General features: G+C 31.9%; 4 protein-coding genes across 13 annotated transcripts; 2 read left to right on the top strand and 2 right to left on the bottom strand.

The window, feature by feature from the left end:
- Positions 1 to 57,365: 57,365 nt before the first annotated feature.
- Positions 57,366 to 99,165, top strand: LOC127734578 (uncharacterized). 2 transcript variants are annotated; one of them, XM_052244524.1, is made up of 10 exons: positions 57,366 to 57,479; positions 67,406 to 67,617; positions 69,311 to 69,511; positions 69,983 to 70,252; positions 70,848 to 70,982; positions 71,388 to 71,480; positions 74,517 to 74,789; positions 89,184 to 89,327; positions 92,946 to 93,269; positions 94,560 to 99,165. In XM_052244524.1, the coding sequence occupies exons 2-10, from the start codon at positions 67,411 to 67,413 to the stop codon at positions 96,702 to 96,704; spliced, it is 3,792 nt and encodes a 1,263-aa protein (XP_052100484.1). In that variant the 5' UTR covers positions 57,366 to 57,479; positions 67,406 to 67,410; the 3' UTR covers positions 96,705 to 99,165. The 2 variants fall into 2 exon arrangements, with proteins under 2 accessions (XP_052100484.1, XP_052100482.1); XM_052244522.1 differs by lacking the exons at positions 57,366 to 57,479; positions 67,406 to 67,617; positions 69,311 to 69,511; ... (2 more) ...; positions 71,388 to 71,480; positions 74,517 to 74,789 and adding exons at positions 83,088 to 83,705; positions 86,601 to 87,032; positions 87,967 to 88,398.
- A 5,854-nt stretch (positions 99,166 to 105,019) lies between these two features.
- On the bottom strand, positions 105,020 to 109,295 carry LOC127734580 (uncharacterized). The gene is made up of 5 exons (XM_052244529.1): positions 109,194 to 109,295; positions 108,621 to 108,857; positions 107,302 to 107,398; positions 106,797 to 106,981; positions 105,020 to 105,544 (listed from the first exon to the last, which is right to left on the bottom strand). Exons 2-5 carry the CDS (start codon positions 108,849 to 108,851, stop codon positions 105,395 to 105,397), a joined length of 663 nt encoding a protein of 220 aa, XP_052100489.1. The 5' UTR covers positions 108,852 to 108,857; positions 109,194 to 109,295; the 3' UTR covers positions 105,020 to 105,394.
- A 9,141-nt stretch (positions 109,296 to 118,436) lies between these two features.
- Positions 118,437 to 173,516, bottom strand: LOC127734579 (aryl hydrocarbon receptor nuclear translocator homolog). 4 transcript variants are annotated; one of them, XM_052244527.1, is made up of 16 exons: positions 173,399 to 173,516; positions 154,073 to 154,124; positions 151,305 to 151,376; positions 149,903 to 150,063; positions 146,482 to 146,561; positions 141,464 to 141,556; positions 138,782 to 138,899; positions 137,324 to 137,353; positions 132,877 to 133,071; positions 128,811 to 128,994; positions 128,308 to 128,414; positions 127,730 to 127,880; positions 124,130 to 124,332; positions 123,394 to 123,584; positions 122,555 to 122,621; positions 118,437 to 121,899 (listed from the first exon to the last, which is right to left on the bottom strand). In XM_052244527.1, the coding sequence occupies exons 1-16, from the start codon at positions 173,436 to 173,438 to the stop codon at positions 121,604 to 121,606; spliced, it is 2,040 nt and encodes a 679-aa protein (XP_052100487.1). In that variant the 5' UTR covers positions 173,439 to 173,516; the 3' UTR covers positions 118,437 to 121,603. The 4 variants fall into 4 exon arrangements, with proteins under 4 accessions (XP_052100487.1, XP_052100488.1, XP_052100485.1 ...); XM_052244528.1 differs by having other exon boundaries at positions 149,903 to 150,060; XM_052244525.1 differs by lacking the exon at positions 173,399 to 173,516 and adding an exon at positions 160,317 to 160,637.
- A 5,696-nt stretch (positions 173,517 to 179,212) lies between these two features.
- On the top strand, positions 179,213 to 238,313 carry LOC127734576 (homer protein homolog 2-like). 6 transcript variants are annotated; one of them, XM_052244518.1, is made up of 11 exons: positions 179,229 to 179,355; positions 190,973 to 191,028; positions 218,097 to 218,253; positions 222,069 to 222,200; positions 224,647 to 224,862; positions 225,872 to 225,928; positions 230,120 to 230,250; positions 231,992 to 232,148; positions 232,725 to 232,844; positions 233,245 to 233,325; positions 233,963 to 238,313. In XM_052244518.1, exons 2-11 carry the CDS (start codon positions 190,976 to 190,978, stop codon positions 234,158 to 234,160), a joined length of 1,302 nt encoding a protein of 433 aa, XP_052100478.1. In that variant the 5' UTR covers positions 179,229 to 179,355; positions 190,973 to 190,975; the 3' UTR covers positions 234,161 to 238,313. The 6 variants fall into 6 exon arrangements, with proteins under 6 accessions (XP_052100480.1, XP_052100478.1, XP_052100477.1 ...); XM_052244516.1 differs by lacking the exon at positions 179,229 to 179,355 and adding an exon at positions 188,853 to 189,004; XM_052244520.1 differs by lacking the exon at positions 190,973 to 191,028 and having other exon boundaries at positions 179,213 to 179,355.
- The last annotated feature ends 50,045 nt before the right edge of the window (positions 238,314 to 288,358 follow it).

Raw genomic sequence — 288,358 nt, 5'->3', positions numbered from 1 at the left:
CACTCTCCAGCAGTGCCTGCATACGGAGTACATATCTCCCAATTGATACGATATTCCCCGGCTTGTATTTCCTATTATGATTTCCTTGATAGAGGGTTGCTGCTCACAAGGAAGCTATTAAACCAAGACTTCCAAATTGTGAAGTTGAAATCATTCCTTCGTAAATTTTACGGACGCCATCACGAGTTGGTTGACCGAATTAGACTATTTACCGGATTTGTAATTACATGAGCAACACGACGGGTGCCACATATGGAGCAGGATCTGTTTACCCTTCCGGAGCACCTGAGATCACCCTCAGTTTTTGGTAGGGTTCGTGTTGCTTAGTCTTTAGTTTTCTATGTTGTGTCTTGTGTACTATTATTTGTCTGTTTGTCTTTTTATTTTTTGGCCATGGCGTTGTCGGTTTGTTTTCGATCTGTGAGTTTGATCTGGTATCTTTTGCTCCTCTTTTTCCCTTTTTTGTGTTTACAAGAAGAAATGATAGGTGTTGATTCACTTGTAGCAGGTGTATTCAAACAGTCGAAAATATTAACGCAACATGGCTTTAATTTATGAAAAGTATCTTAATTTTTAAAGTAGTAATTACCTTCTGGCTGAACGTACGTTAAATCAGGGGTATCCCGGAGGATATTCCGTGGAACACACAAATCAAATGCTACAATGCTCCGTGCAGCAAAAGAGGTCCTTGGTAACCCGGGCGACGTCCTGGCCGGTTTGTTATTTGTATTATTTGTTTTCATCATGTATAAAGCTATCAAATTAATGATGCCCTCGGGGAATAATCCACCATCAGTAACGTTTCTTCTAGGAAGAAACTTGACATCGACTTCGTTGTAGTAAAAAGTAAAATCACAAAAATACTGAACTCCGAGTTAAATTCAAAAAGGAAAGTCCATAATCAAATGGCAAAATCAAAAGCTCAAATACATCAAACGAATGGATAACAACTGTAATATTTCTGTGTATTACTTTTACCACGTATGATATAGATATTCTTATAGGGACGTTTATGTGTATTTTCAAGTAGTTAGATATAATCACATTTCTCGACAATACTGGCTATCTTGAACATTTGTTTGTTTTTTGTGTATTGTCTTTGTTCTTAAGTCTATTTTTCGCAGGAGTCGGGTGTTCGTTGTTTATGTAATATTATGGTAAACCTTGTTTTTCCTTTTCAAGAAAAACTTTTCAAAACAGCATTATATATCACTTACGGTTGTTAAAGATCAATTGTCAACAAAAGATACCATCCCAACATATTTGACGTCAGATGTGCCCCTGGTATTATGCAACAATCTCCCACCCAACAGATAAAAAATAGGTATATACAATAAAGCGCTTCGGACGACGCATAAAATTGATAAAACGTTATTTTTTATGATATTCAAGTGCTGTTTATCATTTTTGTTTTCTTGAACGGTAGTTCTCAACAATTCAACAATTAAATGTCGGTACCTTACGATGATAGGTTCCTGTAGTAGCGATGTTAATTAAAACATACTTTCCTAATTATGTGCCGTCATTGATTTCCTTGTTAAATTTAAAAGTCATCAGATTGATAGCTAGGCTGTGCAGGTTTTAATTAAGTTTTACTATTACCACGATATACAAAAGGGGACATTTGTGTGCTTTTAAAAGTGGTTAAACATCACCACATTTTACCTCTTTACTGGCTATCTTGAATATTTTTTGTTTGTTATTTATTGTCTTTGTTTTTAAGTTCATTTTTTTTTGCAGGAATCGGGTGTTGGTTGTTTATGTGATTTTATGTTTTCTTTTTAAGGTGTAACGTTTCGAAAGAGCCATTTATATCACTTGAATTATGAAAAATCTATTGTCAACAAAAGATACCATTCCCCCTCATTTGACGCAAGATGTGTCCCTGGTATTATGTAAAAATCTCTCATCTAACAGATACAAATAACATTTATGTACAGTTATACGCCTGACCTTTACATGTTATAGATATACATGAAGTAAAACAAAGATTATATTTTTAAATTACATTGAAAATCCGCATTATTTAAATGTTTCCGATTTTTAAAGAGAACTGTTTTATTTTTTCTATCAATATGGATTAAATCAAATATATACAAGATATTGATTTAGTACAAAATGATTTATAGCATTTAAAAATAAGGAGATGGATATGATTGCCAACGAGACAACTATCCACCAAAGTTCAAAAAAGTGGATGTAAGCAATTATAGTACCTTTCTTATAAGATTTATTGATAACTATTGAGAAACTAAGGTTCCAACTGTGTCAGGCAAAGTTCACCGTAAGTGTATTTGGCCATTTTTAGGTCCAATTTGGTCATAATGCTCCTCAAGTATTCAAATATTTATATATCATTGGTTTTCAAATTTCTGTGTTTGGTCATTCTTGATGAAAGAACATACAGTAAAGCGCCTCGGCGACGCTTATATTTAATAAACCGTTATTTTTTATGACATTCAAGCGCTGTTTATTATTTTTATATATTCTTGGACGTTAGTTCTCCACAAATAACTGTTGCTACCTTGCCATGCTTCCTTTCTGTAGTAGCAATGTCATTTTAACCATGCTTTCCAAATTATGTGCCGTCGTTAATACCTTGTTCAATTTAAGGGTCGTCAAATTGATAGCTGTTCCGTGTAGGTTTTCACTGTGTATTACTTTTACCACGTATGATATAGATATTCTTATAGGGACGTTTATGTGTATTTTCAAGTAGTTAAATATAATCACATTTCTCGTCAATACTGGCTATCTTGAACATTTGTTTGTTTGTTATGTATTGTGTTTGTTCTTAAGTCTTTTTTTCACAGGAGTCGGGTGTTGGTTGTTTATGTAATATTATGTTAAACCTTGTTTTTCCTTTTTCAAGAAAAACTTTTCAAAACAGCACTATATATCACTTGCAGTTGTTAAAAAAAAATAATTGTCAACAAAAGATACCATTCCAACATATTTGAAGCAATTGATAGCTGCTCCGTGTAGGTTTTCATTGTGTAAAAAGTGAAATCACAAAAATACTGAACTCCGAAGAAAATTCAAAAAGGAAAGTCCGTAATCCAATGGAAAAAATCAAAAGCTCACACACATCAAACGAATGGATAACAACTGTCATATTCCTGACTTGGAACAGGCATTTTCTTATGTAGAAAATGGTGGATTGAACCTGGTTTTACAGCTAGCTAAACCTCTCACTTGTATGACAGTCGTATCAAATTCCATTACATTGACAACGATGCGTTAACAAAACAAACAGATACAATAGGTAAAAATGTCAAAAATAGGGGTACAGCAATCAATATTGTGTTATCATTTCAACCACTATAAAAACAAACAAATGTAACAAAGAAGCACAAAAAGGCATACGATTTTATTTATCTATGTAAAATCCACCCATAAAGGATGGAAGGTTTTAAGTACTGGCGCAGAATCGCGCGTTTGACGTCACACGGGTAGATATAAAATAATTATGTCTTTCAAAGTATGACGGGATACATAATACAGAGTCACGTCAAATGGATATCACAAAAACAGACATAACAGTAAAAGTAATATTTATAGAATAAAATAATTTTGTCGTTCAAAGTATGACGGGATACCTAAGTACAGAGTCACGTCGAATGGATATCACAAAAAACTTAACAGTAAAAGTAATATTGATAAAGACAAATAAAAGAATATACAACACGTTATTAAGATGATACACAACGTCAGTACGCAGAATCTATTCTTCAAGACCATCGTGTATTATTTGTGAAGTTGATACGGAATATTTATCAACAAGGTCTTGGTACCTTCCGATGAACTTTTTAGTAAAAGGAAAAGACGTTCTTTGACATAACCTGGTTTCTTTGATCTTCTTGTTTTTGACAAGTGTCTGAAGGAACTCCGATTCATATGAAAATTCGAAGAGGTTGGCAAGGAGATGTGCACAGTTCGTTCCCATAGGAATGCCGACAATTTGTTGAAAAAGTCTACGTCCAAATTCAACAAATATGTTGTTAATAAGAAACTCCAGCATACTGATCACGTGTTCCTCTGTGTAGCATGTTTTACCCTTTTGTTCACTATTAACAAAATATGCCTTATTGTATCCCAAAGTAATAAATTTATAGCGTATGCTACCATTTTTATGTTGAAAAGCATTGTGGATTATTTCTTTTAGACGGGTTTTCAAATTCACATGGGGAATGGTGGTATAAAAGGTTGAAAAATCATAAGTTTTGATAGAACTTATTTCAGAAAAAGACCGAGATTTAAAATTATCCAGAAGTTCTTTAGAGTTTTTAAGAATCCACATATGGTTAATACCACTACGTGAGTAAACAGTTTCACAGTATATCTGAAGACCCTCTTTCACTGCGGACAGAATTTTAGTCAATCTAATGGACAATTCTTTAGTGGGACAAGCAGATGAGCCGGCAATGTACCGTTGTTTGTACGGAATTTTTAGGTATCCAATACAAACAATGTAATTCCTCCGATTTGTTGTTCAATGCAATGTTCATTGAATCCATGAAGGACTTATGATTCTCCAAAATCTTATCCTTGTCAAATGATATGTTTTTGTATGTGGGATTACCTGAGTGCTCATTCCTAATTCTTTTACAAGACACTCGTAGTAATACGATTTCCATATAAAGACAATATTATTTGAAGCTTTGTCCGCAGGAACAACAACATACTTATCATGAAGATATGATAGACATTTCACAGCCTCTTTGTCTCTGAAAACGGACTTTGGTCGATCATTCACTCAGTTTTTCAACTTATGAATGCGATGTTTTATCAGAGACCTGATTGTTTTGACCCATTCTGACAAAGTGTCCAGTTCAACTTCTTCTCGTTTAGCCCATGCTCTGGCGTAGTCCTCAATAGAATTTATAATTATTTTGAAGTTATGGTTCAAATTGATGTGTTGGGGTTCTCTTAACTTAGGACCATGAGAAATCACCTTTCGTGGATTTCCATGTTGAATATGTTTAGATCCCCAGTAATAACATGGCCAGAGGGGCTGTAATTGTAAGCAGTGGGAACAGTCACATGTCAGATGTTTTTTTTAGGTATTGTTCTAAATCAAGGTCCTGTTATACTTGTTTATAGTTAAATATTTTGGGTGCAATGGTTTTGGTGTAACTGTAGGATACAATAGGAACAGACTGATTTTGAAAATAAATAGGAATTTTAGATGTAACCTCCTTGTGATGTAGAACGTTGCTGATGTTGATTGCATCAATTCCTCTATTGTTAAACGGGAAGGAATTTCCTCTTTTCCTCATGTAAAGGTTCCGATCTTACTGGTTTAAAAAGACGAAAAAGAGCTACATCACAAATTATACTGACAAGTCTGTATATTTGAGAAAAATGTATTTATTCTTCCTTTGTCAAGTGCATAATCTCTCAAACATTTTAGAAAATTAACAGGCAGTGAAAAAAGAATAGTTGTAATGTAATATAACCCAAGCAGATGATGAAGATGGGAAAGAAGGTCATCAAAGCTCCCAGAGGGCGATCTAGATTTGGAAGACTTTTTTACATTGGGCCGATGGTAATGTTTTTGTCCATGACTACGTTGGTTTCGTAAGGTAGTATTAAATAAACTCATTACATTGACATCACTGCAGGCTGGACTTGACAAATTTCCTACTCCTTTGACATTATCATTGCAACCATATGGCATTGCAGTACCTAGTTCCCTTATCCAGAAATTTTCTCGATCTTTTCGGAAAGGAGTACTAAGTACAGGGCTATTTGTGTGGTGATAAATTTTCTCGATAATGCGTACTTTCATAGATAAAGAAGGATCATGGTCCGGTTAATTAAAGTGGTTATAAATAACCATGAATTGCGGGTCTTTATTATCAGACCGGTGTTGATTCATCCTTTACGCAAAGTTTGTCAAGTTTCACCAACATAAAGTAGTCCACACAAAGTACATTCAATTCCGTACACGACAATGTCCGTGGAAAAGTCCAGAGGCTCGAAAGATTTAGTATAATACGTTTTTCGTGGTAAATTACTGGTAAAATCAGGTTGTGATTAGCATATTACACGTCTTACACGTGCTCCTTTTTCTAGAAATTGACAATGAGGGTCGGTTGAAAACAAAACTTTACGACAAAAGAGATGATTTCAGCTCCCCCATTGTGAACTTTCCATTTCTATGTAGCAACATTCTCCAGCAGTGCCTGCATACGGAGTACATATCTCCCAATTGATACGATATTCCCCGGCTTGCATTTCCTATCATGATTTCCTTGATAGAGGGTTGCCGCTCACAAGGAAGCTATTAAACCAAGAGTTCCAAATGGTGAAGTTGAAATCATCCCTTCGTAAATTTTACGGACGCCATCACGAGTTGGTTGACCGAATTAGACTATTTACCGGATTTGTAATTACATGAGCAACACGACGGGTGCCATATATGGAGCAGGATCTGCTTACCCTTCCGGAGCACCTGAGATCACCCCCAGTTTTTGGTGGGGTTCGTGTTGCTTAGTCTTTAGTTTTATATGTTGTGTTTTGTGTACTATTATTTGTCTGTTTGTCTTTTTATTTTTTGGCCATGGCGTTGTAGGTTTGTTTGCGATCTGTGAGTTTGATCTGGTATCTTTCGCCCCTATTTTTTCCTTTTTTGTGTTTACAAGAAGAAATGATAGGTGTTGATTCACTTGTAGCAGGTGTATTCAAACAGTCGAAAATATTAACGCAACATGGCTTTAATTTATGAAAAGTATCTGAATTTTTAAAGTAGTAACTACATTCTGGCTGAATCAGGGGTATCCCGGAGGATATTCCGTGCAGCAAAAGAGGACCTTGGTAACCCGGGCGACGTCCCGACCGGTTTGTTCTTTGTATTATTTGTTTTTATCATGTATAAAGCTACCAAGTTAATGATGCCCTCGGGGAATAATCCACCAGCAGTAAAGTTTCTTCTAGGAAGAAACTTGACATCGACTTCGTTGTAGTAAATAGTAAAATCACAAAAATACTGAACTCCGAGTTAAATTCAAAAAGGAAAGTCCATAATCAAATGGCAAAATCAAAAGCTCAAATACATCAAACGAATGGATAACAACTGTCATATTTCTCTGTATTACTTTTACCACGTATGATATAGATATTCTTATAGGGACGTTTATGTGTATTTTGAAGTAGTTAAATATAATCACATTTCTCGTCAATACTGGCTATCTTGAACATTTGTTTGTTTGTTATGTATTGTCTTTGTTCTTAAGTCTATTTTTCGCAGGAGTCGGGTGTTCGTTGTTTATGTAATATTATGGTAAACCTTGTTTTTCCTTTTCAAGAATATTTTTTTCTAAAGAGCATATATATCACTTACGGTTGTTAAAGATCAATTGTCAACAAAAGATACCATTCCAACATATTTGACGTCAGATGTGCCCCTGGTATTATGCAACAATCTCCCACCCAACAGTTAAAAAATAGGTATATACAATAAAGCGCTTCGGACGACGCATAAAATTGATAAAACGTTATTTTTTATGATATTCAAGTGCTGTTTATCATTTTTGTTTTCTTGAACGGTAGTTCTCAACAATTCAACAATTAAATGTCGGTACCTTACGATGATAGGTTCCTGTAGTAGCGATGTTAATTTAAACATACTTTCCTAATGATGTGCCGTCATTGATTTCCTTGTTAAATTTAAAAGTCATCAGATTGATAGCTAGGCTATGCAGGTTTTAATTAAGTTTTACTATTACCACGATATACAAAAGGGGACATTTGTGTGCTTTTAAAAGTGGTTAAACATCACCACATTTTACCTCTTTACTGGCTATCTTGAATATTTTTTGTTTGTTATTTATTGTCTTTGTTTTTAAGTTCATTTTTTTTTTTGCAGGAGTCGGGTGTTGGTTGTTTATGTGATTTTATGTTTTCCTTTAAAGGTGTAACGTTTCGAAAGAGCCATTTATATCACTTGAATTATGAAAAATCTATTGTCAATAAAAGATACCATTCCCTCTCATTTGACGCAAGATGTGTCCCTGGTATTATGTAAAAATCTCTCACCTAACAGATACAAATAACATTTATGTACAGTTATACGCCTGACCTTAAAATTTTTTTTATTCTTGAACGGTAGTCCTCTATAAATAACTGTCGCTGCCTTGCCATGCTTGCTTTATGTAGTAGCAATATCATTTTAACCATGCTTTCCAAATTATGTGCCATCGTTAATACCTTGTTCAATTTAAGGGTCGTCATATTGATAGCTGTTCCGTGTAGGTTTTCATTGTGTATTACTTTTACCACGTATGATTTTGAAGTAGATAAATATAAAATCGCATTTCTCGTCAATACTGGCTATCTTGATCATTTGTTTGTGATTTATGTATGGTCTTTGTTCTTATGGATGTTTGCTCTTCTTGTTTTTGAATTTTTGCCAGATATTCGGAATCCTCTGATTTTATCCATGTAGTGATATTAAAACCTTTGCCCACTAACCCCTAATTTTCTTTCCATAATTTGATTACATATAGTTAAAAATGTTATCTTTAAAAATCGTATAAAAATCTTGTTTTTCATCGTTTTTGAAAGAAAAAAGGTGCCAATGTTAAATGTATGAAAAATCGAGAGAGATTTATTTCCCGCCAAATTTTCAACGGTTTATATCTCGAAAACAAGCACACGGACCCTTCATTTTTTCTGCTTTTTTAGTTTCTTTAATTATAAACTATCAATTTATAACAGTCTTTTAAAAATCTTGTTTTTTTGAAACAGAGTACCGAACATCTTTAAGGTGGCTCGGGCCTATTCGAAGTTTCTGTCAGAAGTGCCGTATTTTTTGTTATTTTAATCTTTACAGAGAGTGAATCAAATTGTTCGAAAAAAAATAGGGGGTCTCGGACCATTTAAGCTCAAAATATTACTTTTAAAGAGGTATGTAAAAGGGACCGTTTTTTTATGAAATGATAGGGAAAATAGAGGTGTTGACATATTTTTATCGGAATATCAAAAAAACGTTCTGTGACACTTGGTCCAAAACTGTAATATAAAAAGGTGAAATTTAGCTTTAAAGAATGAGCAAATAAAAAACATAGGTCACCGATAAGGAAAATTATTTTGCCTTAAAACCCAAAATTTGGCGGGAAAATGGCTGAAATGTCATTTTGAGCCTTTCACAGATACACATAATAACTTTTTAGTGACAAAAGTACAATGATTTAACATTTTTAATCAATCAAAATAAATAAAAAATAGTGAATTTACGACTCGAACTTTTCGTGTGCATGGTAATTCATGCGTGAAATTATGCGCAGTCGAATAGTCCCGATCCACCTTAAGTCCATTTTTTCGCAGGAGTGGGTTTGTTGGTTGTTTATGTAATATTATGTTAAACCCTGTTTTCTTTTTCAAGACTAACTTTTCAAAAGAGCATTATATATCATTTGTGGTTGTTAAAGATTAATTGTCAACAAAAGTTAATATTCCAACATATTTGACGCAAGATTTGCCCGTGATATGCTACAATCTCCAACCTAACAGATAAAAATAACATATATGTTCAGTTGTACGCTTGACATTTACATGTATTAGATATACATGAGGTTAAAGATTGTTTTTCAAATTTCATTCAAAATCCTCATTGTATACATGTTTCCGATTTGTAGGTAGACATGCTTCGGTTTAATCTATCAATGTAAATTAAATCAAACATACATAAGACTTTGATTTAGTACAAATGATTTATAGCATACCTTTCCGAAAGGATTTATTTGATAAAGTTAGAAATTATTGAGAAACTAAGGTTCCAAATGCGTCAGGCAAAGTTCACCTAAAGGGTATTTGGCCATTGTTGGGGTCCCATTTGGTCATATAGCTCCTCAATTATTCAAATATTTATCAATCATTGGCTTTCAAATTTGTGTGTTTGGTCATTGTTAATGAAGGTGAATACAGTTAATCGCCTCGGTTGTCGCATAAAATTGATAAAACGTTATGTTGTTATCATATTTAACTGTTTTTTTTATATTTTTGTTTTATCGAACGGTACTATTTGACACATAGCTGTTGCTACCTTATCATGCTAACTTCCTGTAGTAGCGATGTCATTTTTACCATGCTTTCCGAATTATGTGCCGTCATTATTTCTTGTTAAATTTAAGGTTCATCATATTGATAGCTGTGCTGTGCAGGTTTTTCATTGTGTATTACTTTTACCACGCATGATATAGATAGGCCAGTAAGGACGTTTGTGTTAAGTAGTTAGATATCATCACATGTCACGCCCATTATGGCTATCTGGGACATGTGTTTTTGGTTGTTTATTGTATTTATCATTTAGTTGGGTTTTTCTCGGAGTCGGATGTTGGTTGTTTATGTAATATTTTGTCAACCGCTGTTTTCCTTTTTAAGTATAACTTTTCCAAAGAGCTATTTATATCACTTGTGATTATTAAAGACTTATTGTCAAGAAGGGATACCATTTCCACATATTTGACGCAAGATGTGTCCCTGGTTTTATGTATAAATCTCTCACATAGCAGATACAAATAACATATATGTACAGTAAAACGTTTGACCTTTAAATGTGACAGATGTTCATGAAGTAAAGCATAGATTATATTTTTTCAAATTTTATTGAAAATCCGCATTATTTAAATGTTTCCGATTTTTAGATAGACAGGCTTCATTTTATTCTATCAATGTGGATTAAATCAAATATTTTTAAGACATTTTTGGAAACAAAAATAGAACGAATGACAGTATTGCACAAATGATAGAGCAAATGACATTATTGCACAAAATATAATATAAAAGTCACTACTGCACATATGATAGAGCATGTGACATTATTGCACACATTATATATCAAATAACACTAAGGTACACATAATAGAGCAAATGACACATTGTACATATGATAGAGCGAAATACAAATTTTGAATGTTTTTTCTAGGGCTTCATAAACAAACGATACTGTTTTAATATCGCGGTTCGATCTAAATATGTGCATTTCCATTATGTGAAAAATTCGGTCATTGATTTTATTTCTGCATTCAATAATTTAGATATCATTTTCAATGTAACTTAGCTTGACAGTTAAATTGACAGATTTTTTGATAGTTTCTGTGAATTGCCTTTATACTATCATCTATCTGCTATGCTTATGTTCAATTGCGAATAACAAATGCAAATTCATGACGCCTGTATTAAACAACTTAAAATACAACTCAGACATATTTAGAAAATATGTTTTGGGGTGAGGTTGTCGCTCATATTTAAATATGTATGAAAAGCTACTTTGCAGTTTTGTTTCAGTTTTGTATTTAATCCAAGAAATCTTATGCATTAAAGGAAAGATGTAATATAAAATTGTACAATAAAAATCTGATATCTTAAAAATCAGTGTCCTGTAAGCATCTGAAAAATATTATTCAATAGATTTGTATTACTTTTTATCAAATTCAAGTGGCCAACAGAACACCCTAGATCTGTTTTCAATTCCAAATTTCTTGAAGAGAGACAAAAAAAAACTAGAAAATAAATACAATTAGTGATTTCTGACAAGTACGTTATGCGTTGGGGTCAAGCTATTTTTTTTAAACGCAACCGTCCTCCTTTTTCATATCAGTCATGGATGGACAATAGGTTTAGAGGACGTTTAACAAAAATCTGCTCAGAAAAAGTTCCAAAAAAATTAAGGTTATCTTTTATAAAAGCTGGAAAATGTTCATTGCACCAATTCCTATATATAACCAAAATTCGGGTAACAGCTTCTCAAGTATATTGTGAAAGACACATTCTTAGAAATTCAAGTTACATGACAGCAAACGGGTGGAACTAAACACTTGGAACACCATACTATATATTGGAGTGAACACTTGTGAAAGCCTAAACATTTGAATTAAAGTCCAGTTCCCGATACTGTTGTAACAGATGTGGGTATACTTACTGGTATTCAATTGAATTTGATGGCTGTTTTAAATTGTTCCCGGACATATAACACCTGGAAACTATCTTGTAAAAAAATGTCAGTTATAGATTGTGTAGGCAACCAAGGATGATCAATGAAAAAAGTCTCTGTCATTTATATTTTTTTTGTAAATCATTAATCCTTTGTACACTATGTAAAATGTATCTTCATTTTTAAATTTATCGCTAGTTCTCGATGATTATCAACGACTGCATTGTATTGGAATTTTGGGGCCGTCTTTTTACTTTACTTCTACCCTGAAGATTAAGATTGAGATAAGTCGAACTTTTTCACTAACTGACTGATGCTTGATTTTTTTTTAATGACAACATGTTTATTACGTTTGGTGGATTAGTTAGCGAACAGGCAGTTAGTATTCCAATGGGAACCAAGTGTGTTCCATTCAACTTGACTCTCTATTTATATGCGGCAGAATTCATATAGTGGCTCTAAAAAATGAATGAAAGGAAGCATTATTTGTTCAATTCATTTTCACTTTTATAGATTATTTATTCAAACTTTGTTGACTATGTTGATCGAATCTATAACATAGAAGGAACTTTAGTAAATCACAAATTGTCAGTACGGGTCGGTTTAGATCTAAGTATTCGACAAAAGTCATGATTTTATGTAGCAATATTCCAGCAGAATCTGCATATGGAGTACATATCTCACATGCCAGTTGGTACGATCTTCCTATTAGGATCTCCTAGATAGAGAGTTGCTGTACTTGGAAGTAATCGAACCAAATATTTTTTGTAGAATATGTTGAACGTTATCTCTTTAAACGTTTTACGGACAGCATCATGATTCTATTTACATTTACGGAAGAAATATGCAATAAATGACCTCGGTTGAGGTCCGCTCCACTCGTCATTGCAACCATTCCCTCCCATTTGACCGTTTTATGGCACTACTTCATGCAACTAAGCACCTTTTTTACTTGCCATTTTCACAACAATGAATGCCATTGATGTGGCAAGAACTGCTGATTCTTCCAAATTGTCGGCATTCCTGTAGGAACGAACTGTGCGCCTCTCCATGCCGACCTTTTCATATTTTCATATGAGTAGGAGTTGCTTCAGATACTTGTCAAAAACAAGAAGATCAAAGAGGCCATGTCATTTAATTTAACATTCAGATATATTGATGATGTTCTTTCCATTAATAATCCAAATTTTTCTGATTGGCTTCTTTTAATATATTCTCTAGAAATAGAAATTAAAGAAACTATAGACACTGCTTCCTCTGCCTCATTTTTAGACTTATACCTCGAATTTGACATAAGCGGTCATCTCTGAATCAGCATCTTTGACAAACTATAGCAACATATCAACTTCACCTGCAAATGGGATATACATTTCCCAACTCATTCGGTATTATAAAGCTTGCAGCTTCTACTCAGACTTTATAAAAACGTCATCAGTGTCTGAGCAGAAAGTTGATGACCCAGGGTTATGTCAAAGAACGTATCGTCCTTTTTCGAAAGAAAGTTCATCGGAAGATACCAAGACCTTGTTTATAAATATTCCGTATCAACTTCACAAATAATAATGATGGTCTGGAAGTATAGATTCTATGTACTGACGTTGTTTATCATCTTAATTACATGTTATAGTGTTCTTTTATTTGTCTTTGTACATTATTAAATTTTACTGTTTAGTCCATTTATGGAAATAGCCTTTTGGCATGGCTCGGTACTTATACATCCCGTCATTGTGATATTGTGCTATTGTCATTTTTGTAGTCTTGTCTTTCATTTTTGCTTATGTGCTTTGTCTATTTGCTATTTTTTTCTTTGTTGATACATTTGTTTGTTTTATAGTGATTTAGATTATGATATAATGTTGACCCCTATTTTTGACATTTTTACCTATTATGTCTGTTTGTTTTGTTCAATATTATGGAATTTTATGCAACTGTCATAGAAGTAAGAGGTTTAACTAGTTATAAAACCAGGTTTAATCCACCATTTTCTACATAAGGAAATGCCTGTACCAAGTCAGGAATAAGACAGTTGTTTTCCATTCGTTTGATGTGTTTGGGTTTTTGATTTTGCCATTTGATAAACTTTCCGTTTTGAATTTTCCTTGGAGTTCGGTGTTTTTGTTATTTTACTTTTCACCTTATCCAAGTTTCTTAAGTTGGCTAAGTACGGCCCAATCTTTTATTTTCTATGTAGTTGTTTGTAGATTGTTAATATTTGTATTACATTTTGGATATTCAAATATTTTGGTCTGGAGCATCTGTGAAGAGACATTAATTGTCGAAATGTACATCTGGTGTATAAAAATTGGTACCGTTTTTGTTATTGTTTCTTTGTTAGCCATTGTTTTCATTATTTGATAATGGTTTATGTTGCCTGTGTTCGACTAATGATTTTATATATCTTCTTTATTTTAGTGTGATATGTAATTTTTTCGTTGGTATTTAAATGTTTTATACTACATATATTCATTACCCATCCATAGGTCATACAATGATAGATTATTGCTATATAAAGGAATGATATCTAAAATGATAAAAAATATTTTAAATTAATGAGGTAAACGTAATCCCTTCGTGATATAAGTATCTAATGATTATTCTTCTTACTCTTAAAAAATATCTATAAATACATCTTGCCGTTGTCGTCGGGTCTGATGAATGTAGTTCATCATTGGACCTTTCATCAACTGTGAAGATCAATAAGAGTAATCAAACTATGTCCCTTTGATATTTTCTCTATTATTTCAAAGTATTAACATCCATTTCAAACCATACTATCAATACATAGTTCAAATATGGCGGTAATTCTTATTATAATAAATGGATTAACATGCTGAGCGTATTTTTTATCCATTTATTTCCTTTTTTCGTGACCAGTATTGTTACTGTTGTTTTTTAAAACAATGATTTAAGCCTTTGAATCGACATATAAAATACCATAGTAAATGAAAAGACAATTTCTATTTCATATCTTTGATTACCTCTTTCATAGGAAAAGTGTCCTATTGCACCTTTCAACAGATGAAAGTACGTGATAGAGAATGCATTGCATTATCCTTAAAAAATGACGCTAAACGATTAATCATGTTTTAATAATATTTGTTCAAAGGTACAAATCATTCATAGATGTATACAATATAAACACGTGATAATAAAACAGGTCAAATGTTATAATAAAGACATTCAACATGAAATTTTATCAAGTACATCTAAAACTGTTCCCAAAATAAACGTAATTACTTGATAAAATCCGTTTTTCGTGGCATAATCTAAAGCCTGCATTCTATACACATCAGTAGAATTTATTATTGCTCCTTCTATGATTAAAAACTGTACAAAGTGCAGTATAGTTTCTTCGTCTATCATGTTATTATTAAGTCTACAGACAACTATAAGCGGAGTCCTTCCATCACTGTCTTTACAGTTTATGTTCACTTTTCCTTCTATTAAAATTCTGGCAAGTCTCAATTTACCTTCAGAAATTGCTTGGAATACTTGTTGTGCATCTTCATCAAGGACGTATTTGGAACTCAACGCTTTCCTTCTCCATCTGTTCACTTTGGCTTTGAAATTTTCCATTTTCGATATGATGAAACTTGTGATCCTTTATGTTTGATTTTGTTCATGAAATTTGCAGGTATTTATACTGTATTCATTACGTAGATTGTGATCACACAATCGAAAATAAATGTCAATTAGGTGAATGATATTTAAAATGATGAATACAGAATTATTTTTGCGTCAGTGATCAGGTGAATTCTTGACCTTGCTGAAATAGCGTCTTCAAGTAGTACTTTAGTATTTGTCTGTGAACATTATGTTGTGGTAGTAGACAATAATGTTACACCCAAATTTGTGTGTTTAATCTTCTCGAAGAGAAAATGTTTGTTCTTTGTATTAGTTTAAATGGATAGAAAACGTTTGAACAAAATAATTTTTATGTCGAGAAACACCTCATCAGTATTTGAGTGATTGATGACTGGTTCCAAATCCAAAAGCAGATATTCTATACTTATTGAAGGATAATAAGGTCGTTTTACAGGAAAATAGTATATTTTGTACAAGACCGACTTATTAATCGACCAAGTGTCGTGATGACGCTTGAATGCGTTGCACTTAGTAGAGAAGCATTGTCGAATATTTGATTTAACCCGACCGGATATCGAATCAACGACCTGGGCTCAAGGTTAATATACTTCTATTAAAACCCAGAACGACATTACATTAAACCAATCCAAAAAATTATGTTGGAAGGTAACCAGTGTGTCACTTATTGATATAAATAAAAAGAGATGACCGCCATCCGTTAAACTTAATAAGAAAGAAACAAAAAGGACCGATCAACAACCGCCAACAAAACGCTAATCTTGAAGCTTACGTATGTGGACACGAACCTCTCTAACAGCCTGGGGTGAACTGTGAAAATGCTATTCCATTAGTGCCACCCGTCGTGTTATTAAGGAAGGTCCAGTCAAATTTCATCTCATCTGCCTGATGACAGTAGGACATGATTGCGATTGCAACTAATTAACACATATATTCCTCAACTGTCAGCAAGATCATTATTGTGTCGGTAAAAAGTCTGAAAACTCGTTCACTATACATGTGTCTCTAATGACATTTTATATTACAAACACCCGTCGTGTTATTAAGGAAGGTCCAGACAAATTTCATCTCATCTGCCTGATGACAGTAGGAAATGATTGCGATTGCAACTAATTGACACATATATTCCTCAACTGTCAGCCAGATCATTATTGTGTCGGTAAAAAGTCTAAAAACTCTTTCACTTTACATGTGTTTCTTATGACATTTTATATTACAAACAACTTAATCTATGTATGACAGTTACTGATAATTTGGTTAGTCCGGGAATTTGTTACAAAAAATTACATAAATCTACCAAATATTTTCATAGATCCAAAGATTTTATTAGGAAGTTTAGATATACATGTCGAAACTCAATTACAAACATGATTTGAGATCCTAATTTTTCACTAATGTACTTACAGATCCCATAAAATTAGATAATATCAATGTGCTTTTTGATTATGTGAATAGACTTATTCTTAGTATATCTATTTAAAACAGTACAAACATTGACCACTGTTTTGATCAGTCTAAGCTTAACGAAATGTGTAAATCTATACAGTTATGAACACGTATGGTGTTACATCCCGTCGATTCTTATATTTTCGCATTGCACAAGCTATGTCACGCCTTTCTCGAACGGTTTATGATGTCTTTACACTAAATCCGTTAGATGTGTACTGAATAATATTTTAGCCTTGGAAAACATGATTTATTTATTTATTGAAAGTTGCTGTGAACTAGCTTTCCGTAATTGCTTTGTGTCTTTTGTTTTATGTGCTTCGCGACGATATGATTATTCAAGTCCTTTCTGATTTATTTTTACAGTTTGTTCTTATGTTTGCTATTACACCACTGTACGTGCTGAGTGCTCACAAACTTGTGTAATCCCGCCACATTCTTTTTGTGAATGTTCCAAGTCGGGAACCTGTAATTCAATGATTATCGTTGGTTGCTATCTTGCCTTATTTGTTTTTTGTTTATTGTTATAGCATATATCAGGCCGTTGGTTTTCTCTTTTGACTTGTTTCATATGTTGTTATTCAATGGGTCTTTTACAGCATACTATAAGGTAGGGATTTTTTCCATTGCTTACTTCCACGCCTTTTGGTCTCTGGTCGATAGTTATCTTATTGTCAATTATACCACATCTCTTTTTTTTTAGGTATGACTTACTCTTAACTTTTAATAAGCAATCGTTCATTAGCTTGATATTTAGCAAAGATAACAGGGAAAATGGGAATAGATCAGCTTTAATAACATAAACGGTACCAATTTTACTGCACCAGATGCGAATTTCGGTTCAGTAATAAGTATTCCACTACCTGAACAAAAACTAAAGATACATTGTTGCACGTGAAACTTGGTTTGTTTATATAAGGTTGTTTTAAATAAAAACTCATGACAGCTACCTGGTTTATGATTTAGTATCAAGCGCTTTTTCGTCTACAAATCACTAATTAGATGCGACGGGTGTCTTATTCAAATCAAATAGAGAAATTGCAATAAATAATATATATTTAGCTTACAGACATCTGAAGAGAAACAGATGTTTAATAGAAAGAAATATTATCATTTTATATATTTGTATTACTCATTTCATATACATCGATCTAAAATGGTCTATATGTTCATTTAGCTTATTGCTAATCAGTTAAAAAAACATTGTTCGAAACCAAATGTAAAAGATACCCAAAACAACATTATGTATTCATGTATCTGGATGTGTCTTTTGGCTTTTAGTGTTGTTTGGTTGATGCCTCATTGACGTTCAGTCCACATTTCTTTTCATTCATATTAAGTTACAAAAAAATAAAGAATTTTGTTCCTCAATGCATTTTTGCGAAATAACTAGAATAGGATTTTAATTCATTATGCAAACAATGAAATGTAAAAATTAAAATCAATCGATTAAACAATAGGGAAAATCGATTTGATGATATTAGTGATGATTCCATAACATGAATTCTAAATTAAAATGATTTGCCAATAGAAACTGAAAAATAGGGAGAAATATTCCCCAAATGTATGAGTGTTGATCCCTTGACATTTTAATTGTTGTGGGTTTAAATAGAAGTTCTTTACCCTCAGACAAAATCTAGGTCTCAAAGATATTTTTATACTTAAGGAAAGGAATCAAGTTGTTCAAAAATGAGGAAAAAAGACGAAACCTTATTTCATATGAATAGAAGTCTGGCAAATTGAAGTATCCCTGATAAAGTTAAGAATGCGTTTCCAAATCGTGAAATTCTGCATTGGACCATCACGTAAGAATATAAACCACTTTTATTAATTATTAATCACCCTGTTCGTTAATTAGATTTTAGTTTGGGTCAACTAAATTTATACGATATATTTGGTTTACAGTTTGATTTAGAAGAAACACCGACATAGCTAGATAATACTATTAATTATCTTATTACTACCACATTTTATATTAATTAGTATTGTAATTTTCATTGTTATTGATAAATGTTATATGATTATTATAAACCAAATCTTGAATACTATCCTAATTCTATCCTATTTTGGGGAAATTTCAGAAATTCAAATGTGACGTCACCTTTTTTTAGCGTTGATCTCTTTGGCTAACTCGGCTGTGAATTTTTATGTGCTGGTTTATGTTGTTTTATGTATCCGTTTTTATTCTGTAGTTAGTCACCACTTCGGTGTTATCATGTATATCTATTATATAGTCATTTTTATAAATTTACTGTTTACAAAAGTATGAATTATTCTAAATACTAAGGATTTTCTTATCCCAGACATATAACCTTAGCCGTATTTGGCACAACATTTTGGAACTTTTGGTCCTCAATGATCTTCAACTTTGTACTTGTTTTGGCTTACGTACTTTTTTTATCTGAGCGTCACTGGTTAGTCTTGTGTGGACGAAACGCGCGTCTTGCGTATTAAATTTTAAACCTAGTACCTTTTGTTAGCTATTATTTGTATGTTTCTCTGTCCTATATGTTCTCCCATTTATTTGTATTGTAGTCCTGTCATGTAATGTTGTCATTTTAATGTTATATTTAACATTGCCATAAAAGCGGGAGGTTTGGCTAGCCATAAAACCAGGTTCAACCCACCATTTTTTTCTTAAAATGTCCTGTACCAAGTCAGGAAAATGGCCATTGTTATATTATAGTTCGTTTCTGTGTGTGTTACATTTTAATGTTGTGTTTCTGTTGTGTCGTAGTTCTCCTCTTATATTTGATGTGTTTCCCTCAGTTTTAGTTTGTAACCCGGATTTGTTTTTTTTTCTCAATCGATTTATGAATTTCGAACAGCCGTATACTACTGTTGCCTTTATTTATGCGGTACCATTTATTGTCTTGCGATTTCAAGTATTCAAATGTTACAAATAACTTTAATTTTTGCTGTTAAACTTCTTAAACTTTACATATTTGATGAGTTTTGATGACTGCTTCTTTGAACATCGATCAAAATTTCAATATTTGTTCAAATTGTGTCGTTGAATTCATTTGAAAGCTGTTGCAAGTGGTGAAACTAAAGAAGTTTTAAATGCATGTGTTTTCAAAAAATAAGCGTCACTAAAACACTGTACATATGATAAGACAATTAATTATCATATCACCCTGTATGCATCTAACATTTATGAAACTCGAAAGAATAACTACTAAAATGAAAAATTATTATTGATTCAAGTATCATTGTCTTTTAAATCTTTTGATAAGAAAGTTTATGAAGAAGGTAAATCCAGAAAAGCGCTTTGGACGCATCGAAGTAAATTTTAATTTTAATAATTTGTTTTTAGATCATTGTAGTTAAGAAATATACCTGCCATCTAATAAGGCGTATTTCTGTAAAAAAGAAATTCACATAACAGATACAAATAGCAAATAACAATAGTAAAATGCCCGATCTTTACATTAATAGATAATCATTAAGTGTTGGAAAACAAAAATTATATTTTTAAATTAAAATTTTATTGAAAACTCCTAATACTTTTATATGTTTCCAATTTTTAAGGAAGCGTGGTTCATTTTATTCTATCATAATGGATTTAATATTGCACACATTATAAATTAAATAACATTATTGCACAAATGATTAAACGATGACAGTATTGCACAAATGATTAAGCAAATGACATTATTGCATGCATAAATACTATATTTAGTATGAAAAATTAAAAGATAAAATAAAACAAATAGGTTCATCACACAAAGATTCGTATGGTTTACTTAAAGAAATAATTTCGGAAAGTTTGACACTAAATATTTTTCAATAAGGTCTTGGTATCTTCCGATGAACTTTTTGAGAAAAAGGACGAGACGTTCTTTGACAAAAATATGGCTCATTATTTGTTTGATCATACGCCTATGACGTTTTACGAAGTCTGAGCATCAGCTGCGAGCTCTTGAATATCGTTCGAATTAAGAATAAACTCATCATAAATACCAGGATTAAAATTGTGTACACTAGACGCGCGTTTCGTCTACAACAGACTCATCAGTGACGCCCGAAACAAAAAAGTTAAAAACGCAAAATAAGGTACGATGTTGAACAGCATTACGGACCCAATATTCCCAAAGATTTTACCAAATACAGCTAAGGTAACCTATTCCTGGGGTAGAAAATCCTTCGTATTTCGAACTATTCGAAGTTTTTAAAACAGTTAATTTATAAATATGACCATATCAATGGTTTTTCATGTCAATACAGAAGAGCTCACTACTGGTGACACCTTAAGGGAGAAAACTTCCACCAGCAGTGGCATTGATCCAGTAATAACAATTATAGGAAACATAACAAGTTTGCTAACAATGACAGACTATCAAGCTTTGAATGGGAAACTGTCTATGACCCTACTCGCCGTAAACTATACTATTTCAAGGTTGTTTTTATAGTCAGCAAAAACTAATTCCTACCTCCTAAGGATTCATTTGACATTTACAATGAATATTCTCACAGTTATTACATATATTGCTTTAAATTTCAAAATTGTGTTTACAGTTTGCAAAAAGAACCACCATCTGTCATGTCTAGATAATATGTTAACACTCCAGATACTGTCAGCCAGATCATTATTGTGTCGGTAAAAAGTCTGAAAACTCGTTCACTATACATGTGTCTCTAATGACATTTTATATTACAAACACCCATCGTGTTATTAAGGAAGGTCCAGACAAATTTCATCTCATCTGCCTGATGACAGTAGGAAATGATTGCGATTGCAACTAATTGTCACATATATTCCTCAACTGTCAGCCAGATCATTATTGTGTCGGTAAAAAGTCTAAAAACTCGTTCACTATACATGTGTCTCTAATGACATTTTATATTACAAACAACTTAATCTATGTATGACAGTTACTGATAATTTGGTTAGTCCGGGAATTTGTTACAAAAAATTACATAAATCTACCAAATATTTTCATAGATCCAAAGATTTTATTAGGAAGTTTAGATATACATGTCGAAACTCTATTACAAACATGATTTGAGATCCTAATTTTTCACTAATGTACTTACAGATCCCATAAAATTAGATAATATCAATGTGCTTTTTGATTATGTGAATAGACTTATTCTTAGTATATCTATTTAAAACAGTACAAACATTGACCACTGTTTTGATCAGTCTAAGCTTAACGAAATGTGTAAATCTATACAGTTATGAACACGTATGGTGTTACATCCCGTCGATTCTTATATTTTCGCATTGCACAAGCTATGTCACGCCTTTCTCGAACGGTTTATGATGTCTTTACACTAAATCCGTTAGATGTGTACTGAATAATATTTTAGCCTTGGAAAACATGATTTATTTATTTATTGAAAGTTGCTGTGAACTAGCTTTCCGTAATTGCTTTGTGTCTTTTGTTTTATGTGCTTCGCGACGATATGATTATTCAAGTCCTTTCTGATTTATTTTTACAGTTTGTTCTTATGTTTGCTATTACACCACTGTACGTGCTGAGTGCTCACAAACTTGTGTAATCCCGCCACATTCTTTTTGTGAATGTTCCAAGTCGGGAACCTGTAATTCAATGATTATCGTTGGTTGCTATCTTGCCTTATTTGTTTTTTGTTTATTGTTATAGCATATATCAGGCCGTTGGTTTTCTCTTTTGACTTGTTTCATATGTTGTTATTCAATGGGTCTTTTACAGCATACTATAAGGTAGGGATTTTTTCCATTGCTTACTTCCACGCCTTTTGGTCTCTGGTCGATAGTTATCTTATTGTCAATTATACCACATCTCTTTTTTTTTAGGTATGACTTACTCTTAACTTTTAATAAGCAATCGTTCATTAGCTTGATATTTAGCAAAGATAACAGGGAAAATGGGAATAGATCAGCTTTAATAACATAAACGGTACCAATTTTACTGCACCAGATGCGAATTTCGGTTCAGTAATAAGTATTCCACTACCTGAACAAAAACTAAAGATACATTGTTGCACGTGAAACTTGGTTTGTTTATATAAGGTTGTTTAAACAAAAACTCATGACAGCTACCTGGTTTATGATTTAGTATCAAGCGCTTTTTCGTCTACAAATCACTAATTAGATGCGACGGGTGTCTTATTCAAATCAAATAGAGAAATTGCAATAAATAATATATATTTAGCTTACAGACATCTGAAGAGAAACAGATGTTTAATAGAAAGAAATATTATCATTTTATATATTTGTATTACTCATTTCATATACATCGATCTAAAATGGTCTATATGTTCCTTTAGCTTATTGCTAATCAGTTAAAAAAACATTGTTCGAAACCAAATGTAAAAGATACCCAAAACAACATTATGTATTCATGTATCTGGATGTGTCTTTTGGCTTTTAGTGTTGTTTGGTTGATGCCTCATTGACGTTCAATCCACATTTCTTTTCATTCATATTAAGTTACAAAAAAATAAAGAATTTTGTTCCTCAATGCATTTTTGCGAAATAACTAGAATAGGATTTTAATTCATTATGCAAACAATGAAATGTAAAAATTAAAATCAATCGATTAAACAATAGGGAAAATCGATTTGATGATATTAGTGATGATTCCATAACATGAATTCTAAATTAAAATGATTTGCCAATAGAAACTGAAAAATAGGGAGAAATATTCCCCAAATGTATGAGTGTTGATCCCTTGACATTTTAATTGTTGTGGGTTTAAATAGAAGTTCTTTACCCTCAGACAAAATCTAGGTCTCAAAGATATTTTTATACTTAAGGAAAGGAATCAAGTTGTTCAAAAATGAGGAAAAAAGACGAAACCTTATTTCATATGAATAGAAGTCTGGCAAATTGAAGTATCCCTGATAAAGTTAAGAATGCGTTTCCAAATCGTGAAATTCTGCATTGGACCATCACGTAAGAATATAAACCACTTTTATTAATTATTAATCACCCTGTTCGTTAATTAGATTTTAGTTTGGGTCAACTAAATTTATACGATATATTTGGTTTACAGTTTGATTTAGAAGAAACACCGACATAGCTAGATAATACTATTAATTATCTTATTACTACCACATTTTATATTAATTAGTATTGTAATTTTCATTGTTATTGATAAATGTTATATGATTATTATAAACCAAATCTTGAATACTATCCTAATTCTATCCTATTTTGGGGAAATTTCAGAAATTCAAATGTGACGTCACCTTTTTTTAGCGTTGATCTCTTTGGCTAACTCGGCTGTGAATTTTTATGTGCTGGTTTATGTTGTTTTATGTATCCGTTTTTATTCTGTAGTTAGTCACCACTTCGGTGTTATCATGTATATCTATTATATAGTCATTTTTATAAATTTACTGTTTACAAAAGTATGAATTATTCTAAATACTAAGGATTTTCTTATCCCAGACATATAACCTTAGCCGTATTTGGCACAACATTTTGGAACTTTTGGTCCTCAATGATCTTCAACTTTGTACTTGTTTTGGCTTACGTACTTTTTTTATCTGAGCGTCACTGGTTAGTCTTGTGTGGACGAAACGCGCGTCTTGCGTATTAAATTTTAAACCTAGTACCTTTTGTTAGCTATTATTTGTATGTTTCTCTGTCCTATATGTTCTCCCATTTATTTGTATTGTAGTCCTGTCATGTAATGTTGTCATTTTAATGTTATATTTAACATTGCCATAAAAGCGGGAGGTTTGGCTAGCCATAAAACCAGGTTCAACCCACCATTTTTTTCTTAAAATGTCCTGTACCAAGTCAGGAAAATGGCCATTGTTATATTATAGTTCGTTTCTGTGTGTGTTACATTTTAATGTTGTGTTTCTGTTGTGTCGTAGTTCTCCTCTTATATTTGATGTGTTTCCCTCAGTTTTAGTTTGTAACCCGGATTTGTTTTTTTTTCTCAATCGATTTATGAATTTCGAACAGCCGTATACTACTGTTGCCTTTATTTATGCGGTACCATTTATTGTCTTGCGATTTCAAGTATTCAAATGTTACAAATAACTTTAATTTTTGCTGTTAAACTTCTTAAACTTTACATATTTGATGAGTTTTGATGACTGCTTCTTTGAACATCGATCAAAATTTCAATATTTGTTCAAATTGTGTCGTTGAATTCATTTGAAAGCTGTTGCAAGTGGTGAAACTAAAGAAGTTTTAAATGCATGTGTTTTCAAAAAATAAGCGTCACTAAAACACTGTACATATGATAAGACAATTAATTATCATATCACCCTGTATGCATCTAACATTTATGAAACTCGAAAGAATAACTACTAAAATGAAAAATTATTATTGATTCAAGTATCATTGTCTTTTAAATCTTTTGATAAGAAAGTTTATGAAGAAGGTAAATCCAGAAAAGCGCTTTGGACGCATCGAAGTAAATTTTAATTTTAATAATTTGTTTTTAGATCATTGTAGTTAAGAAATATACCTGCCATCTAATAAGGCGTATTTCTGTAAAAAAGAAATTCACATAACAGATACAAATAGCAAATAACAATAGTAAAATGCCCGATCTTTACATTAATAGATAATCATTAAGTGTTGGAAAACAAAAATTATATTTTTAAATTAAAATTTTATTGAAAACTCCTAATACTTTTATATGTTTCCAATTTTTAAGGAAGCGTGGTTCATTTTATTCTATCATAATGGATTTAATATTGCACACATTATAAATTAAATAACATTATTGCACAAATGATTAAACGATGACAGTATTGCACAAATGATTAAGCAAATGACATTATTGCATGCATAAATACTATATTTAGTATGAAAAATTAAAAGATAAAATAAAACAAATAGGTTCATCACACAAAGATTCGTATGGTTTACTTAAAGAAATAATTTCGGAAAGTTTGACACTAAATATTTTTCAATAAGGTCTTGGTATCTTCCGATGAACTTTTTGAGAAAAAGGACGAGACGTTCTTTGACAAAAATATGGCTCATTATTTGTTTGATCATACGCCTATGACGTTTTACGAAGTCTGAGCATCAGCTGCGAGCTCTTGAATATCGTTCGAATTAAGAATAAACTCATCATAAATACCAGGATTAAAATTGTGTACACTAGACGCGCGTTTCGTCTACAACAGACTCATCAGTGACGCCCGAAACAAAAAAGTTAAAAACGCAAAATAAGGTACGATGTTGAACAGCATTACGGACCCAATATTCCCAAAGATTTTACCAAATACAGCTAAGGTAACCTATTCCTGGGGTAGAAAATCCTTCGTATTTCGAACTATTCGAAGTTTTTAAAACAGTTAATTTATAAATATGACCATATCAATGGTTTTTCATGTCAATACAGAAGAGCTCACTACTGGTGACACCTTAAGGGAGAAAACTTCCACCAGCAGTGGCATTGATCCAGTAATAACAATTATAGGAAACATAACAAGTTTGCTAACAATGACAGACTATCAAGCTTTGAATGGGAAACTGTCTATGACCCTACTCGCCGTAAACTATACTATTTCAAGGTTGTTTTTATAGTCAGCAAAAACTAATTCCTACCTCCTAAGGATTCATTTGACATTTACAATGAATATTCTCACAGTTATTACATATATTGCTTTAAATTTCAAAATTGTGTTTACAGTTTGCAAAAAGAACCACCATCTGTCATGTCTAGATAATATGTTAACACTCCAGATACTGTCAGCCAGATCATTATTGTGTCGGTAAAAAGTCTGAAAACTCGTTCACTATACATGTGTCTCTAATGACATTTTATATTACAAACACCCATCGTGTTATTAAGGAAGGTCCAGACAAATTTCATCTCATCTGCCTGATGACAGTAGGAAATGATTGCGATTGCAACTAATTGTCACATATATTCCTCAACTGTCAGCCAGATCATTATTGTGTCGGTAAAAAGTCTAAAAACTCGTTCACTATACATGTGTCTCTAATGACATTTTATATTACAAACAACTTAATCTATGTATGACAGTTACTGATAATTTGGTTAGTCCGGGAATTTGTTACAAAAAATTACATAAATCTACCAAATATTTTCATAGATCCAAAGATTTTATTAGGAAGTTTAGATATACATGTCGAAACTCTATTACAAACATGATTTGAGATCCTAATTTTTCACTAATGTACTTACAGATCCCATAAAATTAGATAATATCAATGTGCTTTTTGATTATGTGAATAGACTTATTCTTAGTATATCTATTTAAAACAGTACAAACATTGACCACTGTTTTGATCAGTCTAAGCTTAACGAAATGTGTAAATCTATACAGTTATGAACACGTATGGTGTTACATCCCGTCGATTCTTATATTTTCGCATTGCACAAGCTATGTCACGCCTTTCTCGAACGGTTTATGATGTCTTTACACTAAATCCGTTAGATGTGTACTGAATAATATTTTAGCCTTGGAAAACATGATTTATTTATTTATTGAAAGTTGCTGTGAACTAGCTTTCCGTAATTGCTTTGTGTCTTTTGTTTTATGTGCTTCGCGACGATATGATTATTCAAGTCCTTTCTGATTTATTTTTACAGTTTGTTCTTATGTTTGCTATTACACCACTGTACGTGCTGAGTGCTCACAAACTTGTGTAATCCCGCCACATTCTTTTTGTGAATGTTCCAAGTCGGGAACCTGTAATTCAATGATTATCGTTGGTTGCTATCTTGCCTTATTTGTTTTTTGTTTATTGTTATAGCATATATCAGGCCGTTGGTTTTCTCTTTTGACTTGTTTCATATGTTGTTATTCAATGGGTCTTTTACAGCATACTATAAGGTAGGGATTTTTTCCATTGCTTACTTCCACGCCTTTTGGTCTCTGGTCGATAGTTATCTTATTGTCAATTATACCACATCTCTTTTTTTTTAGGTATGACTTACTCTTAACTTTTAATAAGCAATCGTTCATTAGCTTGATATTTAGCAAAGATAACAGGGAAAATGGGAATAGATCAGCTTTAATAACATAAACGGTACCAATTTTACTGCACCAGATGCGAATTTCGGTTCAGTAATAAGTATTCCACTACCTGAACAAAAACTAAAGATACATTGTTGCACGTGAAACTTGGTTTGTTTATATAAGGTTGTTTAAACAAAAACTCATGACAGCTACCTGGTTTATGATTTAGTATCAAGCGCTTTTTCGTCTACAAATCACTAATTAGATGCGACGGGTGTCTTATTCAAATCAAATAGAGAAATTGCAATAAATAATATATATTTAGCTTACAGACATCTGAAGAGAAACAGATGTTTAATAGAAAGAAATATTATCATTTTATATATTTGTATTACTCATTTCATATACATCGATCTAAAATGGTCTATATGTTCCTTTAGCTTATTGCTAATCAGTTAAAAAAACATTGTTCGAAACCAAATGTAAAAGATACCCAAAACAACATTATGTATTCATGTATCTGGATGTGTCTTTTGGCTTTTAGTGTTGTTTGGTTGATGCCTCATTGACGTTCAATCCACATTTCTTTTCATTCATATTAAGTTACAAAAAAATAAAGAATTTTGTTCCTCAATGCATTTTTGCGAAATAACTAGAATAGGATTTTAATTCATTATGCAAACAATGAAATGTAAAAATTAAAATCAATCGATTAAACAATAGGGAAAATCGATTTGATGATATTAGTGATGATTCCATAACATGAATTCTAAATTAAAATGATTTGCCAATAGAAACTGAAAAATAGGGAGAAATATTCCCCAAATGTATGAGTGTTGATCCCTTGACATTTTAATTGTTGTGGGTTTAAATAGAAGTTCTTTACCCTCAGACAAAATCTAGGTCTCAAAGATATTTTTATACTTAAGGAAAGGAATCAAGTTGTTCAAAAATGAGGAAAAAAGACGAAACCTTATTTCATATGAATAGAAGTCTGGCAAATTGAAGTATCCCTGATAAAGTTAAGAATGCGTTTCCAAATCGTGAAATTCTGCATTGGACCATCACGTAAGAATATAAACCACTTTTATTAATTATTAATCACCCTGTTCGTTAATTAGATTTTAGTTTGGGTCAACTAAATTTATACGATATATTTGGTTTACAGTTTGATTTAGAAGAAACACCGACATAGCTAGATAATACTATTAATTATCTTATTACTACCACATTTTATATTAATTAGTATTGTAATTTTCATTGTTATTGATAAATGTTATATGATTATTATAAACCAAATCTTGAATACTATCCTAATTCTATCCTATTTTGGGGAAATTTCAGAAATTCAAATGTGACGTCACCTTTTTTTAGCGTTGATCTCTTTGGCTAACTCGGCTGTGAATTTTTATGTGCTGGTTTATGTTGTTTTATGTATCCGTTTTTATTCTGTAGTTAGTCACCACTTCGGTGTTATCATGTATATCTATTATATAGTCATTTTTATAAATTTACTGTTTACAAAAGTATGAATTATTCTAAATACTAAGGATTTTCTTATCCCAGACATATAACCTTAGCCGTATTTGGCACAACATTTTGGAACTTTTGGTCCTCAATGATCTTCAACTTTGTACTTGTTTTGGCTTACGTACTTTTTTTATCTGAGCGTCACTGGTTAGTCTTGTGTGGACGAAACGCGCGTCTTGCGTATTAAATTTTAAACCTAGTACCTTTTGTTAGCTATTATTTGTATGTTTCTCTGTCCTATATGTTCTCCCATTTATTTGTATTGTAGTCCTGTCATGTAATGTTGTCATTTTAATGTTATATTTAACATTGCCATAAAAGCGGGAGGTTTGGCTAGCCATAAAACCAGGTTCAACCCACCATTTTTTTCTTAAAATGTCCTGTACCAAGTCAGGAAAATGGCCATTGTTATATTATAGTTCGTTTCTGTGTGTGTTACATTTTAATGTTGTGTTTCTGTTGTGTCGTAGTTCTCCTCTTATATTTGATGTGTTTCCCTCAGTTTTAGTTTGTAACCCGGATTTGTTTTTTTTTCTCAATCGATTTATGAATTTCGAACAGCCGTATACTACTGTTGCCTTTATTTATGCGGTACCATTTATTGTCTTGCGATTTCAAGTATTCAAATGTTACAAATAACTTTAATTTTTGCTGTTAAACTTCTTAAACTTTACATATTTGATGAGTTTTGATGACTGCTTCTTTGAACATCGATCAAAATTTCAATATTTGTTCAAATTGTGTCGTTGAATTCATTTGAAAGCTGTTGCAAGTGGTGAAACTAAAGAAGTTTTAAATGCATGTGTTTTCAAAAAATAAGCGTCACTAAAACACTGTACATATGATAAGACAATTAATTATCATATCACCCTGTATGCATCTAACATTTATGAAACTCGAAAGAATAACTACTAAAATGAAAAATTATTATTGATTCAAGTATCATTGTCTTTTAAATCTTTTGATAAGAAAGTTTATGAAGAAGGTAAATCCAGAAAAGCGCTTTGGACGCATCGAAGTAAATTTTAATTTTAATAATTTGTTTTTAGATCATTGTAGTTAAGAAATATACCTGCCATCTAATAAGGCGTATTTCTGTAAAAAAGAAATTCACATAACAGATACAAATAGCAAATAACAATAGTAAAATGCCCGATCTTTACATTAATAGATAATCATTAAGTGTTGGAAAACAAAAATTATATTTTTAAATTAAAATTTTATTGAAAACTCCTAATACTTTTATATGTTTCCAATTTTTAAGGAAGCGTGGTTCATTTTATTCTATCATAATGGATTTAATATTGCACACATTATAAATTAAATAACATTATTGCACAAATGATTAAACGATGACAGTATTGCACAAATGATTAAGCAAATGACATTATTGCATGCATAAATACTATATTTAGTATGAAAAATTAAAAGATAAAATAAAACAAATAGGTTCATCACACAAAGATTCGTATGGTTTACTTAAAGAAATAATTTCGGAAAGTTTGACACTAAATATTTTTCAATAAGGTCTTGGTATCTTCCGATGAACTTTTTGAGAAAAAGGACGAGACGTTCTTTGACAAAAATATGGCTCATATGTTTGATCATACGCCTATGACGTTTTACGAAGTCTGAGCATCAGCTGCGAGCTCTTGAATATCGTTCGAATTAAGAATAAACTCATCATAAATACCAGGATTAAAATTGTGTACACTAGACGCGCGTTTCGTCTACAACAGACTCATCAGTGACGCCCGAAACAAAAAAGTTAAAAACGCAAAATAAGGTACGATGTTGAACAGCATTACGGACCCAATATTCCCAAAGATTTTACCAAATACAGCTAAGGTAACCTATTCCTGGGGTAGAAAATCCTTCGTATTTCGAACTATTCGAAGTTTTTAAAACAGTTAATTTATAAATATGACCATATCAATGGTTTTTCATGTCAATACAGAAGAGCTCACTACTGGTGACACCTTAAGGGAGAAAACTTCCACCAGCAGTGGCATTGATCCAGTAATAACAATTATAGGAAACATAACAAGTTTGCTAACAATGACAGACTATCAAGCTTTGAATGGGAAACTGTCTATGACCCTACTCGCCGTAAACTATACTATTTCAAGGTTGTTTTTATAGTCAGCAAAAACTAATTCCTACCTCCTAAGGATTCATTTGACATTTACAATGAATATTCTCACAGTTATTACATATATTGCTTTAAATTTCAAAATTGTGTTTACAGTTTGCAAAAAGAACCACCATCTGTCATGTCTAGATAATATGTTAACACTCCAGATACTGTCAGCCAGATCATTATTGTGTCGGTAAAAAGTCTGAAAACTCGTTCACTATACATGTGTCTCTAATGACATTTTATATTACAAACACCCATCGTGTTATTAAGGAAGGTCCAGACAAATTTCATCTCATCTGCCTGATGACAGTAGGAAATGATTGCGATTGCAACTAATTGTCACATATATTCCTCAACTGTCAGCCAGATCATTATTGTGTCGGTAAAAAGTCTAAAAACTCGTTCACTATACATGTGTCTCTAATGACATTTTATATTACAAACAACTTAATCTATGTATGACAGTTACTGATAATTTGGTTAGTCCGGGAATTTGTTACAAAAAATTACATAAATCTACCAAATATTTTCATAGATCCAAAGATTTTATTAGGAAGTTTAGATATACATGTCGAAACTCTATTACAAACATGATTTGAGATCCTAATTTTTCACTAATGTACTTACAGATCCCATAAAATTAGATAATATCAATGTGCTTTTTGATTATGTGAATAGACTTATTCTTAGTATATCTATTTAAAACAGTACAAACATTGACCACTGTTTTGATCAGTATAAGCTTAACGAAATGTGTAAATCTATACAGTTATGAACACGTATGGTGTTACATCCCGTCGATTCTTATATTTTCGCATTGCACAAGCTATGTCACGCCTTTCTCAAACGGTTTATGATGTCTTTACACTAAATCCGTTAGATGTGTACTGAATAATATTTTAGCCTTGGAAAACATGATTTATTTATTTATTGAAAGTTGCTGTGAACTAGCTTTCCGTGATTGATTTGTGTCTTTTGTTTTATGTGCTTCGCGACGATATGATTATGTGTTTACAGTTTGCAAATAGAACCACCATCTCTCATGTCTAGATAATATGTTAACACTCCAGATATTGGTTATCCTAAAAGGTATTTAATCTTGTAGGGATAAGCTTTAGCAAACTAAAAACAATTTTGAATTTTAAAGCAATATAATAATGTAATAACTGTGACAATATACATTGCATGTGTCAAATGGAAAGCTGTAGTATATTTTAACAAGACAGAAAATATTCTGTTGGCACTAAAAAGTGTAACAAAATATCATATAGTTATGAATATTAAGATAAATGTACCAAAAAAGCATATAAAGAAAAAGGTGAAGATAAATGGTTACAAAGGATTTAAACTGGCATGACTTAATATTCATAATTTTTGTCCAAATTTGGTGAAATAAAAACTTCATAGTAATCATGTTTAGTGTGTATAAAACAGAAAGAAAAGACAGCAATAGTGGCGATGGGGAAGTTCTTATGTCTACATTCGAAATGATATTTGTCATGATAGAAGAAATTAAAGAGAAATTGGTGCAACAGAATCAATCAAACAGCATCAAACAATAATCAGTATGCAATATAATACATTAAGGAATTTACGCAAAATACAAAAAAAAAGAATGGGCTTTTTTTTCATTTTTCAATGCTTAAATTCGCTTTAAAAATCTTTTAGAGATACAACTAAGGACATATTCCTTCTAAAAATGATGACTGTGCTGGTTGAGAAGGGGCGAAAAAAGGATAACAGTTGCACTTTGTGCCGCAGTACTGGTAGGACTGGTGAGAAAACCATCCTTAGTTATAGCCAAAGCTAACAATCCTAGATTTTTAAAACAAATTAGAAAAAGAGACATTACCCGTCAAATATCGTGCAAAATGAAAGTCATGAATGACATATTTCACATAGATGAATGGTTGAAATCATTAAATCATAAAATGAGACGTCAAAAGAGGACAGTTCTTCTTTTTATTGGCAATGCTCCTTCACATCCTAAAATTGACTTTGATAGTGGAAAAGTTTTACTTTTGCCTCCAAACATAACATCAAAAGCTCAGCCCATTGATCAAGGAATAATATAGGCCATTAAGTTAATCTCGCAAACCACAGCTCAAATTCTTCGAAAATATCTTATTCGTTAAAATATTTATTTATCAAATGTAATGCACATAAAGACATACAAATATGCATTCTGTGATATATAGAACCATTATATTGTAAAATATAAAAATACGGAGATATGGTATGATTGCCAATGAGACGACTGTCCACCAAAATTCAAATGAAGTAGATGTAAGCAATTATAGGCAACCGTATGGCCTTCAATAATGAAAAGATCCTATTGCGAAAGTCAGCTATAAAAGGCTATCATTTTAAAAATAGAGCTATACACAGTTACAAACAATATAGGATACTAAATCTGATCTGCATCAACGTGTGTTGTTTAAGGTACACTTAAAACATAAAGAAATAACTTTTCGCAATCACTTTTGAACACATGTAAAAAGTCCCCTCTCTTGTGTGACTGCTTAATACAGGTTTGACTGTATTTGGTATTTTCGAAACATTTTTAAACGATGAAAATGAAAACAACATGTTTCATATTAATGGATATGAAACAGAAAGTAAAAACAGACATAGTGGCAATGGGGTGGTAGTATTGTATACATTAAAAAGATACTTGTCACAAGAGAAGAAATTAAATAGGAATTCAAAATATGTACTTGACCATCCTTGTGGTCATGGATTGATATATTGTGCAATGCTAAAATATAAGTATTGATCGTGAATTTTGATTGGTGTATAGCAATAATGATTGTTTGTGTTTTAATTTAATGATAACAAAATCAATATTGATACCGATAAAAACAATATTCAAAGATCTAATTACTGTGTTTAATTAATAACCTTTAAGAATAAGTTAATCTAAAGGATTGATAATTTTTCCAGGACCGTATCTACTCGATAAAAAAACACCACCGTATAAACTGGGATGTGCTATCCCGTTTGTAATAAGTTTTCTACAGGTACAGCCAAACTTCCAAACCATATATTTGTATCTATGGAAGAATTCAGTGAAGGTTTTAAGTAATTTGTGGTAACGAAATCCTTGACTTAATAATTTACCAGTAATTCATAGATTATTTTGATTGAAATCCAAAACGTTACTACAGACATGGGCATAGCAAACGAGTTAAGATATATAAACACCGTAAGATTGGTCAAAGGAACATCACTGTCCAAAAAAAGAGAAAAATTAACCACAGGGAACGAAAATTGTCCATTTTGTTATAATTTTTTGTATACAGTTTATCGTGTTTAACTGAAATAACTTAATCTAGAAAAGGACAGTTTTGCTGTTTGATTTATTCAAAGTAAGTTCCTTTGGGTAAATTTTGGCAGTATATTTAGAGAATTCTTGATTATTTAACGAAAAAATGTCGTCATTTAAGTATGCTTATAAAGGGGGTAATTGGTGCCCGTTGGAATACCTACAACCTGTTGATAATCTGTATTGCCGAAACATACATATATGAAGATCTAGCATATTTACCTTTTTTCATTACAGAAGAAGGCTTTATATGAGATGCAGCAAATAAATTTTTATTCTGATTTTTCAAATGAACATTTAATTTAATAGGAAAATTTTTGTTTGATAAGATCCTTTGAAATGTAGTGTAGAGAGTCCAAAAAGTCAAAAATGTCAACCAAATTTAAAGGACCATCGAAAGCATGTAAAACATCAGTAAAATAAGAATTTTTTACACTCCAAAAATAGTTAATTCCACTATTTCCATATGTTGTATTACAAAAGATAATGATAAGTTTTTTGGTAGTAGTTAAGGAACTAGTTAAAAGCACGGAAAGATTAGTTGTAGAGGCTTCACTAGAGGCCTTACTCGAGGCTGAGATGAAACGATATTCTACAGGTTTTTATGTAGTTTAGGTAAACAATACATAGTATTGACCTTCAAATCTTAAGAGGATGCATTAAGCTGAGATGTGGTAAGGATATGATTGTTTACTATCTGGCTCCCTATGAAGGACTATTTGGAAGCTAACATAATGATACCATCATTATTTCTATTTAATTAGTAGTACTTTGAAATGGATTAATATTGAAAACAAAAGATAAATATGAGAAGGCTATTCTGGTGTTCAAATCATTTTCAATATGTTAAAGTACTGAATTATCACTTACGGTTCCAAAAGCAATAAAAAAAAACTTATTTGTCATAGCCATATGTATGAATGTATTTATTTGATATGTATATATGATACACTTTATACCTTACGTATATCTAACTTATTTTGAGGACCCTAGGAACTAATGGGATTATCATAAATAGTTTTTTCTATCTGTTTATTTTATTAATACCGACGCCTGTACACTATACTGACTTTAAAAAAAGCATCGTAAATGTATTCAAGACCAACTTTAGGTTTATGAGAGAGAAAAGAGTGGCTTGAAATAGTATATGTATTATATCTTTTTAGATACATTATCTTTTCGTTTCCCCCTCTCATTACTTTCTTAAAAATTGCCCTCTAATTTGTTTTCTTTGTCTGTTTTGTCATAGTGAAAAAGAAGTACAACATGGCAGGTACTACAACAAATATAACGAGCGCCAGGAAACACATGAAATGAACAACCGAACTAACAATTATATATAAAAGACAGGTAAATTATAAATGACAGAATATCAAGCTTCAAATGTCAAAAAATACTCTCCAATAAAGAAAGTTAAAAAGCCAAATAAAAAAAACCGTTTTACAGTTTGCAAAAACTAATTCCTACTTCCTATGTTTTCTATTTAACATTTACAATGTATATCCTAACAATTATTTCAATACAATGTATATCCTAACAATTATTTCATACATTGCTTAAAATTTCAACAAATATTTTACAGTTTGCAAAACTAACCACCATCTCAAAGGTTTAGACACTATTTCAATATTTCAGATAATGGTTTTATAGGAGGTAGGGCTGATGACGTTTTACATAGTCTGAGTAGCAGCTGCAAGCTCTTGAATATCGTACGAGTTGAGAAATGTACACTCTGCGGTTGAAGTTGATATATTGCAGCTAAGGTGAGGAATATTTATAATTAAAGAATTGAAATCGTCTCGTTTATCATGGACTCTGGTACTGCGGTGACCGAAGGAGTCGAATTCGGTGTATAATTCTTAAAATGAGGCGAATTAAGATGTGTCTCTGGTTTCTTCAATCTCTAGTTCGGGGGAATATATTAATGGGACCCAATCAGAAAAGTTGGGATTGTTCATGGGGAGAACATTATCTATATATCTGTAAAAAGAAACTAAAAGAAATTAAAAGATCTAGATCTTCTTGTTTTACAAGTTTCTGAAGGAACTCCACTTCTTATGAAAATACTAGTAAGAAAATGTCTCCAAGGAGAGACGCACAGTTGGTTCCCATAGGAATTCCTACAACCTGCTTGAACATTCTGTTTTTTGCATGCATGCATGCAAGTATGTATGTATGTATGTATGTATGTATGTATGTATGTATGTATGTATGTATGTATGTATGTATGTATGTTTGTAAGTATGTATGTATGTACGTGTGTGTAGTCATGTCATAGATTTTAACGAACGTAATCAATGCATCACTGGTAAATTATAAAGTCAGGGATTTCGTTACCATAAATTACTTAAAACTTTTACTAAATTCTTTCATAGATACAAAGATTTGATTAGTAAATTTGGCTGTACCTGTAGAAAACTTATAAAAAACGGTATTTCACATCCTAAATTTTACGGTAATATTGTACTAAAAGCGCGGAAATCACTATGTGATCCGTGTAAACTCATCGAACCTTTAAACAAACTTAAAAGTAAAGGTTATCTTACCAATGTCGTAAGTAGATCTTTGAATATAGTTTACATTGGCACTAATATCGATTTTGTAATCAGCAAATTAAAACTGTAAATTTGTATTCTTTTAAAACGGGATGTATAAAGACACACCCACGTTCATTTTTATCTATTAAGAGGTTAACTCCTAACTATCCTACTGCCTGTCGATACAATTATTTTTGGCATTGCACAAGTCATGTCTTCGTTGACTGTCCATGACGTTAAAATACTAAATCCCTGGGATGTGTTTTAGTTGATTTTAGTCTCTGATGCATGATTTTTTATTATTAATTGTTTTTGGCTTTTAACTAGCTGTCAGTAACTGCGAGTACTCTCAAATCGTACTTTCTTGTTAATTTGACCTGTTGATACTATTTGTAATGCTTTTTTGCTATTTAATTTTTACTTATTCAGGGTTATATCTGGTCTATATACAAGCTTTGATATGTGTTTGGTATTACTATAAATTTTCACTTCTTCGAACTATGAACATCAAAATTATTTATTTTTTTAAATATTTCCTTTCTCCTTTAAACTATTACCTAACAACAGAAGTATTTTCATTTACCTGTGTATAAAAATACTAAATGGCGAATTTTTGTTTAAGATTATTGTTGTTTTTCTGAAATTGTTTAACATTTCACAGTGGTATAATATTGTTACTTTAATTATTCATCCCTTATTTTATTGATTGTGTATTTACATTGTATCATAGATCAAATTTATTCGTTCAGTGTATGTTCGCTTGTGTTAATGTCTTTTGATTGAGTTAAGCCAATTCAATTGATATTGTATAGTGTGTCTTTTATGTTGTGATGTTGCAATATTGTTTCAGACAAGGGTGAAAGTTTGGTACCATTAAAACGTTTAAACCCGCTGCAATCGTTTGCACCTGTCCTAAGTCAGGAATCTGATGTTCAGTAGTTGTCGTTTGTTGATGTGGTTCATAAGTGTTTCTCGTTTCTCGTTTTTTTATATAGATTAGACAGTTGGTTTTCCCGTTTGAATGGTTTTACACTTGTAATTTTTGGGGCTCTTTATAGCTTGCTGTGCGTTGTGAGCCAAGGCTCCGTGTTGACCTATAATGGTTTACTTTTATAAATTGTGACTTGGATGGAGAGTTGTATCATTGGCACTCATACCACATCTTCTTATATCTAGGTAGGTAGGTAGATAGGTAGGAAGGTAGGTAGGTATTTGTTTATTTACTTGACGTTTTGCTTATTGTAAGTGAGAAACACAACTCAAATAAAGCATGACAATGAATGAATAATACCGGATGACGACCGTGATAAAGCAAATAAAGTTAACATTTTACTTTTGTAACGGAAAATATATCCTTTTATTCTCAAATGCATTGTAATATATAAAAATCATTGCGTTGAGAAATTGGATCACGGTTTATCGGTTTATCGAGACACATGTTTGGTATCGGGTCGGGAAGGATCTGGTTTCGGATCATGATGGACATTTTATATAGAACACGCATGCAAAGACAAAACTCAATCAAATACAGAAAAAAAGAGAGATGTCTATTAAAACGGTTCAACATAATATAATCACTATCTGAGAGCAATCAAAGTTTAAACATGATTCATCGTTTTTACAAAACTACAAATTGCTGATTGCTCGTTGAATTTTCTTGAAATAACAATTTGAACAAACAAAGATTTCTTTCGTAATATGAATGACAAAATTACTATTCTATGAACAATGTTGTTCTTTATAAACTCATAATAGATACCAGGCTTAACATTTTGTACGCCAGACGTGTGCTTCGTCTACAAAAGACTCATCAGTGACGCTCGAATAAAAAAGGTTAAAAGGTCAAATAATGTATTCAGGACCAACAATTTCCAAAGAGTTTGCAAAATACAGCTAAGGTTATCTACTGCTTGGGAATGCATGGTAGAAAATCCTGAGTATTTCGAATAATTCAAAGTTTTGTAAACAGTTGATTTATAATTATGACCATATCAATGATAGTTCATGTCAACACAGATGTGATGACTTAATAGTATTACACCCTACTCAAAAACAGGGGGTTATATTGCATTCACCTTTTCAAACCATTATCCGTCCTACTGTTCGTTCAACAATTATTTTTGTTACACTTTTCTCTACTGAACAGAACGACTTTATATTTGGTCAGCAGCTTGACAGTTGTAACGTGTGAGCAGATCTGTCAGACACCTTTTTCTTCTTTACCAATACTTAAAATACTTCGGTATGATGAATGAAAAACTGAAGATTTTTCTTCACACATTTCTCCAGTATAAATAACCAGCATGATTTCATATTTTGTCAACAGCTTTTTAATGATGTAAGAAAAGGTTAGAAGGCGCTAATCTAAAAACATTAATTGTTGTTTATTTTAGTTGTTTACATTTAAAAAAAAATCAGGAAACACCAGTCCTGTGGATCGATTCATTTTTAATTAACCAATTATAAGTAACAAAGAGCAAGCTTCTAACTGAAATAAATATCTTTACGAAAAATGTTCTTTCTATATAAGTTCTTATTGACAGATCATTTCCTAAAATGATAACTTCCATCATATCAAGGACCGACTGGAGGCTGTAAATAGAAGAGAATGGCTCAGAAAGGAAAATATAACCCGGAACATTCTACAGAAAACTGAATTAAGTAACAAATATATTTCATACTAATCTTTAAGCTTTTAATATATACTGAACACACAAAAAAGAAATATTGGATTAATGTAATCCACTAAGTAACTAAAATAAATCATATCTGTCAACTCCATTGCAGATTTTCAGCACAAGCTCATATAATGCATCTCGTATACATGTCATAAGTGTTTTAAACAAAGAAATTATGGTTCTGAATATATATCTGCTTAATGTACACTGACGTCTGAATGCCTGTTTGGAGGTATTTAGATTCTAAAATTGATTGTTTTAGAGTCAGGTCGTCATCCCTCATGGTGGAAATTTCCCAATCAATTGGAAAAGTTGGCAGGTCTAATAAATATCAATGTAGCTGCAATCTGTTAAGGTCCTATAGATCTTGCAAAATGTTGAAAAGCTTTTTATTTCATCAAGAAAAGAGCGCTACGAAGGTCAAAACTCCTCCCGTTTTTGTAGCAACACGAGTAGATGGATTTATCTGTATATAACACAGCAATAAAACATGTAGGAGAAAATGTTGCTTGTGCTAAAAAAAAAAGACCCAAAAAATATGTTTATGCCTAAAAGGAGATGGTAATTATGTTTATGATAACCGTTGCCGAGTACTCGTGGCAGGAATTCTACCGAGATACAAAATATTTACTAGTTCTTATGTTAATGGAGCTTTGTAATTGAAAAGGAGTAAAATGTGTTCCAAATTATGATTTTGTTACCCACAGAGATGTAAGTATAGCTCTCAATTCTTATATGCGTGATGGAATTCATCTGAAAACATCAAACACACAATTGAAGTATTCAGAGGAAGGATAACAGGGCAGGTATTACAACAAATATAACGAACGACAGGAATTCAGCTAAGGTGATCTATTCCTTGGGTAGAAAATCCTTAGTATTTCGACAATTCAAAGTTTTGTAAACAGTTAATTTATAAACATGATCATATCAATGATATTTCATGTCAACATAGAAGTGCTCACTACTGGGCTAGTGATACATTCGAGAAGAAAACCTCCACCAGAAGTGACATTGACCCAGTGCTAACAATGTTAGGACAAAAAACAGGATTTCTAGCAATGACAGAATATCGAGCTATGAATGGGAAACTATCTATGACCCTAATCGCCATAGAAAATATTATGTCAAGGTTGTTTTTTTCAGACTGCAAAAGCTCATTCCTACCGCTTGAAGTTTTTACAGTTTTCAAAAATAACCACCATCTGATATGTCTATATTATATTTCAACATTCAAGATAGTGGTTATTATAGGACATATATAGCCTTGTAGGAAAAGGTTTAGGCAAAGTGTAAAAACAATTATGAAATTTTAAACAATATATGTAAAAACTGTTATAATATACATTTTGAATGTCAAATAGAACTGGAGAGAAAACCACCCCTTAGTTATAGCCAAATCTAAAATTCCAAGATGTTATCAAAAATAAAACAGAGATATTACTTGATGGCCTCATGTGCAAGTATGCATGAAGAGGACTAAGTAAGCAAGTATTACCCGTCATCCATCGTTCTAATAATAATCATAGATGACAACAACAAAAAATAGGTATGGTTGTAAACTTCAAAATCGAAAAATGGGACGTCAAAAGAGGAAAATTCTTCTGTTAATTGACAACGCTGTTTAACATCATAAAACTAACTTTGATAATGTGAAAGTTAAAAAATTTTTTCCACATATTACATCAAAAGCAGAGCCTATACATCATGGAATTATACAGGCAATTTAGCACTTACGGAACGACAGCTGCAATTCATTATTTAGCAAATGGACAAACATGAGTCTAAAACTGGATCACAAATCTAAAGGACATTTCATTGTTGAATGCTGTAATCTGGATATGCAAATCATGGGAAGAGGTTAATATCCAGAAATACTAATCTAGTTGTACGCCGGATTCGTCCATGTCAACGCCCAATATTATAGTAAAGATGACAATAATTGTGATGCTCAAAACAATGATAAAGACAATAAGGATGACATTGATGACGATGTTTACTAATACACATGTATATGACAACTTTGCTCATGATATATATGCAGACGATTCTACATTGTATGAAAACTCTGATAAAGTGAACACTTTTAACAAGAACTTCAACATGGTATAGATTGTAAATAGAATTAATGAATGGAAATTTGCATGAAATTAAATCCACATAATAGAAATTAAAGAGTATTGGATCACGACAAAAGCTGTATTACAGATAATGTAGATTTCAAAATATATTTTTCTGATGAAGAGATAGAAAATGTAACAAGTGGAAAAGTATAACTATTTATTGTAATGCATATATTCTACCAATATTTTATTATTGTTGTACCATTTGGGGGAAAGTGGATTTTTTTGTTTTTTTATAGCTAAATTCGATTAAATTGAAGAGGTCAGGCTATGGCTATCTTAGAAGCTACAATAATGACACCATCATCATTTCTATTTAAATACTTGTACTTTTAAATGGGTTAATATTGAAAACAAAAGATTAACATCAAAAAGCTATTTTGGTATTCAAATCTTTAAATGAATTGGCACCTTGAGAAGAAAATGTTCAATAGATTAAAGTACCAAATTATCACTTCCGGTTCCATGAACAATAAAATAAACATTAAATGTCAACCTTTCAAAGCCACATGTCAATGTCATGAAGAAGACATTTATGTACTTGGGTCCCAAATATGGAACAATTTGCTTCCAAAGGTAAAAGATTCCAAATCGATAAAACAATTTAAAGATAAATGTTAAAATCACTATTTTTACGAGTAGTCTCTAAATACTTCGTTTGTAGTAGTATATGTTGTAAATTATGTTATGTAAATGTATTTTGTGGTCATGAATATAATATACTTTCATCTTTATACCTAGTGTATATCTAACTTATTTTGAGGACCCCCAGAAAGATAATTTTTTGCCTAATAGAATTATCCTCTTCAAATATAGATTATTTATTGATGTATTTTGTTTTTTATAGACAACTATACTCTATTCTGACATATGCTTTAAAGAGGAACGTGTCGACCTATTCTGAACTAAAACTGATGTGATTTCGACTTAAGCTAGTCAGAAAATCATTTTCAAAATATCTTAAATGCATTCAACTGTTTTGTTGTGTGAAAGAAAGGGGAGGCTTTGAAATGGTTGATCCCCTTGTTTTAATTTTCTTTTACAAATACATTATCATTCTTTTCCCCTTCTCGTTGCTATCTTAAAAAATGCTGTCATTTTTTTTTTTTTTTTTTTTTATTTTTGCAAGATAATACCCACACATCTCAATCACAATTCATATACTAGTAACTCTTGCGTATGTTACTAAATAGTAGAAAAACAATTAACAAAGGCTTTGCAACGTCCAAAAATACAACAAAACGAAAACTGACCGGGAATAAAGGCAACAATGTTGTCACTTGTTAAAACAAATAGGAATCTTAGATGATTTATTTAATTACTTAGTATTACAGAAGACTCAATTAAGGATGATGTTATGTCAGGTTTGGGAATTTTTTGTCAGATGTTCGGAACCCTTGGGTTTTTTTCCTACGATACAGGGTAAAATATTTTGCCCCATATTACCCACTTTTCTTTTCATATAAGACTTCAAAAATCATAAAAGGTCATTTACCAAAACTTAAACAGATTCAAGATTTCTTTTCTTACGATTTGAGATACAAATAATGCCAATGCTAAACATAAGGTAAAATAACGTCCGAGTCAGCCTTTTCCCTCCATGTTTAAAAAATTAAAGATCTCGAAAAGGAGTTCCATAATTATCAATATGTTTAGCTTATTTTCTTCCTTAACTAATGCTCTTCTGATTTATAGTATCAATTTTAAATTCCAGATTTTTAAAATTTTACCTGAATACATCCTTAAACTCAAGAAAAGACAGCAATAGTGACGATTGGGAAGGTATTATGTTTACATTTAAAATGATATTTGTCACGAGAGAAGAAATGAAATAGAAATTGGTGGTATAGAATCTGCATGGATTCATATAAAAAATCTGTATCAATAGGTGAATGTTAATTAATCAAACAGCATCTAAACAATAATATGTATACATTATAATACATAAAGGGATAACCGCAAAATACAAAAAGGGGGGTGGGGTTAATTTTTGAATAGAAATGCATATTCTTTTTTATCACAAATACCGTGCTTAAAATGTGCTACCAAATATCTTTTAGAGATACAACCCGGGACACATTCCATGTCATAAATGATGACAGTGCTGAAGGAAAAAACAAAATAGAAATAACAGTTGCACTTTGTGCCAGAAGGACTGGAGATAAAACTACCCCTTATAGTAATAGCCTCTTAGCGCTACTTTTCCCAAATGTGATCTACAGAATTAGACCCAATGCTGGGTAACATGAGAAACACGACGGGTGCCACATGTGGAGCAGGATCTGCTTACCCTTCCAAAGCACCTGAGATCATCCCTGGTTTTGGTTGGGTTCGTGTTGCTCAGTCTTTGGTTTTCTATGTTGTGTTTTGTATACTGTTGTTTTTCTTTTTGCCTTTTTATTTTTTTTGCCATAGCTTTGTCAGTTTATTTTCGATTTATGATCATGAGTTTGAATGTCTATTTGGTATTTTTTGCCTCACTTTTATAGCCAAATCTCACAATCCTAGATGTTTCCAAAAAATCAGAAAGGACACCTATAGTGCAAAATGAAAATCCTGCATGACACATTTTTACATATTTGAATGGTTGAAGAGACGACAAAAGAGGAAAATTCTTCTAGTTATTGTCAATGCTCATTCACATCCTAAAATTGACTTTGATAATGTGAAAGTTAAATTTTGCCTCGAACCTTCACATAAAAAACACAACCTATGGATCAAGGAATTACACAGGCCACTAAGTTTCTATTCATGATATAACAAATGGACAAAGAGGAATGACTCAAAAACGGGGTCACAAATTCTAAAGTACATTATATTGTTGGATTCTGTATTATGGATAAGCAAATCATGGGAAGATGAAGATGTTGATGTAACAACTATTCAGAAATGCTAATCTTGTTTTACGGCTGGTTCTTCTATATCAAAACAAGACGAACATGAAGAAGACAATAATGGTGAAGATCATTATGATTAGGACAACAATTATGACAATGATGACGGCGATGGTGAGGATGATAACATTCCACTATGAATGTTGCAAATGCCCAGGGAACTCTTTGTATGCGAATTTAAAGAGTTGATAGATTTTGATGAAAATTTTAATTCATGCTCAGCCGAAATGACAAACTGGGACTTAAATGCTGTAGAAATTGCGAAGAACTATAATGATCACGTTGAAGACGACTATACTACACCTATCTAAAGTACTAAAATGGACGTGAAAGACCAATTTACAATAGAATTTCTCATGAAGGCAACAAAGTAGTCACAAATAAGTGACTTCTTTCACAATTGAAAAAATAAAACATGATGCTTGGAATATACAGTATATATTTTTGTAGTTCAAATAAAATGTATGATTTGTTAAGATATTTATTTATCCAATATAATGCACTTGTAAACGTTTCTGATAACCTCGCAGTCTGCTTTCAGATCTATGCATTATATGTGACACTACACTTACCAAAGTTATAACAGAGTGTTTGTAGACAAATATTAATACTGGAGATGTCACTGCAGTTATATTTTCTGGATTTAAAAAAAAAGCATTTGATTTGGTCACCATTCTTATCTTGATAAGAAAAAATACAATTTGATAACGTCTCTAAAGATATTCTTCAATGGTTCAATTCTTTTTCATCGGAGAGACCACAAAAAGTTAAGATCGCAAACACATGTTCTGATGTGAGATTTATAAAAACTGTTGTATCACCAATCCACTATTCTAGGCCCTCTATAATTCATATTATATGTTTATAATTTATCTCTTTAGCTCTGCCAAAGATGTTTATGTGGACGATTCTACAATGTATGAAAACTCTGATTATGTTCATACTTTAAATAAGAACCTTCAACACGATATAGATTGTAAAGAAAATAATGCATGGAAGAGTGCATGAAATTGCATCCACGGAAATGTACATCAGAGATTATTTGATTACGACAAAACCTTTATTATGATAATATGTATTTGAATACATAAATATATTTCTGATGAATTCTGTGGAAAAAGTATTGGTGGCTACTGTAGACAATAATTCAAATTGGTCAAAGCAAATCAAATAATATGTCATGTGGTATATCAAGTAGAATAAACGTGTTTCTAAATTTAGATTCGCAAATAAAATTATTTATTTTAAAGCATATATTCTACCAATAAACTTTAGTATTGTTATACCATTTGGGAAAGTTGAGTTCAATTTGTATAGATAAATTAGGTAAAATTGGAGAGGTCAGCAAGGGTTATTAAGAAGCTAACATAATGACATCATTTCTATTTAAATACTAGTACTTTAGCATGGATTAATATTTAAAACAAAAGATTAATATCAGAAGGCTAATCTGGAATTCAAATCTTAAAATCAATTGGCACCTCTATATTTAGAAGTCAATCTTCAATATGTCAAAGTACCAAATTATCACTGACGGTTCCAAAAAACAATTAAAAAAACAACCAAAATTTCCACCTGCCAAAGCCAAATCATGCCAATTTCATGAAAAAAACATTTATGTACTCGGTACCCAAATAAGAAACAATTTACCTTCAGATGTAAACGATTCCAAATCGTTAAAACAGTTTAAAGTTTTAAGTTTTCAAGGTTTATTCACGGTTCTCCGACTTTTGAAAAACCCAACTCACTTTTATCCAACAAGTATCAAACAATACATACGGGCTTGGTGTTTATCAGAAATTATAGCTGTTGTTTTATGAAGGTATCGTGAGACCTGTATACAATATATAATATAATATTCATATCAAACTTTTTAATAACAAATCTAAAATATTAAATCAATTCAGAAAAATTCATAAATTTGTACGTAGTCTTGTGAATTGTACAAGGTTCGGCTGACCTTGACCTCATTTACATGGATCATTGATGGTGTTGAATTTTTGGGATATTTTTTAAAAAACCTTCATATTACAGACTTTCAACATACTTTCAATCATGATAAGTATATAAAACAGCCAAGCCATTTCAGCGTGTGCACTCTTGTTTATTGATTAAACTTTTTGTTAAAACATTTTGTTCAATTTAAAAATTTTATTTTTTTGTGTAATGCTATCAAAATATGCCAGCAATTTAAAGAATTTTCCTGTGCATAATTTCAAAAATTTATAGTGTGTTTGTCCATCAGTGCTTATACTGTTGATAATTTTATCCGATTGTATAATAGTTCCGTTGTTAATCCATGTTTTGTTTATTAGTGCTCTTTGATGAAATAAATATGATTTTTCAATGTTGGCCTTTTTCAAAAGAGAGGCGAAAGATACCAAAGGAACATTCAAACTCATAAGTCGAAAATAAACTGACAACCCCATGGCTTAAAAAAGAAAAAGACAAACAGACAAACAATAGTACACAAAACACAACATAGAAAACTAAAAACTTAGCAACACGAACCCCACCAAAAACTGGGGTGATTAACTATCATTCCGTCAGATAATACAACAGTTAATTTGAGCTGGATTAACTCTATTTACAGGTACATTTTATTAATCCCCATTGCCAAAAAATCACGTTTCTCCAAAAAGAATTATTAACCTGTATACAAAAATATCAAATGTTGGAGAAACGTGAACACACCCTTTTGTTGAAGTATATGTTGCAAATTATAATATGTAAAGATCATCTTTCAATTTTAAGTATTTAAGATAATGTATGAAAAGTATAACAAACACAAAACGAACTCCAAGGTAAATTCAAAAAGGGGAACTCCATAAAACTGACAAAATCAAACGTTATCAACCAACAGAGCGAGTGGAAAACAATCGTCATATTCCCGACTTGACACATGCAATTTCCGAAGAAAATGGTGGGTTAAACCTGGTTTTATAGCTAGCTTAACCTCCCACTTGTATGACAGTTGTTTATAGTTCCGTTATATTGACAAAATTGGGTGAGCAACCCAAACAGACAGTATAGGTTAGTGTGACAATAATTGGGATCCAGCAGCCAAAACTGTGTAACCATACATCACATACATACAATACAACTATAGTTGTAGTTGATAGTAAATTTGACAATGACGTCAACAAAAAGTGTTTGTAGTTGATGACAGTATATTGACAAAGGCGCCGATAAAAAAAAGTTTTTGAAGTTGGTAGTACATACCATATATTGTATACACTTTCTCGACAAGGTACAAATTCAGTAAGATATAAATACAAGGGTAGACAAAATGGAAACAACACTGTATATGTTGCACTTCTGTAAATACAGACAATGCAATTTCCCATAGGAACTCCTTTTAGAGCTAAAACTGTGCCACTTTTACTATGAAGTTTCGTAAAAGTATCATATCCGGGAATGGAAAGTTCATATGCACTACTATTTTTTGCAAAGGTCAAAACATAGGATTGTGCGGCATATTTTCAACATTTATATGCCTTGGACTTCTAAGAGTTTAAACTTTACTAACATTCTGTCTTACCCCTCCCTTTACTTTGAGTCTTCCTGGGAATTCAATTTGTCCGCTATCTAACAGTATTTATACTGGTAAAATTCCCAAGTGATTTGTGAATCAGCTGTATTTACAAAGTGCAACCCTTTCAGGACTAACCTGCACCAGGAACGCACAAAGTCAAAAACACGATAGCGAGATGCATAAATACCCTGCAACGTCAAAAGTCATAGTAACAAAAGATATATAATAGCACGAAGACAAATAAAGGAAAAACTGTAAAGTAAAAAAAAAAGATACACAACTTCATTACCCAGAACTTATAACTCAAGAACATCTGGTATTATTCTTGAAGTAGACACTGAATATTTATGTATTAGAACTTAGTACTTTCCGATGAACTTTTTGAGAAAAAGGATGAGACGTTCTTTGATTAAACCCTAGCTCATTGATATTTGCTCAGACATCGATGACGTTTTACAAAGCCTGAGTAGCAGCTGCAAGCTCTTGGATATCGTATACTCTATACGCGGCTGAAGTTGGTATATTAATGCTAAGGTGAAGTAATTATATTTTCAAAATAGAAATCTTCTAGTTTGTCATAGATTCTGGTACTTAGATGACCGCTGTTTTCAAATTCGAGGTTAGTGTCTAGAAATGAGGCGGAGGAAACTCTATCTGTGGTTCCTGTAATCTCTAGTTCAGAAGGATATATAAATGGGACCCAATCAGAAAAGATTGGATTGTTAATGGAAAGAACATCATCAATATACCTGTAAGTGAAATAAAATGATCTAGCTTCTTTTGTTTTCTTTTTTTTTCAAGTGTCTGAAGGAACACCGACTCATATGAAAATAAAAAAAGTTCGGCCAGGAGAGGTGCTCCCATAGAAATGTCGACAACATGATGGAAAATTCTACCTCAAAATTCAACAAATATATTATCAATGAGAAACTCCAGAGTACTGATCACTAGTTCTTCCAGTGGCGGATCCAGAGGGTCGTAGAGGGCGTTCGCCCCCCCTCCCTTTTTACTTGCATTTTTTTTTAATTAAGACTGTAAACTGATTAATCAGACTAGATTTCGTTAACTTTCCCATCCCGTATATTTAATTTTCATGCGACACTTCGTTACTTATAAAGCCATGATATTATTCGCTCGTATTTACGTGTAATATATTATTGATTATGTCAAAGTCACGCGTGATTCGCTACCGTGGAGTTGACCAGTACGTCGAAAAAACGTCACTCATTCATTTTGAAATTCAAATTACAGTAACACATTGCTAAGGCCGAGGATGACAAGCATGACGCCTTCAAGGCGACTAAGGATGGAACAAGGACGTATTGACTCCTATTTCACAATTCCACCCAACAGAAGGTAATATTCTATTACACTCAATGATAAAAGTTCCACAGCTATAATATTTACATATTAACATAGTGCATTTTACACTTATTTTATGTTTTTTACCCAAAAAAAAGGTCAAAAAATTGTTCGCTTCGCTCCGCTCGGCAAATATTTCTATTCTACGACCCCCTTCCAAAAATCCTGGATCCGCCCCCGTCTTCGGTGTAACATTTTTTATTTGCGAGCCCACTTTTAACAAAATATGACGAATTATATCCGAAAACAATAAATTTGTAGCGTATGGTACCATTTATGGAGACGGATTTTAAAAAGTGTTGTCAAATTGAACATTTTTACCTAACCGGATACTCGGATAATAATGCGATCGATTAATCCGGTTAACCGGTATGAGGGTAATGTTTTAAGAAAAAATATCCTAAGGATGACCTTGGTAAATAAATATGGTCACTTTTGGTCTTCTTCCGACCAGCAGTAAAACACTTGCAAAAGTGGGGCGTCTTTTTGGCTGTGTCGGATGTATGAATTCGCAGCCACGTCTGGTCAGAATGAGAACATTAAATCAGATGCCTGGTTTAGAAAAAATGTCGCGATCTTTGAACGTTAACCTAACCCTTGCAGCAACTCGTCCTGGGGTCCGAAGGTGGCCTGTTGCAAGGCTTAATTTCTGTCCCTATCAAATTTACCTCATTTTCCAGTAGCATTCCAAATGTCTGACAATCCATGCCAGTCGACCCCTATTATTGAATTAATTGTTAAATTGTTCTCATCCTGAGCATGCATAAAATATTTTTCACTGGACGTTACGCAAAGTACAATCAATCGATCAACCAATCAAAGAAACGTCTGCAGTACTTTATCACGGTATATGGTTGATATGATGTATTAAAATTTATCGTCACATCATTTCCTAAAACATTTTGTATAGTTCATGTCTGCATGGTACTGAAACGACCAGTATTCACTAAGTTGGCATTTCACAATGTTTTAATCAGCATTTCATATGATATATGATCAAGCCTTGGATGTGGATGATTTGCATTTTTTACATTTACGTTCACTTAATATTAAGTTAAAATGAAATCAACAACTAAATCGTAAAATTTGATCAGCTTACAATTGTTCAATGCATGTTTTTACATACCTTTACAAAACAAGAATAAGTTGTCTTAAGATTGTGTCCCAAGCTGATACTAAACGTTCGTGCTTATTAATTTAGGTAAAATTGGAATGTATTCATTGTTGATTAAGTCACAAATGTTCTGGATTATTGATCTCATTAAGTACCACGATGATCATGTTAAAATATTAGTATAATTGCTTTGTTATAATTTCAATACATATTATTATAGCTGATTATGCGGTATGGGTTTTGCCCGTTGTAGAAGGCCGTAATAGTTGTTACTTCTGTGTCATTTGATCTCTGGTGGAGAGTTGTCTCATTGGCAATCATACCACATCTTCTTATTTTTATACGTAAAAAAGTTCCGGTAAATGATTTTTCGTATTCGATATTCGGTCCTTCCGACGATTAACCGATTAACCGTGGACAACACTAATTTTTAAAATCATGTGATATGGTGGTATAAAGGGTGGCAAAAATCGAAGATTTTGATAGAATTCATTTCAGAGAATGACCGAGATTTGAAATTTTCCGGAAGTTCTTTTGAGTTCTTAAAAATCCACATATGCATGGTAAATGCCACTTCGCGAGCAGGGGCGGATCCAGGATTTTGGAAAGGGGGGCGTAGTAATAAAGGTTAAATTTTTGGACCTATTGTTGGCTCAAAAACATAAAAAAAGTGTAAAATGCATTTTATAGTTCAAGTGTAGGGTTTGGACATTTTTGGTGCCGTATTCTCTCCATTAATTGTCTATTATAAAATGATTGGATGGATCCAAAGCTATGTACTAATTATTATATTTGATGTGGGATTTGTCAGTAAAAAATGGACATGGAAAATTCTCGTTTGTTGTATGGTAAGTTAGCATAACCTCACAGATTTCTTGTTGTAAACAAGATATACGGCTATTCAATGAAATTTACAATACGACCGACACGAAGAAAGACAAACAAGCAATTTTTATCCAAATGTTTGGTTGAAATGTTTCAACCAACAAGGGAAGTGAGGGGCTCCAAATCAACCAAAGGCTACGAATGAGTCGGAAATGACAATGAAGTTGTGAATGACGGTCGACACATGGAGACATATAGGCCACACCCAGCAGGCAGGTTGCAGTCGGGCCTTGAAAAAAGTATTCAGTATATCAGTTCGGCGAAACAGACATTCCGGTCAGATATGGGATTCACAAGCAACCCCCCCCCCCCCAAAAAAAAAAATTACGCCCGTTTTTTTATTCATCATGTTCATTTAATGCTAAATAATTTTGTTGAAAATATTTTTTTCTAATAGCAAAAAAGTGGACAAGATTATTGTTTTCAATCCAGATACGGCCAGAAATTTTGTTTAAGGCAAAAATCAGGGTTAGAATTTTTTCTCTAAAATATAGTCTGCCCCCTCAAATCATATGGTCCGTACCTTAGACTTTAAATCTATATCTAGAGCTTACTGATTGGGGATCACTATTCAGCAATGTTATTAATAGGCTGGGGCGTGTGGGGTTAAACATGTTTTCGTAGGTAAATAATATTGCTGTGGAACTTTTTTTTTCATGAGAGTGTACGCCCTCTACGCCCCCCTCTGGATCCGCCACTGGCGAGTAAACGGTGTCACAGTATTTCTGTAATCTCTCTTTCACTGCGGACAAATTTTGATTAATCTAACGGACAATTCCTTGATATAACAGAACATGCAGATGAGACGCCAATGTACCGTTGTTTTTACGGAGCTTTGTGCAGTTTAGGTATCCAATACAAACAAGGTAATTCCTCAGTTTTGTTACTCATTGAAATATTCAATGAGACCATGAAGGACTTGTGGTTTGCCAAGATCTCATTCTTCTCAAAGGCTACGCTTTGTACGTGGGATTACCCGAGTGTTCATTTATTCCTTAATTCTTTGATAAGACACTCGAAGTAATAGGATTTAAAGACAAAAACAATATTATTTGAAGCTTTATCCGTAGGTACAACAACATATTTTTCGTGAGGAGACTTCAGACATTTTACAGTCTCTTTGTCTCTGAATACGGATTTTGGGTCGAACATTCACACAGTTTTTCAACTTTTGGATTCTACGTCAGTGTATCAACGTTGTAATTGCTTTAACCAATTCTGACAGAGTGTTTAGTTCAACCTTTTCTCGTTTTGTCCATGCTCTGGTGTAATCACGGCCTCAACGGACTTCATTATTATATCAAAGTTATGGTTTCAATTGATGTGTTGTGGCTCTCTATATTTGGGACCATGAGATATCACCTTCCGGATATGTTCATGTTGAATTATACTGACAGCACCGATAATTACATTGCCAGAGGGTTTGTAAATATATGGAGAGTGGGAACAGTCACAAGTCAGAGGTTTTTCTTCTAAATCAAGATCTTGTATTGTTTAAAGTTATATAATCTAGGTGCAATGGTTTCGGTGTAACTATAGGAGACAATAGGAACAAACTGATTTTGAAAATAAAGCTGGTGTTGATAACATCGATTCCTTTATTTGAAAAGTAAAATGGAAGGAATTACCTATTTCACCGTGTAATAGTTCTGGTCTTACTGGTTTAAGTAGACGGAAAATAGCTACATCACAAATTATACTTACTAGTCTGTATATTGGAGAAGACATCTATTCATCCTTTGTCAAGTTCATAATCTTTTAAACAGCTCAAAGAGAGATAACTCTAGCAATGTTTACTAAAATCTGGAGCAAGATGTACTTAGTATTTGTTTTTATCAGGGTTTTTATGGTCTTAAAACACTTATAATATGGTTGACAGACATTCAAACCTGATAAACGCTTCAAAAAACTAACTGAAGATTAATTCAAGGTACTAGTATATGACAAGCAATATAAAATAAGGAGAAGTGGTATGATTTCCAGTGAGACAACTTTTGATGCAGCTAGATCCGTTTTTTTATATTTTGATTTACTCCTAAAAATCCTAAAAATCAATACTTTTAAAAGATCAATTTTATTTTAGTATGGATAGTATTATAATGGATTGTTTCAGTTCTGATAAATTCACACAAAACAAGGTAAGACAATCATATTAATGTTAAGCATGTGGTATAAAAATTGACAATTGACTATTCTTTGCAAACAAAGAAAACAAATATCCAAATTCTGTACTCAAGCGCCTACAAAAATGTTCTACTGTCAGAAAACATATGAAGTCCGTGTACATAATACTTGTCTGGGGGTTTGATTCAGTATATTAGTGCTTTATTTTATTGATCCTTTAATTACAAGTCTTTTATTAACTGCTTAGTAATATACTATTCGATTTATTCCCATGTAGAAAATAATGTAGATAATATTAAAAAAAAATCACTCAATTTCACTTACGTATATTGCCAATCATGCATGTCTACATCTAAATTATAAGTGTAAATATTCCCTCGTGATTTCAGGGGCTTTTCTGACTTTTCTGACTCACAGTTCAATAATTTTTAGTTAAATTTTGAACGAAAAAATATCTGTAGTGTAGTATATAGTTCTATTATAGTTGAGTAATTTTTTTTTATAACATACACCTTCTTTGAATATCGAGAAATAATCCCCCTTAATTGGTGAATCATAGATCTTGTATATGACTCTAAGAAACTCTACCTCCACTACTTTTATATACCGGTCTATCAAATAAACTGGACTTATGACAAATATAACTTTAACATCTTTATGAATTTACTTACATGCGATTTCTAAGGTATCATTAAAAATAGAAGGATAGATACGAATCCGAAAGGCTGTGTACTGACCTGGCAACATCAAAGTACTTTTGTGACCTGCTATTGAAACCAAAATTTAGGATTAGCAATGCTATACCACTGCTTAACACTTATGATATCACAAAATTATTTAGGACTTTCAATGTATTGGCAATATTTACTAAATGATAATAATTGATATTGTTTTCCTATTTACATGTTGTAATCAACCAAGCAGGATTCTTTCATATATACATATATAACATTAAAATGTTTTTATCCTGAAAAAAATGTCTTAACTATTTTAACCACCCAGACGTAGTCAGCTTAAAGGTCAAAGAGGGATAACTCTTGTACATTTTAAAGACATCTGTAACAATGCATAAAAAGCTGAAATTTTTTTTTAATTTAAATTCAGATTATTTTCCATTTCCAATCACTTTTAAAAAAAAGTTGACTCACATGAAAGATCTGCAAGACTGAAAATCTGTCAGAATGGACTTTGAATAGCACTTTCGAAAAGAGTTATATGCATGTACCGTGGCCTATCATAGGTACGTGTGACTACGGTACCATTTGGGTGCCCTACGTAGGACTACTACCCGATATGGCAACCATCTCCCCTCATCCCACCTGTAGTAAAATATTTTTGGGTAATGTTTAGCTAAATCGTTTTTACTTAGATATGCCAGCGTACTGTAATAATATATCAGTCGACCAGCATATATATATCTCAAATGATGTCTAGCTGTTAGTACCTTCGACGTACCTTCCAAGTAAAAATATTTGTAATAAAAAAAGGTAAATTAAAAATATATAAAAAAAAATGGTTCATGGTGGTCACTTGGGGTACTCCCACATAGGGCAACCAAAGGGTGTATCCACACGTACCTAATTGTGCTTCAGTTGCCCCCAAAAAGATATATCTAGGATTGTGAGTTTGATTGCTAAAATATTTGGTGTTCATTATATTAGATTAGATTCTTTATTAAGATAACTAATAGTTCATTATTATCCTTCATACCATTGTTCCAATAAAAACATCACTTACAAAGATAAAGATATTTTATTTTCCAAATAATGTCCCCGGGGGGGGGGGGTTACATTTAACATTATAATATTTACAACTTATAGTATTTTACATGACATTCATATAATAAATACACTTAAATTATTGATAGAGATTAATAAATAAGGTATGTTATGTCACAGTCACGGTTACTTTGTACTAGTAATTAATAAAAAAATTCTGCAATCGATTTCTTTTTTTTTTAAATGGGCACCTTTACCTCAGAAAGATTTTAAAGTAGACTAGAAATCCTTGGATCTATGGCCCTATCACATCTGTGAAAAGAACTTATAACTGTTTGTTTTCAGTTTTTCAAAAATCCCTTTTCGTATTTACGCGACTCCCAAATGGTCAAATCCGACCTGCGACGTTGGGGTTTAGAGGGCGACCTTGCCACCCGACTTCTAATTCAAAAACTACGAAGGACCTGTCACCTTTTAAAATGTTCAAACCCGACTACTTGTATCTTAAATTTGTTTAAAAGTGACCTAGTGACCTGAGGCAATTTTAAACGCGACCTTGTGACCTACAGGGGGTACCCGACTAGAGCCCCATTTACCTGAGACCATTTACATTTTTTGTATAATTAACTGTATGAATATGTGCACAATTGCAGTCCAAAATTTTTGTCTGTTTGAAAAAAGAGCTGCTGAAAACGTATTCTAAATGTTACTTACTTGAAGATGTCGATTTAGGATTTAATTTAAGACAAACTCAATCTTATCAAAATCAAATTTGGATGAATTGTATATATTCTTACAGGGGCGGATCTAAAAACTCACCATAGAACTTGTGTTAAAAAAAATATTCTTCTCCTGTATAGTCACTGTCTGTTTACTTATTTGTATCGACTTTAAATCATAGTGACTTTGGCCGGGATGCCCCGGGATTATACAGTATATATATATGTGTCTCTTTTTTCCATCGTAAAATAGAGTAGAGGGGCATCATATGTAAAATAAGTTAAAATATTAAGGAATATTTCCTAAAAAAAATAACACACAAAACATATATATATTTATAAAAGGGGTTCATTCCCCAAAAAGAAAACTTTACACATGGTCCCAGGTCATCTATTCATAGTTTACTACTATCAAACGCCGAAATCTTTCGCATTGTATATAACCTGAATACTACAAAACATCATAATAATGTACGTTCCAGTTGTTCAAACAAAATAAAAATAGTCAGTATACCCTAAATTGCTATTTTTTATCAAAAGGAACGTATGCCATCCTCCTCTTTCCGTAATGTCTTAATCTGTAATACTTAACAAATATACAAGAATATATTACTGTACATCATGTGAAAATCAATATAGATTTTATGAAGTAAACAATGAGCGAAAATAATACATTCGACCGTCAAAATGTGTATCTAATGAAGAAAATATATACTTATAAATATATTCGACCGTCCCCATTTTCGTTCCGTCCGCATCCGATTTCTTTTAACTGAATATTATAATTTTTGCAGCCGAAAGCCTCGAACTCACGAAATTGCATCCCAAATTACCAAATATGTCATGAGCGAAATTTAGATAAATAATCGTTATAAACGGATTAAATAGATTAATTGCAACATTTCTTTATCTAAGGTAAGTTTTTATACTGTTTGTTGACACACAAACAATGCTAAATGTGTTGTATTTATAGAACGATAAATTCGTGATGCGGATTCACTATCGATTTTCTGTTTCCTGCCCGCACACAAAGAAATTATGTATTCAAGGAAATAAACATGTATTTACATTCTAATTTGCCAAATATAAGGTGCATTTTTACTTGTTTTTGAGGGCTCAAATAGAAGTAATTATATTAACATTGTTATTTTCGAAAATTTTCGATTATTGAACCATACATCTGTGTAATCAATCCCGACCGAATTAGAAGAATCGAATTACATTAGGTATTTAGTAAAGCCCGGATACGTTCCCGGAGCACACACTTTTCGTACAATTCTATGTAATATTTTATTCATTAAAATATTTTAAAAATACAAGCAACATTTTTTTATTAACATGTCAAGTGAACACTAATTTTGTTTTACATCTAATGAGCTGTCATGCATGACTAAGATTAAAATATGTCTTTTAAAAATTACACAACATCATGACATTGTCACATGGATTTTTTTAGTCATAATTGTCATGCTTGAAGTGACATTGTATTTGTTAATGTCTATATTGGGATAGATGTTCATGTGTGTTTCAATCATACAATCAATTTGACTTGTAAAGGGGGGTATCAAAATTAATGCATTATATGATCAGTGACAGATTTAAATTCTCCTTAGCTTCTTTGGATTCAGTATGCCTTATTAGCTTAAAAGTATTACTGAATATTTTTAAATACCAGTGGCTTTGTATAATTACTTATACATTTAGCATGTTTAGCCTTTAGGCCCAAAAAGGGAAATTTAATAATTACACTGAAAAGTGAAATAATATATTCTCAGTGATTGAGTTGCAATATTGCTGTAGATTGCATTGATTGCTATTTTTTTTTGTTTTTATATGAGTTGAAATAATGCACACAATCTATATGCATTCTTCCACATTTTTTTGCCATGTAAAAAAAGTTCAATATGTTCAAAAGTTTATATACACATACCATTATTGAGTTGACTAATGGATGCATGTTATGCCTTAACTATGACCTTCAAATGGGGTTTTAGTGGTTTGTAATAGATGCTTCAGATCAGTCAGTCACTTTTAAATTTAAAATCATGTATGCTTTAAATTATTCAAATTGGACTTGATGATATACATGTACTGCATTTAAGTAAGATGAGTTATAGAGGAAATACATGTCATATATGATAAACTTGTATAATGTAATAGTTTATGTCAAATCGTCCATTGCACATATATGTCATGTATGTATATGTCTATTGCTACCTTTAAATGTTGCAGTCCCGCTCGTTGAGTGCCATGATTTAATTTGTTGGACAGCTTTCATATAAAGTAATTATTGTGAAAACTGAATAAAACAAGATAAAGATCAACAGACACTGTCCCAGTTACAATCATTTTTTTTTTGCTCCAAAAAAAATTTATTAAAAAAAATGTCAACGTAATCAGTCAATTGTAGAAACATACATGGACCAGCTGGGGGCCTTAAGCCAACACCCTGCCGTAATTTGTGCCTACAGATCATTTGATACCTAGCTACGCCCCTGGCACATTTAGAAGTGCTACATGTACATGAACATTCTATTGCTTGAAAAGGAAAAATACTTCGTTATTGGAACAAAATATTAAGGTTCGCAAAAGGGGGTGCATGAAATGAATGTGTACTTGACCTTGTACGTGACACTAGTTTTTGGGGTTTTGTTTTTTTTCTGAATGATGCTGATCATGAGTGTGAATGCATCAAATTTGTATTCCATTTTAAGGTGAAGGAAAATATGACATGTACTAAGACAAATAAAATGTATTTCCAGTATATCTGTTCAAGATCCTATTTAGAATTATCTATAAAAACCAACATTAATCATTTGATACATTGATTATTACATTTAGTCCAAATTAAAAATATTTGTTGTTCAGCTACCATTACTTTAAAAATTAGAGCCATAGGTAGGGATATTATAGAAAAACTATTTTATAATTAAGTTTTTATTTAGACATAAATATCAAATCTTTACAACCTATACAAAACAAACAATCTTTTATTATTCACTTATTAAGCCAGTACTTCAATTATGTATGATCCATCTGCAGTACCAGTGGTCCAAACCCTACTCAATTATTTTTTGATAATCATACATTTTTTGTACATTAGTATAGATAATACTGTTAATACTGTTGATTGATATACCTGTGGTTGTTATACAGCTTTAAGAATATAATTGTTGACCTGCAATTTGATTGCAAATATTGTGATTTCTCTCTACGGTGATATTAGCCCTAATGATGTACAGGAAATTAAGATTCAACAAGATCATGAGGATATGATTGCTAGAAAATTACCAATGTATCATATATTGTTATTCGTTGCCTTGACAGTTGCTGAAGATTGTCAAACTAAAGTAAAACATTAATACCAAATGTCAGGTCAAAGTTACAGCTCTTCAGCATGTTCAGAAGTACTCTTTACTGCTTCTTATAATAAACATGATAAATAGGGATTTTTCTAAATCTATTGTTTCTTAATCTAATTACCCTTTTTCTTAAATTTCATCAACAGATCTAGAGTTATTAATGTCTCTGTAAAAATAAATATTATTATTTTAATAATAATGTTATGGCTATACATTTCTTACACTTTGCATGGTTGAACTTTATAAAATATAAATCATTTTTATACGCCAGTTTATAGGACATATTATGGTATACTGTTGTCCGTCCTTCGTCAACATGTCGGACAATTACTCAAAAACGCCTAATCCAATTTGCAAGAAAAGTTGGTGAATTGTTTATATCTATTGATGTGAGCTCCCTTTCGATTTTTAAGAATTTACGTTTCCAAGTTATGTTTTTTTTTTCATTAAAAAAGTGGCATTTTCCAGTTTTCGGACAATAGCTCAAAAGTGCTTCGAGCAGTTTTCATGAAACTTTGGTGACTGGTTTATATAGATCTATTCAAACAACCACCCTTTAATTTTTTATAATTTTCTGATATGACATTGAGGAGTTATTGAACTTTATTCTTTGAAAAAGCGACGGGCCTATCATGCGCTCATGGCGCAGCTGTTTATTTATAATTATTTGAATCCCAATACATGTATTACAATTCTGTCCTCTCTTCCTGGAATTTGACATCACCAAATGAGACTTATCACCATTTTTTTACATACACATGATACATGTGATACATGAGCAACATGACAGGTGCAACATGTGGAGCAGGATCTACTTACCCTTCCTGAGCACCTGAGACCACCCATCAATTTTGGTAGAGGATGTGTTGCTCAGTCTTTGGTTTTTTATACGACCGCAAAAATTGAAAATTTTTTGGTCGTATATTGGTATGACGTTGGCGTCGTCGTCGTCGTCGTCTGGCGTCGTCCGGCGTCGTCCGAAGACACATTGGTTTTCGCACTCTAACTTTAGTTTAAGTGAATGGATCTCTATGAAATTTTACCACAAGGTTCCATTCCACAAAAGGAAGGTTGGGATTGATTTTGGGGGTTATGGTACCAACAGTAAAGGAATTAGGGGCCAAAAAGGGGCCAAAAATAAGCATTTTTGTAACTTCCAGACAATAACTTGTGTGTAAGTGTATGGATCTCTCTGACATTGTACCACAAGGTTCCATATCACAAAGGGAAGGCTGTAATTGATTTTGGGGGTAATTGCCTCAAAATTTTAGGAATTAGGGGCCAAAAAAGGGGCAAAAAACAGGCATTTTTCTAGTTTCATGACAATAACTTGTGTGTAAGTGTTTGGATATTTCTGAAATTGTACTACAAGGTTCCATATCACAAAGGGAAAGTTGGGATTGAGTTTGTGGGTAATTGCCCGAAACGTTTAGGAATAGGGGGCCAAAAAGGGGCCAAAAATAAGCATTTTTGTAACTTCCAGACAATAACTTGTGTGTAAGTGTATGGATCTCTCTGAAATTGTTCTGCAAGGTACCATACCACAAAGGGAAGGCTGGGATTGAGTTTGGGGGTGATGAATCATAAGGGGGTTCAAAAAATTTGGGGGGGGGGGGATTTTTTTTTTTTCTTTTAAAATTTTCCATTTTAAGTTGGTTATTTCTGATTAATATTTAAAAGCAAATAATAATGATATGGTAGGAGATACACACCAAACAGGATGTGTAAATTATTATATAATAAGTATTGTGCAATAGCAAGAAATTTTCAATTGCACAGTATTGCACAATTGCAAGAAATCTTCAATTGCACAGTATTGCGCAATAGCAAGAAATCTTCAATTGCACAGTATTGCGCAATAGCAAGATATATCCAATAGCACAATATTGCCCAATAGCAAGAAATTGTCAATTGTACAGTATTGCACAATAGCAAGAAATATTCAATTGCACAGTATTGTGCAAAAGAAGATACTTCGTATAAATTGCTTATTTCTTGATCAATTTCAATGGGGTTTTATTCTTGAATTCTTGGGGTTCTTTAATATGCTGAATCTAACCAAGTATTAAGTTTTTGGATTTTGGGCCCCGTTTTTAAATTGGTCAACAATGAGGTCCAAAGGGTCCAAAATTTAACTTTGTTTGATTTCATCAAAAATTGAATTATTGAGGTTCTTTGATATGCCGAATCTAACCGTGTATTTAGATTCTTAATTTTTGGTTCCGTTTTCAAATTGGTCTACATTAAGGTCAAAAGGGTCCAAAATTAAACTAAGTTTGATTTTAACAAAAATTGAATTTTTAGGGTTCTTTGATATGCTGAATCTAAACATGTATTTAGATTTTTGATTATGGGCCCAGTTTTCAAGTTGGTCCAAATCGGGGTCCAAAATTAAACTATGTGTTTGATTTCAACAAAAATTGAATATATGGGGTTCTTTGATATGCTGAATCTAACCATGTATTTAGATTTTTGATTTTTGGGCCCCATTATCAACTTTGTCCACATTGAGGTCAAAAGGGTCCAAAATTAAACTTTGTTTGATTTCATCAAAAATTGAATTCTTGGGGTTCTTTGATATGCTGAATCTAACCATGTATTTAGATTTTTTATTTGTGGACCCGCTATCAAATTGGTTCATATTGAGGTCAAAAGGGTCCAAAATTAAACTTTGTTTGATTTCATCAAAAATTGAATTATTGGGGTTCTTTGATATGCCAAATCTAACCGTGTATTTAGATTTTTAATTTTGGGTCCCGTTTTTAAATTGGTCTACATTAAGGTCCAAAGGGTCCAAAATTAAACTTAGTTTGATTTTAACAAAAATTGAATTCTTGGGGTTCTTTGATATGCTGAATCTAAACATGTGTTTAGATTTTTGATTATGGGCCCAGTTTTCAAGTTGGTCCAAGTTGGGGTCCAAAATTAAACTTTGTTTGATTTCAACAAAAATTGAATATATGGGGTTCTTTGATATGCTGAATCTAAACATGTATTTAGATTTTAGATTTTTGGCCCAGTTTTCAAGTTGGTCCAAATTGGGGTCCAAAATTAAACTTTGTTTGATTTCAACAAAAATTGAATATATGGGGTTCTTTGATATGCTGAATCTTACCATGTATTTAGATTTTTTATTTGTGGGCCCGCTATCAAATTGGTTTATATTGAGGTCAAAAGGGTCCAAAATTAAACTTTGTTTGATTTCATCAAAAATTTAATTATTGGGGTTCTTTGATATGCCAAATCTAACCGTGTATTTAGATTTTTAATTTTGGGTCCCGTTTTTTAAATTGGTCTACATTAAGGTCCAAAGGGTCCAAAATTAAACTAAGTTTGATTTTAACAAAAATTGAATTTTTGGGGTTCTTTGATATGCTGAATCTAAACATGTGTTTAGATTTTTGATTATGGGACCAGTTTTCAAGTTGGTCCAAGTTGGGGTCCAAAATTAAACTTTGTTTGATTTCAACATAAATTGAATATATGGGGTTCTTTGATATGCTGAATCTAAACATGTATTTAGATTTTAGATTTTTGGCCCAGTTTTCAAGTTGGTCCAAATTGGGGTCCAAAATTAAACTTTGTTTGATTTCAACAAAAATTGAATATATGGGGTTCTTTGATATGCTGAATCTTACCATGTATTTAGATTTTTTATTTTGTGGGCCCGCTATCAAATTGGTTCATTTTAAGGTCAAAAGGGTCCAAAATTAAACTTTGTTTGATTTCATCAAAAATTGAATTATTGGGGTTCTTTGATATGCCAAATCTAACCGTGTTTTTAGATTTTTAATTTTGGGTCCCGTTTTTTAAATTGGTCTACATTAAGGTCCAAAGGGTCCAAAATTAAACTTAGTTTGATTTTAACAAAAATTGAATTCTTGGGGTACTTTGATATGCTGAATCTAAACATGTGTTTAGATTTTTGATTATGGGACCAGTTTTCAAGTTTGTCCAAGTTGGGGTCCAAAATTAAACTTTGTTTGATTTCAACAAAAATTGAATATATGGGGTTCTTTGATATGCTGAATCTAACCATGTATTTTGATTTTGGGCATTGGACCATAATAGGTAAATTAAAAAAATTGAAGTTCTTAGACCACATTCTTTCTGTGTCAGAAACCTATGCTGTGTCAAATATTTAATCACAATCCAAATTCAGAGCTGTATCAAGCTTGAATGTTGTGTCCATACTTGCCCCAACTGTTCAGGGTTCGACCTCTGCGGTCGTATCAAGCTGCGCCCAGCGAAGCATTTTATTATGTTGTGTTTTGTAGACAGTTGTTTCAAGTTTTGTCTTTTTGTCCTGTTTTGTTTCTTGTCATGCATGGTGTTAGCCACGTTAGAGGTTAGTCTTCAATTTATGAGTTTGAATATCCCATTTGGTATCTTAAATTCTGCCTCTCTTGTAGTTGTTTACTACGTATAAATTAATGAAACATTCAAACAATCTTACTGAAATTCATAATAATTATATAATCAGTTATTGGTGACATTGAGATAATATTGTGACACATGATTAGTATTAATTTATAAAATTACAATACGTAAAAATATCTATTACAGCATAATGAAAGTAAGAAGATAGAATTCTTTCAAAAGATTGAGGGTGCTTCGGTGACTTAGTGGTCTAAGTTGCCCAACTACTGTATCACTAGCCTGTCAACACTGAGGTTGTGAGTTACAATGTAGAATCCCAAACTTGGTGCATTTGACTTCAATCTTAATTGACTAGAATTGTCAGTTTCCTACCGAGGGTCAGTGGTTTTCTCTGGGGGCTGAGACAGACTTCCTTCACCAATAAAAAATGACCCCCATGAAATAGCCAATAATGCTGAAAGTGGTGTTAAACACGAATCAATCAATCAATCTAAAGATTGAAATAGTGAACTGACAGTAGAACTGAGCCTTAATCATTATTAATTGGTGTATGTATGTACACATGTTGATCTATTTAAGTTGCATTTAATTAAGTTACAACAGAGGTTTTGTAACAGTAATTTGTTGATTGGGTGATAATTGATTATCATGCAATGTCTTCAAGTTAATTATGGTAGTACTAGTCCTACAAAATAACAGTCTGATTAAAATCATACCTCTCACTTGCTATCGTTTATTTATATGTCGCATGTGGGGCAAGATATCAGAAAAGGGAGCCATGCCAGATAGGTTTTTAATTAGATTGACAAAATAAATGTACATGTATAAGGAATACTTGATCTCTATTTTAATCTGCATTCTTTATTTTCAAATTGAAATTTGTACAATTCTGTAAAGGTTAATTTTATTTTTCAGTTGCATAGATATTATCAATATACTCACAACATTTTTATGCACATTTGTTTTTCATGTTTTTTTGTTGTTGTTAATTTGAGAGAGAAAATAAACATTCATAGCATATACATTTGTATCTTTAGTTTCCAATTCAGTATAATTTTTTTTTTCTTTGAAATTACAACGTAAACATCAAGATTTGTACATATACATGATATAGTCACATGCATTCATGGTGATATCCATTTTTTTATGCACCCGTTTACGGGACGTATTATGGTATACTGTTGTCCGTCCGTCGTCAACATGTCGGACATTAACTCAAAAACACTTTAAATAATATGCATGAAACTTTGGTGAATTGTTTATATCTATTGACGTGAGCTCCCTTTCATTTTTTTATAAATTTCAGATTTACCGTTTCTAAGTTTTGGGGTTTTATTCATTAAAAAAGGGGGAATTTTCCAGTTTTCTGACAATAACTCAAGAATGCTTTCACCAACTTGCAAGAAATGTTGGTGAAATGTTTATATCTATTGACATGAGCTCCCTTTTGATTTTTATAAATTTTTGATTTTACGTTTATGAGTTACAGGGTTTTATTCATAAAAAAGGGGGATTTTCCAGTTTTCGGAAAATAACTAAAAATACTTTCAGCAGCTCTCATAAAACTTTGGTGAATTGTTCATATCTGTTGATGTAAGCTCCATTCAGAATTTTATAAATTTTACATTTTACATTTCTGAGTTATGGGGTTTTATTCATTAAAAAAGGGGGGATTTTCCAGTTTTTAGACAATAACTCAAAAATGCTTTAAGCAGTTCGCATGAAACTTTGGTGAATTATTTATAGCTATTGATGTAATCTCCCTTTTGATTTTCATAAATTTCTAATATGACATTGAGAAGAAATTGAACTTTATTTGTTTATAGTCTGACAACAGATTTACTAAGTTTTGTGCAACAGCACAGTGTATTGCACAACAGCAAGAAATCTTTAATTGAATATAAATTCAATTCATATAAACAATTTCAAGTTCTTTGACTACATTTATTCAGAAACCTATAATATGTCAAATATTTAATTACAATCCAAATTCAGACTTGTATCAAGCTTGAATATTGTGTCCATTTTTGCCCCAACTGTTCAGGGTTGGACCTCTGCGGGCGTATCCAGCTGCGCTCAGCGAAGCAGTTTATTGGAATAATTTTCAGGGTTCAGCTAAAGTTTGATTATATTTAACCCTTCACAACATTTACACTTTCATGAAGCTACATATGGATTTTAAATGATATCATTTTAAAATCAACAACAAAATAGACATTCTTGGAAAAGTATAAAATCTAACAATATTGGTATTGCAAAAATTGAAAGCACAGAAGTGCAGGGTGAAAAAGTATAATGTAACCATGGCATTTGAATCTCTAATACAATGAATATTTGTTGCTGTTCAGTTTTCAAGGTGGAAAAAGATCTTTGGCGTTAAGTTGTACGTTGTTTTTGTTTTACCAAGATGTTGAAATTATAATTACTCGTTAAAACAGCTTGATTTAGATAACTTTACTGAGACATATATACTGTAGTATTAAAATTAGATGGTTTTGGCAGCTGACAATTTTGTTCAAGGATCCATCAACTACATGTATTAAATATCACTTTTAGAGCTAGAGGATTACAATTTCCCAGCAGAGGACTTAGGGTTTAAAGTTCCCATTTTGACCCAACAGCAAAATGGAATCTTGTGTTTTACTGCTGAGTAGAAGAATTTTGTGTGATCATATCAAGTATATTGCCCTATGAGAATACATGCTTTAATTTGCAATGGATTATTGTTTTATTATGCCCCATTTATAGGCATTAAGTTTTTCGGTCTGTGCGTCCGTTCGTCCGTCCCGTCAGGTTAAAGTTTTTGGTTAAAGTTTTTGGTCAAGGTAGTTTTTGATGAAGTTGAAGTCCAATCAACTTGAAACTTAGTACACATGTTTCCTATGATATGATCTTTCTAATTGTAATGCCAAATTAGAGTTTTTACCCCAATTTCACGGTCCACTGAACATAGAAAATGATAGTGCGAGTGGGGCATCCGTGTACTATGTACACATTCTTGTTTTAAAATGATTTGAACAATACCATATTATTAAAACAGACATGGTTGACTGCAAATTTTATTTGCAAACATTTTATTTACTTGTATCTACATTTCAGGAATCATGCCAAGTAAACGTAAGCATGGTAAGACCTCTAGAACTCACATTTTCCAAAGATCAACTAGGTCTACAAGATCTAGGACAAGAAGTTGTTCACAACCTAAGGTCAAAGCATCAACAGAAATAGACATCCCTGAACAACTTAAACTACCTGTGGAAAATGGTAGTGATATTGAATATAACAGAGAAGAAGAGAATAATGAAAATCATGTATGTTTGTATCATAGGAAATTCATGGTACATGTAATAGAGAGTATACATATTTTTCAACCTCTATAAAATTCCAGTGGGGTACTATATATATCACTATTGGCTTATTTTTCCCTTTCTCTTCTAGTACAAAATGAAAATGTGAACACAAATAAAGAAGTTTTTGCTTATTTATTTTCTTTAGATTACATTAGAAAATCCAGTGGTTTACTTTTCAACAGACAATATAGGATTAGGATTAATTTTTATGTGTTATTCTGGTTATTTTTACTTGTCTGTTCCATCCTGGACAAGAGAAAGCATGTTAAAGGTTACTACCAAAGTATGTTACAGGGTAACTGTTCGCTGTGTTGAAGACCCATTGGTGGCCTTCGGTTGCTTTATTACTCCTTGGTTGGGTTGTTGTCTCTTTGACACATTCCCCATTTCCATTCTCTATTTAACTATACCTAAATATGTCCATTTGGGATAATAGAGGGTCTGGACGGGGGTCCTTATTTTCAGTATTCTTTAAATTTTTAAAGCATTTTTCTTTACCTTTAAAAATAATGCTGATTCTGTAAATGATGGTTAAATTCCCCCAAAATTTATTAGTCCCCTACCGACGAAGTCAAGGGGACTTTAGGTTTGCACTCCGTCTGTCTGTCTGTCCATCCGTCATTCCGGCAAATCAGTTTTCCCCACTTTTTTTCTTCATACTTGAAGATATTGATTGATATTTTGTGTATTGTTTTATCATGACAAGTTACAGATCAAGTTCGAATTTTGTTCCAGTCTGATGATTTTGTGCAGAGTTATGGTCCTTTGACTTAGAAAATTCACTTAAATAATCAGTTTTCCACACTTTTTTTCGTCATGCATGAAGATATTGATTTGAAAATTGGTATATAGTTTTATCATGACAAGTTACAGATCAAGTTCGAATATTGTTCTGGTCTGATGATTTTGTACAGAGTTATGGTCCTTTGACTTAGAAAATTCACTCAAATAATCAGTTTTCTGCAATTTTTTAGTCATGCTTGAAGATATTGATTTGAAAATTGGTATATGGTTTTATCGTGACAAGTTACAGATATTCGAATTTTGTTCCGGTCTGATGATTTTGTGCAGAGTTATGGTCCTTTGGCTTAAAAAATTCACTTAAATGATCAGTTTTCAACACTTTTTTTCGTCATGCTTGAAGATATTGACTTGATATTTGTTATATAGCTTACACCATGACAAGTTATAGATCAAGTTAGAATTTTGTTCCAATACAATGAATTTTTAACTGGTAGGAGACTTTGTATTGCCATGCAATACTCACAGAATGCTTGTTATACTGTTAAATTTTTCTGCAATTAGATGATTTCTTTATTCTGTACATCATTCATTTGTGTAACCAGTATTACATATCCTAATTCTTTTATTTTCTACAATCATTCTTTATACTTTTGTACCCTATTACATGTATTCTTTATTGTTTTGTTTTTTTTTGTCGATTTTTCTCTATTTGTTATATTTTTTAGCCATTGTTCTCTATTCTGTAAACCTCATCTAGACCCTCATAATATGGTACCAGCAGCTTGAATGAATATTATATAATTGTTTTAAAGATGAAGTCAATGTCATATAAAGTCTTAAATTTGTCTTAATGATAAAATAGTACAGTTAATTAGTACACACTTGAATCAATTAATGAATCTAATTATAGACAGATGTAGAACCAGAAGAACAAACAGATAATGATAGTTCTGAAGTAAGCACCTTTGAAAAACAGGATGAAAGAAACGAAAAAACGACACCAAAAATTTCCTTGGCGACCAAAAACAGCAAAACAGTTGAGTCTGGATCATTGAGTGAAGATGTGATAGAAGTTAGCCCATCAGTTCCTGTCTTATGTAGAAGTAGAAATGTATGTTGATCTTTCATCTGTGTTAACTTTTTGCTTACCCAACCTACATTTATAATTATAGACATATGTAGGCTATTTCAACAGCATTAGACTTCCAATTTAATTTTATGTTAAATGATAATGTTTTAATTTCATCCTCCATATATTAAGCTAATATTTAAGAAAGTAACATGAGAAAAATATGTTAAATCACAGTCACATGAATGTCACTCAAAAGATTATTGAAAATAGGTGAATAGAATATCAATCATATATTATTGCAGGTGACAGTGGTTGAATAAATGAACAAAATCATAACTTCTTTGCCATTATTGTCATCAGTCTAAACTACTAAACAAATTATTTGTAAGCTGAGAAACATAAGTATATAGTCTCCCATTTTTTGTCAAATTTTAATTTCTTTGAAATTGCAGTTTATATATAGGTATCTTGTCTGAAATTGCATAGTAAATGTTTGTTATTACTTTGTAGAGGGCAAGAAGTCCAAGACGTGCACATCGTTACAAAAGTTATAGCCACGAAATGCTGGTTGCAGCATACAAATGTGTCAAAGATTTGAAGATGCCAGTAAAAGCAGCAGCTCGTATGTTTGGTGTTCCTTCGTCCACATTGCACAATAGAGTTCAGGGTCAAGTACAAATTGATGATTCTATCCTTACTTCAGAAGATATTACAAAAATTATCAAAAGAATAAGAAATGGTGAAGGATTGGATGAAGCATTTGCAGATTTGACTTATGAGGTAAAAATCCTTGTCTTAGGGTTGTTTGCTAAGGAAAGAATTAAAACAAGAAGGCCTAAATTTGGCACTAATAATCTGACTTTGTAATATTATATCTAAAAATACATATTTAGATCAACTAGAATTTTTTTGCTGTCTAGTGACAATTGTTTTTGGCAAGTTTGACAACTTCTACAAAATTATTTTTAGATTTTAAGTTCTATTTTAACATACCACAGCTATTTGCAAGTTTTACCTTGCTGTTTGGTGTGAGCCAAAGCTCCATGTTGAAGGCTGTACTTTGACCTACAATTGTTTACTTTTTACACATTGCGACTTGGATGGATAGTTGTCTCATTGGCACTCATACCACATCTTCTTATTTATATTTACAAAAATCTGTGACATGACCAATTAACTGTAAATATAACTTTTGTACAATCAAATCAATACAGAAAAGGGCTAATTTCTAAACTAACAGTATTGAAGATAACTAAAACACAAGCAAGCAAAAAAATAATAAATAAATATATAATGGTAAGATATACATGTAGCTAAAATTTTGAGGAAGTTAGCTTTTAATTATAGATTGTTAACACATGAAAATAACTTACAGAAATCTAACGGGAGTTTAGGAAGAGAATATGTCATCCCTAGTATTGAAGAGGACATCAATGATGATAATATTACAGAAAGTATAATGGAGAAAATGATTGCTGCTGGTGAAGGCTCAGAGAATACAGCAATTAAAGTTAGTATTGAGCTCACATAGCCCACACGTAAGCTATTTTAAACACTTTTTGTATGTCTTGTAATTTTCATAGACAGCCTTAAAAGCCAGAACCATTCTAGGTGCTTATTTGTCAATTTTCAAATTTTTTCTCATCGGAAACCACAAGGCCAAATCTAGAAGACTGGATAACTGCATCCAAATATATGCAGTTTGAACAGGTTTGATAGGGACTAAATTACAAGAGTGCAATTTTGGCAATCTGTGACTGGTATTGGTTCTTCAGAGCATCAGGTATTCATAAAGATTATTTTGTGGACATTATTTTTACAGGGTAAACTTCTGTTTAAGAATTTGCATGTATCAGCCATCTTTAAAAAGTTTTGTATATATTTTCAAAAGTAGATTTGACTTGGTATTTTGTAGGAGGAAATTATAGATCCAGAATATGAGTACCAGATGAATGGATCAATGCAAGAATCTGATGACAATACATCACTCCATAATATGAGTGATGAGGTACAGTGATAACTTATATCATTATATTATTACATGTAAAACACTCAACTAATTTCTCCCTCCACGGTCTTTCAAAATTTAATCATAAGAAGAAAAGCCCCTACTATTAATAAAATTATATGTATATATTTTGTATTGCTGTTGGGTACAAATCATTAAAAAGTCCAACGTTTCTTTGGTATTGAAAACGATATGGATCTTATCTAATAAATATACACGAGACAACATTCATATAAAACATAAGATAGAAACTTATATTTATATATAATCACAATAGAAATCAAGCTTTCAATTTGCAGGGCTGTAACTAGGCTCTCTTTAAAGTGAGGCAAAATACAAAAATTTTCAGCAAGAGGTCTGGAAAAAAATGACACAAAATCGTGCATTCTGAGCGTTTCCCAGACCCTTTCTTAATCTAAAACGCAAGTTTTTTTTTATTATTTTTTCTTATCAATATCAATATTCTGGTCTCATAGCAAAATATATAGATTCAGTGCAAGACTTTTTAGTTTTTAGAGACAACATCAAACGACCGATATGTAGGATAAAGCAAAAATGGTAATTCACATAGTCAAGTGTGTGGCTGCTGTTTTCTTTGTTTTTTTGTTATTAAGTTTTGGCTTGCAGAAAAATGTATTAGGGAGCTACCATTTGATTTTTATGGGGGGGGCTAGGATGAAATTTGAAAAAAATAGGCAGGACAGGAATTTTGAGTTAAAAAAAAGGCAGGATGAGACACTTGCAAAAAAAAAAAGTCAGGATGACAATTTAAGTAAAAAAAAGTCAGGATAAACTTTAAAAAAAAGGAAGGACCGAATAGAGTGAAAAATAAAAAGGCAAGATTGAGATAACAAGTAAAAAAAAATGCAGGACAAAATTTTTCATCCTAGCCCCCCCCCCCCATAAAAATCAAATGGTAGCTCCCTTATACCTGTCAATTATGTTTTTTTTTTCAAATTAAGTTAAGAGGGGGCTGATTATCGTTGATATACCTTTGCGAATTCAGTTTTTATAACACATTTCAATTACAACTTGATGTAGTTCCTAACTAGGATAAAAGGGTACACTCAGGGTAGACAGGAAAACTGTACTTAAGACCTCATTGCTACATTTTTGTGCAGTTTTAATATGTATACCGGCTGATTAATGTCAGATCTGTCTGTTTGTTCTTGTATTGTGTTTAGACTATTCTTTGGTGTAATATTTTTGTGACTTTAAAATTTTTAGGATGAAATTTGAAAAAAAGGCAGGACAGGAGTTTTGAGTAAAAAAAAAGGCAGGATGAGCAACTTTGGAAAAAAAAAAGGCAGGATGACAATTTATGTAAAAAAAGTCAGGATAAACTAAAAAAAAAAAAGGCAGTACCGAATAGAGTGTAAAAATAAAAAGGCAGGACAGAGATTACAACTATAAAAAATGCAGGACAAAATTTTTCATCCTAGCCCCCCCACCCCCCATGAAAATCAAATGGTAGCTCCCTAACTCAAGTTTAAAACAAAATTACTATTTAACAAATGAAATTCAACACTAGGAGAATAGAAGGGCAATTAATGAACAAAAGACAACCCTAGGAACAGATATAAGACACATAACAACAAACAATAGACAACCAACACTGAAAACTAAAAATAAATGAGAAACATGGATCCCGACAAAAAACGGGCGACATCAGAGGGTCAACAGAACTTGCTTCTTGCAAGACACTCGCCGTGAAAACAATTTAATATGAAGAAAAGCTTTTGTTTCAACTTATTATTTTTTTGAAATTTCTAACATGAAACATTTTCCTCATTTGCCTCAATGTAGTTATGGCCCTGGAGTCGATTTCATAAAAAAAACTTATGACTAAGATTGGTTGTAAGTATACTGAATTGTTCATGACTTGAGATTAATCTTAGTCGTAAGTTTTTTTTGTGAAACTGACTCCTGATTTGTAACTTTGCAGAACTATGACACCAGGACACTACATGTCTTTTGTTTTTGTCTCGCCTGCGACAAAAGTCGTGGAAATAGAGACATTGTGATGCTGCGATAGCTGTGGCGGTGGTGACATCAACAGATGTTAATTTTTCTGCTTAAGTTAGTTTGATTGAAACTACTTGTGATAGATCAGTTTGACGACTATTTCGAGGCCCTGCCTCCTATGTCATGGTCCAGCAACTCTGAATTAACTAGCAATTTTCAATGTTAAGTTTTCTGCATTAGTTTGTTTGATAGGAACTACTTGTGATAGATCATTGATATTTAATACGAAGTTGCATTACCATCGGTACATATCAGTTCGACGATTATTCCGAGGCCCTGTCCCCTAGGTCATGGTCCAATGACTTTGAATTAATAAGCAATTTTCAATGTTAGGTTTTCTGCTTGAGTTAGTTTGATAGGTTCTACCTGTGATAGATCAATGATATTTTGTATGAAGTTGCATTACTATCTGTACATATCAGTTTGACATTATTTCAAGGCCCCCCTAGGTCATGGTCCAGCGATTTTGAATTAATTAGCAATTTTCAATGTTAAGTTTTCTGCTTAAGTTAGTTTGATAGGAACTACTTGTGATAGATCATTGATATTTAATATGAAGTTGCATTACCATCGGTGCATATCAGTTTGACAAATATTTTGAAGTGCTGTCCCCTAGGTCATTGTCCAGTGACTTTGAATTAATTTGCAATTTTCAATGTTAAGTTTTCTGCTTAAGTTAGTTTGATAGGTTTTACTTGTGATAGATCAATTATGTCAATGATATTTTGTATGAAGTTGAATTGCTATCAGTTCATATCAGTTTGACGACTATTTTGAGGCCGTGCCCACTAGGTAATGGTCCAGCTACTGAATTAATAAACCATGTTGCTGTCCATCAGATTGTCTTTTTCTGAATTTTATTCCGACAGGCGAGACATATCTCAGTGACAACAGTTTATTTTAATGATGGGTTGCTGTCTCATTGCCATTTACCCCACATCTCCTTTTATTTATGCTGAATATCTGTTATGATTGAATTTCCTTTAAACAGTTTATATTCCATCTCTATAGATATATAGAAATCAGCAACACAGGAGAAGATCTTACAAGAGAAATTACAAGACCTACAGCTATGAGCAGCTAGTGGCAGCCTATCTATATGTTAAAGAGAAAAAGGTAGCTGTGAAGTTTGCTGCGAGAGCTTTTGGAGTTCCACCTTCAACATTGAATGACCGTGTACAGGGCAAGGTTTATATTGATACATCTATTGTAATGAACAGACCAGGAGCTCGAAAGATTCTACCAAAACCGAATCTGCACTTGGAAACTAAATTTGTTAATAAGGTAAGAATCAATTTTCTTTATATCCCTGCTCCAAAAGAGGATGGGGTTTAACTGGATTATCTCTGTCTGTCAATCTCTACGTCTTTCTGTGTGTTGTACATTTCTGTTTTTCACAGCAACTATAATCATGGCTTCTTGATGTATGGTACCAAGTTTCATCTGGTTATGCGGTATCGAGTTCGTTTGCTCCCATAACATATTCGCACCCCACACATTCGCCTCCTGAGTTCGTTCGCTCTCAATTTTTTTCTAATATGGTTTGAATTATTAGATGGTTTTAATATGTATTTATCAAAAATTTATATATTTATGGAATAAAGTTGCATGAATTTTTTAAATGAAGTATTCTTTTCGTGATAAGATGTTTAGTTACTGAATGTTAATTATTCATGAGTAATGTTAAGTGGTATGAAAATCATGATTGCTGTTATAACTAGCTTTGGTGTAGTTACTTAATATTTAGTGCTCGTTTTGATTTGGAATAGTGCATGATTTGAATGATTGTGTGAGCTATTGGTGTTTATGATTGCTTCAAGCTTCAATCTCATTGTGACGAGTTTGATAACTGTTCAATATCTTCCACCTTTTTTTACAAGTCTTAGATGAATGAACTTGGCCTTTGAACATCATGACAATATTAATTTTTCATTTCGTCACAATAATTCTCAAAACCCTTAAAAGAAAAGTTTTTAGGAAGCAACCATTTAACTTCAAGGGGGGGTTATGGTTTTTTGTCTGAATCAGAAAATTTGTCTGGCACAAAGCGTGAACATTTTATTTTAGTTTTTTTGATGCTATCAATCAAATTATTTTTTCAAAATTTAACACTATAAGGTATGTGGAAAATGTGGATTCAGACTATTTTTTTTTGTCATCTGCTTGACCACAATATTTTTTTCATCAAATTGGGATCAGAATATTTTTTTAAGAAAAAACCATAACCCCCCCCCCCCCCCCCCCTTCAAGTTAAATGGCCGTTCCCTTACGTTTTTAGAATGTTACTTTATTTTAAAGCACTAAAATCTTATTATCTTTATTTTTAACCATTCCCTAACAAAAAACCAAAAAACCTTTTAAAAAAAAGGATGTGAACGTGTAGGGTGAGAACGGACTGAGGGTGCGAAGATGATTTTGGCCAAACGGACCCGGATTCTGGTTATGTCATACTGTGATAGGTTTTCAGTTTCTTTGATTTTCTACTTTCTTTTATATCATGAAATGCCATGCACATATATGAAACTTTTAACACATATTTCTCTGTAACTACAAGTGGTACCCTGAGGCTCTAGATTTATGGCATCAGGCCTTCATCTGGTTATTTGTAGATAACTAGATATCATGTTAAACCTTCTCAGTTCCTTAGATGTTCTACTTAATCTTTGTTGAAAACTAATATCTGTGATATTTCATTAACTATGTACGATATTTTTATCACATTTTTCTCTACAACTAATAGTCATACCTTCTTGATATCTGAAGGGGTATAATTGGTGAGCAATATCTCACAGTACATTTTGTTGTGATGAAATTGTACATTACCAGGAATGTCAGAGATTTCCTATGTTTTGCATTCTTGTTAGAGTTAAATTCTTTAAATATATAAATCAGCTATTATATCGTACTGTAAATTCTTAAATTATTATGTGCATTTAAGAATGCGACTTTGTTTAACAGTGTAAAAAACCAAAGTTAATTATCAGTGTGATTTCCCAAAATTCAAAAAATTTTAGAAATGAATACACAAGTTTTGATTAATGGGATGTAATTCATTTCACAAAGAATTCTGAGTTTACAATAATATCTTTATAAGCTGACATGTTATAAGTATTTGTATGACAGTGGATCAGGAATCTCTTTGTAAACCTTTTATAGCTTTTTGATTTATTATCCTATTACCTATACAAAAAGAGTGCAGTTATGTCATTGCATACTATGACTATTTAACTTCCAATAAAGCTTTGAAAAAAGGTATTGTATATAATGCAGATAAGTTGATGTTTCAATAGAAGTAGGTAAATAAAAGATTGAAAAAAAGGTTTTATATAAGCTTTATGATAAAAATATAGTTTGATACTGCATGGTAATTTTGTTGGTCTCATATTAGTCTATGCACTAAATGTTATTTCAATGAAATACATGGAATTACTAGAACAACTTTACCATACTTGACTGTATTAGTTTTCATGTCTTGTGTCTTGATAATTGTTTGTACTTGTATAATAAAATTATATGAAAATATGTGGTTTCGTTTTCTTTGTATTGTATTGCAGTGAAGAAGATTATTGTCTGAAATTGAAAATCATGTTTTTCATTAAAGAAAAGAATTACAAATAGTTTTGAAAATATATTAAAGGGAATAATGCAATATTTTGTGAAGATTCAGCAAGCAAGGATCCAGGATTTGCTGTTATTTTGGGCACACCCCTATCAATTTAAGGGGGAATTGACCATTTTTATGCAAAAAAAATATTTTTTTCACATTTTTAGAAGAGGTCACCACCTGTAATGTAAGTGAAGTGTGATCATGAAGCTTGTTTGTTGGACATAGAAACCCTCTGTGTAGATACATAAAACTTTATGATATATATATTTCTTTCAGCTAATCAGAATCTTTCATGAACAAAGATCAGTAATATTTTAATGAAAATAAGCCAGGCTGAGCTTTTGCCATCACTTTGTGACCATCCCTCTGATAGCTTTTGCATTTTGATCTTCGCTTCTGAAACCACTGAATCAAATAAAACCAAATTTGGCATCAATATTCCTAGGAAAGTCCTTTACAATTTTTTACCTTTTATGCTCCCTATGAAGCGCTTGGGGCATAAAGTTTTACCCTTGACCGTCGTACGTACGTCCGTCCCAAAATTGGTTTCCGTTCTCTAACCTGAGTTTGCCTCAACCAAATGTTATCAAACTTAGACACAATGCTTATTACCACAAAACACAGATCAAGTTTGAATTTTGGTGGCGTCACTTTAACTGTTCTAGAGTTATGCCCCTTTATAAATGGAAAAATTGCAAAATTTTTCATTTCCGTTCTCTAACTTAAGTTTGCCTCAACCAAATGTTATGAAACTTATACATAATGCTTATTACCATAATACACAGATCAAATTTGAATTTTGGTGGCGTCACTTTTACTGTTTTAGAGTTATACCCTTTACAAATGGAAAAATTGCTAAATTTTATTTTTTTTTCTAAAAATATCAATGATGTCATTGTTCAAGTAATTTTTATACGACCCCAAAAAATTTTTGCGGTCATATATTGGTATGACGTTGGCGTTGTCGTCGTCCGAAGACACATTTGTTTTCGCACAATAACTTTTGTTTAAGTGAATGGATCTCTATGAAATTTTACCATAAGGTTCAATACCACAAAAGGAAGGTTGGGATTGATTTTGGGGGTTATGGCACCAACAGTTAAGGAATAATGGGCCAAAAGGGGCCAAAAATAAGCATTTTTGTAACTTCCAGACAATAACTTGTGTTTAAGTGTATGGATCTCTCTGAAATTATACCACAAGTTTCCATACCACAAAGGGATGGTTAGGATTGGCTTTGGGGGGTTATGGCTCAAACCGTTTAGGAATTAGGGGCAAAAAAGGGGAAAAAACAAGGGTTTCCTGGTTAATGGACAATTTAAAAGCAGTGTAAGGGAGGTAATCATCTATTTAAGACTTTTATGATGTATTTAAATTGGTAATTATGGTTGCAAACTCCATAAAAGATTTGAATTGAGATTATGACCATATCTTGAGGGAAAGAATTTTTTTTTGGAAAAGGGGGGGGGGGGGGGGAGCGGGGTAAAAAAGAAATTGTGGGGGGCAATTTTTATTTTCATTTCAGATTTCAGAAATTAAAAAGGAAATTTCTTCAAATATTTTTTTTTTTTGGCAAAAAAAAGGGGGGGTAAATTTTTTTATTTTTTTTTTGTTGGGGGGAGTGGGGTCAATTCACAACAGCATAGTGTATTGCACAAAAGCAAAAAATTGAATATAAATTCAAATCATATAACCAGTTCTAAGTTCTTTGACTACAGTTATTTTGTGTCAGAAACCTATTATGTGTCTAATATTTATTTACAATCCAAATTCAGAACTGTATCAAGCACGAATATTGTGTCCATTTTCGCCCCAACTGTTCAGGGTTGGATCTCTGCGGTCGTATCCAGCTGCGTTCAGCAAAGCATTTTATTTAAATTGGAGTTATCTTCCTTTGTCAATGATTATAGTTGAATCAACAACAATCAATGCTTTATTCAATGCAATGTTTAATTTTGCCTTCCACTGATAAAACACAGATCAAGTTGAATTTGGGTAGTGTCACTTTAACCATTATTGAGTTATGCCCATTTATAAATCGAAAACTTGCAAAATTTTTAGTGTCCGTTCTGTAACTTAAGTTGGCCCCAACCAAACATGAAACCTATACACAATACTTATTACCACAAAACTAAGATCAAGTACATATTCGGGTAGCGTCACTTTTATTGTTCTTGAGTTATGTCCCTTTATAATGTTGTATGCAAGCGGGGGCATCATCTGTGTCCATGGGGACACATTCTCCATTTTTAGTCCCCTACCGACGAAGTCGAAGGGGACTTTAGGTTTGCACTCCGTCCGTCTGTCTGTCTGTCCTTCTGTCAGTCCAGCAAATCAGCTTTCCACACTTTTTTTCTTCTTTCTTGAAGATATTGATATGATATTTGGTATATAGTTTTATCATGACAAGTTATAGATCAAGTTCAAATTTTGTTCCGGTCTGATGATTTAATCCAGAGTTATGGACCATAACTCTGGACCATATCTAATGTTAAAGTACTATGTTAAACAATATTTCTGTACAATGGGAGATAACTAATTTTTTAAAAGACATTCTTTGTTCAATTATTTGAAGAATTTTTTGGAAGGTTTGTTAGTTATTTAGTATAAACTAATTTTCTGAATGCTATATATATAAAAAAAATTATGAAGAGAAATCCTTTAGTTAGATAATAATCTATTTTTATTATGTATATATTTCAATACATTACATTGTGTAGATAAAAGGTATTGACATTTTATAGATAAGTTACAAATCTATGTTAGTTTGTGACAAATGAAAGAAAAAATATTTGGAACTATTAATTATATTTGATTATAATTTGAAAATAGATATACACTGTATTACATCATATCTAATTTTAGAGAACTATTAATCATATCTAATGTTTTTTTCATCATGCTTATACGATATTGATTGATAATTGGTATATAGTTTTATCATGACAAGTTACAGATCAAGTTCAAATTTTTGTTTCGGTCTAATAATTTTGTGCAGCGTTATGGTCCTTGGACTTGAAAAATTCACTCATATAATCAGTTTTCCACACTGTTTTTAGTCATGCTTGAAGATATTGACATGATATTTATTTTTTGTTTACACCATGGCAAGTTATATAACAAGTTAGCATTTTGTTCCAGTATAATGAATTTTTACCCAGTAGGGGACTATGTATTGCCATGCAATACTCTCAGAATGCTTGTTTATTTTATTTTAATTTTGGTACTGATCAAATATTCAACACTGCTGCCAGGCCCAATAGTGTGTTCTGATTGGCTAATATTTCAAAAATTTTCTTGTCAGAAACCACAATCCAAATAAACTTCTACTCTACAGGAAAATTAAAGTCCTGTTCCAAATTTGTAACTTTGGTACAGATCTGCCACAGTGGGACATAGTTAACATGGGATATGGTACATAGTTAACATAGGACCTTATGGGAAGTACATGTATACAAAAAACTTTTCAGTTCACTGTATGACAGATTGAATTGATATTTGCCTGAATTATCAGATTAATTATAGCACTTAACAAAGTTTGTGTTTCTGGTGCCGATCCAAAATCCAAGATATTTGCCATAGGATGACATAGTTTAACATGTCCTAAAGATATACAATCAAAGAGCTTCTTTTCAGGAACTGTGACAGACTGAAATGGTATTATGCCTGAATGATCAGATCATGGTCCTTAACGAAATTTGTGTTTTTTGTGTTGATAAAGAATTCAAAATGGCTGCCACTACGTAACATACTGTTTAACGTCGGACCCTAACTTTTTCATTTTAATGTTCTCCTCTTAAACCACTAGGCCTATTGAAACCAAACTTGGCATGGTTGATCATTGGATGGTCGTCTTTCAAAATTATATCTGATAGACCCGCCCTCCATCAGAAAGGGCCACAATTACCAAGAAAATAATTTTATTTTTATGGCTAAAACCACTTCATTTTTCAGCAAAAGTGTGCTCAAATTTAAACTGTAGAAAATGGGAAAGAGAAGTTTTAACATAAATGCCAGGTTTTTCTGTAAAAATATATACTTGGGTGGAATAGTGAGTGGTCTTCTTTCAGAATCGTGTTTGATGATCCCGCCTACCATCCAAAATTAGAACTGATGCATGCATACGATCGTGACATATTAGACCTCAATTGGTAAGCATGTTGGGGCTTGTTGTCATTTGGTAATTTAAGCATTCCAGAAATGACCTTTTTCTCAAAAATGGCCACTGGTACTAATAATTAAAAATTCAGCAAAAAATCACTTAAAAATTTTACTGTCTGAATCTACATGCAGGGCCAATAAAGACCAAACTCCTGTGGAAGAGTTTTGTGGTGGTGCTGTCTGTCAACCAAGATGGCTACCACTAAAAAAAAACTTACTAAAACTCTAAGGGGTGTTACAAGACTTGAAATGACAAGTACTATTGAGTTGTGTTGTCATTTATCAAATTTCATTATTTTTTTTTTCAGTTTATAAGAGTTGTCTCACATGTATACATTCAGTTTTATTCTTGTCTACTGTGAACAAGGTGAGCGATTAAAGGCTCCTTTGAGCCTCTGGCTATTAAATTCCTGCAGATGGATTCACACTTCCCCAATCTCTATATTTGTGATAAAATTTTATCAGTTAAAATTTATCTGTTTATGATATCTAAATCACCACTTTTAAAAAATACTTATTTTGAAATGAAAAATACTCTTTAAATTGAAATCAGTGAGACATCAGTCCAAATACATGCATATTGAACCAACTGAAAAATGTACAATCCATAAGAAAAATCTAACACTCACAGTACACTTCCATCAAGGACTATTCACAAAAGTAATGGTTTCAAATTTCAATGGCATGAATAGATTACTATGAGAATTTTTTTTAATTTCAAGGTCTAAAAAAAGCGAAGGTTACTGTTTATGTTGGATTTTAGAGTAAGAGATACTAGAAGTGGATAAATTTCATTTGTTTATATATTAACCATGGTCTTGTCTGACTTTCTTCTACTTATGCTTTTTATTTCACCATCCCCCCTTTTTGGTATCTTCCCCTTTTTGTTTTATGAACAAGCTTGAACTATTTTCGTAGTGCCTGTGTGCAATATGTCATTCATATTCAATGTTTAAGCAAGGATTTACAGTTTGATATGATAGGAAGATTATTTTAAAAACTTTGGTTAAAGCAAATAATATATATGTCTGCATAGTATTTAAGTTGTACTGTTTTGGGGAAATGCTTTAACTTTTTTCAATAATAAACACCAAGATTTGAGGTAAATTACATGTAATTGGCCGATATTTCAGATTTTAATGAAATTTTTTAAGCATTTAGAACTTGTTGAACTGCTTCTAATTATCCAACAATGTTATAAATGTACCTTTCATATTTCCAGAGATACAGTCAATTAAAAATTGGTGAAATAAGTCTTTATAAATATTATATTAGAGAATGAATGTAAAAAGCAGCGAAAAATTTGCAATTTTTTCAATTTAAATTGCATTTTCTGAAAAATCTGGTTGCAGAATTTTTGTTTAAGAATTATTATTTATTGCATAAACAGTTCTGTTTTAATGATATAAAAATATCAGGGGGTTACTGTATTAGTTTGTTCAGAGACATATATTCACATGTGTATATGTCTCTGGTTTGTTCCATAAAAATCAATTTGTCTCGATATTAAACATGTGAAAAAAGTATCAAAGGAACAAAAAATCACAATGTATAGTGGCAGCAATACACTGCAAAATCATATTGTTTCATTAATCACTCATGAATAATTAAATTTTACTAACTCTCACACAAGAAATGCACCATATATTAAAATGAAATTATTGTAACAGATTAATGAAAATTCGACATAGGAAGACTTCAGAATCTACATTGTTTAAATAATCTTATCTGATATTGATTTATTATAATACAAAAGTATATTGACTGTGAAACGATATATTATGACTACTAATAAAGACGTCTTTATCTGTGTAGAATCTACGGATATGCTGAAATAGTTCGTTCCGATACGATTCCGCTGCTTACAACGAATTCGGGATATCCGGTAATTATAGATAAAAATGCTTTCCAGAAAAAGAAAAGAAAATCTTAGATTGCGGGTAAAAATGGAATCAAATCCATCTGAAAATGACGAAGATAGTTGCAACACTGATGATCAACATTCAATTTCTTCCAAAAAAGATGCAGAAGACCATACGATAGAAACCGACAAGACTTCGACACACAAAACAAAACTTACACTCGAAGAAAAAACCCGTTTGCTAGATGACTTAGCTTCCAACAAAAAGTCGATAAAAGACATTCTACGTAAATATAAAATGTCACGAAGTTCACTTAATTCAATTTTAAACAATCGAAATGGTGTGAAGGGAAGTTCGAGTAAAACAATAAATAAAAATGTGAGCCCACTCTTCAAAATTTTGGAAAAGAGAATTTTAGATTGGGTCAGAAATGCCAATGAAAAGAAGAAATCATTCAATGCAAAAGTTCTTCAAAAGAAAGCTAGAGAGAATGCAGAAGATCTTGGTATTGCTGACTTTAAAAGATCATCGACTTGGGTGGAGAGGTTAAAAGCAAGAAATAAAGAAGTGGTTAGTATACATGTATGTTGTACATTGACATGGTCATTGTACATTATTAGGTTTTGTCATGTACATTGTACATTATTAGGTTTTGTCATGTACATTGTACAAACTGTCTCACTAATTAGCGACAAGAAGAGAAATTTTGTGACAAGTAAGTTTATTTACTTTCAAAACAATAATTTTTTTAAATTAAAAAGTCATTTAATTACAGGTTAATATGAATACTTTATTAAATTCAATTAAAGGGCCCGTTCCGGAGCATATACATATATACATCTATTATTGATTATACAGTAATTTTTGAAGATGTATTACAGTGAAAATAAATAAAAGAATAAATAACTATCCTTCATACAACATGTACAAGATAGTGTTTAAAAAATATATATATATATATATATTATCATGATTATAGAATATTAACCCTTTGTAATACCATGAATACATAAAACATAAACAACATCATTACTTCGTTTATATTTAGACACTGGAATGCAAATTCTATGCCGTCTTGTGAAATTTTAGTAAAAAAAAAATATTTTAAAGTAATTATGAATCTGAACATTTGGTTACAATTCCAGAATCATAATGGTGTCACAACAGTGAAGTAATCTTGATAAATAGATTATGTAAATAAAAGCACATGGCAATTACTCTAAAGGAGTAGGTCCGGTAAGGGCCGATTTTGGCCTCAAATTTCAGGTTCATCTGATGAAACATTTTGGACACTTTTTAAACACTTAAGTGTCTACTTCAGTCGATTCAATTAGTTAATGTGAAAGATTCGAACTGATTTAGTCATTAAAAACGTCAAATTCAAGCTTAAATATGGAAAATCTATCAAATATGCCATAATATGTCACTTTTCAGATGGTTTTTGTCAAAAATGAAAGTGGCCGCATCCGTGTTCACTCTCAACCTTTATATATGTTATGTATAATCATCAAATAAAACTTACATTTAAATATTAAGAATGAACACAAATGCGGCCACTTCCATTTAAGACGGAAACCGTCTAAAATTTAACTCAAATGCTAAAATTTCGAAGATTTCAGTAATTTAGCATGACTTAATGATGCTAGTACCCGATATATGTGGATTGTATTGTCAAAAACAGCTCATATTTATGTAACAGAAGTATTCTTCTTTCCAATAAATAACTTAAAGTTTACATTTTAACAATTTTGTAAAACTGCTATATTTTGGGGCCAAAAAGGGGTCTTACTGGACCTACTCCTTTAAGAGCATACAGGATGAGCTAATGCTTCAATCATCTGATTATACTATGTGTCCATAAAGAATGGCTTAAAAATTTAAGAACAAAGAAATTAACTCACCCCTTTTCATTCATTCATTCACTTATATATGTATATGCTGTAAACTGTTAATATATTATCTTCAACATGTCCTCAATAATATAAAAAAAACCTCTTCTCTTAGAGGAATGTTCATTTTCTTCTTGTCGCTAATTAGTGAGACCCTGAACAAAATTGTATATGCAATTTTGAACATATTGGTACATGAAACCTGGTCTGTTAACCAATCAACAATGTTTGAACAATCGGTTCTTACTGCAAGTACTGTAAGGTAATAACATGAGCATTGTGACCTAGGAAAAGTATAGGAAAATTCAGGAATTTGAAAGTCCTCTATGATGTCATGGTATGAATATGAATATGTTCAATATGAAGTGTTGAAATAAGGTAACTTTTCTCCATATACATGCATATATATGAATGCTATATTGAGGCAGATGCTACATGTACCTGTAGAGCTCCCATAGGATATTAGTTTTTAACTAGTGGTTATTATAGGCTGTATGGGATATGATTTGTAAAATTGGTTATAAACAAATTAAATTTATAAGTCATAATTTTTTTTCTAATTTGATTGATTGATTGCTGAGTGTTACAGATCTGATTGAAAATTATAATCAATGAATCAGATTAATCAGACAGCATACTCTGATTTAATTTTCAATTATGATCAGTGTTTTGTTCCAGAAAAAAGTTTGGGTGTGTTGGATGTTGGAAATTCCATTCTTATTTTGGGGTGCTACCACCAGAATTTTAACACTCTTTTCCTTCTGCATGTTACACATACAACCGTTCATGTAAGTTATTCTTCTGCCAAATTTTATTTTCAAAGGTATGAACAGCTCCAGAATACAATATTTTCTTGTGTATTAATGTTTTAATTGGATCTTATATAAAGGACTTTGAAAAAAATTAACTTCTCCAGTGTAAATATTATTCGCGTAAATGGATATCACCCTACTAGTGTGAATATGGTGTTTATTTCCCAATATGATTGAATATCCATTAATATATTAACGATATTAAATATTACAATTCACTTATACACTACAATCAGATGCATTTTTTTAAAATTTGGATTGTTTCAACAAATACTGAGAAATAAACAATGTACATATGTTTCCTAAAATGTGGAAAACTTCTGCCTATATATATATACATATAAATGTATACTTTGCAATAATGAATTATTAGAGAAAAGGAAGAAATCTTTTTTCTTTCTTCTTAAAATGACTCAATGTTTATCTATCATATTGCCCAGTACATGTATTACCAGTTTCTGGTTGTATAGCAAGTGCCCAGCCCCAAAAAACTGACCTGGCCAGTTATGCCTACCCATGTAATATATGTACTATGTATGCATGAATACATTGAAGTTTGTACTTTGTGAGGCTGGTACATATATATATATATATATATATATAGTTGAAACAATGATGGTGTACATTTATATCTGTTAAGACATGTACCAATTTTTGTGCCAGTGTTTGTTCAGATTAATATTTAATATCGTAACTTGTTCTCCAAAGTCTTGTCAGGTTATTTTAGCATTTTTCAATTATTTTTATTATTATTGAACTTGAAGGTGTATGACAAGTTCAAAGAGGGCAGAAAAGTTTTCACATTGACATTAGAAAGGAAGGCTGAACTGATTGCTGATGTAGACAAAGGTGATAGATCCAAGCGTGATTTAGCCGAGGAATATGGCATAGCCCCCAGTACACTGAGTGGTATCATGGTTAATAGAATCAGAATCTTGGAAGCTTTCCACAGTCAGGCATTTAGACCAGAAAGAAAGAAGTTCAGAAAGTCTTCATTTGAAGACTTAGAAAAAGAGCTACTACTTTGTGTACTTAAGTGGCAGTCTGCAAATGAACCTTTCAATGGACCTAAGTTGATGGAAAAGGCAAAGGAGATAGCTAAGGACCTAGAAATCACTGAGTTTGTTGGTTCTAATGGTTGGATTGATAGATTTAAAAACAGAAATAATATTAAATTCATACCTGGATGTGAAGTGGTAAGTTCATGAAGTTAAAATGTTATGAAATGTTCAGTTATTATCAGTAATTATGCTAAATTCTGAAATGTTTGAATTCGATGGAATACTTCAATAGGTTTGTACTGTAAAGTTTATGTATTTCATTGATTACGTATATGCATGTACTAGCACATATGTTTTGTACATTTTTTTCAAAGCAATATAACAGTTACTGATGACGATCAAAGATATACTGCTTAAATCAAAGCTAGGGATCGATCGTCTTGGTCTTTACAGTTGAAGAGCCTTGTTCCAATGATTTTGATATTAATTGATTGGTCATTTTTAAGTTGTCAAATATTTTTATGATATTAGACGCATATATGACTTCATACATGTATTCCATTTAAGTAGACAGGAACAGTTAAAGATTAAGTTTTTGAAATCAAATTGTTATTTATATTTGCATGGTTTTCATGCAAGTAATAGAGCAAAAGGTAGTAAAATTGTGTTAACTTCAACATGTGCATTGTACAAAAAAACATGTATCTACTTATAATAGAATTAAAATTTACATCTACTGCAGTAGGAAGGGGGTAAATATGATCATCAAAAGCTTTAGCAAATAATCATTAATCAGTTTGACTCAGAATGTCACAATACATGTACTGTAAATTCAGAAATTATTGCGAGGTTTTTATAATTGCAAATAATGCGACTGGATGACTATCGCAATAATATGAACTCACAATCTGATATCTGATACATATATATCTGTATGTAGATTTTCCGGAAATCGCAATAATTAAACTGCATTATTGTCCTTTCTTAAAAAATAGCAATAATAAATGAATGCAATAATTTCTTAATTTACCATATATAAACTACAACTCTGTTTTTTTTTTGTTTTATGAAGTGCGGTATTACAGCTTTTGGTTATGTCTCTTTAATTTTTTACCTGTTGCATTTTCAGAATAAAGGATATAAAGAGGACAGGAAAATAACAACTTTAACACTTGAAAGGAAAGTTGAGCTTTTAGAAGAAGTGGAAAAGGGTGAAAGGTCAAAAAGACAAATTGCTGAAGAATTTGGAATTGCACCTAGTACTTTGAGTGGCATCATTGTCAATCGTGTTAGGATCATGGAAGCACATAATAGTAAATGTTTTGGTCCAGGACGCAAGAAATTCCGTAGATCAACATTCCAAGATGTGGAAGAAGACCTACTGAAATGGGTTGAAGAAACTAAAAAACAAAACTCAGCAATAAAAAGCACACAATTGCTGGATAAAGCAAAGGAAATTGCAAAAGAGAAAGGAATAGAAAATTTTGCAGGATCGCATTCATGGGTTGACAGATTCAAATCTAGAAATCTGAAAACCTTTAATTCTTCAGTTGATGATGATGTAAGACCTGATTAGCCATGTACATGTATCAATTATTTCTGATGCACTAGTTTTGACCCACATCCCTAGAGAAAGATTTACTTATGAAAATAAAGTAAACTTATATCATGTAGTCCAGTAAATTGTTTGTTTCACTTACCTATTCTTATATTTCACAGTCATAAAGTAAAACTGGTTGTAGCTGAAATATGCATCTTTATAATTTCTATCAAATGTCATTCTAGTAACATTTAAAAACTTTGAATGACTCTTAGTTCCATCCAATTTTGTTTGACTGACCCACTGTTTTATAAAGGCTCAGAATAAAAAGATCCACTGTCATTCAGATTAATGTATATGTCATTGAAATTTTTTGTTGTATAAATGTATCATGTCTTGTGTTTTTGATATCAGAATATGACCAAAATATTCACAGGAATAAGTTATCATTTGATTTGATATGCCCTGATATTTTGATTATATGGAAGATAAATAAACATTGCTTTGAGATTGAGCCCTGCTATCATAATTTAAAGAGATCAACAAAGAAAATTTCTCAACAGGTTAAGAAAATAATTTTTTTTTTCAACAAATAACTGATTGTATATTTTCAAGTTTTCTTTCAAGTTTTGGAATTACTTTTGGAATTTATACTGCTCAGTTTGAGTTCAGTTAAAGTACTTGAATCAAGCTGTTTCATGGGAATTGACCCATGCAAAATTGTTAACACCTGTCTGGTTGTGGTGTAAGATAACATGGGTATATGAACTGATATATATATATATATATATATATTATATTAACAGAATACTGAACAAGATTCCAATCAGTCAGAGAATCAGTCTGACCAAGATTCAGAGCCAGCTACACCAGATGCAGGTGATTCCTCTGATGTATCTCAGATGACAAAAGAGGCATATGATGCCATTGAACAAAGACCAGAATTCCAGGTAGTTATGATGAATAGTAGATTATTTTATAAATGACTGGTAGGCAAAAAGGTAAAAGCTGGCTGAACAAAGTTGTACATCTCTGAAGGTCAACAGTTGTTACCAACATTCATCTGTTCCAAAATAAACAGTTTAATGTAAAACAGAACAGGCATACTAATTTTAAACATTTTAGCTATGATATAATTTTAAACAAAAGAAAAGTTAAAACAATTGTCGAACATAATAACTTTTTTTATTCAAGCGTCATTGATGAGTTTTTATGCCCCCACCATAGCGGAGGGGGCATTAAGTTTTACCTCTGTACGTCCGTCCGTCCTAAAGTTGGTTTCCGTTCTCTAACTTTAGTTTGCCTCAACCAAATGTTATGAAACTTATACACAATGCTTATTACCACTAAATACAGATCAAGTTTGAATTTTGGTGGCATCACTTTTACCGTTCTAGAGTTATGCCCCTTTACAAATGGAAAAATTGCTAAATTTTTCGTTTCTGTTCTCTAACTTAAGTTTGCCTCAACCAAATGTTATGAATCTTATACACAATGCTTATTACCACAAAACTCAGATCAAGTTCAAATTTGGGTAGCGTCACTTTTACCGTTCTTCAGTTATGTCCCTTTATAACTATATGATATGCAAGCATGGAATCATCTGTGTCCACATGTGGACACTATCCACATTTATCATGTTTATTTTCTAGATGAAATGCAAGTCTGACTTACAAAATTACAAGCTTGGTATCTTTGAACAGTTTTTTTCTAATAGGAGAGATCTTAATAACAAAACCTGGACTATTTACAATTAATAATTGAACAAGCAGGGAAAGATAATCTTAATTGAAAACAATTAAATGAAAGGAGATAGTAAAATGAAATGTATGATGGGGAAGGAATCCAACTTTTTGCCACACTTGTATGTGTCCTTCATGTACTTATTGAGTTTGATATACTGATACTACTGTGAATTCATTATTATTCGTGCGAAACCAATTTTCGTGATATAATTTTTCCTCAATCCATGAAAACAAAACGAATCCACGGTATCGATTGTATCAGAAATTTATAAATGTACTTTATACAGTAGTAATTCTGTTTTACAAAACTTTATCTTCAAGTAGACCAAAGCTTAACATACCATTTATAGAAAAAAATATCATTAGAATTATGATGAATTCATGTAACAAATTAAATACATTATTCTAATTGAAGTTCACCAAAGATCTGCTGGATGAATTTGATGTTGTCATGTCACTTTATGATATACAGTAAAACCTTAATAAAATGAGTCCTCCAAAGCCCTTTATTTCATAAAAAATAATCCATTTGATAATTAGTCTGAAATGAGGATAATTATAATTTATTTAATATTTTTATGCCCCCGTCGTAGCGGAGGGGACATTAAGTTTTACCCTTGTCCGTCTGTACGTACGTACGTCCTAAAGTTGGTTTCCAGATCTCTTAACTTTAGTTTGCCTCAACCAAATGTTATGAAACTTATACACAATGCTTATTACCACAAAACACAGATCAAGCTTGAATTTTGGTGGTGTCACTTCAACCGTTCTAGAGTTATGCCCCTTTATAAATGGAAAAATTGCTGATTTTTTTTGTTTCCGTTCTCTTACTTTAATTTGCCTCAACCAAATGTTATGAAACTTATACACAATGCTTATTACTACAAAACACAGATCAAGTATGAATTTTGGTGGCGTCACTTTAACTGTTCTAGAGTTATGCCCCTTTACAAATGGAAAAATGTTTCCCTTCTCTCACTTTAGTTTGCCTCAACCAAATGTTATGAAACTTATACACAATGCTTATTACCCCAAAACACAGATCATGTATGAAATTTGGTGATGTCACTTTTACAGTTCTAGAGTTATGCCCCTTTACAAATGGAATAAAATGCTCCGCTGGGGCGCAGCTTAATACGACCGTAGAGGTCGAACCCTGAACAGTTGGGGCAAGTATGGACACAACATTCAAGCTTGATACAGCACTGAATTTGGATTGTAATTAAATATTTGACACAGCATAGGTTTCTGACACAGAATGAATATGGTCTAAGAACTTAAAATTTTTTAATTTACCTATTCAAACCATATCATTATTATTTGCTTTTATATATGAATCAGAAATAACCAATTTAAAATGGAAAATTTTAAAGAAAAATTAGGGAAAAAAAATCCCCCCCTCCCCAAATTTTTTGAACCCCCTTATGATTCATCACCCCCAAACTCAACCCCAGCCTTCCCTTTGTGGTATGGTACCTTGCAGTTCAATTTCAGAGAGATCCATACACTTGAACACAAGTTATTGCCTGGAAACTAGAAAAATGCTTGTTTTTTTGCCCCTTTTTGGCCCCAAATTCCTAAACGTTTAGGGCAATTATCCCCAAATTCAAACCCAGCTTTCCCTTTGTGATATGGAACCTTGCAATACAATTTCATAAAGATCCATACACCTACACACAAGTTATTGTCCTGAAACTAGAAAAATGCTTGTTTTTTTGCCCCTTTATGGCCCCTAATTCCTAAACGTTTAGGGCAATTATCCCCAAACTCAATTCCAGCTTTCCCTTTGTGATATGGAACCTTGTAGTACAATTTCATAAAGATCCATACACTTACACACAAGTTATTGTCATGAAACTAGAAAAATGCTTGTTTTTGGCCCCTAATTCCTAAAATTTGGAGGCAATTACCCCCAAAATCAATCCTAGCATTCCCTTTGTGATATGGAACCTTGTGGTACAATGTCAGAGAGATCCATACACTTACACACATGTTAATGTCATGAAATTAGAAAAATGCTTGTTTTTTGCCCCTTTTTGGCCCCTAATTCCTAAAATTTGGAGGCAATTACCCCCAAAATCAATCCCAGCATTCCCTTTGTGATATGGAACCTTGTGGTACAATGTCAGAGAGATCCATACACTAACACACAAGTTATGTCTGGAAGTTACAAAAATGCTTATTTTTGGCCCCTTATTCCTTAACTGTTGGTACCATAACCCCCAAAATCAATCCCCACCTTCCTTTTGTGGTATTGAACCTTATGGTAAAATTTCATAGAGATATCCATTCACTTAAACTAATGTTAGAGTGCGAAAACCAATGTGTCTTTTTTTGCGGTCTTATAAAAATTGCTAAATTTTTCGTTTCTGTTCTCTAACTTGGGTTAGCCTCAACCAAATGTTATGAAACTTATACACAATGCTTATTACCACAAAACACAGATCAAGTATGAAATTTGGTGGTGTCACTTTTACTGTTCTAGAGTTATGGCCCTTTACAAATGGAAAAATTGCTGAATTTTTCCTTTCAGTTCTCTTACTTAAGTTTGCCTCAACTAAATGTTATGAAACTTGTACACAATACTTATTACCACAAAACTTAGATCAAGTACAAATTTGGGTAGTGTCACTTTTACCGTTCTTCAGTTATATGCCTTTATAACTTTATATGATATGCAAGGGGGGGCATCATCTGTGTCCCATGGACACATTCCCCATTTATTTCGCAATGCATTATTAACATTAAGCTATAAATATTAATTTGACAACTGTCTTTTTGAAAGTACTTGTTAAAAGGAGAGATAATTTCTATCAATTTCAGAATATTTTCAAAAAGCACAAATGTAGAGACCAGTACAGGAAGTATACTCAGGAACAGCTGATGGAAGCTTGTAAATACTCAATGGAAACCAAAGCTTCATACAGGGAAGTGTCGGAGAAGTTTGGTATCCCACAATCAACATTGAGAGACAAGTTACATGCTGTAGAGAAACTAAACACTGATGTAGGTCAACCTCCAATCAAAAAAGCAAGGACTGAAAGTACTGAGACAAAAACGTCAACTGAGTCCTCCACTATGGTTCTTTCTCCAGAGATACCAGACAACAATTCAGATTCAGATAAACTTAATGCAGCATCTAATGATGTAAGTAAAATCAAATGATAAACATATGAATAAAACATGGGGTAAAATAAAAAATGAGTCAGCAGGCCAACAATGCAAATTAACCACGAATGAAAATTAAGGTTTTGGTGGGGGGGGGGGGGTTTCAAGATAAAAAAAATGGACATATAGATATTCTTAATTGTAGTAATGTCTTTTGGGAAGTTTTTCTGTTTCATTGACTACATCTCAAACATCATTCTGAAATTAGTCTTTTATATGACTTCCTATATGTTATTTGCAGAAAAGCATGAACGAAGGTATTAAGATTTTAGAAAATGGACAGTTCTGATGCATTAGCATTACACAGTAGACCATACATGTTTGAAAAGACATTATAGGATTATTGACGTGAAAATTGGGCAGATTAACTCTCAAACTGATTAAAGTCATTTAGACTTACATGTAAAGTTTGGTAGTCAGCTGCCCAGTTTACCATTATAATACTCCATCAAAATATTTTTTTATTATTTTTCTTTTAATTTCACTTTTCTTGAAGTCCCAGGATATTATTTATGTGTATCATAATATATGAATATATCACAGTGAAATTGACACATGCTTGCATAGGTAAGGAAGTTGTTAAGGCAACATGGTCTATCAAAGTGTAAACTTCACAAAGAAAATTGACCATTCACATTCAAGTATTTGTAGATATTTGTTCTGTTTTGTGTGTTTTGTCAAAGGACAACCGATAGCCTGTTTTTCAATGTAACTAATAGGGACTTACATTCACTGTCTTATGACTTTTGGTCCAGACCAAGCTTCCTGTAGTTTGCATTTACAATGACTTTTTACTGATTCCATTTGCCTGTAAACTGTTGACATGATATGTTGGCTAAACAGCTGATTAACCAGGTCTTTGAAAAGAGGTTACAAAGTTAAAACATCACCATAGCATAAACATGCCTAAAACAATGTCAACCAGGCTGCAATATTCCAGGTCCCATGACAAGTAAACCATTTTTGAAAATAACAAGAAGAATACAAGAATGCTTAACAAATACCCTCTTATCCCTTAGTTAACTGTGCAAGACCCTACTGATGGAGTAGATTTATGTTCCATTTTGATTGATTGTTTAGGTACCTTTTTTCAACCCACATTTTGAGCAAATATTTTAGATGGCTTAAAACTGTTACATATGACTAACAAGCAGAAGAAATAATTCTGTATCCTTGTTATAATACAAAGTCTATTTAATGGAGATAGCAAACATTTTTCATGCTGAAGTGGTTCAGATTAATAACAAAAAAAATCTTCTTCTCTTTTAGAGATCAAACTATAGGCAATATTCAAAAGATTCCCTGACCACTGCTGCTCACTATGTTATGAAATTTAATACTCCGATAATGAAGGCTGCACGAATGTTTGGAGTCCCAGCCTCAACTCTTAAGGACCATGTTCGTAATAAATTACCTCAGGATACTGAACAACTAACACAGCCATCAACACCATCACTTATAAATGATAGAGATGAAAGGAAACTCATTGAATATATAAAGATGATGGAGAAATGTGGTTTCATATTGACCACAAAAGAAATCATTGAATTTGGATCTGAATTGGCCAGTGCATCACAAGAAATTGAAGGCTCTATCACTCTTAGTGATTCATGGTATCTTGATTTTGTCAAGAGATGGCCTCCTTTAGGTATGGTCAATAGAGAGGGACGAAGCCCTATCCCTCAGGATATTAAAAAATATTTTATGGAGTTGAATAAAATTTTCAATAAACACAAATTTTTTGAACGACCAGAGCTTGTATATGTTATGGATGAAGTTGATATAACTCTGGAATACAATCCTTTGAAATTAGTTCCACGGAAGAGATTTAGTAGATCGAATCAGTGCAAAACTACTCAACAAAAATTAACATCTGTGGTTGGTTGTTCTAATGGTCTGGGTACAACTTTACCTCCATACTATGTTTTACAATCTGATGAAATAGTAACAGATGTCATTTCTCAATCACCACCAGGTACTCAAGCAATGTTTGCTAATACAGTTCGAAAAGATTGTAGTACATTACGAGATTATTTTCAGAATCATTTCATGCGATTTGCTCAGTCAGGAAGAAATACTCAAAATAGATTTGTACTTGTGTTCTATGACAGTAGGAGGACAAATCTCAATGTTTCTGATATAGATTGGGCCAAGCGTTGGCACATTTTGTTATTTCCACTCCCACATCCTATTAAGAAGGAAGAAGAATCGGCAAGGGAAATTCTTAATGGCATTTTTCAAAACTATGGTGATGATGTTGAAGAAGAGAGGAGTAAATTTGTCAAACAAAAAGGCTACATGGCTGTTTCAATGCCAGATATTTGTGGTATTTTAGGGAAGGCTTACAGGAAATCATTGACTTATGCACATATTTCCTCTTGTTTCGAAAGCTATGGAATTTATCCTCTCAACCCAAGGAATTATGTCAGCAGATTGGATGCATCATTTCAGCTGAAGCTACATGATCTGCAGGCAATGCCCAACTATGAAACTAATCTCTGGTTATTGAGTGACTTCAGTTGTACTCAAGCCGTAAATAATGCAATAGAGTCCTCGTTTAATTCAAGTGAAGGTAACAACTTGTATTGCCGTGGAGAAAACAATGCTCGCTATGTTAAACACAATAATAGTGGTACAGAATCTAGTAACTGTAATGCCAATAATCAAACAAGCTCAGGATATAGTCAAGATAGTGCAGCATTTAATACATCTTATCAGGGTCTTATCAACCATCTTATGGTACAAGCTGTTCGAGATAATTCACAGATAGAACCTCAAATACTGAATGGTGTTGCAATCAAAACAGAGCCTCAGATGGACTTTGGCTATGGACAAGTTACTGTTACTCCACAAATTCAGGAGAGCTATAGTCAGCAACAGTACATATTAGAAAGTTCTATCTCCTCTGCATCAAATGAATCTCAAAATACTCAAAACTGCCAAGTAGTCCCACAAATGTACCTTTATCAGAATGGAAGTGAATCTTGTAACTCTTTAAATAATGGCACTACAGAAAATCAAGATACAAACACAGCTTCAGCATCAAATGATGATTTAACAAATAATTCGCAGGTTGTAATGCAAGCAAAAAGTAAGTGTGAATCATCCTCAAGTTCAAGAAGAAAAGGCAAAAGTTACAGAGTAATTGTCAATGAACCTGAACCTGAAAACGAGACAACTGATAAACAACTTTCAGATGATATAGCTGAAAACCCACCTCCCGAATCAAACAAAATATTCAGTAAATCAAAATTAGATACATGTAGAAAGACTAGTAGATTAGGATCATTACTGGATGAAAAAGTTCGCAAACTTCATGAACAAGCAAAAGCATCAAGTGAAGTTGTTGAAGACCTTGATGAACCATTAATGAAAATAGGAGAGTTCCAAATAGTCATGAATAAGGGAGAATGATATATAATGGATGGATATATAATAACTAGTAGTTATCAACAATCTTTTGATATTGTTGTGTAGTATTTGATGGTTTTGGTAATCTCTTTTGGTACAATGTTTTTTTTTGTTAATGATATGTCCCATTTGCATGACCAACAGCTCATTGTATTATATTATTAGAAGTTTTGACATTCTTAAAAAGGTTCTAATTAACTATTGATGGTGGTTATAAACAATCTTTTGCTAGGTAGATAGGCTAATTCTGTGTTTTAAACAAATACGTAAATTTCCTCGGCTAAGTTTTCATTTAATTGTATATTAATCAAAGCTGGTCTTTGCTGGTTCAGACATGCATGTTATTTTGCTTTTTGTTTAATGCCTTGTGCATTATATATTTTCATCTCCCAATTTTTATACCGGTACCCTATATCGGGTCTTCTCTTAAAATGAAATAATTGAATTAATGTGCATTATATGAAGCAGTGTTCTAGGATTTAAGGGCAGTGGGGCACAGTTTTAATATGAAGGGCATGCTAGTACAGTTTCTTGCCTGACAAAGGGATCATGTTTAAAGTTTAAAAAAATTAAACATATTTGTGCTAAAATTAATGTCATGAACATGATGTGATGAATGTATTTAAGCTTTTCCCAATAGTTAAACTTTTTTTTTTTATTTTACTTCTGAAAGCAAAAATGAATAGGACAGAAGGGTGAACAGAGCTGTGTCCCTCTATTTTGGGTTAGCTAGGAAAGGGTGTAGACATTTTGGATGATGACTAATTTTGAGTTTCTCACATTGTCCTGTTTGAATCAAAAAATGTCTTCGGTAAGAATGTTAAATTATAAGTTCTTTCAAAAGGTGTCATATTCTTATAAAAAGTAGTTGATTCTTTGTTGCAAAGCACATAGAAAACAAGATCTAGTGAAGCTGTTTATACCCATATTGAACAATATTTATTTTAAATTGACATACTAGTTAGAAGCACTTATGGAGATTACTGATAGTGTTTCTTTCTCAGACCTTAGGCCTATGTAACATTATGGTCTTGTTTTAAAAGAAAATATACTACTTCTAGTCATTGGACCGAAATATAGAATTGAATGTTTTGCATATATTGGAGAATTCTGTTTTTTGCTCTTGATCAGGCTGATTTTGTGCACTGACTTTGTTTATAATGGTTTCAGTAAAAAGGACTAGATTTAGATAATATTTTGTATGAAGGCTGAAAAAATAAATCTCTTAGATGATTCATCAGACTTCAAGGAAATCTTATTTTGAGAATTGGTTACATTTTTCTGCATATACTGCACGATATATTACACGATAATTGAGTAAAAATGACTGGGCATGGATCAACATCAGCATGAGGCAACAATCAAAGACCTGTGTTGGTTGAGATATTGCACATTGACCTATATGTAAATAACAAGTAATAATCTGTTAAACACAAATTTCAATCATAGCAAAAACATTTCACTCTTTTTCTTTCTTCTTTATTTAAAAAAATTAATTTAGATATTGCTCCTTAAGAGCCTCTTGGTGTAAATATTTTAAACTAGGTGGATTGACAAAATGTGTCAACCACGCTTTTCAAGCAGAAGAGACCAGTGAAGCAAAATCACATTTTGAGCAATGATATCTTAAAAACAACTTGTGGCTCCAAAATAGTTTAGGGTTAACGTTAACAAAATGTTGTAATTTATGAAACAGAAGTTATTCAAAAAGCTAAAACTAAAAGCATGACAAATTTGTTGGGTGATCAATGCCACTTTTGTAGCACTCACTCTTTTTAAATGTTCAATTTAATTCTTGTAAATTGTAAATATTGCATTAAATAGGTTTCACCTCAATAGTATATGTACCATGTAGAAAGATCATGTGTTAGTGTAAAAATAGAATATTGAGTATGTCAAGCCAATGGGGCTTGTGCAATACATTTTAATGTTCATTTAAAGTCACATATTTTTAGTGCAATTTTTTTTGGATGTTGTATTTTGAGGAATTTTACTAGGAATTTGTTGTATTTGTTATAGATGAATTAGAGATTTACAGTAATATTTTACTCTTTTGAATAAATTTTTTAGAATTTTAATCAAAATTTCGAAAAATGTTGATGACAAAATTAGTATATAATATTATGAAGTGTCTAAGATGACCCTATTATGATCCACTATGTACAGCATTCCCTATAGAAGAGGTATGTTCAAATGTACCCACTACCAAAATAATATTTGATACACAACTGTTTTGATAGTGTGTATGATACATTTTCAGTTCCTTTTAGACCTCTATCATGTGACATTTATTTGTAAAAACAAAAAAAATAACTTTGTATATTGACAAATTCTTTGTATTTAGAAAAAAAAGATATGGTCAGACCTCTGATTAAAACAGTATTATTTACAGACTTTTATATAATATTGATGATGTTGTGTCAATGTTTTATAAATTTTTTGCAATAAACTTACATATACACAATTGTGTTTTTATTATGCCTCTGCCACAGCGGAATGGGCATCAAGTGTTACCCTTGTCTGAGTTTGTCTCAACTAAATGTTATGAAACTTATACACAATGCTTTTTACCACAAAACTCTGATCAAGTTCGAATTTGGTGGCGTCACTCTTAGTGTTCTTGAGGTATGTCCCTTTATAACCCTTTGTTCTACCTTCTAACATTGGTGTTTGTATTCATTACCTAAGATCTTAACTACTTTGCAACAAGTGAATTAATGTATCCATCACTTGTTATCCTCAACAAAATGATGGAACATTTTCAACAATAACATTAATTGCTTCATAAAACTTGTTAAATTTCATTTTTCTTCATTCCTATTTTCATATCCACTGAATGTCCTTGATTTTACAACAGCTGTATCATATAACACATTCATTTGTTCAAACAGGTCACTGGTTCAAGGGATTGTGTTAATAAATATCATTTTTAAACGCCAGTTTTTCGGGACGTATTATGGTATACCGTTGTCTGTCGGATAATAACTCAAAAATGCTTTGAGCAGTTTTCATGAATCTTTGGTGACTGGTTTATATCTATTAAAATAAGCTCCCTTTTGTTTTTTATAAATTTATTGAGGAGTAATTGAACTTTTTTTGTTGAAAAAGCGACAGGTTTGCTGTTTCTGTCAGTGTCTACAATTAGTCAAAGTATGTGATAAGGTCAGTTTAAGAGAAAACACAAATGGTAAGTCAATGATATTTGGTTTGCAGTGGTTTTAGCATTAGCAATTATTTTGAAACTTTTGCATAGTTTAAATGTTCAAGTTTGTGATTAGATCAGTTTAGGAGGAACCTCTAATGGTAAGCCCATGATATTTGGTATGCAGTTGTATAAGGATTAGCACATTTCATTTTCATGGAGATTATATGGCCCTCCAACTAGGATTATGGGGATTATTAGGGCTCTGCCTAGTGGCGGGTCGCCCTATAGTGATCAGTCTATCCTTCTGTAACAAATTGTGTCCGCTCTATATCTAGAGAACCGTTATAATTTCATTCTTTATACTTGACATGTATATTAACCAACACCAGAGGGTGTGTCATTATGTATGTACAACTTCCTAGGTCAAAGGTCAAGGTCAAAAACTTTGGTTTCAGTTGACAACCCCATGTCCTATGGTAAAGATACAAATTTTTTACCACACGTTATTTACAGCTGGGCCCACAGAGATGGCTTCCATCTCAATGATGTTTAGTTTGTTTTTTTTCTCAATGATGTCTAGTTTGTTTTTGTACTATTTTAATATAAACCTGTTGGATGACTGTTTTGGTGGTATTATACCTACTGGCGAGACATTTCTCTGTCTCAACACTTTATAATTTCTATAAGCTCAGATCTCGCTCGATTAGATGCTAAATATATGTCCCAAAATATTACATCCTCGTTACAGAAAAAAAACAACTCTCAATAGGTCATGGGTGGGACTAGTACAATAATATATTAACAAGGTCATGGCAAATCGGGTTTTTTTTCACGAAAATAATATTGGCAAATTATTAGAGTCTTAAACTTATTTAGAGCTAATTTCCTTATGCTTGTAGAGTGAGACTTTGGTTGGCTTACTTGCTTTGTTTGTATAAACGTTTGCTCAAGCATTGTAAATAAGATTGACATCTGCAACCAATATAAATAGGCGGAGTTAAACATGTTTACATTATACTTAAATTTGATTGAATGTTATCCTGGAGGTTAGAAAATTAGATCCTTTGTGACTTCACATATGCATAAAAAAAAGTTATAACAACAGCATTGTTCAAATTTGTTAAAGAAACCTTGTGGAAATACTAAAGAAAGGCTAGCAGGACAAGCAAAATACATCAAATCCTGACATTGTAGAAAATTTCATCTTGTGTTAAGAGAAGTTAGAGGCAACTATAGTTTACCGATGTTCAAACTCGTAAATGCATTTACGAAGGTAAAGATAAGATATAAAAAACAAGAATGTGTCCATAGTACACGGATACCCCACTCGCACTATCATTTTCTATGTTCAGTGGACCGTGAAATTGGGGTCGAAAAACTAATTTGGCATTAAAATTAGAAAGATCATATCATAGGTAACATGAGTACTAAGTTTCAAGTTGATTGGACTTGGCTTCTTTAAAAAACTACCTTGACCAAAAACTTTAACCTGAAGCGGGACAGACGGACGCACAGACCGAAAAACATAATGCCCTCTACTATCGTTGGTGGGGCATAAAAACACAAAAAAACGAGGGAATTAAATGATCTGCAAGAAGAGTGAGACCGAGTGCATCGAAAGGATAAGTGACTCCTTATGCATGTCAAAAAGTCTAAATAAGGAATAGGACATTATCGGTAAATGTATAGAGATCAGACGACTTTTCTTGTATTTAAATACGAAAACATGTTTCTGTGATTTGAGACATGGATACATTGTATCGGTCAACCTATTCGTAATGTGAAACAAGTAAAAGCGGAACGATTACCTTAATCTAAAACATTGTGTAATTCTATAAAAGATATTGTTTGAAGAAAATGTCCATATAGGACACTATGCCCTGCTCGCACTTTCAGATATCCTTCTTCAGTAACTTGACCTTGAAATCTGGGTCAAAACAAAAATTTGACTGACATATATATATATTTGATGAACATGACTGTGTACTAAGTTTCAAGTTGATGTGACCACAGCTACATTGCAAAACTACCTTGAACCAAAAATTTAACCTGATCAATTTTAATGATAATTTAGAGATTAACAATCCACTAAATCTAGGATTTCAGATAAAAGGGGTGTTTTAAGTTCACATCATAATGAAAATGTGAAATTAGTATCAAGTTGATGTGACCACAAATTCATGGTTAACTTCCTTAAATTACAACTTTAACCCGATATGTAACCAATGGACAGACTAGCAGAGTCATGGACCAGGATACTTAATGCCCACTACTATTGTAGACAGAGCAACAACTTTCAGGATGACCAACACTAAAAGCTTTTATGTGTATTTCAAATGACATTGTCTCTCATGCACGCTCCTATAAATAGTTTCGATTGTTTTTCTTACTTTTCTGATATAAATATCAAAACTTTTGGACGTCTATGATTATAATTTCGATCCATGACAAAATGTGTGTTATAATTTTCCACACGCCAGATCATTGTTTGTCTCGTCGTTGAAGGCGACACAAAGCGATTCCCACATGCATGCATTCCGTCGTGGGCGTCAACATTTTATAGTTTCAGTCAAGTTTTCTTAGACATCAATAACTTTGTCAAATAATCATTGAATATTACGAAATTTTGACAGAAGTTTTTCCGTTATCTAAAATATTTGTTTTTCATTTTTTCTGGTTTGTTAGCTGATGAAGGGACTTTCAAAACTTTCATTCAGTTTTAGAAAGCTTTTTCAAACATTTCTTAATAATTAAGGGATATCATCACGGGTAAATATTGATTTTCCACAAATTTTTCAGTATTTACAAAAAAAATGGACTTAGTTTTTTCAGCAGTCAACATTTAGGTACATGCTTTGGTTAAACTTTTAAAACTTTAATAACTTTGCCAACCATTCGTGATCAGATCGTCCTTAACATGCATGTGAAATATTTGTGACTGGACGTAAAGCAAACAACAATCAATCAATTAAGCAAACCTTCATGGAATTTTACAAAAAACGAACTTAGATCCCCTGCGAAACTTATATTTTGTTAGTATTCGTTGTTACTGTATTTCATTGATAAACGTAGTTTTTGGTAGTCAACATTACTCACTTTTACACTGAGAGCAGCAGTCTCAGGTTAGGCAGAAGGTACTGTTTGACCCATAGATATTTGTTATGGTTATTGGTCAGACATGAACAAATTTATATCTTATGTTTTACTTGTAAAAAAGTAAACCCATCCAACGTATACGATAATCTCTGTCAAGCCTTACATGCATCTAAATTTAAAACAAATTGAACATTGATGTCAAACTTAGCCAAAGATAATGAACAACTAACATTAAAATAAGGAGATGTGGTATGATTGCCAATGAGAAAACTATCCATCAACGTTCAAATGAAGTGGATGTAAGCGATTATAGGCGACCGTACGGCCTTCAACAATGAGAAAAACCATTACCGTATAGTCGGCTATGAAAGACCCCGACATGAAAAATATGAAACAATTCAATTTAGAAAACTAACGGCCTAATTTATAACAAAACAATTTACGAAAAACAAATATGACAGACATGAACCAACGACAACTACTGGTCAAAACAGTTCGATACAACGCAGAAAAACATCTACTAAATGTAACCAAAACACAGACCGGACGTTTCAGGGTTTTTATACATCCCTAACAACAAAAAAGACACATAGTACAGATATGAGAGTACTCGCATTTACTGACAACTAGTTCAAAGCCAATAACAACTAATAAAAGAAATAATGTATCTAAGACTTAAATATCAATCAGTACACATCCAAGATCCAATATATGTTATGCGTTGACCTTCCTATTGTTACGTTCTCCATATAAAGTTAAATGTATTTAAGGCACTCAGCATCTGATAACTAATCTTGCTTAAATTGGAATTACAGCCTAAATTTCTCTTTAATGCATCCTCACACCAAATTACTTTATGTCATTAATTGCCTCACAAATGACCGGGCCTAATACTTACACACAGAATGGTAGGTAAGGGTGACCTACTTTTTGGGTGGGAATGTAACAGACTTTGGAAGCTGCACCCCCAAAACTCAAATTGCATCATTGTATCCAAAAACTTATCTATATTGAAAAACTAACCACCCAAAGGAATACAAGTATCTAGTTAAATTTACTAGGCAAATAATTAAACTTACTGTCCATGGGATTACTAGCCATTCTAGTAAAACTTACTAGGTAGAAAGTAAACTTACTGTCCATGGGATTACTAGCCATTCTAGTAAAACTTACTAGGTAGAAAGTAAACTTACTGTCCATGGGATTACAAGCCATTCTAGTAAAACTTACTAGGTAGAAAGTAAACTTACTGTCCATGGGATTACTAGCCATTCTAGTAAAACTTACTAGGTAGAAAGTAAACTTACTGTCCATGGGATTACTAGCCGTTCTAGTTAAATTTACTAGGTAGAAAGTAAACTTACTGTCTATGGGATTACTAGCCATTCTAGTAAAACTTACTAGGTAGAAAGTAAACTTACTGTCCACGGGATTACTAACATTCTAGTAAAACTTACTAGGTAGAAAGTAAACTTACTGCCCATGGGATTACTAGCCATTCTAGTAAAACTTACTAGGTAGAAAGTAAACTCACTGTCCATGGGATTACTAGCCATTCTAGTAAAGCTTACTAGGTAGAAAGTAAACTTACTGTCCATGGGATTGTCCATGGAATTACTAGCCATTCTAGTAAAACTTACTAGGTAGAAAATAAACTTACTGTCCATGGGATTACAAGCCATTCTAGTAAAACTTACTAGGTAGAAAGTAAACTTACTAGAAGGACTAGTAAATTAACTAGAAAGACTAGTAATTTTTACTTGAAAGACTAGTATAGCAAATAAGCAAATATAATAGCTAGAATTTCTCCTTTAATAAGTCAGCTAGTACATCGACTAGGTATGTCAAGGGCTTTCAGTGATCTGATGCCTAATCTAGAGTCAACTGAATAAAAGCTAGTGAAATCACATGAAAAACTTTTTCTGGAAGGTATTAAAAACTCTTGTTAGATGTATGTACCTTCATACCAAATTGCAAAGTTGCTGTTACGTTTATCATTGAGAACTGTTTTGTGGACGGCTACAGACACCGAGGGGCATTTTTCATTTTCCATGAAGCAAAGGACAAAAGACAGATATATAAATAATCAATTTTATTTCGACTGCTTTTATTGCACATCCGGCCTTGATTATCACTGCACGGCTAGACTTGACAGTTCTAGATCGAAGTTTCTATCGTTTCTTCTTAACATTATTATTCATTTACAGGTTTAAGTACACAGCCGCAGGCTGCTAACTGGCTATATAAAGTGGATATCTATGCTATAAAGTAAAGAAGTTTGATAGAAGAAGAAAAAGATAGATATCACAACATATATTTGTTAATTCTACAAAAATAAGAATAGTCACAAGCACGCGTATGGAAAACATTCTTGTAAAACATTTTGATGATCATGTGGAATTCAGTCATGCTAATGATTTAATTTATTAACGATTCCTAATGTGGGAAATGTTTATAAATCTTCATCACTTGCAGCTTGAGCCTCTGTTAATTCATATTTCTTTTCAATTCCTACAATTCCACAGTCAATAATTTTTACGCTTTTCTTTGGAACAGCTGTTCTTGAATCGGCTGGTACTTCACCAATGGTTCTAATTACATCCTAAAAATCAAACGAACATATATTAATTCTTTATTTATATTATCAGCATGCTTATTTATAATCATTTTTTAATGCAGAGAAGAAGCAATCGCGGGTCTCATAACTGCAAAATCGGTACCGTTAAAGTCATATGACAAAATCGTTGGGGTACTTTAAATTGATGGTCAAGTAAATTGAATGGCTTGTGAAAAACGATCAATATAAAGACAAGAAGATGTGGTATAATTCCCAATCCCGAGCAAATTTTCTTTTGTAAATTTAATGTTGAAATATTAAGACGTACCGCATATAATCAGTTGCACAGTTAACAATCAGATTGTTTTTGTTAAGTTTATTCCTAACTTTTATAGACTTGGGACGATTTAGAGTAGACACCTGTTTATTTATTTTGGTCGAAGATGGCAAATGTTAACCTTTAGATGCCATTTGGTTATTTTTGCAGAAATAGTTACTGTCACAATGACTTTTACCCACAAACATTTTTTTATCCATAACTATCTATAAGAATAGCGAATCATTATAGAACTAAATGGTGTTGGTAAGCATCATATGTCTTTTCGTGATGGAAAGAAAAGTTTGTAACGAATAACGAGAAGGTTTTTAACGAATAAAGGGAAGATTTTAAGCATGCCAAAACAAACGTTATTTCAATCTTATAAAAATAAGGAGATGTGGTATGATCGCCAATGAGACATTTATCAACCAAAATTCAAATTAATTGAATATAAGCAATTATAGGCGACCGTACGGCCTTCACTAATCAGAAAAACCCATACCGTATAGTCGGCTAGTAAAGGCCTCGAAATGAAAAATATGAAACAATTCAATTGAGAAAACTAACGGCCTAATTTATAACAAAACAATTTACGAAAAACAAATATGACAAACATGAACCAACGACAACCACTGAACTACAGGCTCCTGACTTGAGACTGGCACATGAAGAATGTGGCGGCGTTAAACATGTTTGAAGGCACAAACCCTCCATTAACCTGGCACAGTGGTGCAACAGTACAACATAAGAGTAAACTATAAAAATAAGTTGAAAAGGACGTATCTCATCAGATTGATACAAAGCAGAAAAACATCTAACAAAAACACAGACCGGACGTGGCAGGGTATTTATACATCCCTCACAACAAAAAAAACTACAGATCTGAGAGTACTCGCAGTTTAGCTATTGATTAACATTAATCATTGAAAAAGGCTAACAATACACATAATTAAAACCTTGAGAATAATGAAAACTTACCATTCCTTTAATAACTTTTCCGAAGACAACATGTTTTCCGTCCAACCATCTTGCTTTGTTGAGGAGAATAAAGAACTGTGAGCCGTTAGTGTCTGTTCCGTGGTTAGCCATGGATACGTATCCGGCGGCTTTGTGGCTGATATCGAAGTTTTCATCAACAAATGTTGGTCCATAGATACTTTCACCTGGAAAAAATACATCAAGACGTGTTTCAATTAATAATATTCTCCCAAGATTATTTATCATCCTTTGAACAGAACGGTGTGCATCATATTTTGGAAAAGATTAGTGGTGTGTGCATAAACACTGAATGTTAACTGTCGACACTAAATTAATTTCCCAAGAAATAGACAAAGTTTTATATATTCTAATTTGTTATTTTTTTAAAGGTTATTATTTAGTGTAACGCTCATACGGCATTTGATAGCAAAGAAATGTCGTGTGTACTTCCAGAGTACTTGAAGGAAGCCAAAATGCAATATTTGCAGGAAGAAAAAACACTAACCTCCAGTACCATCTCCAATAGTAATGTCACCCATTTGAATGATAAAGTCGGGAACAATTCTGTGAATAGGTGATCTTTTGTAGCTCAATTGTTTCTTCTGTAATAAAAAAAAAAAAAAAAAAATGCATAGTTGTTTTATTTTCAGAATGTAATGTCAGAATGGTCACCTAGTTTTATATTCCTAAAAGTAGACAAATTTATGTATTTCTAAAATTATTCAACTATTTCGATTTCCTCTAAAAATAGCAGACATATAATGCTTTAATTATATTTTATTTTTCTCTGGTATATTTTTTATGTCTTTTTCATCAACTGAGATAATTCATTTTATATTTGCTACGTGGCTGTGGAAATTATACAATGGCTGCGACATCTGTCACGCCTTAACAACAAAGGATAGAAAACCTAGTCTATAAATTCTATAAACCCATTGATTAGTAATATGTTTAAATTTATTATTTGGTCTATCAAGATATGATCTATGTGCAACATGTTGTTTTATTGGAGAAAAGATCTGATTTTTTTCAATAAATCAACGCATTTTGCAAATAAACATGATTAATTGAATTTTATTGCCAAACGGTTGTACTGGAATTTTAAGCATGACAATTTGTATTTGGATTTGAAATTCTACAAGGCGACGTTTCCCTCAATATAACATTGTTATAAACGCAATGTTTACTTGTTATATTTTATTGTTAATAAACTTTAAATTTTATATGTTGTTAAGTGATGTTAAAAGTAAATAATTTATCCGCAATACATGTGCCTCAACAAATAAACAGTTGACTGTTTAACGTCCAGTGGCAAATTAAATAAGGACGAGAACATGTTAATGCGATATGACATGAACCCCGCTTAGCACTAGACCGACACACTAAGCCGGATATTAAAGGCTCTGGTTCACAAGGTAGCAAATCCGCAGGACGATATGTTACCTTACTCGGACACATTGTTCCGACTCCGAGCCTACCACTTTTTGCTCTCACTGCTTAATACCGCGTGCTTAGCGGGGAAGCAGAAACTTCAAACATTTAAAAGTCTTTCGTTTGAAGCGCAAAAACGTGTGGTCTGTTTATGAACTGGCTTTATTACAACTCAACCATCCTACTATTTTTTGCATATGTCTATTTTCATTCGTCCTGAAAATGCACGAAAGTTTTGGTTTTGGACGTTAAGCAAATAACTATTACATTTGGGTAATTTGTTTTAAATTATTGAGCATCTTACATTCAAAATCAAACTATGTATTTCTGGATATTAAAAAAACAAAAACTTCCTAATCTAAGTATTCCGATAGGAGATAATATAAAACTTACTGTTCCTCTTTTGTAACCTTTAGCTAGTGACTGGAAGTTCATTGAGGTCATAGGACATTTATCTCCAAATACAGCCACAACAAATCTGCCTCTATAGTCCTCCCCTAATCCATCATGGTCCTTTACCTCTACATCAAACCAGATCTCCTCTGTTACTGTGTAGTTTTTGTGTGCATTTGCCAGTGAGACAAGCACTGCAATTACTGATGCTAAATTTAACCAAGCTGCCATGACGGGCTGAAAAATTGAAGGAAACGGTTAGTATTTGTACCATTTTTTTCTTCTGGTGTATTCTCAATAAAACTTGAACACACAGAGACAGAAATTACAATATTAAAAAAAAAGATATTCCCTATTCATTTTTCAACCGTTTACCTAATTAAATTTTAAAGATTATAAAAAAAATACCAATACGTAAATGACGATATTGATAATAGATTATAAATTAAAATTGGTATCTTATTATTCTATTTCATTCAGATATGAAAAAAACAATTAAAATGTAATACCGATAACTAATAATTTCATTTAATCATTTTGAATTTGATTACCATAAGAAATAATTATCCCTACCTGTTTTTTCTATCCTTGAGGACAAGATAAGATGACAGTTAAATGACAAAGTGAACGCATCAAAGTTCGATTCCTTCTTATAAGGAAAAGAATCGGCCACGAAAACGAATACATCACAACGAATCATTATCCAAACATCTGTTACGAGTCAATAAAAGCATATCCGATCGGTACACGTTCCGAACTAAACCAAAGGTACGTTACGTTCATGTGGCAAAGAATAAACGTGGCAAACTGATTTTTGTTCATTTAACTAAACCAATTGTCAAATTATACTTTTAGGTATAAACCAGTGATGACAGAAGTTATTTAGTCTAGGAAGGAACAAATATGGTGAGACTAAGGCTGCTAAACGGAAATCATTATACATTTGTCAATATTAAAAATCATATAAATTTTCTGTAATCCCCAATTACAAATTTGTGTATTATAATCCAATTTGAAGCAAGAATGATTTTATATGGTTTTTTTTCACTCACGCAAATTGATATTCTGAAATTCACTCGATACTATTAATGTATTCATATTACATCTTGTATTCTTTGGTGTCAATAATCCTTCTTTAAAATAGGTAAAATAGTTGCAAAACTGGAATTAGAATTACATTGGCAACTACTAAATGGATATACATAACGTACAACAAAGTTAATAAACAGGAATAAAACACTATTAGAAGGATTGTAGGTTGTATACAATTTACAAAGGTATATATGAAAATAGGAAATGAAAACAACACGTTATAAATTTCATGCGTCCGAGGCGATTTTCAGGATTTACCTTCATCAGGAACGCTGAAAGCCGAATATTTGAAAGCCAATGATGTATAAGGACCGAAAAAGTTGAAGAGTTATATGACGAAAAGGGACCTGAAGAAAAAGCCAAATCCATCTAAGGTCAACTTTGCCTGAGGGAGTTGAAACCTTAGTTTCTTTATGATTTCAAAATTTATATACGGTCAATTTTAGAAAGGTTGATTATAAATCATATCAGTACCGAAGGTGTGGTAAGATTGCTAATGAAACAACTATTCAACAGAGACCGAAGGACAGGTGTGTTAAAACAACTAGAGGTCCCCGTCATAAATGAGCAACACCAATACCGTATAGCAGGCTATCATGAAGAAATGTGAAACAATTCGTACGAGAAAACCAATGACCCATATTACTCAATTGCTGTCGCCAGGCGAAATTTGACAACTCGGCTATGGTAAGGGGAGACTAGGTTATATATAGACTTGTGTTCAAGTAAGGCAATTTTACTAATTTCAAGTCCTACAAAAATTGGTAGTTTATCTGGCTTTGATATTTGCCGACTGCTTAAGATATTTCTAAACTTGCAACACTTACACATGCAGTCAAGTTTTTCCAATTGAATTATCTTGCCTAGAGGAAACCGACTGTTGTCTTTCATATTGCCAACAAAAATGGACTAATTACAATAACTTATGACTGCTGTCCTATATGAGAGGAAAGAGGCATGATAAAGCGAATAATGTTATTTCATAAACTAATAAGTGCTCACACTTTGTGCTGTAGCTTGTAACTTTTATAAAGATCATAGTTGTATTCTTACTTATCAGTCCTATTGTCAATAGAAATTTTGCTGGTTTCTTGTAGGATTTTGCTAAACAATATATATTCAGTGTTAAAGAAGGACATATTTCAAGATTTGTTTCAATTCTTTATTTTTGTCGATTTAACAACCTTATTTTAATTTGCTATAAATGATTTTTTGACGTGGCCGTTTAGTTCGTGAAGTATTATAAAGAACCAGGGCAATCAATTTTTGTACCATCTGTTGAAGATGAGTTGTAATGTACACGTTCAATGTCTTATTGTTAAAAATTAGGAAAACGTGGAAAACGATTTTGAAATGCTTTACATAAGACACGTTTTAATATAGTTATATTGTATAGAATGATCAATAGTCCAAATGTCTGGTGTATTGGATCATCTCAGTAGCTCCAATTCATCAAAAGTTACAATTGTATATACAGTAAATAAAAGATGGATTTTCTAATTCATCGAATAAAATATTATCCGAAATCATTTACAAATGTGTAATAAATCTGACATGTTTACATGTACAACTTGCGAGAAATCTTGCAAATATAGATTCGTGGTTTTTGTTGTAAAAGTTTTAATACATAATACATTCTGCATTCTAAAATTTGCGCTTCAACAAGCCAATGATCCCGCCAATTGTTTTGCCATTTTTTCGTTAATTATGTCTACTAGCGCGTATTTCGTTCATGTATGTCAATGAAGTTTATTCGCAAGCTCAAGAAATGAATCCTCGATTATTATTGTGATCCCTGGGATATGTTTGATATCTTAAAGAAAGAAGGTGCCGGGTAAGCCCCTTAAGTGCACTGAATTGTTAACCTTATATATCAAAGAGCAATACTTGACTTTTGGGATATGTCTTTTGGTAAAATAAAATCATACTGCGTTCAATTAAATACTTTTTCTTGAAATCAGTGTGAATTTATGTTTTTTTAACGAAACGTATGAACATTTTTTCTAAATTACAGATATTTCAACGGTATGAAAACCATAGTGTGGTTACGTTCAAATAACACGATCTTTTAAATACACGTTTGTATTTCTATATTTGAAAGTCTTAACCTGTTACATGAACGCGGCCAATTTCAAAATTTCAGAAAACCGGCGGACACAAATCATATAAAAAGTAGTGTGGGTTACGTTGACAGCATCTTGAACCTTTGTAATGCCATTTGAACATTATGCCATTCATAGATCTAGTTACTGTCTATATCCACGTAGCGTGTCCCAGCGCAAAAGACCGTATGGAGACATCAACATATAGCCTATTTAAATTATAGTCGAAATCTATGAGCACATTTTAATTGGTGCTTAGTTTTATAGTACTAGCGAATGTAGGGTTATTCATTTATATCAATAAATAGTATGTGTGGCGTTAGAAATTACATACTCCTCTTTTAATGAAATACATCTATTAAGCTATCAAAAGACGGACTTCACAACCAATTTCTTTCAAAGCAGTTTTCTGTTATGCATTGTTTTTATCATGCTTTTTCAAATTGCTTTTATACTGTATCGTGGTTTCATTTTATAATCTACCTGCGTTGTGTCTTTAAGAATGAACTGTTTCTATTGCAAATTTCAATCCTGTTGAGTTTTCAAGACAAAATTTGACCCCACTAATGAGGTAATAGTTAACATTAGATTCATGGCAAAATAACACCTGTTAGTACAGTCGGAATGTATGAATAGCTGATTTTTTGTTTATGTCAGAGTAAAATGTATAAATGTATTAACCAGGAACGCCCCGGACCAAAGTTAGGAAAACATAACGACGTATGAGGATATAGTAAAAAGAACATTCAAGCCCAACTAATTTGGGAATTGCAACCTTTATAGGCTTTCCTAAGAAAAGATATTCGACATGAATTTGATTCGTGCATTGAGTCAGTTTTATCATATTTATGCTTGTAATGATTAAGTCACAGCGTTGAAAAATAAACTTTAATGTATTACTTAACTTTTTTCATTTCCTTGCTTCGGATTCATTTAAACGGGTTCACCCGTTTGTGCGATCCTTCTCCGCCCGCGCACTGTTTCCGCACCTCTCTTCGATAATCTATATTTTGATAGAATGAATTGTTCGTGGAATCTTAAGTAACTAATGGCACTGTGCACTGCTTTCTTTGTTTTTATCTAATTAGGAGGGGGTCAGTTGTCAAACATTGCGATATAGGTATCTTATCTTGTTTCAACAACTTACAAAATTTCAATCCTGGTATCTATGATGAGTTTATTTACAACCACTGGGTCGATGCCACTGCTGGTGGAGTTTTTATTCCCCGAGAGTATCACCAGCCTAGTAGTCAGCACTTCTGTGTTGACATGAATTATCATTGATATGGTCATAATTATAAATTAACTGTTTACAAAACTTTGAATTTTTGAAATACTAAGGCTTTTCTACCTCAGGAATAGATTACCTTAGCTGTATTTGGCAAAACTTTTAGGAATTTTTGGTCCTCAATGCTCTTCAACTTCGTACTTTATTTGGCCTTTTTAACTTTTTTTTATTCGAGCGTCACTGATGAGTCTTTTGTAGACGAAACGCGCGTCTGGCGCAAATACAAAATTTCAATCCTTGTATCTATGATGAGTTTATTTACCTGAACCACTGTCTTGTATTTCAATTTTTTTCATGCCTTATGCAATTCTGGTTTGTGGTTTTCTATAAAAAAAAAACTTGTTGTAGCTCTTAATTTTTTTGCAGTTGTATGAAACAATTTTTCTACCACTTTGGTCAAGTTTGGTTTGAATTGACTAAATCATATATCAGATTGAAAGTGCCCAAGTTCCAAAGAATCATACGGCGATAAAAATATGGTGGAACTAGTTTCATATGAATTGTATAGATCACTTGATATTTATGTCTTTATGTGTTAAAGAATAGTTGAAATAACAATTCAGAGGTTCCTAATAAAAATGTTGTGCCTTTGCATGGTTCCTAGCATTTTGATCATATATCAAATAATTTCATTCAAGCACATGTAAGTCATTGAGAAAAATATTTTGCATTTCCAATTGGGAAAACTATGCAACTACAAATGTGAAACTCAGTAAAACCTGGCTTTGCCAACTGATGCTCCCCAAACTGCACATTTATTTAGAAATAATGTTTTAGATTCAAAGGTTCAAAATGCTAGTGTGCTTGGAAAGAAAGATAATCATATACTTTTATTGCTATATTTGCCTGTATATATGTGTTAAAACAGTGGGATACCACCCCGAAACCACTGAACAACTAGTAAACAAATTTCTACGTCTAGTAACAGTAACAGCGACCTTGACCTTTGACCTATTGAACCCAAGTTTAATAGGCTGCTCCCCATTCCTATATCTTTCATCTATATACTTTTCATTCAAATCCAGCAAACGAAAATGAAGCTACCATCTGCAAACATTTTTTTTTTCTATTTTAGTAACATTGACCCTGATCTTTGACCTATTAACCTAAAATCGATAGGCTTTTTCATTTCCCTATATCTTCCATCTGTAAAAGTTGTCATTCCAATCAAGCAAGCAAAACTCAAGAAGCCATCAGGAAACCATTTTTCCAGTTTGTTTATTATTAGCAAGTGAACTTAATCTTTGACCCCAAAATCAACAGGATCCTACCCCTTCCCTGTATCTTTTATCTGTATAAGTTTCATTTGAATCAAGTAAAAAGAAACTCATGAAATGGTTACAAATCCAAAATAAAGAGCTGCACCGGGAGTGCATGATACGCCCGTAGCTTTTTCAAAGAATAAAACTCCATTCCTCCTCAATGTGATATCAGAAATTTATAAAATACTAAAGAGCTTATTTTAATAGATATAAACCAGTCACCAAAGTTCATGAAAACTGCTCAAAGCATTTTTGAGTTATTGTCCGAGAACTGGAAAATCCCTCCTTTTTCAGGAATAAAATCCCATTACTCAGAAACAAAATGTAAAATTTATAAAAATCGAAAGGGAGCTTACGTCAATAGATATAAATGAATTCACCAAGGTTTCATGAAAATTGGTTAAAGCGTTTTTGAGTTATTGTCCGATATGTTGACGACGGACGGACAGACAGACCATATTAATACGTCCTGTAAACGGGCGTATAAAAACATTTTCCACAAATTTTTTTTCAAGTTTGACCCTAAAATCAAAAGGCTTCTTTCACTTACCTATATCTTCCATCTGTATAAGTTTTGTTCCAATTAAGCAATGACTACTCAAGTTATTATTTAGGAAACCATTTGTTTCAGAAGAGTTATCAAGGCCGTAACTAGGCATGTTATTTTAGTGAGGCAGAACCAATCGCCGAGCAGAGCGAAATGAAAAAATAGAGCCGAGCGTAGGGAGGCGAAAAATTTCGCAGGTGTCTGGGATAAATGGTGTAAAATCCTTCATTCTGGGCATTTCCAGAGAGCTTGACATCGTTGAAACAAGCCGTCCGGTGTTTTTATTTTTGGACACTTTTTATATATTTTTCATATTTTAAGACATGTACTAACATCAAATTTTTAACAACTTTATCTAAATTTATATGTCGGATAAACATCCAAATATCAATTTGAGTCTGCCGCCAGAACACAGAACAAACATCGACTCAGTAGCAATTGTTATTCAAATTGGAGTTTACCAATTTTTCTATGGCCGGTTTCGTCAAATCGTTTCAGAATATTTGGTCTGCTGACATACTTATTGTGATGAACATGAAGCATGGCAAGACCGCACAGTCTCTCACCACTCATGCTAGTCCAAATAATTATGACGTCTTGAAAGGCTATTTTGTTTTTTATCTGGGACTCACTTGCCTCAATGGTAGTTACGGCCTTGGTTATCCAATTTTATCTTACTTACTCACATTCCATAGCTGGTCCTGAACATTAAACATGCATCCGTCATCATCATCATATTCCATAAAAAATATAACACAGCAAGACAAGTTGCATGCTTAGTCCAGCTAGTTTATTTTTACCTTTTCCGGAAACTGATGTTACCTTACTCTATGGCACTGTTAGAATATTTTTTTAAATATAAAGGACAAGAAGTACATGTGAAACAGTGGTAATTTCCATTGTTTTTCACCGATAGTTAATGGTATGTGGTAACAAATTCTTTATCCATGTTTTATAAGACAACTGGCTTTCAGGAACTGGCTATCATCATGGATGAAAGTACAGAAGGTGCTAAAGTCTGGATATCAGGAAAAATTCAATATTTTGAATGGAATACATAGAGGCAAAAAATTTCAAATTTTGCAAATGCTGCAAATTCCTGATAAATTTCATGCTTGTATCATCAACAACTTCTTTCAGAAATTATATAAACACTTGTAAAAATAATGATTTATAGAAGTGAGAATGAAAACAAGGGGATGTGTCAAAGAGTCAACAACTAGACCATAGAGCAGAAAACAGCCAAAAAAACAACCAATGGGTCTTTAACGTGGCGAGAAAATCCCTCACCTGGAGGTGGGCTTTAGCTGGCCCTTAAAAAATGTATACTAGTACAGCAAAATGGACGCCACACTCAACCCAAAACATATAAATGAACCATAAGAGTGCACACGCTGAAATGTCTCGCCTGTTTTATTTACCATTGATTTTATGTTGAAAGTCTTAAAGATAAAGATTTTACTACAAGTATCACATAAACTTAACACTTTTAAAGATCAATGACAATGACGTCAAGGTCAGATAAAAACTGTCACACAAACATGTACACCTTACAATTATTGCATACACCAAATATAGTTGACCCATTGCTTATGGTAATTGAAAAACAGACCAAAACACAAAAACTTAAAATTGACCGATGAACCATGAAAATGAGGTCAAAGTCAGATGACACCAGCTAGACAGACATGTACACCTTACAATCATTCCATACACCAAATATAGTTGCCCTATTGCTTACAGTACTTGTAAAAAATACCAAATCACAAAAAATTAACAATGACCAATGAATCATGAAAATGAGGTCAAGGTCAGATGAAACCTGCCAGTCTGACATGTACCCCTTACAATCATTCCATACACCACATATAGTTGACCTGCAGCTTGTAGTATCTGAGAAACGGACCTAATCACGTAACTTTAACCTTGATCACTGATCCATGAATTGAGGTCGAGGTCAAGTCAACCCTTCCTGACGGACATCAGCTAGACAGACATGTACACCTTACAATCATTCCATACAACAATTAGAGTTGACTTATTGCTATTAGTATTTGAAAAACAGACCAAAAACACAAAAACTTAACATTGACCAATGAACCATGAAAATGAGGTCAAGGTCAGATGACACCAGCTAGACAGACATGTACACCTTACAATCATTCCATACACCTAATATAGTTGACCTATTGCTTACAGTACTTGTAAAAAAGACCAAATCACAAAAAATTAACAATGACCAATGAACCATGAAAATGAGGTCAAGGTCAGATGAAACCTGCCAGTCTGACATGTACCCCTTACAATTATTCCATACACCACATATAGTTGACCTGCAGCTTGTAGTATCTGAGAAACGGACCTAATCACGTAACTTTAACCTTGATCACTGATCCATGAATTGAGGTCGAGGTCAAGTCAACCCTTCCTGACGGACATCAGCTAGACAGACATGTACACCTTACAATCATTCCATACAACAATAAGAGTTGACTTATTGCTATTAGTATTTGAAAAACAGACCAAAAACACAAAAACTTAACATTGACCAATGAACCATGAAAATGAGGTCAAGGTCAGATGACACCAGCTAGACAGACATGTACACCTTACAATCATTCCATACACCAAATATAGTTGACCTATTGCTTACAGTACTTGTATAAAAGACCAAATCACAAAAAATTAACAATGACCAATGAACCATGAAAATGAGGTCAAGGTCAGATGAAACCTGCCAGTCTGACATGTACCCCTAACAATCATTCCATACACCACATATAGTTGACCTGCGGCTTGTAGTATCTGAGAAACAGCCCCAATCATGTAACTTTAACCTTGATCACTGATCCATGAATTGAGGTCCAGGTCAGGTTAACCCTACCTGACGGACATGAAGACGTTGCAAGGAACCCAAATACCAAATGTAATTATCCTATTACTCATAAGTAAAAAATTAACATGACAAAAAAACTGTTATTTTTTTTCAAGCGGTCACTGAACCATGAAAATGAGGTCAAGGACAATGGGCATATGACAGACAGAAACTTCGTAACATAAGGTATCTGCATACAATGTATGAATCATCCAGGTCTTTGTCCTTCTGAAATATAAAGCTTTAAACAAATAGTTTACGCAGCCGCTGGATAGTGATACCTATGTCTCGCATATTGCGACTTTTGTATAATGAAATATACAAACTGAAACAATCCATTTATATACTTAACTGTCAAGGTTTGTTCTCAGATTAGTCTTAAACTGTTGTTCAGGAAGATATTGATCGTTTTTTTGGTGTTTAAATGCCACTGTCAGCACTATTGGCTATTTCATGGCCACCTGTTTTTATTGGTTGAGGAAGCCCCAAATGCCCGGAGAGAACCATGACCTTCTTCAGGAAAACTGGCAATGCTAGTAAATTAAGACTGGAGTCGAACACACCTGCCATGTCCATAGTTCAAACTCACAACCTCAGTTAGACCCCTCTACCACCGAGCCCACTCCAGGTAGAAAATAAAAACAAATATGTTCTTCATATGTGTTGATTTGATTTATTCATTTGACAATCAATATACATACATCAACAGAATCTTACATAAATTATCAATAAAATGATTGCACCATCATAACATCTATGTTACTACAACTGCAGTTTCTAAAACATGATCAAAAGTCACAGAAATAGATTTTTTTTTTTAGAAATGGTTAGAACTAATTGGTCCCAGTGGTAGCCAACAATAGTTATTTTTTTCCGTAGGAAAAACTTTCTTTATTAAGAGTTTTAAAAAAAAGAAAACATCTCAAGCAGGTTAACCTGATTTTTGCACAGTTTTATAAAATTTGTAACAATTAGGTGAAAAATAATTATAAAAAATCTAAACAGTTTCTGATTTATTGTAAAGGAATTATGTAAAAAAAATCAGATCTGCACATAAATGTGTATAAACAATACAAACCAGATGACCATTAAATAACTATAAAATTACAATAATCTTATTCAAAAGACAACAAAATCAAAATCAGTATTTGTTTCCTTTAGACTTCCATATACATTTTTTGCCAAAAAACAGAAAATGACCAAAGTTGGTGGTAAAGAGATGCTTAAATGAGTCAATAATATAATGAAGAATGCATCTTCCATTTCAAAATATGTGAGCAAAGCCTTCATATCAAAGTTTTTCGTAGATATTCGTAATGTAAATATTTAAAGAAAACAACCTTTGGTATGCATGCTAGTTTCGTATACAATTTTCATTATAAGTTGAACTTTCTACATACATGTATATACATACACAAGGTAAAAAAGGACGGTAACTTGTTTCTTTTGCAAGTGCCATTAATTTGGAAATGGTAATTTTCATACAAATCTTCTCTATTAAAATAAATAATCTAAAATATCCTATGATAAGCAAACTAATAATCAAAATTATTGGGGAAAAGAACTAATGAGAGCATACAAACAAGTCAGATACCAATAAAATCAAGACGTCTTGACATGCTAATTCTTTACTTGTACAAACTGAAATATATCTTACTTATGTTTGAACTTTCTTAAATTTTGTGAAGAACACATATTTAGATGACTAAAAAAATATTTAGGAAAAAGATATTAACTGGCTGCTTTCTGCTGTTATAGTTACTTTTTCTGCAACTTTCTTTCCTTAAATATCCAAGGGAGATAGCATCCAAGATAATTCATTTAAATGATAGCACTAAATTATCAAGGGGTGGTCATTTATAACCTTCAAGTTAAGGAAGATAACAAAAAATACAACAAGATGATAAACATAAGTTACCAAAGGGAGATAATGAGATAGCGTCTCACTTTACATAAGGAGATTGGTTTGAGGTCTAATTGGTATTTATCCCAAATATCCCTTTATTCGTATTCAAATGATTCCTTACGTAATTTTATAAAAGCAAATAACTGACTATCATTAATGGCCATGTTTTACTGATGTTTTCATTTAAGCATATAAGTAACATTAAAATACCTCAATCTGTTCTTACAATGCCCTTTTTAAAAAAAAATCATAAACATCACTGAACAATTTCTAAGCATTATCAAATATGATTATTTCCTGTAACATTTTATGTAATAGGTGAATGATTAAATTGCATGAATAGTGAATAAGGATTGCAATGTTCATACTTTTAGGATTGAATGCAAATAAATGAAATCTATGCATGGACAGTGTACAAATCAAGGATATATAATTGTTGTTGTAATGACACATTTACCACACACAAAAACATTTAACCATTCAGATTTGTAAATGAGTTTTTACAAATGTTATATAACATGTATTAACAAAATTAAAAAATATTATCAGAAAAGTTAAACATTGCAAATGTTCCAATTAAACTAAATTTTAAACCTTTTTAACTGTAAATCTAAATGTTCATCATAGTCCTGTAGGTTTGTATTCTAAACCATAGTTTGGTGTTTTGAGATATTAAAAAAAATATATGATAAAAAAGAATAACTGGACTTTTATAAGTCTAATATAAAATGACATGCACTTGCTGTATGCAAGACAAATATATACACATATTCTTGTTAAATAAGTAAAACATTGCTATAAAAAAAAAAACTTTTCCTTTTTGTGATAAGATAAGCAAGGTATATACCATGTATAAATTTCATCACTGATAATTAAATAATTCAATGAAAAATATAACAAAACCTAATTGCACATAAATTACTTTTATTACTACAACAAACACTTACATAAAACAAACATGTTTAAAAAAGCTGATATAAAACAATTAATATAATAATTTCAATGATTACAATTATGACTGTTTCAAACTTCTTAAAATATGATATTAAAACATTTATTCATCAACTAACAATCTTTGCTTTCAGACATTAACAAGATATAAACAGTCTGCAACATGTCATTATTTAACTCAGACTGCAAAAGTAGCGATAAATGTTATAGTTGTAAATTGCAATATATAAATCTTAGCAGAAGTATAGTGTGCAATGGAATTTTACAAGTATAAATAGAAATAACAATATAAATATTTGAATTTACAATGTTGGACAAAAGACCAAAGGTTAGTGAACCACTGGATATAATGATCATTCATACTTCCATTTTTCCTATTTAACCACTGGCTGCTGTTAAAAGTCATTGTATCGTTTAAGCAATAACAAATATGAATAACAATTAAGAAAAAAATCAGCATTACTGTATTAAGTTTTACCCTGTGTTCCATTTTCATTGAATAATATTAAAAGTATCTATATTTCTTATTTTCTAGATACATGTATATATTTTCTTTTAGGTGATTTGGATAAATTCAATTTTTGTCAATGGTTTTGAGTGGAAACAGAAAACAATCAGGACTGTCCTTAAAGCTATCAACACTAGAGTATTTAATAAATAAGTGTATTTCATAATCAATATGTTCAATAGTAAAAGAAAATACATGAAATGTTTACATTTGAAAGCATAACTTCTAATCAATATCACAATATTCTTCTATGTACTAAAGTGTTACATGTAAAATCTATGCAACATATACATTAAATTAATTCATACAGTGTTGTCTTGTCATTTTACTAAATATAAATGCTTGTTTTATAGAAATGTTGTGATTGAAACTGTTTCCATTAATTTTCAGGCAAGCATTTTTGTGGTTCAAAAATGGCACATATACAAACATTCAGACCCAAAATCAGTATTTTAATCACCCAGAGGATTAAACATTGTAAAGTCACTAAATTCAGGTCCTCCAGGCTGTTGTAACATTTGTAACATATCACTGAATTCTTCTGTCTGCTGCTGCTGCTGTTGTGGTGTCGTCTGCTGTTGAGGTTGTGACTGCTGCTGTGACACGTCTGCTCCACCTCCCTGCCAGTGAGAAGCAGGCGGCCATATAACTGGCCCAGATCCACCAGCTGAGGAATGAGAGAAAGAATTAGGTTGTGAATTTGGTGCTGTCTGGTTACTTCCTAACTGGGTGTAAGTAGGGGCACCTGCTGAAAGAAAAATGAAATATCCAGTTTATTTTAAGTTAATAAATTTCAAAAAATTAAGTTTTCATAAAACCACATGAGTTCTAACTGAATCTTTGATAGAAGCTATCTGATTTTTACAGATTTACATAACATTTTGGAAAGAAACTAGGTCGTACTATAAGGTATCGGTTAGGTAGGTAGATAAACTAATTTAATTTTGAATATTTTAACAGGGCTAAGCAAAAATGTCCATAAATGTGTCTAAGATGCATGAGTTGTAATTGGTTTTGAACTACATTTTAGTAATTGGGAGTACTGTCAGATCAGTACATTGTGTCTAAGATACATGAGTTGTTATTGGTTTAGTAATTGGGAGTACTGTCAGATCGGTACATTGTGTCATTAGTCTTTTTGTTAGTTGTTCTTTGTGTCAATCTAATGAGTCAAGACTTTTTCAACTGATTTTTATAGTTTGTTCTTATTTTGTGCTGTTACACCACTGTCCAAGGTATGGGAAGGGTTGGGCGCCGACAAACATTTTCTGTATGTGCCTGTCCCAGGTACTTGTTTGTCGTTTATTGTTTTTGTACATAAATCAGGCCTTTAGTTTTCTTGTTTAGCCTTAGGGAAGTTTCAGTTTAATGCAAGACTGAATTTGAATAAATCTGATATTTACCTGGAGATGAACTGTTGGGACTTATTTGAGAAAATCCTGACTGTGAATTGTTGGTATAATCTGCTGCCTGTAATAAGAATGTTTACTTTATTAAATAAATTATAAATAGTTGTAACATACTGATGTCTGTACTATACTGTAAATAGGGAAATTTTAGCAGTTTTGTCTCAAAAGGCATGTGTTTTATTTTGGTGTGTGTAATTTTGGTGCTTCATCCAATTGATATGTTTAATTTTGGCACAATAGTAGTGAGAGAGCTTATTCATATTTGCCTTTATTTACTTGTTGATTGACAAAATATCAATGACCTACACAAACTAGGAACAAGACAAAGTTAACTAAATGAAGGAATCTGATACCGATGTAATTGCAAATAATTCCGTATCTCAGGGTTCAAAGCTAAAAGAAAATATGAAAATCAAATTTATACATTTTATTGACAATAAAACTAAAACATTAAAATCACTTTTTAAATAAGATTATTTATTTATTACAAAAATAGGACATTTTCTACTTAAGAGCATTGGGCTGTCTGAAATTAACGAACAACTTTTAAAGGACTAAAGATTTATAAGATTTTTTAAAACACACAAAATTTTTTCATGGGAATATTTGAAGAACCAGACTTACCATCTTAAAAGTAGCACTTATTATGCTAAAACTGTAAAAGCAGACTTGTTGAAAACCATGGTTCTTTACTTCATTGGTATGAACACTCACATTTTCCGGTTTTTTCTATTTTTAAATCAAATGATGATAAACTCATTCATAACTGAACAAGCCAAGAAAGGACAAATTTTTGAAATCAAAATAATTCATCACTGTGTATGTATACAAACCTGATTTTGTGAAAATCCTGCCTGGTTTTGCCATCTACTCTCTGGGTTTGGACTTCTCCTGAGATGTGACATGCCTCCCCTCCCCGAGGCAGATTGTGGCATTGACATGGAGGCAGAAACATTAGGAGAGGGGTATTTCATCTGTGCTGAAGAGTTAAACCCATACATGTCTTGCCCAACTTGTCTTGTACCTGTAAAAGATTATAAAATAATGTATAATATGATTATATTCTTTTGAAAGAAAATACAGGACACTAATTGACCTGGGAATTGCACCATCAATCCATACCCAGTGCTAATAAATGAATTTGTGATTTCTATTCTATATCATTATTGTAATGCAACAGAAATCTGAGTTCAATCTGTTAACCTGAAAATGTGAAGGTAAATCTAACTGTACATTTGAGGTTAATTCAGAGAAAATGAGTTCATGCAAGTATCAGATAGATTGATTGTTGGTTGCTTAATGTCCAGTGGCATGCATTTTAGGAGTTGTAGTTCATATAAATACACATTATGGTAAATTATTTAGTTGGTTATTGTATGTGCTCTATATTTGCTGGTTTAAAATACCAGTTGAAAATTGACCAAAATCTATGATTTTTTTCCCTAAAATTCATAGTATAGACTTTTTGATGATGTTACACCATTTATTATGGTCTCATGGATTGTAAGCTACCTATTTGGGATTTTGTATTATCTCATCTTCAAAATAAACATAAAACTCTTTACTTACTTGTGAGAACTGATGAATACCCTCCAGCCTCTGGATGATTATACTGGTTTGTATAGTCAGCCTTTGTAGAGGATGTCATTCCAAGATTGTCTGTTGGTAATGGACGAGGTGGATTACTGAAGGTATTTATCTGTGGATCTTGTGCCTGGTCAGCTGGATTTGGTATTCCTGACTGCTGGCCTGCTGAACCTTGTTGAGCTGTTCTATTAAACAAATGAAAAACTTGGTCAAATACAAATACTTAAGGGATTGTCAGCACTGAAGGATTAAATTTCCTTTTCTTTGCATTGTGCACTAAAAGAAATGGCGCTATTTCACATTCACATATACCGGTAATGTTTTATTTTTGTTATTGCACTGACAGTAATAGTATTTCAGTGTGATAGAAATAATTTAAAACAAATCAAAGTGCTTATAAGCACTTAATGGTAAAGATTGCATTCATTTCGCACTGTAAACTAAAAATAAAATGCTTCGCTGGGGCGCAGCTTGATACGACCGCAGAGGTCGAACCCTGAACAGTTGGGGCAAGTATGGACACAACATTCAAGCTTGATACAGCTCTGAATTTGGATTGTTATTAAATATTTGACACAGCATAGGTTTCTGACACAGAAAGAATGTGGTCTAAGAATTTGAATTTTTTTTAATTTACCTATTATGGTCCAATGTCCAAAATCAAAATACATGGTTAGATTCAGCATATCAAAGAACCCCATATATTCAATTTTTGTTGAAATCAAAAAAAGTTTAATTTTGGACCCAAACTTGGACCAACTTGAAAACTGGGCCCATAATCAAAAATCTAAACACATGTTTAGATTCAGCATATCAAAGAACCCCAAGAATTCAATTTTTGTTAAAATCAAACTAAGTTTAATTTTGGACCCTTTGGACCTTAATGTAGACCAATTTAAAAAAACAGGACCCAAAATTAAAAACCTAATACACGGTTAGATTTGGAATATCAAAGAACCCCAATGATTCAATTTTAGATGAAATCAAACAAAGTTTAATTTTGGACCCTTTTGACCTCAATATGAACCAATTTGATAACAGGGTCCACAAATAAAAAATCTAAATACATGGTTAGATTCAGCATATCAAAGAACCCCATATATTCAATTTTTGTTGAAATCAAACAAAGTTTAATTTTGGACCCCAATTAGGACCAACTTGAAAACTGGGCCAAAAATCAAAAATCTAAATACATGTTTAGATTCAGCATATCAAAGAACCTCATATATTCAATTTTTGCTAAAATCAAACAAAGTTTAATTTTGGACCCTTTGGACCTTCATATGGATTTTTTTGTTAAAAAAAAAGATGCAACATTTGCAGATATTTTTACTGGTCTTCCTTTATAAATATGCATTTCTTTAAACATAATTTAAAAGCAGTGTAAGGGAAGTAACCAAAACGTTGTATTTGGATTACCTCCCTTACACTGTTTTAAATTATCTTTATTGTTCATTAACCATTACTTTATACATAATTTAAAAGCAGTGTAAGGGAGATAATTTCAATGATGTATTTGATTTATCTCCCTTACACTGTTTTAAATTATGTTTTGTACTAAAGTATTTGTCCATTAACCAGGACAACCTTGTTTTTCCCCCTTTTTTGCCCCTAATTCTTAAACGGTTAGAGCCATAACCCCTCAAAGCAAATCCTAACCATCCCTTTGTCGTATGGAAACTTGTAGTATAATTTCAGAGAGATCCATACACCGTTCCACAGTTATTGTCTGGAAACTATAAAATGCTTATTTTTGGCCCCTAATTCCTTAACTGTTGGTACCATAACCCCCAAGATCAATCCCAACCTTCCTTTTGTGGTATTTAACCTTATGGTCAAATTTCAAAAAGATCCATTCACTTAAACTAAATTAGAGTGCGAAAACCAATGTGTCTTCGGACGACGACGCCGCACGACGACGACGATGACGCCAACGTCATACCAATATACGACCACAAAATTTTTTTGCGGTCGTATAATTAATCATTGCAGTGTATTAAGCATTTGAAAGTAATACCATGAATTGATTCAACAACAATAATGGATAAAGGAAGATAACTCCAATTCTAAATGTTAATTTAATAATAACATCATTGATATTTTTAAAGTTATATGAAATGAGTTTCTTGTAATTTTAATATTATCGAAATTATTGTACCAATGCATGCATATATACTAAACTAAGTCCTGTATGAACGTTTTTTTATATTTATTTCGATTCTATAACGTATTATCGACAAATAATATTCCATTCAGTGATTGTTGGTCGCAAGCTAATTAACTCTTGAGTTTGTTGCCAAGGTTTACTGGATCGTGACATTGATAAACAATCAATACAGAGTACATGGAAAACTTGACAAATAAGTGAATTGAAAAAGCCTTGATATATTTTTTTAACATTTGCCATGCATTCCCATTTGTTAATTAAACTTTTCCTAAACAATTGTTAAATGATTTGTTGTATTAAATTTGTTCTTCAAGAATCAGTTATTTCAATTTTCTTTCTAGCGCATGTTTGTTTATATTCTTTCATCACGGTTTTCCCCTCGCACTTGCGCTGTGCGGATGCCAAAGTTCTAACGAGAGGTCGTGTAATAAAGGTCACTGCATACCATAAAATATCAGCGAATTAGTGTACGGGAAGACAATAATTCAATAGCAGCACATTTATGTAGATTTTGATATCAACTATTTTTTTGAACTTGAAGTTTCATATGACTTTAAAACAGATACTAGATTCATGCACCATGCACAATTTAATTAATTCTCAACAAATTTTGTTATACACATACACATCATTTTGTAACTTGAATATCATTGATAGATTTCTTGAGGTGTTCATGGATAAGATGTATAGATGTTGTGATCAATGTACTATGTTTTATTTATCTCAAAAGTAGTGTTAAGTCTGGAAAATAAATAACTATCAAGCCAAAAACATAAGTAATAGATTGCATGAATGCAATCTTTACCCCAAAAGTGCAAAATGTCTTTCTGCATTAGAATTCTAAAATGCATCAATTTGTATGCAACTAAATCTGAACTGTAGATGCGTAAATTCAGAAACTGATGTGATTTTTTTTCATTACCGAGAAAAATGGGAAAGAATGATTAACTCAATTAAGTAATACCAGTACTGTATTTGAAGAGTTGCCACCATCAAATCCAAAATTGACCGTGGCATCTCTTCAAAGAACTGTAATTCCTATTCTAATAAAAATAATCTTTAAAATGTTCAGAATTAAACAATTCAAATATTCCAAAAATGTTGATTGTGATTCCTCAACACTGTTGCCATTGACTCCGACAGTCAACCATTGAATTGATGGCAGAGGACATCCAATCAAAATTTGCGTTACATACCTTATTGCATTAGAAAAAGTTAAACAAAAATGCATGCTTTTGGCCTGCTCAGCAGACCCACATTTGTAATTCAAAGTATCGGCAAGAGTGGGTGTATAACTTTGTGTAATACTTTACTACCACCTGTACAGAAATTCCATTTACTATTATTACATTGTTAAGGGTTGTCAAGATAGGCCCTAATAAATGCATGCATTAATTTCTAAGCAGTAAACATACTTTGCTGATGTATTAGTACAAACAATGTACTCTACTTCATCAGTATAAGGATTCTGGAAACTAAAGCTACTGGTTCTCAACCATACCCAGTCATTATTAGCTGCTCTAAATCTGTACATTATAGACATTACTTGACCTTTCAACTTTAACACTGTAATAAAAATAGTTTTTCATAGAAAATAACATTCTTCAAGTTGAGGAAACTGAATTTTTCAACTTTACATTTTAAAAGGGCTATTTAAAGAAAATATATATGAGATGGATAACAGATACACTCTTTAATATACATTTTTACAAATGATACAGCTTTGAATGTGTTTTACAAGAAATGTGTACATTTATATAATGAAACTTTTGATAGTTCCTAAGTTAATGCCAGAATGAAATATAAATTAATATGCTTCCAAGATTTTCTTTGTATGCAGAATATAACAGATGGTATATGATAATGACTGATGAACTCTGTCAAAAGTCATGTTCTTTTAACTATTTCACAGTTTAAAAAACATCTTAAATGTTTTGTCGCTATATTCTAGAAATTAATCCAAGTACTCTTTCACAATACAGGATAACATTACCTTGCTCAAAGGTATCTTTCATGTGAGTTTTATCTTCTGGGTGATAAAAATCAAAAGCTGATTTCCCTAACAATTCCTGTGGTTGATAACCAAGTAAAGCTGTTACCCTGAAAAAAGAAAAATGTATTACTATTAGTTAAACTTTAGGATTTTTAAATTCATTGTGTACATTAAAATTGAAGTGGTTTATTTAGTTTGTACATGAAAATTGAAGTGGGTTAACTCCCCATTAACTTAAATTTAAATCACAAGTTGACAAAATGTTTTATTTGAAAGTTGCCTATATTCATCCATTTGACAACCATTCTTCTCCAAAAACTTTTTCACTCATTCAAATCTGCACATCAAAAACTCATGAACAATTACATAGAGTGATAATATCACATTAGCAGCAATGAAGTTTAATATATTGAGATTGACAAATAATTTTGTGAAAAATTATTTCATTTTTAAAAACTTGTGACTATACTTCTCAAATAAATTTGTCTAATTGAAACCCTTACCTCTGGTCGACAAAAGTAAATTTTCCCTCTATACTGTGTCTGGAAACAAATTCTGTGGCATTGTTTGCACCCATTAAATCATTACAGTTGGGTGCACTAGTCACCTGCAGTCTTCCAATGGCAACCAAACAACAATGGCTGCCAGGACCAGAATTTTCATCTGGATCTCTATCAATTTGTACTCCTGTCCATCAAAATAAAATAAATATTAAACCTTGGTAACAACATAAACTTAATAATGGATAAAATAACAGAATTTATCAAGACTAATAAAAGCACAAAATGACATGATACTAGAAACAGCTTTAATTACAGCACAATGACTTGAGTGTGTAGGTAAAGGTTATATCTTTGGTAAGCTTACTTGCTAGCTGAACCGTGAAATAATTACTTCCTTTGGGCAGAGTCAATTATTATAGTTAAGAAGAGAACCAGTCAAAGGTAAAGACAGTGCATAAACATTGTGAAACCAGTTTAGAAATATGTTTTCAATCTAATTTTAAAATATAGTGTCCATTATAAGCTAATTCACAAGTATGTTGTATATGTGTTTGATTTGTCAATTTTGCTTTAATTAAAACAATATATACAATACCATTTTTACAAAAGAGGAACATCTCAAAGATGACCCGACTAAGTTTATTTTTACACCTTCTGTAGCACCCACCCCCACTCCCCCCCCCAAAAAAAACCAAAACACAATGATATCCTTACATATATAATAAGGATATGAAAAGTGTTTTTTTAGGCGATAAAATCATAATGTATACTGTGGATTCATTTATTTTCGTGGGAATCAATTTTTCGTGGATTGCTGAAAACTTGCATTTTCGTGGATATTTGATTTCGTGGTTTTGCCAATCTCTGTATACAAAGTCTATTGAAAATTTGTAATTCGTTGATCATTTGAATTCGTGGTTCACCTGTACCCACGAAACCCACGAAAATTGGTATCCAACGAATAATAATGAATCCACAGTATATAGAATTATACATGTAAACAATCTAGTTATCAATGAACAGGGGTAGGCTCCATGTTGAAGGCTGTACTTTGACCTATAATTGTTAACTTTATCATTGTGACTTGGATGGAGAGTTGTCTCATTGGCACTCATACCACATCTTCTTATTTATAGTAATTGATTGAAATGAAATTGACAAATCAAACACACCTACAACCTAAAAACATATTTTTGAACTAACTTGTAAAACTGGTTTTTACAATATTTATATATTGTTCCTACTTTTGATTGGTTCCCTGCTAAATTATTGACTCAGCCCAAAAGAAGGTAGTACCTTAGCTAATAATGATTTCATGGTTCAGCTTAGCTAGCAAACAAGCTAACCAAAGATACTACCTTTACTTACACACTCCAAGTCATAGAATCCTTATTTCCTAATGCCATTCAATTTTTTTTTTTTTGCTTTTTATAAGGCCATTTAATGATTTACTATAATTGTATCCTTTAATCCCTACCAGGTTCTTTTGTATACAAAACTGGGATGAGCAGGGAACATCATTAACCTTCAATGAGTCCCAGACACCAGCAGATTGACTGTAAATGACCTTAGTGAGACTTGGAACCCTACAGAAGTGGTGAAATGAAGAATTTGTTTTGAAGGAAGATGTCAACTTCTAGTGCAATCTAGCTTTAAGTAAGGTGAATATGGGAGGCAGATGGTTGGAGAGTGATGAAGAGTACCTATTTTGTGAAATCAACTCCTACGTATTTAACCAATAGCCCTCAAACTGTCTATAATTTTGGTTTATACATTGTAGATCTGCCTTTTAACTATGTAGACATTTGGACAATTTTTGCAGATTTTTCAGATGGTGAAATTCAGTCAATTTGCAGTAACATTCTCAAAGGATGGTACATGTATCCATTTTGTGCTATCAAATCCTCTTACATTTTTCAACATTATAAAGTGTTTTATATGTATTGAAGAAAGATACTTCCCTTTGTGTACAGATTTGGAGAATTTTAGTTTGTTTTAGCAAATATTACCCTGGAGATTTGTTTTCCTTTGTTTTGATCATTTTTAAAAATCAGTAAGACATCCCCTTTCAATGCTGCCGTTTAACAGATTCTCTTTAAATATAAAAAAATAATGTTGTTACCATTTGTATGGCTTTTCAAATCATTTGAGTCTTTGACCCATATCTAAAAATGCTTAATCATATTTCCAAATAATTCTTATATGATTTGCATATTAGGGAATACGTTGATATGATTGGTTGAGAGGACTTCCGGTAATTGTTCTTGACGTAGTTTATTTTTCGATAGACGACGTTGACCGAACTTCTTTTCGTAACCAATGTAAACAAGATGGCGGCGATAATGACACAATCCGGATCAACGTTAATAAAATTTATTTTCACTTCGCGTTAATCGTTGAATTAAATAATAAACACAAAACATTCGTTTGAATGATAATAAGAGTTTTTGTAGTTTATTTTTTTATTGGATTGCAAATTTCATGGACTTCATATTTTTGCGTTAACCAACAAATATATTCATGCGCCAGGCCTATTCAATGAAACAAATATACAATTTACGTGTGATAGAAGTTACGAGTGTGGAAAAATTCCTTATCTCCAATTTTAAAGAATTATAAGGATTAAACGCCTTTTTAAAGGAATTTATTGGTGTATAAACTGTACTAAGTCACTCACAAACATATCATAAAAGTCCTTTGGACTTTTATTTGTTTGTGAGTGAATTGGTCGAGTTTATACACCAATAAATTCCTTTAACTAGAGGCTCTAAAGAGCCTGTGTCGCTCACCTTGGTCTATGTGCATATTAAACAAAGGACACAGATGGATTCATGACAAAATTGTGTTTTGGTGATGGTGATGTGTTTGTAGATCTTACTTTACTGAACATTCTTGCTCCTTACTATTATCTCTATCTATAATGAACTTGGCCTGGTAGTTACAGTGGAAAATATTTTGTCAAAATTTATGAAAATTGTAAAAAATTGACTATAAAGGGCAATAACTCCTTAAGGGGTCAATTGACAATTTTGGTCATGTTGACTTATTTGTAGATCTAACTTTGCTGTACATTATTGCTGTTTACAGTTTATGTCTATCTATAATAATATTCAAGATAATAACCAAAAGCTGCAAATTTTTTTTTAAATTACCAATTCAGGGGCAGCAACCCAACAACGTAGTGCCTGATTGGTCTGAAAATTTCAGGGCAGATAGATCTTGACCTAATGAACAATTTTATCATCATCAGATTTGCTCTAAATGCTTTGGTTTCAGAGATATGAGCCAAAAACTGCATTTTACCCTATGTACTATTAATTAGCCATGTCGGCCATCTTGGTTCGTGGGCAGGGTCATGGGACACATTTTTTAAACTAAATACCCTAATGATGATTGTGGACAAGTTTGGTTAAATTTGTCTTAGTAGTTTCAGAGGAGAAGATTTTTGTAATAGATTACAAAAATTTACGAAAAAGGGTTAAAAATTGACTATAAAGAGCAATAACTCCTTAAGGGGTCAACTGACCATTTTGGTCAACTTAACTTATTTGTAGATCTTACTTTGCTGAACATTATTGCTGTTTACAGTTTATCTCTATCTATAATAATATTCAAGATAATAACCAAAAACGGCAAAATTTCCTTAAAATTACCAATTCAGGGGCAGCAACCCAACAACAGGTTGTCCGATTCATCTGAAAATTTCAGGGCAGATAGATCTTGACCTGATAATCAGTTTTACCCAACGTCAGATTTGCTCTAAATGCTTTGGTTTCAGAGATATAAGCCAAAATCTACATTTTACCCCTATGTTCTATTTTTAGCCATTGCGGCCATCTTGGTTGGTTGGCCGGGTCACCGGACCCTTTTTTTAAACTAGATACCCCAATGATGATTGTGGCCAAGTTTGGTCAAATTTGGCCCAGTAGTTTCAGAGGAGAAGATTTTTGTAAAAGTTAACGACGACGGACGACAGACGCCAAGTGATGAGAAAAGCTCACTTGGCCCTTTGGGCCAGGTGAGCTAAAAAGGCGTTTAATCCTATAATAACTTCCCAATAAATTACCTGCTGGTGGCCAGTTCTTTATATAACCAGTGACGTGTACAACAGTGTAATGGTTTCCATCATTTGATGGACCAATGGTGTTCCTTTGACGGACACGTAAGGAATGATTGGCTGTCATTGGATCAACCTGTACATTTCCCATCTTCATTCTACATATAAAACCTCTTCTGGATCCCATACACAATCTGATAGATGCTGAAATGAAAAATACACCATACACATAATAAAATGCTTCGCTGGGGCGCAGCTTGATACGACCGCAGAGGTCGAACCCTGAACAGTTGGGGCAAGTATGGACACAACATTCAAGCTTGATACAGCTCTGAATTTGGATTGTTATTAAATATTTGACACAGCATAGGTTTCTGACACAGAAAGAATGTGGTCTAAGAACTTGAATTTTTTTAATTTACCTATTATGGTCCAATGTCCAAAATCAAAATACATGGTTAGATTCAGCATATCAAAGAACCCCATATATTCAATTTTTGTTAAAATCAAACAAAGTTTAATTTTGGACCCCAACTTGGACAAACTTGAAAACTGGGCCCATAATCAAAAATCTAAACACATGTTTAGATTCAGCATATCAAAGAACCACAAGAATTCAATTTTTGCTAAAATCAAACTAAGTTTAATTTTGGACCCTTTGGACCTTAATGTAGACCAATTTAAAAAACGGGACTTAAAATTAAAAATCTAAATACACGGTTAGATTTGGCATATCAAAGAACCCCAATAATTCAATTTTCGATGAAATCAAACAAAGTTTAATTTTGGACCCTTTTGACCTCAATATGAACCAATTTGATAGCGGGGCCTACAAATAAAAAATCTAAATACATGGTTAGATTCAGCATATCAAAGAACCTCATATATTCAATTTTTGTTGAAATCAAACAAAGTTTAATTTTGGACCCCAATTTGGACCAACTTGAAAACTGGGCCCATAATCAAAAATCTAAATACATGTTTAGATTCAGCATATCAAAGAACCCAATATATTCAATTTTTGTTGAAATCAAACAAAGTTTAAATACTGGACCCTATCTTGGACCAACTTGAAAACTGGGCCCATAATCAAAAATCTTAACACATGTTTAGATTCAGCAAATCAAAGAACCCCAAGAATTCAATTTTTGTCAAAATCAAACTAAGTTTAATTTTGGACCCTTTGGACCTCAATGTAGACCAATTTAAAAAACAGGACCCAAAATTAAAAACCTAAATACACGGTTAGATTTGGAATATCAAAGAACCCCAATAATTCAATTTTAGATGAAATCAAACAAAGTTTAATTTTGGACCCTTTTGACCTCAATATGAACCAATTAGATAACGGGGTCCACAAATAAAAAATCTAAATACATGGTTAGATTCAGCATATCAAAGAACCCCATATATTCAATTTTTGTTGAAATCAAACAAAGTTTAATTTTGGACCCCAATTTGGACCAACTTGAAAACTGGGCCAAAAATCAAAAATCTAAATACATGTTTAGATTCAGCATATCAAAGAACCTCATATATTCAATTTTTGCTAAAATCAAACAAAGTTTAATTTTGGACCCTTTGGACATTAATGTAGACCAATTTGAAAACGGGACCCAAAATTAAAAATCTAAATACACTGTTAGATTCGGCATAACAAATAAATAAATGTGATCAAAGATTTTACAAATCTAATGCGCCATACTGTGCAATTAAAGATTACTTCTTGAAATTTTTCAATATTTGAAATTTGAAAAAAAAATAATATTTGAAGAATAATTCTTTTTAATTTCTGAAATCTGAAATGAGAAAAAATTGGCCCCCCACAATTTCTTTTTATCCCCTCCCCCCCTTTTTCCCCCAAAAAAATTCTTTCCCTCAAGATATGATCATAATCTCAATTCAAATTTCCAATGGAGTTGGCAACCATAATTACCCATTTAAATTTACCATAGTGCTAACTTAATCTATTTTATAATAGAATTAATAAAAATATAGTGTCAAATCTTTCATATGGATTTTTTTGTAAAAAAAAAAAGATGAAAACATTTGCAGATATTTTTACTGGTCTTCCTTTATAAATATGCATTTCTTTAAACATAATTTAAAAGCAGTGTAAGGGAAGTAACCAAAACGTTGTATTTGGATTACCTCCCTTACACTGTTTTAGATTATCTTTATTGTTCATTAACCATTACTTTATACATAATTTAAAAGCAGTGTAAGGGAGATAATTTCAATGATGTATTTGATTTATCTCCCTTACACTGCTTTAAATTATGTTTTGTACTAAAGTATTTGTCCATTAACCAGGACAACCTTGTTTTTCCCCCTTTTTTGCCCCTAATTCCTAAACGGTTTGAGCCATAACCCCCCAAAGCAAATCCTAACCATCCCTTTGTGGTATGGAAACTTGTAGTATAATTTCAGAGAGATCCATACACCGTTCCACAGTTATTGTCTGGAAACTAGAAAATGCTCATTTTTGGCCCCTTTTTGGCCCCTAATTCCTTAACTGTTGGTACCATAACCCCCAAAATCAATCCCAACCTTCCTTTTGTGGTATTTAACCTTATGGTCAAATTTCAAAAAGATCCATTCACTTAAACTAAAGTTAGAGTGCGAAAACCAATATGTATTCGGACGACGACGCCGGACGACGACGACGACGACGCCAACGTCATACCAATATACGACCACAAAAATTTTTTGCGGTCGTATAAAAACTGTCTAGGACCCCATGCACAATCTAATGGATGCTGAAATAATAAATACACTATGCAGATAAAACCTCTCCCGTCTACTAGATGGACATGAACACCTTAAAATCATTCCATCACTAAATATGTGTTCCCCCTAGAAATTTTGGATAGCATCACATTTGGCGTAAAAAAAATACTGTATTTTTTTCAATGTCATTTGTCGTGTTGCGGCGATGCTCTATTTCCTTTTTGTTATGTTTATATTGTTTAATTGATAACTGAGAATACAATTAAACTATAACAGTTGTTTCAGTTTATGTTTTCTATATTAATTTATAGTTACAGAATTATTTTTTTCCTCTTGGGCCAAATAAAAATATATGTGTGGTTCCAGTTACATTGTACCCTACCTACCCAACTAAATATCTAGTAAAACAAAAAGAGCTGGTTTTTATATAAAAAAAGGAGGAGAAAGTATCATACAGCAATAAAATTTCATTTAAAAAACTATTTTCTTTATCATGTCTATGAAATTCATTGTTTCTTGGTACTCAATGTATTAGTCCCAGTTTTTTCTTTATATCAAAATGATATGTATTTTTAACAAAGTTTAATCAGTATATTGAAACAATGCATTTCCAAAATGAATACATTTAGCAAGGAGATCTAACAAATAGTCTGTTAATGCGTGTGGAATGCGTAGTTTTCTCTTTTAGGGTCATTTTTTCTGTCTACTGTGCCATTTGTGCATCTGAAGTTATTATCGTAAAAATGCGGATTTTTGTCATATCAGGTCCTGTTCCGAACCGTAGTTTACACAAATATTTCAATGGCGGCCGAATAAAAATTAACGAAAATAAACAATGTTTGACAAGAGATTGGGAATGAATATGACGCTTTTAATGCCTTAAATGGATGAAACATCAACTAAAGCCAATTTTGAATCACTTTCTAAAGAAGTATCAAACTTATTTAGCTCAAAATCAAAATGTTTAATATACACTCTCGATTAACAAGTAGTACCGGAAGGGAAAGAAAATAATTTTAAAACAAACGACCAAACCTCTTTTCTAAAGAGATAAATCGTTTGTATCTTTGAATTTATATTATGTAAATGTAGATTTTGAATTGTTTATGATTTTCTGATTACATTTTCTCAATGTCGAAATTAGCGATTGGACCACGTGGTATTAGTCATGTCATAAGTGTCAGCTTGGGGTATTCGTATCCAAACAGTTATCAACCAAAGGCAGTTAACACCTATTTAATCACTCTAAATTGCCTCTATTGTCCGACTTTAAGGGATTACAATTCAAGGTGATATAATTTTTATGATCACAAGTGGTAATTAGATGAAAGTTCAAAATTTAGGACATGGTTTTGCGGACAAGAAAAATAGCATCCTCAAAATAATTATAGCGTTGTGGAAATTATTATAGCATCATGGGAAAAAAATATAGCGTCTTGGTGCCGCGACGCTAAAACGGCCTGGGGAGAACGCTGCTTAAAGTATTTGAGAAATGGACATAATCACAAAACCTTAGTGTTTGATCACTGATCCATAAAATGAGGTCAGGGAAAGGTGAACCCTGTCATTTTATAAACTAGATAAACAACAACTGACTTTGGTGACTGTATTTTGTATTTACTAGGTGTAAATGTAAATATTAATCTACAGGCTAACTTTGATAACTGTATATATTAAATCTACAAACTTACTTTGATGACTGTATATATTAAATCTACAAACTTACTTTGATGACTGTCTTTTTTAACTGTTCCAGCTGAAAAAGAAAACAAAGTCTTAATACAGATTAATTTCCAGGATGTATAGAAAAGCAAAAACATTTTTGCTTAGATATAATTTCACATAGATTGTGTTGTAATCCATGAGTAGAGATAATCTATATGTTAAATATACAACTTGGGTGATGAGAAACTTTTGTACTACAATGTACTCAAAGTTTTAGTAATTCTATTGTTATATTCAGTCAACAACAGCATGTTTGTTGTTTTTCATTTGTTTTTTTACTGACATGTAAATTGCATATATTACTAAACTATTTTTATATTACTAATGACACAGATCAATAATTATAGGTTGCACTTTGTAAATACTTTCTCAAACCACGCCTCTTTTGGGGAGATATATAATATTCATAGATATGTTAATTTGTTAACGTACTGGTTCCCATTTATGATCTCTGTGTTTCATTTCATAGAGACATCACTTGGGAATGTAACCAGTATAGAAAAACATGGTAGCGCCTAAATTTTAATTCTTAGGAGGTCTAAAAATGGAGGTAAGGGTAGTATAGAATTTTAGTATAAGTTTAAACTCTTAGAAGTTCAGGGCATATAAATGTTGAAAATATGCCGCACAGCCCTATATTTTAACCTTTGAATAAAATAGTAGTGCATATAAACTTTCCTTTCTAGGATATTATTTTTCACGAAACTTCATAGTAAAAGTGTCACAGTTTTAGCCGCAAAGGGAGTTCCTATGGGAAAATGCATTGTCTATATTTACAGAATTGCAACCTATATGAAGTTGAAAAAAATAATAACCCAGTACAAAATAAAGCAAATCTTTCTTTAAGGAGTTACTTGCTTCACTTTTTTACTATGAACATATTGTAAAAGTAATGACAGCCAAATGACTAAATAGTTAATTCGGGGAAACATCTGCATTAAAAATAAAAGTATCTAAAAATATGGAGATGTAGTATGCTTGTAAATGAGACAACTATATACCAAAGACCAAAAATAGTATGAGAATAAACATCTACATATCAAGAAGTCACTGTACACCCTTTAAAAAGAAGCTTATGTGAAACAGGAAGCCCAGATAAATAAAATATTGAAGGGTTCTTGTTGAGTTGTGTAGGTAACCAATACCTAGTAAGAACATACTGTACATTCAGAAAGTATATTTTACTAATGCGAAAAATGCAACAGTATCAGGTTCCCAATACTAAAAACTTCCATTCATAATTTCAGTGTAGAGATTTTCTTGCATAAAATTTTTGCAATCACATTTTAAATTAGATTTCACATTTTTGCCAGAGGTCAAGATTCACAATAGTAAATGCACACAGTAATTACTGAATTTACAGTATTGCAAGGGGCTTCAGTTGAAGTCAGATATTATTTTTTACTGCTCTGTTTTTCCTGTTTGTTTTGAATAATCTTTTGATTACATTTTCACATACTTTTCAAATCTAAAATCCTTCCTGTGTTTTGAGATTCTGTTGTTGAAAGCTGTTCTCTTACTTTATCAATATCATCTGGGTGGATCAGTTCATAGACACAGTTTCCAAACCATTCATTCTGAAAAAATAATATATTTGATAACTGTTTATATTCTAAAGAATACCTGACAAAATTTATGTAAGAGTATCAGCATGGAATCTTAAAATGTAGACGACTATGACCAAAATAATGCTGAGGTAAGTTTAATTGTAACATTAATGGTAGCTAGAAATCACATAAACTAAGTGTGGGTATTTACATAATGTTCAGACGAAAATATATCAGGAAATGTGTGAAACTTACATCAATGGATTGGTACCTGACCAAATAAACAGGGATTAAATTCACTTGTTTCAAATGAACTGAGTTGTAAATGAGGAATGTTGTGGTAAAAATTTTATACATATATGACATATACCACTACAGGTTCTTAAAAATGATTGTCAGAGGACTAAAGTTCTTGAGTGAGAGAGAGAATGGGATGTTTAACGTCCTACACAGCAACATAATGCTCTGAAGGCAAAAAAAAGGAATGTTTCTCAATGCCAATTCAGGTCATACAGTCAAACGGAAATGTATTCATAGATGAGATAATTAAAAAGCTATCTTTCTTATATGAAAAATAACAACCTTTAACTTACCATAGACTGGTGAAGAAATGGTGTCACTGTGTCAGACACATATATATCCTCTCCTAACTTACCATTGACTGGTGAAGAACTGGTGTCACTGTGTCAGACACATATATTATTCTCCCCTAACTTACCATAGACTGGTGAAGAACTGGTGTCACTGAGTCAGACACATATATTTTTCTCCCCTAACTTACCATTGACTGGTGAATGGTGTCACTGAGTCAGACACATATATTATTCTCCCCTAACTTACCATTGACTGGTGAAGAACTGGTGTCACAGAGTCAGACACATATATTATTCTCCCCTAACTTACCATTGACTGGTGAAGAAATGGTGTCACTGAGTCAGACACATATATTTTTCTCCCCTAACTTACCATTGACTGGTGAAGAACTGGTGTCAATGAGTCAAACACACATAATATTCTCCCCTAACTTACCATTGACTGGTGAAGATCTGGTGTCAATGAGACAGACAAATATATTATTCTCCCCAAACTTACCATTGACTGGTGAAGAACGGGTGTCACTGAGTCAGACATATATTTTTCTCCCCTAAACTTACCATTGACTGGTGAAGAACTAAAGTTACTGAGTCAGACACATATATTATTCTCCCTTAACTTACCATTGACTGGTGAAGAACTGTCACTGAGTCAGACACATATATAATTCTCCCCTAACTTACCATAGACTGGTGAAGAACTGGTGTCACTGAGTCAGACACATATATTATTCTCCCATAACTTACCATTGACTGGTGAAGAACTAGTGTCACTGAGTCAGACACATATATTATTCTCCCCTAACTTACCATAGACTGGTGAAGAACTGGTGTCACTGAGTCAGACACATATATTTTTCTCCCCTAACTTACCACTGACTGGTGAAGAACTGGTGTCACTGAGTCAGACACATATATTATTCTCCCCTAACTTACCATAGACTGGTGAAGAACTGGTGTCACTGAGTCAGACACATATATTACTCTCCCCTAACTTACCACTGACTGGTGAAGAACTGGTGTCACAGAGTCAGACACATATATTATTCTCCCATAACTTACCACTGACTGGTGAAGAACTGGTGTCACAGAGTCAGACACATATATTATTCTCCCCTAACTTACCATTGACTGGTGAAGAAATGGTGTCACTGAGTCAGACACACATATTTTTCTCCCCTAACTTACCATTGACTGGTGAAGAACTGGTGTCAATGAGTCAGACACACATATTATTCTCCCCTAACTTACCACTGACTGGTGAAGATCTGGTGTCAATGAGTCAGACAGATATATTATTCTCCCCTAACTTACCATTGACTGGTGAAGAACGGGTGTCACTGAGTCAGACACATATATTTTTCTCCCCTAAACTTACCATTGGCTGGTGAAGAACTGGTGTCACTGAGACAGACACATATATTATTCTCCCCTAACTTACCATTGACTGGTGAAGAACGGGTGTCACTGAGTCAGGCACATATATAATTCTCCCCTAACTTACCATAGACTGGTGAAAAACTGGTGTCACTGAGTCAGACACATATATTATTCTCCCCTAACTTACCATTGACTGGTGAAGAACTAGTGTCAATGAGTCAGACACATATATTATCCTCCCCTAACTTACCATTGACTGGTGAAGAATTGGTGTCACTGAGTCAGACACATATATTATTCTCCCCTAACTTACTATGACTGGTGAAGAACTGGTGTCACTGAGTCAGACACATGTATTATTCTCCCCTAACTTACCATTGACTGGTGAAGAACTGGTTTCACTGTGTCAGACACATATAAATTTCTCCTTACTTACCATAGACTGGTGAATAATTGGTGTCACTGAGTCAGACACATATATTTTTCTCCCCTAACTTACCATTGACTGGTGAATGGTGTCACTGAGTCAGACACATATATTTTTCTCCCCTAACTTACCATTGACTGGTGAAGAACCGGTGTCACTGAGTCAGGCACATATATTATTCTCCCCTAACTTACCATAGACTGGTGAAGAACTGGTGTCACTGAGTCAGACACATATATTATTCTCCCAGTATCACATTGTACAACAAATAGGAATCCATCTGCCGCCTGAAGTAGAAATAATCTTAATACAATTCCTCCCTCTTAATCCTATCTTGATATACAAAGAGACAAAAAATAAACTGTTGACACAGAGATATGTTTCACCTGTCTGAAAATTCAGAAAAAGACAATCTGATGGACAGCAACATTGCTAATAAATTCAAAGTTGTTGGACCATGACTTAGAGGGCAGCGCATCAAAATCGTCAAACTGAGATGTTCTGTTACTAATGCAACTTTATAGAAAATATCAAGTCTAAGTAGATCCTGTCAAACTAACTTTAGCAATTGTAAATTGGTAATTAATTGAAAGTCACTGGACCATGACCTACAGGGCTGGGCCTCAAAATAGTCGTCAAACTGATATGAACTGTTAGTCATGCAACTTTATAGAAAATAAAATGCTCTGCAGGGCACAGCTTGATACCACTGCAGAGGTCTAACCTCAACAAGTATGGACACAACATTCAAGCTTGATACAGCTCTGAATTTGGATTGTGATTAAATATTTGATACAGCATAGGTTTCAGTCACAGAATGAATGTGATCTAAGAACTTAAAAATTTGAAATTGGACATTTACCTATCATAGTCCAATATCCAAAATCTAAATACATGGTCAGATTCAGCAAATCAAAGAACCCCAAGAATTCAATTTTTGATGAAATCAAACAAAATTTAATTTGGGACCCTTTGGACCTCAATGTGGACCAATTTGATAATTGGGCCTAAATTCAAAATCTAAATACACAGGTAGATTCAGCATATCAAAGAACCCCATATATTCAATTTTTATTGAAATCAAACAAAGTTTTATTTTGGACCCTGATTGGAACCAACTTGAAAACAGGGCCCAAAATCTAATATCTACATACAGTGTTCCAGCTTGAATCTCAGGGCAGAAGGGTGCTAGTTGTTTGAAAGGGCACTTTACCGCAATAACCCAGATTGTAAGGGCACTGTTGGACTGTGTATAAATTACCTTGAATATTGCTAGGCTCAGCTGGAGAACATTAATTGTATTTTAAGCATATTAAGAAATTAATGTGTTCCTGATGTTGGTTCCAGTAAGATTTTTTTTTATCAAATTATCATACCATGATGCAAAGCATATCATTTTGATGTTAATCTAAACAAAGTTGTACACTTGGTTAAGGAAAATAATTATCAAAAAATTCAATGTTTTATAACTTAAACCATTCTATAGAAATAAACAAGTAATTCTGAAAGATGGAGCTATAAATGCAAAATTGAATTTGTGATGTAATTAAATTTTCTACATTTAAATTACTTGTTCTACTTGCTATACAATGTAGTATATGTTATTGAAAGTTACTTATAATCCTTTTAATTGTTACAAAAAAGTTTTTTTAAGTGCACACCAAAGTGCTCCTAAGTAAGGAGTTTTATAAATATAACAGGTGAGACAGGAGATGATCATATTATATTGATGCAATTATATATTGCAAAAGGTATAAATAGTTACTTTTTTCTCCATTATTGTTAAAAATAAAAGCATTTGTTAAGTGCTCCTATGTAAGGAGGATTATTAATACAAGAAGTTAAACAGGAAGTGGTGCAATCTTGTTATGTCCAAAGTACAAATTTCTTTGATTCTTCTTTAAATTTCTTTTACTCATGGTTATGAAACAAAAAATGTTCTACCCCATTTACCAATTTAGTCAAAACTGTGTATGCCTTTTAAATTGCTTTAGATATTTTTTTTATTTTATGTCTACTGAAATAAAGTTTTTCAGGTGTACATGCTGTACATAAACATTACAAATGGATAACATGTGGACATTTTCATTCTGTATTAAATATCTAGTATTTGTTCAATTATCTTAAATCCAATAATTAGCAGTAAACAATCATTAACAGAGGTGATAAAACTGCCAAAGGCATTAGGTATTTAACTTAATCCCATTGTCAGTTAATTAGTGTTACACAATCAGGTAACATTTTACCGGAAACGCCGACAGGCACGAAATTTGGAAATTTTATTTTATGAAAAGGCAGAGGGGTGCATTCTTTCGCTTTGGGGGCAGAAGGGCGGGGGTAAGGGCACCAAGGGCGGGCCGCCCTTCTATTTAGGGCAGGCGGGAACACTGTACATACATGTTGAGAAAGGATATCAAAGGACCCCAAGAACTCATTTTTTGTTAAAATCAAACTAAAAAGTTTAATTTTGGACCCTTTGGTCCTTGATGTGGACCAATTTGAAAACCAGGCCCAAAAATCAATAAACTGTTGACACAGAGATATGTCTCGCCTGTCAGCATAAAATTCAGAAAAAGACAATCTGATGGACAGCAACATTGCTAATTAATTCAAAGTCGCTGGACCAACTGGAGACAAAATCTAAACACTCGATTAGATTCAGCATATCGAAGAACCCCAAGAATTCAATTTTCGTTGAAATCAAACAAAGTTTAATTTTGGACCCTTTGGACCTTAATGTGGAACAATTTGAAAATGGGGACCCAAAATCAAAAATCAAAATACACGGTTAGAATCGGCATATCAAAGAACCCCAATAATTCAATTTTTGATGAAATCAATCAAAGTTTAATTATTGACCCTTTGGACCAATTTAAAAACGGGGCCCAAAATCCAAAATCTAAATACACAGTAATATTCAGCATATTACAGAACCCCAAGAATTCAAGACTTTGAATTAAACCCCATTGAAATTGGTCAAGAAATAAGCAATATATACAAAGTTTTAGAAAAGTATTGTTTTTGGCCCTAATTCCTAACCGTTTAAGGCCATAACCCCCAAAATTAATCCCAACCTTCCTTTTTTGGTATGAAACCTTGTGGTACAATTCTATAGAGGTCCATAGACTTATACTCAAGTTATTGTCCAGAAACCAGAAAATCCTTGGTTTTTTGGCCCCTAATTCCTAAATGGTTTAGGCCATAACCCCCAAAATCAATCCCAACCTTTCTTTGGAGGTATGGAACCTTGTGGTACATTTTCATAGAGAGCCATATACTTATACACAAGTTATTGTCCTGAAACAAGAAAAATGCTTGTTTTTGGCCCCTAATTCCTAAACAGTTAGGATAATTACCCCCAAAATCAATCCCAACCTTCCTTTGGAGGTATGGAACCTTGTGGTACATTTTTGTAGAGATCCATACACTATTACACAAGTTATTGTCCTGAAACAAGAAAAATGCTTGTTTTTGGCCCCTAATTCCTAAACAGTTAGGACAATAACCCCCAAAATCAATCCAAACCTTCCTTCTGTGGTATGGAACCTTGTGGTACAATTTCATAGAGATCCATACACTGATACTCAAGTTATTATCTGGTTCAGACGACGACGACATTGACATCGCCATACCATTATATATATATAATATACGGCTGCAAATTTTTGCGATCGTATAAAAATCATTGATTTATCACAAGTAGTTCCTATCAAACTGACTTAAGCAGAAAAATTAACACTGAAAATTACTTACTAATTTAAAGTCGCTGGACCATGACCTAGGGGGTAGGGCCTCGAAATAGTAGTCAAACTGGTATGTTGATAGTAATGCAACATTAAAGAAAAGATCATTGATCTATCAAACTGACTAAAGCAGAAACTGAAAACTTTTAAACAATGTTGATGCCGCTGGAAAAGCAACACCTATGTCTCACCTTCAGGGACTTTTGACCTAGGCGAGACATAAAGATCTTTTGTGTATAAAGTTGGCTTGATTCCCACCAGATTTCTTATTTTGAGTTTTACTAAAATTAAATTTTTATGGCATTGTTTAATACCTTTATCTTAATACATGTAACTGTGTGTGTATTTGAATACACATTTAACCTTCTTTAGAAGGTGATTTTAGATGATTACGCAATTTAACTATTCTATCCTTAATTTTTCTTGAAAAGGAAAGGTTGAAAAGTGATCATGTTTATTGGGTTTTTTGTTTCTTCTTTGAATTTTGTAATTGATTCAGTTGAACTCAAGTCTTTTCATTATATGATAAATTTGACCAAAAGCAGTACTTTATAAAGTCTGAGGGAGAAGATTGATTAAAACAAAGTAATTTTTTTAATTTAGTTACACTCTATGATATAGATTTTAGACAAGCTAATACATGTAATATAAGACATTTGCAAAACAATACTGTAAATTCAGAAATTATTGTGTGCATTTATTATTGTGATTTTTGAAGAATGGGCGTAAATGCAAAATTAATTATTGCGATTTCAGGAAAATCTGATACAGATATATGTATCGGATTTCAGAATGCCAGTTCTTATTATTATTATACTCAACCAGTCGCATTATTTGCATTAATAAAAACCTCACAAAATTTGAAAATTGATAGAAAATTAAATAGTAATATGATGCCATAACAAAATCAAGTGTGATGTTAATATATTCATATTACAAAGAATTTTGGCATGATCTTCATCTGTAATAGAATACCATTGTTAAAATCGTGAAAACAATGACCTAGAAACTGAGACAATCATGATATATGATTAATTATTCAAAACTGTTATTAAGGGATTAAGCAAGGAATGTGAGTCCATTTGCCTACTTCAGGTAGATATAAGTTTATTGAAGTTCAAGTTCACAAGGTTGTTATTACATTTTGTTACTTTAAAATTTCACGTTGATTAAAACGTATACCAAGTCATTTCAGATTACTTGTTCATTCCAATTACAGGTCAACTTACAAGAATATTATTTTCAAAGCCATCAACGTTGTATATTTATAATTTTTATATTTGTTTTAATCTTTAACTTTGTTAGCAGTGGTTTTTTATTTTTTATTTTCACTTATTTAAGTGTTTTTCTCTCATTCAAATGTGCCTATAACATGTATAAACCATTTTAAAAACAATCCCAAAGTCATGTCAGTTTGAAAAGAAAGGGGAACAATAATAAATAAAATCTCAAAAAAAAAGTAAGATTACCTCCAGAATAAGATGTTTTAATTCCTGATCTGTGAGAAAGGAAGGTTTGTATGACCCATCAGTGCCTGTATTACCAGTACCTGTCAAACAAACAAATAGTTTAATGGTTTATCTATCATGTTATAAGATTAACATATCTATCATGTTATAAGATTAACATACACTTTTAGAGCTTAATTTATATACAGTCAAAAGCAGTCTATAAGGGTTACTCATAAATACGTGCCCTTTAATTATAGAAGGATGACCTTTACAAAGGGGGAACATACTACTTGTATTTTGTATCATTTTGAACTGCAATGTGTTTGAATATTTTTATATATATTCATACAAGTTCCCGTCATAAACAATCTACAAATTAAATCCAGCATTTTTTTTGAGATGTTTGAAATAAATTGACTCTTTCAGTTGGTTTTGTACCTTGTAAACATGCAGGTATTAGACAGGTTCTTGATAAGAAAAATTATGTCCACTGCCCCACAACAAGAGCCAAAAGTGTAAAGCTATATGTATAAAGAGTGGAAGGAATGCCCACTATGAACAGTTGCATTTTTTATGGATGCAAAAGTAAAACTGGACTGATTTACAGTCTAAATCTAAGGACTGGTAATTATCACTAGACATTTATTGTTGACTTACCTTTTCAACTGAAAAATATGTGGTAGAGAAAATTAAACTAGAGGCTCTCAAGAGCCTGTGTCGCTCACCTGACTCTACTTTGGTTTTAGAAATCATGTAAAGATAGATAAAAATCATAACAGATACCCAAATAATGATTGAGGCCAAATTTTGATTAATATTGGTCCCGTTATTTAATAAAATATCATGGTGGCCATCTTGAACAGTAAATCGGCAACAAAGTAGCAACACTTGGTCAGCACTTCATAAGGAACATTCATGCCATGTTTGGTTTCATTCCATTCAGTGGTACTCTAAAAGAAGACATTTGTATGTATTTCCCATAGGGTCCTATGTTAAACTAAGCCCCCCCCCCCCCCCCCCCTAGCGGCCATCTTGGATGATGGATCGACTGCAAAGTAACAACACTTGGTCAGCAACTCATAAGGAACATTCATGCCATGTTTGGTTCAATTCCATTCAGTGGTTCTCTAAAAGAAGACAATTGTATGTATTTCCCATAGGGTCCTATGTTAAACTAAGTCCCCCGCTGTCGGCCATCTTGGATGATGGATCGGCTGCAAAGTAACAACACTTGGTCAACATCTCATAAGGAACATTCATGCCATGTTTGGTTCCATTCCATTTATTGGTTCTCTAAAAGAGGACATTTTTATGTATTTCTCAAAGGGTCCTATGTAAAACTAAGTCCCCCCGCTGGCGGCCATCTTGGATGATGGATCGGCTACAAAGTAACAACACTTGGTCAGCATCTCATAAGGAACATTCATGCCATGTTTGGTTTCATTCCATTCAGTGGTTCTCTAAAAGAAGACATTTGTATGTATTTCCCATAGGTCCTTTGTTAAACTAAATCCCCTGCTGTCGGCCATCTTGGATGATGGACCGACTGCAAAGTAACAACACTTGGTCAGCACCTCATAAGGAACATTCATGCCATGCTTGGTTTCATTCCATTCAGTGGTTCTCTAAAAGAAGACATTTGTATGTATTTCCCATAGGGTCCTATGTTAAACTAAGTCCCCCGCTGGCGGCCATCTTGGATGATGGATCGACTGCAAAGTAACAACACTTGGTGAGCACATCATAAGGAACATTCATGCCATGTTTGGTTTCATTCCATTCAGTGGTTCTCTAAAAGAAGACATTTGTATGCATTTCCCATAGGTCCTTTGTTAAACTAAATCCCCTGCTGTCGGCCATCTTGGATGATGGACCGACTGCAAAGTAACAACACTTGGTCAGCACCTCATAAGGAACATTCATGCCATGTTTGGTTTCATTCCATTCAGTGGTTCTCTAAAAGAAGACATTTGTATGTATTTCCCATAGGGTCCTATGTTAAACTAAGTCCCCCGCTGGCGGCCATCTTGGATGATGGATCGACTGCAAAGTAACAACACTTGGTGAGCACATCATAAGGAACATTCATGCCATGTTTGGTTTCATTCCATTCAGTGGTTCTCTAAAAGAAGACATTTGTATGCATTTCCCATAGGGTCCTATGTTAAACTAAGTCCCCCGCTGGCGGCCATCTTGGATGATGGATCGGCTACAAAGTAACAACACTTGGTCAGCACCTCATAAGGAACATTCATGCCATGTTTGGTTTTATTCCATTCAGTGGTTCTCTAAAAGAAGTCATTTGTATGCATTTCCCATAGGGTCCTATGTTAAACTAAGTCCCCCGCTGGCGGCCATCTTGGATGATGGATTGGCTACAAAGTAACAACACTTGGTCAGCACCTCATAAGGAACATTCATGCCATGTTTGGTTTCATTCCATTCAGTGGTTCTCTAAAAGAAGTCATTTGTATGCATTTCCCATAGGGTCCTATGTTAAACTAAGTCCCCCGCTGGCGGCCATCTTGGATGATGGATCGGCTACAAAGTAACAACACTTGGTCAGCACCTCATAAGGAACATTCATGCCATGTTTGGTTTCATTCCATTCAGTGGTTCTCTAGAAGAAGTTCAAAATGTAAAAAGTTTACGCCGACGCCGGACGACGCCGGACGACGGACGCCAAGTGATGAGAAAAGCTCACTTGGCCCTTCGGGCCAGGTGAGCTAAAAACTAACCACACAATAGTTATGCTCCTGCTACACCACATGTATTTTCATGATTTGTAACATTAATTGTTTTCAGTTTAATTGATGCAAAAACCAGAAAGTCTGGAACAAATTATATCTTTGGTAAATATTTGGCTGAAGAGATATGTATAGATATAAGAAGATGTGGTATGAGTGCCAATGAGACAACTCTCCATCCAAGTCAAAATTTATAAAAGTAAACCATTATAGGTCACAGTACGGTCTTCAACACGGAGCCTTGGCTCACACCGAACAGTAAGCTATAAAGGGCCCCAAAAATTACTAGTGTAAAACCATTCAAACGGGAAAACCAACGGTCTAATTTATATAAAAAACGAGAAACGAGAAACACTTGATGAACCATATCAACAAACGACAACTACTGAACATCAGATAGGTATTTCTTCTATTCTGTATCCATATAAACTGGTTCTAACCTAAGCAGGATAAAATAGGACATAAAGGGTACTGTACATTACTGAAAATAAACTTGGTGTTGGTTAGTGGAGACTCTGACTGGAATACATTCTGGTAATACATGACTTCAAAATAGGATTAGATTAGAAAACAAAATTTAAAGACTGTCTATTTGAGACTGTGATGTCAGATCACACTCTGATTTGAAAAATGGACCTCAAACTGAGTCTAAATACATATCACAGGAGGTTTGACTTGACTTTCTGACTTACCTCTCAGTGTTTTCATGTGAGAAACAGCCATTCTGAGAATGGTTAGTTTGTCTGGTTTCCTAGCTAAGGTACTGCATGTCGGTACCATATCACAGAGTTCATTAATGTATGAAGTCATCTTGTTTCTTCTTCTTCTCTCAATCTCACAATGGCTCTCCCTACTCAAAACATTAACTTACACATTTATATATAGTTTTACTAGTGCTTGTAAACTTCTACTTTCACTTTTGTCAATTATAAAATTGAATTTGTTATTACAGAGTATTCAGATCTTTAATTTCCTAATTTGTTTTTCCATTAACAATCCAGAGCAGACTACTGTGGATTCATTATCCTTCATGGAGTACTCATTTTCCTTGGATTTTGTGGCTCTACATGAACCAAGAATACAAATTTCCTGTAGGCTTGTACGCAGAATTTGTCAAAACCATGAAATCGAACATCCATGAAAATTGACCCACTATAATAAATGAATCCACAGTATGTGATTGAAGAACCTGCTCATGACAAAATAAATGGAGAATGTGTCCATGGGACACAGATTATGCCCACGCTTGCATATAATGTTATAAAGGGACATACATTTTTTTTTTGTAACTAGAGAACTGTAAAAGGGACACCACCCAAATTCGAACTTGATCGGAGTTGTGTGGTACTAAGCATTGTGTAGAAGTTCCATAATATTTGATTGAGACAACTAAAGATAGAGAATGGATGTATGTACGGACGTACAGACAGATAAGGGTAACACTTAATGCCCCCTCTAATGTGGTGGAGGCATAAAAACTATACGTAAACCTTAGACATCAAAAATCAAACTGAGATTTTCTGATAATCCAGTATAATAGACTAACAAATTGTGTCTTAACAAACATCAGGATATCATCAAATCAAAATTACAAATAAAATTACAAGACTAAAGTGACATCTACTAGACCATCCTATGTCCATACAGGTTTTGTAATATCTGAAACCTCAAAAAGGTTTAATTCTTTATAGCGGGGTTGCGGTCCCTCTTACATTTACCCCACTTTTCCTATTATTAATATAATTTTGTTGATGTCATGTCATGTCAAAATAAATTAATGCACAAATGTGATGCCTTTTGAGTCCGTAATTTCTGTTGCAATTCTATTAAAACATTTTGTACTAACACTATTTTTCTTTAAACTTATATTTCACAGATGTAAATAAGACAAAGTAATTTCAAATAAAATAGATCACTTAGAGTATATTTGAAAGCCACACAAATGTACGAATTCTCACAAAAGTTAAATTTTTCCTATTACTCTAAAATTCAAAAATCTTAACCTATCCTTAAAAAGAAATGTATAATGTTTTTAAAACACCTACATTATAGAGTTCACAATATCAAAACTTTCTGAATCTGAAAATAACAAACCTAGCAAACTTTTCTTTGTCAATTTGTTCCTGGTTATATGGTGTGCTTTGCTGGCTATCTTCATCATCAGAACTGTAAAACAAATTTCAATTTTCAGCAAATCTTAAATTTATTCTTACATCTACAAATATGTATATAACTTTCAATAACATATCATAAAGGAGTCTGTCAAAGGAGTAGGTTCAATCACCTAAAATGGCCCCTATTTCTAGCTAAAATTTCAAATTAGGATTTATTCACCAATATCACAATGAATCAATTATTATGATAATACAATGACTAGATAGGAATTATATCTTTTTGTTAAAAATTTATGTACTTGCGTTCTATTCATGACATCACAAATAGCACTCATTTTGATTTTCCACGAAAATTTCAATGAAAACAGGTAAATTTCCATAGATTTTTTGGACAGGAAACATAGAGCGTATGTCTCGAAAAAAAGATCTTTTAACATAAAGTTTAGTATGACATTTTACAGATCTGACTTGAATATTAAGTTTGTTGACGCCTGCTGTCTAGGTTTCCTAGGCCTTAATTAATGTGCTTGAAATCTGGACAATTTTGTCAAATCTTGCAAAAATCTCTAAATCAACGCTTTATAATAAAACTTTTACCAAAAATAGTTCTAATTAAGTTTCTCAGATGTATTTTCATCAACATAAAACATTTTTTATCTTGAAACATTGAACTTAAAGGGGCATTAGCTGTCAAATTCATGTTCACCAATTTGACTCAAATTCTCATATTTGATTCATAACATACTAAAACGTATATCCAAATTACAAAAAGTCTAAAATAAACAATTAACAATGCATGGGCTCGATAATATGTATCAACATTTAGTGTGTATTTTTGTCTAGACGTAATCTAATTAAACATCGAGATGACCTTCAAAGACTGCCGACGGTCATATAACCAGATATAAACATACATATAAATATAAGCAGATAGCAACCACGTGCAATTGGATTTTTCTAGGTCTGTTTGATTTTATATTGTATTTAAATAAAATGCTTCGCTGGGCGCAGCTTGATACGACCGCAGAGGTCAAACCCTGAACAGTTGGGGCAAGTATGGACACAACATTCAAATGAATGTGGTCTAAGAACTTAAAAAATTTTAATTTACCTATTCAAACCATATCATTATTATTTGCTTTTATATATACAAATGTAAATCAGAAATAACCAATTTAAAATGGAAAATTTTAAAGAAAAAAAAAGGAAAAAAAGGAAAAAAAATCCCTCCCCAAAAACTTGTGTTCAAGTGTATTGATCTCTCTGAAATTGTACTGCAAGGTACCATACCACAAAGGGATGGCTGGGATTGAGTTTGGGGGTGATGAATAATAAGGGGGTTCAAAAAATTTTGGGGAGGGATTTTTTTTCCTTTTTTTCCTTTTTTTTTCTTTAAAAAGACCGCAGAGTATGGACACAACATTCAAATGAATGTGGTCTAAGAACTTAAAAAATTTTAATTTACCTATTCAAACCATATCATTATTATTTGCTTTTATATATACAAATGTAAATCAGAAATAACCAATTTAAAATGGAAAATTTTAAAGAAAAAAAAAGGAAAAAAAGGAAAAAAATTTTTTTGAACCCCCTTATTATTCATCACCCCCAAACTCAATCCCAGCCATCCCTTTGTGGTATGGTACCTTGCAGTACAATTTCAGAGAGATCAATACACTTGAACACAAGTTATTGTCTGGAAACTAGAAAAAATGCTTGTTTTTAGGCCCCTTTTTGGCCCCAAATTCCTAAACATTTAGGGCAATTACACCCAAACTCGAACCAAGCTTTCCCTTTGTGATATGGAACTTTGTTGTACAATTTCATAAAGATCCATACACTTACACACAAGTTATTGTCCTGAAACTTGAAAAATGCTTGTTTTTTGCCCCTTTTTGGCCCCTAATTCCTAAAATTTTGAGGCAATTACCCCAAAATCAATCCCAGCCTTCCTTTTGTGGTATTGTACCTTGCAGTACATTTTCAGAGAGATCCATACACTTGAACACAAGTTATTGTCTGGAAACTAGAAAAATGCTTATTTTTGACCCCTTTTTGGTCCCTAATTCCTAAACGTTTTGGGCAATTACCCCCAAACTCAATTCCAGCTTTCCCTTTGTGATATGCAACCTTGTAGTACAATTTCAGAAAGATCCATAATTTTACACACAAGTTATTGTCATGAAACTAGAAAAATGCTTGTTTTTTGCCCCTTTTTTGCCCCGAATTCCTAAAATTTTGAGGCAATTACCCCCAAAATCAATCCCAGCATTCCCCTTGTGATACGGAACCTTGTGGTACAATGTCAGAGAGATCCATACACTAACACACAAGTAATGTCTGGAAGTTACAAAAATGCTTATTTTTGGCCCCTAATTCCTTAACTGTTGGTACCAGAACCCCCAAAATCAATCCAAACCTTCCTTTTGTGGTATAGAACCTTATGGTAAAATTTCATAGAGATCCATTCACTTAATCTAAAGTTAGAGTGCGAAAACCAATGTTGACATTCATTTCCTTTTAATAGCCGAATACATGTGTAACCCATCTCTAGCTAAGGGAGTAAATTGAAGGTCACATGAATACGGAATCAAAGTGGTCGAATTATTCACTTGCAAGTGAATAATTCATCAGCGATGTTTCTTATCTTATTTTGACAAAATTTAACCAAATTGACTGCTAAAAGCAAATTAGTATTTCACTATGTCACTTTCATTAATGATTGAACCAAAAAAAATCATATCTTACTCTTTATGATTAACACCTTTTCTTTTTCTGTTGCCTCCCTTGCCTCCATCTCCTATAACAAAAAAATACATTTTATTTTTTGTTTCATGTTCCTTTCTCCAAAAGGTATCTGTATTTGGTTCAATTGTTTACGTTTACTTTTATACCCCTGACATGCCTAAGCTATGTATGTTTCATCTGACTCCTTTAACTTCATTTACACCAAATAGCCAATAAAATTTACTGGAATACAAACAACATATACATGTAGTATTGGATAACATAGGTCACAAATTTCGTATGGATGCTAGCAAATAAAAATATGCTGTAATATAATCTTGTATAATGGAATGGGTGACAATAGGTGTGAAAGAGGGACGAAAGATACCAGAGGGACAGTCAAACTCATAGATCGAAAACAAACTGACAACGCCATGGCCAAAAATAAAATGACAAACAGACAAATAATAGTACAGATGACACAACACAGAAAACTAAAGACTAAGCAACAAGGAAGGAGGTTATCCCTGCCTAGCACTATTGGGAAAGGTGAAAAATTCAATTAAAAACCCTTTCCTACAAAACTTAAGGGCTCCAGCAAGAGGTAAATGATACTCCCTCAATTTTGCAACAATTGCAAAGGTTGATGTACCTCCTGTTCAAAATGTCAGAATGCAACTAAACTGCTTTTAAGAAGTTTTAAACTTCTAGCAAATCAGAAACTTGCAATCATGTTTGTTGACAAATAAGCACCAAATGAGCAATATTCCAAAAGGACCTTGGTTGGATACATTCTGTCCAGTAGATCTAAATAAGACCAAACTAATTAAAGAAAAGAAGCAAAAAGATGATGGACAATGGCAAAAGCCAAGTGATGACAATAGCTCACAAGTCCTTTGGCCATGTGAGCTAAAAATATGCAAACATATTATGTAAATTGTACTTGGTGAAACAGCTAACTATCAAAATGCATACATATTGTTCAAAATTCCTGTAGAATATATCACATGACTTTATGTTATCAGAAAAGGATGCCAATGTATCTTTGACATTGTCCTAATTGAAGTTCATCTGAAATCTTTGTTATAAACAATGCTATAATATCTGTTCCTGTTTGAAAAAATGTTCTATACCCTTTATTCTAGCAGTTAGGAACAAATACTGTTATATTTCTTGCAGCGGAAATATATTATTCCCGACATTTGGAACAAAAGTCATACCTGCCAAATTTTAGGCGTGAACTACACGATTATGATCTCTTGTCCTGATTTTACGATCGTGATCTCGAAAAAAGCTCTAAAAGTTAGTTAGTATTCCACGGTGTATTTTATATTTAACAATATAACAGTATAACTGTATACACCATACAATCGGTACAAGTCACTGTGGTCAGGTCCATTAGTAAAAGCATGGACCCAATCAGGAGTTTTCTATTTAAGGTTTTATTTTTAATAATTTTAGATAAATGAAGTTCAATGACAGATTGTATACATAGACATAAAAATATAATTATGCAATTTGTAATTCACTATTGCTATGCAGTATTCATATGACAGATAAGATGCAACCTAAATTACAAATGCACAGACATGTCTTATCCATAAAGCATTTAAATAATAAATACCTAATGGCAATTAAACTATGTTTTCTAGTACTTTGTATGTTCAGCATAATCAAACCTTAGCTTTACCTCTGAAAAAATACTCATTTTAAATACAAGCTTTTATTAATTTTGTCCAAGTGGAAGCCAAAGAAAGCCAACAGAAATGGCAATTGTCCACTCTCATATATACTATAAGTGTACAACACTAAATGCATGACATGCCTCATTAATTCTACCATTTGATATTCACTGTTATTAATTTTTTTAATTATACTTATAAAGAGGCTTTCTACAAGCAAACTAAAAGATGGAAGTTTTAAGCATTAAATCAAGCTAATATACATCTGCTTTTCTAGACAAACTTAAAAGACTCATTACACTGTAGTTTCAAATCATGGTAAAATCTCTGCCAGTAGTGGGAAATTTTCAGTTGACAACTTGGGACAACAAATTCAATGTATCTGGTAGAAGCATGACTAACATTTAAATTAACCAGTCGTATCAAAGCAAACCACCATTCTCCTTAGAACACAATGATGTTTAAAACCAACCACTTAAAAAGCCTAATAGGGTTCTCACCAAGAAAAGCCCTTCATGAAAATCATCATGATTTTCTGAACTGTTGAATCCAAAGATGCATCAAGATTGTATCAGGTGAGTCATTATATCATAAGTATTATCATTATTGTTACTTTACTTATGTCTATTTGTAATCATTATATGTAACATGCCCTTTATGGGCCGATAATTAGTTTAATAAAGTATTAGTAGCAAAAGTAAAACTAAACATACTTCAAAGTTTTTAAATTTATCTAATTTTGATTTTATTATTCATTTAAAAGACTTAAATAATATTAAGGCATTGCTATTTATTTTCTTTATTTTATTTATGACAAACTTGGAGAGTCCCTAGACTCGTGTACAAACATCCTTAGTGAGAATTTTTCTGCAACAGAAAAATAAGAAAGTCTTGGTAAATAATGAAATACTGCAACCTGCCTAGAAAACATGACAGAAATTTTTAAATCACATTTACCAGTAACTCAAAACACTGACAGAGTGTGCATATTAAATGATGTCATAATTAAAAGAACATGAAAAAACTATCATATTCTTCATGAAATTTTTCAATTTTCACATGAATTAGTAATTTCATAATGGCTCATTCATTTTGAATAATAAATGTCATATGTTTTTTTTTTCTGTTTCCCTTAGCAAGGCCATATTCTTTATCTACTGGTACATCTTTACTGATATTTTTCAGGAAATCTTTCACTGACAGAAATTTCCTGATCTTTATGAAGGAGAATCAATTAAATGCTTTTGTTGTTGAAAATCTGACTGTTCATTTTGAAGAAACAACTTTTCGAGTAACTGCAAATAAAAACCCTTTCCTTCAATAATACACTTTTAAAAAAATATGCTAAAAGGAGGCTTTCTTTTTTAATAAATTTTATTTTCATCATACATATTTTAGTCTTCAAAATTCACAAGTTCAAACCACCTGTAAGAAGAAAGAGTGCTAAGAAATTGTGGAAAATTTTTTTTTTGAGAAAGCGTTTCTGGAATAACATTTTATCATGTATGTTGGAGATCAATTGTTCAGTAAGACAAATATTAAACAATTAGTGAATTGCGCTTTTTTTTTTAATAAAAACCCAAATTGCCTAATTATAAATGGTACATCCAAAACTGTCTAAGGTTAACTTTTGCCTGAGGGAGTTGCAACCCTAAGTTTAGTGCAATTACATAATTCATGGTTAATTTCCAAATAAGGTGACTGAAAATTTCCTACATGTCTTTTATTTCCACCCTTCATTAACATACAGTATCTCGATTCTAATACTGACTCAGATGCTAAAAGCATGATCTTAGTGATATTTATGCAATTTTGTGTACTGAATGTCCTCCAGTGGAGGTGTGATTACAGACAATTATATTTAGTATATTACATGATGCTATTTGTCATAACAGAACATAAAATTGTCATTTCATTTTACATGGTCATTAACATCTAATTAAACATGTTCTACATTTATATCTTATGTGTAAGATCAAGACAAAAAGACCATTTCCAACATAAATACTTGTCACTACATACAATTTTGTCAAATGAGACAAACTGAAACATTTTTTTTTTATCAAAATAAGTATATTTTTGTTGAAGAAAAAAAAACAATATTTTAAAATGTATTGACTTAATTTTTTTTTAAATGTTCTGTTCAATGATTCAAAATTCTACAAATAGCAGTAATTTTTTGGACACATTAACTCATAAAATATGGGATAAAACATACAACAGGTCTCCACTTGTGATATTTTACAAATTAAAAAAAAAACATTTTTTGAGCATTTTAAATATACTAAAACATAGATTAACACAAGAAAAATGAATTGTGCTTAAAAAAGGCCAGGTCAACTTGCTTTAATTTGCCAAAAGCATGTCAACAAAAAAGAAAATGTAAACATGAACTGCAACTATATGCAGACAAGATTGCTACAGAGTATCAAACGTCCCCAGCTGATATACTGAAATTTTTCATATCACTAGTTTTTCAAACTCCAATAAGAAAAGGCTAGCAATGCTAATTTTCCATATTAATAACATTTCTAAGGGGTTTAATTCTACAAAAATTTTCTCATCACACTGACTTTCCAACCTGTCTCGGATATTGCTGATTTATACCAGTCACATGTATATCTATCAAAATTCAATAATAACTGTACTCATGAGATCACTGACAATGTCAGACAGACAGATGAAAGTGGAGGGACATAAGCATTCCCATTACAGGGGTGTGGAAATGCTATGCCCGACTCGCCCAACCTCGTACATTTGACCAACCGGACAAGCATTTGTTTGTGTCTTTGTTACCCGTGGACAAGTAAAAAAAATGTTGCTTGACAATGTTAATTTCCTAATCATATAGAAAAGTCCTCAAAATTTCTTCATCAAAGTAGAAAAATATCAAATAATAAGACGAAAGCAACATCATTAAGTAAAAAAACATCACTGATCAAGAAATAGATCGATTGTAAAACAACAAAAACAAAAAATAAGTATGCGGACCCAGTTTTCATTAATATTCTTCGATTTTTTCCCATTGATCTGCTATTGTCAATCAGGTTATAGCAATGATACACTGAAAATGGTCATTTTTATTTAAGAGCTCTGACTTCTCAAGAATGAAAACTAAATGACCAGTCGAGTTGGATAAGCATCTTTAGATAGGTCATCACTCAGAAGATGACCAACTGAAAGGAGGCGCATCAAAAAAAAATAAAACTGTTGATCGAAGAACTTAGTTTTGACAAGAAGCGGAAATCAGTTCTAGCAGCATTAAAGGACAAATAGCATGAAAATAAACAAAAATAGAGGATTTTATAGTTCTATAATCTTTTGATTTCGCTCAGTTATCTAAAATAATCTCAAATTTACAATTGGCCTACCAAAAGTGATTTTTTGGGGGGGAAAAGGGGAGGGGCAAACAAAATTCAATAATTTATCAATTATTTGGTTTCCATCTTTTTATCAACTTTAAAACTTTGCACAGGCTCACAGTGAAAAAAATATAATTCATGATATAATCTCCCAGGTTCATGTAAGCTATCATCAAAAAATAATTTGCAAAATTAATTGGCCTCTAGATTCTTTAGTTTAAAGTTTTTTTTTTGGTTGGTTTCTCATTGGTGTATAATCTACTTACATTTTTATCATTCTAACATACAAACAAAGACCATGAATAACATTTTCATTGTGTTTTAGAAACTGTTTTAGAAACATACACGTTTACAGTAAAATACATCTTCATTCCAAAATTCATTAAGAAATCGGGGCAAGTAACTATTCTTCCGGACAAATAAATTTTACAATTTCACTTGCCCGAGGACAAGTGGTCACAACAAATATTTCCACACCCCTGCATTACCCCTGCTCTGTTATAGACAGGGACAAAAATAATTACTTATCTCAGGTATAAAAATATCAGACTTATAATCTACAACTGATATGTATTCCAAGGACTGAATGAAGGATTAGGGCAAAATAATACACTGTGGATATATTGTATACCAATTTCCATGGATTTCGTGGGTATAGGTTACCTAACGTATACCATGAATTAATGTTCGATGAAGTACAAATATTCTATTGGCATGAATGCAGACTGGCAAAATCACAAAATTATCTATTGACGAAAATGCAATTTCACCTCAATCCACGAAAATTTGTATCCATGAAATTAAATGAATCCACAGCATACATTCCACTGAATGACAGGTAATTATCTGTGGGTGTGGCAACATGAAAAAAACAATGTTGTATATAGTCATTAATTATGTTTGTTTTACCTTTTGCAATATGCAACAATAATTCTTACTTTTGGCCAATTTGTGGTTTTTTTTAATTTTCCATAGTGATCTTTAGTATTAATACAAGCACTAGAAAAATAAACTAAATGAACTCTGTATAAAGTCAACGAAACAGCAACTCAACAACAAAAGAAAAATAGAAGACATCTGGTTTCTTATGTATTACTCTGTTATTTATATTATCTTCAAATATTGTGGTCTATAATCACCATAAACAATAAAACTGTAAATGTCAATCCCTCATTATAGATAAAATATTGAAAAAGACAATAAAAAAATTCTTGTACAAACCATAAAAAACTCTTCCGTAAGATTGATGGGCTGGAGGTCCAAAATGCTGAGGTAAGTACATCTGTGAATTTTGAGGTGTTTGGTCATAACTTGGGTAACTTCCTCTTGAATAATCCATGTTGTTTTCATCAATTTTTATTTCTAATAAAACGCAAAACCTAAAGCCAAGTCCTTTTGCTTTTGCATAAATATCTGGATTAGGCTTTGGTGTTTTTAGGATTGACACACATAATCTGTATCAGATTTATATCAAATTACGAATAATCTACATTAAGCTTCCATCTTGTCATTTATTGCAGTATTTTGTCTTTCATAGAATTTTTCAAATTGAACTTCAAAAATATATATTTTTATGTTATATAAAATATCTTATAATTCTAAAATAAAAATGTAAGTATTGATTATGTATATATCATATTTGCTCCGATCTCATATATACTTATTTTTTTTAAATTCCCTCTGGAATTGTCAATATATAAAAAAAATCTTTTTATACAACCTACACAATTTTAACGAAATGATCTTCTGGAATTAGACAGCACCACTTTATTTGCCAATTGAATTCAGAAATGTGAAAATCCACAAAATTTCAAACTTAGGTGATAAAATTCCTAATCCTTACTACACTTTAACACACTACAGATATAATAATGCCAAAAGGAGAATTTATAACTACTGTATGCACAGCTCCTTGCAATTTATGTTTGTAACATATTTCATGATGTACATTTAACTTTACTACAAGATTTTTTTACCTTGTCGTGTGCAGTAAACGGCATAAATGTCAGGGAAATTTACTTATGTCATGTCAAATGTTTAATTAATGGGTCAAGTTCATTACAATAATTAAATCCTCATTTCATGAAGAACAAACATATTCAATTTTCATAAGCGTGTTACATGTATATAATGTATGTTATTTGAAATGCATAACCTTGGAAATGTAAATTAAATACTTTTTTTTTATTCAACCAATGACATTATTTGATACATTGTAGCCAACATTTAAAGCAGTAATGCAGATTTGTATAGGCTGGTACTAATGCTAATGTGAAAAATTTAATTAGATTAAAATGGAGGGAATGAAAATACATGAGATCAACATGTAAATTTGACTACTCTATTCTATTCCGAATTAATTATGACAACAGAGACTTTGGTAAGTTTAGTTTTATTATTGAACAATTTGGTCATTTCATGCATTTAAGAATAGATTAATTTATTAAAAGTTTTAGTTTTTTTTTATTGAAAAAAATTAAGTTACACATGAATATTTGTAGCAAATATAATATAAGAAAATAGAATTTATCGTCATTATTTATGCAAAAAAATATTTGTAAAGGTTACCAGGAACCCTGTGTCTGGCCTGCAATTGCTGCAGTGTAAAAGTGTAGTGCTGACTGCCAAAACATTGTCCATTTAACAGCAAAATAACAAGGAAAAAAATCTTTAAATTTTATTTCTTGATCTTGAACAAGCTTCTTTCCAAGTTTGATTACATTACATCCTGGTTTAACAAAGTTGTTATTGTCTAAAAAATTTATCCAAGACTGCAACATCAAGTAACTAAGTGCATCTATCAGATTGTTTTTTGTTTGAATGAAAATAAGTTGTCCAAACAACTTATGTCAAACAGTATAGAACTACTAGATAAAATATATATACAAACTTCAATTCCTTTTTTCTTACTGATGACTTATTACAAAATTATTGGTACAAGTTGGAAAAATGAAAATAAATTGTCTGTAAAAACAACGGTATTTAATATTTTTTTAAACAACAATTTGCCTCAAACTCTTTTTTCAGATGTATCATCAACATAATAAGAATATGTTTCGGAAAATTTATAGAAAGTTGACGTATCTACATGATCTATAATTCAAAAAAAAATTGTTCTATCAATTCTATAACTTTATTAAAAATCCCAGCAAATATATTTTATTTTTTAAAGCAATAAACTAGTAATGTTTTTAATAGTTTTTACTGGACATAATACTGTCCAAGAAAAAAGTATACGAGGGTCTGGATGGAGGCGAGGGTCTTCATTCTTGTATTCTTTTATTTTTAGGCCATTTTTTCTCTATTTTTAATTTTTTTTTTGCCAATTTTTATTTATTCTTTATATTTGATATTCTAGCACCCCATTATTCTCTTCAAAGTTTAGACTTAGCATTTAGAGCTTTTAGAGTGACATCAAATCCTTTTGTGGGATGTCATTTGTTTTTGCAAACACACCAATATCATGGCTTCGATTTACTGATCGTGTAATTTACCACAAGGCCTTATATGTTCATAAATGTTTATATGGATCTGTCCCAGAATATTTGTCTAACAAAATCTCCTATGTTACAAATAAAAATGGAATGCAACTTAGATCAAATACTACCCAATTACTTAATATACCAAAGGCAAGAACAAACACATTTAGAAGATCTTTTTCATATTCTGGCCCAACTTTATGGAATAAACTACCAGAAGCACTAAGACACATGTCAAACATAAATACTTTTAAAACAAACTGCTTTAAGTTTTTACTTGAAAATCCAGGAATTATTTAAATGATTATGTATCAATTTTGATTATGTTTTCTTATGTTTATCTTTGTTTTGAAGAAATTGTATGATGCATTGTGAGTGGAGTGTGAGGGCCTCAAGGGAGAATAGTGTTTGTACTAATTGAGCATACCCTCTTGAAATAAAGATTATTATTATTATTATTATTATACACAAATGTTCAAATTCAAACCAATCAAAATTAACTCTCTTTACACAAAAGATAACTAGCGAGGAATTACTTAACAGAAAAGAAAAAAAATAGAGCAAACCTTTGCCTGAATTATTATTAAGGGAACAGATTTGTAATTAAAAAGCATCTTCCAAGGGCATGTGAGACAAACAAGATATAATGTGTTTTTATAACACTCAGCAACATTATCCAATACTTGGCATTGGTGATACTTTATGATCTATCTATCATATTTATTCAGCTCTGAATAACATACTAGTCTAGAAATAATGCTCAATATAACATCTCTCTGTGACAGAGACATTGATTTTACCCACACCAACACTTGATAATTACAGGTAGATTTTGGACATTTCTATGTAACTTACATTTGTATTATATCATGTATAGTCTTGTATATATCATGCAAGGCTTTGTAGTATACATTTTTGTACATTTCATATTTCAAGATTATTTTGAATAAGTAAAGATAGTAAATATAACTATAAAATAAAAATACTTGTTTTATTATTTCTTATTCTATATAAGCAAACATAATTGGTACCGTAATATATCCTTGACCAGTTTGTTCTTCTTTCTTTCTTGCTTTTCTATTTTTTTTAATTCTATCCTTTCAAGTTTGGTTGCATTTTACAAGAAAAAGCTTGTGTTTCATATACCTTTAGTTCTTAACAAATATCTAAAAATTAGCCTTTTTGCCTCATTTCAATACTACTGGTATAAAACTTGATCTTTATAGCACAGAGAGGCAAAGTCCTTTGCATTATTTGCCAATAAGTCAATATTAAAGGATTACTTCATGATACCTTTTTTACTTTTCAATTTTCCCTACCATTTTTCTATTTTGCTCATAAACAAGTCGGTTCATAGAACTATATGTTAAGAACATCTATTTATATTAATTTTGGTTCTCTGGAAAAAATATTATTCGTTATATCAGACTTTATGTAAGTCTCTAAATCTATCAAGAGATTCTGGTCAAATTTCTTCTTACTTACAAATGAGCTGCGTCAGATAGAAATCGACCTTATGTAAGTGCACATATGTATGTACATGTATAAGACTTTGATTGATTTTGGAACATTCTAATATGATATAATAGATGAATTTTGGTATATTTTGTAGGGTTCTTATATTATTATAACAACTCAATTTTCAAACTGTTTCAGTCTTTCCATAGAAATTTTTTCAATCCGAAATAGGTTAAGAGATGTATTGATATTCATTTGCATATGGTCGATTTCTATCCGACGCAGCTCAAATAATAAGGATATAAACACATGCTACAGCCCAAATTTTTGCCAAAAATATTGAAAGTTGATTAAATAAAAAATGCACAAAACATAGAAAGTATGCTGTGACTAAGAAAAATCAAAGTGACTGAAATCCCTGTGTGAAGAAGAGTTGCATGCATAATTTAAAATCATCTTTTAGTCTTCAATTGAGGTATGGTGGTGGACAAAATAAAACTTTAATATAGCACTAAAATTAATTGCATATAGCAATATTTTATGTAGATAACAAGAGCTTAATACCGGTTCCTGTCCATGTCAGCAGGTCAATAAATTTGTACAACAATTTCTTTTAAATTGCAATTTAGTATTGTTATCAAATCATGTTCACAGTTTCAAGTTTTATGTTCACATTTTTTTAACCAAGAAATAACCAATAAAAATTCCGAAGTGACCAAAAGATAGAGACTAAATGAAATCTAAGATCTTTGTCTCTCATAACTTACCTGTAAATGGCTGTTCTGGCCGCATTTCTATGTTCAAACATCTACATGTATGAATACTATTGTTCTCATTCTTCTATCAGATTAATCAAAGCTTGCTTATTGATTTTAGATACATGTACCGGTATAGTTGTATTCTTGTAGGGTGGCAAAGGGCATTTTTATTTCCGTAATCTTATCAAGAGGTTTAATTCTGCTGTCCAAAGATGGAAAAAGTTTTATTTTTGAGGCTATATTTTAATATTTAAATTGTAGAAGGTGCACTAATTTTACTGCATTTTTCTTGAGAGGAATTTTCAAAGGATGTTGTACATGTAGTGTACATGGTGTTTCTTTCATTGAGTTTGTATTTCCTATTTTCTGAAAGAGGCAATGTAAATGCATTTTTTCAACACCTAAAGATTATCAAAGCATCTAATTTAACAAATAACATACACCCAACATTTTTTTTATTATCCAGATTTGATATGATGTCTTTTCTTTGAAAATTTATCCTAGTCATTCATCTTGGGAGACATAATTTACAGAATAAACTTATGAAGTGTAGGAAAGTAATATGTAAATAATAAAATCTACCTTTTCTATGTACATCAACATCTAACCTACCATTGTGGTCAAGAATTGTGTATTGGGTTGGGTAATAAAGTGTACACAATTAAGATTGGCATGTAAGAGGAGATTCCAGTAAACTCTCTTCCTTTGTCTCTTATTATGATCATAACAGTTTTCAACCGTAAACTGTTGACACAGAAATATGTCTCAGCTTAATATAATTCTGATAGTAAATTAAATTTGAAAATGTTGAAATTAAAACGGCAATACTTTTATATGCAAACTACAAGTATGCAAAACATTCAATGGCAATGAACCATGACAAAAGATGCTGGGCAATATAACCTCCATGGAAATGAGAAATGACAATGCAAAAATTTCAAACTCAAAGTTAACGAACCATGATGAGGGGACAGGGCCATACAATCTCCATTAGTGTTTCTTTCATCTTATACTGATCTAATCAAACATTAACATGTAAATTATGCAAAATCTTCGAAATCAATAGCCCATGAATGAGGGGGCAGGACCAAATATTCTCCATGAAAATGATATTGCCAATGCTCATACAACTGCAATTCAGTGTTCTCCCCAGGATTTTTTTAAGGCGCAAAATTCAAGGGCGCGTAACTCTTTTTTTAGAATGAACGTTTGTGATCTGAAGCAATAAGTCATAAATCATGACATGCAATATGAATTATAATGCTTTGTGTTATGTGTTTAATAATGCAGAGTATTAATGAATTACAAGAATATATATATGAAATAAATTGATTTTAAACACAAAAGTTATTTATATTCAGTCATTTAAAGAAGTCAAAATATAAATATTCATCTCTACTCTCTGCTCCTTCTAGGGATATTGTTTCAAGATAGTGTTATTTTGTTGGACAGTCTGTTCCTCAACTTTGTCTTTATCCTCTTCAGAGTTAAAAATTAAACCCCCACTCACAATAACTTTTGCTTATACCCCTTTTAACATTTCTAAGCCATGAAAACTGTCAGCCAATTGTCATTGAAACCAGAAACATGGTGCTTGCTTTTATCAATTGCTAAAACTTGAGCTTGGTTGGGATTAGAAGCAATGAAATCTGCTTATACTGACAGTGTAGATGGAGGTGTATTCCCCTTTTCATTAGAAGTCATTGGTCTGAAAAAAACTTCTACTTCCATCATCTACTTTTTGCTTATAATTCACCCCTTTGTTATTTGCAGAGAACATGTTCTTTTAGAATTAATAAAATCGAATATGGTTAAGATATTTGGTATACAACTTTTTAAAACAAATTTTTTTTTATAAATGAACAGCTGACCAGTTTCCGTAGTTTCACATTACGCTTCCGTGCGTATTATTGTTTAATCCTATCTTTGGCAGATAGATATAAACGAAACTTTACAAATTCGTTAAATCATTCGAAATTATTTACCAGTGACATTATACAGAAGCTGCGGCGATTCTGTACCCATGTTGATTGTCACATATTTCCCGACGCACGGAATCACGATCGATGTTCAATGATCATTTTATTTCTAAAAATATGACAGTTTCAGACGAATTTACCTTGCAAGCAACATTTTTTCACTATCTATTAAAGTAAATCACTCCTCGTTATCTTTAATCAAACTTTATTTTAATTTTTCAACTACTAATACTTTCATTCATAGTTTTCATCGTAAATATCTTTAGCAATGTGTATTCAAATTTATCATGTGTATTCAACACGTTCATTGGTCGTGTTTAAATAGATTCTTCTTCTCGACCAATGAAAAAATTCTTTATATAAATGGTCAAGTGATCACACACACGATGCGTAAATACAATGTATTTGCGATCTATTTCTTCAATTTCTGCACTGAAGTTTTTAAAATTTTTAATTTTCTTCAAAAAATATCTATCTTCTTGATGATCATTTACGCTATTACCTGATAACATAGTCCGATAAGGTTGAGATAAGCGTGGCTCAGGTAAAACTTAATTATCAGTTATTACGTAACACTGACCGATCCATCAGCGGTGATCAGTAACTTGACAATTTTAACCAACATTTATAATGAAAATGTGAAAATTAACACGCTGCGGGATCAAGTATTAAGGGACAGCGGCCAATTAAGACGCTGCGGGATCTACAAAAATATTATGAAGGCGCTGCGGCACCGCAGCGTCATATCGGCCTGGGGAGAACACTGCTGCATACCAAAGATCATTCACCTTAAACTGACCTAATCACAAACTAATGCACTGCTCATACCACTGGCGCTGGAAACTGTACGCCTAAGTCATTAATTAAGCTATGTCATTTGTTATTGATATAGGAAGCCTGAGTACCTAAAAATAACCTTCAATCTTCAGAAGGAAAACAGGCGTAAGTCAATTAAGAGCAGGGTTCTCACTAGGAATTTTTCATGGTGAGTCATGGGACTCATCACTTTTAGAAATGGTGAGTCCCAATAGATTTTGGTGAGTCATGGGACTCATCACTTTTAGAAATGGTGAGTCCCACTAGATTTTGATGAGTCCAGGATGCATGTAATTTTTTGTGTCTTAGAAGACTGAAGTCGAACGTACATTGTACACTGCCACAAATGGGGTTCAAACTGAAAACCTCAGTGTTGCCAGGCTAGTGATCACTGTAGATGTATTTCAGTTAACAATGTAGATTTAGTGGCTAACATGGCTACATCCATGACATTCTGGTGAGCAGGACCTCAGGGCACTTACTTAGTGAGGAAAGAATTAGAATAAAAGTTCCAACTTTTCCAAAATTAATTAAACCATTTTTCAATGTTATGACGTCAAAATATATATGCAATCACGTTTTGAAAATTAAGAAATCAGCTAATTTCTTAGATTCCTTGCATACTTTGAGAAAACAGCACATTCAAGAACAACACATTTCTTTGAATTTAAGATGAAATCTCCCTAGTACATGTACCACATTTTATGAAAAATATGTATATCTGAAGTTGATTCTTGTGTTTGCTCATACTTTTCCCTTTCACAAAAGAGATTTATGTAGCAATTTCATATTCTAGACTAGTTTACAATGTATAACAGTGCTCCTGGTAATTAATGTGCCTAGATGTCCTTACATGTGCCATTCTGCCCTTAAAAGCATTCTGAGAACCTGATTCCAAATGCCCTTTTGCTTTTTCATATTCATGAAAAATGTAGAAAACAATAAGCTATTTCTCAAATTCTGTCAATAACAGATAATAAATAAATGGAGAATGTGTCCATGGGACACAGATGATGCCCCTACTTGCATATACATGTAACAGTGACGCCACCCAAAACTTAATCTGTGTTTGTGGTAATAAGCATTGTGTATAAGTTTCACAACATTTGGTTGTCAGAGGCAAACTGAAGTTAGAGAATGGAAACCAATTTTTGGGATGTACGGACGGATGGACGGACGTACAGACTGACAAGGGTTAACCTTAATGCCCCCTCAACTACGACGGGGCATAATAATAGAACAAATCATTATCATATCAACTGACCAAAAGTAAATCATGTGACCTCATTAGGGATAGGGAATACCAAAGAAGTTTCTACACTACAGTCTACTACATGTAGATACCTAACCAATTGCATATTTTGAAAATGTCCCAATAGGGCTGGCAGTATATAATTATGCAGCTTTAACAGACAATCCTCAGCCAGAATATCTACAAATGCTTAGTGCATCCACTGAGCCTGGCATATTCCCACACAAAAATGGCACACATTTAACATCTCATTTTAATTTGTGCTTGGCTTCATATACATGTATACATGATATAGATATATAAATCAGACTAGATTGATATGATTCATTTTACATCATAATCATACTGATGAACGATATCTGTTATCCGAAATATTTATACTTATAGATACTTCCTTTTTTTTTAAATATTGGTGTTGTTTTGTACACTTTTTAGGCGTTTATATAATTTATTTATTGTGTACAGCTATCTTTACTCATAACGATCCAGCACCCTCGTAAGAAAGATTGTTGACTAATATCTAGACGTTTTATATATATACAAAAAATGTATGTATCAATACAACTCATCCAAACAGGCTTCCATTGTCAGATATAAAAACATTTTTTAAGTAGAACACCATCCTTACTTAAGTCACAATGTATTACAGTGGGTCATAAAACTGACAGTGTGTGTTCTACATAATTTTCAATTCAAAACATTCCTTCATACTCACCACCTTTGTTCTTATAATTTTTATTACATTATCATCTCAGGTGAAATCCAATTTTTGGCCTGACAAATCATCTAAAGTATCAACAAACCAGAATAAGCAATTCTATAACTTTTTGTTATTGGTTTTTTTCATAACTACCTCCACCTTTTTTCAGGGAAAATATATATGACTCATTTCCTTTAATTTGGGAAATTTCAAATTATAAATTACATGTAGTTGTAGGACATTTTCAATTAAAAGGCAAATTTTCAGGAAGGGAAAAAGAACGGAAAAATGACAATATCTTGACATTGAAAAACATGTGCATTACAAACACAGTTTTGATTCTGATAAGTCTGGATTTCAAGAGCGCTTTCAGGATATAAAAAAGACAATGCGAATCGAAATACAATATTCATGTATACATTTAATACCAAGGCAAGACTACCACTGATTCGGAAAATTGTACATCATATTGGAAATAATTTTAAGCCATATTTTTGACAAATTGGGAAACTTTCTCTCTAGGATATATCCAAATTTTTGAGGTAATTAAAGGCAAACAATATCCCTGTTCTTGTACATGAAATGCTTACTTGATTCAATGAACACATGAGTGTGAGGACCTCAAAATTTACTTTAGTAAACAGAGATTTTGATCCACCAAGTTCTACTCAAGAGTTCAAGATGCATTGAACAAATGGAGATATATATTAACTCTGACTGACAAAAAAAAATTTGGACACAACATCTGACGTTAAAGAACTGAACCATGAAGGTCAAGTTGACTTAAAAGTCATTATCAGTATTTGTTATACTATTATATTAAATATCATAAAATTACATTCATTGTATCATAATCTTCAGTTAAAAAAGCATATTAGCACAAGGCTGAATCATATTAGTATGGACACATTCTTACAGTTGAATGGACAAGGGTATACATGCAAGTATCTTATCTAAATGTACATTGCCAACTATCCAAAGTTAGGCATAAAATCATTGGAATGTGATTAAGACTGTGTAAGACAGATAAAAGAGCTAAAAATACCTGTAGAAATCTTAATACAAAGTTTAGTTAAAAAAGGCACAGTACTTTCAGAGAAAATCATGTCCATTTAAATTCTCCCTATCAGTATGCATTGAATTCCATATATACAAAATAAGCTTACTTTCCCTTGCCTCCCATATCACTCTTATAAAACCATTGGTTTTACTCTCAAACCTTTATTTCACGGAGTTTACTAGTGAAGGGGGTCAATTACCTTGCATTATGGACTACTAGGAATTAGATGAGATTTCATGGAATTTTTATAGGCTTTGTCAGTTAATTTTCGACTTATGAGTTTGAATGCCCATTTAGTATCCCTCGCCTCTCTGTTTATAAAGATATTAATTATATATAAATGTTTCAAAAGTTTGACTAAGCAGAGATGCTTATCTTATTGATATTTATAAGTTGTGCATCTTCAAGGGTTCCAGGAATATGCTAACTATATATATAAATGTTTAGGCACTTATAAATGGGACAAAACAATTGTAATATTAATAATGTAGCTACTTACATGTATAATAATTCTTGAATCTCCCTTGTTATTCTATTTAAACCTTTTTACACATCATATAGACCTTGGGAATATCATTTGAAACTGTATTTTAGGATAAAAAACTTTTATAGTCTCAATGCTTCGTCTTTATTTCTTTAATCAAAAACAGGCTACTGTAAATTCAGACATTATTGCGAGGTTTTTATTATTGCAAAAAAGAATAATGCGACTGGGTGAGTATTGCCAGGGCTCACACTACTTCGGAATCATAGGGAGAAGTGACTTCTCTTTTTGAAATTGAGAGGAAGAAGTGGTGAGATTTGAAAGAGAAGTGCTTGTTTGCTCGTGGTGCTACAATGTTTGGTTTTTACTATAATACATTAAGTGCCATAATAATATATATCTTATTTTTTTTTATATTGTTCAATTTGTACCTGGGTATACAATTAAATTAAATTGTTTAATTTTATCATATCTAGTTGCATAATCCTATGAGTCCTCTTGTCAGAAAAAAAAACCAATTAAATATCTGGCAATAATAAAAAAGATTTTTTTTTATATCAAAAAGGAAAAGAAAGTTGTTATATCATTTAAAATTCAATTAAAAAACTACTCTGTTTGCATGTTCATGAAATTAAGTATTTCTCATTAAAAAGATATATAAATTTAACAGTTAAGCTTGGACATAATATAATTATATTAGTGTAATAGTCCCAGAGTTGAGCAACTTTAACTTATAAATTGAAACTATGCATATACATGGAAATATATACATTAATCAAGAAGATCTAAACAAAAGTATGTTAATGCATGTAGAAAGCATATTTTTTTCCTTTTGGGATCAATTTTTGTCTGTCAGCAGTGCCATTTATGACATGTGTCCGTAATCATTATCGTAAGAATCCGGATTTCGGTCATAGCCGGTCCGTTTCCCAGACGAAATCCAGACTCCGGTCCGTAGTTGTACAATAATATGCCCAATAATTTAAATGTCGGACAAAGTAAAATTTACAAAAATAAACGATGTTTGACACGCTATTTGGAAAGGAATATGAAGTTTTTAATGCAATACATGGATAACAAATTTACTTCAGGCAAATTTCATCAAGTTCTAATGAAGTAACAACTTATTTTGTTGAATGTCAGAATGATTTGAATACGGTCTCTAGTAGGGGACAAGTACCGGAAGTGATAAAAAATTGTTTTTATGAAATAACATGCCACCAACTTAAAACAAATGCTTTAACCTCTTTTCTGATGAAATAAATAGTTTATGCCTTGAATTTCTTTTAAATGAAAAATTGCTGTTTCATCAACTTGGTAAAAATTGAATATTGGCATTTATTGCCGATGAGGAAAGCGACTGAAAGCGAGTATAGTAAACAACAGGGCGACTTGTTTTCGCTTTTGAGGGTCTGGCAAAGCGAAGTGATCGACGGGAAAGCGACTTCTTCGCCTAATCGCCTGGTAGCGTGAGCCCTGTATTGCAAGGCCATAAAAAAGATTATGTTTGTTTGCCCTAACCCTACCTACCCAGAAAGTATCTGCCTACTCAAAATCTTTTATTGTCCTGATGTGAAAAAGTTTTTTTTTAATCAGATAGGCATGATGACTAAAAAACATCTGACACTTCAATTTCTCTTTGCGAGAAAAAAGATAAAATGCCTACCTACCTACCCACTGTCTCTACCGTTAGGTAGGGTTTGGGCAAACCAAAATATTTTTAAGGTAGCCCAATAATATGAACTCACATTCTGAAATCTGGCACATGTATTTTTTAGCAGCTTTTCCTGTAATTGCAATAATTATTCTCACATTTTGATTTGTCATGTCAAAATTGCAATAATATTTTCACACAATTATTTCTGAATTTTCAGTATTTCAATAGCCTACTACATGTAATACAGACTGCATAATGAGTATGCGTGTTAGTCATGTATACAGATAAAATCCTGCGGTTTGCTTTATAAACAGATAAACATGTGAAGCTCCAAATAAATAGAAATAACATTCTAAAAATTTGGTGCCTCTAAATGGCTCTATGGCCCTAAGTCATGAAAGTGTTTTTATTTTTTTATACACCAGTAACTATCGAAACATAAACCTATTTCTAATTAAATAATTATCGTTTCGCATTTAAAACTGGTTTAAATGACCTATAAGTAGGAACTAAGGGAGAACTGGTCTCGTGTTCAGGTGAAAGGATTTATTGTCCGATGAATTTTATTTTTGGGACACCACAGCAGATCTCTGAAAATTATCAATATTGTTTATCAGTAATCGGGGCTATCTTGGCTATAATTTTAACGTCTGAACTAACCAGATCCTGATGGTCCTGGAGATATTGTTGAAGAGGCCATGTTAAATCTGTTTACTGCTTAAAATGGGTAATAATATAATTTGTTGACGACTTGACAGGAAACAAAGACTCTCGAAATATCTCGTGTAATACGAGATTTGGATTTGATGATAGGACTCGACAGCATTGTATCAATGGATAGGACTTCAATAAGCTTTACATTTATAGTTTGACTGTCACCAGATTTGAGGGTCTGGAAGGGAGGGACTTCATGTTTGTATTCTTTAATTTTTCGGCATTTTCTTTATACCTTATTCTTTTCTAATCATTTTCTATTCTTCATATTTAAGCATTCTATAATTCTCTAATCTGTATTTTAGGCTTATTTCTCCCCCCCATTTCTTTCCCCCATTATTCTTTCATTCTGTAAACCCAATCCAGACTCTCAGATTTTGTATAACAAAACAAAGCATTTTGAAAGGGTTAGGTAACAAATTAATTAATAAATTAATTAATTAACTATATAAAAATATAATTCAAAAGATAATGAATTAGATTTATATCAATAATTTTAAAGACACTATATGATGATGCTCGTGTTCTACGTTTCGGCCTCAGGCCTTTTTCACAGACTGTCAACATAAAAAAAACACATTTTCTTTCACTTTTATTACTTTTCTAATGACTGTAACGGTTGTAAATATTACCAGGAGTCATATGTATTACTTTCAATTAACAAAAATCAAAACGTCGGACAATAACGACAGCACATTCCGAGTATTTCGCATAGAAAACAGTTTCAACCAAACCAAGATGGAAAATGTTTATTTTCGAAAAACAGCTCTATCGACATCATAGCTTTGTGGTTTTTTTTTATAATATGATCTAGAAACAATCCTTGAATTTCGATGCACTTTAGGGAGCTACCATTTGATTTCTATTTGGGGGGCGGGGGGGGGGTGAAATTTGAAAAAAGGCAGGACAGGAGTTTTGAGTAAAAAGAAAAGGCAGGATGAGCTACTTTGCAAAAAAAAAAGGCAGGATGACAATTTATGTAAAAAAAAGTCAGGATAAACAAATAAAAAAAAAGGCAGGACCGAATAGAGTGAAAATTAAAAAGGCAGGACAAAATTCAGTTTCACCCCCCCCCCCCCCCCCCCCATAACAATCAAATGGTAGCTCCCTTAATATCAGTTGCAAAATAGCTTTGATGGGGTTATTCACCAGTTTATTCATCCGCCAGCTAAGATTCCGATCGAGTTTTTCTTTCGGACGGTTATTTTTTACAACCGAAACAACGCGCATTTACTACAGATTGGTCGGTGGTACTATGCGGGCACTCCACATCCCTCCACCAATAAAAACTGACCCCAAAAAGATAGTACAATAGTGCAGAAAGTAGCGTCTAATGTCAATCAATCAATAAATACAAATTAGGACACCTACACATTCGGACACCTACAAGGGGTAAATGTACTAATACTTGCTTGTGATTATTCGTATACTTTAAAATATTTTAAGCATAAATCCGTTATTGGCTTAACACATTTCCAAAAGAAAAGAAAAGTATAAAAAGGTAAAAAAAAATTGCTAACTAGTGACACCGTGGCTTAGTTGTAATTCTAGTCAGACAGGAGGAAGAATATCTTTTTATCAAATTCCGTGGATATTTTCTAAAATAAAATGTTAACGACTTTAATTGATCGTAGATTCCTCTTTAATGTGAATACCGTAAAAAAAAACGTGTTCTCGGAACCTGATTTAAGTGAAATGAGCTGGGGGACTAAAGTTTTGATCAAACACATTTACTATTGACAATTTATAACACAAAGTTCTGTTCACTATTGTGCAAAAATTTTATTTTGTGAATGGAAATGTGTCAGTGTACAGTGGTACACCTCTTCAAGAGGCCTCGGACATTCTGTAGTATAGTTTAAACATATTTTATCTGTAAGAATAGCAAAAGGTATCCCCTTCTTTTTAATTTACAGTCTGTGTTTTTGCTCTTACCCCTTCGGTTTTACAATAGCAGTTTTCAATGATGCCCTCCGTGTACTCCCTGTTTTGCCAAAGAGTTGAGGGCATCGCTACTGATAAAATACTGCTCATAGGAGCAAACAAAATTGTTTGCCAAATTTAGACTTAGTTATCATAACTGGTTATATATAGGGGTAGATTCCTAAATTTAGAAATTAAAGACAGAAATGTAACTTATGTAAGGAAACAGTAGAAGATGAAAAGCATCTTTTATTAGACTGTCCTGTTCTTTTTCATCAAATATTAAATTTTGATGGTTAATGAATTATGAAGATGGTTATGTATAAAACTTATAGAATATTTAAAAAAATATGATATGAACTACATTTTTGTAACAGAAAATCGGGATTCATTACTAATCAAACCCACATCTGAAGTATGTGAAATATGAGAATGATGGAGTTGTCTCTCTTTGTCCTAATCTAGATGAGTTAAAATAAATTTAAACAAAAAACTGTTTTAATTTAAAAAAAAAAGAACTTTAGCTTTTAAGGGAAGTTTCAGTCCCTGGTCCAACTTGTCATCAGTTTTAACAGACAACCTTGTCCCGTACCTAATTATATACACGAATTCACTTACATGACCAAGAATTCGATCGGTCTTTAATGCGCATGCGCTAGTATTTGTCCATAACCAGAGATAAATTTTACTATAGATTTATATGGGAAATTATTTTTATCCCTGTATTACTTTATATTAACTTTTGAATTTCTTCTTTCCGTTGTTAAATAAAGCTTATCAAAGGTTTTAACTGTTTAATCTGGGACTATTATACTAAGTATAAGTATATAATAGTCCCAGGTTTAATGATGTAAATTTTATGAAAATAAGATATTTTAAACATCCGTCACTTTTGATTCCATATTTGTTACCATAAATAGCGAAGTAGCTCGTTTAATGTATATAGAGAAATATAGATTCCACCACTGCAACAAGTGTGTTACGATATTTCTCAACCCGATACAGTTAAATTTTAATATTAAAGCGCGAGGCTTGCCGAGCTTTTTAAATAAACTAAAATTTAACTGTTGAGAGTGGAGAAATATGATAATACACGAGTTGTAGTGGTGGAATCTATTTCTCTAATGATTTTTATCCTTCCTTTTCACTGTGCTTAAACGGCTGCGGGTAACTTAAGTTACCCACAGCCCAAGATGGAGCCGCCTGGCATCGGTAAGAAACTTCTCACCTATAATAACAATGTACCATGAATACAACACAAATGTTCAGTAATAAAAAAGTTGTATCAATCTTTTAGGGAAACTCCTAAACGTAAAAGGTGATTAAATACTACAAAATAAACGATCACGTAGAGCACGATTTGCGAAAACACTTAGGATGTCCGTAACTTGAAAACATCTTGCCAGTCCGTAACTTTTTTCATTTTACCAATAGAGAGTCCGTAACTTTAACATGATGTCCTTTAACCTTTGACATAATATATTATAGAATAGTTCTTTTATTAGTTCAACCTTATAGCATCTAAATATTTGTACTATGGTACGGTTTTGAAAATTTGATTCATTCACATTATACATCACCCTGTTCACACCCACACTATCGGTTTGCGTTCACAAAAATTCCGGATAAAATGTCAATGAATCCGGAGTCAAAACACTTGAGGTAGGTACATGTAGTTTGACATCCGAATTCAACTATTAGATTAATATATGCGATGACGCAAATGCGTATTCTTATCCAGAGTATTAGTGCGTATCCTTTCAATTTACTATTTCTTGCGCAAAAATACCACGTTCATGCATTAATATTAATTTCTCTCGCGAATGCGAATTTGCGCTTTTCTTATCTAAATTCAGGACACGGCAACAAGAGCTTGCCATGTGACTTTCAAGCACGGTCATCATTGCTTACGGTATTCTGACCTCTAGCTGTTTCTCTTTTGTTTTCTTTTTTGAGTCACTGTCCTTTTATAAACGTTGACATTTTCGAAATGCCAAGGATTTTCTACCCAAGGAATAAATTACTTAACTTCGTACTTTATTTGGCCTTTTTGACTATTTTTATTCGAGCGTCACTGATGATTCTTTGTAGACTTAATTCGCGTCTGACGTACAACATGTTAATCCTGGTATCTTTTTATATCTACGTGTCTTTTTATATAAATTGGTTCTTTTGAGAGTATGTTCAGGTATTAATAAAACTTCTGAAAATAAGATATTCTTCAAAACCAAGTTTCCCTGTAGAATATTTGGATTGATTTAAATGTAAAATCAGGAAATCCTTAAAATTTGAGATGTTTATGAGACCAAAATAAGTCTCTATATAAGAGGTCCAAATGAAGCTGGTGTGTTACTCTGAAGAAAAATATACGAAACCTTCTTATAAGTTGCATGCCACAGGGTTTCACTTAACATGGAAAATGGACTTTAAATTTATCTGTACAACATCTACCATGAGTACAGACAACTTCAATAACTAGTCGAGAATATGAGGCATCCATGCAGGAAACAAAATATAAAGATGTGATAGATAAAATAAATGCATCCAGATTATAAAGCAAACTGAGTGCTTAAATTTATATTGCGATTGGTTTTTTGCAATTTGCATTATACATCCGGTTTGTAGAAACTGGGATTTGCAATAGGATTATAAAAAAATGATGTACAATCCCAAGTAATAAATGAAATAGTCGAGCTTTAATATGTGTATTCAAATAGTAGCTGTATATACACTTTTCTATTCACACCTATCCAACATTGCTTTCAACTGACTTGTGCAAGAATGTACACACTATTACATATTTTTAATAAAGGTAGTTTAATTTCATCGTTATCTTCTTCTATTCACAGTCAATTATTTCAATTCAAAAGCAAACAAAAATTCAACAACAATCTTTTGGTGACCAGTCAGCGGTCTTAGGTTCACGTATTGCTTTTCTTTTTTTAAAGAACGCAACTTAATTGTTTCACAATCGGTTGGGAAATGTGAAAACAGTGAAAAATTAGAGAACAGAGAATTTTACACGCTTGGATACGAAGTCACCGGCAAAAACTTATACTTTTAGGAATTAGTATGAATATATCCTTGAAGACTGTGAAATACAATATATTTGTGAATATATACATTTTTTACGCTACATGTACATTAAAGTAGCAAATAGCCGCAATACTTGCAATACACAAGGTATAGGATAGATATGTTATATAATTTATTATATAAATAAATAAATATATAGTGATGCTGCCCTCTACTTTTTGGGAAAACCATGATTTTAGGAGAACATCACCAATATGATAATAATGTTATTGTAAATTCGTATGGATAAAAACAAGAACAAAATACGTTAAACTATGATTTTAAAAGTACTGTTATTTGAAAACGACAAGGAGGAAAAAGAGAATTAATACGCAAAGCGCCCGACAGGAGTCATCCGAAAAAATCTGAAATATAGATTTTATTTTTTTTGTCAACTTTTGCAAGTTAAAGGTCTTCAGTACGGATATGGATAGTAAACTGCACATTGCTAGAAAACAAAGAAATATTGATGCCAACGTTAAAAACGCTTGTAATGTAATACAAATAGACAGGAAATACGGAAAAAAAAAATTGCAAAACATTGTTTAACAAAATTTTAATCTGCTAACCGAGTCCCGTGTATTGAAGCACCGCCTCACCAGTAGCTGAAATTTTCGTATTCATTATCAGATTATAACACTGTTAACAAAAGTGATTAAAGTCCTTCTGAACATAAACTAGATTTTTAAAATTATACGAATATGAAAAAAAAAATCAAATGTAGTATAATGATCTGATTCTTTACAGGCAAAACGCAAACGTTGACATGCTACTGTATGACACTTTGATTGCTTAGTGCGTTTCCGGTTTACAGTTGGGACGTTAGAAAATTGTAAACAGAACTGAGAACAGAAGAAGGGATATGAACAATGTAGCTTTAATTGGAAGTTCAAAATGAGTTTTGGGTAAGATGTTAGAAGCAAAATGCAATTTCCATTAAAAGATGGCAGTTAATAGATTTGTAAAATTTATGGAATTTTGCAACCATCATCAACTGTTTAACTGTCTGTCAACTTGATACCATAACCTTAAAATCACTCATTATAAGGGACGAGACTATTGCCCTACATGATATATATGTTTATCTATCTTATTTTAGTATATTCGTGTAGGTTTTTAAGTAAGTTGGACAAAGATGTCTGTTAAAACTGCTGACAAGTTGGATAAGGGAATACAAATTCCTTTAATTTGTAAAAGTCCAAGGTCTAGGACTCTTTTGAGTACAGTTTAGACTGTCCTGTGTGTAAGGCCAAAAAAATATATATGTCTGTTTACGGTAAGCGGACTGACCCTACTTTTGAGTGCCACCCCAAGACATTTTATCCCCGTCTTAAAGTGAAAAATTAACTGACCTCGTGTCAAAAGAAAAGTTAAAGAGTTGTCAATAAAATAAATCAATTGCCTGATACATCTAAATGTTCTTATGACACCTGTTTTAAGAAACTTGAGACTTGTGTGATGAAAAAAAACACATTTTTCAAACCAACAACCAAGGGAAATAGTCCAATCATTAAAAATTTAGGTAAACACGGCCCATGGACAACTCGAACCACAGCAAGATGCACCGCAAGACTCAAAATCATGCCGCTCAAAATAAAATGAAAAAATAAAATAAAATGGAAATACCGAACTACCTACCCTATTTTTTTTAATGATGTAACCTCAAACAGACATATATTTGTTTTTTTTTGGCCTAAGAATCAAATCCTGCAATGTACATGTTGTATAAACAGTTTTTTATCTTATTTTTATCTCATTCTTTTATGATAATTTGTATAAAAGGTAATTATGTGGGAAGAAATATTGCAGAATTTATGTTTTTTTTTAAATAGTTTTAATAAAGTATTTCTTACCTTCTTGTAAATGATATACAATTTAAGCAAATCATTTGTTTCTCATGCTTAGTAAACTTGTGGAAGAGATACATAAAGAACAGAGGGCGTTTTATCACAAAATTAAAAAAATAAAATAAACTGACTTAGATATAGATCACAGATTAGAACTTCAACATTATACCATGTATACATGTACAATATTTTATTTATTCAATTGTGTGGAATTCGATAAAGTGACAAAGTTTAAATGGAAAATATTTTATTTATTCAATCAATAAGTATTGTGTCAATTTAGATATAGAGGTAATAAATGAAATTTTTTAGTTTGACATTGTGATAGACCTTGGCCAAAAAAAATTAACTGTGTTTCCATTTCCCCTTCCTTCCTTCAAGATTTTTTTGTCCCCTGTACAATGCAATTCAGGGTATGAAATACCCAGCGTCTGTCTGTTTGTCAAATGTATATATATCAGCAAGGTCTTGTACAAGTTAAAGAATCAGGGCCAAACAACTATTTTCAATGGAGTTATGCCCCTTGGAAATATAAATTATATGGAAATTTGCCATCTAAGGGTGCTCAAGCCTACATGTATTCTAGGGTTTATATGAAATGTATATCAAAGGCTTATATCAGCAAGGTCTTGGAGCAGTGCGGGCCAACTGTTTTTACAGGAGTTATGGCTTATCATATGCCTCATGGAAATAGAAATTATATGAAAAATAACTTTGTTTGCTTAACCTTTCTTGTAAGATATTTATTAAAAAGTTTTTTTTTTTGGGAAGTTTTTTTACTTGCACAGATAAGTATGGGCAATCTGGGGGACTTTTTGCACCCTCTAATTTTGATCTGAGTGATTTTTTTTTATTTCACCTGGCTAAAAGGCCAGTATGAGCTTTTGCTTTCACTTGTCGGCAGTCATCTTTAGACCTTTTCCACTAACTTTTACATAAATCTTCTTCTCTAAAACTAGTTGGCCAAATAAAATCAGAGTTGGCCATAACTATATAATCAAAATAAATAATGAAGATGATGATGGATGGCTGATTAATTTCCAGCGGCAAATTAATATGCATATTCAGGACGAGAACATGTAAATGTAATATGAATATTAACCCTGCTTTGTTCTAGACCGACACGCTGAGCCAGATTTTTAACGTGCTAGTTCACAAGGTAACAGTCAGCAGGTAGACATGTCACCTTACCTGGACACGTTATTCAGACTCCGAGACGACCAATCTTTTCCCTGACTTCTTAATGCCGCATGCTTAGCGTAGAAGCAGCAAATACCAATTTTAAAGTCTTTGGTTTGAATCCACAACCTCCTGCACTCGAGGTGCACCAGAGACCACTGAGGTGGTTTCCAAATAAATAACCATATGGCCTGTAACATTCAACCAAAATTGCAGTGTCACAATCAGCTTTGGAGACAACTGCTACTTTGTATTTGTGAGGATTTGCATATATATTTTGGTTTATAAAATGAGATGATTTAATTATTCATGAAATTATCGACTTTTTTCTTAAAAGATAAAGAAATTCAAGTTCTTAAAATTTGTCAGATGTTCTGTTATATATTCATATCCATGTATGCACAATGTGATTAATAATAAGAATTGAGTCTACTCCAAAAGGATGAATCATGAACAAGAAAAACACTGTAAAATTAATGTAAGGCTATTTGACAACATTTGATTAAAATGCAAATGAATATTTGGTCTGCATTTAAAATATTAAATATTCTTGTGCAGTATTTTCTATAGAATTACTGGTAAAAGCCTGTTATCTCCATTGATTTTGTTCTTCATGCATCCAGTACAATTAATTTGTTCATGTTTAAATAGAAGGAGATTTGTGGTGGATAAATCAAGGGGACAGCATCCCAACAACACAAAAAACAAAAGTACATCTAAAGTGATGATGGTTAACTTGAAACATAACCCAAATTTCAAGCTTTTAAAACTGATTGAATTGGCTTTGGAATGTAAAAATGCTAAATGCTAAACACAAAAAAAGAAACCAGAGGTACTGTGAGCAAAGCTCACAAAATGATACCACCGCTCCTTGCTTTTGAAAGGGAAACCCCCTAAAAAAAATTTGAAATAAAAAAACAAAATAGGAGGTGCACAATAGCATTATTTATATGATTATATGGTTACGATTGTGAGAATGTTTCTATACTGTAAATTCAGAAATGATTGCGTGCATTTATTATTGTGATTTTTGAAGAATTAACAAAAATGCGATTTTAATTATTACGATTTAAGAAAAAAGCTACATACAGATATGTATTTGATATCAGAATGTGAGTTCTTATTATTGCGATACTCAAGTAGACACATTATTCTCATTAATAAAAACCTCGCAACAATTTCTAAATTTACAGTAAATTGTAATAAGCAGTTAAGGAAGAGTTGCAGACAAAAAATAGGTACCTCCCAAATAATGCAATGGTAAAGTCCATGCTTATGCAAGGGAAACCCCACAAATAATTTTGATAACTAACAAAATAGAGGTGCACAAAATGCAGAACAATAGCTATATATAATATTACAATGTATCATGATTATATCAGTGGTTCCCAAGGCTTTTAGAAATGAACTGAACATTTGGTCCAGTAAACTATTCTTCTTTCCCCATTTCCATTCTCAATTTTATTCTTAACTGGACCAGACTCTTTTTTACAGGACATTTACACATATGATCTGACCACCTTGGGAATGACTGTTATATGGTTAAGATTGTGAGAAAGTTGCAATAAATTGTACTACAAAGTTTAGGAGAAGTTGCACATACAAAATTTGTACTTCCGAAATACTTGTAATGCAATGGCAAAGTCCATAATTGGTAAAGGAAACCCCAAAAATCATTTGGATCAAAAACAGGTTACCCCTATAAATGAAAGGGCAAGGTCAAGGTTTTTGTATTGGGAACCCCAAAAATCGTTCTAACCAGAAAGTGAAATAGGAGGTGCACAATGACATTATGTCATAAAGAATCTGTGCTAGTTTGATTCCCCTCCTTTGCTATGAAATTGAATATATAGTCCATGTTTTATTATTGAAAAACCCAGAAATCATTCTGACCAAAAAGTTAAATAGGAGACACACACGTACATTAGGTAATAAAGATTATGTGAAAGTTTTGTTTAAATTGATTCTTTGGTTTAGAAGAAATTTTTCCAGACAAAACAGACAGACTGACACCCTGATCACTATGTTCCCCTACTTTGTGACAAATGTAAATGGGGTAAAATTAGTGAAAACCATGGGATGAAACTTGGTTGTAAGATTTGTAACTAATTTTCCATTTTAAATTTTGATTATTGAGTTTTGTCCTTTAGAAGAATTAGTTTAAGAAAGAGATATCTAAATGTTGAAGGAATGAAAGAAAACAATAAAGAAGTCAGATTAACCTGTTATCTAATGATAGGATATATAAAACAATTTAAGAGTTAATGAAATGTTGTAAATACCTTGTTTATTGACAAATACCTGCTAACTTTAAATTGTCAAGGTACTATATCTGATAACTGTCTAACAACTTTTGATTTAACAATAATCTATTTGTAACAAGTTTTCCGTAATATGCCTATTGTTTCATTAGATCTTAGGAATAGAAGAATTCTTTATTTTAATGAAAAATTTGAATTTTCAGAAAACTGCATGTACAGTATGTAAATTGCTTGAAGAATTGTGTTTAGATTCAAATATTTAAATATTCATTGGTTGTTTGGCAATATATATATATATATATGGTCTATCTCAATCTAGCTCTTTGAAATATTTAAAACTTTTTTCATGAAGAAACAAAATCTATTATAGTTGATTAAATAACGTCATCTGTAGTTCGATGTTACCGTCATTTACACCAATCTTTACTCATGAAACAATTTGACCTGGAATCATATCCTAAAGGCCTAAGACTATGTATTAAAGTCATTTCCATAGCATATTTGTATACTGTCTTGAAATAAAAAAAAAAATTACACCTGTATCTATGATTAAATATGATATTTGTCATGGTCACAGCCATTCCTTACAGTCCAACCCAAAAATTGACTGGTAATTATATAAGAAGAGATCTAGAGGAAGACTCCATATGAAGATGTATATTGCAATAACAGTAACTTAGTTCATTCACTTGTAAGTTTTTAATATAATAAAGATGTAAATTTATGTGTTATATTGTACACATTGTAAATAACTGGTCAGAACCACAGATTTTTGTATTTTTATGTGTTCTTACACATAGAAAGGAAATATTTTATCTTTAAACATTGCAAAGCAGATAAAATTGTAAATCTAAGACGAGTCCAAAGGGCTTGTTTTTTTCAATTTATTGAGAGATTTTCATTCCTTCCTGCCAGACAAAATTATTTAGACAAGTGTTCATATCTTGCCTGAGATGAGAACATGAACATAATGTATGTTAGTTTCTTTTTACATGTACATGTATGTAAGTATTTCTGACATATGATATACATGTATCTGCTAAATTAATATCTCGTGATTATGCATTTTAATCTTGCGGAAAAGTTATAAAAATTTGGGATGTAGCAAAATATTTAAGGACATGAAATGATGCATCTTTCAACTTTGCTTTTCTAAATACTTTTTCTATTGAAACACAAATTACACTTTGACGAGTACAACATTGGATTAATGTATGTGTGGTATCCCAAGGTGTAAGTAAAAAGATTTACTTACAGCTTTTCAGTTATATCTAAGAATTTATATAAGTCTATAAAACAAAACATTCACAATATTTATAGATAATATATCTGATATAAACTTTCATGTTTTATTTGTTTTGTATAGAAGTTTATTTGTACAAATTGTATATTAAGAGGATAACCATTTGAAGTTGCTTGGAGGAGAGGGCAGGGGGAATTTTTTCTGATGAAATATTCATTTTTACATTTTGCGAGTCTCGCTAATCTTTTGGCAAATTAATTTATCCTTTTGGACAAGTTTATTAACCCTTTTACCAATTTATATCCTGCATTTTGTTCACAGGCACTTGTCTCTGAAAGAAATTTCATATAACTTAATATAACACATGGTGTTTTATTAAGGTATACATGTATAGGAAATATTTTTCAGAGACAAGTGCCTGTGATTTTGTTGGGTAATTATTCATTCTCATTCTGTTTTGGGCAAGGTTATTAGTCCCCTACCGACGAAGTCGTTGGGGACTTTAGGTTTGCACTCCGTCTGTCTGTCTGTCAGTCCGGCAAATCAGTTTTCCACACTTTTTTTTTCTTTGTGCTTGAAGATATTGATTTGATATTTGGTGTATTATTTAATCATGACAAGTTACAGATCAAGTGTGAATTTTGTTCCGGTCTGATGATTTTGTGCAGCGTTATGGTCCTTGAACTTAGAAAATTCACTCAAATAATCAGTTTTCTGCACCTTTTTTTTGTCATGCTTGAAGATATTGATTTGATATTTGGTGTACAGTTTTATCATGACAAGTTACAGATCAAGTTTGAATTTTGTTCTGGTCTAATGATTTTGTGCAGAGTTATGGTCCTTGGACTTATAAAATTCACTCAAATAATCAATTTTCCACATTTTTTTGTCATGCTTGAAGATATTGACTTGATATTTGTTTACACCATGACAAGTTATAGATCAAGTTCGAATTTTGTTTCAGCACAATGAATTTTTAACCGGTAGGGGACTATGTATTGCCAGGCAATACACACGGAATGCTTGTTTATTTTCAGTTCTTATATGGCAAGAATTTTCATTTTCAAAATCCCCCCTCCCTCCCATAATATTATATGGTCCCCTTAATATAAAAAATATAATTTCAAGCAAAGGTATGGGTCTAGTAGATGCTGCTTTGGTCTTTAAATAACTGTTTTTATGCCCCCGCCGTAGCGAAGGGGGCATTAAGTTTAACCCTTGTCCGTCTGTATGTATGTATGTACGTACGTTCGTTACGTACGTCCCAAAATTGGTTTCCGTTCTCTAGTTTTAGTTTGCCTCAACCAAATGTTATGAAACTTTTACACAATGCTTATCACCACAAAACACAGATCAAGTTTGAATTTTGGTGGCGTCACTTTTACCGTTCAAGAGTTATGCCCCTTTACCAATGGAAAAATTGCTGAATTTATCGATTCCGTTCTCTTACTTGTGTTTGCCTCAACCAAATGTTATGAAACTTATACACAATGCTTATTACCACAAAACACAGATCAAGTTTGAATTTTGGTGGCGTCACTTTAACCGTTCTAGAGTTATGCCCCTTTACAAATGGAAAAATTGCTGAATTTATCGTTTCCTTTCTCTAACTTGAGTTTGCCTCAACCAAATGTTTTGAAACTTATACACAATGCTTATTACCACAAAACACAGGTCAAGTTTGAATTTTGGTGGCGTCACTTTTACCGTTCTACAGTTATGCCCCTTTACAAATGGAAAATTTCTGAATTTTTAGTTTCCGTTTTCTAACTTTAGTTTGCCTCAACCAAATGTGATGAAACCTATACATAATGCTTATTACCACAAAACACAGATCAAGTTTGAATTTTGGTGGCGTCATTTATACTGTTCTAGAGTTATGCCCCTTTACAAATGGAAAAATTGCTGAATTTTTCGTTTCTGTAATCATGTTTTGGTTTGCCTCAACCAAATGTTATGAAACTTATACACAATGCTTATTACCTCAAAACACAGATCAAGTGTGAATTTTGGTGGTGTCACTTTAACTGTTCTAGAGTTATGCCCCTTTATAAATGGAAAAATTGCAAAATTTTTATTTTCTTCTAAATATCAAGTTATTTTTAAAATTGGAGTTATCTTCCTTTGTCCTTAATTATAGTTGAATCAACTACAATCAATGCTTTATACAATGCAATGTTTAATTTTGACTTCCACTGATAAAACACAGATCAAGTTGAATTTGGGAAGTGTCACTTTAACTATTATTGAGTTATGCCCCTTTATAAATCTAAAGATTGCAAAATATTTAGTGTCCATTCTGTAACTTAAGTTTGCCCCAACCAAACATTATGAAACCTATACACAATATTACCACAAAACTAAGATCCGTTTTCTAACTTTAGTTTGCCTCAACCAAATGTTATGAACTTATACACAATGCATATTACTACATAATACAGATTAAGTACGAAATTTGGTTGCGACACTTTTACCATTCTTGAGTTATGTCCCTTTATAAACATAAAAATTGCTGAATTTTTCGTTCCCGTTCTCTAACTTTAGTTTGTCTCAACCAAATGTTATTAAACTTGTACACAACCGTTCTAGAGTTATGCGTGTTTACAAATAGAAAATTGCTGAATTTTTAGTTTCTGTTCTCTACTTAAGTTAGCCTCAACCAAATGTTATGAGACTTACACACAATGCTTATTACCACAAACCTCAGATCAAGTTCAAATTTGGGTAGCGTCACTTTTACTGTTCTTCAGTTATGTCCCTTTATAACTATATGATATGCAAGCGGGGGCATCATCTGTGTCCACATGTGGACACTATCCACATTTATTATGTTTTTATATATGAGTATGCATCTCACAAATAGAGAGGATCTTCATGTTCTGGTTTGTGTAAATGAGGATTAAAAAATTTCTTGTAGCAGTGTTGTTACACACCTATTATTATGACTGTTTTTTGGGGTACAGACTTTGTAACATCAGCTTGACCGCCTATACACAATACTTACAATAGACAACAGAATTAATATGTGAATGGACAGGCTATTTTGTGAAATAACATTGTAACTATTCATGAAGATCTGTTTCGAAACGTTTTAAAACTTTGTATCAACAATAAAGTAAAAAGATTTGTTTTTTTGAATTTTGAACTAGAAAATTGAAGTAAACATTAATTGTACATGTATTGATATGATAACAGAAAGTTTGATTAACAAATTATTATATTTCACAGAACGAAATGATTTGCAAATATTCAAATTGTATGTAAATATTTGTATATTAAAGAGTGACTTTGGGAACCCTAAAAAATATTCAAAGGCACTCTATTCGTTAAAAAAAAGTTGCTGCAATAGTTGCATAAAATTCTATTGAGTTACTAAAAAGTGCTGCTCATCTGTTTTGACTTGCTTAAACAAGTATTTATTGTAGTATAAAACTAAACACAAGACAACCTAGTGATAAGGCAGACAACATTCCAACTTACCGTAATATTCAATACAACTTTGATTTTGAATAAAGTTCACTGTCAAATTACATAATTGAGATAATCCTGTATATTTAAATTGACAAAAAGAACACTTTATGTAACAAATAATGGCATTTTTTAAATACCATGTACCTAATTATATTCTAAAATATTTCATATTGATTTCAATTTTAGTATGTCAGTCATATTTTGACTGTCAGAGTTATTGCCCTTATCACCTGACACTGTATGATACAGCAATATATAATGTTCCAATGTATAAATTGTTTTTAAATGAAGTTATATTAGCCTATAGACTATCTTGATCATCACCTATTGTTGTCTGTTCACAATCCATACCCAATAGGCTTCTATAATTACTGATGTGGAAATGATGTTTTAAACAGAAATATCATCAATTATAAACTAGTTTGCCAAAAATATGCTCAAATTCTTGGCCATTTTTATTTATTTGTGAAGGTGAAAATTTAATCACAACTGTGTGAAAAATGAAAGAAGTTAGTGGACTTTCTACACCACCTGTTGCTGTGATCATTCACAGGTAAATTAGAACTTTTTCTTCTGTTTTATTCCACTAGGCATATTGTCGATTTACTAGCAATACTTTGATAATTTCCATTTACAGTTTGAATTTGAGACAATCAAGGAGCAATAGGATATAATGGCTTAAAGGATAAGAATAGCAAGTAATACATGCATGATTACATTGCAGTGTTCATTTAACTTGAAGTGAAGTGAATTATTTGGAAAAAAAAAAAACATTTGATCATCTGGAATGTCATGGTTTAATAGGACTAGCCTAACTTTGTGTTTTTAAGGTCCTGTAAGTAACATGATGATACAAGTTGCATGGTGCTTTGATTGTGATACAAATAATAAAGATCTGTTCTATTACTCAGAAGAGTGGAATATGTGAATTTTGCATGCATGTAATTGTTTCAGCTTTCAGAAAAGAACAAGTTGTATAACATGCAACCATAAGCATACAGCCTTCTATCTTTGTCCAGTTATATTAAATCATGGTACTAGGCTAATAGCGGTTATTTCTTCATTATTAGCACACATGAATACTGATAAAAAATACCAGCTTATAATTTTGTACGCCAGACACACGTTTTGTCTACAAAAGACTCATCAGTGATGCCAAAATCTAGAAAATTAAAAGCCATTCAATTTTTAAATTTAAATTTTGAATTTGAAGAGCATAATTGAGGGTAAAAAAATTCCAAAAGGTTATCTGCTAAGGTAATCTATTCCTGGGATAGAAAATCATTAATATTTCGAACAATTCAAAGTTTTGTAATACAGTTAATTTATAAATATGATAATATCAATGATAGTTCATGTCAACACACAAGTGAAGACTACTAGGCTGGTGATGACCTCCAAGAGGAAACCTCCACCAGCAGTGACAAAAGCACATGTACATGGTTAAGTAAATATTTGGTTGAAATTTGAGAAAAAAGAAGGAGAGTTTGTTCCAAAACAGAGACTGAGAAATACTCTTAGTTTTTTGGTAATAATAGAAATAATTAGATTTTCTACCAGTATTACTCCAATTAAGAACCCTTGAAGGGCAACATGACATCTTATTTGAGAATTTTTTTTATTAAACTGTTTTCATATAAAGCAGTCTACATATAAAAATCATCGATATTGATGTTACCCTGTATCTTCCTCATTCTATATTTTGGTGGTTCTTAGGAGTGAAATACAAAATTTGGTATATAGTGTATTATACTAAAACCTTGTAACTTGTATTACCATGTCCCAGAGCCTACAGGGATTCCAAACTTCAATACAAAAACTGAGCATTCATATTCAAATGTTCTGATATGTTTCATATTTAATCTTTGTGTGTTTTATTAATGTACAATGTACTTGCTCCTGTCTTTCCTTCAGCCAGATAGTCTCAAAACATCTACATATTTAAGATTAAAATTTTTGTTTGTCCATGCATGTTTTACATATGCCATATGTAAATCCTTTAGAATGTTTTTGATGCCTAATTGAGGATTAATTACATGTATATGTACAAAGAACAATCGTGAAAAATATTATTTATAGAAATCAAAATTGTCAACCTAAGCATGAAAGTAAGACAGAATTTTATTATATAGATTTAAAACTTCGGAAAAAGGGCGAATTTGAATATCAAATACTTATTTATAGTCTTTAAAAGGGGAAATAAGGAAATATAATAATGTGCAAGTAATATGTTACAATGAATTTAATTCATTGATGCAACGTGTTGCATGTATGTGAATCAGTTGTAAACATGAATCACCACTGTTTTATTAAACTTTTTTCACAATTTTCAGATCCAGACATGTTATATTAGAATATATATGGCTCATTTTATTATAACAGGTGTCCAAAACTTGCCTGTAGTCTTAAGATTTTAGGATCTTTATTTCACGAGACAGATATACTTGGTAATACAACTAACTACCGTTTTAACTTTTCTAGTATATTATCCAATGACGTTGTTTGATATTTATTGTTTTAGGAAATGTTAAAATTCATCAAATCCAATAAAAATCCAGAGGTAGACAAACACATGAGGTACTTTTATTTGTTTTCGTAGGATTTTAATAACTTTTTTGTTTTTTAATTATGCTAAACAATCTAACTGGCATCTTATTTTGTTATTTTTTACCTATATCCTTTTTGTTGTATCAGTTCTTTTAATTCATGGGATTAATGGCTTTTTTTCTTTACTAAATGGAATTGGAATTTATTAAATTGTATTTTTTTTTAAATTATCATCTTTTTGGAGGTTGGTGGATATATAGTCTTTAGGGGTCAAAGTAGATAAATGTATTTGAAGCCCTACTTTTGTTCCAAGTAAATTTCCGTTCCTGAAACCCAGAGACATGTTTTGATTAACAATAGCTATTTATTGTACTATTGAATTCAACTGTTAATATTTTTTAATATTTTCTCAGATTAAAAAAAAATCTATTATAATAAGGACTTTGAAAATCTGTTTAAAGATGTCAACTGTCATTTGAATGAAGATTACTGTAACTGATGAAAATTCCACTGGATATTTAAATGAATGGATAATTGAATCCTGTATGATAATTATGAGGTAACGAATAGCTTTCATGCACTAAATAGTGTGCCACTCTTAATGCATCATTCTGCCTCTGAAGAAGGTCTGTGAAGGACTGAAACTGGTCAGGCTATGAATCATTCCTACATTTTATTTGTTTGAGCTATTGTGTTTAGAGACCGTTTTCTCTATATTACTCAACTTGAAACTTGTCAAAATGGCCTAATCCTCTTGTTTAGGTAGTCTTAGCTCAAATGATATAAGCTAAGGTAATAGAAAAGATGCCTGATGTGTAAAGAGAAAAATATTTGTTAGTGTTATGGGACAATTGTTGAAATGTTTACCTAATTAAGTAATAGGTTTGACTGAAGAGGACAAATTTGACTTTAAACTGATAACGACTCCTCAATAAATAGATTAATAGCATGGCCTTGTTTACTTTAGCTGATTGTGTTAATACTAATATAATTCTAGATTTCCAAACATAAACCCTAATGTGTCAGAAGAGGGTCATTTACTCAAATTATGCTCTAGAATTCTATTATTTTGTTGTTTGCTGTCAGCATTATCAGATTCGGATGAAAAATTGAATGTACACATTTTTACACTAATTGTATGCCACTCATCATTGACAGGAAAAAATTCTGTGTCTATTAACTGATAAAAAATTCAGACAGAAATATTTCAGGCAGTGATTTTGTTGTGGAATCCAAATGCAGAGTATACATAGCAATGTGTAAAGCCAACTAGCAATCCTGCTCTGTATGCTTTAATTATAATATTGGCTTTAACTTGGGTTTTCCCTGTAGGGTTTTTGCATGGATGGGTTGCAATGCATTAATTTAAGCTCCTACATTGTAGCTATTCTTTAAAATTTGAACTTTCCTATAAATTTTACATAAGCCCATCCTTCAAAACTTTGTAGTAATGTAAATCCCCATTCCTTTAAAAATATTTCTAGGCAAGTACTGCAAGTAAACCCTTTTGTTCTATATTTTTTTTCTATTCCAGTTTTTTTCCAAGTACAAATGCTCAAATACTATTCACAGGAGACAACTCCACTTAACCTGAAATACATTACAATTTCATTGCAAGGGAGATAAATCTATCCTCATTTCAGCTTGAGTTCTGTTGAACATTGAAGTATTTGTTGTACAGTATAATAAATGCTAGACTAAAATTTTGAATTTTAATGACATTGTAGGTATAAAGAGCAACTGTTTAATTCAAGTGTTATTTACAATAATTATTTTTACTGCAATTTAAATTCTTAGTGTAGTTAATATTTCAGTATCATTGAAAAATTATTGTTATGGTATTGAAATCTAAGCCTTTCAGAGAGGATTATAATGATAGGATGAGCTTAAGGTTTGTTATCATCCTTTTAAGACTTTTTTGGTTGTATTGATAGTTTAATCTTTATTAGTGATCGTTTCATTAGATTACTCTTCATGCACAAGTTCTTAATATGTGGAATGCTGTTAATTGATGCAAATTTTATAAGTGCTATAAAGTTTTGCAATTTCAGAGTAATGAGTGCAGTGAAATGCATTAGACAAAAATCTAATTAAGCGGAACACATTGGTTCTTTTGCAAGAATTTACTGTAATATATATATATAAATATTATACTCAGAAAGAATAAATTTGACAGAAATACAGTTGTATATTGCTTCATTCAGACAAGTATACATGTACTTAATGGTTAATACGTATACATTTATTTCAATTGGCTGAATACAGCCACATTCAAGTGATGATGTTATCCTCATTAACATACTAATAGTAGATTGTACTGGTTAATTCCAAGATTTAAGTGTTGAAGTCATTAAAATTATTCCAGTTAATCTGTAATTTGTTACTTTTTGCTAAAACAGTGTTGTATAAAAGATATTTTTGCTCTCAGTGCATTGGTGCATTTGCTTTCTAAACATTGTCACCCTTACAGTTTGTGGAGGAATTTAATAAACTTTCAAATTTCAAAACAGCCGCAACAAATGTATTTGTAATCCATGTTTGAAAACCAGTTATGATCATATATTTCAATGGGAATTATGTCCCGTAGAAATCTAAATTGTGTGAAAATGATCTTGTAAGTGCTCTCAGTCATCCAGCAAATGCTAGATTCTGTTTAAATTTGTAGGAAAAGTTTGTATCAACAATATCTCAGGAGAATTTGAAAACCAGTGACAGTCTAAAATTCTAGGGGAATTATGTCCCTTGAATATGTGAAAAATTGTCTTGACTAACTGGAGTTGTGCTTTATGGCTGGAGTTTATGTCTTGGTTTACAAAGGGTTAATTGCAGAATCCCTTTCTACCTGGTTTAATCAAGTTAATTTACATATATGAGTCATTATGAGATGTTAATAAACTACACCATGTTGTGGTGGATATTAGACCACTGTCTAAGTGTCATTATTACTTTGACAATTTGTCTGCTTTTTGAAGCACATCCCGAGGTAACACTGGTAAAGTGTATTATTAATATTCTTGCAATAGATTTTAATGGACTTAGACAGAAAAGTTTGAGTGCTTTCTCATCATTTAAACATTTTCCCACTTAATTGAATATTTCTTTCGTTTTATTTTATGCACATCCTGTTTTATTTGTTATCTATTTGAATATACTTAACTTAGACTTTATGTTGTCTGCTTCATACACATGTATGATATGAGCTAAAGCCCTATTTGATAATTTTCATAGAATCAATACATATTTATTTTCAATAATTCCGGTTGTTTTTCACCATTCGAAGATGAGCTCACCCGTATTCAGAAAGTGTAAAAGTAATGAAGTAATAAGCTGCCTTGATACTTACATTTGCCAACTAGTGATGGTTGGTGATGTTTTGTGATTTTCTGACTCAAAGCTTTATAGATAATGCCATCTGCTTTGGACTCTTATTGAATTATCTATGGTTACCTAGCTATATATATAGATAGTTTATGTGTTTATTTAAACTTATGGTGCTGAATGTCAGACTTGATGTCCTGTGATATTCTGTTATTGTATGCCCAGCCTACAATAGTAGTGGGCAGTATAGTTTCTGATTTGTGCATCCATCTGTCTGTCCGTTTGTCCTGTATCAGGATAAAGTTTTGGTTTGAAGACGGTCAAAGTTTAAGTTTAAGTTTTAGGGAGTTTATGGTTACATCAACTTGATACTTATGTACCCATGTTCGTTATGAATTTAACCCAAATAATAAACTATATGCCAAATCTTTTAGAATAGACTCGATCAGTACAGAATACAATAAAACTCTGCAAAACACATGCAAAAGGTGCATAAATAGCTACAACTGACTTTTTAACATGACATTATATTTGTATAAACCTACATGTTACTTCCTAAGCTATATCTGTTTACTCCTAAAACATTTGTTTTGTTATTGACTTTTACCTATAATTGTTTGTAATCATTTACATGGTGGTATTAGTCCAAAGAAAGGATAGCCTAATCATGTTTATTTTAACTCTGACTTAATCCTAACTATATCATGGTCAGGTGTAAATAGTCTGTTTACATTTTAAATCAATTCTAATTCATATAAAATTGTTTCTGAACAAAGAAAACAAACAGTTTCCATTCATACAATCAAAATGTGACAGTCCTTTCTTTATTATCACAGAAGTGTTTAATGAAAGTTTGCTTTGTATAAGATTTTTTGTCTTGGTATAAAATTTGGTATAGCTGTTTGGTCAGTTTAGTGACCATTATAGACATAATCACATTTATATATGGGCTACAGAGGCATGTAACAACCTATTGATGACAGGACCTTTTATCACGGATCATAGATGTCAAACTGGTATTCGGTTCACTGATCCCTTAATTCAATGAACTGAAGTTACTTGATACTTACCCGATTAAAGAAACGATAAAATACTATTGTATTGTATTGATTGGGATGTATTAAAGCTTTCAGGATGGTTCAGATGGGACCAAGAAAACTTCCGTAAGTTCACATAATTTTTGTACAGTAATTATTATGTCTGCAATTGTATTTTAAATTTTGACAAATTATTTTAGTTATGAATATGTCTTTCAAGTATTTATTGTTTGGGTAGTTTATTTCTATACAATTTGAATTAAAATGCAAATAATTTTTTTGTTAGAACATTTAACATATGTTAACCGTATTCTCTTCTATAACTCTGTCTGTACATGCCTAACTTGTGTCTTTGAAAGTAAAGAACTACAAATCAGCCTTATTATTAGGAACTGACATATGTTATGGAGCCTTTTTTTTTTATTATTTCTTGAATTATGTTGATATCTAAAAAAATATTTAATTCTTTCTGAAGGTTTAAAATTTAATATTTGATTTTTTTCTTTCTGAAGTATATTTAGATCATGTATAATTCAGCCAGGTTGAGAATGCTGCCCTGAGTTTTGCATTTTGTTAAGTTGATTTAAGATCTGTTAAAAAGTATCTTGTGTTCCTAAGTATGTACATGTAGCTAGTCTGTGGAAGTGAATAAAAAAAATTAGTTTGCAATTAATGCATTTTCTACAATATTAAGTAAGGATTTGTTTGTGTCATTGGTAAAGATTTTTGTAAAACTACACAACAATTTCTGAATGAAATGATTTATATTTATGGCATCTGGATCCCTGCAGGACTTTGTGTATATATTTGCTGGATCCTTGCAGGACATTGTATATTGTAATTGCTGGATCCACGCAGGGCATTGCATATGTATTTGCTGGATCATTACAGGGCATTGTATAAGTATTTGCTGGATCGTTGCAGGGGATTGTACAGTATTTGCTGGATCCTTGTATGGGATTGTACATGTATTTGCTGGATCATGGCAGGGGGTTGTATATGTACTTGCTGGATCCTTATAGGGGATTGTATATGTATTGGCTTGATTATTACAGGGCATTACATTTATGTATATGTATTTGATGGATCGCATTGCAGGGCTTTTTATATGTATTTTCTGGATCCCTGCAGGGCCTTGTTAATGTATTTGCTGGATCCTTGCTGGGCTTTGTATATGTATTTGCTGGATCCTTGCTGGGCTTTGTTATGTATTTGCTGGATCCTTGCTGGGCTTTGTATATGTATTTGCTGGATCCTTGCTGGGCTTTGTTATGTATTTGCTGGATCCTTAGAGTGCTTTGCAGGTGTATTTGGAAAATCTTTGCAGGGTTTTCTATATGTTTTTCCTGGATCTATGATTATTTGCTGGATCCTTACAGGGGTTTGTACATGTATATATTTTTGCTGAATCATGTCAGGGGATTGTATATGTATTTTGCTGGATCCTTGGAGGATATTGTATATATGGTTTTGCACAATCCTTGTAGGGCTTTGATATGTATTTGCTAGATCTTTGAATGGTTTTCCTGGATCCTTCCTAAGGCTTGTATATGTATTTGCAAGATCATTGCAGGGATTTGTATATGGTTTTGCTAGATCATTGCAGGGCTTTGTTTATGTTTTTGTAGTATCCTGCAGAGGATTGTATGTTTATTTGCTGGATCCTTAAGCTTGCAGGGAATTGTATATGTATTTGCATGAGTTTGTGGTTCCTTGCAGGTAATTGCATACTGTGGATTAATTTATTTTCGTGATATTTAATCTTGTTGTTTAGACAACATCTGCATACATTCATTTAGAAAACTTGTAATTCATTGAACATTTAAATTCTTGGTTCCCCTGTACCCATGAAATCCACAAAAACTGGTATCCAAAGAATATTAATGAATCCACAGTATGTATTTATACAAAGGCGTGGATCCTTGTAGGGCATTGTTTATATATTTGTGTGAGTCAAGGAATTGTATATGTATTTGTGTGAGTCAAGGCATTGTATATGTATTTGTGTGAGTCAAGGCATTGTATATGTATTTGTGTGAGTCAAGGCATTGTATATGTATTTGTGTTAGTGAGTGGATCCTTGTAGGGCATTGTATATGTATTTGCCTTAGTGAGGGAATCCTTGCAGGGCATTGTATATGTATTTGCCTGAGTGATCCAGAGGGGATCCTTGCAGGGCATTGTATATGTATTTGCCTTAGTGAGGGAATCCTTGCAGGGCATTGTATATGTATTTGTGTAAGTGTGTGTGGATCCTTTCAGGGCATTGTATATATATTTGCCTGAATGAGCTGATCCTTTCAGGGCATTGTATATGTATTTGTGTGAGTGAGTGGATCCTTGCAGGGCATTGTATATGTATTTGTGTGAGTGAGTGGATCCTTGCAGGGTATTTTATATGTATTTGCCTTAGTGAGCTGATCCTTGCAGGGTATTTTATATATATTTGCCTTAGTGAGCTGATCCTTGCAGGGCATTGTATATGTATTTGCCTTAGTGAGCTGATCCTTGCAGGGCATTGTATACATATATTTGTTGGATCTTTCTTTATATATAGATCATTTTGAATGTATTAGCTGGGTCATTGCACTTGGCATTTCTTGTGGATATACATGTATATGGTGCATCCTTGCATAGCATTGCATGTATTTACTGCATTTAAAGTCTGTTTGAATTGATTTTGAACCTGAAATAGAATCCAACAACTTGTCCTAAATTGATTTTAGTATAACTTTATAACCCTAACTAAAATACTTTTATTATGTACAGCCTAACAGACTTCCATAAAATGTCTATTAAAGTTAAGACTTTAACTATTTCATCAATGTGTTGTCACCTGTGTAAGATAGGTCAATCTATACTAATTACATCCATTTTTAAGCACACGCCTGATAATGAACAGTTAATAGGTGTTCATTTAAACTGTTATTTATGTGTTAAATGATTTATTTGATTACAGAATTAGATGTATTCTTTTGATTATTTTTATTAACATAGTGTTTTCTATCTGAACAAGGGTCTAGTGTTTTGTTTTTTTTAGCCCCCGCCGTAGTGGAGGGGGCATTAAGTTTTACCCTTGTCCGTACGTACGTCCATCTGTACGTCCCAAAGTTGGTTTCTGTTCTCTAACTTAAGTTTGCCTCAACCAAATTGTATGAAACTTATACACAATGCTTATTACCACAAAACACAGATCAGGTTTGAATTTTGGTGGCATCACTTTAACCGTTCTAGAGTTATGCCCGTTTACAAATGGAAAAATTGCTGAATTTTTTTATGTTCCGTTCTCTAACTTAAGTTAGCCTCAACCAAATGTTATGAAACTTATACACAATGCTTATTACCGCAAAATACAGATCAAGTTTGAATTTTGGTGGTGTCACTTTTACTGTTCTAGAGTTATACCCCTTTACAAATGGAAAAATTGCTGAATTTTTCGTTTCCGTTCTCTAACTTAAGTTAGCCTCAACCAAATGTTATGAAACTTATACACAATACTTTTTACCACAAAACTCAGATCAAGTACAAATTTGGGAAGCGTCACTTTTTACCGTTCTTCAGTTATGTCCTTTTATAACTTTATATGATATGCAAGCATGGGCATCATCTGTGTCCCATGGACACATTCCCCATTTATTTCATTGATAGTTCATAGTTCACAGCATTTTATAATTTTGATTAAGATTAATTTTTGGGTTAATACATGTATATGATACAGATAGGATGAAACCATTTTCATAACCCTTTCTCCAATTATGGATTGACTTCCTAAATTATGATTTTAATTGATTTTCTGAAAAGAACTTGTTTTCAGCAATGAAGAGTTAAGGTTCAGATGAGTTATCCCCCCTTAATTCTTAAAAAATATTTGGATTATATATAATTAATTTTTTTCACAACCAGTGCCACTTTATTTAACAGTAACTAATCATAATAGACACATTCCATATTTATTTCGCATAAAATTGTCCAAAATAATTTTGGCAGTATACATTAACTTTATGCAATTACACCCTCTCTTTCACAAATCCTTGATCCTCCCTTTTACTGGTACATTGGGGTGCTATAAACAGTTTCGTATAAAAAACTAGGGGTTATTCCCCGACTAAAAATAACCATGGAGGGAAATCCCTTTTTATTCATATAATTGGTGAAAAAGTATCATGTTTTTTGTATTCGATTGTAAAAATTAGTTAATTAGCTTTCAAATTAAACAGGTTGAATGATTAAAATAATTTTAAAAATTAGATTAAATATTCATGTTTTGAGGGGAGACAACACTGTAAACATCCTGTTTTTTTGGCAGTGAAAATTGAAAACTTATTTGCAGCCACTGTAGCTCTTTTCGAAGCAGGAAACCGTACCCTGAAACAAGATTTTTATTAAAGGCCAGGTAAAAACCTATGAATTTCATACAGTTTTGATTATGGGAAATGTGCCTGTATCATGTTTACATGGGTATGCACATGACCTGATTTCAGGTTTTTTATGTTCAGATTAGGCAACTTTTTCCCCATTTTCTCTGGATAGAACTTTTTTACTATATTAAAAGTACAGTATATTTTTATTTCAATATAAACTAGAGAAAATTCTGATTCCAGTAATATGTAGTTTTATACAAGTATCTTTATTAACCATTCCACCACTAAGGGTCACTTAGGCATGGTCCCTTAAAATATGACGTCATAGAAAAAAACTGTTGATTGCACCCTTAAAGGGTCAAACATATAATATAGTGAGGTTTTAGCATAGAAATGTGTTACTGAATGGAGTAAAACAATTCTGAAAAATATCATATGGCATGCATACATTAATTTAAAAGCATCAGTTTGGTATATTTAATGCAAATATTACAGATTTGTACATAGCAACCAGATATAAGAAAACCAGACTGTGTGCAAATTTTGAAGTTTTTTCATCTTTTTGCGACGTCATAATATTTTTATTCATTCTCTCATATATTTGGAACCAAAAGTTGCACATGAAAAGTGTAGATTTTTTCTACTTTGACCTTTACTACTGATCAGTGTAACATACATTTTTATTCATTATATTATATATTTGGTACTTTTTATAGTCAAATAGCTACAAGTGCCGTTCCTAAGAAATACACTATTTCAATATTTTTCTCAACTCAGCTACACCTTAGTTCATATAATACTAGGGACAAAATCTGTTTAAAGTAACTTTATTTATGTTTATTTCATAGTTTTTATTCTATTTATTCAATAGAAACCCAATTTTATGATTTTTTTTCTTTGTATAACTGATGAAAATGTGATACAGGAAATGTTTGGAATATGCCAGTTTAACTATTTGCCACTGGCCAATATGCCAATACTATGCGACATAAAAAATGAGCTGTAGTTTCACTATCGATGGTCGCAATCCTTAAAGTAAGACATCATTTTAATCGATATAATGTACAGATTCAGAAAAGTAGAGAATTTTTTATATATCGCATACAAAGTTTTGCTTAAGGGTGCTATAAACAGTTTCGTATAAAAAACTAGGGGTTATTCCCCGACTAAAAATAACCATGGAGGGAAATCCCTTTTTATTCATATAATTGGTGAAAAAGTATCATGTTTTTTGTATTCGATTGTAAAAATTAGTTAATTAGCTTTCAAATTAAACAGGTTGAATGATTAAAATAATTTTAAAAATTAGATTAAATATTCATGTTTTGAGGGGAGACAACACTGTAAACATCCTGTTTTTTTGGCAGTGAAAATTGAAAACTTATTTGCAGCCACTGTAGCTCTTTTCGAAGCAGGAAACCGTACCCTGAAACAAGATTTTTATTAAAGGCCAGGTAAAAACCTATGAATTTCATACAGTTTTGATTATGGGAAATGTGCCTGTATCATGTTTACATGGGTATGCACATGACCTGATTTCAGGTTTTTTATGTTCAGATTAGGCAACTTTTTCCCCATTTTCTCTGGATAGAACTTTTTTACTATATTAAAAGTACAGTATATTTTTATTTCAATATAAACTAGAGAAAATTCTGATTCCAGTAATATGTAGTTTTATACAAGTATCTTTATTAACCATTCCACCACTAAGGGTCACTTAGGCATGGTCCCTTAAAATATGACGTCATAGAAAAAAACTGTTGATTGCACCCTTGATGATTCAAATAATGGTCAATTAATGGCTGCTTAATATTTGTTTGTAGTTATTTATCAACAGTATATATATAATTTGTATTCACATTTATTTTGTGTTCAAATTCAGCCCTCTTTTGTCAGAACCACATTTTACACTGAATTTCATGTTTGTGAGATTTAATTATGAGACCCCGGAGCATAACAATAATTGAATTACAAATGATATTCTTTAAGAAATTCTTTTATAATGAAGCAATAGAATTATTTGATATCAATGAAATGAAATATAAATATTCATGTCAGACTAATTCAGGATAAATAAGCATTGAAATGGGCTTATTTCACTGGACTTTCAAAATAAAAACTGATTTGAATTTTAATATCGTATGATAAATAAAGGATTAAACATCATGGACAATCTATAAATCTTTTATACTATTCATGAATTGTCATGTATCAGTAATCCAACTGTGGTCCAGAATTATGCAGTATTATAGGTTTGAAGTAAATTGCTCAAATTAAATAAAACTGAGAATTTAGTTATGATTTAAACATGGTTCTGAACCTGGTGTTATATTTGCCACTGGACATGAAGCTGACAACAATCAATCAATCAATCAATTTAAAACAAAAGAATTGTTAGTCTCTTCTTGCAAAGTGTTATGTATTTATAAGCTTTACTTAAAAAATAATTCCTTCAACAGTGCTGAATCGGAAATCAGGTATTTGTATTTGGAAATAATCAGGTAGGGTCTCATATAGGGTCCCGTACATTATATTTAAGATAGAGAATCTTAATGGGATTCAATGTTTTTCAGATATATTGAACCTAGATAAATGTGCTTTTAAAAAGGAGGAGTTATGATACTAGAGCCATTATTCACCCTGGAGTTGAAAAATTTGTAAATTTCTTCTATTCTTTTAAAAATGTGTTAGTTCTACTGATAAATGAATAGGGTTATATAATCTTGACACTTCAAAATTATGATTTTTTTTGGCTTGTATGCAGACTGGCAAAACTACGAAAATAAAAATTTTTCCCCAATCCATAAAATTTGTTTCCAACGAATATAAATAAATGCACTTTCTTGAACTATGTAATACATTAATGAGACAGTCAACCAGCAACACAATAAAACCAAATGAGACATAGAGGTCAACTTTTGGATTTAAAAAGGGACATGTGTCTACATCATATTTATTCATCTCACCAGCAATCAATTTCACAAAAAATCTTATGAGTAAAAATATTCTTTATGTCCTGAACAATTCAGTATAACTTACGATCAATTTTTGTCATAAGAATTTTTGTGAAAAGAGCCCCAGGTCTGTAAAAGTTGTTGATAAAGTCACCAGTATAAGTATGTTCTGCCATCAAAATCTAATTTATAAATAACTGGACAAATATACCAGAATATAAAGAAAGGCAACCCTTGATTAGGCTCCTGATTTTGGACAGGCACATTACAGTCTTAGGGGTTTGAAAATAATTTCAGCCCTGCATTTAATTAGCATGCATGTAGCATCACTGACATGACAAAACCACTTGTTATACAGTATAATAATAATTCTGACGATTTTCTCCTGTATGTCCCAATGATTGATAAAGTTAAACAACCTAGCAAAATAGTAGAATGCATGATAAATCTGCATGTCACAATGCGTTTTGTCATTCATTTTTTGGAAAATGACGCTATCAGCGGCATGTTTCCGATACCATTGACCAGAACTAACGGAAGTTGATTATACCTCCGCCTACCGCACTCGGTTTCATATTTACTATTTTACATACTAACTGGAATCTGCTTGTATTACGCTACACTCGAACAAAGTGTTGTAGTCGGACGGGATCCAGCTTATATACGTTATTTTATTTACCAAAAAAATATCTTGACCTGTCCATATGTTTCTTGTTATTAAATGGTATTTGGAGCTATCCATTTGTTATATTTTTCATATTTATTCGAGCTTTCACTTTTATGCACATGTCTACAATCGTAAACACTCGGTATGTATACATGATAAATAGATCCGTTTTGTTATGGTGTTGGACTTTTTACCCTCCAATGATCAGCAATCGCTAGACAAAATAGTTCTCCGAAATAATGTCAGCCTTTCATGCCATTTCAACTTTACAATCATTAAAAAAGTAATAATCGGAATCATTTTGATATCCATTGGATAGAAACTGGTCTTTATCCAGATTTACGAAGATTTTGATAATCGGACATTAGTAATACGGTTATACCCACGCGGTGCGTATGAATCTTTGTTTACAAAGTTATAGCAGCAGAGTCTGTAACTGTATCATTACTAATTAACTTCACTGTTATTGTACTTAATATGATGAAAACTGCATATGCAATATAAGATGTCAACTCGGCCAATACAGATTTTTTTTCCGTATTGGCCGAGTTCTGATCCGGCCAAAACAGGATTTCGGAGCGTCTCTAGTTTTTAGATCGTAAGTCACGATAAACTCAAACTGAAAGAAAAAAGTTGTTTGTACGACGCAGTTTTTATTTACTCACCATAAACAAGCTGAAACGTTCAGTATGGCATATATTTTAGGTTAAAGACGGTCCCATTCATTTGAAAAGCATTTTGAAAGTAGACGATGGAATTATTTCAGGTTTGGGGAACGAGTAAATTATCACAAAGTTCATTTCTTGACGACCTCATAATTTCATCATGTCGATGGTACAAATCAATTTTTACTGTTTACTTTCGCTTCTCATGTTTTGTAAACGGTCTTTTATTTTTAAACCCGAACCAGGCATATGCATTCTGTAATTGCGCAAATCTTCGTTCTTTGGTCAATTGGCTTATGGATAGTTGTATCAATTTCAACTCTTACATTATTTTTTTTTAAATATATTTGCATTACACATGCAATGGCAGTACCTTTCCAATTACTATTTATGTGTTGTGTCTAAATTAAAGTTGTAACACTTTATAGTGACTGGAAAGGGTAGAAAAATTTATCAGATGAGAAAAGGCTGAAGATACATGGAAACGGCACCAAATCATTAGATATTGCATCTTATAAAAAGAAACTGAGATTTGGATACTTCCACTTCAAGGTAAAAATGTTTATCTCTTGTGAAATGAAATAAAAAAATATTGTAACACTGTAGTTAATTAATAAAGATACTATTACATGTATTTCTGTATTGGCCTTATTGTTGGTCCTCGGCCAGCAGTATTGGCCTTCGGCTTCGCCTCAGACCAATACACCAAGACATGGACCAATAACAAGGACAATACAGAAATACTTACGCAATAATATTATAGAATGACAGTATGGTTCAATAGCGGGAATCAGCCCCTCAACTACTTTTTACATAAATATTAACTTCTGGCTTCATATCCTTGTTCGTCTTGTCTGGAGATCTTGTTGTAGTTCCAGTTAGGCAAGCATTTTAGAGACGTATCCCGTCCATCCTCTCTTGACTTGTAATTTCTGGTGATAGATTTTGCCGCTTGGCGTTGTATCCTTTCAAGCTTTTTTTTTTTTTTTGTTACCGTGTAGGGTCCCATACTATGGCTCCATATTAAATTGTAAGATCCATTCCTAAAGGTCTAGATCATTGTTCTAATCTGACACAAATTTCAATAACTGGAATGCTACCCAAGTTGAATATATGGTGACCTACTAGAACAGCATTATCACTATTGAAATTGTGTTTAATACCATGATTGTTCAATGTCATTAACTTAAATGGAGACAGACATTTGACCTGAAAGGTGGTGTGGGAGTGCAAAATCAAAAACTAACTGACTATGATATATGGTTAAAGAATGAATATCAATTACATGGGTCAACATGGTCAAGGGCAGAGTTGTTATGAAATAACAATATGGCAGAGAAGTGGTTTCAAGTTTCATATAAAGCGACCAGCTGACTGACATGAAATAAAAAATCAAAGGAGTATCCCTATTTGTCTAATCTTCAAGGTGAAATAAAACTAGTAAAACAATATTATACTATTGTCTAAATCTACAGAAATAATTTGCTTCAAGTAACAGAATTAACTAGGTCACTAGTAACTTATTTAATGAGTATGTGGGGTATAAGAGCTTGATAACAACAGGCTCTTCATAATCATTTGGTTTGAAAAGGATACTAGTAGTCTATATTCTTGATTTAGAAAAATGTAATTGCAAGACAAAAATCACATTACTTAGAATACTTTAGATCATTCAGGTAGTCTTTATTTATATGTACAAAAGAACAGCCAGTAGTCATTGGATATTGTAGATCATTCAAATAGTATTGACCTATTTATTAGTACAAAAGAACAGCCAGTAGTCATTGGCTATTGTAGATCATTCGGGTAGTCTTGACCTATTTATTTATAGAAAAAAACAGCCAGTAGTCATTGGATACTGTAGATCATTCAGGTAGTCTTGACCTATACATTTGTACTAAAAAAACAGCCAGTTGTCATCTTCACATAACACACACATATACGAATATCTATTATATGCTTACGAGACATGTTGGAATGTTAAACTAATTACGGTATGTGAAAATCAAGACTTGCATAAAAAAGATCACAATATTAGAGACAGTGGCGTCATTTTTCCTCAGAGCTTTCAGCTCTTTGATTCTGTATAGTAATTTAGAGAAGTGGGAGAGCTGACAAGACTCCCTTGTGGTACTGCCAGATTCCCCTTGGTAGTTTGTCACAATACCTGACATATTCCCACATATCATTCCATTAATAGCCTTCATAATCAAACAGTGATGAAATATTGTTTGTGCGTCAGCATGAAAAGTCATTCTTCTTATTAGTTTTGGGAATATAAAAAATAATTGGTTACCATGGAAGCATGACATGTGCAGAAAACGCAAAAAAATAGATAGAATTGTATATGTTTATATAATTGTTTGATTAGAATACCGGTTAGTTAATATCAGATATCGGCAGAATACTATATCAGTGTTAATCAGTTGTCTTATCAAATACATGTAAATACTTCTAAGATATTTATAAAATGATTTGTGTTAAAATTAGAAAAGAATGTATCAGATTAATTTCACTATAGTTCATAGATCTTAATTTGGCTCTGTTTGTTATGTTACACACTTCCACAATGAAATAGGAAAAGTGCTTTAATTTCTGTAGTATTTGAAAGTTTATTTTACTAGAATTTCCTCCTTAAACCTGGAGACATTTTTAAATTACTGTGGATCATCTTTATTCGTGGGTAACAATTTTTTCGTGGATTGAGGAATCATTGTATTTTTGTGGATATTTGATTTCATGGTTCTGCGGAAGTTTGCATACAAGCCTATATAGAATATGTACTTCGACAAGTTTGTTGAACATTTAAATTTGTTGTTCACCTTTACCTATGAATCCACAAAAACTGGTATCCTACAAATAATAATGAATCCACAGTAGGACATAACCTGAATCTCCCTGAAGTTGATAGCATCTTAGCAATTTCTATAGTAACTCAGCAGTTTCTAACACATCACTTCTCAAATCCCATAATGTCCTTAGACTGAGATGCTCAAACAGCCTTAGCAGAGCACTGATTTTGATCTATGCTACAAAGACTGATTTTGTCTACATCCATAATTCTGCCAGAGTCACAGTGATGACACTCCTAAAGTTTTAAATTTTTTTTAACATAAAATCCCTGATGAATTTCTTTGTATATGCTTCTAATACTTAAACTTGGACTGCTTTTATGTAAATTTACATTTTTCTTTATTTTAGAACACAAGCTTATTTCACTTAAATGTGAATTGAAACAAGATAGAGAGGAAGCTGATTGAAATTGAATTGCTTCAATCAGCTGATAGCTTCATTTATCTTGAACTTAGTAAATTAAGAAGAGCACATTAGACAAATTGGAATGTTAATAATGAGGGTAGGAATGGGGCTCCCCACATGATAATTAACAGTAAATTTGTAATGTGCTGTCTATGACAGTAGCGGTATGTAATGTTCTCTGGTCTTTATCTGTTTGTTTGTAGTCTTCACAATAAACTTTTGAATCTTCAGGCCCGAGCTGAATTTTTTACGAAAATTTTGATTAAGATTCTTTTGGCCTGTAGATATGATTTTTACAGACCCTACAGCATTTTACATTTTAGGCTGGTGGGCCTGTGGTTGAGCGTGAAGACTGTGTTTGTCTGTCCTGTATCAGGATAAAGATTTTGGTTACAGTAATTTACCTTTAAGTTGTGGACACATCAACTTGAAACTTAATACCAATGTGCATTTAATATGATGTGAACTTATTAAAATACTTGCAAAATTAGGGTTTAAACCTAGATTTTATGGTTCAATTAACATGCAAATGTGACAGTGAGAGCAGGATAAGGTGTACTATGGACAAATATTTTTGTTTTTAAATAATGTGAAGGACAAGCATTTTACTTTGAGGCTAACAGTAGCTCCAAAAATACAATGTGATGAATAACAATTAAATTTTTAGGCTTATTTGATGCTAACGGGCATTTGACAGTTGATAATGGCCATTTCTACCCTCATGTATACATGCAATAGTCAGTAGTTAAATTGTTTATCAGAATCAGATACATCCTTATAATTAACATCCCACCTGTTATAAAACCACAGAGAACTAGTGTTTAAATACACCCTTCTTATAATATAAACTTAATTTGAATATTTGGACGTAAAAGAAATTTCTGTTGGACTCTACTTACCTGAGTAGTTAGCTTGTTATAACAAGATATTGAACTTTTTTTAGATGTTTTGATCAGTTCATGTATAGGTAGGATAATTCTAGGACTAATAATGTATTAGACTTCTTGAGAACTCCGTTAAAAACTGAAAACAGTTTGCTTTCAGTTAAGTTTTTACTAATATATTAGAAATGTATGTCAGAAACGTGTTTATAAGAATTGACTTAATACTTTTTTCATTAATGTAAAACACCCAAATGTTTCTTATAAATACAATGGCAGTGTGATGCTAACCAACTCAGCATCAGATGCACACATCAAAAACAGATGGTATTTTAATATCAAGATAATATTAATGTCATGATTAAGGAATAAGTTCTCTGTGATGAGGTCGCCTGTGTTTCTTTAAAGTCTATGGAAGATTCTCCTTAATTTTGTGCTATACAGATGTGATAGTAAAAGTGTATTACATAATCTGAAATTCTTAACAAATGCATTATTTTGAATGAGTGCATTCCAATTTATGAAGCAGTTAAATCTAAAGTGCTCTTTGTTTTAATTGGTCTTCATGTCTGGATTGTAAACAAATTCCATTACAGAAAAGGAAAACAAAATTGGTTTTTGAAGGGTTTTGTTCTGGTGGATAGTACAAGCTATATGAGAAAATCTGTGTTTTAGGAAGAGTCTGATTGGTAGTAGTTGATGACTTTTTACTCCTAGAATACATTTCTATGGATGATTGCCATTGGACATTGTATTGATTTTTGCTGTATTGTTGACAGTTTAACTCTTACAGTTTAATCAGCCTTTGACAAGAATTTGAATATTTCATGTAGATTGTGAACCAAACAAAAATCATATGTATAAGCTTAGGAATAAATTTAACAGCGGTTGAATAGTTATTTTGTCATTTTCAGGATAAAGACAGTAGTTACATTCTACCATTACATATTATATGACACAAATTCTGATATAAAGGTCATTAATTCATTACTGGGCAGTCTGTGAGAGTTAATGAGTATATTTTGGTGATAATAGATCAATGTTGTGTTACAATTAGTATAATCCTCATCAAGCTGCTTAGCTGATACTTTTGTTTTGATAAGATATGGAAGTGTTTGCAAGGATTTATACACGACTATCATGACTATAGGATACATCATTTGTTTTTGGTGTAGATATCTTTGTTGTGCAGTTGTGTGTGCAGTACATTCATACATTCAGTGTATCAAGGGAATTAATTAATAACATATTTTTTGGATTTAGATAAAAGGATACCAGATGATAAATACACAGTTTACCAGCTGTGTTGGAAAGTCTTCAATGAAATTTCTTAAGTTCTAGGTAAATGAATTAATCAAATGTGATGATATAAAATTGCTTTTCTGAAGAAATATTCAAATGATAGAGAAAGACAGCATTCTTAATGTAAATAAATGCACTGTTGATGTGAACATTGAGCATGATTTAATGAGGATTAATTAAAAATAAAAGTTATAAAGATGTCATGGTTATCCTCCTTTTCACCATTAGATGTCAGAAAAAGGCCCCCAACTCCAGAATTTCCTGTCTCACCTTCAGACTTTGATGAACAGGAAATAGAGGCCAAAAAGAACAACACAATGACAATGCCAAGGTCACCAACAAAAAGCCATAGGGCTGGTATATTCCGAGGTAGATCTGCTACACCCGATCGTGGAAGGGCTCCAAGTCCTGTAACCATTCCGACTGTTCCAAACCAACAAAATATGCATAGTGTTCCACCTTCACCACGGACTGTACGGATGGTCAAGGTTCTCCCTGATAGTCCACAACTTGGCAGAAGTACTGGTAGACCACCAACACCAGATGAATCAGTAGTACAGGACTTGTCATGGTTACAACATTTTATCATATGGAATGAAAGGCAAGAAATTTGTTTGGCATGTTTATGGCATGTTTTGTAACCTTTGGCTTGGACTAAGTTTTTAAACTTTGTGAGACACCACCATTTCTGATACAGATACCTAACATTTTTCCATTTTATATGTCTGATATTGTGCTTTCCTAGTCAAGTCCCCATTTCTAAATGGTCCTTACTCCTATCGCGCTATTTTACTCTCATCCATCTTTCTCTACTTCTATGATTCCAAATTTTAGGACTGTGTAAACTGTTTTATGCTCTGAAAAAAAATGTGAGTAATATTCCACATTTGCTATGTGATCTGTCTTTCCATCTGTCTGACTGTCAAAAACAAACAGTTTTCATGCCATGTAGCAGTATGTTATATTCCATTTTCACTGTTTATGTAATTATTGTTTGAAACTAAGTCCCCTTAAATTGTCTCAAATTAATACCATTCTAAACTAATTCCTGTTCAATTGTCCCAAATTAATAGAATTGATGGTTTTAACTCTCTAAGTGATACATGTAGTAACATAAGCTTGCTGTGAACAATGGGACCATATAATTTTGTTTATTACTATATTCATGATTTTTGCATGATTTTTCAAAGTTACTGCTTTAATTGTCTGAAAATGTTAGAATTGGTGGATTCTGTGTGCTAGCTTTACTTTGTATACAGTAAACGTGTAGCAAGTATTATTTTCTATATTTCACTTTTATTATTCAACAGTTATGCCCCATGAAAAATTTCATATTTCTGTTTTGGCAGCACTCGTTGGCCTTTAACATTTTTCATTTTTGCACCACCAAGTAAAAAACTGATTTATTATTCAGCATGCAGATTTGTAAAATTATAAGTTACAGACCCTGTTTGTGTTATAATCGGTTTGACACATTTTTTGACAAATTTCCAGTCCTTTTGAAGTTTCATTAAAGTTGTACTGTCCACATTTTTTAGCCATTGCCTGTAAATATTTATATATATTGCCATATATATGGAGCTATAGGTGGATAAAGATGAATTACATAATAAGTTTGGAATTTATTAAAAAATGTATCATTACTGGACTTTAGAATCTCATTTGGCTTTTGGATGTTGCTGGAAGTTAGTCATACTTGATAGTTAAGTAGGTCGGACAATGTAATTGTGGTAGCTTAATACTACCCACAATATAGTTTTGAGGTAGTAGAGCTAAACAAGCTGTTTCGTGTTAAAGATGATTTCTTGTCAAAAGTTTAGCTTCCATATGTCATATATATGTCAGTTAACATTGACCTCATTTACTTTTTTCAATGACTTCATGAATTCAGTGTTGATTTCTGATATTTTTTAGATCTTTTTATTTACCAGTGTTTGTTCTAAGAAATCATCTAAATATGTTCCAAATGGATTTGTAAACTCTGCTCAAAGTTTTGCTAGTCTCTTTTGGATCTTTGTATTAGGTATCCTGACCTTAACTTCATCCCCTATGGTTCATTAATCAATGTTACAAGTAAGCTGATTTTTTGTGTGTGTTTTTCACAGGGTCCTTCACAATTTGTTGTTCAATTATTTGTTTATTGATTAAATTTTGTTAAAGGTAAAGAAGAATTGTCTATCTATCAGGAGGTACCAGACTTATACCTCTTATACACCTAGTGGCATTATGTTTTTCGGTCTGTGCGTCCGTTCGTCCGTCCGTCCCGCTTCAGGTTAAAAGTTTTTGGTCAAGTTAGTTTTTGATGAAGTTGAAGTCCAATCAACTTGAAACTTAGTACACATGGTGCCTATGATATGATCTTTCTAAATTTAATGCCAAATTAGAGTTTTCACCCCAATTTCACGGTCCACTGAACATAGAAAATGATAGTGCGAGTGGGGTGTCCCTCTTCAGGTTAAAGTTTTTGGTCAAGGTAGTTTTTGATGAAGTTTAAGTCCAATCAACTTGAAACTTAGTACACATGTTCCCTATGATATGATCTTTCTAATTTAATGCCAAATTAGAGTTTTGATCCCAATTTCTCGGTCCACTGAACGTAGAAAATGATAGTGTGAGTGGGGCATACGTGTACTATGGACACATTCTTGTTCATAATTAAGATAGATTTTGCAGTATTTCAAATTAGATTAGAATTATTGTATTTAGTCTTTACCTCCAATGTGAAGTATGCATGCATGTGTGTCAGTGGTCAACTGACCTTGACCTAATTTTCATATTTTCATTGATTCACAATAATAAGTTAATGGTGTAAGTAATAAGTCAGTTGTATTTGGTCTGAATAAATGAAATGTGATGAACTGTACATGTCAATCTTACTGGGGTCACCTGACTATGACCTCAATCGACTTTCGTGACCTTTGTGATGATGAATGGCAACTGTTCTAAAATTAGGTCCTTATACATTTTTACCAACATATAGAGTGATTATGATACATTGCACCTGTATAAAATGAAATAGAGTAGGGGGATTACCATAAAAGATATAGATTTGATGTTGTGTCAGATATTTGGTTGTCCCTGTTGATATATGACAGATTTAGTATTTTTTAGTTTTCCATATGATGTAAGTGCTAGCCCATCCATTTTTGAAGTCTGTCTTCTTTTGAATATTTTTGTTAACCTTTGTTTGTTTTGTTAATGAATATTGATTGATATATAATACATCAGTTATGGATGTTATACATTTCTGTATGTCAACTGTTGTCTTGGAATAAAAGTTAATATGATAGAACATGATTCCAGTACAAGTTCAAAACTGTCTTACAAAAAGCATTTATGTAAATTCAACAGACAAAATGAATTATTTTGCAAAAATCTAGTTCCTTTCCATGATAATTTCCACCATTTCATCAAGTCCTTCATGAAAACTTCAGAGGATGGGTATACTGACCTAAATTTCAAACATTGCTATGAATATGATGAAGTATGCCTGCCTTGATTGTAGAAGATGCTGGCTTTGTGGTATTGTGAGAGTCTCTGTTAAACACAAAGCATTTAAGATTTATTTAAAAACTGGGTGTTATTTGTTTTCTCGTTGACTGTTACCTTGCACCTTAAAAACTCGGCTCAGTGTATAGATCTAGTACAGAACTTGTATCACATCAAGATGTTCTCATCCTACCAAATAGATTCATTTAGTTATTCATAGGACTGTATTATACAAAATTATTTATAAATCAATGGGTTCCTAATCCTAGTATGGCTACCTTATTTTTTTCTTAGCTTACAGTATAATCTTTGATAATACTAATTTCTAATACTAAAGGTGAAAGTTTCCTGTATAAAATACTGTGTAACTTATCCTAACAATCCCATCTACAATTAATATCCTGTTAAAGTCTGCATTCTTGCAAAGAAAAAATTAAAATGATTGTAGTAAAGATAATATACAACAGGAAGTACATCAAAGTCAATAGAATGCTGGCTGTTAAATTAACAGGACAAGATCTTACAACTTAATAAAAACAGTCATTTAAACATTCTATGTTGTATACATCCTTTAGATTTAATATCAAACTATCAGAAGTTTCTGCTGCCATTTTCTTTTCTGTGCCAGAATAACTTCAGTGATTAACTTTATCAATGAGATAGAAATATCTCTTCTTATCTGAAAACAAAAACTCAGAATCAATTTTATGGAATTGGTTGAAGTATGGCGGAGTGTTTAGAAAATGTGTATGTTTTAATTTATTAGTTTATATTTTAAGGTTTTATATTGTTAATATTTCATGAAGCGGTTGATCATGTTGATGGCGATGGTTACACGTTGGCATTAATTTGTTAAAGAATAAACGCATGCTGTGCTTTGCAGGTCTGGATCACAAATAATGGGTGTATCTGATGTTTACATCTGATTTCAGATCAAAAAGTTGTGTATTTCAATGATTTATGATTGTTTGAAAGAAGTATGTTTATCTGTTTCATCAAGAAGTTTTTTGCATGGGCTGTTATGGTTAAAGTCATTATGTAATGTATGAATTGTCACAAATTACTTTATTTTTATGTTTTCAAGCCATTTCACATGTTTCATGCCAATCACTTGAACACGCAGATACAAAAAATGAATTATATAATATTCTATAAAAGCAACCAAATATCACCGTAGATATATTTAATGTTGGAGAAAATCATAAAACAAACAGGAAAATGTGCACTGGACAGTTTTTGCCTTATTTTATTGTGCAATATCTTTTTGTGATACAGTCAGCATTATTGTTACAGAAATCACAGAATGGCAGTCAGCATTGTCCTACATTCCTACATGCCTTCATGTGAGTGGGGATTACATGCTTTTGGGATGTGGGATATAGGGGGGAAAAAGTGGGATATTGGAAAAAGAAGGGGGGAAATTGTGAGGTGAGAAAAATTACATAAAAGCCGGATTTGGGAAATGAGCATCCCCTTGTCACCCCCTCATGTGACGTAAAGAAATGCATTAACTATTGCCTGAAGTAGAATTTCTTTATTGTTTTGTGTGTTAAATGAAGGGAGATAACTGTTGGAGCCATCCTGGTTCACTCTGTTTTGTATGTGTAAAATGTAGGGAGATAACTGTTGGAGCCATCCTGGTTCACTCTGTTTTGTATGTGTTAAATAAATAATTGTTGGAGCCATTCTGGTTCACTCTGTTTTGTGTGTGTTAAATGAAGGAAGATAACTGTTGGAGCCATGGTTCACTCTGTTTTGTATGTGTTAAATAAAGGGAGATAACTGTTAGAGCCATCCTGGTTCACTCTGTTTTGTATGTGTTAAATAAATAATTGTTAGAGCCATTCTGTTTCACTCTGTTTTGTATGTGTTGAATAAAGGGAGATAACTGTTAGAGCCATCCTGGTTCACTCTGTTTTGTATGTGTTAAATGAAGGGAGATAACTATTAGAGCCATCCTTGTTCACTCTGTTTTGTATGTGTAAAATGAAGGGAGATCACTGTTAGAGCCATCCTTGTTCACTCTGTTTTGTATGTGTAAAAATGAAGGGAGATAACTGTTGGAGCCATCCTCGTTCACTCTGTTTTGTATGTGTTAAATGAAGGGAGATGACTGTTGGAGCCATCCTGGTTCACTCTGTTTTGTATGTGTTTAATGAAAAGAGATAACTGTTAGAGCCATCCTGGTTCACTCTGTTTTGTATGTGTTAAATGAAGGGAAATAACTGTTAGAGCTATTCTGGTTCACTCTGTTTTGTATTTGTTAAATGAAGGTTTTATGCTAAACAAAGGGAGGTAACTGTTACATTCATCCTTGTACACTTTGTTTTGTATGTGTTGAATGAAGGGAGATAATTATATATCCTGGTTCTGCTAAATGAAGGGAGATAACTGTAAGATCCATCCTGGTAAACTTTTGAATGAAAAATGTTCACCACTGTTCATGCAGATAGCCTGCCAGTGCATGTTCATGAACAATTGCTATGTTAACATTGTTACATTATTTATAACAAATTATTATGTACCAAGTAGTCAGAAAATAATTTAGAAGTCCCGGAGAGAAAACAGGTGTCAAAACTTAGGTATCAGAAGGTAAACTAAGTTCAGATCAATTATATCCAATGTCCTTAACAGATACGCCAGAGAGAAATCAAAACTATAGGTGCTTTGTTAAAATTAGTGTATTTGCACTATATTAGATGATGGTTAAAACTCTGTCCATAACATGTATGATTAATACTTCTCTCCTCCCATAGGTTTGACTTATTGCATGGCATTGTGTATTTTATTTTTCTATGAACAATGAAAAATGTAACTTAAACAATACTAGATTCCTTTACCTTAACCAGAAGTTGCATAAGGCCTCCACGAAAATACTAGATTGCTTGTGAATAAAGATTATGTATGCAATTGGAGTAAAGATCTAACATTTATTATCAGAACCATTGAGATCATTTACACTCAACCTAAATAATATTTTTTAAATTTTTCCATTTAATGCTTGCTGCGCATCCTGAAAGTTGACTTGTTCAATGACTTTTTTTTACCATGAAAATACACTGACACTCAATTAGAAAAGACATTGTTTGAGTAAAGTTCACAGCATTTATTGGTTATTATGGTCCATAAGTTAATGGGATTAATTAATTATTGAAAAATATTTAATTGGATTGTAGTGTAAAGTATGACCATTTGTGTATACGGTCATGGGTAAATAAGTTAAAATTGTTTACCAGTTTATTTACAATTGATTGTTTTTATTGTAAATTTAGTTAGACATCAATATTAAAGATCTGTAATTGAATTTCATTGATGTAACTATAATGTTTTCTTGTTTGCTGGAGGGGTCAGAACTGCCAATAAACACATTTGATAAAATACTTTTTGATTGACAGAGAAGTTCTTCAACTGTGACAGAACTTATCAATCAAGTAAGAAAAAAAGGTTATGTCCCAACATTACAGGGGAGTTAATCAGGAGAAATTATCCTTAAACGCTTAAATCAGGATAAGCTACTTTAATATAAGAAGATTATTGAAGTTGTGATAAAATTTGAATGTTGATGTTTATGTGACCTTGTCTTGGAAGAAAAATGCTGGAAATTAATTGCAGGTAATCCTTTGATGTCCTCCAGGTAAACATATGTCATGTATCACTTTTTGGTAATTAGCAAGTTTATTTGCGGTCATTCTAATGTCATGCATTTGTAACAATATGGACGAACTGGTCACATTTTGCTGTTTTTAGCACTGTTTAATTGTATTTTCTAGCCTTCCTAGTTGTTGATATTTCTGTTGTCACATTTGAAAACATCATAATGCTTTTTGGATAATATGTAGTAAGAAAATTGATGTATAAATAGTGTAGATAGGATTTATACATGATCAGGGAATTAGAATTCCTACAAAAGCTGCTTGATAAGATTGAACAATTTAGTGCAGAAAGTTAGATAAAGCATATTTTCACATTTAGAATATTATTCATCAGCAAGAAATCAATATTGGGATATTAAATGGTGCTATGAATTAGGAACAACTTCAGCTTACATATTCCATAAAAAGGATAATATTATTAAGGAGTACAAAAAGTTACCAAACAAAAGACAACATCCCATCTGACATCGAACAGAATCAATGAAGTCGGATATGGCGTATATTTTGACACCAAGCTCCGTTGATTCCACGACCTTTGCTGGAGACGACTTTGCGGATGATGATGTTTTTGAAGAGCACTTGATAGTGCGGAGAGAGTAAGGAGAAAATTACTTATCTGTTGTTTTAGAAATATTTTTTCTTTGATGGTTTTATGAATGATTGATTGTTTTGCCGCTATTATGGGTTGTTAATTGTATTGGAGGAAAATATGTTAAGAGCAGAAGGTATTTTTGTGATCGGTAAATTAGTTGGTATTTTTTTGGAAGCCAGCAGTAGATGTAATACTGAAGGATTTATGGTTCTCATTGTTTGTTTTATCAGGATAATTACGCACAGTGCTTGATTGTTGTAATACATGTTTAAGTTTCTTAGCCGTAGAGGATCTTTTTCCAAGAAATGGTTTGTATCTTTTACAATAGTGCATGAAATAATTGCTTTTTTAACAACATATACATGTGTGTACTATTGCATATTTATTTTTAAATCTACATAAAATGTATTATTTTAATTATTAATTCATATTTAGCATATACAATGATGTAATGTAATACTGTATATTTATTTTTTATTATTTTTTATTTTTGTGTGAAAATGTGGTTTCTTTCAGTCAATAGTTTTTATCAAGGGTGTGTAATCATGATGTTGAGTAACGTATTTTTGAATGTTGAGAATTTTTATTAACCACAGATAGAGGAGTGAATTTTTTCCTATCTGCTGATACAATCTTTTAAGCAAGAATGCTATGAAGCTGTCTTAGAACTCAGATAATAGAAGGAAAAATATATTGATAATTTGCTATACTTGTGCAGACACATGGGCAAATAAATTATATGAGTGTTTGCCCACAGAATAGTTCATCTGTAACTTTGGTTTTTTAATGCTTTATGAAAAATGTCCAGAGTGCATCAGCATACAAATGTGTACAAAGTCTGTATTTTGTTTTCAAGTTACATAAATGAAAGTTAAATCCATTAGAATAATCGTAAAAACAGATATTTTTTTCTATTTTCAGGGAGCAGCCCATCTTTTCTACCAAAGCCCATGTGTTTCAGATAGACCCAGAAACCAAAAAGAACTGGATCCCTGCCAGTAAGAATGCTGTCAGTGTCTCATATTATTATGATTCTACAAGAAGTACATACAGAATTATCAGTGTTGATGGATCTAAGGTAATTTTTCAATGATTTGTGGATGTTTAGTCAAGGAAAGTAATTGTTGAAAATCAAGAAACAGAAACACTTTTGACAAATGTGTTTTAGCAAACCATGAAATTCTTGGGAGAAAAATTGGCATACTTGAGCCATCAATTGTATATGTGATAACCCATTTTCTTGCAACTGGTCAGATAGGTGAAAATTTTATCAAGAGCTATTGAAACAGTTATATATTTTTTTAAATTAGAGTGCTTACCGGTAGGTGAAAGCATGAATCAGATGACTAACCTTACATTTGACATAACAGACATTTCATGAATGTTCAGGAAAAAAGAAACAAATAAATGAATTGAAAAGGTTGTGGATAATGGATCAAATATTATTTGGAGGGTAAACAATTTTTACTGTCACAGGGAAAATGAGGGTGTGTTGATTATTTATGAATTCATGTCTTTTTTTTTGTACTGGACCAACACCCTTTTTTTTGTCTTTTTTAAATTCAAACATATAAGTGCTAAGACAGAAAATCCTGATCATGGCAACATATAAGGCTGACAATCCTTCTCATGGCTATATCTTAATCATGAATACATTTTTGCTGACAATCCTAATCATGGCTGCATCTTGGGCAGACAATGTAATCATGACTATGTTAAGGCTGACAGTCCTAATCATGACTATGTTTAAGGCTGACAGTCCTAATCTTGACTATGTTAAAGACTGACAATCTTAATCATGACTATATTTAAGGATGACAATCTTAATCATGACTTTAAGTCTTACAATCTTAATCATGACTATGTTCAAGGTTTACAGTCCTAATTAATCATGACTATGTTTAAGGCTGACAGTCCTAATCATGACTATGTTTAAGGCTGACAGTCCTAATCATGACTATGTTTAAGGCTGACAATCTTAATCATGACTATGTTTAAGTCTTCCAATCTTAATCATGACTATGTTTAAGGCTTACAATCCTAATCATGACTATGTTTTAGGCTGACAATCTTAATCATAGCTACATCATATCCTGATCATTTTATTATGGCTAGATATCTAGCTGACAATTTTAATCTTTGCTACATTTAAAGTTGATTATCCTTATATGGCTACATTTTAGGCTGAAAGTCCAATTGATGGCTACATATCATACTGACAATTCTATTTATGACTACATCTTTGACTTTAAATCCTAATCATGGCTACATCATATTCGAACAGTCTTTATCAAGGCTTTATCTAAAGTGAAGATTCTAATCATGGCCAAATCTTAGATTAACAATTTTAGTCTTGGTTACATCTTAGACTTACAATCCTAAACATGGCTGCATCTTTGGTTGATAGTTATAATCTTAGAAGCAATTAATGCTGAACATCAAAAAATATTTTAACATCCTCTGCTGACAGTCCTAATCATGACATTGATTATCAATAATTATCATGACAACAATAAGATGAACAGTACAAGGACCTACAGTAATCCTTTGTTGTATATCTTCCTTGACAGCAAACCATTATTCCTGTAATTCAGGATATATTACATGTAGGTTTGAAATATTGTGGACTTATATTCCAGAAATTTTATGGAGCAATAACAATGGCACAAATAGAAAAAAAATTGCAGACAAATTATAAGAAAGCCATCGACTTGTATATTAATGTAGACTTTTCTACTGGTTTTGTTATAAGGAAAGAAAAACATCAAAGAGCAGTTAAAAAGCACAAGCTATTATTATGTTTTACATGTTGTAAAAAAGCAAGGCAATTACATTACCAATCAGTCAGTGTGTTTTGCTAATTAAATGCTCCAATAAAACTATATGTTTTAGAACCAAATCCTACAAAAATGATTGAACAAACTTAGTGGTTATTGTCTTGTTTTATCATATGTATAATTAAAACAGGATAATAATAAATATCTGGCTTTACTTCTGGTTGGTTTATCAATAAAACATATTAATTAAAACTAATGAAGTGTTTGAATTCTATATCTGAAATTATTTGTGTTCCATCAAAAGTGCATTAATGGTAATGAACTTCTATTATTATTAAAACAGTATGATACGTCTGGGTATATAAGTAAACTTAGAAATATTTATGATGCTACTGAGAATACAAATAAGCATAGAAATATTGATAGCTGCCCTTTATTGATAATTTGTTCAGCTTTGTGACCTGATGAGCTGTTCAAAGGCTTCTGATAGAGAAGCCATAACTAGAAAGTCATAAAGACACTTTGGTGCCTTGAATGTGTCTCTCTACTGATATAAAGATATCTGACTGTAATGTTCTTATTACATTATAAAATCCATCCTAACAGCAGTCTTAAGTGAGTGTTTAATGTTATTTTAATGACATCAGTTAATTAAAACATCATAGTTATCTATATTTTCATCAAAGATCATAATTGTATTAACAGTTATCTACCTTTTTATCAAGGATCCATAATTATTAATGTCATTATCAAAGCAAATGTATACTACTGTCTGAAGGGGATAAAGGTGCTGTGTCATTCTGTTGTATTTTATGATATACAAGGCAGGATCTACATACATAACATGCATTTTTGAACTCTCTGATACAATTACGCTGCCATTGAAATTGTCTGAAAGGTCCAGGAAGCAACAGATTGAGCTTTAAGACATAAACCCCTTTATATGCCCCACCAATTTCATAGTCCACTGAACATAGAAAATGATAGTGCGAGGGGGGCATCCGTGTACTATAGACACATTCAGTTTCTTTTTTATGTCCCCAGTCACTGTTATTCTCCTGCTTATTAAACAATGGTAAATAGTGACTGATGTGCAAGTTCACAAGTTATTGAGATTACATTTGTCCATTCACACTTTGTATCCACAACTCCCCATAACGGGTTCCAAACAAAACAAAACTTTGCTATATACAAAAATTTAGTTCTTTTAAAAGACTATACATCCAGCTAGCCCAACCAACAGACATTTAAGTAGATTTATCTGGCCATTTATTAACATATGGGATACATTGTTATCAGTAGCAGCACCTTGCAGCACTGTGTGGGTATCATTTTACTTTCAGATAATGAACATACATTTTGGGGTTTGTTTTTTGTCTACCCTAAGTTTTCATGTCCCGCCATGGCAGAGGGGGCATTAAGTGTACCCTTGTCCATCTGTACATAGGTACATCCCAAAATTAGTTTCCGTTCTCCAACTAAGATTGCCTCAACCAAATTGTATGAAACTTATACACAATGCTTATTACCATAAAACACGGATCAAGTTCGAGTTCGGGTGGTGTCAATTTTACAGTTCTCTAGTTATGTCCCTTTAAGAACATGCACTTGTATGAAATATCTTAAAAATGTGGTCACCACAAACATGATTGTAGAACTATTCAATCTGCCCACAAGAGAGTCATTAAATGCTAAATTAATTCTGGTCCACATTTTTATTCTGACAATTACATACGGAGTATATATTCTTCTAGTTGATACCATATTCCATAGCTTGCATTTCCTATCATGTTTTTCTTGATAGAGGGTAGCTGCTTACAAGGAAGCTATTGAACAAAAAATGGTAAAAAAATATTGTGATTCAAAAAGTGTAGAGTTTATAAAGTTTTTAGTCTGAGCTCTGAAACATTTAGTGAGCTATAGCCTTATAATAGGATGTTTGGGTGCATTTATTGACATAAGTGGACTTGTGTTGTTGGTTTGCTGTTTCATTTACATTTACTACAGATATATCAAGCTATTTTCATCTACAAAAGTATAACAAGTTCTCAAGATTATATAATTCAAAGCAAGGCATGAGGTTAACACTAAATATAATTTGTTCAATATCTTACAGGCAATCATCAACAGTACTATCACACCTGGAATGACCTTTACCAAAACATCCCAGAAGTTTGGCCAGTGGTCAGATCCAAGGGCAAATACAGTCTATGGACTTGGATTTACATCAGAAGCAGATTTGGCAAAGGTAAGTTCTACTTTTATGTTAAATCGGTTTATTTTGAGGGTCTTGCGTGATGAATAGTACCTCCCACCCTGTAAATCTTCTGCACTTTGCAGCATATGTTAAATTGAAAAGAAGTCTAACCTGTTATATACTTTGGATTCATCTATTTTCATGAGTACCAATTGTCATGGATTGAGGCAAAATTGTATTTTTGGTTATATATTGTATTTGATTTCATGTTCATGACCTTCAGTTTGCATGTAAGCCTACAGAAAATTTGTTTGCATTAAACATTTGATTTTGTGGTTCTCCTATACCCAAAAAAATCCAAAAAAAATGGTATCTCAAGAATAATAATGAATCCTCAGTACCCTTAAAAATGAACTGGAAATGAGGCCCTAAAGGAGAAAAGAACAAGAAATGATAAAAAAAAAAGATACACAAGTAAAACTAGAACAATATCATATATCTAGAGGACAAAACAAAACAGATATTCAAACTGTTATGATGTAGATAGTAAGTACTTGTGAGCTAGTACTGTGATATATACAGCTTCTTCCTGGTAAGAAAGTCAGTTGTAAACAGGTATTGCCATGGTAAAATATATCTAATGTCATACATAATGAATGCTGTTAATTGCATTTATGAATGGTAAAACTACATACAACTCAAAATAGAAACAGTAAATTGAGAGAGAGATATGAAATAGCGTAAAACTTGTAACAGAAATCCTAGTCAAAGATGTTCATATGTAATAATTTACTATTTAGTAATTGAAAGCAATAAATAGAAGATGTTACTAATTATATCTTTATTATACCAGAATAGAACACTCGAAATTGTACAATTTCTGCTAGAATACTTGGGTGATAGACTAGACAAAATATGCATTCTGTAAAATTAATTTTCATTATTATAGTATATACCAAGGTAATTTGAATAGCAGGCTGGGGAAGTATTTTATGGCAGATTTACCAGATTCTGAAATAAAATCACACCTGTCCAACTTACTAGTTTATTTTAAGAGTAAATTTATAATAAGTTTCTGCTATGGTAATTAATTCAATCATTATCATATGGAAAAGTGGTGAAATTTTTATATATAAATTTTAGTACACTTGATATCAGATGAAAGAAAATTTAACGAAGAAATCAGATAAATAAATTGATACCATCAAACTTCGTGAACAATTTTTTTTCATTCACTGATTCATGGCAATATAGATAGTGGATATGAATAAGTCTACTTCTTTTATATAGTTTAGCTATTGGCCTATTTTTGACTTTTTGAGATATTATAATCACTTGGCATATATCTGTCACTTTCATTGCAAAATCTTTCCTTTTGACAGTGACCTGTTGCTTTGAACCATACTTGAATCATATATGCTGACCTTTCAGACCAACTGACACAATGATCATTACTATGCATATAGAACATTTGCTTAGCATATTTATTACCTATAAAATTACAGAGGTACTGAATATCTACAAATTGATTGTAATTTGATTAAAAATTCCTATCCGTTCACCAAGATGGCCACCTTCACAAAATATACATTCATTTGAAGGAAATATTTCAGAACTTTACATTAGAATGTTTATTGTATCTGCATTTGTTAAACAACTTATCTCTGCCAGCCAAATTTGCCATCTTCACAACAAATAAAATTGTTTGAAAGAAATTCATATTTTGAAAATTTTTTCTTACAAGGTTGCATTTTTGTTATACATGTTGGTTAAATGGAAGCCTTGCTATCCCTCTTTAAACAACACATTTTAAAGTATATATATACAGTGAATATGAACAGTTGCCTAAATACCAAATTAAAGATGTTCTTGCTTATGGTATTAGAATTTTGTATTCTATTTCTTGACCTCTGACTCCAGGACCTTGGGATGTTGATAAATATCTTTTTCTTTGCCTCACTGAACACACTGACAGCCCAAGTAAATTGGATCAGATTTAGTTATGACAATTTATTAAATACCAGTCTTGTGAAAAATGCAGATTTTAGTTTTGTTCCAAAAGTAGATGCTCTATATATTAGTTCATAGTACAGACTTCCAGCAGGTAAATATCTGCAAACATTGGATATGTTTGAGTGTTTTTAATTTTTCTTGGACTCCAAAGTTCTGTCTGATTCCTATTTAAACTTTGTTATAGGTCTACAGAGCACAACAAACTATGTCTTAAGATGCTGGAATATACTTTTTGAAATCTTCATTAAAACCACTAAAACCAGGTAGCCTTTGATAAGATTTGACCTTGAACCAAGGAAATAAAAAAAATGGAACTGGGACCTATACACCATATTCAGTCTTTTAAGGAAACATTGATTCATTAATTTATTAACTTTACCTGATTGAAAAGTTGACTATGATTTTTACCCTTGAAAAGGACCTTACATATTTTGCCATTGCGAACATTTATCCTGTTTCATTTCTGTTTATTTTCTCATTCTAGTTTATAGAGAAGTTCAAAGACATCAAAGATCTTACAAGACAACAGGTAGCTCAACAACAAGTACAACAACAGCCACCACCACCACAACATAGTCCTCAAATTAATGGCAATGTTGTAGATGAGAATCATTCTGCTAGCCAGTCTTCCCCTGCGCTTCCTTCCCCAGGTGCACGGCAGGTCCTGCATCATCGCAGTTCTAGCCTCTCTGCTGTTCAGGTTTGTTTGGTGCTTGCATGTTCTTCATGTAACTGTATAGTGTTGGGATGTTTCCAGTTTTAGCAAATGTAATTTAAACATTAAATAAACTATTGGTGTTCTTTGTTCATTTTTAACTTTATGAAACTATTGGTGTTTTTGATGGGTTTTTTTTTACCATCTGACAGAACAAAGTTGTAAATTAAAAAACATGAAAAAGAAGGAACATAGATAAAATTTCTTGACCACCAAATAAAAATAATGTTAATGATCTAATGTTGATTTGGGTGTGTTGAATGATGAATTTGCTTAACTTCTTTCATGGCCTGCTTTGTTGCATAAATTTGAATGGTTTGAAATTTTCATTGCTTTTAAATCACTAAATACTAGTAAAAACTGTTTCTAATTTGCCTCTATTACTGGTACTTCTACATTACATCCAAACAACTCACACCCAAAGCATAAAATTAGAAAGACTTTAATAAGTCTCTTTTGAAATCTTGTGTATGGAAAAAAGGGAAAGAGCATCATAGCAAAGGTACCTTGTAATTGGTATAAACTTTGGTAAAAGAATTTTCAATTAAATTTTAGAAAAATAATACACAACATTGATGATTTTTTTTCTTTTGATTTTGTAAAATAACTAACATTGACTAAAAATTCTCAAACTTTCACTCTTCATTAACATCAAATTCAATAAAACAAGTCATTCAAAATAGTAAACTGCATAGGAAGCATCTCAACACAGAATATAGAGTTTTATTTTGATTTGTGAATGTTTATCAATGATATGTTTATTTTTGCTATATAATAACAGACATCTGTTGTGTAACTCTTAATTTTAGTCAAAAGATGCATAGATTTATGATCTGTGAATTATAATTTTTCATATGCTATCAGTTTTATCGGAGTATTTTGGGTTATATATAGTCTTATTTACATTCCGACAATACTTCTTACAAATAAATCATGTGTAATAAGAAAAATGGTATTTGGAAGAAAGTATAGAGATTATAACAAAATTTTGTAGACTGATAGCCCAGAAGATCCAGCAGAAAGCCCTGAACTATCATCAGTCGAAGACAAAGTATTTTGATCTTTCTAATTCTTGCTGAATGATAAAGCTTCCTACATTTATTGGGATAAACTCTTGTCCATGATGACTGTGACAAAAATCTTGATTAAAAAATGAGCTTAGGAATTTGATATCTAAACCAATTATAACCTACAAGTAATAGACATTTAAATTGTAATCAGTAATATGAGTTTGATTGATTCAAAGTGAATCTCCTTTTTACTATAGATCAGAACATACATTTTAAAGGCAATACACAATAAGTATGTTTAAATTACTTAAAAAGAATGATTGGTGTAGACAATTAATTCATAAGATCAATATTGACCGATTGATGACTAAAGTCAACAGTAAAAAAATGTTGGTAAAAAATATTGATGTTAAAATTCTCCATTTTGAGGATAATTTTATCGATTTGTTTGAACTAATGACAGTTTTGAAAACTTCGGCAAGGACACAGTCAAATGGTACAAGAGTAATTTTTTTCTTCCAATTTTGGTTAAGGTGATTATTTAACAAAAAGGTTAAAAAAGTAAAGTACTAGTACATGAGAATATAGAGAAAACTTATATGCATGAAAAGGACTTGGTGTAGACAATATAGTATATTTATAGATGGACTGCATGAATCTTAGGATGAGAAATGTATAAATTAATTCAATATAAATTGCATGCATGGATACTGGTATTTTTTTTTTTTTTTTTTTTTTACTTGAAATGCAGTAATATATATATATATACTGATGCGGATCCAGGATTTTGAAAAAGGGGGGCCCGGGATCCCCAAACTAAACAATTTTTGGAGTGGAGCAAGTAAAAAGTCAAAATTAACCATAAATGTAGCTCCATAATGGGGCAGGGTACCCTCCCCCCTAAATCCACCTCTGATATATCTATTAGTATATATATATATTCTGTTTTTATACGACCGCAAAAAAATTTTTGTGGTCGTATATTGGTATGACGTTGGCGTCGTCGTCGTCGTCGTCGTCGTCGTTGTCGTCGTCGTCGTCGTCGTCGTCGTCGTCGTCTGGCGTCGTCCGAAGACACATTGGTTTTCGCACTCTAACTTTAGTTTAAGTGAATGGATCTCTATGAAATTTAACCACAAGGTTCAATACCACAAAAGAAAGGTTGGGATTGATTTTGGGGGTTATGGTACCAACAGTAAAGGAATTCGGGGCCAAAAAGGGGCCAAAAATAAGCATTTTTGTAACTTCCAGACATAACTTGTGTGTTAGTGTATGGATCTCTGTGACATTGTACCACAAGGTTCCATATCACAAAAGGAATGCTGGGATTGATTTTGGGGGTAATTGCCTCAAAATTTTAGGAATTAGGGGCCAAAAAAGGGGCAAAAAACAAGCATTTTTCTAGTTTCATGACAATAACTTGTGTGTAAGTGTATGGATCTTTCTGAAATTGTACTACAAGGTTCCATATCACAAAGGGAAAGCTGGAATTGAGTTTGGGGGTAATTGCCGAAACGTTTAGGAATTGGGGGCCAAAAAGGGGCCAAAAATAAGCATTTTTCTAGTTTCCAGACAATAACTTGTGTTCAAGTGTATGGATCTCTCTGAAATTGTACTGCAAGGTACCATACCACAAAGGGAAGGCTGGGATTGATGATGGGGGTAATTGCCTCAATATTTTAGGAATTAGGGGCCAGAAAGGGGCAAAAAACAAGCATTTTTCTAGTTTCAGGACAATAACTTATGTGTAAGTGTATGGATCTTTCTGAAATTGTACTACAAGGTTCCATATCACAAAGGGAAAGCTGGGTTTGAGTTTGGGGGTAATTGCCCTAAACGTTTAGGAATTTGGGGCCAAAAAGGGGCCAAAAAACACATTTTTCTAGTTTCCAGACAATAACTTGTGTTCAAGTTTATGGATCTCTCTGAAATTGTACTGCAAGGTACCATACCACAAAGGGAAGGCTGGGATTGAGTTTGGGGGTGATGAATCATAAGGGGGTTCAAAAAATTTGGGGGGGGGGGGGGGGTTTTCCTTTTTTTTTCTTTTTTTCCTTTTTTTTTTCTTTTAAAATTTTCCATTTTAAGTTGGTTATTTCTGATTTATATTTAAAAGCAAATAATAATGATATGGTAGGAGATACACACCAAACAGGATGTGTAAATTATTATATAATAAATATTGTGCAATAGCAAGAAATTTTCAATTGCACAGTATTGCACAATAGCAAGAAATCTTCAATTGCACAGTATTGTGCAATAGCAAGAAATCTTCAATTGCACAGTATTGCGCAATAGCAAGAAATATCCAATAGCACAATATTGCGCAATAGCAAGAAATTGTCAATTGTACAGTATTGCGCAATAGCAAGAAATATTTAATTGCACAGTATTGTGCAAAAGAAGATACATGTACTTCGTATAAATTGCTTATTTCTTGACCAATTTCAATGGGGTTTTATTCTTGAATTCTTGGGGTTCTTTAATATGCTGAATCTAACCGTGTATTTAGTTTTTGGATTTTGGGCCCCGTTTTTAAATTGGTCCACATTGAGGTCAAAAGGGTCCAAAATTAAACTTTGTTTGATTTCATCAAAAATTGAATTATTGGGGTTCTTTGATATGCCGAATCTAACCGTGAATTTAGATTCTTAATTTTTGGTTCCGTTTTCAAATTGGTCTACATTAAGGTCCAAAGGGTCCAAAATTAAACTTAGTTTGATTTTAACAAAAATTGAATTCTTAGGGTTCTTTGATATGCTGAATCTAAACATGTATTTAGATTTTTGATTATGGGCCCAGTTTTCAAGTTGGTCCAAATCGGGGTCCAAAATTAAACTTTGTTTGATTTCAACAAAAATTGAATATATGGGGTTCTTTGATATGCTGAATCTAACCATGTACTTAGATTTTTGATTTTTGGGCCCCGTTATCAACTTTGTCCACATTGAGGTAAAAAGGGTCCAAAATTAAACTTTGTTTGATTTCATCAAAAATTGAATTCTTGGGGTTCTTTGATATGCTGAATCTAACCATGTATTTAGATTTTGGATATTGGACCATAATAGGTGAATGTCCAATTTAAAATTTTTAAGTTCTTAGACCACATTCATTCTGTGTCAGAAACCTATGCTGTGTCAAATATTTAATCACAATCCAAATGCAAAGCTGTATCAAGCTTGAATGTTGTGTCCATACTTGCCCCAACTGTTCAGGATTCGACCTCTGCGGTCGTATCAAGCTGCGCCCTGCGGAGCATTTTATTTGTAATTATTTTTGAATTATGATGGTCTGACACCAATGCATTAATTTTCAAACACAGAACCATTATATGATTTGTTCACAATACAAATAACTATAATTGTCTTTCACAGACTTATCTTGGACATAAATTGTCTTTCACAGACTTATCTAGGACATAAATTGTCTTTCACAGACTTATCTTGGACATAAATTTTCTTTCACAGACTTATCTTGGACTGAATCTTACAAACAGCTTAGAAATCTTTGTGTGATATTATATAACTTATGTGTGTTTGTTTGTTTTTCTATAACCATTTTTTTATTGTTTTGAGAGTTGGCTTTTCTGCATATTTCTGTGAAGATTCTTCGAAGTGTGTGCATTTTTTGCTTTTCCAGTCTATTTCTCTGTGTAATAAAAGTCTTAGCCTGAAAACTGCTATTCCTGTGCCATAGCTTAGTAAACAGACTTGTGAAGATACATGATAAATGTTAATTAGACAAATATGTAATAGTTCCATCAAATGTCTTCTTGGACTTCTTGGTTGAAAAGTTAATGGCACAGATTATATATAAAATTAAGAAGATGTGGTATGATTGCCAATGAGACAATCTCCACCAGACCAAATGACATAGAAGTTAACAACTATAGGTCACTGTACGGCCTTAAACAATTAGCAAAACCCATACCGCATAGTCAGCTGCAAAAGGCCCTGAAATGACAAATGTAAAACCATTCAAAAGAGAAAACTAATGGCCTGATTTATGTACAAAACAATGAATGAAAAACAAATATGATATGTTGTTTTCTGCTGTTGTTGGGTTTAAGTAGCATGATTAATATTTGTTTCCAAAAATACCAAATTTATTTAATATCACACAACATAGCTAAGGTCCATCATTTGTCATTTTCTTGGAACAAGATGAAAGCTGTTTTATTCGTTTATTCAGGTTTATATACAAAATGTGTATTTGTTTTTTTACTATTTTAGGGATCTCAAGATGGTTTAAACCTGAAAGAGAGAAGAAATTCATTTAATACTCCGGGTTCTAATTCTGGTAACAGTCCAGAAAGTCAGATGAAATATGAAAATGATAGACTTAAACTTGCCTTAGCCCAAAGGTTTGTAACAACAGAGTATATAGATATAAGAAGATGTGGTATGAGTGCCAATGAGACAACTCTCCATCCAAGTCAAAATTTATAATAGTAAACCATTATAGGTCACAGTGCGGTCTTCAACACGGATCCTTGGCTCACACCGAACAGTAAGCTATAAAGGGCCCCAAAAAATTACTAGTGTAAAACCATTCAAACGGGAAAACCAACGGTCTAATCTATATAAAAAACGAGAAACGAGAAACACTTATGAACCACATCAACAAACGACAACTACTGAACATCAGATTCCTGACTTAGGACAGGTGCAAACAAATGCAGCGGGTTTAAACGTTTTAATGGTACCAAGCCTTCACCCTTTTTCTGAAACAATAGTGTAACATCACAACATAGAAAGACACACTATAAAATATCAACTGAAATAGCTTAACTCAATCAAAGGACATATTAACACCATTGAACATACACTGAACAAATAAATTTGACCTATGACACAATGTAAATACAAAATAAATAAACTAAGGGAAGAATAAAAAAAGTTACATGTTATATCGGTAAGAAATGTTAAACAATTAAAGAAAAACAATATGCTCGAACAAAACATTTATACATTCATTACAAATAAAAGATATTTAACTTATTTCATTTCAAGTTATACTGTGAATTCATTATTGTTTGTGGACCACTGGTGTAATAATTTTTCCTGGATTTCATAGGTTAAGGTGAACCAATTATTAAAGTCTTCAGGAAAATACAAATTTCATATAGGCTTGCATGCAGAATTAGTCAAAACCACAAATTAAGTTTCCACAAAAATGTATTGTTCACTCATTCCCTGAAAATTGGTTCCCAAGAAAATAATTGAACCCATGGTAGGAAGTTTTATAAAGAATTCTATAATCTACAGAATTGATACATTAAAACATATACATTATAAAAATAAGATGTTTTATGATTCCCAATGAGACAACTCTTCAACAAAGACCAAATGACATAGATATTACTATACTTTTGGTTTAATACATGAAAATGTTGTAAAAAATTTGAATATATCTGTATAGAAAAATATAAGATTGAAGTACATAAATAGAATATCATAGCTCATGGCAATCTAAGAAACTCAACTTTACAATTTTACGGCATGTCAAGAGGAATAACTCTGGCACTAAAATTACATTACAACAAATATCTAACATTGTATAATGTAATTTTTCCAATCATTCAAAAGTCCCACTCCTTGAAAAACTTAAGCTTTTAATGAGATAACAATTTTAACATTTTGGGACAATTCAAAGGCACAACTCTAGAATAATAATTCTTGCAAACATGGCAAAAAGTGAAAATCAAGCTTGAACTGCATTTTATGGTAGGAAAAATTTCCTTCTCCAAAGCAAACTAAATCATCATTTGGAAAACATTTTATTATGACAGACAAGTGGGATGTAACAATAGATAGATTAAGCAAAAAGCAGTGATCACCTGCTCTCCTGAAGTTTTTTTTTCTCTGTATAAAAAATAGTCAACTGTAAATTTGCTCTGTTCAGAAAACAAAAAAGGTTTGAGTTTGATGAATTGTAAAAAATCTCATGAAATATTATTTATTGTATAGTATATATCAACATGTAATTTGAAATTAACAGTACAATAATTATAGCCATAATCATGACAATAGACATATTCATACAGTTTACTCTACACTATCCCTGCTCTGCCTCTGTTTGTAAAGATAACCTTTTTTTTGCAGTTCAGCAAATGCCAAGAAATGGGAGATAGAGCTACAGACACTGAAAAACAACAATGCACGACTAACTGCAGCACTCCAAGAGAGTACAGCAAATGTAGAGGAATGGAAAAAACAACTAGCAGCTTACAAAGATGAAAGTGCTAGAATGAAGAAAAAGGTAATAATCAGTTGTTAAGAAAATGACATGACTGGAAGAAATTTTGAAAACACAGATCTAGTAAAAAAAAAAAATTAGAGATATTGTATCAAAGAATGCTTGCAGTTATTTAAAAAAAAAAACAAGCTCAGAGTACTTAACCTTCTGATATACATGTATATATATACTTCTGATCATGTCCTACACTTTAGACAATCAATGGTTGTACTTCAGTGTTTTGTGATAAGGTGCTTTTATAAAGCTGTACTTAACTATATCTTTTGATATTTTATGTCCTGTATTTAGCATTTCTTCATGTCAGTTTTAAGCAGAATTTGAGAATCTGTTTTTAGTCACTCTTAAGTGATCTGCAATTTTGGACATTATTCATGAGGTTTTTTTCTGTGTTTTTTCTTACAAGGGCTCATACTAAATCATCGATCATTTTATTCATTTCAACCTGAATACAAAATATTGTGATTTTTTAAGATTTCAGTCATGCTCCATTCAATTTATTAATTAGAAATTATTGTATTGTTAAGATGAAAAATTTAACTATTCTTCAAAATAAAGTAACTAATTATATATTTATTGCAGGTTGTAGAAATGGAGAAACAACAGAACAACTCAGAACAGATCGGAGCTTTACAGACAGAACTACAGCAACTTACAGAACGATTAGAAAAAGTCCAGATAGAAAGTCAAGATAAATCAGATGTTAGTCATATCCATTAGAATTTTGAGCATCGTCCTGAACATGCATGAAATATTTGCCACTTGACGTTAAGCAACCAACAATCAATCAGTTAATGTGCAGCAAAGGAAGGATTCAGTTTACTTAAATGATTTTTATTCTTTTTAAAACAAGGCATTTTAATTTGAATATGGGATACCAAAAAAGTATTGTTTTTGTCATTTCAACAAATATCAAAGAATAACCTAAATATTTATAGTAAAAGTTTTTAATGAGTAAGAAAGCAAGTCTTTAAGAAAAAAAATTGTATACTTATAGTAATTTGCATATTGATTTTATGTCTATAACTAAGTTAGGGTAAGTGTTTAAGTCATGGGTCATATAACTTTTCTTCTTTCATCAATGAGAATATATATTTTTCAGGAAATTAATCAGCTAACACGAAAAACAGAAGAACTTAGTGCCAAAGAGACCAAAAATAATAATATGCAATCCAAATTACAGGTATGGTTTAACATAGTACATCTCTCCTGTATCCTAAACTTTCCGTAGACATACTCCTTCAGGTGAAATATTTTTCTGTATTCCATTATATACTAGAAACTAAACGGGTAAATACATGCTGTTGAGATTGATTGTTGATATTTTGTCTACAGCTGACAAACCACTGTTTTATATGTAAATTTGATAACAGAAAACTGTCAAAGAGAGATAACTGTTTTTAGAAGAAATAGGCATATTGGAAAAAACAAACTCAAATTCCTTTTAATGTTAAATGTATGTTTAAATACTTTATTATGTGTTTTAATGATGGGGAGATCTACTAGAAATATAATGATGGCACACATTACACACTTGACTCGTGTAGAATTGTATGTGCCAGAATCCTGACACAATACATCATTGGTATCAAAAATATCTATGGATAACAAGGGACATAATTACACTTATCATGTATAAATAAATCAAATGTCAGTATAACTTGTTTGGATATCACCTGTCTAAAAGTGAAAGCTTTATACTTTCTCATTGTAAAAGTAAATCTCATATACTTTCACATATAATAAGTATCTTAAATGTCAGTAGATGTTTGGTACATAGTCAATTTATTCTTAAACAATGCTATTTTTATGTCTTTCAGAGTTTAGAAGAAGAAAATAAATTATTAACTTTAAAAATACAAGATTTTCAAAGACAATTACAAGATTGTAAAACAATTCGTGATAAAGACACTTCAGAAGTGTTAACCCTTCAGGAACAACTCGGCAATAAAGTAACAGAACTATACGAACTCCATGAACAAATTGTCTCTGTAATTCAAAAAGAGTCAAACAGCTGATAAAACTGTTATTTACTTAATTGTACTTTGCAACGAATATCTCTAGCCAGGACCAATACATGGCAGCAGAAGACTGTTTCTATGGAAACCAGAACAACAACATGAGAACAGACTCTGATTACTGATAATTGTGATATGTAATAGTTATATATAATCATTTGAAAAGCAATATAGTTTTAATGTTTTGTATTTTATTAATAATATTCAAGATTAGATCTGATACTGTTATACACACATGTTGTGAGATATCATTATATGAAAGCAAACATATATTATGCAATTCATTTCTCATAAATCTATTAAATTTTGAATGCATCCAATTTTGAAACTATAAAGTTTTACAAACTTTTTTCTGGTATACATTCATATCCATATTTTTTGCTTTGTAGTACTCTGCATTGTCATTTTTATCAGAGTTTATTTCAGAAGTTTCTTTATAATTACTTTAAGATAATACTGTGACAAAGGTTAACAATAGGACTATATTGATCTGTTATATATGAGATTATTATATTTAGTTGCCATAAGATCAAATGTTTTTGATGTATTGTAGCAGTATTTACAAACATTTGTTGACCTTATACCAACAATGAGCTAGGATAACCTTTGTAAAGTTATCTTATTGTTAAGTTAGATATTTTTTTTATTTGACTGCTTCAGTATTTAAATGAAAGCTTTGAGAAAGGGTTGCAGCTTCTGGCATTTCACAAAGAGTTGTTTTATAATTGGTTGTGTAGTCTACATTTTATATTAGTTTTAAGACAGCAGAGGTCGGCTTTTGATTTCTGACTTAATTTCTTTAAACATTCACCAAATTTTGTTAGTTCAACTTTGATTTGACAGGAGTTCAATTGTGTAATGAATGACAATAGAAATGTAGAATTAACTTTATTGATATATGCTCATATCATTACTACCTCTTAGTTTATTGAAAGTGTAAATATATAGAACCTTCACTGTTACTGTAATGGATTTCTAAGTTTCCAAATTGTCCTATGTTTTTCATAGTACAGTATCTATAGTGGGACTAGAGTTCATGTTTCATTAAAATTGATAGTCAGCTTTACATTGTATAACTTTAAGACAGATTTTGAAACAATGTGATGTAATCTGCTTTAGCACCAGGAAGTAATAAATGATTTGTCAACACCTCAGTTTAAGGTACTGGTAGTTCTTTGGTTGAAACTTTTCTCTAAAAATAAGTATGTTAACATATATTTTTTAAGTAGAATTTTGAATTTCACATTCTTTGCAAAACTTAAAAAATCCATTCCCAGTAATCTAAAATTAAGAACTTAGTTGAACATTTATATTTTTATATACAACTCTCTTTGTTATGTGCAGAAAACCATAAAAAAGTCAGTTTATGAATGTGTATTACTAATATTAGTTGTAAAAGTCTGTTGCTTGTTATAAACTGTATTCTTTCTTCTTTATACAGATTATTTACTATCACAGGATGTTTTATGAGAAATTCTGAAATGAAATGAATGTGTAAGCAACACTGTAATGTAAATTCTCAGGTTGCAGCTACACATATTTTGCACTGCCGTTTAGCATATTTATGGAGTTCTGATTCTTGCCATTTAGTAAGTATCCAAATCAAATTGTTTTGGTTCAATAACGATATTATTAACAGAATGGACAGAAAGACAAACAAATATGTCCTCAATATCTCCTCAATATCTTTGTTGCTAATAAGAACAATTGTTAGTGTTAGCATTAAATGTACTTGTGCAGTAATGTCTTGGATCAAATTGTGTGAATGTCATTTAAATTGAAATTTTATATTGGCCAGTATAACTTTTTTTTAGTTAAAAAAAACAACTAGAATTTATATTTTTTAGTGTCATTAGTAAAACAGTTTCACCATATTGTGTAATATTAATACTATTAAATTAATTGCAGTCTGAGATATAAAAAGATATGACAGGTTTAGTGGAGGCAGCTAAATTGATTTTTTTAATTCAAAATAGGTCTGCCTGTGACAAAAAATTTGGAAAGCTAAATTTAGGTATAAAAATGTTTTCAGAGCATAAAACCAAAAATTCAATACATAGTAAGGACTTTGTTTTCAAACAAGAAAATTGTTTCTTAAGCTGTAGTGAAGAATTATATTGAGATTTCTGTGCTTGAAAGTTTTAAATGCTCTGATTTTCTATGCCTCTTTTGACCTGCTGTATGTTTTTTTTGTGAAGAATAATGGTAGATTTTTCTCATTTTATTGTAGTTTTTAAAAAAAGTTTATTAACAGAGAGGTTCTAGCACAAATTTATGCATTTAAGATAATATTCATATAACTGTGTAATAAGTTAATTTTAGTGTTTTAGTCTTAATTGCAGTTCATAAAATGTCTCAGTAAATACCTAACTTTTCCTTTGTCTCAGTAAATACCTAACTTTTTATGTCTCTATAAATATCTAACTTTTCTTTGTCTCAGTAAATACTCAAATTTTTCTTTGTCTCAGTAAATACCTTACTTTTATTTTCTCTCCCCTCCCCCCTTTTTGTTTTACAGTATTGAACTATCAGTGTTATGATGACATATTTTCAAAGTATTTCTGAAAAATATTTCCTTGCTGAAATTTGCTTGTTGTTTATACATTATTTGTTGCTGAGAAGTTAACTTTTCAAAATACTATTTACATGGAAATATTTGATGGTGTTAGAATATATAATCGCTTACTCAATATCAAAATATTACCCATTATCTGACTGTACAGTTGGTAAGTTTGACCATATTCTTTTTATACCAACAGAGGGCTTTTTGAAACTTTAGGATTGTCAAAATAGATTTATTGCGCTTGCACTGCTAATATTGATGTCATACAGTAAGTAAGCTTTAAACATTGCTTACCAATTGAACATTATGGTTTTATAAAGATTTTTCTTGCCCAAAATAAAAATGTGAAGCACTTGTAGACAAGAGTAAAAAGTGGAAGTTATGAAATATGTGCAGAAATATTTACTTTTATTAACTTCATAGGAACTAGTATTGATCATTTAAATCTTCAACCAAAGCTTTTAAAACTGTTAAAGGGATGTAACCAAGTTAATTAAAATTCAATTGAAAAATGACCAAAATCTGACAGTTTTATTAAAATTTTGATGCCAAATCGTGGATTTTTTTATTTTGTTATGTTTTCAAAGTATAAACTATCTTAAGGGCATACCATACAGTTTTGATCCCATGGTGAATTTTTGCCGAAAGTTTGCATACAAGTTATTTTTCACCTAGTCAATTCAGATATGTAATAAAAAGATATACCTTCATGTGCTACTTTTAGAAATAAATAGGGTCGAAATTTTAGACATTTATTGGAAATTTCGGTTTCTTTAACATTTCTATCCTTTAGAAAGACATACCTAACTTTTTTGTTTTAAAAGATAAACACAAGCAGATTTTTGCAAAAGCATCTGGAATATCTGCTCTATATAAGTGTGCTTTGAATTTGTGAAACAATTCTTTGGAAATAATTCATTTTTATCACATTTTCATGATTTTAGTCAAAGAGCAACATTTTTTGCTGTATATTTATCTAATTGAAAAAAAATTTCATCAGTGATTTGTTCATAAAAATTGGTGCAAATAATCTTCATACTTAATCAAGCCAAATGTCATTTTTAAAAAGAGGGGTCCATGAACTCGTTTTCAAGTTAAATCAGTCTGAATGATAAAAATCAGTCTAAAATGCATCTTTCCCCAATATATCACAGTTTGACATTTTAAGTTAATGTCATTACCTCCCCTGTAACTGTATCATATGCCCTTAATTTAACTACATCAGTTAAGTTACAAGATACATTTGTTTAAAATAATAAATCTGAAGGACTGACTTTATCAATATGCTAGTAAAGAATTTGTCATACAGAGGCTGTCCATTTAGAGAATTCAAAGCTATGAAGATACATGTATGCACTTATGTATATCTGGTTTATTTTTGTTGACACTAATTTTAAATTATTTATTTATACACAAGCATTATTAATGTGTTACATATACCATATTTATGAGTTTTACATATCCTTAGTTTACATATATTAGACAAAAATATTCAGTCACTGTTTTTTGTTTCTTTAAATGAAATCTGTTCAAGCATTATTGTTTAAGCATATCATTATTACATTATATTAAATGCATTAAATTAAAATTCTTCATTTGTTAAGTGTTGCCTACAAGTTTTCCTCTGTTTATGGAGACATCTCAGGAAAACATTTGTCCAAGAGTTGCCTTCCATTTTATCTTTGTTTTTTGACAACCTAATGTATCATTTTCCTTTCTGAAATGTTCCCTCCAAGCTTTCCTTTGGTTAATGTGAATAACTAAACTCACTAAAAGCTTATATTTCATCTTCTGCCTAAAGTGTTGCAGTTACGTTTTCCTGTAAAGGCTTTTTATGCCCCCACCGTAGTGGAGGGGCATTAAGTTTTACCCTTGTCCATCTGTACTTATGTACGTACCTGCGAACGTACGTCCCAAAATTGGTTTCCGTTCTCTAACTTTAGTTTGCCTCAACCAAATGTTATGAAACTTATACACAATGCGTATTACCACAAAACACAGATCAAGTTTGAATTTTGGTGGCGTCACTTTTTCTGTTCTAGAGTAATGCCCCTTTACAAATGGAAAAATTGCTGAATTTTTCGTTCTCTAACTTTAGTTTGCCTCAACCAAATGTTATGAAACTTATACACAATGCTTATTACTACAAAACACAGATCAAGTTTGAATTTTGGTGGTGTCACTTTTACTGTTCAAGAGTAATGCCCCTTTACAAATGGAAAAATTGCTGAATTTTTCGTTTCCGTTCTCTAACTTTAGTTTGCCTCAACCAAATGTTATGAAACTTATACACAATGCTTATTACCACAAAACACAGATCAAGTTTGAATTTTGGTTGAGTCACTTTTACCGTTCTAGAGTTATGCCCCTTTTCAAATGGAAAAATTGCTAAATTTTTCGTTTCCGTTCTCTAACTTTAGTTTGCCTCAACTAAATGTTATGAAACATATACACAATGCTTATTACCACAAAACACAGATTAAGTTTGAATTTTGGTGGCGTCACTTTTACCGATCTTGAGTTATCCCCTTTACAAATGGAAAAATTGCTGAATTATTCGTTTCTGTTCTCTAACTTTAGTTTGCCTCAACCAAATGTTATGAAACTTATGCACAATGCTAAATACCACAAAACACAGATCAAGTTCGAATTTTGGTGGCATCACTTTTACCGTTCTAGAGTTATGCCCCTTTACAAATGGAAAAAATAATTAATTTTTTGTTTCCGTTCTCTAACTTAAGTTTGCCTCAAATAAATGTTATGAAACTTATAGACAATTCTTACTACCACAAAACTCAGATCAAGTACAAATTTGGGTAGCGTCACTTTTACAGTTCTTGAGTTATGTCCCTTTATAACGTTATATGCAAGCCGGGGCATCATCTGTGTCCCATGGACACATTCCCCATTTATTTATTATCAATCTTGTTGCATTGTAGTTTTTTTTCTTACTAAATGGAAGGCAATTTCAAAAAGACTGAATTTTTGCATTTAATCTCAGCTTGCATTATAAAAATAAGGAGATGTGGTATGATGGCTAATGAGACAACTATCAATTAGAGTCTAAATGATGTGAATGGTAGCAGTTATAGGTCACTGTAGGGCCTTCAACAATTAGCAAAACCCATACCCTATAGTGGGCTACAAAAGGCCCTGACATTAAAAAGTGAGAAATAATTCAAACAAGAAAATCAACCGTGTGATTTATGATTGAAACAATAAATAAATATATATTATTGTAGCAACCAATGACAACCACTGAATTACAGGCTCCTTTCTGACTTTTGACAACAGTAAAGAATGTGGCTGAGTTACTAAACTTTAGTGTCAAAATCTTCATTATAACATAACATAATCCATTTTTGACTGATAGTGGCATCTGAATACATTTTCATAGATCATTTATGTTTTATGTGATACCTAAAGTAGAACCTTTATCTTAAAAAGACTTCAACATAAAATGCAATCATGATTAAAGCTGGTGAGATATTTCAGCTTTTGCTCTTTTGTTTGATCCTGTCTCATAAATACATAAACATCTTTTACACTGGCTTAGAGCAAAGGGGGCAATCCCTACATTTTCAGAAATGGGAGGACAAAATTATGTTGTTGCCTCCCAAACCTACACCCCACCACCACACACACACTTTTCGGCATTAAAAAAATTTGTAAATAAAAATGAAAATGCAAGTGGACACCAACTCTTTGCTTTTAACTTTTAGAGGTCCCCCCTCAATCCTTGTTTTTTAAATGGTATTTTTAATTTATTTGAAATGATGCACAAATGAGCTAAACATTGTTGCTGATGCTCACTAATAACAATAAAGCTAACAAAGGTGATCACGAAATCGGGGGAGATAGCAAGGAGACCTATGTCTCTGCCCAAAGATGTTATATCATGAAAAAAATGGGAAAACGTCAATTTTCAGGATTTTTGTCCTAGTCCATGACCTGCAAGACCCAAAGATGCTAATAGGTTTAACTTGATGTAGCCTGCGATGTCTATAGTGGGCCTCATTGAACAAAATAGCCACACAAGTGTCAAGTTCTAAAGAAAACTGTTCTGGATATGGTAGTCTTTCTATTTTTTGGCTGTACTGAGACTTTTAATCTTTTAATCGTAAGTTGTTTCTAAGTTGTTCGTAAACTTGTTTAAATGATTTAAACGATCAGTCGTTGTTTAGCTCAAGGATTTGTATAGTGTATATACAAATCCTTGTTTAGTTGCAGATATAGAAGTGGGATGGAAAGACGAACCTAACATGATCACCTTTTGGTTTGCATTAATATGATAGATTGATTGTTGGTTGCTTAATGTCCAGTGGCAAATATTTCCTGCATGTACAGGACGAGAGCAAATTAAAATATGTACGATAAGTAAGTCTTGTTAAAGGGGATGACTGGTCTGAAAAAGGGGGGGCGAGATTTTAACTCCGTCTGCAACTGGAAAATGAGGGTAAATCGGGTATGGACAGAAATTAAGCCTAGCAACAGGCCGCCTACGGACCCTAAAAAAGTTTTTTCAAGACTTCGTAACGTGCAGAGAGTGTGGCACTCTGCATACACGAGGCATTGGATTTAACATCCCCATTTTGACTGGACGTGCTGGGACTTTATACATCCCGCACAGCCAACGGACGTCCCACTTTGGCAAGGGTTTTACTGCTGGTCGGAAGAAGACCAAAAGTGACCATAGTTCTATTCCCCAGTTACCCTTTCTTTATGATAATAAGAAAAATGTCATAGGACAATATTATCTTTTCATAATAAATTATTTCAGACTTATGGAATTATGATTATCTGGAATAGCATGAAGCTTAACTGACGGACTCAGACAGGATGATTTAGGTTTTCCTATTGTCACCTGCCCCTTCTTGACTTACTTGGAATTGTTTGGGTATAATCAGATATGTTAACTTTTCTGATTGTACTCATTCCTATGGTCGTCTGTTTTATACCCGTACTTATGAAATATTTAATGAACTTCAATATACTACGTAACCATTAACTCAAACTAACTATGGAAAATTAAAAAAAATAATTTTCTTATTTTTTGGAACCAATCAAAAACATCAAACATGATAGAAAGGTTAATTGTGAAGCACTGACCAAGTGCTGTTATTTTGATAAATGCAAACAGAGCCTAAAAGTAATAGTCAAAAACGTCAAACACTAAATTTGGCTATGGTAGTCCAAAACCGTTTGAACAGCCAAATTTGATAAATTCGCGACCAAAAAAAAATATTTTATTGTACTTTCCTTGCGGGAGTTTGAACTTTTTATTTTTACAATCATATACATTTTTAGTGATAGTTTGAGATAGAACCACTCATGTATGACCCAATTAATTAGCAACATTAAATGACAGGCTATCACGTAGGTATCATCATAATAGACTTCTCCAAAGCATCGTACACAGTATCTCGTGACCCAGCTCTTATAGAAATACATCGGTATGAAAAACAAGGAAATGTTTATAAATGACTTTCCAATTTTCTGACTTACTAGATATATTCGAACAAAAGGGAGAGAAATCAATTGAAACCGCAGTAGACCCTTATGAACCAAGGACAGCACTAAAGCATTTTTTTTCTTTCTGTACGGGACGATTACACAGGAAGGAGGCCATACAACTACATGTTCCAGCAGACCCAAAGAAATTGGAAAGTTAGCAAACAAATGGAGCATCGACTTAAACGTTACGAAATGCTGCATTTTATCTGTCCACAAAAATCGTAAATTTTTAACATGATGGCATCAGAAACATCGTTTAAGAAATGCAAAAACAATCCATACTTATGACTGCAGATATCACAAACAACTTTATCAAATATAACAAACATATAAACAATGTATCTTAAGAAATAAAATCTAGCCCAACCTAGTCTTCCTCTGCGACACTTACAAAATATTCTCTGGCTGAATATGGAGATCCACTGAACCATGAAATATATTTTCGTGTAAAATATTATTACTATCTAAATGCTGTGACACCAAACTAAAATTGGTTAATTTTTATTATTCAACTGAATTTTCATAAATTTTCTATTTGTTCATTTCCCTGACTGTACGGAACAATTTTTGACAGATCTTGAAATAGCAAGTACATTCTTAAAATTAACAGCATCCTGTGGGGAAATAATGAGGGTCTGGATGGGGTTGGCAGAATAGAGAATAATGGCCCCCAAAAATAATGAATAGAGAAAAATGAGCAAAAATATAAAGAATAGAGAATAATGGGGTGAAAAGTATAAAGAATAACTGTGAAAATAAAAGAGGTAGTTAATACAATACTGATTACAGAAATGAAAGGTGTACAGAATTAAATAAATCATCTAATTACAGAAAATATTGATAGTAAAATCATTTTCTTGGGAATTTTACTGTATAAACGTTATTTTCAAAGATAAAGATAAAGGCCCTACAAATTTAATACAGAAATTAAGGACTCCTTTCTATACCCTGAATAATGTCATCTCATGGGTCGTGAACAAAAACCTTGCTTGTAGCAACAAGATACTTTACTGTTCTAAGAAGATACTATGTTGTGGGAACTAGAAAACAAGTCTTGCTTGAACTTATTTGGCCACTGTATTTGAATATGTAACTTTACAAAGGAAAAAAACTTTTGACAATTTCCGTTTATTACTGGTATGTTGTTAACTCGAGTACCATAATATGTTTACTTTCTAGTCATTGTTTGTCACTTTATTGACTCCTTTATTATTTCATTATTTTTACATAAGTATTGTCTCGTTCAAGATAAATATTAGTTTATATTTCCCCATAAAAGGAAAACAGTGTAATTATTTAGCCAAATAATGGTAAACATTTCTGGACTTTGGATTTTATCTCGTCATTGATTTTTGTCGAGCCTTCGACTTTTGTCGAAAAAGCGAGACATAGCGATCCTACATTCCGTCGGCGTCGGCGTCGTCGTCGTCGTCGTCGTCGGCGGCGTCCACAAATATTCACTCTGTGGTTAAAGTTTTTGAAATTTTAATAACTTTCTTAAACTATCCTGGATTTCTACCAAACTTGGACAGAAGCTTGTTTATGATCATAAGATAATATTCAAAAGTAAATTTTGTAAAAAAAAAATTCCATTTTTTCCGTATTTTACTTATAAATGGACTTAGTTTTTCTGCCAGGAAACATTACATTCACTCTGTGGTTAAAGTTTTTGAAATTTTAATAACTTTCTTAAACTATCCTGGATTTCTACCAAACTTGGAAAGAAGCTTGTTTATGATCATAAGATAGTATCCAGAAGTAAATTTTGTAAAAAAAAATTCCATTTTTTCCGTATTTTACTTATAAATGGACTTAGTTTTTCTGCCAGTTAACATTACATTCACTCTGTGGTTAAAGATTTTAAAATTTTAACAACTTTCTTAAACTATCCTGGATTTGTACCAAACTTGGACAGAAGCTTGTTTATGATTAAAAGCTAGTATCCAGAAGTAAATTTTGTAAAAAAAAAAATCCATTTTTTCCGTATTTTACTTATAAATGGACTTAGTTTTTCTGCCAGTTAACATTACATTCACTCTGTGGTTAAAGTTTTTAAAACTTGAACAACTTTCTTAAACTATCCTGGATTTGTACCAAACTTAGACAGAAGCTTGTTTGTGATTAAAAGCTAGTATCTAGAAGGAAATTTTGTTCCATTTTTTCTGTATTTTACTTATAAATGGACTTAGTTTTTCTTCCAGTTAACATTACATACAGTCTGCAGTTTAAGTTTTTAAAACATTTATTAGATTCATAAACTATCCTGGATTTTTACCAAACTTGGACAGAAGCTACTTACAATCAAAAGATAGTATAGAGAGGAATATTTTTATTAATTTTTTTCCTCATTTTTGCTGAGCCTGTGATTAACAGCAAAAAGTAGGCGAGACACTGGGTTCCGCGGAACCCTTACGAATTTTTGAATGTATAGTTACTTAAACTTTGCTTTGTAAATACTTCGTTCCGAGAAAACCGGTATGCTGTTATGTATATTTTACATTCATATGTTTAAGACTAGGATAATTCAAAACGTGACAAACTGTAGAGACACGTGTCCGTTGTTGTTGAAGGCCGTATTATGCACGACCTCTAGATGGGATTTTCTGTCTCATTGACATATGCCGACATTGTCTTTTATTCGTGGTATTGTTTTTCGTTTTGTTCTACAAATTATTGTATACATAAAAAACGTTTTAGATCTATAAGAAAAACCGAGAAGAGAGTAATGTTTATAGCAATGATAAATAAAATGTTTCTTACTGAAATAAAGGAAACATAAAACATACTTCATACCTGTTGCAGATCTTCAGATTGTTTAAATTATTTACAGTTTTTTTATTAAATAGATTTTGTATGTTTACAGGACAAAACCTGGACCTTATAATATGTCTGCGTATTGAAGATCGTCGCACGAAAAAAAAAAATCGCGGCGCACGGAAAGAAACAACAGAGTACATTCACAGGAGCTTGGGGCATGTACCCAATTTTTCATTTCCCTTTATTTTTGCTATATTATTTTTGTTCATAATTTTAAAGCACTTTTCGTTTATTTAATGTGTTTTTGATTATATTCATATATACGATATTACAGTAACCGGCAGTAGTTTAAAATAAGAATAGAGGGCAGTACACTATATAAACTGCTATCGTATTGATAAGAACGGGAACACAATAAATAAACGAAAAAAAGTTAAAAATGAAATAAAGATTTACTAAAAAAAAGGGGGAAAAGAGAGGGATCCATGCCCGAAGTACCTGTGACTGCATTTAGTGGTCATCTTACGGGAAAAAAACATAACAAAATGAACAATAACTTGAAAAATAATGTATTTCTAATTTAAAACCATAATTTCATTTAAAGATTTAAACATAGAATATTCTCATATTTCTTACAATAGAATTGAGAATGGAAATGGGAAATGTGTCAAAGAGACAACAACCCTACCAAAGAGCATAAAACAGCCCAAGGCCGCCAATGGGTACAAGTTGCAATTGTTTTACACGATTCGTTTGTATGTCGGAAATTATTCATTTAATTTTATATTGGGCTAATGTACATTCTAGTGAAATTGATACGAAAAAATTGTTAAAGATGATGTTTTTACGATTAATTAATTTATACAGAGATCTTACTTTTCATCTCAGTTTAACTACCGTAATAACTCACATCATTTATTAAAACATACACGGTATGTAAATTTAAAATCGTATCATCAGACGAATTCATTAAACGACTTGACAAAAAAAATGCATAATTTATTATAAGACCAATTAATATTAACAGCTTGTTGAGTATCGTTATTTTTTACAAAAATCGGCGAATGTATTATCTACATACTCGTGAGAATTGATAATCGCACCATTGTTTTCACTGACGGTCCATAATGTATAATTTAAATCAACAAGTACCTCGTAAATATACATGCCAAAAACATAACTGCTCCAAGTTGTATTGTATTGTACTATATCTTTGGGCTATTTTTCCGTAGTTCTATCAGTTTTGTTGTCATGTTAAAACGTCATTGAGATTGCATAAGGGAAATACACAGACATTCAAATCGAATCAAAGGTTTATGTAAAGACGGCATGTTACAAAACAATAGCAGAAGCTTTTTTTGTTCAGTCAGAAATCTGAAATAAACAGTATAAAACATGAGAAAATGTCATTGATTCTGTCGATTTTATTTCGTTACTATTTAGTAAACTGACACAGCCTATTTCATTCAGAAAGTGAACGATAAAAAAAAGAATAATTCAAACAAACCTTTCTTTTGTAATATGAGAACAGCGTTCACATCCGTCGGCTTTCAAATAAAATGATAAAAGTCGGCATGACGGTGTGATATCAACAGCGTAAAACAGCGTCAGTCGTTGAAATTTTGCATGTAGACAGATCATACTTATTAAGATATTTTAGGCGAAAAAAAAATTGGGGTCACCGATGTTGTTTTCGAGATATGACGTCATCAAAACTTAAAGAATCGCGTTATAACGAAATATAGAAATACCGCTCTAAATTGTTAAAAAAAGACAAACTTATTGAAAAACCATGTTTAACTGGAATAACAAAAACAGTCAAATGTAACTTGTACCTTATGAACATTTATTTGTCTCGGTTTCCTTATTTTTGAAGGCCTTTGAACATTTCCCGCCATTTTTAATTGCTATTTATAATAGATTTTTCTTGAAATAAAAAAAATCTACTAATGTTTTCCCCTTCAAACTTCTGCATAAGTTGCAGCTTCAGGGAAGATTTTAAAAGCATAAACAAAAAAGGGGGGTCACAGATGTTTTAAATCCGCTAAAACGGAAATAATCTTTATTATTGAATTTTGGCGGGAACTATAACCTTTTAACGTTATAGAACGACGTTGCTGGCATAACAGCATTTCTTGCAACGCTTGGGTTGAATAAAACCTTTTCACTACAAAATATAATATCATTTTTGAACATTTTTTAAGGTATTTTGATTAGTCATTGATATCTTTATCAATCTATCGAATCGTTAAACATAGATACAATAACGGTTTATTATAAAGCAATTGTCAAAGTTGAAGTCATCTCATTTTTTTTAATTGCCGCGATTTGTTGTATGGGGAAAACGAATGTTTGCCTCATGCCGTATTATAGAAATAATTTTCGGCTTCCAGATAAAGAATCTTCTACCTCGGAAGACTGAGGGTATCCGGGCTGAAAAGTAACACGTTCCTTTTAGACTGCAGGCAGAATAATTTCGTTACCATAATTTCACTAGCTTGTCCATTCGCACCGGGAAGATAAAACCTGAAATGCCGTGTTAAAAATGCCACAAACTCAGCACGTTAAAAGAAACATATTTTCGGTAGGAATTTAAAATTGGTTCCGTAATTACACAACGCTTCATAATTTAGGCCACAGACCACAATTAAATTCCCCTATTAGTTCTTTATAACGTTTTGTTTCATTAAAAAAAATTGCACCATGCATTTTTGTCAAATCTTTTGTGTGTGTAATGTATAGTACTAGTCCAAAAATATATCCAAAATTCAGAAAGATTGAACCAATGACTCTTACAAATTTAGCCAATACACATCCATACCCCTATGGACAAGTCAAGAGATGTTCCGAAAACTGTAAATATCACCTTTTTGCACCTGGCCTAATCACTCTTTCCATATCAAAATCAGTTAAAATACAACATTCAAAAGTTTATTTCACCTCTCTTCTTTTATTTCCACCCAAAAAAAACCTAAGAAATGAGTGAGGGAGGGAAAGAAAAAAAATTAAGAAAAAATACACTCTAATTAAAAGGAACTATATTCATCCCGCACCCATTTTTCATACATCGTTTCATGTTCATTGTACATAATATGTTCAATATTCTTCGCCTGTGTATTAAGAAACTGTATGTATTACGTATATTTTATTACCGTTCGATTAATCGCTCAACGTTGGTATGTGATAATTTAGAGTTAATTGACAATAAAATACACATCGCCATATTGATATCAGGAACATATAATGTTCCCAGTTGATATGTATTTAAAAAAATCTTTTAATTTGTAATAAACGGATCTAGTTTTTTTTCTTGTTCTGCTACATCTATCCGTGTTTCTGTGGACATGTCGATATATTTTATCTAACTCTAGTTTTTTGTCGAGCCTTCGACTTTAGTCGAAAAAGCGAGACATAGCGATCCTACATTCCGTCGTCGGTGTCGTCGTCGTCGGCGTCGTCGTCGGCGGCGGCGGCGTCCACAAATATTCACTCTGTGGTTAAAGTTTTTGAAGTTTTAATAACTTTCTTAAACTATTCTGGATTTCTAACAAACTTGGACAGAAGCTTGTTTATGATCATAAGATAATATCCAGAAGTAAATTTTGTAAAAAAAAATCTATTTTTTCCGTATTTTACTTATAAATTGACTTAGTTTTTCTGCCAGGAAACAATACATTCACTCTGTGGTTAAAGTTTTTAAAGATTTCAATAACTTTCTTAAACTATTTTGGATATGTACCAAACTTGGACAGAAGCTTGTTTATGATCGAAAGCTTGTATCTCGAAGGAAATTTTGTCAAAATTTTGTACCTGTTTATCCGTATTTTACTTATAAATGGACTTAGTTTTTCTTCCAGTTAACATTACATACAGTACGCAGTTAAAGTTTTTAAAACATTTATTAGATCCATAAACTATCCTAGATTTATACCAAACTTGGACAGAAGCTTCTTACAATCAAAAGATAGTATCGAAGGAATATTTTTATTGATTTTTTTCCTCATTTTTGTTGAGCCTGCGATTAACAGCAAAAGTAGGGGAGACACTGGGTTCCGTGGAACCCTTACGAATTTTTTTATCAGATGACAAATGAGAATGTGGATAACCTTTGATGTAGAATAAGAGTTCGAGTTCCAGCTAAATTTAGAATTAAAGTTCCAGTTTTATTTTTAGTTCGAATGTTAATTCGAGTAAGAGTTCTAGTTAAAGCTCGAGTTCCACTTAGAAACTTCCGAGTTATACTGTAATATAGAATAAATTCTGGTAAGAGTTAAAATTTTGAGATCTGAGGTCCGATGAAATTAAAAGAAAGATTGCAGTTTCTATTTTCTGGTGGTGCACCTCTCTTTCTTGAATTGTATATTCTTTTATCACATTTATGTTTCAGTATGGTATAGCCTATATTCCTTTTTTTTGCCAAAACTGATTAATGATAGGTAATTTGATAACTGATTGATTGTGTGTGCCACTTTCAGCACTCTGCTATATCATGTTGGCCTTTTTTTTTTTTAAAGAACCAAGGTATCAAGAGTAAATCAGCTACCTTTGTATAATATTAAACAAATGGTTGTCCTTTACAGTCATTATCGGAATCTGACAATCTCCCTATATAAAATTGAGAATGGAAATGGGGAATGTGTCAAAGAGACAACAACCCAACCATAGAACAGACAACAGCAGAAGGTCACCAACAGGTCTTCAATGCAGCGAGAAATTCCCGCACCCGGAGGCGTCCTTCAGCTGGCCCCTAAACAAATATATATACTAGTTCAGTGATAATGAACTATATCACTGTTTATTGACATGCAAGTGATCACATTGAGTGATCTGAACACGAACCTACATCTGAACTACTAGTTTTTGTTTTGTTTTTGTTTTTGTTTTCGTTTCTTTATTTTTGCAAAACTTTCAGTGGCAAATATTACATGAATATCAGCACATTTTTTTTTTATATGAGATGAATACTCTTTTACAAGACGGACCTTAATGTGATGGTTGACATGGTTACAGATTAGCAATCTGAAAGACATGTTACTCTACATAAATACATGTGTGTGTGTTAAATATTTCTCTTGTTGGAGTCTTGTAAAGCCAAATATACAGTGTGGATTTTTTGTAATTGTTGTAGGCAGTACGGTCATCAATAGTACAAAAATAACTAGGCATAGTGTTTGATATACCCAGATTGCTCTGACGTCTAGCGGCCTTATTTTTTAACTTGCTGGTCGTACAGTTCGCTATAATTGACAGTTTGAAGAAATACTACAAAATATGATTTATTTTTTTTTGCCCAAATTATGTAAGCCTATACAAAGCATTAAAGGAAGGTTGAGTATAATGTACTATATAATATGGTGCTAAATTTTCTTTGATTTCGACAGCCAGCAACCGATGTAAAATTGTGTATGCTTCTTTTACAGTGATGTTTAACTGGCGTTATTCTTAAATAATCTAATTTTGGATGTAACGCGTCTTCTGATTGGCTGACGTTGTTTTGTTTATCAGCTCATAGACATAATTTTGTCATGTGACCGTGACGTCATCAACGTTTTTTCATGGTTTACTCAGGTTTAAAATGGAATTTAGAATTATAAGAAATGAGTGTAATATTTTTTCTGTCTATTCGAAATAACATAAAAAATGTGGTGCACACTTTAAAATAATTCGCTACGCGGGTTATTCAGTGTGCACCACATTTTTGATGTTATTTCTTCATAGACAGAAAAAATATTACAGTCATTCCTTAAATAACGTTTGATATTTCAACAAATATGATTACTCTACGAATCACACGTGTTCATGTGTTTGTGCCCCCCCCCCCCTTCCATACCCCCTCCCCCCCCCCCCCCCCCCCCCCAAAAAAGAAACAGAGAGAGAGCGAGAGAGAGAGAGGCGTTTGACACCAAAGGAACATCGAAACTCATTGTTCTTATTTACATCCCTCTGTTGGACAGAAAACTTCAAATTCCGGAAGCTGTACGCTTACATGCTGTTACTCTTGGTATATTGTTATTTTTTCCAGTATATTCCCACATACCGCATTGCGACGATACGCTGCCAACAGTTGGGTTACACTAATGACAGGACAATTGCCCGTATTGATCGACCAGATGAGATATAAATAGTCAGAACTTTTTTGTTATTTGATAGATTATTTTAATATTTGAAGACCTTAGAAATATTAGACTTTATTTTATGAAAATCTAACAAAAAAAGGTTGACCGGACGGATTTCACACTCACTGATGTACGCTTTACAATATTGAACTGATCGACAAAAAGTGTTACTAGTAATATCTCTTTTGTTTTACAATATTTTTTCATACAACTAAGAAATCTGCGAGATTAATAGTTATCTTAAATGAAAATTTAAACTTCATAGTAAAACTAAATTTTTTTCTAAAAAAAAAAGTTGACCGGACGGATTTCACATTCGCCGATGTACGCTTTGATTATATTGAAATGATCGACAAAAAGTGTTATAAATATCTCTTTTGTTTTTAAATATTTTTTTTCTTCGTGAAACTAAGAAATCTGCGAGATCAATAAATATGTTAATATATGAAAAGTTTTTCTACAAAAAAAAGTTGAGCTGACGGATTTCGCTACAAATTATGAAGACCAGGACTGAGTTGCTCAAAACGTTGGATAAAGTAATCCACTGGATAGCCTATCCACTGGATAGCATATCCAATGGATAAACAGCCTATCCATTGGAAAGCTATCCAGCTGTTATTTTGTTGTTCAACCACTGGATATCTTTCTAAATATCTAATCCATTTAAAAGAGGAAGTTCACAGGACAAAAAATATCATCAAATACTAGAGAATTACCAATATATTAAAGAGACAGCGCTTTGCAGTTATTCAAAAGTTGCCTATCGAACTATGATTTGAAAAATTATCAATTTACAGCATGTGAAGGATTTAATTTTCTTACCATTTTAGTACTATTTTCGTTATTTTTAAATGAAATAGAAGACAATTATGCGTAGTTAATGTTCAAAGTTTGAATATTATTGAAAATAAGTTGGGGAGTATTGAATAAAAGTGATATACTTGCAGAATAAAAGTAAATTTATTTTATCATATGTAATTTCACTCGAAAAAACAAGGTCTACTTTCGAAAAAGTGGAACGATTCACTCTGAAAAACACAATCTCAACCGGACACCATGCCTACTGTGTAGCTAGTGAGTGTTTACTAGCTGTGTAAGCTTAGCATGTTTATGGAGCAATCTACCAACCAAAATTTAATCAATTTTGAGAGTCACTTAAATATTATCAATTTTAACAAACGAAGAATTTTTACTTAATTTAGGTTTAGTAACCGCAGGATAGAAACTGGGAGACAAGAACACAAACTAAATGGTGCCTCAGGAAATCTTGAGCTTAGTGCTGTTCATATGTGAAAGGCTATCTATATGTCAACATTGGTCGCATAACTAAACATAGTGTGTTCTAGATTGCAATCTTTATGATTCACCAAGATTATAACGCTTATAAAATTTATTTCAAAAGTTTCCAAACCTGAGAAACATGAATAAAAATCTCTTGACTTGGATCATGAAAAACAAAGATTTAGATTTTATTTAATTATTGAGTCTTATAAAAAAAAATCCAGATGAGACAGAAAAAAACAGAGATACAAGTTACACTAACAAAAAAAGAGGCGGATATTTCCAAGGGTATATTCAAAATTCATAAGTCGAAGAAAACTGACAAGGCCATGGCAAAAAAAAAAAACGAAAAGGCAAACAACTCTAGCTAGTAAACACTTCATCAAACGACTGACTGCGGCAAGACGAACCCCACAAAAACAGGGTGTAATATCAGGTGTTCAGAAAGCCGGGGTAAATAGATCCCGCTCCTCCAGTGGCACACGTCAATGACGTGTCTCATGTTGCTCATGGTAAGCAGAAATTCGGTGAATAGGGACTTTGAAAGATTAGTTTCAAGCAGAAAATCAGCTAACTAGGATACCCTCTTATCAGATGTTACTTAATTACCTACTTTCTTAATAACGACTAATAAAAACAAAAAAGAAAAACAACACATGGTCTGTTAGGTAGCCGTATTTAGTATAATTTAGGGTGCCACATATGGAGCAGGGTCTGCTTACCCTTCCGGAGCACCTGACATTACCCAAAGTTTTTGGTGGGGTTCGTGTTGCTCAGTCTTTAGTTTTCTATGTTGTGTTTTTGTATTGTTTGTCTGTTTGTCTTTTTCTTTTTTATCCATGGCGTTGTAAGTTTATTTTCTCCTTATGAGTTTGAATGTCCCTTTGATATCTTTCGCCTCTCTTTTAGGACAGAAGCAAACAGGGGAGGGGATTTCAAGCTTGGAGTACCACCAGGAAGACCCCTAACTTAAACAAAGATATAAAAGACGGCTTATAATTTAGAGAGCAGGGTCAAAATATCATGGTATTCGCTACTATTGACCTTGGTCTATTTGTTTTGTACTGTTCCGACGTTGAGGCTTATTCATTTGTTATTATGCCTCAAATGTGCATTGGCTGATGATAACCTTACAATTTTTTATCCTAAAAAAAGTATGAGCTGAAAATATTTCATGATTGTTACAATGACATATTTTTAAATATTTTAATGAGTGTAAACTACATTTGCACTACTAACACTATAATAATGCACATGTAAAGAGCCCCAGCGGAGCGAGGCGAATTTTTTTTTGGACCATTTTATGCAGAAAATTATATTTTTTTCACACATTTTCCCTGAATACATGTGTACTACCCCCAGAATCCGACACTAGTTAGATTTTTGTTTCAATTCCATAAATAAGTGCCTTGAAAATATTGAATATGGTTCCAATTATAATTTATTTACAAAATTAACAATTCAGATTATTTACAACAAAAAGTTCAGCTATCTTCCCTTAACAGATGCAAATTTTGTAATTATTTCTTTTTCGTGACGAGTAACATATCTAAAAGATTGATCCATCAGTAACCAGATTAATGAACAGTTTGTCTTTGGCACCTTTATCTGCGAAGACAGTACAACTTCCGAAACAGAGTGCGTCAGTAAACATCGAAAGTCTTAGCCATGGATTCTCTTTAAACCAAAATGCATCCAGTTTTCTCTCCCGACCATAGATAACCCTACAATTTAACCAAAACTTTAAATCATGGATTGTGCCATTATATATTCCATATTTTTAAATACAAACAAAAAGAAGACTGGAAATTGAAAGCAAAGCTCAATACATGATACTCACATTCCCCCTAAGCCCAGACCCCTAAGTATATATAAGCATGGGGGTCACTTATATATATATTTGGCATACCTGAGGCTGTGTAGCTTTGAATTTCAATATAACCAACAATTCATACATTTCCAATAGAATTTTATTGTTTTCTTGAAACTACCATCATTCAATTAATAAATATATAATGTATAAGCATCCCTTTTATATTTGACAGCTCAAAAACGGACCCATTACAGTGGCACTTCTGTCTATGGAACTTTGGAATATAAGAACCAGTGACCCCCTTTTCCCGGAATTTGAGCCTCCCCATGGGGATTTTGATTTATGATTACTTAGCCTTTTTAGGTCTTTTAGTGGTGATATTGCCAAAACATGTGAAAATGAAATTAATATTTGTACCTAGATGGAAACGGGTATTTATAAGCCCAGGAATGATCGGGGGGGGTTACTTATATTTTTAGTGGTACGAGTGTGCCGCAAAACAGGGTCACTTTTTTATGCCCTGTTGGTAAGAACAGGATCCCTTTTTCATGTCCTGCTGGTTAGAACAGGGTCTTTTTTTAAACAAAGTATTTGTCTAGAACAGGATCGCTTATTTAACTGTTTAAGATGTACCATCTAGAACCCCGGTCTAGAACAGCATCTATTTTATACGGTCTAGAACAGGATCATTCCCGGTGCATGTTTCTTCCGAGCGTGTCTAGAACAGGGTATACATTTTCTGAGCGTGTCAATATTTCTGTTTAGAACAGGGTATGTTTTTCAATGTTTTCTGGTTAGAACAGGGTATGGTTTGGCAAGTGCTGTCGGCACAGTTATACCCGAAAGGATAGTTATAGTAACCCCCGGGGTACGGCAGTGGCGTAGCTTGCATGTATGCTCAGATTCTCAAGCATCCACATCATTTTGACAAAAAAATAAAAAATAAAAAAAAATATATAATTCCATATAATCGCATATGTTCGCATCAGATAAACGCGTAGGTCTCCGAATGTTACAGGGGTAAGGATATGAGAGCAACGCCAAATCATTTCCGAAGCATGTGTTCCTCATTTAGTTTATGTAAACAAGATGGAAAAGCAGAAAAATGTTCTCGACTTTTTTTCGTAAAAAGTCTACGTCATCGGCTACTGAAGACGAATTAATCAAAACTCAATTTGTGACAGAGTGAGATCCCCGTGCCGTACGTCTTTTTTCCCCGATTCACGGTTCACCAATTAAGCCGCTATTCATTTATTGGTTAATATATTTGGCGGGTAAATTTTATTGTTCTATTTTTTCTTATGAGGGAAGTCATGCTTTTGAAGTTTACACCTTACACTGAACTGGTTGTTTGAAAATTAACAACAATTTAATATCTTGACTTTGTGGTTGGAAATTTATTATCAGTCAGGTCAGTCTTATATTCTTTCTTTACTGACATCACAAAAATGGCCCTGTTTAACTGTGTAATTTAATGTTTACACATTATGAATGTGTAGCTTGAATGTCGAGAACGAGTTAAAACACATGAATACTTTATATGTTACGACCACTTTTAAATATATTTAGGGGACAACCATTGTTTTCTTGTGAGGTATTTTTTTCTCGGACGAAAGTTTCATTTTTGCCTCCTGCTGGGCCTTTTGTTCAAAATTGTTTACTAGCCTGTATTTTGTTCGGCAGAACATTCATATCCTTCCTGTTTATGGCTAAATTATGTCTTTTATTGTAACCAGTCCAGGATATTCATTTCGAGTCCAAAATTATCCTGCCAATAAAAGTTGACACATTTAAATGAGCGAATATGCAGATCGAGTAGACCGGTATGAATGCTGTAATTTAAGTGTAATTCGATTAGTGTAAAAAATTAAAGAACGCAGAAATTACCGTCCCGCCACTCTGTTGTTGAATTATTTTTTTTAATCAACTGATCAATACAAATGGCAATCACTAGATCCTAAAGACTGCTGCAATTTTTTTTTATAAAAAAAATAATTGAAAAGATATATGAGCCATGAATGTGTACCATTTGCAATAAGAAAGTAGGTTGATACTTTTAAAATATCTTCCATTTGAGGAAATTATTTACTATTTGAGGAAATTATTTACTATTTGAGGAATTTTTTCCCATTTGTTGTATTTTCCGAATTTAATCCAATTGAAAACCTTGTAACATAGGTTCATGTTACTTCATCCCAAAATGTAATGTATTGAAATGCAGCGAGGTGAGTAATATATTTCCTCCTTAAACAGATCATTCTAACTTAATTTTCAACTTCACTGACTTTTATGATTTACATCTCATTTCAGTTTTTGGATTCTAAGTTTGAGAGTTGAGGTCATCTTATATAATGGTGTTATTACGTATCTAGTGAGTACGGAGTGAGGATATATCAATTTTCCCCCAATGGAAGCCTGGCAAATAGAGCTGAGTGACAGTATAACAACTTCCCCTATGGTAGCCCTTGTGAAAAGGATATCTGAGAAACACTATAGAAACTTACCCAATGGTAACTCCCATTAATACAGCATTTTTTTTTAAATATAAAATATCAGAAAGTAGGGGCCGTGGTACTTTGGATTTCTCTACCATTAAAAACTGGCCAGAGATATAGCCAAGAGTCCTGAAAGTGGCTTTAAATATTAGTGTTCAATCAATCATTAGAAATTAGTGAAACACATATGGATTGGTGTTTGTGTCCAGTGGCAACTATTACATACATATTCAGGACGAGAACATGGAAGTTAACCGGCATGTACTAGACTCACAATTGACTTTTAGCTTGCAAAGTTCACAAGTCAACAGTCTGAAGGAAGACCTTGGACACATAACCAGAAACATTCCGACTCCAAACAACTATTTTTTTATCACTGAAATTGCTTTTTGACCTTGTTGAGAATTGAACCTACAACCTCTTGCACACTGCCAGGTTGTGTTTACTGATCAGTGAAGATGTGGTGATGATGACTCCAGGTTGTGTTTACTGATCAGTGAAGATGTGGTGATCATGACTCATCAGTGTCTTAATTAAATTGGATAACATTCTTAAGAAAAAAAGTTGAATAAAACATATAAACTTTATATGATTTTTATAGAAAAACATACTTTAGCTGAAAAAAAACATAAAATTGTCACAGTTTTAAACAACTATAAAACCAATACTTTAAGAGAACCCAACAACGTGGCAGAGTAAGCAATGTTTGTACATGTGTTACACTGCTCTTGCAGTTTCTGAGAGATATGGTAAGACTACGGTTATAATTGAACATGGTAAGTAATTTTTTGTGGCATTATTGATACTACAAGTAAATACAATCAAAGTACTGAAGTACTGAACATCGGATGACTGCAAGTTTTTGTGGATGGTCACAAGCACTTGTCTCACAAAAAAAAATTACATCTCTATACCTGAAAGTGAGGTTAATGTACAGATAGATTTTTTTTTCTTAGACAAGTTCATGCGTGGATGATAAATAAATGACAGGGAATTCAACCTCACCTTAATAAATATGATATTGAAGTGATACAAATCAGTATACTCTGGTTTGTTGTTATATATTATATTAATATTTGTATATTATAGTTGCATGTATATATAATTTTCATCCATTTGTATATCATTCTATTCTACTATATTAATAATAGTGCAGTGCAAGTGCATGGTGGACACTTCTGTAATAATTCGATTTTTTTAATTGATTGGATTTGAGTAGGCATTCTGTACAAAACTATAAAATTTTTATCACATGATTTTTATACACCTGTTTATGGGACGTATTATGGTATACTGTTGTCCGTTGTCAACGTGTCTGACAATAACTAAAAAACACTTTAACCAATTGTAATGAAACTTTAGTGAATTGTTTATATCTATTCAAGTAAGCTCCCCTTTGATTTTTCGGGCTTATCATATTTGCACTCATGACGCAGCTCATTTTTGTTGACCCTTCGACTTTAGTCGAAAAAGCGAGACGTAGCGATCCTACATTCCGTCGGCGGCGGCGTCCACAAATATTCACTCTGTGGTTAAAGTTTTTGAAATTTTAATAACTTTCTTAAACTATCCTGGATTTCTACCAAACTTGGACAGAAGCTTGTTTATGATCATAAGATAGTATCCAGAAGTAAATTTTGTAAAAATAAAATTCCATTTTTCCTGTATTTTACTTATAAATGGACTTAGTTTTTCTGCCAGGAAATATTACATTCACTCTGTGGTTAAAGTTTTTAAAATTTTAATAACTTTCTTAAACTATTTTGGATTTGTACCAAACTTGGACAGAAGCTTGTTTATGATCAAAAGCTAGTATCTAGAAGGAAATTTTGTAAAAAAATAAATCCATTTTTTCAGTATTTTACTTTTAAATGGACTTAGATTTTCTGCCAGGAAACAACACATTCACTCTGTGGTTAAAGTTTTTGAAATTTTAATAACTTTCTTATACTATTTTGGATTTGTACCAAACTTGGACAGAAGCTTGTTTATGATCAAATGCTAGTATCTAGAAGGAAATTTTGTTTTCTTCCAGTTAACATTACATTCAGTCTGCAGTTAAAGTTTTTAAACATTTATTAGATTCATAAACTATCCTGGATTTTTACCAAACTTGGACAGAAGCTTCTTACAATCAAAATATAGTATCAAGAGGAATATTTTTATTGATTTACTTCCTCATTTTTGTTGAGCCTGCAATTAACAGAAAAAGTAGGCGAGACACTGGGTTCCACGGAACCCTTACAAATTTTTTTAATATGCATCTAATTAGAAACCTTCTCATTGGCCTATAATATTTCAGATTGTTTCTTTTTCAGTTCCTAAGGTACTTTAATTTTTGTTTACAAGTTGACATTTAGTCAATGGGAGATAATTCTGACCACAGGATGTTTATTTTTATTTATGTGTGGTAAACAGATTGATTCTTCCAGATTAATTAGTAAACTTTTATTCAATTGATAGTTTTCGTAAAGCTATTTCTGTAAATTCAGAAATTATTGTGTACATTTATTATTGCGATTTTTGAAGAATGGACAAAAATGCGTGATTAATTATTGCAATTTAAGGAAAAACCACATACAGATTTATGAATCAGATATCAGAATGCGAGTTCTTATTATAGGGATACTCACCTAGTTGCATTATTCGCATTAAAGGGGCATAAGCTGTTAAATTCATGTTCACCGATTTGACTCAAATTCTTATATTTGACTTATAACATACTAAAACGCATGTCCTAACAAACAGAAATTGAAATTATTGCATTACCCTTAGCCATGCTTACATCAATGAAAGATTTTGTTTGCATTTTTCCAAAACATGAAGTATATGATGTAGGATGTCATTGTTAAAACACAAGTCATTATGAGTAACAGCATGGAGACTCCCTATTAGAGCACGTACTAACATGTCCAGAGTGTTTCCTACATCATACAACATCTTGCTTAGAATGTAATGTCCTTATATTCATCTTTTCAAAGAAGGACTTTTATTTAAAAGATTTTTATAATACTCATTTCTTCTCTAAATGACTACCACACAAAAAACTGCACCTTGACTGATACATGGACTAATGACAAAATATATAAATGATATGTCACTAATGACCACAGTTAGAAGGTCCACCAGTGGTAGCACCTCTTGAGGGAGGTTGCAGGATGAAATCACATGTTTGTTAGTTGCATCGACTATTCAGTTCATTAAAACATCTGACTGACTTTGACTGTAGACATCCTGAGTATAAATGAGTTTGTTTCAAACAGATATTTTAAGTGTTAACAAGATTTTAGTTCAATATTTATTAAAGGTTTCATTTAAAAATTTTCATTATTGAAAAGGCAAGCAGAGTACATTTTTTTTTCAGTAAAACTTTTTATTGAATCAGTAATCTGTTTGTTTACTGGTAAACATTTGAAAAGTACCACAGCGACTGAAAAAGAACCAATCATTGTCAAAATGTTGGAAAATATTTTAAAATAATGTGCAACTTTAAAGTTGTGTAAGAAATGTCAATACGGTACCAATAATTTTATTTATTTTGTATAATCAGTCTCTAAAGATACTGAACAGATGACTTCATATTTGGTCTGCAGCTCAACAGTGACTAGTTGTAACCTGTGAGCATGTTTCAGATCTGTCATTCGCCTACTTCCTGTTTGCCTATACTTTGAATTTTTCAATATATATGGTATGAACTAAATAAAATGTTTCATCCTCAATCTTTTTTCAAAGACTACACAACTAAAGCATGTATATATATCCAACTACAATTTTAACTATAATCTATCTGGTGGATTTTTTTTTAAATTATCAATGAAAATTGGGTGATTTCTGTAGAATCTTTTGGTAAATTATGTATAAAAATGTTGTGATTTCTGTAGATTCTGAATAATAATAACTTTTTTTTATTTCCAATTATACCAAGGATGGCAGAAGAACCAACAGAAAGTGAAAAGACTTGAAAAAAATGTAGGCAGTGTAAGTAATATAAAGTAATTTTGCTGTTTGTGGTGTTTCCTTTAATAAGCTTTTTACCTCCAAATGGGATGACAGTCATCGATGTTGAGATGGCCTCCGTCGCTGCCTCTGATGTCTGTAGATTCTGAATAATAATAACTTTCTTTTATTTCCAATTGTACCTAGGATAGCAGAAAAACCAGCAGAAAGTGAAAGACTTTGAAGAAATTTAGGCAAGTAGATTGTTTAATTGATTGTTTCTTTCTGACGTCCCCATTAAAGAAGAAGAAAAATAGATAAGAGAGCGAAAATGTCAAATATACTTTGTATACAACAAAGAAACCCTTTAGAGCTATTTTCCTAATGCTTCTAGTTTAAAGAATTGGTTGGCTTGCTTGCTTCGTTTGTATAAATGTTTGTTCAAGCATTGTAACTTAGATTGACATCTGCAATCAATAGATAGGCGGGGCTTCAGCTTGTATACATTATAGTCTGCTTTTACTTAACATCCAATAACATTTAAGTATGAGTATAATGTATACAAGATGAAGCCCCACCTATCTATTGATTGCAGATGTCAATCTTAATTACAATGCTTGAGCAAACATTTATACAAACAAAGCAAGCAAGTGAACCAATTCTTTAAACTACAAGCATTAGGAAAATAGCTCTAATTGTATTGCTGTTTTTCATAATCAAGTTCACAGACAAGTTTTCACAATTAGAAAATGTTTAAAACTTTAAGCTTGAGAAGGAATCAGAACTTCTCCAAAACTAAGTGATGTATTTTGCCAAAGGTATACAGTAAATTGTGTATATCTAATGAAAACTTTCAACTATTGTCTATATGGTGGATTTTTTGCCAAATTATGTATAAAAATGTTGTGATTTCTGTAGATTCTGAGTAATAATAACTTTCTTTTATTTCCAATTATACCAAGGAGAGCAGAAAAACCAGCAGAAAGTGAAAGACTTGAAGAAATTTAGGCAAGTAGATTGTTTAATTGATTGTTTCTTTCTGACTTCCCCATTAAAGAAGAAAAAAAATAGATAAGAGAGCGAAAATGTCAAAAATACTTCGTATACAACAAAGAAACCCTTAAGAGCTATTTTCCTAATGCTTGTAGTTTAAAGATTTGGCTTGCTTGCTTGCTTTGCTTGTGTAAATGTTTGCTCAAGCATTGTAGTTAAGATTGACATCTGCAATCAATAGATAGGCGGGGCTTCAGCTTGTATACGTTATACTCTGCATTATACTTAACATCCAATAACATTTAAGTATGAGTATAATGTATACAAGCTGAAGCCCCACCTATCTATTGATTGCAGATGTCAATCTTAATTACAATGCTTGAGCAAACATTTATACAAACAAAGCAAGCAAGCCAACCAACCCTTTAAACTACAAGCATTAGGAAAATATTTCTGTTTTTCATAAGTTCACAGACAAGTTTTAAAAATTAGAAAATGATTAAAACTTTAAGCTTGAGAAGGAATCAGAACTTCTCCAAAACTAAGTGATGTGTTTTGCCAAAGGTATACAGAAAATTGTGTATATCTAATGAAAACTTTCAATTATTGTCTATATGGTTGATTTTTTGGTAAATTATGTATAAAAATGTTGTGATTTCTGTAGATTTTGAATAATAATAACTTTCTTTTATTTCCAATTATACCAAGGAGAGCAGAAAAAACCAGCAGAAAGTGAAAGACTTGAAGAAATTTAGGCAAGTAGATTGTTTAATTGATTGTTTCTTTCTGACTTCCCCATTAAAGAAGAAGAAAAATAGATAAGAGAGCGAAAATGTCAAATATACTTTGTATACAACAAAGAAACCCTTAAGAGCTATTTTCCTAATGCTTGGAGTTTAAAGATTTGGTTGGCTTGCTTGCTTTGCTTGTATAAATGTTTGCTCAAGCATTGTAGTTAAGATTGACATCTGCAATCAATAGATAGGCGGGGCTTCAGCTTGTATACGTTATACTCTGCATTATACTTAACATCCAATAACATTTAAGTATGAGTATAATGTATACAAGCTGAAGCCCCACCTATCTATTGATTGCAGATGTCAATCTTAATTACAATGCTTGAGCAAACATTTATACAAACAAAGCAAGCAAGCCAACCAACCCTTTAAACTACAAGCATTAGGAAAATATTTCTGTTTTTAATAAGTTCACAGACAAGTTTTAAAAATTAGAAAATGATTAAAACTTTAAGCTTTAGAAGGAATCAGAACTTCTCCAAAACTAAGTGATGTGTTTTGCCAAAGGTATACAGAAAATTGTGTATATCTAATGAAAACTTTCAACTATTGTCTATATGGTTGATTTTTTGGTAAATTATGTATAAAAATGTTGTGATTTCTGTAGATTTTGAATAATAATAACTTTCTTTTATTTCCAATTATACCAAGGAGAGCAGAAAAAACCAGCAGAAAGTGAAAGACTTGAAGAAATTTAGGCAAGTAGATTGTTTAATTGATTGTTTCTTTCTGACTTCCCCATTAAAGAAGAAAAATAGATAAGAGAGCGAAAATGTCAAATATACTTTGTATACAACAAAGAAACCCTTAAGAGCTATTTTCCTAATGCTTGTAGTTTAAAGATTTGGTTGGCTTGCTTGCTTTGCTTGTATAAATGTTTGCTCAAGCATTGTAGTTAAGATTGACATCTGCAATCAATAGATAGGCGGGGCTTCAGCTTGTATACGTTATACTCTGCATTATACTTAACATCCAATAACATTTAAGTATGAGTATAATGTATACAAGCTGAAGCCCCACCTATCTATTGATTGCAGATGTCAATCTTAATTACAATGCTTGAGCAAACATTTATACAAACAAAGCAAGCAAGCCAACCAACCCTTTAAACTACAAGCATTAGGAAAATATTTCTGTTTTTCATAAGTTCACAGACAAGTTTTAAAAATTAGAAAATGATTAAAACTTTAAGCTTGAGAAGGAATCAGAACTTCTCCAAAACTAAGTGATGTGTTTTGCCAAAGGTATACAGAAAATTGTGTATATCTAATGAAAACTTTCAATTATTGTCTATATGGTTGATTTTTTGGTAAATTATGTATAAAAATGTTGTGATTTCTGTAGATTTTGAATAATAATAACTTTCTTTTATTTCCAATTATACCAAGGAGAGCAGAAAAAACCAGCAGAAAGTGAAAGACTTGAAGAAATTTAGGCAAGTAGATTGTTTAATTGATTGTTTCTTTCTGACTTCCCCATTAAAGAAGAAGAAAAATAGATAAGAGAGCGAAAATGTCAAATATACTTTGTATACAACAAAGAAACCCTTAAGAGCTATTTTCCTAATGCTTGTAGTTTAAAGATTTGGTTGGCTTGCTTGTTTTGCTTGTATAAATGTTTGCTCAAGCATTGTAGTTAAGATTGACATCTGCAATCAATAGATAGGCGGGGCTTCAGCTTGTATACGTTATACTCTGCATTATACTTAACATCCAATAACATTTAAGTATGAGTATAATGTATACAAGCTGAAGCCCCACCTATCTATTGATTGCAGATGTCAATCTTAATTACAATGCTTGAGCAAACATTTATACAAACAAAGCAAGCAAGCCAACCAACCCTTTAAACTACAAGCATTAGGAAAATATTTCTGTTTTTCATAAGTTCACAGACAAGTTTTAAAAATTAGAAAATGATTAAAACTTTAAGCTTGAGAAGGAATCAGAACTTCTCCAAAACTAAGTGATGTGTTTTGCCAAAGGTATACAGAAAATTGTGTATATCTAATGAAAACTTTCAATTATTGTCTATATGGTTGATTTTTTGGTAAATTATGTATAAAAATGTTGTGATTTCTGTAGATTTTGAATAATAATAACTTTCTTTTATTTCCAATTATACCAAGGAGAGCAGAAAAAACCAGCAGAAAGTGAAAGACTTGAAGAAATTTAGGCAAGTAGATTGTTTAATTGATTGTTTCTTTCTGACTTCCCCATTAAAGAAGAAGAAAAATAGATAAGAGAGCGAAAATGTCAAATATACTTTGTATACAACAAAGAAACCCTTAAGAGCTATTTTCCTAATGCTTATAGTTTAAAGATTTGGTTGGCTTGCTTGCTTTGCTTGTATAAATGTTTGCTCAAGCATTGTAGTTAAGATTGACATCTGCAATCAATAGATAGGCGGGGCTTCAGCTTGTATACGTTATACTCTGCATTATACTTAACATCCAATAACATTTAAGTATGAGTATAATGTATACAAGCTGAAGCCCCACCTATCTATTGATTGCAGATGTCAATCTTAATTACAATGCTTGAGCAAACATTTATACAAACAAAGCAAGCAAGCCAACCAACCCTTTAAACTACAAGCATTAGGAAAATATTTCTGTTTTTAATAAGTTCACAGACAAGTTTAAAAATTAGAAAATGATTAAAACTTTAAGCTTGAGAAGGAATCAGAACTTCTCCAAAACTAAGTGATGTGTTTTGCCAAAGGTATACAGAAAATTGTGTATATCTAATGAAAACTTTCAACTATTGTCTATATGGTTGATTTTTTGGTAAATTATGTATAAAAATGTTGTGATTTCTGTAGATTTTGAATAATAATAACTTTCTTTTATTTCCAATTATACCAAGGAGAGCAGAAAAAACCAGCAGAAAGTGAAAGACTTGAAGAAATTTAGGCAAGTAGATTGTTTAATTGATTGTTTCTTTCTGACTTCCGCATTAAAGAAGAAGAAAAATAGATAAGAGAGCGAAAATGTCAAATATACTTTGTATACAACAAAGAAACCCTTAAGAGCTATTTTCCTAATGCTTGTAGTTTAAAGATTTGGTTGGCTTGCTTGCTTTGCTTGTATAAATGTTTGCTCAAGCATTGTAGTTAAGATTGACATCTGCAATCAATAGATAGGCGGGGCTTCAGCTTGTATACGTTATACTCTGCATTATACTTAACATCCAATAACATTTAAGTATGAGTATAATGTATACAAGCTGAAGCCCCACCTATCTATTGATTGCAGATGTCAATCTTAATTACAATGCTTGAGCAAACATTTATACAAACAAAGCAAGCAAGCCAACCAACCCTTTAAACTACAAGCATTAGGAAAATATTTCTGTTTTTAATAAGTTCACAGACAAGTTTTAAAAATTAGAAAATGATTAAAACTTTAAGCTTGAGAAGGAATCAGAACTTCTCCAAAACTAAGTGATGTGTTTTGCCAAAGGTATACAGAAAATTGTGTATATCTAATGAAAACTTTCAACTATTGTCTATATGGTTGATTTTTTGGTAAATTATGTATAAAAATGTTGTGATTTCTGTAGATTTTGAATAATACATGTAATAACTTTCTTTTATTTCCAATTATACCAAGGAGAGCAGAAAAAACCAGCAGAAAGTGAAAGACTTGAAGAAATTTAGGCAAGTAGATTGTTTAATTGATTGTTTCTTTCTGACTTCCCCATTAAAGAAGAAGAAAAATAGATAAGAGAGCGAAAATGTCAAATATACTTTGTATACAACAAAGAAACCCTTAAGAGCTATTTTCCTAATGCTTGTAGTTTAAAGATTTGGTTGGCTTGCTTGCTTTGCTTGTATAAATGTTTGCTCAAGCATTGTAGTTAAGATTGACATCTGCAATCAATAGATAGGCAGGGCTTCAGCTTGTATACGTTATACTCTGCATTATACTTAACATCCAATAACATTTAAGTATGAGTATAATGTATACAAGCTGAAGCCCCACCTATCTATTGATTGCAGATGTCAATCTTAATTACAATGCTTGAGCAAACATTTATACAAACAAAGCAAGCAAGCCAACCAACCCTTTAAACTACAAGCATTAGGAAAATATTTCTGTTTTTAATAAGTTCACAGACAAGTTTTAAAAATTAGAAAATGATTAAAACTTTAAGCTTGAGAAGGAATCAGAACTTCGCCAAAACTAAGTGATGTGTTTTGCCAAAGGTATACAGAAAATTGTGTATATCTAATGAAAACTTTCAACTATTGTCTATATGGTTGATTTTTTGGTAAATTATGTATAAAAATGTTGTGATTTCTGTAGATTTTGAATAATAATAACTTTCTTTTATTTCCAATTATACCAAGGAGAGCAGAAAAAACCAGCAGAAAGTGAAAGACTTGAAGAAATTTAGGCAAGTAGATTGTTTAATTGGTTGTTTCTTTCTGACTTCCCCATTAAAGAAGAAGAAAAATAGATAAGAGAGCGAAAATGTCAAATATACTTTGTATACAACAAAGAAACCCTTAAGAGCTATTTTCCTAATGCTTGTAGTTTAAAGATTTGGTTGGCTTGCTTGCTTTGCTTGTATAAATGTTTGCTCAAGCATTGTAGTTAAGATTGACATCTGCAATCAATAGATAGGCGGGGCTTCAGCTTGTATACGTTATACTCTGCATTATACTTAACATCCAATAACATTTAAGTATGAGTATAATGTATACAAGCTGAAGCCCCACCTATCTATTGATTGCAGATGTCAATCTTAATTACAATGCTTGAGCAAACATTTATACAAACAAAGCAAGCAAGCCAACCAACCCTTTAAACTACAAGCATTAGGAAAATATTTCTGTTTTTAATAAGTTCACAGACAAGTTTTAAAAATTAGAAAATGATTAAAACTTTAAGCTTGAGAAGGAATCAGAACTTCTCCAAAACTAAGTGATGTGTTTTGCCAAAGGTATACAGAAAATTGTGTATATCTAATGAAAACTTTCAACTATTGTCTATATGGTTGATTTTTTGGTAAATTATGTATAAAAATGTTGTGATTTCTGTAGATTTTGAATAATAATAACTTTCTTTTATTTCCAATTATACCAAGGAGAGCAGAAAAAACCAGCAGAAAGTGAAAGACTTGAAGAAATTTAGGCAAGTAGATTGTTTAATTGATTGTTTCTTTCTGACTTCCCCATTAAAGAAGAAGAAAAATAGATAAGAGAGCGAAAATGTCAAATATACTTTGTATACAACAAAGAAACCCTTAAGAGCTATTTTCCTAATGCTTGTAGTTTAAAGATTTGGTTGGCTTGCTTGTTTTGCTTGTATAAATGTTTGCTCAAGCATTGTAGTTAAGATTGACATCTGCAATCAATAGATAGGCGGGGCTTCAGCTTGTATACGTTATACTCTGCATTATACTTAACATCCAATAACATTTAAGTATGAGTATAATGTATACAAGCTGAAGCCCCACCTATCTATTGATTGCAGATGTCAATCTTAATTACAATGCTTGAGCAAACATTTATACAAACAAAGCAAGCAAGCCAACCAACCCTTTAAACTACAAGCATTAGGAAAATATTTCTGTTTTTCATAAGTTCACAGACAAGTTTTAAAAATTAGAAAATGATTAAAACTTTAAGCTTGAGAAGGAATCAGAACTTCTCCAAAACTAAGTGATGTGTTTTGCCAAAGGTATACAGAAAATTGTGTATATCTAATGAAAACTTTCAATTATTGTCTATATGGTTGATTTTTTGGTAAATTATGTATAAAAATGTTGTGATTTCTGTAGATTTTGAATAATAATAACTTTCTTTTATTTCCAATTATACCAAGGAGAGCAGAAAAAACCAGCAGAAAGTGAAAGACTTGAAGAAATTTAGGCAAGTAGATTGTTTAATTGATTGTTTCTTTCTGACTTCCCCATTAAAGAAGAAGAAAAATAGATAAGAGAGCGAAAATGTCAAATATACTTTGTATACAACAAAGAAACCCTTAAGAGCTATTTTCCTAATGCTTATAGTTTAAAGATTTGGTTGGCTTGCTTGCTTTGCTTGTATAAATGTTTGCTCAAGCATTGTAGTTAAGATTGACATCTGCAATCAATAGATAGGCGGGGCTTCAGCTTGTATACGTTATACTCTGCATTATACTTAACATCCAATAACATTTAAGTATGAGTATAATGTATACAAGCTGAAGCCCCACCTATCTATTGATTGCAGATGTCAATCTTAATTACAATGCTTGAGCAAACATTTATACAAACAAAGCAAGCAAGCCAACCAACCCTTTAAACTACAAGCATTAGGAAAATATTTCTGTTTTTAATAAGTTCACAGACAAGTTTAAAAATTAGAAAATGATTAAAACTTTAAGCTTGAGAAGGAATCAGAACTTCTCCAAAACTAAGTGATGTGTTTTGCCAAAGGTATACAGAAAATTGTGTATATCTAATGAAAACTTTCAACTATTGTCTATATGGTTGATTTTTTGGTAAATTATGTATAAAAATGTTGTGATTTCTGTAGATTTTGAATAATAATAACTTTCTTTTATTTCCAATTATACCAAGGAGAGCAGAAAAAACCAGCAGAAAGTGAAAGACTTGAAGAAATTTAGGCAAGTAGATTGTTTAATTGATTGTTTCTTTCTGACTTCCCCATTAAAGAAGAAGAAAAATAGATAAGAGAGCGAAAATGTCAAATATACTTTGTATACAACAAAGAAACCCTTAAGAGCTATTTTCCTAATGCTTGTAGTTTAAAGATTTGGTTGGCTTGCTTGCTTTGCTTGTATAAATGTTTGCTCAAGCATTGTAGTTAAGATTGACATCTGCAATCAATAGATAGGCGGGGCTTCAGCTTGTATACGTTATACTCTGCATTATACTTAACATCCAATAACATTTAAGTATGAGTATAATGTATACAAGCTGAAGCCCCACCTATCTATTGATTGCAGATGTCAATCTTAATTACAATGATTGAGCAAACATTTATACAAACAAAGCAAGCAAGCCAACCAACCCTTTAAACTACAAGCATTAGGAAAATATTTCTGTTTTTAATAAGTTCACAGACAAGTTTTAAAAATTAGAAAATGATTAAAACTTTAAGCTTGAGAAGGAATCAGAACTTCTCCAAAACTAAGTGATGTGTTTTGCCAAAGGTATACAGAAAATTGTGTATATCTAATGAAAACTTTCAACTATTGTCTATATGGTTGATTTTTTGGTAAATTATGTATAAAAATGTTGTGATTTCTGTAGATTTTGAATAATAATAACTTTCTTTTATTTCCAATTATACCAAGGAGAGCAGAAAAAACCAGCAGAAAGTGAAAGACTTGAAGAAATTTAGGCAAGTAGATTGTTTAATTGATTGTTTCTTTCTGACTTCCCCATTAAAGAAGAAGAAAAATAGATAAGAGAGCGAAAATGTCAAATATACTTTGTATACAACAAAGAAACCCTTAAGAGCTATTTTCCTATTGCTTGTAGTTTAAAGATTTGGTTGGCTTGCTTGCTTTGCTTGTATAAATGTTTGCTCAAGCATTGTAGTTAAGATTGACATCTGCAATCAATAGATAGGCGGGGCTTCAGCTTGTATACGTTATACTCTGCATTATACTTAACATCCAATAACATTTAAGTATGAGTATAATGTATACAAGCTGAAGCCCCACCTATCTATTGATTGCAGATGTCAATCTTAATTACAATGCTTGAGCAAACATTTATACAAACAAAGCAAGCAAGCCAACCAACCCTTTAAACTACAAGCATTAGGAAAATATTTCTGTTTTTAATAAGTTCACAGACAAGTTTTAAAAATTAGAAAATGATTAAAACTTTAAGCTTGAGAAGGAATCAGAACTTCTCCAAAACTAAGTGATGTGTTTTGCCAAAGGTATACAGAAAATTGTGTATATCTAATGAAAACTTTCAACTATTGTCTATATGGTTGATTTTTTGGTAAATTATGTATAAAAATGTTGTGATTTCTGTAGATTTTGAATAATAATAACTTTCTTTTATTTCCAATTATACCAAGGAGAGCAGAAAAAACCAGCAGAAAGTGAAAGACTTGAAGAAATTTAGGCAAGTAGATTGTTTAATTGATTGTTTCTTTCTGACTTCCCCATTAAAGAAGAAGAAAAATAGATAAGAGAGCGAAAATGTCAAATATACTTTGTATACAACAAAGAAACCCTTAAGAGCTATTTTCCTAATGCTTGTAGTTTAAAGATTTGGTTGGCTTGCTTGCTTTGCTTGTATAAATGTTTGCTCAAGCATTGTAGTTAAGATTGACATCTGCAATCAATAGATAGGCAGGGCTTCAGCTTGTATACGTTATACTCTGCATTATACTTAACATCCAATAACATTTAAGTATGAGTATAATGTATACAAGCTGAAGCCCCACCTATCTATTGATTGCAGATGTCAATCTTAATTACAATGCTTGAGCAAACATTTATACAAACAAAGCAAGCAAGCCAACCAACCCTTTAAACTACAAGCATTAGGAAAATATTTCTGTTTTTAATAAGTTCACAGACAAGTTTTAAAAATTAGAAAATGATTAAAACTTTAAGCTTGAGAAGGAATCAGAACTTCGCCAAAACTAAGTGATGTGTTTTGCCAAAGGTATACAGAAAATTGTGTATATCTAATGAAAACTTTCAACTATTGTCTATATGGTTGATTTTTTGGTAAATTATGTATAAAAATGTTGTGATTTCTGTAGATTTTGAATAATAATAACTTTCTTTTATTTCCAATTATACCAAGGAGAGCAGAAAAAACCAGCAGAAAGTGAAAGACTTGAAGAAATTTAGGCAAGTAGATTGTTTAATTGGTTGTTTCTTTCTGACTTCCCCATTAAAGAAGAAGAAAAATAGATAAGAGAGCGAAAATGTCAAATATACTTTGTATACAACAAAGAAACCCTTAAGAGCTATTTTCCTAATGCTTGTAGTTTAAAGATTTGGTTGGCTTGCTTGCTTTGCTTGTATAAATGTTTGCTCAAGCATTGTAGTTAAGATTGACATCTGCAATCAATAGATAGGCGGGTCTTCAGCTTGTATACGTTATACTCTGCATTATACTTAACATCCAATAACATTTAAGTATGAGTATAATGTATACAAGCTGAAGCCCCACCTATCTATTGATTGCAGATGTCAATCTTAATTACAATGCTTGAGCAAACATTTATACAAACAAAGCAAGCAAGCCAACCAACCCTTTAAACTACAAGCATTAGGAAAATATTTCTGTTTTTAATAAGTTCACAGACAAGTTTTAAAAATTAGAAAATGATTAAAACTTTAAGCTTGAGAAGGAATCAGAACTTCTCCAAAACTAAGTGATGTGTTTTGCCAAAGGTATACAGAAAATTGTGTATATCTAATGAAAACTTTCAACTATTGTCTATATGGTTGATTTTTTGGTAAATTATGTATAAAAATGTTGTGATTTCTGTAGATTTTGAATAATAATAACTTTCTTTTATTTCCAATTATACCAAGGAGAGCAGAAAAAACCAGCAGAAAGTGAAAGACTTGAAGAAATTTAGGCAAGTAGATTGTTTAATTGATTGTTTCTTTCTGACTTCCCCATTAAAGAAGAAGAAAAATAGATAAGAGAGCGAAAATGTCAAATATACTTTGTATACAACAAAGAAACCCTTAAGAGCTATTTTCCTAATGCTTGTAGTTAAGATTTGGTTGGCTTGCTTGCTTTGCTTGTATAAATGTTTGCTCAAGCATTGTAGTTAAGATTGACATCTGCAATCAATAGATAGGCGGGGCTTCAGCTTGTATACGTTATACTCTGCATTATACTTAACATCCAATAACATTTAAGTATGAGTATAATGTATACAAGCTGAAGCCCCACCTATCTATTGATTGCAGATGTCAATCTTAATTACAATGCTTGAGCAAACATTTATACAAACAAAGCAAGCAAGCCAACCAACCCTTTAAACTACAAGCATTAGGAAAATATTTCTGTTTTTAATAAGTTCACAGACAAGTTTTAAAAATTAGAAAATGATTAAAACTTTAAGCTTGAGAAGGAATCAGAACTTCTCCAAAACTAAGTGATGTGTTTTGCCAAAGGTATACAGAAAATTGTGTATATCTAATGAAAACTTTCAACTATTGTCTATATGGTTGATTTTTTGGTAAATTATGTATAAAAATGTTGTGATTTCTGTAGATTTTGAATAATAATAACTTTCTTTTATTTCCAATTATACCAAGGAGAGCAGAAAAAACCAGCAGAAAGTGAAAGACTTGAAGAAATTTAGGCAAGTAGATTGTTTAATTGATTGTTTCTTTCTGACTTCCCCATTAAAGAAGAAGAAAAATAGATAAGAGAGCGAAAATGTCAAATATACTTTGTATACAACAAAGAAACCCTTAAGAGCTATTTTCCTAATGCTTGTAGTTAAGATTTGGTTGGCTTGCTTGCTTTGCTTGTATAAATGTTTGCTCAAGCATTGTAGTTAAGATTGACATCTGCAATCAATAGATAGGCGGGGCTTCAGCTTGTATACGTTATACTCTGCATTATACTTAACATCCAATAACATTTAAGTATGAGTATAATGTATACAAGCTGAAGCCCCACCTATCTATTGATTGCAGATGTCAATCTTAATTACAATGCTTGAGCAAACATTTATACAAACAAAGCAAGCAAGCCAACCAACCCTTTAAACTACAAGCATTAGGAAAATATTTCTGTTTTTAATAAGTTCACAGACAAGTTTTAAAAATTAGAAAATGATTAAAACTTTAAGCTTGAGAAGGAATCAGAACTTCTCCAAAACTAAGTGATGTGTTTTGCCAAAAGTATACAGTAAATTGTGTATATCTAATGAAAACTTTCAACTATTGTCTATATGGTTGATTTTTTGGTAAATTATGTATAAAAATGTTGTGATTTCTGTAGATTTTGAATAATAATAACTTTCTTTTATTTCCAATTATACCAAGGAGAGCAGAAAAAACCAGCAGAAAGTGAAAGACTTGAAGAAATTTAGGCAAGTAGATTGTTTAATTGATTGTTTCTTTCTGACTTCCCCATTAAAGAAGAAGAAAAATAGATAAGAGAGCGAAAATGTCAAATATACTTTGTATACAACAAAGAAACCATTAAGAGCTATTTTCCTAATGCTTGTAGTTTAAAGATTTGGTTGGCTTGCTTGCTTTGCTTGTATAAATGTTTGCTCAAGCATTGTAGTTAAGATTGACATCTGCAATCAATAGATAGGCGGGGCTTCAGCTTGTATACGTTATACTCTGCATTATACTTAACATCCAATAACATTTAAGTATGAGTATAATGTATACAAGCTGAAGCCCAACCTATCTATTGATTGCAGATGTCAATCTTAATTACAATGCTTGAGCAAACATTTATACAAACAAAGCAAGCAAGCCAACCAACCCTTTAAACTACAAGCATTAGGAAAATATTTCTGTTTTTAATAAGTTCACAGACAAGTTTTAAAAATTAGAAAATGATTAAAACTTTAAGCTTGAGAAGGAATCAGAACTTCTCCAAAACTAAGTGATGTGTTTTGCCAAAGGTATACAGAAAATTGTGTATATCTAATGAAAACTTTCAACTATTGTCTATATGGTTGATTTTTTGGTAAATTATGTATAAAAATGTTGTGATTTCTGTAGATTTTGAATAATAATAACTTTCTTTTATTTCCAATTATACCAAGGAGAGCAGAAAAAACCAGCAGAAAGTGAAAGACTTGAAGAAATTTAGGCAAGTAGATTGTTTAATTGATTGTTTCTTTCTGACTTCCCCATTAAAGAAGAAGAAAAATAGATAAGAGAGCGAAAATGTCAAATATACTTTGTATACAACAAAGAAACCCTTAAGAGCTATTTTCCTAATGCTTGTAGTTTAAAGATTTGGTTGGCTTGCTTGCTTTGCTTGTATAAATGTTTGCTCAAGCATTGTAGTTAAGATTGACATCTGCAATCAATAGATAGGCGGGGCTTCAGCTTGTATACGTTATACTCTGCATTATACTTAACATCCAATAACATTTAAGTATGAGTATAATGTATACAAGCTGAAGCCCCACCTATCTATTGATTGCAGATGTCAATCTTAATTACAATGCTTGAGCAAACATTTATACAAACAAAGCAAGCAAGCCAACCAACCCTTTAAACTACAAGCATTAGGAAAATATTTCTGTTTTTAATAAGTTCACAGACAAGTTTTAAAAATTAGAAAATGATTAAAACTTTAAGCTTGAGAAGGAATCAGAACTTCTCCAAAACTAAGTGATGTGTTTTGCCAAAGGTATACAGAAAATTGTGTATATCTAATGAAAACTTTCAACTATTGTCTATATGGTTGATTTTTTGGTAAATTATGTATAAAAATGTTGTGATTTCTGTAGATTTTGAATAATAATAACTTTCTTTTATTTCCAATTATACCAAGGAGAGCAGAAAAAACCAGCAGAAAGTGAAAGACTTGAAGAAATTTAGGCAAGTAGATTGTTTAATTGATTGTTTCTTTCTGACTTCCCCATTAAAGAAGAAGAAAAATAGATAAGAGAGCGAAAATGTCAAATATACTTTGTATACAACAAAGAAACCCTTAAGAGCTATTTTCCTAATGCTTGTAGTTTAAAGATTTGGTTGGCTTGCTTGCTTTGCTTGTATAAATGTTTGCTCAAGCATTGTAGTTAAGATTGACATCTGCAATCAATAGATAGGCGGGGCTTCAGCTTGTATACGTTATACTCTGCATTATACTTAACATCCAATAACATTTAAGTATGAGTATAATGTATACAAGCTGAAGCCCCACCTATCTATTGATTGCAGATGTCAATCTTAATTACAATGCTTGAGCAAACATTTATACAAACAAAGCAAGCAAGCCAACCAACCCTTTAAACTACAAGCATTAGGAAAATATTTCTGTTTTTAATAAGTTCACAGACAAGTTTTAAAAATTAGAAAATGATTAAAACTTTAAGCTTGAGAAGGAATCAGAACTTCTCCAAAACTAAGTGATGTGTTTTGCCAAAAGTATACAGTAAATTGTGTATATCTAATGAAAACTTTCAACTATTGTCTATATGGTTGATTTTTTGGTAAATTATGTATAAAAATGTTGTGATTTCTGTAGATTTTGAATAATAATAACTTTCTTTTATTTCCAATTATACCAAGGAGAGCAGAAAAAACCAGCAGAAAGTGAAAGACTTGAAGAAATTTAGGCAAGTAGATTGTTTAATTGATTGTTTCTTTCTGACTTCCCCATTAAAGAAGAAGAAAAATAGATAAGAGAGCGAAAATGTCAAATATACTTTGTATACAACAAAGAAACCATTAAGAGCTATTTTCCTAATGCTTGTAGTTTAAAGATTTGGTTGGCTTGCTTGCTTTGCTTGTATAAATGTTTGCTCAAGCATTGTAGTTAAGATTGACATCTGCAATCAATAGATAGGCGGGGCTTCAGCTTGTATACGTTATACTCTGCATTATACTTAACATCCAATAACATTTAAGTATGAGTATAATGTATACAAGCTGAAGCCCAACCTATCTATTGATTGCAGATGTCAATCTTAATTACAATGCTTGAGCAAACATTTATACAAACAAAGCAAGCAAGCCAACCAACCCTTTAAACTACAAGCATTAGGAAAATATTTCTGTTTTTAATAAGTTCACAGACAAGTTTTAAAAATTAGAAAATGATTAAAACTTTAAGCTTGAGAAGGAATCAGAACTTCTCCAAAACTAAGTGATGTGTTTTGCCAAAGGTATACAGAAAATTGTGTATATCTAATGAAAACTTTCAACTATTGTCTATATGGTTGATTTTTTGGTAAATTATGTATAAAAATGTTGTGATTTCTGTAGATTTTGAATAATAATAACTTTCTTTTATTTCCAATTATACCAAGGAGAGCAGAAAAAACCAGCAGAAAGTGAAAGACTTGAAGAAATTTAGGCAAGTAGATTGTTTAATTGATTGTTTCTTTCTGACTTCCCCATTAAAGAAGAAGAAAAATAGATAAGAGAGCGAAAATGTCAAATATACTTTGTATACAACAAAGAAACCCTTAAGAGCTATTTTCCTAATGCTTGTAGTTTAAAGATTTGGTTGGCTTGCTTGCTTTGCTTGTATAAATGTTTGCTCAAGCATTGTAGTTAAGATTGACATCTGCAATCAATAGATAGGCGGGGCTTCAGCTTGTATACGTTATACTCTGCATTATACTTAACATCCAATAACATTTAAGTATGAGTATAATGTATACAAGCTGAAGCCCCACCTATCTATTGATTGCAGATGTCAATCTTAATTACAATGCTTGAGCAAACATTTATACAAACAAAGCAAGCAAGCCAACCAACCCTTTAAACTACAAGCATTAGGAAAATATTTCTGTTTTTAATAAGTTCACAGACAAGTTTTAAAAATTAGAAAATGATTAAAACTTTAAGCTTGAGAAGGAATCAGAACTTCTCCAAAACTAAGTGATGTGTTTTGCCAAAGGTATACAGAAAATTGTGTATATCTAATGAAAACTTTCAACTATTGTCTATATGGTTGATTTTTTGGTAAATTATGTATAAAAATGTTGTGATTTCTGTAGATTTTGAATAATAATAACTTTCTTTTATTTCCAATTATACCAAGGAGAGCAGAAAAAACCAGCAGAAAGTGAAAGACTTGAAGAAATTTAGGCAAGTAGATTGTTTAATTGATTGTTTCTTTCTGACTTCCCCATTAAAGAAGAAGAAAAATAGATAAGAGAGCGAAAATGTCAAATATACTTTGTATACAACAAAGAAACCCTTAAGAGCTATTTTCCTAATGCTTGTAGTTTAAAGATTTGGTTGGCTTGCTTGCTTTGCTTGTATAAATGTTTGCTCAAGCATTGTAGTTAAGATTGACATCTGCAATCAATAGATAGGCGGGGCTTCAGCTTGTATACGTTATACTCTGCATTATACTTAACATCCAATAACATTTAAGTATGAGTATAATGTATACAAGCTGAAGCCCCACCTATCTATTGATTGCAGATGTCAATCTTAATTACAATGCTTGAGCAAACATTTATACAAACAAAGCAAGCAAGCCAACCAACCCTTTAAACTACAAGCATTAGGAAAATATTTCTGTTTTTAATAAGTTCACAGACAAGTTTTAAAAATTAGAAAATGATTAAAACTTTAAGCTTGAGAAGGAATCAGAACTTCTCCAAAACTAAGTGATGTGTTTTGCCAAAGGTATACAGAAAATTGTGTATATCTAATGAAAACTTTCAACTATTGTCTATATGGTTGATTTTTTGGTAAATTATGTATAAAAATGTTGTGATTTCTGTAGATTTTGAATAATAATAACTTTCTTTTATTTCCAATTATACCAAGGAGAGCAGAAAAAACCAGCAGAAAGTGAAAGACTTGAAGAAATTTAGGCAAGTAGATTGTTTAATTGATTGTTTCTTTCTGACTTCCCCATTAAAGAAGAAGAAAAATAGATAAGAGAGCGAAAATGTCAAATATACTTTGTATACAACAAAGAAACCCTTAAGAGCTATTTTCCTAATGCTTGTAGTTTAAAGATTTGGTTGGCTTGCTTGCTTTGCTTGTATAAATGTTTGCTCAAGCATTGTAGTTAAGATTGACATCTGCAATCAATAGATAGGCGGGGCTTCAGCTTGTATACGTTATACTCTGCATTATACTTAACATCCAATAACATTTAAGTATGAGTATAATGTATACAAGCTGAAGCCCCACCTATCTATTGATTGCAGATGTCAATCTTAATTACAATGCTTGAGCAAACATTTATACAAACAAAGCAAGCAAGCCAACCAACCCTTTAAACTACAAGCATTAGGAAAATATTTCTGTTTTTAATAAGTTCACAGACAAGTTTTAAAAATTAGAAAATGATTAAAACTTTAAGCTTGAGAAGGAATCAGAACTTCTCCAAAACTAAGTGATGTGTTTTGCCAAAAGTATACAGTAAATTGTGTATATCTAATGAAAACTTTCAACTATTGTCTATATGGTTGATTTTTTGGTAAATTATGTATAAAAATGTTGTGATTTCTGTAGATTTTGAATAATAATAACTTTCTTTTATTTCCAATTATACCAAGGAGAGCAGAAAAAACCAGCAGAAAGTGAAAGACTTGAAGAAATTTAGGCAAGTAGATTGTTTAATTGATTGTTTCTTTCTGACTTCCCCATTAAAGAAGAAGAAAAATAGATAAGAGAGCGAAAATGTCAAATATACTTTGTATACAACAAAGAAACCCTTAAGAGCTATTTTCCTAATGCTTGTAGTTTAAAGATTTGGTTGGCTTGCTTGCTTTGCTTGTATAAATGTTTGCTCAAGCATTGTAGTTAAGATTGACATCTGCAATCAATAGATAGGCGGGGCTTCAGCTTGTATACGTTATACTCTGCATTATACTTAACATCCAATAACATTTAAGTATGAGTATAATGTATACAAGCTGAAGCCCAACCTATCTATTGATTGCAGATGTCAATCTTAATTACAATGCTTGAGCAAACATTTATACAAACAAAGCAAGCAAGCCAACCAACCCTTTAAACTACAAGCATTAGGAAAATATTTCTGTTTTTAATAAGTTCACAGACAAGTTTTAAAAATTAGAAAATGATTAAAACTTTAAGCTTGAGAAGGAATCAGAACTTCTCCAAAACTAAGTGATGTGTTTTGCCAAAGGTATACAGAAAATTGTGTATATCTAATGAAAACTTTCAACTATTGTCTATATGGTTGATTTTTTGGTAAATTATGTATAAAAATGTTGTGATTTCTGTAGATTTTGAATAATAATAACTTTCTTTTATTTCCAATTATACCAAGGAGAGCAGAAAAAACCAGCAGAAAGTGAAAGACTTGAAGAAATTTAGGCAAGTAGATTGTTTAATTGATTGTTTCTTTCTGACTTCCCCATTAAAGAAGAAGAAAAATAGATAAGAGAGCGAAAATGTCAAATATACTTTGTATACAACAAAGAAACCCTTAAGAGCTATTTTCCTAATGCTTGTAGTTTAAAGATTTGGTTGGCTTGCTTGCTTTGCTTGTATAAATGTTTGCTCAAGCATTGTAGTTAAGATTGACATCTGCAATCAATAGATAGGCGGGGCTTCAGCTTGTATACGTTATACTCTGCATTATACTTAACATCCAATAACATTTAAGTATGAGTATAATGTATACAAGCTGAAGCCCCACCTATCTATTGATTGCAGATGTCAATCTTAATTACAATGCTTGAGCAAACATTTATACAAACAAAGCAAGCAAGCCAACCAACCCTTTAAACTACAAGCATTAGGAAAATATTTCTGTTTTTAATAAGTTCACAGACAAGTTTTAAAAATTAGAAAATGATTAAAACTTTAAGCTTGAGAAGGAATCAGAACTTCTCCAAAACTAAGTGATGTGTTTTGCCAAAGGTATACAGAAAATTGTGTATATCTAATGAAAACTTTCAACTATTGTCTATATGGTTGATTTTTTGGTAAATTATGTATAAAAATGTTGTGATTTCTGTAGATTTTGAATAATAATAACTTTCTTTTATTTCCAATTATACCAAGGAGAGCAGAAAAAACCAGCAGAAAGTGAAAGACTTGAAGAAATTTAGGCAAGTAGATTGTTTAATTGATTGTTTCTTTCTGACTTCCCCATTAAAGAAGAAGAAAAATAGATAAGAGAGCGAAAATGTCAAATATACTTTGTATACAACAAAGAAACCCTTAAGAGCTATTTTCCTAATGCTTGTAGTTTAAAGATTTGGTTGGCTTGCTTGCTTTGCTTGTATAAATGTTTGCTCAAGCATTGTAGTTAAGATTGACATCTGCAATCAATAGATAGGCAGGGCTTCAGCTTGTATACGTTATACTCTGCATTATACTTAACATCCAATAACATTTAAGTATGAGTATAATGTATACAAGCTGAAGCCCCACCTATCTATTGATTGCAGATGTCAATCTTAATTACAATGCTTGAGCAAACATTTATACAAACAAAGCAAGCAAGCCAACCAACCCTTTAAACTACAAGCATTAGGAAAATATTTCTGTTTTTAATAAGTTCACAGACAAGTTTTAAAAATTAGAAAATGATTAAAACTTTAAGCTTGAGAAGGAATCAGAACTTCTCCAAAACTAAGTGATGTGTTTTGCCAAAGGTATACAGAAAATTGTGTATATCTAATGAAAACTTTCAACTATTGTCTATATGGTTGATTTTTTGGTAAATTATGTATAAAAATGTTGTGATTTCTGTAGATTTTGAATAATAATAACTTTCTTTTATTTCCAATTATACCAAGGAGAGCAGAAAAAACCAGCAGAAAGTGAAAGACTTGAAGAAATTTAGGCAAGTAGATTGTTTAATTGATTGTTTCTTTCTGACTTCCCCATTAAAGAAGAAGAAAAATAGATAAGAGAGCGAAAATGTCAAATATACTTTGTATACAACAAAGAAACCCTTAAGAGCTATTTTCCTAATGCTTGTAGTTTAAAGATTTGGTTGGCTTGCTTGCTTTGCTTGTATAAATGTTTGCTCAAGCATTGTAGTTAAGATTGACATCTGCAATCAATAGATAGGCGGGGCTTCAGCTTGTATACGTTATACTCTGCATTATACTTAACATCCAATAACATTTAAGTATGAGTATAATGTATACAAGCTGAAGCCCCACCTATCTATTGATTGCAGATGTCAATCTTAATTACAATGCTTGAGCAAACATTTATACAAACAAAGCAAGCAAGCCAACCAACCCTTTAAACTACAAGCATTAGGAAAATATTTCTGTTTTTAATAAGTTCACAGACAAGTTTTAAAAATTAGAAAATGATTAAAACTTTAAGCTTGAGAAGGAATCAGAACTTCTCCAAAACTAAGTGATGTGTTTTGCCAAAGGTATACAGAAAATTGTGTATATCTAATGAAAACTTTCAACTATTGTCTATATGGTTGATTTTTTGGTAAATTATGTATAAAAATGTTGTGATTTCTGTAGATTTTGAATAATAATAACTTTCTTTTATTTCCAATTATACCAAGGAGAGCAGAAAAAACCAGCAGAAAGTGAAAGACTTGAAGAAATTTAGGCAAGTAGATTGTTTAATTGATTGTTTCTTTCTGACTTCCCCATTAAAGAAGAAGAAAAATAGATAAGAGAGCGAAAATGTCAAATATACTTTGTATACAACAAAGAAACCCTTAAGAGCTATTTTCCTAATGCTTGTAGTTTAAAGATTTGGTTGGCTTGCTTGCTTTGCTTGTATAAATGTTTGCTCAAGCATTGTAGTTAAGATTGACATCTGCAATCAATAGATAGGCGGGGCTTCAGCTTGTATACGTTATACTCTGCATTATACTTAGCATCCAATAACATTTAAGTATGAGTATAATGTATACAAGCTGAAGCCCCACCTATCTATTGATTGCAGATGTCAATCTTAATTACAATGCTTGAGCAAACATTTATACAAACAAAGCAAGCAAGCCAACCAACCCTTTACACTATAAGCATTAGGAAAATATTTCTGTTTTTAATAAGTTCACAGACAAGTTTTAAAAATTAGAAAATGATTAAAACTTTAAGCTTGAGAAGGAATCAGAACTTCTCCAAAACTAAGTGATGTGTTTTGCCAAAGGTATACAGAAAATTGTGTATATCTAATGAAAACTTTCAACTATTGTCTATATGATTGATTTTTTGGTAAATTATGTATAAAAATGTTGTGATTTCTGTAGATTTTGAATAATAATAACTTTCTTTTATTTCCAATTATACCAAGGAGAGCAGAAAAAACCAGCAGAAAGTGAAAGACTTGAAGAAATTTAGGCAAGTAGATTGTTTAATTGATTGTTTCTTTCTGACTTCCCCATTAAAGAAGAAGAAAAATAGATAAGAGAGCGAAAATGTCAAATATACTTTGTATACAACAAAGAAACCCTTAAGAGCTATTTTCCTAATGCTTGTAGTTTAAAGATTTGGTTGGCTTGCTTGCTTTGCTTGTATAAATGTTGCTCAAGCATTGTAGTTAAGATTGACATCTGCAATCAATAGATAGGCGGGGCTTCAGCTTGTATACGTTATACTCTGCATTATACTTAACATCCAATAACATTTAAGTATGAGTATAATGTATACAAGCTGAAGCCCCACCTATCTATTGATTGCAGATGTCAATCTTAATTACAATGCTTGAGCAAACATTTATACAAACAAAGCAAGCAAGCCAACCAACCCTTTAAACTACAAGCATTAGGAAAATATTTCTGTTTTTAATAAGTTCACAGACAAGTTTTAAAAATTAGAAAATGATTAAAACTTTAAGCTTGAGAAGGAATCAGAACTTCTCCAAAACTAAGTGATGTGTTTTGCCAAAGGTATACAGAAAATTGTGTATATCTAATGAAAACTTTCAACTATTGTCTATATGGTTGATTTTTTGGTAAATTATGTATAAAAATGTTGTGATTTCTGTAGATTTTGAATAATAATAACTTTCTTTTATTTCCAATTATACCAAGGAGAGCAGAAAAAACCAGCAGAAAGTGAAAGACTTGAAGAAATTTAGGCAAGTAGATTGTTTAATTGATTGTTTCTTTCTGACTTCCCCATTAAAGAAGAAGAAAAATAGATAAGAGAGCGAAAATGTCAAATATACTTTGTATACAACAAAGAAACCCTTAAGAGCTATTTTCCTAATGCTTGTAGTTTAAAGATTTGGTTGGCTTGCTTGCTTTGCTTGTATAAATGTTTGCTCAAGCATTGTAGTTAAGATTGACATCTGCAATCAATAGATAGGCGGGGCTTCAGCTTGTATACGTTATACTCTGCATTATACTTAACATCCAATAACATTTAAGTATGAGTATAATGTATACAAGCTGAAGCCCCACCTATCTATTGATTGCAGATGTCAATCTTAATTACAATGCTTGAGCAAACATTTATACAAACAAAGCAAGCAAGCCAACCAACCCTTTAAACTACAAGCATTAGGAAAATATTTCTGTTTTTAATAAGTTCACAGACAAGTTTTAAAAATTAGAAAATGATTAAAACTTTAAGCTTGAGAAGGAATCAGAACTTCTCCAAAACTAAGTGATGTGTTTTGCCAAAGGTATACAGAAAATTGTGTATATCTAATGAAAACTTTCAACTATTGTCTATATGGTTGATTTTTTGGTAAATTATGTATAAAAATGTTGTGATTTCTGTAGATTTTGAATAATAATAACTTTCTTTTATTTCCAATTATACCAAGGAGAGCAGAAAAAACCAATAGAAAGTGAAAGACTTGAAGAAATTTAGGCAGGTAGATTGTTTAATTGATTGTTTCTTTCTGACTTCCCCATTAAAGAAGAAGAAAAATAGATAAGAGAGCGAAAATGTCAAATATACTTTGTATACAACAAAGAAACCCTTAAGAGCTATTTTCCTAATGCTTGTAGTTTAAAGATTTGGTTGGCTTGCTTGCTTTGCTTGTATAAATGTTTGCTCAAGCATTGTAGTTAAGATTGACATCTGCAATCAATAGATAGGCGGGGCTTCAGCTTGTATACGTTATACTCTGCATTATACTTAACATCCAATAACATTTAAGTATGAGTATAATGTATACAAGCTGAAGCCCCACCTATCTATTGATTGCAGATGTCAATCTTAATTACAATGCTTGAGCAAACATTTATACAAACAAAGCAAGCAAGCCAACCAACCCTTTAAACTACAAGCATTAGGAAAATATTTCTGTTTTTAATAAGTTCACAGACAAGTTTTAAAAATTAGAAAATGATTAAAACTTTAAGCTTGAGAAGGAATCAGAACTTCTCCAAAACTAAGTGATGTGTTTTGCCAAAGGTATACAGAAAATTGTGTATATCTAATGAAAACTTTCAACTATTGTCTATATGGTTGATTTTTTGGTAAATTATGTATAAAAATGTTGTGATTTCTGTAGATTTTGAATAATAATAACTTTCTTTTATTTCCAATTATACCAAGGAGAGCAGAAAAAACCAGCAGAAAGTGAAAGACTTGAAGAAATTTAGGCAAGTAGATTGTTTAATTGATTGTTTCTTTCTGACTTCCCCATTAAAGAAGAAGAAAAATAGATAAGAGAGCGAAAATGTCAAATATACTTTGTATACAACAAAGAAACCCTTAAGAGCTATTTTCCTAATGCTTGTAGTTTAAAGATTTGGTTGGCTTGCTTGCTTTGCTTGTATAAATGTTTGCTCAAGCATTGTAGTTAAGATTGACATCTGCAATCAATAGATAGGCGGGGCTTCAGCTTGTATACGTTATACTCTGCATTATACTTAACATCCAATAACATTTAAGTATGAGTATAATGTATACAAGCTGAAGCCCCACCTATCTATTGATTGCAGATGTCAATCTTAATTACAATGCTTGAGCAAACATTTATACAAACAAAGCAAGCAAGCCAACCAACCCTTTAAACTACAAGCATTAGGAAAATATTTCTGTTTTTAATAAGTTCACAGACAAGTTTTAAAAATTAGAAAATGATTAAAACTTTAAGCTTGAGAAGGAATCAGAACTTCTCCAAAACTAAGTGATGTGTTTTGCCAAAGGTATACAGAAAATTGTGTATATCTAATGAAAACTTTCAACTATTGTCTATATGGTTGATTTTTTGGTAAATTATGTATAAAAATGTTGTGATTTCTGTAGATTTTGAATAATAATAACTTTCTTTTATTTCCAATTATACCAAGGAGAGCAGAAAAAACCAACAGAAAGTGAAAGACTTGAAGAAATTTAGGCAGGTAGATTGTTTAATTGATTGTTTCTTTCTGACTTCTCCATTAAAGAAGAAGAAAAATAGATAAGAGAGCGAAAATGTCAAATATACTTTGTATACAACAAAGAAACCCTTAAGAGCTATTTTCCTAATGCTTGTAGTTTAAAGATTTGGTTGGCTTGCTTGCTTTGCTTGTATAAATGTTTGCTCAAGCATTGTAGTTAAGATTGACATCTGCAATCAATAGATAGGCGGGGCTTCAGCTTGTATACGTTATACTCTGCATTATACTTAACATCCAATAACATTTAAGTATGAGTATAATGTATACAAGCTGAAGCCCCACCTATCTATTGATTGCAGATGTCAATCTTAATTACAATGCTTGAGCAAACATTTATACAAACAAAGCAAGCAAGCCAACCAACCCTTTAAACTACAAGCATTAGGAAAATATTTCTGTTTTTAATAAGTTCACAGACAAGTTTTAAAAATTAGAAAATGATTAAAACTTTAAGCTTGAGAAGGAATCAGAACTTCTCCAAAACTAAGTGATGTGTTTTGCCAAAGGTATACAGAAAATTGTGTATATCTAATGAAAACTTTCAACTATTGTCTATATGGTTGATTTTTTGGTAAATTATGTATAAAAATGTTGTGATTTCTGTAGATTTTGAATAATAATAACTTTCTTTTATTTCCAATTATACCAAGGAGAGCAGAAAAAACCAGCAGAAAGTGAAAGACTTGAAGAAATTTAGGCAAGTAGATTGTTTAATTGATTGTTTCTTTCTGACTTCCCCATTAAAGAAGAAGAAAAATAGATAAGAGAGCGAAAATGTCAAATATACTTTGTATACAACAAAGAAACCCTTAAGAGCTATTTTCCTAATGCTTGTAGTTTAAAGATTTGGTTGACTTGCTTGCTTTGCTTGTATAAATGTTTGCTCAAGCATTGTAGTTAAGATTGACATCTGCAATCAATAGATAGGCGGGGCTTCAGCTTGTATACGTTATACTCTGCATTATACTTAACATCCAATAACATTTAAGTATGAGTATAATGTATACAAGCTGAAGCCCCACCTATCTATTGATTGCAGATGTCAATCTTAATTACAATGCTTGAGCAAACATTTATACAAACAAAGCAAGCAAGCCAACCAACCCTTTAAACTACAAGCATTAGGAAAATATTTCTGTTTTTAATAAGTTCACAGACAAGTTTTAAAAATTAGAAAATGATTAAAACTTTAAGCTTGAGAAGGAATCAGAACTTCTCCAAAACTAAGTGATGTGTTTTGCCAAAGGTATACAGAAAATTGTGTATATCTAATGAAAACTTTCAACTATTGTCTATATGGTTGATTTTTTGCTAATTTATGTATAAGAATGTTGTGATTTCTGTAGATTTTGAATAATAATAACTTTCTTTTATTTCCAATTATACCAAGGAGAGCAGAAAAAACCAGCAGAAAGTGAAAGACTTGAAGAAATTTAGGCAAGTAGATTGTTTAATTGATTGTTTCTTTCTGACTTCCCCATTAAAGAAGAAGAAAAAAAGATAAGAGAGCAAAAATGTCAAATATACTTTGTATACAACAAAGAAACCCTTAAGAGCTATTTTCATAATGCTTGTAGTTTAAAAATTTGGTTGACTTGCTTGCTTTGCTTGTATAAATGTTTGCTCAAGCATTGTAGTTAAGATTGACATCTACAATCAATAGATAGGCGGGGCTTCAGCTTGTATACATTATACTCTGCATTATACTTAACATCCAATAACATTTAAGTATGAGTATAATGTATACAAGCTGAAGCCCCACCTATCTATTGATTGCAGATGTCAATCTTAATTACAATGCTTGAGCAAACATTTATACAAACAAAGCAAGCAAGCCAACCAACCCTTTAAACTACAAGCATTAGGAAAATATTTCTGTTTTTCATAAGTTCACAGACAAGTTTTAACAATTAGAAAATGATTAAAACTTTAAGCTTGAGAAGGAATCAGAACTTCTACAAGACTAAGTGATGTATTTTGCCAAAGGTATACAGTAAATTGTGTATATCTAATGAAAACTTTCAACTATTGTCTATATGGTTGATTTTTTGGTAAATTATATATAAAAATGTTGTGATTTCTGTAGATTCTCAATAAGAATAACTTTCTTTTATTTCCAATTATACCAAGGAAAGCAGAAAAACCAGCAGAAAGTGAAAGACTTGAAGAAATTTAGGCAAGTAGATTGTTTAATTGATTGTTTCTTTCTGACTTCCCCATTAAAGAAGAAGAAAAATAGATAAGAGAGCGAAAATGTCAAATATACTTTGTATACAACAAAGAAACCCTTAAGAGCTATTTTCCTAATGCTTGTAGTTTAAAGATTTGGTTGGCTTGCTTGCTTTGCTTGTATAAATGTTTGCTCAAGCATTGTAGTTAAGATTGACATCTGCAATCAATAGATAGGCGGGGCTTCAGCTTGTATACATTATACTCTGCATTATACTTAACATCCAATAACATTTAAGTATGAGTATAATGTATACAAGCTGAAGCCCCACCTATCTATTGATTGCAGATGTCAATCTTAATTACAATGCTTGAGCAAACATTTGTACAAACAAAGCAAGCAAGCCAACCAACCCTTTAAACTACAAGCATTAGGAAAATATTTCTGTTTTTAATAAGTTCACAGACAAGTTTTAAAAATTAGAAAATGATTAAAACTTTAAGCTTGAGAAGGAATCAGAACTTCTCCAAAACTAAGTGATGTGTTTTGCCAAAGGTATACAGAAAATTGTGTATATCTAATGAAAACTTTCAACTATTGTCTATATGGTTGATTTTTTGGTAAATTATGTATAAAAATGTTGTGATTTCTGTAGATTTTGAATAATAATAACTTTCTTTTATTTCCAATTATACCAAGGAGAGCAGAAAAAACCAACAGAAAGTGAAAGACTTGAAGAAATTTAGGCAGGTAGATTGTTTAATTGATTGTTTCTTTCTGACTTCTCCATTAAAGAAGAAGAAAAATAGATAAGAGAGCGAAAATG

The sequence above is a fragment of the Mytilus californianus genome, unplaced genomic scaffold (assembly GCF_021869535.1).
Source record: "Mytilus californianus isolate M0D057914Y unplaced genomic scaffold, xbMytCali1.0.p SCAF_3, whole genome shotgun sequence".
NCBI classification, from domain to species: domain Eukaryota; kingdom Metazoa; phylum Mollusca; class Bivalvia; order Mytilida; family Mytilidae; genus Mytilus; species Mytilus californianus.
This window is presented reverse-complemented; position numbering and strand designations above follow the sequence as displayed.

Coding starts and splice junctions, on each gene's coding strand:
- LOC127734576 (XM_052244518.1), top strand. CDS start 190,976: ATGTTAAAATTCATCAAATCCAATAAAAATCCAGAGGTAGACAAACAC. Junction 230,251..231,991: donor AAACTTGCCTTAGCCCAAAG/GTTTGTAACAAC, acceptor TTTTTTTTGCAG/TTCAGCAAATGCCAAGAAAT. Junction 233,326..233,962: donor ATATGCAATCCAAATTACAG/GTATGGTTTAAC, acceptor TATGTCTTTCAG/AGTTTAGAAGAAGAAAATAA.
- LOC127734579 (XM_052244525.1), bottom strand. CDS start 160,434: ATGGATTATTCAAGAGGAAGTTACCCAAGTTATGACCAAACACCTCAA. Junction 128,995..132,876: donor AAAGAACTGGCCACCAGCAG/GTAATTTATTGG, acceptor TTTGATGGACAG/GAGTACAAATTGATAGAGAT. Junction 123,585..124,129: donor GTATTCATCAGTTCTCACAA/GTAAGTAAAGAG, acceptor AATCTTTTACAG/GTACAAGACAAGTTGGGCAA.
- LOC127734578 (XM_052244522.1), top strand. CDS start 83,175: ATGCTTTCCAGAAAAAGAAAAGAAAATCTTAGATTGCGGGTAAAAATG. Junction 88,399..89,183: donor ATTCTTCAGTTGATGATGAT/GTAAGACCTGAT, acceptor TTATATTAACAG/AATACTGAACAAGATTCCAA. Junction 89,328..92,945: donor AACAAAGACCAGAATTCCAG/GTAGTTATGATG, acceptor TATCAATTTCAG/AATATTTTCAAAAAGCACAA.
- LOC127734580 (XM_052244529.1), bottom strand. CDS start 108,851: ATGGCAGCTTGGTTAAATTTAGCATCAGTAATTGCAGTGCTTGTCTCA. Junction 107,399..108,620: donor AAGGTTACAAAAGAGGAACA/GTAAGTTTTATA, acceptor TTTTTATTACAG/AAGAAACAATTGAGCTACAA. Junction 105,545..106,796: donor GAAAAGTTATTAAAGGAATG/GTAAGTTTTCAT, acceptor TTTGATTTTTAG/GATGTAATTAGAACCATTGG.